This window comes from Electrona antarctica, assembly GCF_951216825.1.
Source record: "Electrona antarctica genome assembly, chromosome: 13".
Lineage (NCBI taxonomy): Eukaryota > Metazoa > Chordata > Actinopteri > Myctophiformes > Myctophidae > Electrona > Electrona antarctica.
The window spans coordinates 13203370-13491727 of record NC_136794.1 but is presented as its reverse complement, the minus strand read 5'-3'; the positions used below and the strand labels follow the sequence as shown (position 1 = coordinate 13491727).

Below are 288358 nucleotides of genomic sequence, written 5' to 3'. Positions count from 1 at the left end.
GTTTTGTGCTTGAAATGTACTGTAATTCTGCAAACTGTTAATAAATTCTTCAATCAATCAATCAATCAATCATGTGTTTTGGTGTGGATTTCTCCTTAAACTATAAAAGTGTGCTTCTCAGAGTGCAGATCTCTGCCAGGAGAGATTGGCTACCCAGGCCCCGCAAACTTTGGAAGTCAATCGTAGCCAATCCGAATGGACTATGAAAACTTTGATTACATGACTCCAGATATAAATACTGTATACCAATTTGTGTGAGTTTTGGACAGACGTTTACAGTATGTCCTATTCGGCCTCATAGCAACCTAAATGTTTATACAAGTTCTCAACAGATCCACTGACAGTGACAATTTTCCAATTTCAGAAATCTCACAACCAGGTCAACATATCTTCTGACCGGTCCTACGGTTTGGAAGATTAGCCGTGGACAGACAGACAAGCACAAGCACAACACACGCAAACCGAAAAAAGACTGTATTATTCAGAAGAGGACGGCACCGAGGAGATCTCTTTAAACGTGTCAGAACTGCAAAGCCTTTCATCTTTAACAACTGTAAACATACAAGTCTTGAGTTTGGATTGATTGATTGATTTCTACTGAATAATGAATAAACGAAAACTGTCGTTCATCCTCCTCTTGTTTGCCGGCATCTTATACATACTCGTCCTGAATCTGAATCCAAAGATCCCACATGTGATCCAAACCATGTGCCCCTGTCGTACCTCTACCCAGAGCATCACCCCTCTGAATAACACCAAGCACCTGCTGGTTTCTGCCTACATGGACCGCAGGGTGAAAGGTTGGGATGTGCGCATCATTGGTATATTCAGGAGCGATTCCATGATGAACCTTCACTGTGTTTTCTGCTGTAGCGGCAACCTTTCCATCCCCAGCACTCCGGCAAGATTTGAACACATTTATGATTTCGGTTTTCCTTTTGAGACTATGGACGTCATGTGTTGGATCCCCGCGGGATGCGCAGTGACCCATGTCACCCTGTCGACTCATTCAGATAGCATGGAGGCGCAGTGGCAGATCTTTCTCCCTGTAGGTAAGGTGTTGCTCAACTTAAAGTATGATTTAACACTCATGATGTTGCCAGAGTTTGTCAGAATAAAGGCACTAGAGTGCCAAGCAGATGGGAAGATTTTACTGCATGTAGTCTGGGAGCCTACTGGCTTGTTCCTATTCGATCCTATCCTGAGTTACTGTCAAAGTGTCCTTGAGCAAGGCACTAAACCCCAAACTGCTCCTGATGAGCAGGTTGGTGCCTTGAATGGTTTTTTGTTATCGCTGCGTGAATGTAATGCACATTGTAAAGCCCTTTGGATAAAGGCGCTATACACAAATGCATCGTTTACATGCTCACATTCACTATGTGTCAAATTGTGACGTGTTGAGCTTGAGCAAATATGCTATTTGCACTATATGTAAAAATGATGCTTAAATGGTTAATGAATTTAAGCATGCACCTTTTCTAATCCAAATGTGGTGGAGTTAAATGTATACTATATAATATTAATCTTTGAAATGTAATGGAGCGAAAGTCCAAAAACTCAAGTAAATGTACTTTGATCCTCTCCACCACTGTAGGTAACCAGGAGAGCGGCGGGACAGAGGCGATAGAGCCCCAGTTCGACCTCACAGTGTGCATCCCCACCTTGTACGGGGACTACAACAACGTGCTTCAGTTCACACAGGCCCTGGAGATGTACCGGCTGCTGGGCGTGAACAGGGTGGTGGTCTACAACACCAGCTGTGGTCCAGACCTGGACCGCTTGCTGCACAGTTACAGCCAGGAGGGCTTCGTAGAGGTGGTCCCCTGGCCCGTGGACAAGCACCTCAAACCGTCGGGGGGATGGCAGTATCGCGAGCATGGACCGGGGGACCTGCACTACTATGGCCAGCTGACCACACTCAACGAATGTATCTACAGATACATGGACCGCTCGCGCTATGTCCTGTTGCATGACATAGATGAGATTATTGTACCGTACGGTCAAAACAGCCTAATCTCTCTGGTGAGCCAGCTCCAACAGCAGAATCCGAATGCGGGGGTGTTCCTCTTTGAGATGCACTTATTTCCAACTGACCATGTGGACCCCGGCGCAAAGTTCCACCTGCCCCAGTGGGAAGGGGTGCCAGGAATAAATATTCTGGAGCACATCTATAGATTATATGAAACGAACAGAGAAGGCAATGCATACAAGATGATAGTTCAGCCAAGAATGGTGCAGCAGACATCAGTGCACACAGTGCTGAAGAACTTCGGAAAGACATTCAAGGTCCCTCCAGACATGGGTTTGGTTATGCACATCCGGGATTGCTTGATCACACACACCATACCACCCAGTTACAAGCAGCAGTGCGTGTCCAAAGAGCACATGCGCATCGACACCAGGCTGTGGGGGTTTCATGACAAGCTGATCCCCAGTGTGGACAAGGCCCTGGGGCGAATAGGGATGCTGAGAGAACAGCATTGAGATAATGGAGCATGGACACAGCTGCACACACTGACACATAGGGCTGCGATTATCAGGTTCTTAGTGCTTCTTTTTTTTCTTAATCAGACTAATATGAAAAAGAAGCGCCGTCTCCGTTGTGTTCTTGTCTCCGTTGTGCCCCCCCCCCCCCCCCTCCCCATATTAGTAGGATTGTTATTTTAGTAACGTGTAACTTGTCACTTCCAGGAGCAGATGATATCGCTACGTCATGTTGTAGAATTGTTTTGTAGTCATCAATCTTCTGGAACTTCCTTTTCCCTCAAACCGATTTTTCTCAATAAAAGCTACAGGCTACGAAAGCTTTTATTGTTATTATTCCGGTTTGAGGGAAAAGGAAGTTCTGTTTGATTGTTCCTGCCTGATGACTACAAAACAATACTACAACATGACGTGATTTCACGTAAATTGCACGCTGCGTTCATGATTTGAGTATGAAATATCGGACAGATCCGTCTTGAGCACATGACTATAGCGATACTGTGTAACAATTTGCGGGAGTTTTGGACAGAATCTGGAGGAGTAATATCAAAAAATGTGTTTCACAAAAGTCTGCCTCCTGGTGGCGCTATAAAAGGCAGATGTTAAAAATGCAGGTCAAAGGTTTGTCCTTGGCCTCTAGGGAGTGTGCATGCAACGTTTCATGCAGATCGGTGCAGTTATAGGTAAAAAATCACACCTGTGTGAACTGAGTGGTGCAGTGACATCACACACTAACCATAGCAACCATGCTCACCTGTGCGTGGCCCCACGTACAGGTACACGGGTACAGGTACACGGGTACAGACAAAGCTGGTTGTTGGAGTGGTTTGCACCACTCAAAAAGGTGAAAAGCTGCTTTGTTGAAATGTTGGTATACTGTACCCACTCCCAAGCACGGCTCACCCTGGATGTTCAAGGAATGTGTTTCTGCATAAGCCATGATCTGCTTTTTGCTATATGCATGTTTGGATCATGCTTCAGACTCTACAGTATATGAATTGTTCACGTTAATTCCAGTTCCATTCATGAATGGCTTTATTCTGCATTTTCTTTTTGTTTCATTGATGTGTGATGTTTTATATATGATTATCATTTATTTAGTTCCATGTCATATTAGTTTAATTTGTGCTGCTATGTTTAATCACACACACACACACACACACACACACACACACACACACACACACACACACACACACACACACACACACACACACACACACACACACACACACACACTTTTTTCTGACTATATTGCTTGTGTTGTATAGCACCATTGAAAAATGTGTTTTCAAAGGTTTTAAATAAATACATGATGATGATGTTCTTTCTATAATAAACCCAATACTTTTTCTAAGTATGTCCACACAACTCAGTGACAAAAGTATAATTTCTAGCTCTTAAAATTACAATTGGAGATATCTATTACATTTAACCCATTAAACCCTCCCATACATTTTAATCTTTTATAGCCCCTCACAAGAGCCTGTGGCTTTGACTAACTATGGCATTTGAATGGATAGATTTCGGTGGGATTAAAAACAACAATAATAAAATAAAAACAATTATTCACGCGTACGCACACGCACACGCACACAGAGAGAATCTATACAGTATGTGTACTAATCCAAAAGATAAATATAATATCAATATAATAGAATTACAAATAGAAAAACAACATTTGTTGGATTTGCATATATGTCCACTACGGGCGAAATTCGACAGAGGAGAGGATGAATAAAATAAAAATTGGCTCATGGCGAAGACAGTGGCTATAAAGGCCACGGTAAACTTACTTTATTACTCTGTTATCGAAGTAATAAAGTAATAAAGTAATACAGTCCTTTTTATCATTAGTAAATCATTAATTGTCCCTTCTGCATTTTATATGCAACAGCCCTTAACATTGATAGTATCAACTGACATACGAAGAACAGACACAGCCAGCCAGCCACCCAGCCACCCAGTGTTATGGAAATAATATATGTCCATCCGGGTGAATGTATATCTTAGAAGTTTATTCAGAAGAACAGCAACAAGCAAACAACATCTACTAGTCTAGCAGGTTTAGCCTGCATCCCTCCAACTTTCTCTCTCAGTACATCTCTCTCTCGTCGTCTCCATCCCACCCTCCTTCCCCAGCTTCTCCGTAGGTCCTCTCTTATACCCCAGAAGCAGGTCCACACCTTCACAAAGGTAAAATACAATACCGACGCCCTGACTGTCTTGGCTGTCGCCCCCCTCCTGAGACAGGAGGTGTGACATGGTCTTTTACATACAGCTTGATCAAAGGGTTGATTGGATTAAGACAGGCTTTCAGGCCAAGGTGTTGTTGCTCACAGACACGACCAGACAGACTAGCATGGAACAATATACTATATAGATTTGAGTTCATATTTCCCACAACATTCCCCCATTTCGACAATCTTGTCGATATAGAAATATATTTTGACAATTTGTCGACATTACAGAAATATGAAATAAAACAAGTTACATATACAGGCATTAAGATTACATACAAACAAATGCATGCCTAAAATCAAAATTTAAACATATACAGTGTCTTTCCACAGTATGAAAATATGATACAGAGTTTACGAGAATACATAATTGAATATGGACAAAATAAAAGATAAATTAACATTCATTTTCTAAAGGGAAAATATCAGATACTGGCCACATATTTGACTGTCAAAAACCCTGAAATCAATGCATGTCATAATAATAATACAACAGTCCAACAATTTGCGATAAGAAGCACAAAGATAAATAAATGCAACATTAATTCATTCATTCTTAATCTCACAATACAGTTATGGAAAGATTCCCCTGAAAAACATAATTACTCTATTAAATGTACCCTTACATTTTATCACCCATGTGAATACATACAACATTAGCGTCTGACCAAGTAGAACATGTAAGTTGTAACATATATGATAGGCATCCCCGCAGGTTTATTTTTGTATTGGAATATCCCATATATAACTAATCACAAAAATAACAGACACTGAAACGGCTTGAAAGTCCACAATTCCATACACCTCTATTAGATGTCTAATAATTTAACCAAGCCAGGCTGCAAAAGTCCACAATTCCTCACACCTCTATAGGTAATAATTTTTAAAAGCAGCCATTTCCCATGTAAACACATTGTCCTTGTACTGCGACTCCAAGTTACCTCATCATATATTCTCATTTCTAACTATACAATGGCCATATACTGTATATTCATAAAACATGGATCCTTTGACATAAAGAATAGAGACATAAATCAATCCATAAGTTCATATAATATAAAGATACGTCAACCAAAACGATCAAATCAACACCACTCAAACTTAAATGCCTTAAAAAGTCAAGTCAGTATCACTTAACATAACAATCATCCAATAGGCTACTCTATAAAATCAATTCCCTTCAAAACGTCAAAAGCCTACAGTATGTGCACAAGAAAAGGTTCTAACAAAACGTCAAAAACCTACAGTATGTGCACAAGAAAAGGTTCTGGACATGATAAATGAACATCTGCAGTTTGTTCATTCAACATGGTCCAGAAAATCCACTCATGTGAAACACAAATTATTTATTATCTACCTTACAATTTCAATTTCATTTTATTCTCTGTTCCCCCCACTCTCACTTACATACACAAGTGTCTGTGAGTGAGAGTATATTTCCAACATAGCAAAAATAGCAGATCATATATTGAGATTTTAACTTGCTCACTGGTAAGTTTGAAAAACACTGATCCAGCAGGATAAAATCTTAGTATTTTTACATTGCTTACTATTAACTAGTACCTACATTTGAAAACTGGGACTGGGACAATGTAACTGGGTTGTTTCACTTTGTAGTAATAATTCCTTCACCCTACTATGACATAAAATGGGTGTCACATGGATCCCAACCGCAAACGGTTTTGGTGGAGTGACAATGGTCTGATTTGAATCTCTATAGCTTACTTACCCTACACTACAGGTTTAAGCCCAGTCCTTTGAAATACAGCCTGGTCAAAAGACCACATAGCCACAGGTGAGACCCCCCTCAAGGTGCCAGTTTTTGCTTTTGTTTTGTAGGGAAAAAAATGCTGCTTGATAAATGATATGCCTACACAAATATTTTGAATGTTTTAGCTTCACAAGAAAGATTTTGATATTGCTTAATAAAGGCTTGAATCCGTGGCACACACATCCTTTCTGAGGTTGAGTCAAAGTGTTCTTGCACATTGGCAAAAAATAAATGTTTCGTCTCAGAGTCCAGCTAAATAACTTTAGTGACAGAAGTACGTTACTGGTTGGAAAAACGGGAGGTTGAATCAGCAGGATCTCATTGTCCCCTGACCCTTACTAAACAAATGCAGCAGGGCTACCATTTCTGGACATTTTGAATAAAGTCACTTGTCATCAAACTTGCTAGAAGTGAGGGCGCTAGACAGGTTCAAATGTACTGGTCTGGTATTGTTGTTGCATTAGAATGGAAAACAACAAAGCTGTTGGCATTTACCTCCCATGGGTTAATCTCCTGACTGCTTGTGTGGGCAGTTGTGACGGATATGATCCCCACTACCACAGTTGTAGCAAAGTTTCCACCGTCTTCTCTCTCGGTCTTGCTTCTGCCTTTGATGAAATCGCCATCCATCTTGCCTTCCGTGATTCCTGCACTGTTGTTGCTGGAAATGCGTCTGTCGTGCTGGAACCTGCTTTTGTGGAATCGGTTCCTTGTAGAGCATCTGTGGTGTTGTCATAGCGTGCCCCTCATAATACATCAGTTGTGCTGTTTCCAGCTTCTTCTTCCGAGTGTCTTCCTGTGTGATTGCCAACCTTTCTGCATGTTCCGCATGTGACCAGACCAGGTCCAACTCCGTACTCTCCCAGCCTATGCATGATGTCATGACTCCGTCATGAATGGATGGCAACAATCCATGTACCAAAACATTCTTTAATAGGTGGTTGTATGCTGCATTATCATGGGTCAGGCCAGCATGTCTGTTGAAACACTGCTCCATCCTCGTTCTGTAGATGTCACAGCTTTCATTATGTTTCTGCTTAATGGAATGGATTTTATTCCAATCTGTACGGACTGGGTAGGCCTCCCTTATCCTCGAAAAAAGGCCATGTGCATGTTGTAACTGTCCTGTGACAATTTCCTTCCTTGGTCCATTTACATCAAAATCGCCTTTCAGGTGTGGCCATTTCAGTTTGAAAACTTTGCGAAACACTGTTTCCAACTCTGTTGCGGATGGCTGATACATTAATATTAAATCCAACACGGATGTACACCAGCGTTCCACATTTTCGGTCGGACATGGGAGATCCTTCACAATTTCCCTTACTTCTTGGGTCCAGTTGTGTCGGACCTGCACTGTTTCAGAGTCAGCATCACAGATTTCCTCTGCAGCTTCAGCAGGAGGTTGTGGGTGTGGATTTGCAGGATACGACATTAGTGGAAATGTCTGATGTGGCCCAGCTTGGCTGTGTGTATTGATCTTGTGTGGGGGGTTGGTTTGATGAGAGAACTCTTCCAGCTCTATTTCCCTCCAGCTCATAAGTTTATCATGTGCACAAGGGTTGGCAGTGTGTACATCTCCGTCTTCCAGTCTGGAGCCATCACAACTAACGGTTCTCGCAATTGTGTGGTTGTCTAACTTTTGTAGGGCTGTGACAAGCTTCCCCAGGGTTCTACTCAGCTTTTCCTGTAGAGAAAGTACCGTGGCTTCAATCTGTTTCCTTGTCCTTTGTTCCTCTTCAAACTGTCCCTCTCTCTTATAACTCAACTTGCCTCCCATTGTCCTCCTAAGTATGGTTGCAAAAACATCTACTTCACCTTCATGTCTTTATTTCAGTCCTTGTGGTTGTGTCACCGTAGTATGGTTAGTCTCCCTTTTGCTTGATTTGTCTTCCATCTTCTCGAACTGTTCCTCCAAAAATCGTCAGAAAGATTTGTTAGTCCTGAGGTTCATTTGAATGGAGTTATCCGCTCCAGCAGAGTAATCCAGGCCCACCCAGGGACGCCAAATTGTTATGGAAATAATATATGTCCATCCGGGTGAATGTATATCTTAGAAGTTTATTCAGAAGAACAGCAACAAGCAAACAACATCTACTAGTCTAGCAGGTTTAGCCTGCATCCCTCCAACTTTCTCTCTCAGTACATCTCTCTCAGTCCACACCTTCACAAAGGTAAAATACAATACCGACGCCCTGCCATCAGCAACATTAAGAAGAAGAGCTGCAACGTCATTCTGAAAGGAAGATAGATAAAGGGGATATTTCAACTTACCCGCTGGCTCATCTTAGCCTGTTCTCCCCTAAGTAAGGTAAGCATTTTTGTGTACAATTTACTCTTGATTGAAACCTATTATTTATTCTCGAAAAGAGCATTGAAGTGCACCCTCATTTGCAATGTTGTCGAGATCACACTCATGACAGATACTTTTCCTGATTTGGCATTATGTTATCTGTTATGACTGGTTGGTTCCTATTTGGCTGCAAACGTTTTTTGGTTCATTCGGTCCTTGCAATTTGCTCAGAATTTGTCTATTTTATACAATTATTACATTTCATATACTCACGTGATGTGAAAAAGATAAAATCATAATCATCCACTATGTCTATGTGTGTGAGTTGAATTCAGTGTATGTTTGAAAGCCTATGCAGCGACAGCTGTCGGAAATGAAAAATGTAACGTTTGTTTCTGTTGCCACACAATGATAGATAGCATGTAGGATAGCATGAAACCGGTTTTCACATTCACATCTAGAGATTGTTATCGTTAGGATACTATAGCAGTATCAATACTACTTGTACTACATATTACATCTATTTTATTATATGTTAAAGTGAAACTTGAAAGAATATCCGTTTCCATTATAGGACAGATTGAAAATAATTGTTATACTCGTTACGCGTTTAATTACTTAAACCCCAGCATCCCTATTCTGGGGGAACATGGGTGAATTAAATCATTCAAGGGTAGGACCAAGGTTATAGAGCAGTGGTTCCCAAACCTTTTAGCTCAAGACCCAAAAGAGAAGTTTACCTGGGACCCAAACTAGTGAAAATAGCAGGTCTACAAGCTCATGTGTCTATTCGCGCCACATTGTGAGCTTGTATCGGATATTTTCACTATTTCTTAGACATTTGGAAAATGAAATGAAAAACTAGAAAATATGGAGTTGTCTTTTGTTTTTATGGCGTGGCGCAAAGAGGACTCCCCATCTAGAACTGGGTTTTGTCTGCATCTAGATGACCCAGTGTGAAACGGACAGTTCACACTGCCATGTTGAACTGCCATCCCACTGTATAGTCGGCTATTAGACGTCCATCTGGAAGAGAAAGTCTGCATATTGATGCAATTGCACCCACTACTAGGCCCAAACCGCACCAATGCACCCACTACTAGGCCCAAACCGCACCAATGCACCCACTACTAGGCCCAAACCGCACCAATGCACCCACTACTAGGCCCAAACCGCACCAATGCAACTCCTTGGAACAAAACAGTTTTAAGGACATATGCCACACCAATGCAACTCCTTGGAACTGCCATTGGGGATAAACCGCGCCAATGATAAAACTGTTGGAGTTGCGATTAGTTGCAACTTATCCTTGCAACAAGTCGCATCTCCTAAGCCTTGCAACAAAACATTTAAAACCAAACCACACCAAAGGGTCGGGTTGGGACAAAACGTTTTTAAGATAAACCACACCAATGCAACTCATTGAGTTGCAAGGAGGAGTTGCATTGGTGTGGTTGATCTTAAAAAACGTTTTGTCCCGACCCAACCCTTTGGTGTGGTTTGGGCTAGGCCCAAACAGCACCAATGCAACTCCTTGCAATGTAAGGCCCAAACCATAGCAAGAATATAGGGCCATCTACTGTATGAAACAATTCAAGGCCGACATGTATATTGGGACAGAATAATAGGCTGATTCAGAGCACATGTGTTTTGGTGTGGATTTCTCCTTAAACTATAAAAGTGTGCTTCTCAGAGTGCAGATCTCTGCCAGGAGAGATTGGCTACCCAGGCCCCGCAAACTTTGGAAGTCAATCGTAGCCAATCCGAATGGACTATGAAAACTTTGATTACATGACTCCAGATATAAATACTGTATACCAATTTGTGTGAGTTTTGGACAGACGTTTACAGTATGTCCTATTCGGCCTCATAGCAACCTAAATGTTTATACAAGTTCTCAACAGATCCACTGACAGTGACAATTTTCCAATTTCAGAAATCTCACAACCAGGTCAACATATCTTCTGACCGGTCCTACGGTTTGGAAGATTAGCCGTGGACAGACAGACAAGCACAAGCACAACACACGCAAACCGAAAAAAGACTGTATTATTCAGAAGAGGACGGCACCGAGGAGATCTCTTTAAACGTGTCAGAACTGCAAAGCCTTTCATCTTTAACAACTGTAAACATACAAGTCTTGAGTTTGGATTGATTGATTGATTTCTACTGAATAATGAATAAACGAAAACTGTCGTTCATCCTCCTCTTGTTTGCCGGCATCTTATACATACTCGTCCTGAATCTGAATCCAAAGATCCCACATGTGATCCAAACCATGTGCCCCTGTCGTACCTCTACCCAGAGCATCACCCCTCTGAATAACACCAAGCACCTGCTGGTTTCTGCCTACATGGACCGCAGGGTGAAAGGTTGGGATGTGCGCATCATTGGTATATTCAGGAGCGATTCCATGATGAACCTTCACTGTGTTTTCTGCTGTAGCGGCAACCTTTCCATCCTCAGCACTCCGGCAAGATTTGAACACATTTATGATTTCGGTTTTCCTTTTGAGACTATGGACGTCATGTGTTGGATCCCTGCGGGATGCGCAGTGACCCATGTCACCCTGTCGACTCATTCAGATAGCATGGAGGCGCAGTGGCAGATCTTTCTCCCTGTAGGTAAGGTGTTGCTCAACTTAAAGTATGATTTAACACTCATGATGTTGCCAGAGTTTGTCAGAATAAAGGCACTAGAGTGCCAAGCAGATGGGAAGATTTTACTGCATGTAGTCTGGGAGCCTACTGGCTTGTTCCTATTCGATCCTATCCTGAGTTACTGTCAAAGTGTCCTTGAGCAAGGCACTAAACCCCAAACTGCTCCTGATGAGCAGGTTGGTGCCTTGAATGTTTTTTTGTTATCGCTGCGTGAATGTAATGCACATTGTAAAGCCCTTTGGATAAAGGCGCTATACACAAATGCATCGTTTACATGCTCACATTCACTATGTGTCAAATTGTGACATGTTGAGCTTGAGCAAATATGCTATTTGCACTATATGTAAAAATGATGCTTAAATGGGTAATGAATTTAAGCATGCACCTTTTCTAATCCAAATGTGGTGGAGTTAAATGTATACTATATAATATTATATAATATTAATCTTTGAAATGTAATGAAGTCCAAAAACTCAAGTAAATGTACTTTGATCCTCTCCACCACTGTAGGTAACCAGGAGAGCGGCGGGACAGAGGCGATAGAGCCCCAGTTCAACCTCACAGTGTGCATCCCCACCTTGTACGGGGACTACAACAACGTGCTTCAGTTCACACAGGCCCTGGAGATGTACCGGCTGCTGGGCGTGAACAGGGTGGTGGTCTACAACACCAGCTGTGGTCCAGACCTGGACCGCTTGCTGCACAGTTACAGCCAGGAGGGCTTCGTAGAGGTGGTCCCCTGGCCCGTGGACAAGCACCTCACACCGTCGAGGGGATGGCAGTATCGCGAGCATGGACCGGGGGACCTGCACTACTATGGCCAGCTGACCACACTCAACGAATGTATCTACAGATACATGGACCGCTCGCGCTATGTCCTGTTGCATGACATAGATGAGATTATTGTACCGTACGGTCAAAACAGCCTAATCTCTCTGGTGAGCCAGCTCCAACAGCAGAATCCGAACGCGGGGGTGTTCCTCTTTGAGATGCACTTATTTCCAACTGACCATGTGGACCCCGGCGCAAAGTTCCACCTGCCCCAGTGGGAAGGGGTGCCAGGAATAAATATTCTGGAGCACATCTATAGATTATATGAAACGAACAGAGAAGGCAAAGGCAATGCATACAAGATGATAGTTCAGCCAAGAATGGTGCAGCAGACATCAGTGCACACAGTGCTGAAGAACTTCGGAAAGACATTCAAGGTCCCTCCAGACATGGGTTTGGTTATGCACGTCCGGGATTGCTTGATCACACACACCATACCACCCAGGTACAAGCAGCAGTGCGTGTCCAAAGAGCACATGCACATCGACACCAGGCTGTGGGGGTTTCATGACAAGCTGATCCCCAGTGTGGACAAGGCCCTGGGGCGAATAGGGATGCTGAGAGAACAGCATTGAGATAATGGAGCAGGGACACAGCTGCACACACTGACACATAGGGCTGCGATTATCAGGTTCTTAGTGCTTCTTTTTTTTCTTAATCAGACTAATATGAAAAAGAAGCGCTGTCTCCGTTGTGTTCTTGTCTCTGTTGTGCCCCCCCCCCCCCCCTCCCCATATTAGTAGGATTGTTATTTTAGTAACGTGTAACTTGTCACTTCCAAGTTCCAATGCTTCTCATACGAGGAAATCAAGAAATCACTTTGGCGTTTCCATTCGCGTTAATGCCGGAACAACTCTACTGTGTAATGTCATTCATACGAGGGTCTTGCGTTAAAATACAAAGTAACAACTCTATTATGTTAAAAACGCATCGCTTGTGTTCTTAACAGCGGTGCCTGCCTGCCTGCCTGCCTGCCTGGCTGACAGCCTGTCACTCCAGACGGCCGCAAGCCTGCCTCTAAGTGCAAAGGCCACGCCTCCTTGTTCTTTTGCGGTCTGGTCTAGCCTAGGCACCATTCCATTTCGGGTTCATGAACCGGTCAGGAGCAGATGATATCGCTACGTCATGTTGTAGAATTGTTTTGTAGTCATCAATCTTCTGGAACTTCCTTTTCCCTCAAACCGATTTTTCTCAATAAAAGCTACAGGCTACGAAAGCTTTTATTGTTATTATTCCGGTTTGAGGGAAAACGAAGTTCCGTTTGATTGTTCCTGCCTGATGACTACAAAACAATACTACAACATGACGTGATTTCACGTAAATTGCACGCTGCGTTCATGATTTGAGTATGAAATATCGGACAGATCCGTCTTGAGCACATGACTATAGCGATACTGTGTAACAATTTGCGGGAGTTTTGGACAGAATCTGGAGGAGTAATATCAAAAAATGTGTTTCACAAAAGTCTGCCTCCTGGTGGCGCTATAAAAGGCAGATGTTAAAAATGCAGGTCAAAGGTTTGTCCTTGGCCTCTAGGGAGTGTGCATGCAACGTTTCATGCAGATCGGTGCAGTTATAGGTAAAAAATCACACCTGTGTGAACTGAGTGGTGCAGTGACATCACACACTAACCATAGCAACCATGCTCACCTGTGCGTGGCCCCACGTACAGGTACACGGGTACAGGTACACGGGTACAGACAAAGCTGGTTGTTGGAGTGGTTTGCACCACTCAAAAAGGTGAAAAGCTGCTTTGTTGAAATGTTGGTATACTGTACCCACTCCCAAGCACGGCTCACCCTGGATGTTCAAGGAATGTGTTTCTGCATAAGCCATGATCTGCTTTTTGCTATATGCATGTTTGGATCATGCTTCAGACTCTACAGTATATGAATTGTTCACGTTAATTCCAGTTCCATTCATGAATGGCTTTATTCTGCATTTTCTTTTTGTTTCATTGATGTGTGATGTTTTATATATGATTATCATTTATTTAGTTCCATGTCATATTAGTTTAATTTGTGCTGCTATGTTTAATCACACACACACACACACACACACACACACACACACACACACACACACACACACACACACACACACACACACACACACACACACACACACACACACACACACACACACACACACTTTTTTCTGACTATATTGCTTGTGTTGTATAGCACCATTGAAAAATGTGTTTTCAAAGGTTTTAAATAAATACATGATGATGATGTTCTTTCTATAATAAACCCAATACTTTTTCTAAGTATGTCCACACAACTCAGTGACAAAAGTTAAAATCTTAAAATTACAATTGGAGATATCTATTACATTTAACCCATTAAACCCTCCCATACATTTTAATCTTTTATAGCCCCTCACAAGAGCCTGTGGCTTTGACTAACTATGGCATTTGAATGGATAGATTTCGGTGGGATTAAAAACAACAATAATAAAATAAAAACAATTATTCACGCGTACGCACACGCACACGCACACAGAGAGAATCTATACAGTATGTGTACTAATCCAAAAGATAAATATAATATCAATATAATAGAATTACAAATAGAAAAACAACATTTTCAGCAAAATTAGCTTTCTCTCAATTCTATTCTTGTCAGTGAAACATTCTATCCAGAAAGTCTTTGCGGGAATTTGACTGTGTTAGACATACAGTATATAGTGAGCAAGCACCTAAACAGTCTATACGCTTCTATACAGTATGTACTGTAGCATGTTGCTGGGTCAGGAATTTAAACAATAGGGGGGCACACAGTCTTTGGGCCTGGTCAGGTATAAAAGTCAAGGGCTAAAGCAGGTAGAGCATCAGTTCACCAACAGTTCTCTGAGAGCTCTGAGAAAACACCACAACCATCAACATGGGAAAGGTAAGACAAATTATGTAGTACAGGAGGAAATAAATACGGAACATAAAAGATTAACATTGATTGATTGTGCTTAACAAGTGATGAATATACTGTATATTTTGATTTGATCTATTTGACATTCCCCAATATATATTTTCAGGTCATCTTCTACGAGGACAGGAACTTCCAGGGTCGTTCCTATGAGTGCATGAGCGACTGCTCTGACTTCTCCTCCTACCTGAGCAGGTGCCACTCCTGCAGGGTGGAGAGCGGCTCCTTCATGGCCTACGACCGCCCCAACTACATGGGAAACCAGTACTTCATGAGGAGGGGAGATTATGCCGACTACATGAGCATGTGGGGATGGAATGGTGGCATCAGGTCCTGCCGTATGATCCCCATGGTATGTATAAAACAGCTGCTATCATAATTACAAGATACGAGGTACAAGAAAGACAACATTGCAGTGAGATCATTTGTTTTTAGGGTATTCATGTCTGTTTCTGTTGTCTTCAAACAGCACAGAGGCCAGTTCAGGATGAAGATCTACGAGAGGGAGAACTTCGGTGGAATGAACCACGAGCTGATGGATGACTGTGACTCCATCATGGACCGTTACCAGATGAGCAACTGCCAGTCCTGCAACGTGATGGACGGCCACTGGCTGATGTACGAGCAGCCCCATTACAGAGGCAGGCACCATTACATGAGGCCTGGCGAGTACAGGAACTTCAGTCAGATGGGAATGAGCGGCATGAGGTTCATGAGCATGAGGCGCATCATGGACAACATGATGCAGTGATCAATCTAAATGTTTACCATCAATCAAACAATAAATGATTACATGATTTTCTAAAATCTGGTCTTGCTATCATTATTTTAAATTAATCGATCCGCTCTGGGGGAGATTAAATAATTGTTTATTACACTTACAAATGTATTTTATACAAATACTGGAACAAGAAGTTCCAATTAAGATAAAATGCTAAATTATAGTATATCTGCTTGGTAATGCGATACAAGCAAGTTCTGAACAAACTGATGAGTAGTACTGATAAATACAATGAAAGGTTCTCTGAACCAGTTGAACAGGTTGAAAAGTATCTTGCTGGAAAAAAATAATAATTCCATTGGCTTCAGAACATCCCATTCCACTGACACATGCCTTCTCTATTTGGCTTCAGAACATCCCATTCCACTGACACATGCCTTCTCTATTTGAGCATTGGCTTCAGAACATCCCATTCCACTGACACATGCCTTCTCTATTTGAGCATTGGCTTCAGAACATCCCATTCCACTGACACATGCCTTCTCTATTTGAGCATTGGCTTCAGAACATCCCATTCCACTGACACATGCCTTCTCTATTTGAGCGACCACATCAAACCTTTTACCCTCACTGTCTGTTTCTAATGTAAACGACATGACATCAACTTGTGATTGCAATTTGTTTTTGTTCGTGAATGACTTGGCTCTGCTGGTCTTGGACAAGGACACATTGCAGGTTGAAAAGGCCCTCAGCTCTGAACGTCTCTTTGGGTCAAAAACAAACCTCTGCAAAGCCGAAGGCTTCACACTAAAAGTCAGTGACAATGTGATCTGATCACAAGAAGAGGATATATATCTACCTGGGTTGCATTTTAGAGACGAATCTTAAAGTAATCAAAAAAGTCAAACAAAGAACAAGATTGTTGTACAGGATCTCCTCACTGGTCAGTAAGAATACATTGAGGACTCTAGCAGGAGCACTCATCCAATGTCACTTCGAATATGGATGCACCTCATGGTACCATAGTATCACAAAGGCCAAACAACTCTCCAGAGTTCAAAACAAACTGGTCAGGCTATTGCTTAGCCTTACATATACAACTCATTTAAACCCTGCACATTTTGCCAGGCTGGGATCATGGCTCAGGGGACAGAGTACAACTAGAAATGCACTCTGTCGAGGTGCCAACTTGCGCCTTGCACACAAGTAGGCCATACATGACCTACTTGTGCACAAGCAGAGCGTGCAAATACTGCTACTAACTAATATCTATTATATTGAAATTTTATTTCCTTTAGAGGATATCCCCTTGAGATGTATCATCTCGTTTTAGAGGGGGTCCTCGGGCACAACACAATGAATACAGTACATAGACAAAACAATACATGTCGACACAGAACAATACACTTACAACAACAACAAAACATAGATGCTCTCCAAACCACTCAAACACTACCAGAAGCAACAGCACTGAAACACCTAACAAAATACTAATAATAGTGATACTAATAATGAAAATAAAATAATAAATAATAAAGATAAAAAGAATAATCAAGCATTAAAGTACACACCTCTCTCCAAAAATCAAAAACAAGTACAAATGGGTTTCAGGTCTACAAGCAAAGAGGCCTTGAAAATGTTAAATGTTGTAATTGATCTCAAAGAAACAGACAAGTTGTTCCAATCAGATGAAGCTTTAAACTGAAAAGCACGTCTCTACTGTTGTGGGTACAGAAAAATAAAGTTGTTGAGTATGTCTAAGAGGGTATCTAGAGTTATATGTAACTAATAACTGTTTTTCTGCTGTTCTAAATCCTTTAGACCCGTTATTGACCTTATACCAACCTTGAAACGTACCTTAGTTACGTCACCATCAACAGCCAATAAGGGACCACCATTCTTACCCCGACACACATACCTACTGTACATACCCAGCCAATCACCAAATGTACCTTACGTCATCAAGAATGGTGGTCTCTTATTGGCCGACATACGGTGGTCAACACCGACATACATACCAGGCAGATCGCAGTACTAGCGTGCTCTGCTTGCGCAAGTAACAACTTGCAATGGGCCTGGTTTACAAGATACAGTACACCACAAAGACACCCATGTACCTGTCAAACTACTTCCTAAATGTCGTCCACAATCACGACACCAGAGGGAGCTACACAAATCACAAATAGCCAAGATTTGAGAGAATGAGTACAGTACAGTACAGTACAGTACAGTACAGTACAGTACAGTACAGTACAGTACAGTACAGTACAGTACAGTACAGTACAGTACAGTGGCCACCTGGATGGCGTGGCGTGGCGCTATAGTGAGACCGGGGCCGGTCGAATTCTAGTTATTTGAATGGTAAAAAGGTCAATTGCCTTCCATCTGTTAGAAAAGTAGGCCTACTGTATTTGATTTGATTTGATTTTTATTAAGGATCCCCATTAGCTTAGCAACCATCTAGTCTTCCTGGGGTCCACATAAGAATAAACATTCCAGTACACATACAATTACAATTGTTAAAAAGTCAGTATTCAACACACATTAGTTCGAATAAAAGCAAATAGAAATTGCTAAAATTACAAGTGAGAGCGGAAAAAACAAAACACACAACACTGTATCAAATGGAATTTTAGATGCATTTTAAACGTTCATTTACTGTAAATGCAACAGAGGTTTCGAGGCAGGTTATTCCAAAGTGACAATGATCTATAAATAAATGATCTCTTTAGAAAATTATATTTTGGAGGCCCTAGTAAAGGATACTGGTTCTGTTCAGAATTTTCAATTTATTGTCTCCCGCCTTTCCACAAAATAAAATGCTCGATAGTAGGCTTGATAAGAACCCGGCTCGATAAGCCTGATCGATAAGTTGCTCGTTATAAATAAAAATTAACAAGCTCCATCCCTAGTCCTTCCTCTTCGATGTGACTGACACCAGTCCATTCAAACTTTAGACGGGCCCACCCAAAAGTTATTAGTGCCGGCCGGTAGCCGGCGAAAACTAGAGTTCTCAACAGGCCCGAAAATTAAGGCCCGGCCCTACCTGGGCCCCTCATGAAACCCTGTACACTCAAGACATTGCCCCCGCTGCCACCAATAGATCTCCATACTGTATATGGAGCTGACCTGTTCTGACATTCCATTATGTTGATGTTGATCTGACCTCATCGTACCCTGTACACTCAAGACACGCTCCATATATGGCCAGACCTCATCAAACCCTGTACACTCAAGACACTGCCCCCACTGTTACCCTTAGATCTCCATAATGTTTCTGACCTGTTCTGACATTCCATATGTTGATTTGACCTCATCAAACCCTGCACACTCAAGACATGCTCCATATATGGCCACTACAGAATTCATTCCATATGTTGATCTGACCACCCATGCCAAAGCATCAGTGCTCGCCCAGCAGTCTGCCGTCACCCAGACGGATGCGTGCACGTACGTCACTTCTCACCCTCAGGGCGTCTTACTGGTTATAAACTACACTTATTGTGGGCTACAGAGGAGCTATTTGTATTGGCCTATAATTAGGGGTCAAGCCCAAATGGCGCCATTTGTAGCCCGAAGGGCGCTATTTTTAGCAGTTTTGACAGTTCTGTGCTATCGTCCTTCGTGAAAGAAGAGAGACAGGGGGACGCTGTGGGCGCTGGGTGTTCTCTCCTCCGCATCATCAGTGTCCATACCCGAGGCGGGGTCGGCGAAAGGGCCTTTCTGTGTGGAGTTTGCATGTTCTCCCCGTGTCCCCTAAAAAACATGCATTAATCCTGGTCTCTAAACTATACCTCCCCCTGGACAGCCGGGGCGCCTGATGGAGGGGAAAGGAACTGGTCGGAATAACGTGTAGCTTCCACGCACTATGTCCGGCCGGGGAACCTCCCCCCTGTCAGGTGAAAAGAAGCAGCTTGGACTCCTCATACATATAAGGAAGCATGAGGTCAGTCCGCTGCCCTCCCTAGGTTGGCAGAGGAAGTGTAGCGCCCAGGATTACATTAGATAATTGACACTGGGTGAAAAACAAAATGGGTTGCAAAATCGTGGGATAAAATTTTTTAAGTAGAAGGCGAGAGACATACCTGCACTGGTGCATAATGGATCAAACTTAAGCCCATCAGGCAAGCTTTGTTCGAAACACCATGAGTGAGGAGTTTGAGGACCGAGGAGGACAGGCCCACACCGTGGACAAGCGTGGCAACTGGCTGAAGTCCCACAGGACAGCTGAGGGAAGCTGAAAAACGGCACAACTGACAAGGGCAGAGTGTATATATACATGATGTATGGATAAAATCTGTAGGAGTAACATAAAAAAAATTTTTTTTGCAAAAATCTGCCTCATGATGGCTGACTATAACAGGCCATTCTGGAAAATGTGGGGCAGAGTTTCGGAATCGGCATGCAGGGACTGTGTGTGTGTGTACACTGTACAGTTTGGCAGCGACCGGACCAACGGTGCTGGAGATTAGCTGTACACAGATGGATACACGGACGGAGGGACGGATAGACAAAGTGTAAAACATACTCTCTCCTCATGCTTCCGTCTGGTGGAGAAAATGAAGCTCCAGCTCAAGGTTGTCAAGGTTGTCTTTATTTGTCTCCCTAAGGAGAAATTTGTCTTGGAGACAGTCACAGCTGCATACATAACATATACACATTCACAGAAGGAAAAGAAAAAAACACCATGAAACACACCAACAACTAGTCAATAAAGTGCATCTAGTCAGTTACGGTTGCTGCCATTCGACAATCTCTGATTGAGCATTTTGATTGACAGGGGAACAAATGAGTGTTTAAATCTATTATCACACCGTGGAGTTCTATATCTCCTACCGGGTGGCATTAGCTCGTACTCTCGGCTCAATACAATACAATACTCTCGGCTCGACTGTTCACACTGCATTTGCAAGTGACCAGATCGGATCTGTCACAGATATGTGTGTTCAGACTGATTTTAACGTCAACCGAAAGGCGCCCTGCGTCGACATATCTGCTTTACCATGGTAACGACGTATAGGCGTCATGCTGTTTGATATGTGACTCGTGTGGTTAGATCAGGTCACTGCATTCAGACTGAGACGCATCTCCTGACATCGCATTTGTAAAAATTGGATTATTGAAACAAATTGGATTCCAATCTGTAATTGAAGTGTAAATGAATAATATCACATCTCTTCTGAATTTCCATCTCTCCTCACATTAAATCATTAAATTAAGTTCCCTTTAATCTAATAAACTAAAGAATTGCTCACTGAAATGCATCATGGTGCACTACTACTACTATGAAACATAGTCATTATACAATGACCATCATCATCATCATTTAAACCAGTGCTATTATGAGTAAAATGTACAGTGTGACATTAGAATAGGCTGATGCAGAAAGTATGATGAACACATCAGTGTAACAACTGAACCAGTGCAAATATCAACATAACGTGAGTGGTGCTGCATGTACAGTACTGTAGCATTTTTGACCATCAGTAAGAGACAATCGTTATATGTACTGTACGTATACTGTATGTACTGGGAATTAATTAGGAAATGTTCACAACTAGGGCTCCACTTGACACAGAGAAGGACACAGACTGTGTTTTCAAATATGTTAAAGGGACAATTCACAATTGTCTCTTAGAATGTATTGTTACTTACTCTATGGAAACATCTATTCTAAAGTCTTCTAGGGGATCCAGTCACATGGGAATGGGACAAACACCCTTCTACTCTATAGGCCTCTATACCATGTTGCTGGGTCAGGGGGTTTACACAATGGGGGCCACAGATTCTTTGGGTTTGGTCAGGTATAAAAGGTAAGGGTTAAAACAGAGATGACAACAGTGCACTAACACAGTTCCGAGAAGCAAACAACCGCAACCATGACCATGGGCAAGGTAAGCCCAGTGAGCTTAGAGGCACATTTTTAAATAATCAATGTTATACCTTTTCAAGTCACAACAATTGATCAATAAGATGATGTCTGTCTTAATCTGTCTTTTAAAAATATATTGAATTATTTTCATTTCAGATCATCTTCTACGAGGACAGGAACTTCCAGGGTCGTTCCTATGAGTGCATGAGCGACTGCGCTGACATGTCCTCCTACATGAGCAAGTGCCACTCCTGCAGGGTGGAGAGCGGCTGCTTCATGGCCTACGACCGCACCAACTACATGGGAAACCAGCACTTCATGAGGAGGGGAGATTATTCCGACTACATGAGCCAGTTTGGATGGAGAGACTGCATCAGGTCCTGCCGTAATATCCCCATGGTAAGCTTAATACCGTTCTTATTCGTTCAATGACTTCTAATCCATTAATTCATCCATGAATACCCTGAGTCTATAGTCATATGCAAACTCCTAAATGAGATATTCTTCATTTTACAGCACAGGGGAAACTACAGGATGAAGATCTACGAGAGGGAGAACTTCGGCGGACAGTCCCACGAGATGATGGATGACTGTGACAACATCATGGACCGTTACCAGATGAACAACTGCATGTCCTGCAACGTGATGGACGGCAACTGGCTGATGTACGAGCAGCCCCAGTACAGAGGCAGGCACTGGTACATGAGGCCTGGCGAGTACAGGAACTTCAACCAGATGGGAATGGGCCAGGGCCAGGGCCAGAGCAACATGAAGTTCATGAGCATGAGGCGCATCATGGACTCTTACTACTAAACTGTTGACGCAAATGTTCACTTTACTTTGCCACTGAAATAAAAATACATCCGTTCCACTATTCATGTTCTCCTAGTTTATTTTGTTGAGATGATGCAGTTCAGCCCATTCCTAGCACATGGTCATTTCAGACATGAACCAACTAGTCCATACGCAGGGACATGGGGCTCTACACTAGTGTCTTTTCTGTTTTCTGAACATAAAATATGATTTCAACGTACATTTGAATGTTGTCACCATAGAAAAATAGACAACCTATTGCCTGCAATGACAATTCACATGTTTTGGCTATAGGGGCACCTTAATCATGTTGTTTGAATGCTTTGTCAACAAAGGCGAATACACTGTGCTGTTAAATATTAGAAAATAAAGTTGTACTTTATTCATAATTGAGTACCACAGACGAAATATTTCCATATTTCAGACTGACCCCTCCACGAAAAGTTCTTGTTCTGCTCAGGCATATCTTCGAGTACGAGTCCTGCAGGGATAGGAGTGAACTCCCCATGGTCATCAGCTGACCACTCTCTGCAGGTCTCATCGGTCCCGAGTCGAGAGGAGCTATTTCCATACCAGATGGTGATACCCCTCGATGCAATTGATTGTCTGACCATCCACAGTTAATAAATCAATAATGTGGTACGGGTCCCTGGTTTCTGCTGTGGTGCCCCTGATGGGAATTTCTTTTTCCATAAATGAATATCCTACTTCTTCATACTGCAGTGTCACTCAAAAGCAGCAAAAATAGCCGATCTACAATCGGGATGTGACACCTTGTATAGTGTGCTTGTTGAGTTTATAAATATTGAACCAACAAGAGCTTGAGACTAAACCGTCCCACATAACCACATTTCTTTTTAAATAGATTTTATTCAAAGAGTATGACATCATCATATGCAAATTTCATAGAAAGAAAATACAACTCTTTGTTTTTATATTTTCTCCCACAACTCCTTTCCCAATCCTCCGCACCCACCCACCATCTTTCCCCACGAGGCCAGACATACAAACAACATAAATTATATACAGGTATAAAACCAATAGGTTGAGTACATAACTAAGATACACACAACATATATACAGGTATAAAACCAATAGGTTGAGTACATAACTAAGATACACACAACATATATACAGGTATAAAACCAATAGGTTGAGTACATAACTAAGATACACACAACATATAGGTATAAAACCAATAGGTTGAGTACATAACTAAGATACACACAACATATATACAGGTATAAAACCAATAGGTTGAGTACATACAGTAACTAAGATACACACAACATATATACAGGTATAAAACCAATAGGTTGAGTACATAACTAAGATACAAAGAAAGGGATCACATGGTTATGTTCACATAAATAATTAATAAACAACTTAAAAGGGGGGTAAAATAAGAGACATAAAATTAATAATATATATTTTTTAAACAGAATAATAAATAAAAATAATAATAAAAAAAATAATAATAAAAACTAGAAAAAGTGCCCTTCTGGGCACAGGTCTCCACCAGGAGGATAGGAGTGTGTGTGATGTTTGGCAAAATGTTTAGGAGTAATATAAACATGTTTTTTTGTTTGTTAGTTTTTTGCAACAATTTTCTTAATTTTGTTGAGGAAATGCAGAGTGCCTGGTGGTACTATAATAGGCCAATGTGAAGAGGGTGCCATTTCTTCATACGCCTTTGATGGCAATTGGATGATTTGAGGCATTTTGTTCCAAAAATGTGTTTTGCAAGAATCAACCTGTTGGTGGCACTATAACAGGCCAATGTGAAAAGGGTGGGATATATTCCTCAGCCTAGTAAGAAAATGTGTGAAAGATTTCACATAAATTGCATGCTGCGTTCATGATTTGAGGCTTTTGTTCAAAACGGGGCAATCTTGCAAACTGTGAAAGCCAATTATAGCCAATTAGGATGGAATATGAAATATCGGACAGATCCGACTTGAGCACATGACTATATAGATACTGTGTAACGATTTGTGAGATTTTTGGACAGAATCTGGAGGAGTAATATAAAAAAATGTGTTTTACAAAAGTCGGCCTCCTGGTGGCGCTATAAAAGGCAGATGCGGAAAATGCAGGTCAAAGGTTTGTCCTTGGCCTCTAAGGAGTGTGCATGCAACGTTTCACACAGATCGGTGCAGTTTTAGGTAAAAAATGTGAAAAGCTGCCTCATGGTGGCGCTATAACAGGCCGTTCTGGAAAATGCGGGGCAGAGGTTCATCGTTGGCATCCAGGGAGTGTGTGTGCAAAGTTTGGCATCGACCGGTTTAACGGTGCCGGAGATTAGCTGGTAACGGACGGACGGAAGGACGGACGGACACACACACACACACACACACACACACGGACGGAGTGCAAAACATACTCTCTCCCCATGCCTTCGGCCTGGTGGAGACAAAAAACACAAGGGAAGTATTTTTGAAGCATGACAGCAGCATAAAATTCAATGTACCACAGTGTGGTGGCAGAGTAAATCAACCATGTGCTAAAGGCGTAATGACAGAGTTATCCACTTGATGTAATATAATGAAGAGTACATTCAGATATTAATACAACAAATAAGCTAAATACTTGCACCATCAGCATCTCCAGTGAAGTTGTAGTACAGATGTACAGTAAGTGCGTGTTTACAAGAAAACATACAAAGTGGATTTCAGGTGAGCTGATCTGAGTGAACACAGCCTCTTTACACACCATTGTCAACAGTTTCAGTAAAATTGTTCATTTGTTAACTCGACAGTATGGCAATGAATTGAGTGATAACATTTCATGTAACACACAACAGGATACCGCAGGGAGTTGAACCCTATTTCTAACAGAAAGCTAAGAGTACCTGCCAGTGCATTTTTGCTGCATGACACCATGTCCTTACTTGCATGTGAATACAGAAAAAATATTTTTTTTAAAGGGCTGAATAACCTTTATGTTGCAGTGGCTTTTATAAAGAACCAACACATCTCTCCTTCAGTGTTTACTGATATGATTGACCTGTAATCACAGTAGAAAATAGCACAACGGTTCTCATATTGGGGTCAGGAGGTTCCAGGGGATCCCCAGAAAAATGTGTTAATATAGCATCAAAATCATCAAGCCACTATAAACCATCATCATCAGCAAAAAAGAAGAAAGAAGAGAGAAAAGGGAGAAGAAGGAGTGCATCTGTTTGGCTGATGTAAAAATCTACAAAAAGGTGCTCTTTGGTGCAACTGGGTGACAGAATTGGTGAGAAAAAGGATGAGACCAAGACACCTTGAATAAAAACAAGATTGCAACCCACCTAAAAAGCACACAAAAAAATTAAGGGAAAGTTTTGGAAGATAGATAGATAGATAGATAGATAGATAGATAGATAGATAGATAGATAGATAGATAGATAGATAGATAGATAGATAGATAGATAGATAGATAGATAGATAGATAGATAGATAGATAGATAATAAAGAAACAATGCCAACAGAAGGCCACCAGTCATAGTTCCAGAGGAACATCACACTTTATGGTGCCTGCTTGTTCATAAGTCCTATACTTATGGGAACAAACGATCTTGAGGCCCTAGCCTGCAGAGAAGGTTGGAATATTGCTGATACATTATGAACACACCTGTCACAGTGGTTCTCAAACCTTTTAATTTCAAGGACCCCCAGTTTGATATGCATTAGAACACAGACACGCATTTGATAGCATGTTCTGTTGTGCGTGTTTTGATAAGGCATCTATTCAACAGTGCCTTATCATCTCAGTACCTTGCCGGTTTGTCCAATATTGTCATGCACAAAAATAATCTGTATTAAAAAACAACAAAGGAAAGGACTGATAACACTCTTTATATTATATTATTAATATTAAATATGATTAATATTATATTATTATGGTTATCCACAACATTCTTGCTGAACTACCTGAACATTGAATCTTGAATTTATTAATAACCCCTCTTTCCTCTCAATAAATCATGCGCTTTTTTCACATTCACTTGAGCCTTCCTGACCTCTGATTCTAGGCATAATATGAGATCCCTTGTTCCCCTTCCTAAATCCACATTGATGTTTAGTCTAAGATTCCCTATAGCTCTTATGGCATTTATCTACTGTTTAAAACTTTGTCACAGCAAGTTCTAAAAAACTAATTATTTTATTTTTTATAATGACGACCCGAGCGGGGACCCGACATCCCGTGAGTCTGACTCCGAGTCACCCCGTGGCTTCAGCGCGGTTAGGTTTCTGGTTTAAGGACTTCAGTGTTTTGTACCAAACTATTGTATGAGTACCGAACAAAGAATGTTTGCTTTCGCCATCTTGGTTGAAGAAGAGTCTGGGCAATTAATTAGTCGTATACCTCTGAGGTCAACGATTAAAGTGTTGATTGATGATTCAACCTTGATGATTAAACTTTTGAGGGGATTAAGTCCACCCATCAAGCCCATTAGTGTCAACCTCAGACCAATATGGTCTGATTTTGAATCTGAATGGCTTTGTGTTACTGCTATTGTCCTGGCTCTGTTCTAATTAAGGGCCATTTAGGAGTTTAGCATTTAAGGGTTTGTTTACTAAGCTGTTCCCTGTGGGCCTATTGGATTGGTATTGTTTAAGCCGTGTGGAAATTTGGTGTTTAATTTTAAAATCCACTGCTTCTCGGCATATCTCCTTTCCCCCTCTGTCCAGGTTTGATTAGATTCTAATCCACAAACCTCCAAGGCACTAATCCCATGGGTCATGAAATGTTGAACAATTAATAAAGTTGTTTCTTTTGCATTATTTATATTATATCTATGTTGGTTTAGTCTATCTGCTATTGTGTTTCTAGTTTCACCCACATATTGTAGGTTGCATTTGTTGCATGTAATTAGATAGACACAGTTACTAGTATTAGCCTGTATGATTTGATTTATTCCCACCATTCTCATTGTGGTTCTATTTTTCACTTGTTGTTTAGGTCTGAAGTAATCCGGTTTCTTGCGTATCGGTCTGTCTGTCTCCTTTAGTTTGCTATGTACAAGGTAATCTTTCAAGTTTTTGTTCTTCCTATATGCTGGTATAATTTTGTATCCGTTAAGTAGGTCATCCGTCCTATTTGCAAAATTCCTCTTTATTTTCATGTTTGTTAACCTGCTTAGGGTCGAATAGGTAGTAACCAAAGCTAGTTTGGGACTCTGGTCCCTTTCTTTCACCTCTAGAAATGTGTCATGTGTTTCTAAGGAAGGTTCTTGTGTAACCCCGTTTTCGCAAGGCGTTAAATAGAGTTTGACATGCTATTTTAAAATCACTTTGTTGTGTGCAGATTCTGTGGAATCTCAACAGCTGTGATTTGACTATGCCTCTGTAAGTGTGTGGTGGATGAAAGGAGGTTTTATGTAGGAGAGCGTGTGTGTCGGTTTCTTTAAAATACACTTTGAAATCTAATTTACCACTTGTGTTGAAATTTGGGCCTTTGAAGACAGTAACATCTAGGAAATCTATTTTTTCGGTGCTCGTCACATATTTGATTGTAATTGATCTATGGTGTGTGTTTAGTATATTAATAAAATCTTGGAAATCCTCTTTGGTGTGTTCCCAAACACCAAAGATGTCATCCAAAAATCTACAATAATGTGTTGGTTTGAGATTGCATTTTTTTAGTGCTGTCTCTTCCCACAGGGCCATGTAGATATTTGCATAGGAGGGGGCAAACCTTTTCCCCATGGCTGTGCCTTTGGTTTGGAGATAGAATTTCTTGTTAAATTCGAAATCATTTTTGGTCAGATTTATGTTCAATAGTTCCAGTAGTTCTGCGTCAGGGCGTTTCCCATCTGGATATTTATTAAAGACTTCCTTCACTGCCTGTAAACCCGCTTCTGTTTCGATGTTTGTGTACAAACTATCAATGTCGATTGAAAATAAAAATGCATTTTGTGGTACAGTTATGGCTTTGATTTTATTGACAAAGTCATAAGTGTCCTTGATATAGCTGGCATGTTTTATAGACAGTGGGTTCAGAAAATGTTCAATATATTCAGCTGTTTGGTACGTTTCACTACCACAGTCCGAGACAATAGGTCTCCCTGCTGGAATCTCGTATGGTACAGTCCATGTGCTTGCATCCTTATGTATTTTTGGTAATAGATAGAATATTCTGGCACGTGGAGTGTCTTGTCCTATTAAGTATTTGGCCTGTTTGTAGTTTATGTACTTTTTTTCCCTAAGTTTGTATATTATTTCTTTAGCTTCTGCGGCTGTTTGATTATAAATAGGTTGTCCTAGTTGTCTATAGTGGTTTGGGTTGCTAAGTTGTCTTTCTCCCTCAATTAAGTATTGATGTCTGTCCATTATAACTATTGCGCTTCCTTTATCTGCTGATTTAATAACTATGTCCTCATTTTTAGCTAGTGCCCTCAGGGCTCTTACCTGTTCCTTGCTAAGGTTGTCCTTTTCTTTGATGTGTCCTGGTAGACTCCCAACTGTGTTTGTGTCCTCCAAGATTATTTGTTTTAAACTTTGCGGGAGGCCTTCCGCCGCTGGTTCCCAGTTTGATCCAGGCTGGAAGGGTGGGATCTCTTTTCCGTTTCCCGGTCCGAAGTGTGATGCTAGTTTAAGTCTTCGGTGATAGTCGGAAACGTCCTTCTTTAATTTGTTCCTTTGCTGTTTGTAGATGTCCAGGGTTGGGACAAATGATAGGCCTTTTTCTAGCAAATCAACTTGGTGTTGGTCTGGTAGGAAATAGTTAGACAAATTAATTATGTTGGTCTTTGTGAGCCCCTGCCTATCTCGGCATCTGGGGCTACCTAGTTTAAACTGGACATCCAATTTTCCAGCTTTGCTTGGGCTGTTTCGCTTTCCCAGTGTATGTTATCACTACCTGTTTTGAAGTCCCGTTCGTTCAATTTTGGGAGGTGGCTCTGTGTTTTTATTATCCCATTTAGGCTTTCTACAATTAGTTTCTCCATTGGTGGGAGGTTTTCTGAGTAGTTAATTATAGGTACGTGTATACGTGCGGTAGGGAATGTGTTACGTATGGGGTTCACGTCATATGGTTACGACAGTAACGTAAAGCGCTGCTGCCGTAAGGCTGTGCTGTGTTATTATTGCTGCTGCTGCTAACGCCGGTTTGTAAGTGTGCTGCCGGCGCACAACCAAGTTACAGTAAAGTCTTCAGCTCATGTCCATAGTAGTTGTGCATTATTCTCCAATACAACATTGACGACGAGGATGGAGCTGACGTTCTCACCGCCTCCCGCTTTCTTGCCGTTCCCGGCCGAGCCTCCTATACCTTGGACTCGCTGGCATGATTCGTTTGAAAACTACATCGCGGCTTTGGGACTAGTAGACGTGAGCGACACGCGACTAAGAGCCATTCTGATTCACTGTCTTGGCACAGAGGGACAACGGATCCTCGCCACCCTCGGGACTGCCGCAAGATATATAGACTGTGTCAAACTCCTGTCCGACCATTTCGCAGCACCACAAAGTGTCATCCTCCGGAGGATTCTGTTTCGCCAGCGCCGACAACGTGTGGGTGAGACGGTTCACCAATATGTGGCTGATCTGAGGGGCTTGGCCAGCCTGTGCAAGTTTGGTGCATTTCAGGACGAACTGATCCGGGACCAGCTGGCGGAGCACACAAATAACCCAAAGGTTCGTGAGAAATTGATAATGTCCCCAGATGATCTGACACTCAATAGGGCTGTGGAAATATCTTTTCAAATCGAGACAGCAGCGGGTTTTGCCACACAATTGGCTAGTGCCTCATCTCCACTGCCTGGACTTACAGCACAGCAGGTCGAGTCTTCATCACGTTCCTCTAGCCCTGACCCTCTCCAGGACGCTTCCCACATAAACTATGCGGGACGACAGCGTCCCTCAGGTCAGCGCTGCGGTAACTGCGGTTCGTCATCGCATGATTCAAGAGCCAAGAATTGTCCCGCCAGGGGGCAGCGTTGTCAACGTTGGGGGAAACAAAACCACTTTTCTAAAGTTTGCCGTTCTGCTCCAGCCGCCACCTCACGACAGCCTTTCTCAGCTGCTGACCCTTCACCTACGACCACCATACACTCTGTGAGTAATGCTCGCCGGCCATTTAAAGTGTGCACAGTGGAGCTGGATGGCGTGTGCCTGCCGCTATTGCTCGACACCGGGGCGAACGCCTCCCTTTTGAATACAGCCACAGTCACACAGTTTTTCCCACACCACAAGCTTGCTGCACCGTCCAAAGTGCCCCTCAAAGGTTACGGTAATTCCAGGATTGATATCGTGGGCACCTTCAGCTCCACGGTGCGTTATGGCACTAAGACTGTTGACTCATTCACATTCCAAGTCGCAAGCCACGGCGCCAATCTCATGGGCCTGGACTTGTTCACTGACCTAGGGTTTGTGCTCATGGATTACAGCGGGCTTACTATCCATCATGTCGATTCTCTGTGGCCTCAACAGTGGCCTGGACTGTTCACGGGACTGGGCTGCCTCACTGCCTTCGACCACCAGCCCCTCCTGAACCCTGAGGTGCACCCTGTCATCCAGCCCCTGCGTCGCGTTCCTCTGGCCCTGCGTGACGAGGTGGCTGGAGAGCTCACCAACCTTTTGGAGGCAGGCATCATCGAGCCGGTCAACGCGTCACCGTGGATTTCTAATCTGGTGGCTGTACGTAAAAAGACCGGGAAGCTGCGCCTGTGCATCGACCTCAAGGCAGTTAACAAGGCCGTCATCCCTGACAAGTATCCGCTGCCTACGGCAGAAGAACTGACCACACAGTTCCATGGCTCCACCATTTTCACAAAGCTGGATCTCCGGCAGGGCTATATGCAGGTTCCGCTACACCCAGACAGCCGTAACCTCACTGCGTTCGTCACACACATGGGGGTGTTTCAGTTCACAAGAATGCCTTTCGGACTCAGCTCCGCCCCCAGCTGTTTTCAGAAGATCATGGCCACCATTCTAGCACGCATTCCTGGAGTAGTCATCTACTGATGATTTCGTCATTCACGGCAAAACGCCTGCTGTCCACGATGAGCGCCTTCGCCAAGTCCTCAGTGTCCTTGCCAGCCATCACCTCACTCTGAACGGCGACAAATGTGTTTTCGCCGTGCCTGAGATAGAATTTGTGGGGTTCCGCCTGAATGCCAAGGGCCTCCGTCCACTCCAGTCTAATGTGGAGGCTGTGCTACGCCTCCCTGAGCCTGCCTGTCCAGCTCAAGTAGCCTCGTTCCTGGGAATGACGGCCTACTATTTACGTTTTCTACCTCAGTATTCAGCCACCACGTCCCCGCTGCGTGAGCTGTTAAAAAAGGACGCGCCATGGGTTTGGACCCCCGCCTGCTCGGACGCCGTCCGGCTGCTCAAAGTCCAGCTCACCTCTCCCCCAGTGCTCGCCCACTTCGACCTCGCAAGCCCCACGCTGCTCACCTGTGACGCTTCCAACATGGCGCTGGGGGCTGTGCTATCCCAGATCCACGACGGCGTTGAGCGGCCCATCGCCTTTGCCTCTCGGGCTCTCAGCTCAGCGGAGCAGAAGTACTCGGTGGGGGAACGGGAGGCCTTAGCTTGCATCTGGGCGAGCGAGCGTTGGCACATGTACGTGTATGGCCGATCCTTCACACTGCGCATGGATCACCAGGCTCTCACAGCTCTGCTCGCAACTTCTGGCAAAGGACATAGGCCACTCAGGATCCATCGCTGGGCGGAGCGGCTCCAGCAGTATAATTTCACCCTGCAGTTCACTCCAGGTCGTGAAAATGTTGTGGCAGACCTGCTGTCACGGGCCACCCCTGGCCCTTCGCCCGATCCTGGTCCTGACTCTGCTGAGCAGGGCCTCATCCAGATGCTCCACTCTCCGCTCCAATCCACAGTGTCGCTTCAAGAGCTCCAGACAGCCTCAGAACAGGACCCGGTGCTCTCCCAGCTCCGCACCTTTATTCGCTCTGGGTGGCCTGCGAAGCTGTCGGACGAGCTGGTGCCCTTCCACCGTGTCAAGGACGAGCTGTCCTGCTGGAACGACGTCTGCATATCCCGTGGGCTCTGCACCGTGATACCGGACGGCCTGCGAGCGTGTGTCCTGGCCTTGGCCCACGAGGGTCATCTGGGCATCGTGCGAGTGAAGCAGCGCTGTCGGGACCTCGTATGGTGGCCTGGCATTGACAGGGACATCGAGGCTTTAGTGAGGGACTGTACAGCTTGTCTTCTGAGTGGCAAAACCGGCCCGCCTGCCCCACCGCCGCTGCAGCCGCTGCGCTGGCCAGCCAAGCCTTGGGAGCACCTCCAGCTCGACATCTGCGGGGAGCTCCATGCGGTCCCCCACCATCAACGTTTTATGGTGGTGGTGTACGACCTTCATTCCAAGTGGCCTGAGGTGTTCTCCACTGGGACGGTGACCACCCGCGTGGTGACCGAGTTCCTGGACTCGCTCTTCTCTCAGTGGGGCCATCCAACGGCCATTACAACGGACAATGGGCCCCAGTTCATCTCCGCGGAGTTTGCTGCTTTCCTGGGAGACAGGGGCATTAAGCACATCCGTACAGCGTTCTACCACCCCGAGGCGAACGGGGGGGTGGAGAGACTTAACCAGACACTGAAGAATGGCATCAGAGCGCACCTGGCCGATGGCTTCCCCTTCTCTACAGCTCTTCGCCGCACGCTCCTGCACTACAGAGCCTCGCAGCATTCCACTACCGGTTGCTCCCCGGCGTTCCTCATGTTGGGACGGGAGCTGCAGCTGCCCTTGCATCGGCTGAGGGCTTCTGTGCCGGTGTCTCCTCCGGCTCGAGGACGCAAGAGAGTCCGCAACCAGCAACGTCGGATGAAGCAGCGCTTCGACAGAACACGGAGAGTGAAGGCCCCGTCCTTCGCGGCCTTGGACTGGGTCCGCATCCGCCGCTCCCACCGGGGTCATAAGCTGCAGTCCTTCTGGTCCGCGCCTATGCAAGTCACCGACCAGCTGGGGCCTGCCACCTTCCGCCTGTCCGACGGCTCACGCTGGCATGCCAGTCGCCTTCGGCGAGTGCCGTCACCTGCTGCTATGGAGCCAGAGGCTCCCGCGCCCATGATGCCGCTTGCGGCCGCAGGTATGTGGGCTAACGCTGACTTTGACTTTGCAGCAGGAGATATTGACTTTGCCCCGGGGCATCCCCCGGCACCTGATGTCCACCCGGTGGTGCCCGTGGCGCGGCCAGCTGTCCACCCGGTGGCGCCCGAGGCACGGCCAGCTCGGAACCGAGCTCGACCAGATTACCTCAAGGACTATGTTACAGATTTCTAAATGCATAAGGCATTTACATGTTGTTATATAACTGGGTGGTGGGGTTGTGTTTTCTGGTTTACTATGGGGGGGGGAAATGTTACGTATGGGGTTCACGTCATATGGTTACGACAGTAACGTAAAGCGCTGCTGCCGTAAGGCTGTGCTGTGTTATTATTGCTGCTGCTGCTAACGCCGGTTTGTAAGTGTGCTGCCGGCGCACAACCAAGTTACAGTAAAGTCTTCAGCTCATGTCCATAGTAGTTGTGCATTATTCTCCAATACAACAGAATGTTCTTTGGGCTGCTAGGACGGCTGACCTCATTGTCTTCTGTCCAGTTTCAGCTGTCTCCTGCTGTCGGTGGTTTATTCCTACGGACCAACGGAACATCAGAATAATGGGTTGTCGGAACAATACATGGAACCGTACCAGATTGCGTGAGTTTAGACAAAATCTGTAGGAAAAGTACAGTAGCAAAACGATTTTTACAAACACATTTTTTGCTACTTTTGTAACTTTTCCTACAGATTTTGTCCAAACCTGCCCAATCCGGTACACGTTGTCTGTACTGTATGTGATCAAGACGTAGCTGTCAGATTTCTCATATCACATTCCAATTGACTATATGATTGTCTTCCCAACTTTGCATGATTGGGCCTTCGGTTTTCACAAATTGCAACAAATCATGAATGCATGTGAAACTCACAGTAGGCCAAAGAAGAACATCCACCCCACTAGCCATGTTTTGTATGGAGAATGTATGTGAATTATTAATTAGGAAGAAGATACAGTGTTCCAGCTTATAACAATAAGGTCAGACTGAAGAAGTCCTTTGTCTAAGTCGAGTTTGAGCCGGCTTAATCAGTCTGGCCAGGGGTTGGCTGAGAGGTGGCCGGTGGACATTGGGACCAAGCCCAAAGGATTTGTGACTTTGGTCCCTTATTGTATTTGTCTGTTTTCTTCGTTTTTTGCGAAACTTGGCAATATGGTAGGGAGCTATGCCAAACGGTGAAGACCCGAAGCCCACGACCATTGGCCAAAGGGTGGCGCTATAGCACTCAATTGAAAATGCAAACTTTGAACAGGCATAGCTAATGAACCGTTTTGCCATCAGTAATAAAACTTCGACATACATATGCGTCTCCTCATGCCGAACAACTTTCGTGTTCTGACTTTTGACCTCTGCCTTTTAGATCACCATTGTGAATTATTATGAAAAATAGTTAAAATCTATCTCCTCCTGGGATCTTTGATCAAAATGCACAAAGATTTCTACACGTGAACTTTGGACCTATACGGACAAAAAGCAAATCGGCAGTAGGGGCATACATGAGCGTTAGATGCCAGAAACATGACTTAATAGCTTTATTTAGGACGATTTATGTGAGGGTGCCTTTCGCCCTGCCCCTATGCAGCTTTCGTCCTGCCAAAAGCGCTGTGCGGAAGTGAGCGCGAGATCACTTTACTTGCCGATTGCGTCCGACTCGTTTCACCAAAATTAAAAAACACTGCGGGTAATGGGAGAGGACAAGTGTATAAAAAAAAAAAAATGTTCACAAAAAAGTTTGGTTACTTGAAATTAATTAATCTCTGTGCAGGGAGGGAATTAGTAAAATGGGCGTCAACCGTCCTGGCTCTCCCTACATTTCTTTTAAGTGACAAAATTGCAGTTTTATATGAGCCAATGAAAATTGCAGTTTTATGAAAATTCTTCTTCTGCCCCTAATACAGCATGACATTTTACAGTACTAGAAAAGAACAGTGCCCGTTGGGGGGTGATCATGTGTGATCAATTGGCTAATAAAGGACAAGGTCGTGCATCATTGTGATGTCAGAACACCATTGTGATGTCAGGCTAGCTCCATATATGGAGATATAGGGGTGATCTGGATTTGGGCCCTGCAGTCCGGAGCCTGGGCAGAGGCTTTTGTGCCGGTTCTGGACAACCGGCGGATGGGGTAGGGTGAACGGTTCTCGAGTTACGTGGATTACAGACGTACACACAGAGAGAGACATGGTGCATTTGGTAGAGGGTCATGCCAAATAGCACTGAAACCAGTCTTACTCCAATTGGCCAAAGGGGGGCACTATAGCAATCGTTTGAAATTGATCCAGATACTGTCAGAGTGATGTGTTGTAATTCCCACCTGATCCAAATGATGATGTCAGTGTTGATCTGCCCATGTATGGGTATTCAGGTAATGTAATCTCGAGGTCGGTCCCAACGTGGAGAGCCTTCGTAACAGCTGCACAATCTCCACAAAATGAACTTCCACACAATTAAGACCTGGGCCCTCATCAACCCTGTATATTCAATACACTGCCCCCGCTGTCACCCTTAGATCTCCATATATGAAGCTGACCTGTTCAGACATTCCATATCTTGATCTGACCACATCACACCCTGTACACTCAAGATACGCTCCATATATGGCCGCCAGTGCACGCGCCCTCAGGCGTCTTACTAGTGTATTATGTGTTTCACACATGCATCTGCTGGGACAAATTTTAGTGTGAGATGACAATAAAGTATTATTGTATTGTGCGTGCGTGTGTACGTGTGTGTGTGTGTGTGTGTGTGTGTGTGTGTGTGTGTGTGTGTGTGTGTGTGTGTGTGTGTGTGTGTGTGTGTGTGTGTTGTTTTGAAAGGAATACACTTCCATTTCAACATGGACATGCCTATACAGAATATTATAGTGTTGAAAACCCTTTCTGTGTCAAGAGAAAGGGCCTTTCTAAAGGACGTAACCTTTACGTACTCTATAGGCCACTCTATAGGCCACTCTATATGTTGCTGACTAAGAGATTCTCACAGAGAGGCCACACGCTCTTTGGGTTCTGTCAGGTATAAAAGGAAGGGGTTAACCAGGTAGGAATACAGTTCACAGCACAGCAACAGTCAACTGCTAATATGTCCTCCGGCGGAATGAACAACATGGGAAAGGTACTGCTTTTTGAACGATTCACTTAATACTTTTATCCAATACTTTTCTAAATATTATGAATCATGAATGGTGTTGACAAATTATGTGTTCTTTTTCAGATCACCTTCTACGAGGATAGGAACTTCCAGGGTCGTTCCTATGAGTGCATGAGCGACTGCTCTGACTTCTCCTCCTACCTGAGCAGGTGCCACTCCTGCAGGGTGGAGAGTGGCTGCTTCATGGCCTACGACCGCACCAACTACATGGGAAACCAGCACTTCATGAGGAGGGGAGATTATGCCGACTACATGAGCCAGTTTGGATGGAGAGACTGCATCAGGTCCTGCCGTAATATCCCCATGGTAAGCTTAATACCGTTCTTATTCGTTCAATGACTTCTAATCCATTAATTCATCCATGAATACCCTGAGTCTATAGTCACATGCAAACTCCTAAATGAGATATTCTTCATTTTACAGCACAGGGGAAACTACAGGATGAAGATCTACGAGAGGGAGAACTTCGGCGGACAGTCCCACGAGATGATGGATGACTGTGACAACATCATGGACCGCTACCAGATGAACAACTGCATGTCCTGCAACGTGATGGACGGCAACTGGCTGATGTACGAGCAGCCCCAGTACAGAGGCAGGCACTGGTACATGAGGCCTGGCGAGTACAGGAACTTCAACCAGATGGGAATGGGCCAGGGCCAGGGCCAGAGCAACATGAAGTTCATGAGCATGAGGCGCATCATGGACTCTTACTACTAAACTGTTGACGCAAATGTTCACTTTACTTTGCCACTGAAATAAAAATACATCCGTTCCACTATTCATGTTCTCCTAGTTTATTTTGTTGAGATGATGCAGTTCAGCCCATTCCTAGCACATGGTCATTTCAGACATGAACCAACTAGTCCATACGCAGGGACATGGGGCTCTACACTAGTGTCTTTTCTGTTTTCTGAACATAAAATATGATTTCAAAGTCGTACATTTGAATGTTGTCACCATAGACAAATAGACAACCTATTGCCTGCAATGACAATTCACATGTTTTGGCTATAGGGGCACCTTAATCATGTTGTTTGAATGCTTTGTCAACAAAGGCGAATACACTGTGCGAGCTTTCGCAGAAAATAGCAGTTCGACATGCTCACACCATATCTCGCTGCATGCGACATGTTGTGAGCTTGTCGATCGGCTATGTTCAGTAAAACCGTTCCCCACAATGCGGATGCTGGGGCTTTTTTCCATGTTTTATTGCTTTTTTCAGTTTTAGGAAATGGAATGCTTGAGAATGTAAATAAAATAACAACAAACAAACAATTAAGAGAACAAATGAAACAAAACTAGACAAAAAATAAATACACTACAAAGCCAAACTGGTGGTTATGTCACGGCAGTCTGAATGCTACTGTGGATTTGCAGTCACAAACAATTCATAATATTGTTTTGTAATTGAAGCTTCTGTGCTTAACACAGCCCAGGATTATACCAGTGCACAGTGTCTAATATAAAGTGTAGCCCAGCTATGTATTTGACCACTTTCAGCATGTCACCCTTATTTTGGGCATGTCATAATAGGATAACATTTGTCTGGTGACATCCTTATTTATTTGTTTAGTTTTTCTGACCTCAAACTTTGAAAATTCAGTGGAGGAGTTGATGAGTGCAGGAGGTTAAAAGGAAGGTTAAAAGGAATAACCTGACTGACGTGTTGTGCTTTATCAACTTCAAAAAGGCATTTGACTCAATCCACAGAGGCACAATGATCCTTAAGGCCTACAGTACGGTACCGTGTCCCTCCCAACTTACTCCGGGCAATAGAGACAACATGTATGCAGGAACAAGGGCCAAGGTGGTGACCCCAGATTAGCAACAGTGGAGTTTGACATCTTGGCTGGGGTACTGCAAGGGGACACCCTAGCGTCCTATCCTCTTCGTCATAGTCCTGGACGAGAGCGTCTTGAGCACATGACTATAGAGATACTGTGTAATGATTTGTAATAACAAAAAATGTGTTTTACAAAAGTTGGCCTCCTGGTGGCGCTATAATGGAAGATGTTAAGGTTTGTCCTTGGCCTCTAGTGAGTGTGCATGCAACGTTTCACGCAGATCGGCTATAACAGGCTGTTCTGGAAAATTTGGGGCAGAGGTTCATCGTTCATCTAGGGAGTGTGTGTGCAAAGTTTGGCATCGACCGGGTTAACGTGCCGGAGATTAGCTGTTAACGGACGGACGGACGGACGGACACACACATACACACACACACACACACACACACACGGACGGAGGGCAAAACATAGTCTCTCCCCATGCCTTCGGCCTGGTGGAGACAAACAAAGTGTGCCAAGGCTGGCCTCCGGCTGAACGCTAATTAGTACCAGTACCACCAGTACCAGTTATCACTGGTTCCCAAACACTGGGTTAATGGAACCCATGTGTGGGTCGTGGACGCATTGTTATGGGTTCCCTTATTTTTCCTAAATTTGGTTTTTAATTATTATTTAAAAATATTTTCAAAAAAACATTCTAAAAAAAATAATCTAAACATTTCATGAATTAAACCAAAATTCAATGATTTTTTTTTCAGGACCTTCATAACTTCATAAAAGAAAAATGTAAGAAATTCCATGAATTAGAAGAAAAGTAGTAGTGAAAATAGCCAGCAAACTAGTGCTGCGGGAACCAAGTTTCAACACACGAGCACCGGTCACGAAGACATCCAACATTAACATATTTGGATGTACTCAAGAACGACACAGGAGCACAAAGCACCAACGAGCTGGCCAGATGTATGGAGAACCAGGATGACTGGACGATGACGAGCTTGTCTCAGGACGACCTATAGAGAGAGTGGATCTTCTGGGGTTGTCTGAATAATTAGGCAAGAAAATGTCAAAATAACTGATTTATTAAAGCAAAAAGCAGCTTATTAGCTTTCAGTCAAAATTAGTAGCTGCAAGCAATAACTCAGGAAAGCCAAAAGGCAAAACTTTTCAAAGTACAAAGCAGAAAATAAGGAAGTGCAAAAGGCAAAACTAATCAGAGCACAAAGGCAATGAACAGGAAGTCCAGAAAATGGCAAAACCTTACAGAAGTCCAAAACAGCAAACCACAGAACTTCTAGGTAGATCACAGGAACACCAAAGTTGAGCACGGGACAATGACTTATGTTCTGACAGTGTGTGTGTGTGTGTGTGTGTGTGTGTGTGTGTGTGTGTGTGTGTGTGGGTGTGTGCAATCACTGCAATGAGTCCAGTATTTACAGGGAGCATGAGTAGATTGGAGAAGTGTTCACAGGTTTGTAATGCAGGGCTGGGCCGATGAGACCTTTTTGAAACTAGCGCAATGACTAGTTTCTAGTCATTACAGACAGCCATTGACATCTATAGACGTAATTTGGTGTTTTCCATTCACTATATAATATACCAATTCTTTCATCATATATCAGATATAAGGGCCGAAAACAAGTAATCAGCTGCCATTTTGACATTGCTATCATATCATTTCATAAACTACAGATGTAGCAATACAAAAATCACATTGTCCCTTGTAACAACCACTACAGGTCTGTCAGATAACGATGCATGCCGAACAACTCTTGTATCTGCTTCATGGTGGTTGCATAGAAATCATAAAAAAATAACTCATACATCTACACTACACTACACTAGTAGTATATAATAATAATTACTCGTTTGCATAATTGCTACATGAGAAAATCTCATCTAAAAACACAATTGTAACTCCCTTATGTCTCCCTATGAGTATTATATTGTATTGTACTTTAATTTCTGTACACATCATCCATCTCTCCCATATGCTTTATTTTATTCTTTTTTGTTCCTGTCTAAAAATGAAAAAAACCTGTGGACAAAGAAACACTATTTGAAAAATGGTTGTATAATATGATTGTGATGTCCCTAAATAAAGAATAAAAAAAAAACACAATTGTATATACAAATATGTTATATTTGATAAAATGTGAATATGTTGTGGCCTAAAGACAATTCTGTCAGCCTATACTGCCAAATTATCCATACACAGCTTATCAAATTATGTGTCAAATATGCTAATTATCTCATTAATTATGCACAATACACAAATGTGCATTGCAGAAGTGGATTCTACAGGAGAAATTCATAAGGATCAACTGAGAAAAGTTTGGTAAAGCCTTTTATCGAATAGTTAGGGTTTGCCCTGTCTAGGGGGAGGGCATAGTGACACGTACGGTAGGATTTTGGTTTATTTGGGCGCCATCTTGCTGCCTACATGTAGGCTAGTAGGATGCTAGCCTACTTGGCTGCCAGTCTGTAGTTCGTAAGTTTGCTTGTCAGTGACGCTGGTGTGTATACTGCCACTGCAGTACACCATCTTCCATCTCTCTACTATCTTTGACTTGTCACAACTCTTCTACTCTATGGCTCTGGATCGACGGTGGTATTATTATTATTCGTCGTTAGAAAATGTTCGGGTGTTCTGATCTGATAGCCGCCCTTAGGTTTCGTTTTTGGCTAGGTGGCCAAGTCTTCATCCAATCAGGATGAGAGGTAGCCTGGCTAATAATTCCGCCAATCATGATCGAGCAGAGGCGGGCCTGGTGTGCGTGCTGTTGGCCTGTTGCACTTCCCCCCACTGTAGAGTGTGTGCATGTGCACATCTTGCTACCGGGGCGGGCCGGGGGGTTTTCCAAACCCAAATCACTTCATGCTCCTTTCATGTTTACATCTTACTTGACGAGAAGACATGTGGACATATCCTTATGGAACCAGGGAGAGGGGGAAAACACCACGAGAGTGACTAGTGATCAGTCAAACATGTGTTCTCTCCGCAGTAAATAAATAATCTGTCTGTATGCGATCTGACCATTATTATTTTGATGACACTGTCATGCTCGTTTGAGGAGAGGTAGAGAGCAGAGCATACTGTACATCTGTTTGGGAATGTTGCTGAAGGTTATGTTATTTTGTCAGCTGACACCCAAATCAAAGAAACCATACAGCGTGTATTTAATTATTTGATATCTCCGACAGTCAATGCACTGCAAGGCTACAATGGAAGCATAATTCTGACGGCCCGCGGTGGAATGGACAAGTTAGGGTATAAAGTTTATACCCATTACTGTTGTGGATCAAGGTTATGTTATTTTGTCATCTGACACCTAAACCATACAGTGTTTATTTAATTGTTTTATATCTATAATGGTATATGTCTCCACAGTGAGGCTGGAAAATGTAGCCTCACAGAAAATGGCAACCAGAATAACCCGTTCTGAGTGAAACTCCTCCCTATGCACTGGCCCTATAACATTACGTTACATAACATTAGGTGTTAAAGTTACCTGTTACCTGCTTCCTTGTACCTGTTTCCTGGTCATGTGACCACCAATACATGACATCAGCGTGTGTGGCAGCCAATCAGGACTATAGGTCTTCTACATTTCATGAGCATTCACTAGTCAGGTTTCACCTGACAAAAATCACACCTGTGTGAATTGTGCAAGTGCAACTATACATTTATTGTTATAGTTACTGTACTGTACTGTACTGTACTGTACTGTACTGTGCGGTACCCCCAGGAACGAGCCCGGTTGTCCGAAACGGTCAAGAAATGACATAGTTACCGTGTGGGGGGTCCCCGGAACATCCAGGGCCCCAGGAAGGGCCCAGGGCTCGTACTGTAGTGTACTCTGTGCCACTTTACTCTGTGCTGTAGCACAGAGTACTGGCCACTTTAGGTGTTGCAGCTTTCAGACATACAGACAGACACAGAGACAGACATACAGACAGACACACATACAGTAGCTGCGTATTGGAGCGGAGGTACCGCTCAAGAAAAGGCAAAGAAGTTTAAGGAAAACTCAGCTCCACTGGTTAATTAATTTAACGTTTCGATCACTGGGATCTTCTTCAGGAAGAGAGCCGGACCATGACACCCAGATTACTATGAAAACCTGCAAAACCTGTCAGTCCGTCCGTCCGTCCGTCCGTCCGTCCATCACGCCTCCGTATATGGTTGTCAGTTCATCACGCCTCGTGACACGTCATGCCACCATGTCTGGTTGTCAGTCCGTCACGCCTTGTGACACCCTCCATATATGGCCGTCTCTATATATGAAGATCACAACACTGACTTCATCAAACCCTGGATAGCCATACATGGAGAAGACTGGATCATCACCTAGATCTGTATATGGAGCCGGCCAGCAACTCCACAACTCCACATCTGACCTCAAACCCTTAGATCTCCATATATGGAGCTGAGCTGACCTTTTCTGACATTCCATATGTTGATCCTCCCCCCCGTCCTTCCTCTTCGATGTCTCCCTTTTGACTGATACCTGACCATCAAACTCTAGACGGCCCCACCCCTAAAGTTCTTAGTGCAGCCGCAGCCGGCGAAAAAGAGTTCTCAACAGGCCTGAAAATTAAGGCCTGGCCCTACCTATAAATAAAAAAATTACTTACCTGGGCCCTCATCTGCCACCCTAAGATCTCCATTTATGGAGCGGACCTGTTCTCACATTCCATAAGTTGATCTGACCTCATCAAACCCTGTACACTCAAGACATGCTCCATATATGGCCAGAGCCGCCAGACCTCTTCAAACCCTGGACAACACTCATGACACTGCCCCCGCTGCCACCTTTAGATCTCCATATATGGAGCTGACCTGTTCTGACATTCCCTATGTTGATCTGACCTCATGAAACCCTGTACACTAGACACGCTCCATATATGGCCAGTACAGAATTCATTCTATATGTTGATCTGACCCCCCATGCCAAAGCGCCAGCGCTTCGCCTAGCAGTCTGCCGTCACCCAGGCAGATGCGTGCACTAAGGGTGAGGTTGTGTGTGTGTGCGTGTGTGTGTGCGTGTGTGTGTGCGTGCGTGCGTGGCTGTGTGCGTGGCTGTGTGCGTGCGTGCGTGCGTGCGTGCGTGCGTGCGTGCGTGCGTGCGTGGCTGTGTGCGTGCGTGCGTGCTGCTTTGAAAGGAATACACTTTTACATTTCAACATAGACACGCCTACAGAAATATTAGTGTTGAAAAGCCTTTCTGTGTCAAGAGAAAGGGCCTTTCTAAAGGACGTAACCTTGGTACTCTATAGGCCACTATAGCATGTTGCTGACTAAGAGATTCTCACAGAGAGGCCACACGCTCTTTGGGTTCTGTCAGGTATAAAAGGAAGAGGTTAACCAGGTAGGAATACAGTTCAGGTACAGCAACAGCTCAACAGCAACAAATATGTCCTCCAGCGGAATGAACAACATGGGCAAGGTAGTGCTTTTTGAACGATTCACTTAATACTTTTATCCATGTCTGTAATTCTTTCTAAATATTACCATTATGAATGCTGTTGACAAATGATTTGTTCTTTTTCAGATCACCTTCTACGAGGATAGGAACTTCCAGGGTCGTTCCTATGAGTGCATGAGCGACTGCTCTGACTTCTCCTCCTACCTGAGCAGGTGCCACTCCTGCAGGGTGGAGAGCGGCTGCTTCATGGCCTACGACCGTACCAACTACCAGGGAAACCAGCACTTCATGAGGAGGGGAGAGTACTCCGACTACATGAGCATGTTTGGATGGAGAGACTGCATCAGGTCCTGCCGTAATATCCCCATGGTAAGCTTAATACAGTTCTGATTTGTTTAATGACTTCTAATCCATTAATTCATCCATGAATACCCTGAGTCTATAGTCATATGCAAACTCCTAAATGAGATATTCTTCATTTTACAGCACAGGGGAAACTACAGGATGAAGATCTACGAGAGGGAGAACTTCGGCGGACAGTCCCACGAGATGATGGATGACTGTGACAACTGCATGGACCGTTACCAGATGAACAACTGCATGTCCTGCAACGTGATGGACGGCAACTGGCTGATGTACGAGCAGCCCCAGTACAGAGGCAGGCACTGGTACATGAGGCCTGGCGAGTACAGGAACTTCAACCAGATGGGAATGGGCGGCATGGGCGGCATGGGCGGCCAGGGCGGCAACATGAAGTTCATGAGCATGAGGCGCATCATGGACTCTTACTACTAAATGTTGACGCAAATGTTCACTTTACTTTGCCACTGAAATAAAAAGACATCCGTTCCACAATTCATTTTCTCCTGGTTTCTTTTGTTGAGATGATGCAGTTCAGCCTATTCCTTGCCAACAGCACATGGTCATTTCAGACATATGCGGGGACATGGGGCTCTACAATAGTGTCTTTTCTGTTTTCTGAACATGCAATATGATTTCAACGTACATTTTAATGTTGTCACCATAGTCAAATAGACAACCTATTGACTGCAATGACAATCTGCACGTTTTGGCTTTAATCAGGTTGTTGTATGCTTTGACAACAAAGGCGAATACATTGTGTGAGCTTTCGCAGAAAATAGCAGATCGACATGCTCACACCACGTCTCGCTGCATGCGACGTGTTGTGAGCTTGTCGATCGGCTATGTTCAACAAAACCGTTCCCCACAATACGGATGATGGGGCTTTTAAATGGCTATGTCACAGCAGGCTGAATGCTACTGTGGATTTTTGCAGTCACAATATATGATTTTTCTATTTTTTGTAATTGAAGCTTCTGTGCTGAACACTGAACAACAACCCAGGATTATATCAGTTCACAGTGTCTAATATAAAGTGTAGCACAACTATTGTGGGTCTGTTGATTGCTATGCGTTTGACCACTTTCAGCCCGTCATCCCTATTTTGGGCATGCCTTTATAGGAGAAATGGTTACATCTCTTTTTTTTTCTGAATTCTGACCTCAATTGCACCAATTTCTTGGTCTTTGAACATTCAATGGATCTTCTGGGGTCTGGGGTTTTCTGAATAATTAGGCTAAAAAAATCTAATGCTGTGATTTGCCTGTGGATAAAACTTTGAAAAAATTGCAAAAATAAGTGATCTACAAGCTCACAGCACATAAAGATGTGACATGTTGTGAGCTTGTAGATCAGTGATTTTCACCACACAACACTATCATAAAATAATAAATCCTCTTTTTTTTGCCCGCATACAGGTATTCAGTGTGTGGCCAAACATCAATTTCTTCCATGGGTAAAACAACACAGCTATCACCATTGGGATTGACGGTATGTATTCATTATAAAATGTCATGTTTTTTTACTAGTGCAAATCTACATTGGTTACATATTGTATTGCAGGGACTGTAACTGTGATGTAATATAGAAATATTTGAACATATCTGGCTATAATCATGACCAAAACAGGGACACAGACACCAAATTGAAAGCAGTAGGCTATAATAATTTTCACATCTGCTATATAATGGACCTTTAAAAACAAATCAGTTATTTTTAGTATTTATAACACATTTTCAAACAATGCAATAGTCAATTCAATTGTTGGTAATCATTTCAATACCAGTGCAATTGCATCAGCAAACAATTACATACATTGTATTTCAAAAGTTGAATGAAGTAAGCTAAATTTAAGTACTACCAGGACACCAGATAAAGAAATTCATGGCCACCCGTGACGGTTATTAGTCCAGAGTCCAGACACGGCAGATGGGGTTTATGTCCACAAAACATTGGTTATAGCATGCTAGCACTTTTGTCTGGAGCGCACAAATATAGTTGGCTGACATAAAAAAGGCATATGAATCAAGATAACTAACATCACGTTTTTTTATATGTTTTTTTCTATGCACAGCCAGAATGCATACATAGTAGCCTACCATGTATGGTGGATGATTGATCAGTCAGAAGAGCAACCTCCATATATAAAAAGGTAGACGCCTCTTCCGGCTCTGGTGCTCTCTGTTGAAGGCAATATTTTCCCGAGATTCCGTGCGAAGCATGGCGGAAGCATTGCGTGTATAACAAGTAGGGATGCATGATATAATCGGTAGCATAATCGGAATCAGCCATATCGGCCATAAAAACACTATATCGAATCGGATTGGTCTCAAAATAATCCCGATTATTGAATCGGTTTTCACCTACATTTAATTTGTGTACTCATCTCATTCAGTAATCATTCAGTAGTGAAAACAGACTCTTTGAAAAGAGTAGGCCTATAGGCTATTTATTGATTGATTGAATACTTTATAGGCTTTGGGCCAAGCCCCTATATGGCCTATAGGCTTGTTTCCATTGTGGTCCTCTTTATAATATCGAAATCGGTCAGAATCAGTATCGGCAGATATGACCCTGCAAACAAATTGGAGATCGGATATCGGTCATATTTTCATAATCGTGCACCTCTAATAACAAGGTACTGTATATGGAAAGGAGGTAAGGTCACCAACGTCATTTTCGCTATCATGCAATCATCAATTCCAGACGGCAGATGCGTCGCACCATGGGAGCCAAACTACAATAAATGCATTGGAGCCAATGAGAGCCCGGTGACCAGCTCATGAACAAACACTATTTCTGATCAATTCTGAATGACTGAGACCTTTTGAAAAGTAATTGCTTCTGGAAAATAACAGAAGACATATATTGTCTGCTGTGTTGCTTTTCGATGTGTACACTGTGTCATTTTATAGAGGTATCTAAAGAGAAAGAGGACTACCTTTCTGAACGTACCAAGTATCGTGAGACTTTCCACCGTTTCCTGTCTGGCTTGAGTGGCAGCAAGAGACATGGAGGAGTCGCATGAGTGATGTCACTTGGGCAGTGACGCATGCCTTCAGCACTACCATTCTTGATGAGGATGTACAATGATTAGAGCGCCCCTCACTTCACACGGGTGTGATTTTTTAAATAATCTACTGTATGGTAACCTCTCCCTCGCCCTTTCCGTATCCATCTCCTTGATTGACAAGTGGTCTTGGGAAGTTCCCTGGGTCAGGAGTGAAGTTCCCTGGGTCAGGAGTGAAGTTCCCTGGGTCAGGAGTGAGGTTCCCTGGGTCAGGAGTGAAGTTCCCTGGGTCAGGAGTGAAGTTCCCTGGGCCAGGAGTGCCCCTCCAGCTGAATCAAGTTCCCTTTAGGGTGTAGGGTATAACAATCTTTTGGAACGCACTCGCCCACCTTGGTCAGAAACAGGAAACATACACCATTCGTTGCCATGGTTCCACATATACAGGCGGTAGCAGCTGTGTCAACTGGTCGTGCATGGATGCAGTGCACAAATGTATTATGTACAAATAAAGATATAAACAGCTTGCAACATTTCAATCGCAGTATGGCCCGGGTCAGTCAGTGGCGTTTATTTTTTTTTGTAAAATGTGAAAAAACAATAAAAAAAAGAAAGCATATTGTTTGGTTTGTAGTGCATGCTGAACCAAAAGTCTTGTGGGTTCAATACAAAACTTGATAATTGTCCCCTTTATTAGGATAGCCAGTGGAAAAGTATAAGGGGAGACAGAGTAGGGGAGTACAGACAATTTATGATTTAGGCATTTAGCAGACGCTCTTAATCCAGAGCAATTTACAGTAAGCAAGAACAAAAAACATGGTAATACATCAAATACATAAAAATAGTCATCAGGAGTCAAACCAGAGATTCGCTTTCAGGCTTTTTTGTGGTACGTGCCCTAATCATTCATCTATCGAGTCACCCTGACCACTAAATTATCAATTATCAATTCATCCTAGGGTCCAAGTGGATGTTTGTGCTAGATGTAATGAAATTCCCTCCAAGCATTCTATGGGCGTCATAGACTGGCCTCCAAGTATTATGAATGGGTCCTGCACTAAGTACTCTGACAATGGCAGTGGGTACAACCGGTACAATGGGTTTGCCTAACCAATAGTGTGTGTTCCACAGGAATAAGCCTAGTTCATCTTTTTGTTCATTTTCTTTATTTTACAAAAGCTCTTAAACTACATTGATTGATTTTATTTGGTGGCATAATAAAAGAACACAAGAACACTTTCCGATATCGATATACAGTCAATGCATCAGCGAGGATGAAAACACAATAAATCCTGAGGGCTTGGCTGAATTATTTCTATTATGGACCTGGAAAGAAAATAATTAAACATGACGAATGACATGTTATTCATACATTACTCTATAAATAACAAATCACTACATAACAAATCCAGGTAGGCCTACATCAGAAGGTATTCTCTAAATAATTTGCAATTGATGCAATTTTCAGAAAGAAATCTAAGTATTTTATTGTTCTTCTGAATTTAACTGTTCAAGTACAATTAAGTATTAGTGGAAGTAACTTAAGAGGAAATGTTGAAAAGTGATCTATAAGTGTTCTTAAATTGTTGTTTTGACAATTAACTACAATTATCATTATAGATATTTTAGAGTTTAATTAAAAAAATCGTATGTAATACAGTACATTGTATTATATACATTGTCATGATATATATATTTGAAAATTGCTTGATGCACTTTGATTAAATCTGTTTCATAACAAACCTAATTGATATACAGTATGGGTGATGCTGATATTTATTAAAACTATTGTGGAAATTAAGATATTAAGTATTGTGGATGGAAAGAAATCTTGATAATAATAATTTACTGGCAGGTTTAATGGACAGGAGTTAGTCAAAACCTCCCTACCTAAACATACAATCAGTGGAACAACCGCTGTGTGGGCCTCACAAAATAGGTATTGTATTACCTGGTCAAAAGGGACAGAAAAAACATTTCTAAAGTCTTCGAGGGCCCAGTCACGTGGATGTATGACACAGTGACTCGACACACAGCAGGCCTCTCTGTGGTGCTGGGTCAGGGGTTTTCACAATGGGGGCACCGATTCTTTAGGGTTTTGTCAGGTATAAAAGTAAGGGTTAAACACAACCAGGACAGCAGTGCACCAGTAACATCAGCTCATCTCACCAGAATGACCACCTCCGGCATGAACATGGGCAGAGTAAGTGGCATAAAAATAATTACAAAAATCCATTGAATACATCAATCAAATCATAATGAATGCATGATGTACTTTCTCCTAAAACTCTGGGTGTTTCTCCTTTTCAGGTCACCTTTTACGAGGACAGGAACTTCCAGGGTCGTTCCTATGAGTGCATGAGCGACTGCTCTGACTTCTCCTCCTACCTGAGCAGGTGCCACTCCTGCAGGGTGGAGAGCGGCTGCTTCATGGCCTACGACCGCCCCAACTACATGGGAAACCAGTACTTCATGAGGAGGGGAGAGTATGCCGACTACATGAACATGTGGGGATGGACTGGTGGTATCAGGTCTTGCCGCAATATTCCCCAGGTAGGATACTTTTCACGACATCTATTTTAATTAGATTTCTGTACATCATCTCACAAAGTGACCTGAAAGTGCTCCTTTTCATTCAATGACTTAAACCCCAACATCCGTATTGTGGTGAAAACGGTTTGCAGAAAATAGCTCTACAAGCTCGTAATGTGTCGACACTGTGAGCTTGTAGATCGGCTATTTTCAGCAAAGATATTTAATGTAGAGTGTAAACAGAAACAATAGTATAGAGCACTGAGGGACTCTACAGGATGATCTCCTGGATATTTTCAATACTACTACATTTTAAGTTAACATTGGCTGCCAACCGGATGCACGGAGCTTTTATTTTGCAGCACTTTCACTTTCCATTCCCCAAAAATCAAAATCACCATTACTAAGTCCATCTAGCAAACTTTATTTCTCTTCAGAATCGTTAATATTGTAACCGTGAGCAGCAAAAAATAAGAAATGAGCCCAGAACATCCGCATTCTGCAAGTGTTGCCTATATAGCAACTGGGCCGCTGCTAGAAAATGAATATTAGCTAGACCATTCCGAATCCATATAAAGCAATATAAATATATTGTATTTGGCGAAACACAGTTGTAAATTAAAACACGAGTTATCTCGATTTTTGGCAGTCCATAAACCTTTTCTTTTCCACAAACAGCACAGAGGCCAGTTCAGGATGAAGATCTACGAGAGGGAGAACTACGGTGGTCAGAGCTACGATCTGATGGATGACTGTGACTCCATCATGGACCGTTACCAGATGAACAACTGCATGTCCTGCAACGTGAATGATGGCCACTGGCTGATGTACGAGCAGGCCCAATACAGAGGCAGGATGATGTACATGAGGCCTGGAGAGTACAGGAACTTCCAGAACATGGGCTGGGGCAGCGGCATGAGGTTCATGAGCATGAGGCGCATCATGGATAGCATGTACAGTAACCAGTAACAGTCAATCATCAAATAAACTTTGGTGATATAATCATAAAAACCTTTTCATGCGTCATAATTTCTCTACCCAAATCACGTTTTAAAGGTTGTGCTGTATTTTTATATTGTGTGTAATTGTGTACAGCCAGGTTCATGAGAGTAAAACTTATTTTGTTTGGCTTCCTTCAAGAATAGATAATTATAAAACAGTTAAGATTAAAAAAATAATCTAAATTTGAATTTAGATTAAAAAAAAATGCAATTTCAATTTCCAATGCAATTTCTGGCCTGTATTTTCAAAATGGATATAATGCTCCATTAATATTGCTTCAAATTACAATGAGGAAAGTACAAATTTCACAATTTCAAACAGGGTAAAACACAGCTATCACACATTACACGCATTGTGTTACATTATCACTACATCATTACATTATCACAATTTCAACCCATTTTTTTCACCCAGTGTCAATTATCGAATGTAATCCTGGGCGCTACACTTCCTCTGCCAACCTGGGGGGGCAGCGGACTGACCTCATGCTTCCTTCTATGTATGAGGAGTACAAGCTGCTTCTTTTCACCTGACGGGGGAATTTCCCCGGCCGGGCATAGCGCGTGGAAGGAACACGTTATTCCGACCAGTTCTTTTCCCCTCCATCAGGCGCCCCAGCTGGCCAGGGGGAGGTAGTTTTAGAGACCAGGATTACTGCATGTTTTTGTGGGGGTACCTACCCTAGGGGACACGGGGAGAACATGCAAACTCCACACAGAGGGGCCCTTTCGCCAACCTCGCCTCGGGTGTGGGCACTGATGTTGCGGGGGAGGGCGCACGACCCCCAGCGCCCACAGCATCCCCAGCGGGAATCGAACCTTCTAGCTGTGAGGTGACAGCACTACCGACTGTGCCACAGTGCCCCCTCCACCCATCATTCTTAAGGCTGTGTTACTCTCGAGTCGTCTCGACTTTTTTTGTAATTTTTATCCCACGATTTTGCAACCCAAATTTTTCACCCAGTGTCAATTATCTAATGTAATCCTGGGCGCTACACTTCCTCTGCCAACCTGGGGGGGGCAGCGGACTGACCTCATGCTTTCTACTGTGAGGTCCCCCAGTATCTATCTGACATGGTAGAAGCAATGAGGAAAGCTGAAATGGAGGACAACGATCAACTGGAATTGATTAAGAGCAGAATGGATGAACTCGATAGGAGAGACGGGGAAAGACAAATCTTGTTAAAACACATTGGCACATGGCTGTTGTGTGATCATCTCCAACATGGAGAACTAGTGGAACAAGGGGGAGCACCTCCCCATCACCACTTGACTGCACAGAAGCAGATCATGGTCATATGCCCACCAGTTCAGGTGGTGCATTCACACCCTACTCTTCCCCAGTTAAGCCTGGCCTATTCTCAGCCATTTCTGCCATTCAACCAGCAGTCCTCCACCTGTTCCAGCACCTCCTGCCCTGGTGCCTCCTGCCGCACCTCCTGCTCTGGTGCCTCCTGCCGCAACTCCTGTAAAGAGAGCCTACAGCTGTCCAGCAGTCCAATTATTATTAAAAGTATGATCAATTATATATATATATATATATATATATATATATATATATATATATATATATATATATATGGCAATTTAATTTAATTTCTTTGATTTAATTTATTTGATGCTGAAGTAGGTCTAAACATGTTTGTTTAATTTTGAAGTTTTTATATTTAAATTAGATGAAGACAGTCCATTTGTCACCATGACAAACAGGTGATAATAAATCACCATGACAATAAATTATTTTGAACCCTGGTTTCCTTTTCCACTGTGTTTTGTGTAAATCCCAGCTTTGCTGCTATAGCCTCTTCCAGCTCTAAAGCATAACAGGTGATATGGGTGCCACACTTTATTTTACTTAATCTATTTTTCTGTAATACTTTTTTTTGTCATTGGGGCCAATTACATAACATCCATGGTACACCATGTTTAAAACAGCATGATTCTGAACATCTAGAATTAATCCATTGCACACATCAGAAATGGATGTGCATTTACAAATGGGCTGCATGCTCACCATGACTGCATTGTTGACAATAGTGCAGTCCAAATATGTATACAAACATTTTACCAGAATGGTTTAATTAATTACCAGAATACATCTGATATTTGAGTTTACACCAGTCACAGAGGTCCTGGGTCTGTTTTTATATGGACCAAGCTTTTCGGGATAAACATTCAAAATAACCAAACAACAACAATCTTTGGGTACAGATGTGGACTCTGCATACTCTTATTTAAAGTCGGGGCCATGTATATGAATTGACCACGAGTGGCTGGTATGACATAATTAGCCATGTTTCATTACGCCCGTGCGTCAAGCGCGCCATGGAAGAATTCAACCTGGTTTACGCACCTGCAACATTTGCAGCTCTTACATCTACATGAACGTTCGTTCGGATTCCAAACAAAGTACCCCATAGCCACGGATCATGTTACAATTATGGGGGGGGGGGATAAGTTAACGTATCTTCCGTAGGCCTACTGTTCAATAGAAAGAAGTTTGTTTCCAGCTGTCCCAGATGATGATTGATCGATTGATTGATGGCTAGTTGGCTACAGTACAGTAAAACACTTGGACATTAAGGTCCTGGGTATTCAATTCATATAATCATGACATGATAAATAACAAAATCATCATGATGGGTAATGGGTTGGGGAGTGGCAGAAACTATAAACTATCGTGCGTGGTGGTGCACACCGCTCCCTCTCCATATTAGATTAGCTAACCCGACTCCGAGAGAGAGAGGGGAGAGGGACAGTGGTGATGATGGTTTAAATTAAACAATTTTTGGTTCATGCTTGGTGGCGCGCCTTTCCAAAAAAATAATTAGCCTACTCCATTAATACACTGCGCCATAGCTTGTAGATCTGTTCTTTTGGCCGCGGTCGAAATAGCAGCAAAATGAAGACGACGCATGGAGTTATAATAGCCGAATTTTCCTAAATGTGCTGTCACAGGTAATCAAATAATTCTAAAAGAAATATAAAACATATGGCAAGATGGCCTAGAGGGCATCTGCGCATGTGCTACACCACAACTCTGTTCTTTGAGAAACCCAGACATTGTCAATAGAAAATCCCATTGACAAGATTTTTCCTTCCGGTGAAATATTTTCTTTTCTGGCCAAAAAGTGCATTTCATACGTGTGGTAGGGGGCTCAGCCAAAAAGCTCGGCCTGAAAATAAGCTGGCCCAAAACCTAACTCATGCATGTTGGCGATGGACCAGACCCACCACCCTTCCTATTTGATGGCACCCCTGTCCACTTTGTCCCTACCTTTATATCTCGGCTCGACAGTGACCAACACCGGTGACCTCAAAACAGAGGTTGACCGTCGTCGCGCCCTCGCAGCCTCCGTCATGCAGTCCTTGTGGAGGCCGTTGTGGAGACACCGGCACATATCCAGGGAGACAAAGCTGAGTCTACAATGCCTCTGTCATCTCCGTCCTGTACGGCTCGGAAACATGGCCGCTGAATAACACGCTGGTGGACAGGCTCGATGGCTTTGACTCCAGAGGATCAAAGGCATCTCGTGGAGCCAGCATGTCACTAACCAGACTTTAACAGAGCTAACCCAACAGTTCTCAGCATCTCGTCTTGCAGCAATGCGGCAAGTTTGTTGGTATGGCCATGTCATTCGCCTGCCAGAGGAACACCCAACATGCACAATCCTGGCCTTCAATCCCTAGCAAGCTGGTTGGAGACGACCTACAGTAGAGGCACCCCCCGCACCCGCTGGCTGGATGTAATAGCCTTAAAGCATGTAACGTGACTATGGCACAAGCACAACATCTTGCCCACAACAGACCCAGATGGAGAGACCTGGTTGCTATGGTCTACGCGCCCTGAAGTGCAAGAGGACTAAGTAAGTAGGGTAGGGGCCCAGAGTGCGTTCACTAGGGAAAGTAGCCTTTCGCCGCCATAAAACCGTCTTTGAATTGGTGAGTAGCGAAATCGTTCTTTTTGTTTTTGCATAAGTCGACAGGCTGTGCAGCCTGCATGAAGTCGAGAGTAATAGCCTTAAGGAGAAGTTGTCTGGGCAGAGTCCTAACTCTATTGACCAGGTATTGTATTACCTGGTCAAAAGGGACAGAAAAAACATTTCTAAAGTCTTCGAGGGCCCAGTCACGTGGATGTATGACACAGTGACTCGACACACAGCAGGCCTCTCTGTGGTGCTGGGTCAGGGGTTTTCACAAAGGGGGCCACCGATTCTTTAGGGTTTTGTCAGGTACAGTATAAAAGTAAGGGTTAACCACAACCAGGACAGCAGTGCACCAGTAACAGCAGCTCATCTCACCAGAATGACCACCTCCGGCATGAACATGGGCAGAGTAAGTGGCATAAAAATAATTACAAAAATCCATTGAATACATCAATCAAATCATAATGAATGCCTGATGTACTTTCTCCTAAAACTCTGGGTGTTTCTCCTTTTTCAGGTCACCTTTTACGAGGACAGGAACTTCCAGGGTCGTTCCTATGAGTGCATGAGCGACTGCTCCGACTTCTCCTCCTACCTGAGCAGGTGCCACTCCTGCAGGGTGGAGAGCGGCTGCTTCATGGCCTACGACCGCCCCAACTACATGGGAAACCAGTACTTCATGAGGAGGGGAGATTATGCCGACTACATGAGCATGTGGGGATGGACTGGTGGTATCAGGTCCTGCCGCAATATTCCCCAGGTAGGATAAACATAATTTTCATCTATTACATCTATATAGATTTCTGTACATCATCTCACAAAGTGGCCTGAAAGTGCTCCTTTTCATTCAATGACTTAAACCTCAACATCCGTATTGTGGTGAAAACGTTTGCAGAAAATAGCTCATAAAGCTCATAATGTGTCGACACTGTGAGCTTGTAGATCGGCTATTTTCAGCAAAGATATTTAATGTAGAGTGTAAACAGAAACAATATAGAGCACTGAGGGACTCTACAGGATGATTTCCTGGATATTTTCAATACTACAACATTTTAAGTTAACATTGGCTGCCAGCCTGCCACTAAAGACATCCAGCGGTAAGCGATTGACCGCCAACCGGATGCACGGAGCTTTTATTTTGCAGCACTTTCACTTTCCATTGCCCAAAAATCAGGAAGACAAAATCACCATTACTAAGTCCATCTAGCAAACTTTATTTCTCGTCAGAAGCGTTAATATTGTAACCGTGACGCAGCAAAAAATAAGAAATGAGCCCAGAACATCCGCATTCTGTTCAATCACCGGTGGACGGCGGAGAAATCTGGAAATGGCCGACCAAAGCCGAAGCAAGTGTTGCCTATATAGCAACCGGGCCGCTGCTAGAAAATGAATATTAGCTAGACCATTCTGAATCCATATAAAGCAATATAAAACACACAGTTAAAACACAGTTAAAACATGAGTTATCTCGATTTTTGGCAGTCCATAAACCTTTTCTTTTCCACAAACAGCACAGAGGCCAGTTCAGGATGAAGATCTACGAGAGGGAGAACTTCGGCGGACAGTCCCATGATCTGATGGATGACTGTGACAACATCATGGACCGTTACCAGATGAACAACTGCATGTCCTGCAACGTGAATGACGGCCACTGGCTGATGTACGAGCAGGCCCAATACAGAGGCAAGATGATGTACATGAGGCCTGGAGAGTACAGGAACTTCCAGAACATGGGCTGGGGCAGCGGCATGAGGTTCATGAGCATGAGGCGCATCATGGATAGCATGTACTAGACACTGCAATCATTAAATAAACTTTGGTGATATAATCATAAAAACCTTTTCATGCGTCATACTTTCTCTACCCAATCACATTTTAAAGGTTGTGCTGTATTTTTATATTGTGTGTACAGCCAGGTTCATGAGAGTAAAACCTATTTTGTTTGGCTTCCTTCAAGAAAATAGATGATAAAACCGTTTTAAAAGAAAGAGAGAGTGCAAAAAGAGCAAAAACTAATCTCTCTCCTCTCTCTTTTATTTCTATTTGAATTTAGATTAAAAAAAATGCAATTTCAATTTCCAAAGCAATTTCTGGCCTGTATTTTCAAAATGGAGGATATAATGCTCCATTAATATTGCTTCAAATTACAATGAGGAAAGTACAAATTTCACAATTTCAAACACAGCTATCACACATTACACACAATGGTCCTCATTCACAAAGGAGAAATACGCCACAGTGTAACGGATGCGTAAACATGATGCGTATAGATATCGGAAAATCCGTCCGATCAAGCTACGGTTAAGTCCCGTGTTATTCAGGGACCAGGTGTAATCACTTCATTTGTGCGGATCGGCGAGTGTATCCTTTCCGCATTTTTTCCAAGCGATTCGCCTGTTGTCGCCTGGTTTGATGGAACATCCACGACCATATAAGGCAACAGGAAATATCGAAATACGTCATCATAGACTGCACAGAGGATTCCGAAGTTTTAAATTATATATAACAGCCGCGATGAGCTTGTAGAGCAGTTAATTTTGACAGGCGGGTCTCTGCACGGACAGATCTTCAAGCAAACAGCGCGAGTTATATGTATATAATTATAAACGAAACTTGCCAACTTGGCACGCATTGCTTCACTCCTTGTTAAATGTCAGAACGTTAATAAGTTAACTGATGTTACAGTTACTTTCACATATGAGAAAGAAGTTAATTTGTAGCCTATACTGTTCACCACACGACCAAATGCTATATTAAAACTCGGCAATGATAAAAGGCCCTATTGATTAGTCTACTGCGGTGATTGATTCCCTGCCCTGCACTGTCGGATTTGGAAAGTAAATATATGGACATGTATGGACACAGGACATATATTCTTTCTTTTTTTTCTTGTGGGATTTGGACTAAAGGCTATATTTCATCCGATCCAACTACGTTGTATGTTTCCTCAGCTGCAGGTAAGAGTTGGCTATTCTGTGTGGCGTCCGCATGTGATCAATATAAATTATTATAAATTAATACCACGACGCAAATGGAGGCAGATAGGTGCTTGCAGCAAAGGCATTTAGGCCTACGTGAAACTTGAATTGGCTGAGTCTCTGTCAATATGCTGATCAGCGAGTTACAGTGGTAATAATAATCATCATCAACAGCCTTTCTTGTCTGTCTGTCTGTCATGTTTGTGAACAAGCGCGAGTGGAGGTGAGCTGGCTTAAAACTATGATATGACTGGCCCAGTCATATCATAGTCTGGCCGACTTTCAAACACGCTGATGCCATTCATTCAAATAGGCTAATGTGGTCTTCTATTTTTTATATTAGGGCTAATTCCCCCCCCCACACACACACACACACACACACACACACAACAGTCAGACTGACTCAAAGGAGCTCCATAACGAAACAATGTAAATAGGCCTATACTGCAGACATTACTACACTAAACAACGTTGGATTCGTACAGTGCAGAATGCAGATAAGTGTATGTTCTTATTATAATTGTGAGTTTGTTTTTTAACATGCAGCGCAAGTCCGCGAGAGCCGATCTACAAGCTCACAACACGTTGCACTGCCGAGTGAGCAGCCCCAATCGTGCATGCTAGAAATATCCTAATAAATAAATAAAAAGGTGTCGGGCTCGGGGGCAGTTTCTGTATGGGACTCTAGGCTAACTTGCCTCTAGAATGCATGCATTTAGGCATACAAGTGATACTTGGCTTTTATATAGGCTATAATTCTTTTACAGTATGTGCTGACCAATGTTGGGGACACATGCCTACATATTTTATCTGAAGTTTGGGGACTTTTAATTGATTCAGCATGAAGACTAAAGCCTTCTGAATAAATCTACGCAAGCCGCACACGACCATGAGAGCTGGCGCAGCTTTTTGCGGAATTTCCGACCAACCAACGTCAGCGTCAAGTTCACGTTCAAGTTCATGAATTCCCACGTAATGTGGGAATCCACGTGAATGCCTGTCCGCTCACGCTCCGCTCACGTAACGTCACTTTATGAGTGAACGCCGTTGTGAATGAGGACCATTGTGTTACATTATCACTACATCATTACATTATCACAATTTAACACAAGAACCACCAGGGATTGGGGATCAGAGGAAAATACTGATTGCGCTTAGCCAAGTTTAGTGTAAAGAAAAGCACCAGCTAATTTACCTAGATTGTTGTGGGTTAGCATGCATATATCTATCTATCTATCTATCTATATATATACTGACTGACTGTGGTTAAGTAGGCTAATCAATATTGTCAGGTGTGGGGTTGCCATGGCAATCAATTGGTTGAGGCAGAGGCTGGAAATCGAATTACAATTTTATCCCACGATTTTGCAACCCATTTTTTTCACCCAGTGTCAATAATTATCGAATGTGATCCTGGGCGCTACACTTCCTCTGCCAACCTGGGGGGCAGCAGACCTCATGCTTCCTTCTATGCATGAGGAGTACAAGCTGCTTCTTTTCACCTGACAGGGGGGAATTTCCCCGGCCGGGCATAGCGTGTGGAAGGAACACGTTATTCCGACCAGTTCCTTTCCCCTCCATCAGGTGCCCCAGCTGGCCAGGGGGAGGTAGTTTTAGAGACCAGGATTACTGCATGTTTTTTGTGGGGGTACCTACCGTGGGGGACACAGGGAGAACATGCAAACTCCACACAGAGGGGCCTTTTCGCCAACCTCGCCTCGGGTGCTGATGGCGCGGGGGAGGGCGCACGCCCCCCAGCGCCCACAGCATCCCCAGTGGGAATCGAACCCAGGACCTTCTAGCTGTGAGGTGACAGCACTACCAACTGTGCCACCGTGCCCCCTCCACCCATCATTCTTAAGGCTGTGTTACTCTCGAGTCGTCTCAACTTTTTTTTTTTGTAATTTTTGTTTTTATATTTTGCAACCCAAAGTTTTCACCCAGTGTCAATTATCTAATGTAATCCTGGGCGCTACACTTCCTCTGCCAACCTGGGGGGGCAGCGGACTGACCTCATGCTTTCTACTGCCTCTTACTCTCGACTTCCTGCCGCCGTATGAAGACTGCACATCCCATACATATATATAAGAAAGCTAGATGGCTCACCCGCGCTCTGGCCAATGGAGAGCGACGTTGCTACGTGGCGGCCATCTTACCTCGTGACCACATAACATTGTGTCTATGGGGCATGTACTCTTAAATAACCACAACTTGCTCAATTTTCAACCGATTTTCAAACGGTTTGGTTTGTTATAAACGTCAGAGACGTCCGCATACTTATATGCTTTTATACGACGTTCATATAAAAAAACAAAATTAAGCAGATAAGCATCCTGAATCATAGCCACGTTGACAACGTTTGTAATAAACCAACCCGTTTGTAAATCCGTCAAGATTTGAGCGAGTTATGACTGTTTTTGTTTGAGCTGCCATTGAACATACTGTACTGTAGCCCCGAAGTAAGATGGCTGTCGGGTGAACGACGTCAGAAACTCCGCCTTAAGCCATCTAGACTTTATATATATCTATGGCACAGCCTGTCGACTTATGCAAAAATAAAAAATAATGATTTCAGGGACCAATACAAAGACGCTTTTGTGGAGGCGAAAGCCTACTTTCCCTAGTGGGACGGATTAAGCCCCACGAGGGCCCCTGGGCTGATAATTTTTTAGGGCCCGCTAATACGAGCTTGCGAGCGAAATTTTCCACTTTTGTTTTCTTCGTTTTCTCTTTTCATCTTTTTGACCTAAATTTAACACAATCAACGGCCAATGAAGGGCCCCAGGAGCCCTTGTCAGTCCCTCAAACCCAGTATCGCTCGGCCCAGTTTCCCAGACGGGCCCCTGAGAACCAAGGGCCCCTGGGCTACGGCCCCAACGGCCCAATGGCTAATTTGGCACATGTTTTAGTTACTCTACAGACATTGTCAATAGAAAATCCCATTGACAAGATTTGTCCTTAACCTAGAGGCACCCCCCGCACCCGCTGGCTGGATGTAATAGCCTTAAAGCATGTAGCGTGACTATGGCACAAGCACAACATCTTGCCCACAACAGACCCAGATGGAGAGACCTGGTTGCTATGGTCTACGCGCCCTGAAGTGCAAGAGGACAAAGTAAGTAGGGTAGGGGCCCAGAGTGCATTCACTAGGGAAAGTAGCCTTTCGCTGCCATAAAACCGTCTTTGAATTGGTGAGTAGCTAAATCGTTCTTTTTGTTTTTGCATAAGTCGACAGGCTGTGCAGCCTGCATGAAGTCGAGAGTAATAGCCTTAAGGCTGTCTGGGCAGAGTCCTAACTCTGCCCAGGTATTGTATTACCTGGTCAAAAGGGACAGAAAACACATTTCTAAAGTCTTCGAGGGCCCAGTCACGTGGATGTATGACACAGTGACTCGACACACAGCAGGCCTCTCTGTGGTGCTGGGTCAGGGGTTTTCACAATGGGGGCCACCGATTCTTTAGGGTTTTGTCAGGTATAAAAGTAAGGGTTAACCACAACCAGGACAGTAGTGCAGCAGTAACAGCAGCATCAGAAGCAGCTCATCCCACCAGAATGACCACCTCCGGCATGAACATGGGCAGAGTAAGTGGTATAAAAATAATTACAAAAATCCATTGAATACATCAATCAAATCATAATGAATGCATGATGTACTTTCTCCTAAAACTCTGGGTGTTTCTCCTTTTTCAGGTCACCTTTTACGAGGATAGGAACTTCCAGGGTCGTTCCTATGAGTGCATGAGCGACTGCTCTGACTTCTCCTCCTACCTGAGCAGGTGCCACTCCTGCAGGGTGGAGAGCGGCTGCTTCATGTCCTACGACCGCCCCAACTACATGGGAAACCAGTACTTCATGAGGAGGGGAGAGTATGCCGACTACATGAGCATGTGGGGATGGACTGGTGGTATCAGGTCCTGCCGCATGATCCCTCAGGTAGGATAAACATCATTTTCATCTATTACATCTATATAGATTTCTGTACATCATCTCACAAAGTGGCCTGAAAGTGCTCCTTTTCATTCAATTACTTAAACCTCAACATCCGTATTGTGGTGAAAACGTTTGCAGAAAATAGCTCTACAAGCTCGTAATGTGTCGACACTGAGCTTGTAGATCGGCTATTTTCAGCAAAGATATTTAATGTAGAGTGTAAACAGAAACAATAGTACTGAGGGACTCTACAGGATGATTTCCTGGATATTTTCAATACTACAACATTTTAACATTGGCTGCCAGCCTGCCACTAAAGACATCCAGCGGTAAGCACGGAGCTTTTATTTTGCAGCACTTTCACTTTCCATTCCCCAAAAATCAGGAAGACAAAATCACCATTACTAAGTCCATCTAGCAAACTTTATTTCTCTTCAGAAGCCTTAATATTATAACCGTGACGCAGCAAAAAATAAGAAATGAGCCCAGAACATCCGCATTCTGTTCAATCACCGGTGGACGGCGGGGAAATCCGGAAATGGCCAACCAAAGCCGAAGCAGTGTTGCCTATAGCAACCGGGCCGCTGCTAGAAAATGAATATTAGCTAGACCATTCTGAATCCATATAAAGCAATATAAAACACAGTTAAAACACAGTTAAAACACGAGTTATCTCGATTTTTGGCAGTCTATAAACCTTTTCTTTTCCACAAACAGCACAGAGGCCAGTTCAGGATGAAGATCTACGAGAGGGAGAACTTCGGCGGACAGTCCCACGAGATGATGGATGACTGTGACAACATCATGGACCGCTACCAGATGAACAACTGCATGTCCTGCAACGTGAATGACGGCCACTGGCTGATGTACGAGCAGGCCCAATACAGAGGCAAGATGATGTACATGAGGCCTGGAGAGTACAGGAACTTCCAGAACATGGGCTGGGGCAGCGGCATGAGGTTCATGAGCATGAGGCGCATCATGGATAGCATGTACAGTAACCAGTAACAGTCAATCATCAAATAAACTTTGGTGATATAATCATAAAAACCTTTTCATGCGTCATATTTTCTCTACCCAAATCACGTTTTAAAGGTTTTGCTGTATTTTTGAGTGGTGTAAACCACTCCTACAACTGGCTTTTTTGTGCAGAAAAAATGAGCATGGTTGCTATGTTCACCCTGTTGTAATGACGTAATGAAATCACACCCGGGTGAACAGGGTGAACATAGCAACCATGCTCATTTTTTCTGCACAAACAAAGCCAGGTAATGAAATCACACCCGGGTGTGATTTCATTACGTCCGACATGATTTCATTACGTCAGACAGACCTTACACCACTCAATTCACACGGGTGTGATTTTTTTTATATTGTGTGTACAGCCAGGTTCATGAGAGTAAAACTTATTTTGTTTGGCTTCGTTCAAGAAAATAGATAATGATAAAACCGTTAAGATTTAAAAAAAGAAAGTGCAAAAAGAGCAAAAACTAATCTCTCTCCTCTCTCTTTTATTTCTATTTGAATTTAGATTAAAAAAAATGCAATTTCAATTTCCAAAGCAATTTCTGGCCTGTATTTTCAAAATGGAGGATATAATGCTCCATTAATATATAATGACTGTGGTTAAGTAGGCTAATCAATTGTCAGGTGTGGGGTTGCCATGGCAATCAATAGGCCTATCTCACAGCCCCCTTTCCACGCCCCCTTCTGGTAGCTAGTGGTGTCATTTAACATTAGGCATTTACACTTTTTTTCTCTGGAGAATCTAAGTACATTTCCTAATGTTAAAATGTCAAAGACCGATAATAATATGAAGAAAACACAATGGTATAACAACTCAAATAAGTAGAATAACCTTACCTTTACAAAACGGTAGTTTGTGGCTTGTGAAAATACCTCTTTTAACATGGAAGTCTATGGACCGCAGAAAAAAGAACACCATTTTTTTGTAATTTTTATCCCAGGATTTTGCAACCCAAATTTTTCACCCAGTGTCAATTATCTAATGTAATCCTGGGGACTACACTTCCTCTGCCAACCTGGGGGGGCAGCGGACTGACCTCATGCTTTCTACTGCTTCTTACTCTCGACTTCCTGCCGCCGTATGAAGACTGCACAGCCTGTCGACTTCTGCAAAAAATAAAAATAATGATTTCAGGGACCAATACAAAGACGCTTTTGTGGAGGCGAAAGCCTACTTTCCCTAGTGGGACGGATTAAGCCCCACGAGGGCCCCTGGGCTGATAATGTTTTAGGGCGAGCGACATTTTCCACTTCTTTCGTTTTCTTCGTTTTCTATCTTTTTGACCTAAATTTAACACAATCAACGGCCAATGAAGGGCCCCAGGAGCCCTTGTCAGTCCCTCAAACCCAGTATCGCTCGGCCCAGTTTCCCAGACGGGCTACGGCCCCAACGGCAAAATGGCTAATTTGGCCCTAGTGGATGCACTCTGAGCCCCCCAACGCACATGTTTTAGTTACTCTACAGACATTCTCAATAGAAAATCCCATTGACAAGATTTTTCCTTCCGGTGAAATATTTTCTTTTCTGGCCAAAAAGTGCATTTCATACGTGTGGTAGGGGGCTCAGCTCAGTGAGGCCCTCAGCGTGTTCGATGAGGAGACCAAACAGCTCGGCCTGAAAATAAGCTGGCCCAAAACCGAACTCATGCATGTTGGCGATGGACCAGACCCACCACCCTTCCTATTTGATGGCACCCCTGTCCACTTTGTCCCTACCTTCAAATATCTCGGCTCGACAGTGACCAACACCGGTGACCTCAAAACAGAGGTTGACCGTCGTCGCGCCCTCGCAGCCTCTGTCATGCAGTCCTTGTGGAGGCCGTTGTGGAGACCGCTATAAAACCGTCTTTGAATTGGTGAGTAGCGAAATCGTTTTTTGTTTTTGCATAAGTCGACAGGCTGTGCAGTCTGCAGGAAGTCGAGAGTAATAGCCTTAAGGAGGCTATAGGGACCAGAGCTACAGTATATGCCAGTTAAAAAAATATTGTAAAGAATACCTGACCGTGATTATTCTGAAGCACTAGTATGGGTGGGTGGGCATACACTGTTTCAGGTGGTTCGACAAGAATAAATGATTAAAAAAAAAAGAAGAAAAAAAAAGAAATGATTTCAGCTGGCCTTCTTCACATGTGACCTTGTACATTCGTCTGTGGACTCCTTTGAAAGGGTGGATCTTGGGTCTAAAACTACAGTTCTGGAGGAGAGAACACACAACAAAACTCTTATGTTGATTAAACTGTTGTCACATAATGTCATTTTTAGGCGACAATGTCGTTGTTTAACCTTAAAATCTGTAGATAGAGCCTCCTCAAAAACGTGCTCCGACTTTTTCGGAGATGAGTTAAAACGAGACGTAGTCAGTGTGGTTCATGTATCGGTCTGGCAGCCTTGCCCCATTGAAAAACTGCCCCTGCATGGCTCCAATGTGTCGGTACTGTGCATGCATTTCTATTACAATGTAGCCTACATGGGCTTCATCTAACAGCTTTATCTCATATTTAGTTTCAACTCCTTTTTGATTCCTCATCTGAGGAATCCAGCAAATTGCTGAGTATCCACCAGGAAGAAGGGAATTTTCTAAAAGTCAAAACTAACAAGTAACTAAAGTTCTCAAATAATTGTAGTGGCAATTGTGACAATATTTGCCTCTGAGATGTATAGTAGAAGTCAAGTATAAAATATTGAACATTATACTCCAATGAACTATTGGAAGTAGTATTGAAGTAGTAGTGTTGAGTATTGAAGACTGCAGAGTGTAACAACAGCTAGTTTCTTTCAACTCACTTCCAATTTACAAATTAGCAAGATAGCACATCAGCAGACAACATGGGCACAATCAATGAAAATCCATTCAGCAAAAATTACAATTCAATTATGACCTTTGATGTCTTCAATCATGTAGTAATCCATAATCAAGGCCGGATGCTGTTGTGGAGTTGCCCAGTAAAGCTGAAGTCCTCAGGATACAACTGTTGTACAGTATAGGCTAGCTCCTCTAGGGACTGCTGACTTCCTTTCTTTCCAAAAACTTTGCAATAGACGTTTGACATTGTGAGGCTAACATTTATAGGCTTCTCATTAATATTTAATCATAAACAAAGACGCAAGTGTGAAGAAAAACAAATCTGCCGCATTCTAGAAACAAGAACATGATGACAGGGATCAGGCAGGCATGACCAATCAATCTATGCAGGTACAGATGGACAAACTAGGCAGTGCCAGTGGCTTCGGATCCAAATAGGAAAATGAATAATACCCCCCACTGCCATATTTTGCTAAATTGAATGCAGTGATTGCATTCACATTATGTTATGCAATGACACTACTGTCATCATATTTAAAAAAAATAAAAATAAATTGGCTGGGTAGAGTTAGGAAATACCTGGGCCTAGGCCCAGGTAGGACCATGTGTGGATACGCCCCTGCCCATAAGACACATGCGTGCACACATGCATGCGCATTTGCGTGCACGTGTGCAAAGCGCACAGACACACTATTAAAACATGCAGACTATAGCCTATTTAGAAACAGGGTTTACAATGTTGCAACTTGCAGCATGGGTGCCCAATAGCAATTGCTTTGAACTTCTCACTCATTCTCACCACTAGGTGGTGCTACAGCACCTGCCCTTTGCCCTCTGGACAGCAATGTGCCCTTTTGTTTTTTTGTACAGTGTACAAGGCTTACATTATGTGGACCATGGTGACATTGATCAATTCTTGATAAAAAGCTTCTAATATATTATTTATGCCCCAAAATATATAAATCTCACCTCTATTAAGGCAACCGTCCAGTTTCACACACTGCACACGGTGCCCGTTTTTTCACTTGAGCACCTGCCCCTCTAAATGTCTGTGCACGCCACTGTTGATACTGTATATGGATTGGGTCTGTATTCATGAGTGCACCATGCATACTGTACATGTTATAAGCTCATACAAACATTTTATAATAAACAAATGTGCAGACTGCATATTGTCTCATAGGTTGAACTACAATATGATACTTCAATATTGAAAGAATATTAGGAATTAAACTGTATCAGAGTATGTTGTTATTCCACAAGGACAATACAAAGCTGGGCCTCTTCTAACAATTGCACACCGCCGCGAATCACAATGCGTTGAAGGCCACTTTCAATTGCATTGTAAAGGGGGGCCTCTGTTCCATGTTGCTCTGTCAGGAATTTAAACAATAGGGTCATGTACTCTTTGGGTGTGTGGTCAGGTATAAAAGAGAAAGGGCCGGCATTGAGGTAACGGTGCAATCGTTTTTAGACCTATAGGGTAGACACTACAACCATGACCATGGGAAAGGTGTGAAACATTTGTTTTGACTATGATTTAACAAGTATGATTTAACATGGTTTTAATCCATTAAAACCACGAAAGCATCCGTGCCATTTTAGTTTTTTGCACTGGCTATTCAAAAGTAGCAAATCTACAAGCTCACAGCTCGTCCCATCTGCAATTTTTTAACATTTATGAAAAATCTTGAAAGTCTGAGAACTGCTGGTTTAGAAGGCCTTTGTAGAATCGGCCTCAGGTCTTAATGGGTTAAAGGAATGTGTATTATGCTAGATATATACGTACATTTGTGAGACCTGCAGCATTCATAAAAGCTTTATTATAATTTTTATTTTATTTTCTCAGATCATCTTCTACGAGGACCGGAACTTCCAGGGTCGTTCCTATGAGACCAGCGCTGACTGTGCTGACATGACCTCCTTCCTGAGCAAGTGCCACTCCTGCAGGGTGGAGAGCGGCTGCTTCATGGTGTATGATCGCTCCAACTACATGGGAAACCAGTTCTTTGTCAAGAGGGGAGATTATGGAGACTACCAGCGTATGGGAATGAGTGATTGCCTCAAGTCCTGCCGCATGATCCCCATGGTAGTTTATTTTACTTGTTTGCATCGTCACCTAACTATTTAACTGAAAAGGTCCAAGATCTACAAATATAGATTGAATCGTATTATGTACTATGACATAATAACAGCTTCTTCAGTTTAGCTGATCATTTTTGGTTCTTCACACTTGTCCATCTACAGCACAGAGGCCAGTTCAGGATGAGGATCTACGAGAGGGAGAACTTCGGCGGCCAGATGCACGAGCTGATGGATGACTGTGACAACATGCAAGACCGTTTCCAGATGAACAACTGCCAGTCCTGCAACGTGATGGACGGCCACTGGCTGATGTACGAGCAGCCCCAGTACAGAGGCAGGATGTGGTACATGAGGCCCGGAGAGTACAAGAGCTTCAGTCAGATGGGCAACATGAAGTTCATGAGCATGAGGCGCATCATGGATTCCTGTTATTAGTGCAACAGTGTAAAAAGTGTATACAATAAAAGTTAATGCATTTCTTCAAAAAAAAAAAGGCTTCCTGGATTACTTACTGCATCACAAAGGATATAATTTCACTAACAGAATTAGAATAGTTCCCATCGTGACATTTTTCCAAAACAATTAACTAAGAAAGGGAGGGAAGGGGATAAGTAGGAAAAATAAAGAAAGTTTGAACGCTTTTGCTTTCTTAGATATTTACAAGTGTGATTCTTAGATATTTACAAGCTTTTGCCACAAACCAAGGTCTCTTACATGCTTTGCTACAGAAACAGCAGCATAGTATAGAACTCATGATACAATTAGGCCTATATTGTACATTTTCTATAGGTGTTGTAATTACTGTACTGTAAGTAGAACAGCGCAAACATCCAGCATACAGGCATGAGTAGCTTACTATGGGTCACTACATTTCATAGGACGGCAGCAACACTTAAGTTCAGACCAGAACAACCCAGATGAATCTGTAATTTCTTCTATACCAAACATGCCAAACATACAGTATGTATATTCTGTATTCACAATGCATATATACAGTGTATTAATACTCTATCTACAGAGCAATCTTCGTTCCTACTCTCACCTATGGTCATTAAGTGTGGGTCATGACCGAAAGAATAAGGTCGCGGATACAAGCAGCCGAAATGAGTTTTCTTCGACGGGTGGCTGGCATCTCCCTTAGAGATAGGGTGAGAAGTTCAGTCACGTGAGAGAGAGTCGGGGTAGAGTCGCTGCTTCTTCGCCTGGAAAGGCGAGGTTAGGATGCCTCTCGGGCGTCTCCCTAGGGAGGTCCTCGATGCACGTCCCACTGGGAGGAGACCCCGGGGCAGATCAAGGAGCTGTTGCCCCCGCGAGCAGACTACGGATAAGCGGTTGAAGATGGATGGATGGATGGACATTAATACTGTAAATACAGTATGGGCCTAGATGAAATACGACCTAACTATGCATGTAAAAAGGCATAAGTCTACTAATGTAAAGTCTAAATATTCAATAGCCCACTGAGGTATACTTATATATATATATATATATATATATATATATATATATATATATATATATATATACATACATATACATATACATATACATATACATATACATAATGTATATACATATACATATATATATATAATTAGAATTGTTTTTTTATAATGGATGCTCTCAATGTATCAAGGGTATAACCATGGGAATTGTGTACATAAAGGAGTTCACTTTCAACATTGAGGCTATTGTTATTATAAAGCGGTGATTCACAATGCTGACAATTAAAACTAATGTCTTTTGTAATTTGGCACCCATGCCATCTTTTCAAAAAGCCTGACAAGTCATTTTGACTAACAACAATGTTTGTATTTCGGGAGGATATAAAAGAGCTACGCTTGGCAATCAGAATTTACAATGGGAAAAGGAAGGCACGTTTTTTTGCTAGAGAAATCTTTTGTTCTCTAGAATTTGGTAAAGGGTTCGCTTGAGAGAACAATACACGTCAAAGTCACGGCATTAAGCATAAGCTTTGATAAGCTCGCTTCTATTATGACTGATTTAATACATTTAGATAGCCTAATCTTTGAAGTCTTTGAAGTTCTTACAAGTGTAGCCATATGCCAACGTGCATTTCATTGTAGCCATGCACGTGCAATTCAATATGTGGGGAAAGAGGGAGCTGAATGATATACTGTAGTAACTGTACAGTGCACTACTAAAAGCACCCCAACTTAAACTGATACCATTACTTCCTGATTACACAGATTACAAGAGATGGAATGTCTCCCTTTCTTTGGGGAAATGGACACTAATAGTGCGTAAATTTGAGAGGCACCTACGGATGGCTGCAATTCGAAACTGACCACCGTAAAATCTGAATCCCCCACCCACCCCTTTTTCTGAGAACTCACTTTAGGCCTATATGTTTTTCCCCTTTTTTCCTGTTTATGGCTATATAGAAGTGTATATTTGTACATCTCTAAATGTTATGATGAATTGAACATAATGGACCCTATTGTAAACAATGCTTTATGGTGTCACAGTTAACAGTTTTGTATTGAGTTGTGCTTGAAATGTACTGTACTTCAATCAATCAATAAAAAAACAATAATTGAGCTACTGTGCAACTAGTGTTGCAAGTTTCTGTGAGATAAATAAGCAACCAGGTTTCTGAAAAACAAGCCCACACGTCCAGCAACTAGGCCACATGAGCACTTTTAAACCATATATTGGGCTATTTGAAAACAGCCAATCTACCAGCTCCCTGCGAGTGTTGTGAGCTTGTAGATCTGCTATTTTCAAATAGGTCACTGGCATAAAATATGTTCAAGCCGCAGACAAATACATAGGCTACAATTTAACGCAAATCGGATGAGTGTGTCAATGGAGGGTATTGCAACTCTAGATTCATCCCATTATAAAAAAAAATCTAGAGTTGCAAATTGCGGCTAACCCTAACCACAAGCACGGCGCAACGCATGTCCCCGCAGCGTCGCGGCTGATGCCGTTGCTGGAGAATACACTCGCTCCTTCTGCAGCAATGACTGTCCCTTTGCCTGTTTAGAGTACCAACAGGTGTCACTGTTGAGCTTCACACTGTGCACAGCTGCATGATGGGAAGCTGAGTTTTTAGCAGCCATTTTCGTGTGTTACACAATACACAGTAGGCTAGTGTGAACAATAATTAAAAATACAGTTCTAAAATGTGACCACTATGGAATAATAAAAGCAGAGCAGTGGAATATAATATCCAATGTTCAAAGTTCAATAAAGGGGGGGGGGGGGGGTCTTTCAGAGCAGCAGAGCAGTGCAATAGACCAATTATTTGTTTACAAACATTGGGACTGGGCGCACGGGTGACTGTTTCATGTAATCAATTCCCAACAGATCTCCAAACCTGTTGTTTTGGGGAGCGCTGGTTTCAGTCCATTCAACCTCCTCTTGTGAGTTGGCTAGTGAGATGCACCCTAGGAGACATTTATACTTCAAAGCCCAACAGTATTGCGCACAGAGAACAGCTGATATACAAGCTCACATCGCATCGCAGATGCGACTGTTGTGAGCGTAGAGGTCTGCGTGCGCGACACCATCGCGGGACGAAGCATAAATTATACTTGATGGACTTGGACTGCAGGTGCGCGTGCAGCCGTGCACAAATAGGCTCTGCTGCCGTGACCATGAGCGCACCTCCCGTTCTTATGACAGCGACTGGAGGTGTGGTTTTGAGCACAACTGTTTTGAATTGCTATTATTGTTCAAACACAACAGAAACCAAGGATTATATATTTCAAGGGCGAGAGATCAGAATAAAAATCCTAATCATTCTTCCTCCACACTGGGAGAAAAAAAGCACCTGAAAGTTTGATGGGCATTTTTTACACGTGAGTGCAGTTAGAACTTTTCCATTGCATCTTATGAGAGGAGGTGGTGTTCTTCTGCTGCCTTTATGCGCGCGCATGCCGTTTCTTATCAGTGTGACATCGTCTGATAAGGCGTCTATATGCAATTCAGTTCAATATTCAATGAAGCAAAGGGTTATTTCTTTCATAGCTGTCCAGGTTTAAAGCACTGTATAGGATGATTCGAATTTGAGTGCAGATTAAGTGGCTTACTTCCCTTTCCAGTACGCGGGGGTCCATTTGGTTCCTTCTCAAATCCAGCCATGCAGGTCCTCTCCTCTGTCCTTGCTAGAGTCCTCTTGAGTGTCACAGCTGTCACTCACAAACCGTGTCTAGGGCCAAACTGGTTCAGTCTTCAACACGTGGTCTTTAAATAGGGAGAGCCTTCCAGACAGCACCAATGGCAGCCTGAAATGAAGTCATTAGTTCATGCCCTGCACCTGTTCAACTTACTTCTCTAATTAGAGTCATCAATGCTGGCTGCTGCCACTGACTGGCCCAAAACACTGCAACTCAAAATAAAATAATAAAGAAAAGCATGCCTGCACACAAAATCAACATCAAAAGAAAACATAAAACCTGTTATAATGCAAATGAAATCAGTAGTCTGTCAGCATGACTACAGTACAGTACAGTACAGTACAGTACAGTACAGTACAGTACAGTACAGTACAGTACAGTACAGTACAGGGACCCCCTGGAGACCCTGTCATTTCTCGACTGTTTTGGACGCGGAGCGGCTCCGAGCGGCTCACCGGAACCGGGCCGGCACCCTGGGCGCGTTCCTGTGGGTCTGGAAGTTCCGGGGACCCCCTGGGGACTCCCACGTGGAGTTGCACCACTCAGTTCACACGGGCGTGATTTTTCTATCTGAACTGCCCTCACTGAGTAAAATTTGTTGGTAGGCAGAGCCAACTACAGAGGCAGTATCTCCACATTTCTGGCGAGTTAGGACCTGCAGTGACTGAGGAACTAAACACAAGGAGCAGTTCCATCCATGTGTGATTCCCCCAAACAAAAACAAAGAAAATAATTTTGAAAGATATATTTTCTCCAACCAGACAATAGCTATGTTAATCCCACATACGGTGTTAGGCTGAGATACAGTATAATATACTGTATCTCAGCCTAACACCGTATGTGGGATTATCATATTATGATAGGGAGTGGGAGGGGCTATTTGGAGACTGCAGTTCACCCTTCTAGAACAATGCAAGAAGATTTTGCACAATGCTTTATTTGACTATTATTTGACTTGTTTATTTGACTGACTGCTTGTTTACATTACCACATGTCAGAGAGCTATCCATGGTGCTGAAGTCTGATAGCTTTTCTTTTACCTCTTTGCTTTTCTAATACACTACTAAGTAACTTCTTCGAGTTCAGCTATACAATCCAGCATAATTTTAGTAACATATAATGCTGTGTGTGTGTGTGTGTGTGTGTGTGTGTGTGTGTGTGTGTGTGTGTGTGTGTGTGTGTGTGTGTGTGTGTGTGTGTGTGTGTGTGTGTGTGTGTGTGTGCGTACATGCGTGTGTGTGTGTGTGTGTGTGTGTGTATGCGTGCGTGCAGGCACTTCAGAACTAGTACATCTAGTAGTTATCCTCTTGCTTAACTGGTCGGAACTACTGAAATTAAGGTTGGCTATCATCCGCCCTTACTCCCTTGACCGGGGTCCCCCAGGGGTCTGTACCATAGAGGTATTTATAAACTAGAGGGAGGACTGCCCCGCCCCCAGCAATTCATTTCTACGAAAGTTGCTCAGTGGCGTTTGAAGCACCCGGAAGAACGCTCTACTTCCGCTTAGTGCTAACTCGTCTGAACGAGCCTGAATTGATTTATGAACGAGGGCTCTGTGTTAATAGAGTATATATGAATAGAGACGGCACCCGGAGGAAACCCTGAGGCGAAATGGACATAGTGGCCAGATTTGGTATTGCAGCGCTGGGCCAAACTCATGAACGCGCTGGTCCGTTGACTATCATTGCGCACGTTCATGATGACACGTGAACGCTGTTTCATACGTGAACGCCGCTGTTTCATACGTGAACGCGTGCAATGATAGTCAACGACCAGTGCGTTCATGAGTTTTGTCCAATCCATCCCAGAAAGCACTCTGTTCCTACCCGGAACCGGAAGGAGGAGTGAAATCGCCTCATGCGCTTTTGAGCAACTTAATGCAAGTGGATGGAAGGAGAAATCCGGTGCCGTCTCTATTCATATACTCTAAGGTTAAACCCCAGCTGCATGCTCTTCTGCCTGCAGTTCCAGCTTTGGCCAGTATGGTCTGTACATGGCTCCCTCCTCAGGCAACTTCCCAGAGCAGAGGAGAGGGAGGAGGGACCGACGCTGAGCTCGTTCCCAGCTCAGCATAAAAGACCTCTCTGCCCTTCATAGGAAAAGACCTGAGAAATGCTGAGATATGGTCTATTTTCTCACCAACTCTTTTACTCCCCTCTAGAATATGAAGCAGCAAGTTGCCTTGGAGCCAGCCATGATGCCACACTGCTGAAGCTCCAACCTTTGGCACCTTTGTGCCTGGATCTGAGTGTACTATTAGCCTTGTGGCTTCCAACCCTGCAACACGTGGTTACCACTTGTGTCACCAATGATACAATAGAATTACGGTTAAATTCCATTAAAAACAGTCAGGGTGCAGCTATTGTTCGTGTTGGTTCACGGAAAGTCTTTGCTACACTAGTATTGGATCTAAACCTATGAAAAAGCTATTAATTTATTTTGAGAGGCAGATAAGTCTGGTCCACACCAATGATTTGCAATGCAACAAAACTGTTCAATACTGTATGTTGCAGTATTGCCCCATTGCACAGACTGGGCTTGAAGTTTGTCACCACCATCTTTAGTAAAGTGAAATGAATATAAAATATCAAAACATACACTCACTAAAACAGTTGAAATGCTCTATCCAGATACTGTATAAAATTAGCCAATAGGCTATTACTATTGCAGTAGTCTCTACTGCCATCTTTCAGAGGACTTGCTTTGATTGCTAGGTCTAGGTATTTAATCTAGTCTACTATTACAGTCATTCTTGTACTCAAGTCTCAAAGGAATAGCACCCCTTTCCTATAGACTAATCCGCACAGGCTGCCCTGGGCACAATCGCAGCCGCGGTGTCACATTAAGCGCAGCTTGACACTGCAGCATTGATTGCCTATACTGTTTCTATTGTGTGTGAATACGTATTAGAACTACTGAGTTGTTGTTATAATTATTTTTTCAGAGAATTTGCAATAAAGGACTCAGGACAACATACTAAAATAAATAAAGCATAGACACATCACATGTATGAATTACATATTACATTTATTTACTTTCGTAAACTACAGTCTAGCACATATCAGCGATGCGCCTCATGCTCATGAACTTCATGTTGCTCATTCCACTTCCCATGTACATCTCCCTGAAGCTCTTGTACTCTCCGGGCCTCATGTACATCATCTTGCCTCTGAACTGGGGCTGCTCGTACATCAGCCAGTGGCCGTCCATCACGTGGCAGGACTGGCAGTCGTTCATGCGGTAATGCTCCATGATGGAGTCACAGTCCTCCATCAGCTCGTTCATCTGTCCACCGAAGTTCTCCCTCTCGTAGATCCTCATCCTGAACTGGCCTCTGAACTGTAATGCCATACATGGACATTATGACTAACAAGCATTGCTATACGCTATAAATTATTTTTGTGGTGTCAGTATGTCTTTCAAGATGTTTTTGATGAAAATAATGAGAATAAAACACTTGTTTAACAACGTTTTTTCTGGTCCAACATGACAATCCTTACTGTACTGTATTTTAAATGACATGGTAAACATCACATCAAGTTTCTTACCTGGGGGATCATTCTGCAGGACCTAAAGTTATCAAAAGTCAGTCCCATGCTCATCATGCGCTGCATGTCAGTGTACTCTCCCCTCCTCATGAAGAACTGCTGACCCATGAAGTTCTCCCTCTCATAGACCATGAAGCAGCCGGTCTCCACCCTGCAGGAGTGGCACCTGCTCAGGTAGGTGGACATGTCAGAGCAGTCGCTCATACACTCATAGGAACGACCCTGGAAGTTCCTGTCCTCGTAAAAGACAATCTGAAATGGAGAAAGTGGGGCAGTATGTTTTGTAGCCATCTTTCCAACAATTATACATTGACATACATTGAATTTGTGTAGCTATTGTTTTTCTTTTTGTTTTTTTTACATTTGTGTAAATTGTGTGTTATATTTATGTAAATACAGATTCTTTACCTTGCCCATGATGATGGTTTAGGTGGTTGCACAGTGGATGGATCAACTTGCTCTGCCAACTCCATGATTCCGGTTCCATTTTATACAAAACCCCGGGGCCATGTTGTGTTGTTATTCAAATGCACAAAGCTGATGAATTAGCAGTATGACTTTTGCTGAATAGTGCCTATAAATGTGTTACAATAGATGTCCATCCATACATTTCTGGCAGCAATGACCTCCATTGTCTATTATAAGCATAAGCATTGTGTGTCACCTACTATGAGTGAGAACATTCTACTGTATACTGTACTGTACAGTATGTGGTCTGATAATCACTAATGGAAAGTACATGACCAGAGTGCACCCACATCATCTCTGCTCAACGCACAAGAGAACATAAATTAAAATAGTAGGTGCTGCCCTAATTTTTCTTTTTTTTTAAAGATTTGTTTTTGTCTTTTCTACCTTTATTGATAGTATCAAGTGAAGATAGACAGGAAGGAGGGAGAGAGAGGGGGGGGGGGGAGGTCGTCATGAACGAGACTCGAACATGCAACGCACTGTCAGGCCAGGGCCTATGTGTGGCATGCGCCTGGACCACTTGGCCAGCGGGCGCCCCCTGCCCTAATTATTGATTGTACTATGTCACCAATTAAATTATTTGCAGATTTTATTGCAGAATTCAAAATAAAGCTGCATTTGTGCTTTGGTATAAAATATAATAATACTGTAGGGTGTGAGACAAGGTGATATTTATAACCTTTAGGCTTGATATAATATAATCATTTGTGACTTTGTAAACTATTATATTGTTGTATTTTTCTTATATTAATTTAGCAAGTACAGGTATGTCTCAACAACCATGGTAGAGGAGGCTGAACAAACAGCCAAAAAGGACAGGCACATCTATATACCGCTGGGTGCTGGATCAAAATAAAGTAAAGAAATGAAAAAAGTCTGCAGACCATTTTATGCTCCCAAATATTTCTTTACTGAAGTGGTCTCAACAACCATTACTTATGTAGGCTACTATAGAGACATGAATGAAACAAAGAACATCATTAACAATATAAATGTTGACATTTAAATGATCTTTCACCATAAGGGGAAGAAACGTTCTTGTTTTGGATAATAATTTAGTGTGATCTGCATTGTTTTAAGGCTTCTTGAACATAACAGGATCCATCATTGCATATCAAATGTTGTTATGCACCAGAGTCCACACTAGTGAGAACATCTCATGTACTTTATAACCACTTGTACTTTGATAACCACACTTTAAATCAGCTTAAGGGCCTTTGCCAGTAGGGCCCCATGAGAAAATGATACTCGGCTCCTTTAAACATAGTATAATGATGAAATTAATAATCAAACAACCAGAGTCAACTACTTCAATTGGGGGTGGGGTTCTTCTGTCAATCAAATTTGTGTAAAAATCAATAATTGTCTTCACAGATTACATTCATTATAGTGGTGTTTCTTTAGTTCAGTTTCGGTTTGTATATTAATAGTGCAACATCACCCCAAGGGGTCTCTGTACACTTCACAACAAAATATACAACACAAAACACAATAAGCAAAGAATACACAGTGTAGATGTGCCTGCACGTATTATCAAACAATCAATATGATTGATTCAATGACTGATAAGACTAGGGTTCAGGAAAACTCCTTGTCCACACACTATGGGCACTTTTCAGCGCTTTATGACAGCCCTGCCCATCAATGTTCTCATAGTGTCAAGATACTGTGGTAGAATATTTTATGTTCAACTACAGGCTGAGAATGCCAAACACAGTTAAATGGGATGACTTTGAGGCTTAATTACATCACAATTAGCCTACAGACACATCTTATGTCCTTTGTATTATGGGTTAGAAGTCGCAAAGTAAAAGCACTGCAAACATGACTTCATGGTTTGTTTTCTATATTTTCCCCAATTTATAAGAACCCCACTAAATGTACGTAGCCATGTACTCTTGATACACTGACTAGAGAGAGATGAGAGGCAACGAGACAATCTTAGGCAAGAAAAGATAACAAATTCCAAAAGCTGGTTAAAAATTCAATATCTTTAATAAACTAAAGGGTAGGTATTTACAGCAAGTATTAGCAAAATGGCTAAAAATCAGAGACCCTTCTGAAGGAGCCGACAATGGCACAGGTGGCACACCATTCACGGTATCTCCTGTACTCCCCGGTCCTCAGTAAGTACTGTCTTCCTCGGTAGTTGGGGTATTCATAGAAGATCCAGTAGCCATTCATAACGTTACAGGAGTAGACGTGGCGATGGTGGAAACGGTCAGACACACAGGGACAGTCATCCATGAACTCCATCATGTGACCACTGAAGTCGGCCTTCTCATAGATACGCATCCTATATGAACCACGATACTGTGGAACCAATAGAGAAAAAGACAATCACAATGTAAAGAATAACACATCAATTCCAGCACAAATGAGAACTATTATGTTATATTACATTTTTTAAATGAAATCCAGATTGTGAGGCAATAGTTCCTCTGGGCATGCTTAGGCTATGTATGTCTGTTGTGGCATCAAATGATGGGTGCTTACCATTGGAATCATGCGGCAAGAACGAATACAGCTACTGAAGCCCATCCATCTCTGGTAGTCAGCATAGTCCCCTCTTCTCATGAAGTACTGATGTCCCATGTAGTTGGGCCGTTCGTAGATCATGAAGCAGCCGTTATCCACCTTGATGGAGTTACAACGGCTGAAGTATGAGTGAAGGTCTGTGCAGTCATTGCTGCACTCATAACTCCGACCCTGGAAGTTCCTGTCCTCGTAAAAGATAATCTGTATTTTGGAAATAAAAGTCAAGAGCTTAAAATATTGTATTTAGTGGTTGAAAAATTGGCTTCAGACAATTGGGAGAAAAGAATAATGTTCTGTATCATAGGCTAAATAAAACAATACAGAGAGCAGGATAGTGACACAGCTTACAGTTAATTTTGACAGAGAGTAAAATAAGTCCTACTTACCTTGCCCATGATCTCCACTGGAGAGACTCCACATGTTTTCAGTGGGTTTTATACTCTACCTCTTGACAAACAAAGTATTGTTATTCAAATGCTCACAGTTATAATTGAAGGCTACTAGCACATGTTTACCTTTTTGTTACAGCACAACATTGAGCCAGAAATATGGATTTGTATCTGAAAAAAAGGGATAAATAATTAACTGGTTTGGTGTTTTGACACGCATGGACAAAGGAAAAGACTAGTATGGTATCCACACGTCCAATGGACAATGGCTACAGAACAATATGGAACACCCCTTTTGCATTAAATATGTTCCGTAACTGAGCAGGAAGCCATTCACTCTCCCTAGTGGTCTGCATGGCAGCCCTCATGTAAACATAAACATACAGAACTATTACGCTATATATACTCAACTGAACAATTTAATTTGTCATGATTTGTATTGTGTTAATGTACTGTATGTGCCAAGATTTTAATTGTCTTATTTTTCTTTAATTTTGACCATCTCTTCAACTACACTCAAATGTTTTCAAATCTGATGTGTTAATGGACTACAATTCCCTTGCTCTACCACAGCCATACAGTATGTTATTGTTTGAATCATACCCACGTTGTACCACATGGAAAACATCTCTGTTGTTTTTATTTCAGATATGTATCTCATTGGAGTTCAATTGGCTGTATAGCTGGTGGTTAATGTAAGATTTACACTGAAAACTGTTTACTGTTTACAGTCAAAGGCGTATTATATTTCCTGGAATCTACTGGCTACGCTGTACCCTACAGTTGAACCTGTTACTTAACTCTGTGGATGATCAGACGTTGTATTCTGTAGATTCAGAAATGGTATTTTCTTGAAGAGTTTTCCTTTTATAAGCAAGTAATGAATTGTCTGGCAAATTTGTATTATCACTGCAAGGACCTTAAGAGTTGCAATAGTAAGTCAGTCGGTTAATTTGGACCATAATAGATGTCGTATAAGACAAGTTTATGAAAGCCATATGTTATTTTGTACGATAACAAAACTGTATGCCATAGAAAGTCATTGCATTCATTTGGACCATGAGATATATTGTATGCTATAGCAGATCATTATGTTCTTTTGGACTATAAAACAGATATTGTATACCATATTAAGTCAGTCCATATGGACCATAACATTTATAGTTTATACAAGTAGTTATCAAACCTTTGAATTTCAAGGACCTCAATAACTCAGAGAGTATCCAAATGGATCCTTACAGGCCCGTTTGGTTCCATTTGTATGCTCTCAGCTTTACAGACTTGTAAGGGTCCCTTTAGAACCATGTGGATCCCTGGACCCCACTTTGAGAACCATTGGTAAATGTTTATAGGACTAGTACTGTATATACCACATACTATAAAGCTCTCCTTACTTTTTTCCCGTTTGTTTTTATTACATCCATTTAATTTCAAAAGTATCTCTTTTGTCTAATTTTGAGTGATCAAATGAAAAACATTAGTTTGAATTAGTCCAAAAAAATCTCTCCAGTGTGGAGAGATATTATAACTATATTATTATTACTTGTATCTAGCATACTATGTAATACATAATTACATTTCAAAGACATTTTGGGATCCATATTTTCTGGTTCATATTTTTCTTTCCTTAAGATCAGTATGTGACAGTGATACACAGTTCAAATTGACTGCACATTCTACTGAAGTAAATTACACATCTCTGGAATGTTTTTCTGTAATAAGCTAGGGATTTAACATTTATAATGTAGAGTATAAGCTATCAATTATGTTCCGACTACGGAAAAGCGGTTGAAGATGGATGGATGGATGGATTATTTTACTGGCATATACGGTAATATATTTACAGTAGTTTAAAGTAGTAGCAGTTTAAATTAAATATAGTGCAGAAGAGTTTGTTTACACAGAACACTCAACAAATATCAACTAGGCCATAGAATGAGACTGACATAACCAGAGGTTTAGGTTTTGTTTGGTCAATGTTTATTTAAGACAGAGAGGCAAATTAGTTGTCGAGGATCCTTCTCAGGGAGCCAACCCTGGGGCTAGCACCACCCCAATCACTGTATCTCCTGTACTCTCCGGGCCTCAGGTAGTACGCTCTGCCCTTGTAGTTGGGCTGTTCGTACATCAGCCAGTGGCCGTCCATCACGTTACAGCTAATGTCAGCCGTTCGGAGGCGTTCCTGGACATTGGGGCAGTCCTCAACCAGTTCGAGCATCTGTCCAGCCAGGTCAGCGTGGTCATACAGCCTCAGCCTGTAGGAGCCTCGATGCTGGCACATAATCGCACACTCAGTTACTAACAAGACAGGGTGAATGGTATTCAAAGCTATAATTCAGGTTCCTTTTCAGAAGTAATGGGAAGAGGTAAAGAGTTATAACCTCCTTCCAAATTAATGTCTATATTTGGATGAACCAAATATTTATCAAAGGCAATATGCATTTTATTGGGTACACCAATAAAATGTAAACATTTCAGGAAATAATTTATGATCAATGGAGGATTACATGAATACTGTCTGGGCATTATGGCTGGTGAACAAATCATTGTAGTATTATGCAGTTTAATTAGTGAAAGTGGTTCTAGATAAATTCATAAAATGTATAGTCACATTAACATATTTATATCATTCTACAAAATTATACTAATAATAATGTGCTGTGTATATATATATATATATATATATATATATTCTTTCTTTCTTTTTCTTCCCATGCACCAGGTCTATGTTAGACCTTTGCCACATGCCCGTGTAAGTAAGTAGTAGCCTTGCCGAGCCATGAGGCCCATAGGGCAGGAGCCTATCTCCTGTTTCTGTAGCGTGAGGCAGCTTGATGTACAAGTACACCCCCTGGACATGACGCTAGTATGTCGCAGGGACTTACCCCCGATCCAACCCTTGATGCTGAGTGTCAAGCAGGGAGGCACTGGGTCTCATTTTTAGAGTCTTTGGTATGACCCGGCCGGGGATTGAACCCCGACCTCCCAGTCTCAGGGCGGACACTCTAACCACAAGGCCACTGAGCTGGTACATGCCTGTGTAGCTCGCTGAAATTGACAGATTTCTGGTGTCACCTACCAGGGGAATCAAACGACAAGATCTGATGCACTCAATGATGCCAATCATGCGCTGGTTATCAGCGTACTCTCCCTTCCTCAGGTAGTATTGGTTTCCCATGTAGTTGACCCTCTCATAGACCATGAAGCAGCCACTCTCCACCCGAATGGAGTTACTCCTAGTGAAGTAGGAGTGAAGGTCGGCGCTGTCACTGCTGCACTCATGAGAGTGTCCCTGGAAGTTCCTGTCTTCATAGAAAATGATCTGTAACACACACACACACACACACACACACACACACACACACACACACACACACACACACACACACACACACACACACACACACACACACACACACACACACACACACACACACACACACACACACACACACACACACACACACACACACACTAATGTTCAATAAATTGTATGCATTATAATTCAGAGGTAAAGCCACTGTCTTGTAAATTAAAGAGACATAAGGATCTCAGTGAGGAACACCAAAGCATTTTATTATTTTGTGTCTTTATAAAAGAGGATAAAATGAGAATGATGCTTTACCTTCCCCATGGTCATGATCAGGCTGTATTACTGCTCAGTGCTGTCCGTCGGCCAAGCCACTGTCCTTTATATAAAAAAAAGAAATAAAGGGGCAGCTGTGTGATTGCACAGCATAAAGTATTGTCATTCAAATATATCCCTCATAGTGATGATGGATCAGGGGTGGGGGTCTGTGGGTGCAAAAGTCTGTTTATGTATAGGTGTCCAATGATTTATTGTTCATTCCCTACGTTCATCACAATTCTCCTCGAAAACACTACAGCACACTGGACCGATACAGTACAGTTCACACTACATAGTCTCAGCAAAAATATGGCAGATGTGTAATAGGGACTGTACAGTGCATTTGGCAGTAAGATAATACAATATATAATAACACTTTACTGTTTGGACGGTATGGGCCAAAACATATAGAATAATAAGATCTTCAGTGATGAAACCAATGATTTAAGATGGATTGCTGTCATTTTCGTACTTTTTCTGTTGTGTATGTGTCAACTGTGTCAACATTACTCTAATAGTATTATATTATAATATTCGATTATGTCTTCCCTGTCAATTTTTTGTTTCTTCCTGAAAGTTGAAAGCCTTTGAGTCATAAGGCAAATACAGCACTTTAGTGACATCATGACCCTAACCCCTCCCCCATTATCATACAACAAGTTCAGGTGGGTGGCCACCTCGAGGGATACATGAGTGATGTTGCATGTTGGTCTGATATTAGCAGTAAATAACTCCGTTATAGCTAAGTGGCCAAGGTAGCTTGAGGGTGTATATTGGCTCTGATTAACTATATTACCCGGACTAATCAAAGACGAATTAAACTAGAAAAACAGTAAATGCAGTGAGAATAGGTGGTTGTGGCCACATAAAATCATCATTTTAACACTATGTACACTTTATTTTTTAAATAAATCTTCCTCCGAGTATAATCATAGTACCTGATGATCATATTTTAGGGGGGCATGCATGCACTCCATCTTCAACGTAAACAGATATAAATATGATATTAAGGACAAAGACCTGGTAATGTTTGTCCAATGACTCCTTTCTGTGTGCTTCCGACAGGATCTCTCTTCAGTCCAAAGGTTTAGGGTCAAAGTAGACCATATTCAAATTGTAATTTGATATATCCAAGTTCATGTCTTATTCCTGGAAGAAGGGTGATGTAATAGAGAAGATGGTGACCTGCAGAGAGATTTACTAAGGCTTAATAATCCACAATGCGTCTGATGGAGCCCACTCTGGCGGTTCTGCCGCCCCATTGGCTGAATCTTATATACTCATCAGGCCTCATCAAGTACATCCTCCCCTGGTAGTTTGGGTTCTCATAGAAGATCCAGTTACCATCTCTTACATTGCAGGAAAAGATATTATTTATGTTGAAGCGGTCCATGACGCAGGGGCAGTCTTCTTCCCCAAGGTCCATTATCTTACCGCCAAACTCTATCCTCTGGTACAGACACAGGTTGAATGGCCCAGGTTCCTGGTTGTGAATGGTACAAGTCAGTAAGATAGACAACTTGTCATTTTAATCAAATTAATCATGAATATATATCTTATTTCAATTGCTGCAGCCAATGTCAATAAAAGATGCCAGATAAAAGACTTAAAAGCCCTTACAGGCTATAGAGAAAAGGTGCTACATGATGCTCACCCCTTCCAAAAGCTTGTTTATCTAATTTAACCACTTTCAACCTGGCATCTCTATTTTGGGCATGCAGCAGAACATTTTATTATTTATTTATTGTTATTATTATTATTATTATGAATACAAAAAATTCAAACAACAACATTCTGGTTAAATGATGTCCCAAGATACAGAGCTTACCATGGGGATGTGGCGACAGGAGCTGATGGCGTCATTAACACCCATCCAGCAGTGGTAGTCAGGGTACTCTCCCTCCTTCAGATAGTACTGGTTTCCCGTGTAACCAGCTATTTCATATATCATGAAGCGTCCACTCTCCACCTTGATGGAGTGACAGCGGTTAAAGTGGCAAAGCAGGTCCATGCAGTCACCGGTGCACTCAAAATGGTGGCCACAAAAGTCCTCGTCTTCATAGAAGATAATCTAGACAATATGAAATGCTGCTATTAACAAAATGTTCCCTTACAGTTTCTGCAATACACAAAATCCACATTAAACTATTAATATAAATAGCTATACAATATCTATGATAAACAATATAGGTCCCAGCTGTTAGGCTACTGCATGATGATTTACTAGCCTACTAGGCCTACTCTTAGGGCCTCTAGACTATAGCCTACATTATGATAAAAACTCACAATGATTTCAAATAAGTTTCAAGATCATCAAAATAAAACGTACCCCAACGTACCCCAACTTAATAAAGGTAACAATAAACTTGAAGAATTAATTCCTGCAATTCTGTTTACCTTCCCCATGTTAGCTGGTTGGACTCTGCCTTGTCCTGTGCGTCCATCCAGCTCATTGAAGACACACCTGTGTCACATAGGCTATATTATAGTGAATGCAAAATGCCAACTCTGCGTCTGTCATTCATATTGTAATAGCCTTTTGCACTTGCCACACACAGCCCCCCCCCCCCCCCCCCCCCCCCCCCCCAAAGAGATTATTTAAAGTAAGTGTTCTCATTAGTGTTTGGGTCATTGTTATAGACATGAGCAATTACTGAATAGCAGTTGTTTTATTTTGTTTTTCTTTTTGTGTGGGAAATTTAAGGAAATTAACATTCCCTCAAACAGCTAGTCCTTATAAGTGATATATGTATAAGTGATATATTAAATCAAATATACAGGAGTATTTTCATATATCGAAAGATTAAAGCTTTTCATGACTTTCATTTTATTATAACTCAGCCTGTTTTACTCTGAATTCCACTAACATAATAGCTGATATTTGGACCAATCTGTTTGACCATACAATATTTGAAATTCAGTTTCTTTGTTTTTATTCTTCTTTGTTCTATTCTTTAAATTATTAACAATGAATTCATAATTTGGATGTTTATTACACTGCTAATCATTCTACTGCCCTCTGGTGGTTAACAATATACATACAGTAACATTCAGATACAACTGCAAATTTGGTGTGGAGTTTCATCCTTGACCTGTTGGCAGTGTGTTTAGGTTTCATACCAATTGGTTCATGATTTGTAGCATTTAGTGCAAAACAGGCCCCTCCCGCAAACTTTGAAAGCCTCATAGCCAATCAGAAAGGAATCTGAAAAAGCTGAGATATCACGATCATGTGAGCAAGACCATAGAGGTGATTAAGAGATGATCATATGTGTACGTACCATTTGCATGTGCCTTGGACAGAATCTGTAGGAGTAGTAAAACAAAAATCTCACCCGTGCAAACTCAGCGGCGGTGGAACTATACTTTTATTGTTAGTTACATAGTGACTCTAATACTGTGTGTTATATAGTGTGTGTGGTGCCTTGGAGTGCCATGGAGCCAAGCACAGTTGTTGACTTAAGCAGCTGCAGGACCCAGCTGTCCTACTAGGGGTCAAAGGTTATACTCACACACACACACACACACACACACACACACACACACACACACACACACACACACACACACACACACACACACACACACACACACACACACACACACACACACACACACACAAGTGAACATCTGTACCTGTACAAATGTGTTGCTGTGATGCTCTGAAAAATAAATAATCAGTCTATCCTAGTATGTATCACAACAGCCTCTACAATAAGTATTAAAGGGATATTTCACTTTAAAAAAAACATTTGGTCATTTTATCGTCTACTCTGGCTTATGTGAAAAGCCCAGACGGTTTTTAAGTTGCTTGATTCAGTAATTAGATATTTGATATTCACTGCCAGATTTTTTGAGCGGAGCTAGAGGAGGTTCTTTTCCAATGATTAAAAATAAATGAAAAGAGTAAACGAAAAACCACGGCCCCTCACGTATTAAAAGGACAATATCAGTCCGCAGAAAAAAGGTTGGGTATTTTCAATGAATCTTATCATGGTTACAATGGAGTTTTAAGTTTGTTTTAAGTGGGTTTGCATAGGAAGGGGACGGGGCAGCTAAAATTAATATCAAATATATAATTACTGAATCAAGTAACTTAAAAACTGTCCGGGGTGTTGCATGAGTAGAAGATAAAATACCCCGAAGGAAGAAGGCAGTTGTACTGCCGAAACGTTGGTCCTTAGTCTGCATCCTAATAAATAATCGGCACTTTGGCTATCAGTGTGTGCAGCCACTCTTTTGTCTTTTTAAGACTTAACTCTTTAGAAAATAAAATTACCAAAAGTTTATGAAGGTTTTTGAAAATTAAATATCTCTTTAAGTTTAAGTATAAATATAATTATATAATATAACATATAATATATAACATATAATATTATATATAATATAATATTATTATATGTTATATATTATATGTTATATTATATAATTATATTTATAATATATATTATTATTATTATTATGGGTCAAGCCCAAAGGGCATATAGACCCCTTATTGTTTCTGTGAAATTTCCACAATTTTAGCAGTTTTGGCAGTTCTGTGCTATCGTTCTTCACGAAATCCGGCACAATGGTAGAGGGCCGTGAGGATCCCTCAGGAACTGAAGCTCACACTCATTCTTCAAAAGACCTCTGACCTGCCCAGGCGGTGGCGTAACCGTCTGGGCACCCGACTGGTAATCCAGTCGCAGTGTGCCGCGGGTTCGACTCCAGAGCACGACACGGCCTTCACTGCATGTCTTCCCCCATCTCTCTCCCGTTTCCTGTCAGCCTACTGTCTGTCCCTTCAAAAAACCAATAAAAGGCATAAGCCGCAAAAAAATATCTTAAAAAAAAAAAGAAAAAAGACCTCTGACCTTTAGATATCCCGATGAGTAAATTGTTATGATTTGCTCGATCCACTTTTCATCCTTTTTTTCCGCATTTCCATACATGCGAATGGAGTCTAACCCTGGTTACGGGACTACAGCGTTGACAGACAACCCCTTGTATGATGTATGATGATAAGAGCGCCCCTCACTTCACACAAGTGTGATATATTTTTCTTTTTGGGCTTGACCTCGTCTAATAGCTGCTTGCAGTTAAAGTAATTTAACTTAAGCCGGTAAATAGATTAGCGGGTATGCTCTCTGCTCAACTGAACCAGTCTACCCCCAGAGTTGTTTGTACTAAATTAGATTTGCCATTACCTCCTACAATAAGTCCAATACATAAAGTACATTCATTGTGGTAAATTAATATGTATTCCTTATTCTCTTTATACATACGTACAGTAGGTAAATACACCTGGTGAAAATGAATCAACACAATGCTGAATGCTGCTTACAGCTCATGACTCATGGGCAACAAACAAGTCAATGTTGTACACTGGGCACTGTTTTTATAGATAGATAGATAGATAGATAGATAGATAGATAGATAGATAGATAGATAGATAGATAGATAGATATATAGATAGATAATTGGATGGATGGATGGATGGATGGATGGATGGATGGATGGATAGATAGATAGATAGATAGATAGCTCACACATCATGAGTCACTTGTATATCTGCTACTTTAACATGTTTTAACATATTTTAATTCAATTTTGCGATTTTTAATGTAAAATCTAAGATGTAGCTAAAACTATCTTTACATCTGTGATTTTCATGCTCACTGTAAATATGACGTACAGAGTTCATTCTAATATTATGGAGGGACAAATACTGTTGGGAAAACTACTTTCAGATGGACTGAGTTCTCTAGAGACTACTACAAAGACATTTCTGCAGTAATTTAATAGATAACGCTTGAGTCTTGGGCGTGTTTAGTGTCAATGCTGCTAGTATTTTATTGAAGGCGCTGATCAGGGCTAGGAAGCCAGGCCCCGATCCCATTATATCTACACCAGAAAATGTGCCCTGCAATAGCAGAGAGCAAGAACAAAACTGAAAACACTTGAGCACTGACGCCATTTTATTCAGCGTGTGTGACAAGGCAAAGAGGAGACATTTCACAAGCACGTTGCTGTCTTTAGAGATCCATGATGCGTCTGATGGATCCAATCCTGGGGCTCATGCCTCCCCAGTCGCTGTACCTCCTGTACTCGCCGGGCCTCATGTAAAAGTGACGGCCCCTGTAGTGTGGCTGCTCATACATCAGCCAGTGACCATCCATCACATTGCAGGAGTTGAAGTCAGACATGTTGAAGCGTCCCATGAGGTCGGGGCAGTCATCGTTCAGCTCACTCATCTGACCTCCCATGTCGAAACGGTCATACAGACGCATCTTGTAGTTACCACGGTGCTAAATGGGGACAGAGACAATAGGTTCAAACAGTTGTTAGGTGAACAATGGTATTTTGTGACAATGACATAGAAATCACTTTGTTGTCTCGGACAATAATGCATCTTTACTTGGAAATACATATGCATTTTGGTGGTATGCAACTTCTACTCTCCTAAACGTCTCACTTCAAATGTGTACTTCATTATATCATAATATGATAGTGTAATTCACTATCACATACAAAATTGCTGTGCTCCATGTAACATTGTTCTCTGAGATGAGAAACAGTTTCACATACAGTGGTATCAATTCAGGAGTTACAAAATAACACTTGCAGTAGCTGCTTTTAGTTTTGAAAGACTTAAAGATCAATGTGTTATGGAGCAGCCATTTTAATGTGCTTTCATAAATGAATGCCCTATTTTATACTTCATAAGACAATGTCACGCAGAAGTAGTGGAAGTCGACGATAAGTTCAAAACTTGTCTTATCGGAACATGTCAAAGGTTTTTGAAAGATCTTCACCTAAAATTATATGCCCAAAATAGGAATTATATAAATATTTATGTATTAACAAGATCTAGTGACTAAATAATAACTACATTGTATCTGATGGGACACAGATTTCTCTCTCTCTCTCTCTGGACATAGAATTTCCATTTCCTGAAAAATAACAGTTTTGGAAATAGGTCTCCAATCGACAGCAAAGACATATAGTAGGACCTACCATGGGGATCATGCGGCAGGACCTCACACAGTCACTCATGCCCATCATGCGCATGTAGTCGGCGTACTCTCCCTTCCTCATGAAGTACTGGTTTCCCATGTAGTTAGAACGGTCATAGATCATGAACATGCCACTCTCCACCCTGATGGACTGGCAGCGGTTAAACATGGAGTGCAGGTCAGCACAGTCACTCATGCACTCATGGTGACGGCCGCCAAAGTTCTTGTCCTCGTAGAAAATGATCTGATGGAGGGGAAAAGCAGTGGTTCACATTTAGCAGACAAGCAAATACAGGCCACAATTTAATCTATTTTGTCCAACACTCAGGATAAAAAGACACATTTGACAACAATGTGAGAAATAAAGTTATAGTATGGTGTCTTTGCTGGTTTAAACACAAACCTTTCCCATCATGGTTGCTGCCTGGTTGAGCTGCGCACTATGCGTTTGCCAACGAGATAGAGGTTACGTTTATATATAGTTCCGGCTGGGGATACCAACTGAATGTGTAGGTATTCAAATCAGGCCTGCTGTCAGCAGAAACATTACAGAAGTCTTCCCAATCCTGTTGACATAGTTTACCAGCACAGGCACAATTCAGCTTCCAGCAAGAACCACAGCATTGACAGGTGCTAGAAAGCGCAGCGTCACAGGGGCATTGTCATTCATCTTGTGTTGAATATGAAAGTGAATTTCAATCAATTATTATAAATATACATGAACAACTATTGTGCGTTCCTTTTTCAATCATTCATGATATTCATCTAATTCTTTAGCACCTTTAAACATAATACATATGTGGGTGAGTGAATAGGAGTTTACTAAAGCTGCTTGTAATACTGTTTAACTGTTACATAATAATTCAAATAATTCTGGTATTTTTTTGTAGTCCCTTTTTTCGGAATAGGGACATTTAAAAAAACGTAATGGAATTGTTTCCCACAACTTGTGTCCCACAATTGTGACACTAAACTATCAATGAGTAAAACATGGACCAGGACTTAGACTATAAATCTATGAACATTAAAGGAATAATAATAATAAACACTATCAAATGACGAGGAATGGAAGGATAGAATGGAACAAAAGAATAGCATTTGCTAGTTTTACTATTTTGTCTGGTGTGACTATTTCTAACTCACAGTCTTCATAAACCAGTCAACTGAATTCAATCAACACCAAAATGTTTATTCACAAAAAGACAAAAAGTTTACACTTGATCCATTTATTAAAATCACTTTAAAATCATTCCATATTCAGGTCAATCCCTTTTGCATGGCCAAAATCAGACATTACTGTCTCGTTTTACATCATGTTATGTAGAAAGGCACATTCTTTTATCAACAGGCTACTGCCTGCTTGAATGTGCTTTTCAAGGAGGCAGAAGGTGTTTTAATTAGACAAGATGTCTAATTAAATTAATTCTGATACACAATCCAATTCAGTGATTAAAATTCCGTGATTCTACGGAAGGATCCAGTGGTGGCGCAGGTGGCTCCCCAGTCACTGAACTTGCGGTACTCGCCGGGCCTCATGAAATACTGCTGCCCGCGGTAGTTGGGGCGTTCATACAGGGTCCAGTAGCCCTCCAGGATGTTGCAGGAGAAGATGTCACGGGTGGGGAACTGGTCCTGAACAGACTCACAGTCGTCGCTGAACTCCATCATCTGACCTTGGAAGTTGGGACGCTCATAGATCCGCATGCGATACGGCCCTTCGCTGGTCTGTGAGGCACAAAGCAGTAAAGAACCACATTTTGATTGGTAGGCTACTATATAAAGCAAATTGTTGCTCTTTATTTATTCTTTTTAGACCTGCTATTTTCAGTATTTAAAAAAAAATTGTTTATTTGTTTAAGTGTACAACAACTCAGATAGTTTAACATAGGATATATATAATCAGGCCATAAATATTTAACCAATATTTAACTAATGAGAAGTATTAACAAGAGCTTGTGAAGAAAAATAACTACTACATTGGTTCACAAACATTATTTCTCCTGAAAAGTAACGGTATTGGACATAAAAGGTCTGTGATCTTTCCTCAGACTGGCAATTTACAATTGGAATTTCAGATAACTACTGATAACACAGCCAAATGGCTGATAACATAGTCATTAGACACATCTAAACAGCCATTTTTAGATGTGTCATTATTATTGTTATTATTGTTATTATTATTAGTATTATTAGAATCAGTAGTAGTAGTAGTAGTAGTAATATCCCAGACTTAAATGTACAGCAGTTTCCGTAGAACCCTAAGTGTGAAGGTACACATCACATAGGAGACTCACATAGGAGAAGGTACGACAGGAGCGAATGGAGTCATTGTAACCCATCCAGTGTTGGTACTCCGGGTACTCTCCCCTGGTCAGGACATACTGGTAGCCGGTGTAGTTGGGTCTCTCATACAGCACCCAGCAGCCACTCTCCACCCGGATGGAGTTGCATCGGCTGAAATGGGGGTGCATGTCAGGGCAGTCCGCGTCACACTCATAGGAGCGGCCTTGGAAGTTCCGGTCCTCAAAGAAGGTGATCTATGTGCAGGCAAACAGAGGGAAGCAGCAAACGATGAATGTATGAAACAATAATAATTTTATATTAATCAAAGATATTGATCTGTGCAGTGTAAATCAAGTATAACAGTGCCTCTGTTATATCAGATTTGTTTAGTCTTAGAACACCTTGCATTGTAGAAAGAATCACACACACACACACACACACACACACACACACACACACACACACACATACACACACACACACACGTCACACACACACACACACACACACACAGTCCCAGCCTAATGTTGTGAAAAAATCACACCCGTGTGAACTGAGTGGTGCAAGGTCTTATATAGCCTGATCAGCTGTGGTCTGACGTAATGTCAGTGACCATGGTAACCATGCTCACCTGTGCACGGACACGTACACAGGTACACAAACATAGATACAGACAAAGCTGGTTGTTGGAGTGGTTTGCGACACTCAATATAGTTGAGCTCTGGATGTCACCTAGTCTAGCCTAGTTTAAGGTTTATGAAATATTCATCAGCTATATTAATTTGTGATATCACAGGCATGTTCAGAAAGATCACAACACAATTGACATAATGTACGTTATTACTGTATGTCCTGCATAGATACATTTGGGGTTAAATGTTGCAGGGTTCTTCCAGCTATGTTTAGACTGTCTTATGAGACATGAGGTAGCCTAACAGATACAGAGAAACACAAAATCTAAGAATTGTCTTACCTTGCTAGTCATCCTGCAAAGAGTGCTGGAGCCAGTTCGTGATGGAAAATAGTGGTCTCACAATGCAGACCCAGAGCCACTCTATATAAACCTCAATCAAAGGGTTGGTATTTCCCACTCTATTTGTTATTTGAATGACCAGGGATTTCTGGTCCTGCTGCCAAAAGTCTTGATCCTGGCCATAGAGTTAAAACCCTGATTCATCAGTGCTAAAGTCTGAGTACGCACATTACTATCACACAATGCCCTTTTTATTGATATGGACATCAGAGAGAGAGAGAGAGACTGAGGTACATTTTATCCACTAATCCATCAAATTGAGATGAATCTTTCCACATGAAAAGTCAGAAGTCATCACAAAACAACATTGTCTTTAAAGGAGAATTCTATGCTAGAAGGCTGTCTTACCTTTATTTGTAGTTGTTACGTCCCCACCAAAGAGGTCCAGGTGTTATTTTGTGCAAAAGTGCATTATTGGCTATTTCCCCTAATATAAGCCCTCAATGGGGTTTGGGTTTTTGTGCTAATTCGCTTATTTCCATCGAAATAAGTAGTAAAGTGTGCCGCTCGGGATACTATTTACATTATGAAGAGAGGATATATACAAAAAATATTGATTTTTGAGTGATGGAAATACACCCCATAGCCCCATTCAATTCAATGCAATTCAATGCAATTCATTGAGGGCTTATGGTAGGGGAAATAGCCAATAATGCGCTTTTGCACAAAATAACACCTGGACCTCTTTGGTGGGGACGCAACAACTACAAATAAAGGTAAGAAAGCCTTCTAGCATGGAATTCTCCTTTAACTGCTTGTTGAAAGAGAAAGGGTGGGAAACAAATATACTAACAATTTAGCAGTAATGCTCTAATGAGCGACTTACAGTAAGCAAGGACAAGACATCAAATGCATAGAAATGGTCATCTAGGATCATAAGTAAACCAAGAACCTATCATCAGTCTATCAGTAGAATATCAAAATAAAATAAACAATCTGTACATTGAAACTATAAACACGTCTGTCTACGTAACATGCTATCTTAATTACATTTTTAGCCTGCAAGGTCTACGAGGCTAGGACAAGTGCTACGGGGGAAGCTTGGGAGTGAGTCTTCAGTTCTAATTGCAATATGGGGAGTTCAATCCATAGTTTGGGAGCCAGAAGGGAGAAGAGTCTGGGACGTGTTGGCAAACAACTAGAGAGGAACTAGCACTGTATCCATCAACAATCATCGCATTAATGGACATCAGTCCATATGACAATGACCATCATCAAACATATGAGACTCACAATCGTCACTTCTCTTTTTACCAAACTCGCCCATACATTTAAAGGATAAATTATACTTGATTACCACACCAACATTGCCAAACTATCTTATCATGGTATAACATTCCACATTGAAACTTTAGAAACAGCTGTGTCCAACTAATATTAATATGAAATATTGACTATTGAATATGAAACCGAAGGTTGCTTCACTTTCATATATCTTCAGCATTACGTGAATACAACCAAGATGGCTGAAAATAAATGTTAAAGACAATGAATGGGGTGTTGCACCATTGGAATGGGTTACAACTTCCCTGCGTGGTGGCATAATCATAGTACTTGCTGAGGGAGTATACAGATCATATCTTCAATCCTGCAGAGACTCTTGAGAACCCAGGTAGTGGTCTGTTACGTTGTCATGGCAATCGCCACTGTCCTGTGAGTGAGATAGTGTGGGAATAAAGATGTGTTTTGTGTGAGCAACACAAGGTGGCAGTAGAGGCTTTACATAACATTTCAGACCACTGACAACAGATCCACCCATGTCATCAGGCTCTTATAACAACATCCATTTATTTCCATAGCTAAGACCAATATCTCCTATTCACTATATCCTTCACCTACCAGACAATGTACATTTTATAACACATTAACAGTTAATGGTATCTGATCTTTACAGCCGCTATGAAAAAGGGGAGAGACCCTTCAAATCTAAAGTAGTTCTACTGCTCACACTGAGGAAGGATTGAGATGATGATGAGGATGAAGACTGCACTGGGGCATTACGTCCAGCAGGGGCGCTGGCCTTTTCTTTCTCAGAGAGCCACCGCTTCAATTTCTGACCTGTAAGAAAATAAGACAAATATGAGGCTCATGTCATGTTCATATACTGTGCACAACTATTGTATATAAAGGCCTAGATGGTAATACACAGTGCTTTAAGAATGTCTATGTGTCATACCATCAAAACATGTATGGACCAGAGCTACAAAAAAAATGCATCAACAGTTGATGTTTGATGTTCAAGGGACTTTTTGTTGTCCAACAAAACACACAAGTGGCTATATTCTTGGTGTATGAAAACGTTATTTTCACACTGGTCAGCTGTAGCAATTAGTCATGAAAGACAAATATTAAATAATACAAATCTAAAGCGGTTTATAACCCCTTATAGATAATGTCATAGCATAATTTATTATAGTCATGCCTATACTGGATCATTAGTGGTTTCTAAAGCCCTAGAGTACAGTTACAGTACAATGATGTGATTGTAATAACACATATAAGACCAAACAAAATGAGTTGGCAGATTATAGTCAACATTATAAGCAAAACAGGCTTGGTCATTCCTAGGCATTATAGAATAGAGATATTTTTCTAAGATCTTGGTTGGATGGGGGCCAAACAGAGTGTTAACCTAGTCACCTGTGGAGAACTGAGGGGGACAAATGTATTGGTTGACATTCTAACATATTTTAACATGCTTGTTGTCACAGTTGGGTGGAAACCTCAAATCGTATTTCCAAAACCGTTACTTTTTATGATTCAAATAAACGACAAAGTAGCAGATAGACATGTTCAAAACACGTCGTTTCGCACCACGGTTCGAGCTTGTGGATGGGCTACATGTGATGCTTTTGTGTAACGCTGTAGTATGATCAAGTAGGGCAAGTATGATCAAGTAGGGCATTCATTTGTGTAACGCTGTAGTATGATCAAGTAGGGCATTCATTTGTGTAACGCTGTAGTATGATCAAGTAGGGCATTCATTTGTGTAACGCTGTAGTATGATCAAGTAGGGCATTCATTTGTGTAACGCTGTAGTATGATCAAGTAGGGCATTCATTTGCAAAAGGTTAGAATATGGAGATAAGAGGTTTCTGCCCGACAGCTAAAGATAAATTGATGGTTTCTTTTACACAACTTACTGTGTTTCTTGGAGTGGTCGACAGCCTTGTAAGAGCCAAGCATGGCAAATGGGTGGTAGGATAAAGTAAAGGGATGCACAATGGCGCTCTAGGGGAGAAACCAAAATCATGTCAAAATCTTTCATAGTATGTCCTATTACAAAATAGGACATCAAGGTTAAAATAGTAAATTGAACATAGAGAGTTTTACTGTGTAGCAAAATTATGAATATCATGAACTGAAGCCGCTGATAAACCAAAGTATTGTGATTTAAAAGCCTTTAAGATAGCCATTTGTGCTGGTAATCCAGTCTGGCAGTGTGCCGCGGGTTCGACTCCCGATCCCGACGGCCTTTACTGCATGTCACCCCCCCATCTCTCTCCCCATTTCCTGTCAGCCTACTGTCCCTCCATAACAAATATAAAATAAAGGCGAAAGCCACAAAAAAAAAAGATTAAAAAAAAAAGAAGATAGCCATTTGTACTTCGCTCATATAGAGTCCTCACATGGATTTGAACACCTTTCTCCAAGTACTGTACACATGGAAGGATCTTGGGAGATGGAAGGAAGCAAACTCAGCTTAACCACAGCCACCTACGATGTTCCACACACGCCCAAGAACCTAAACCAGCAACCAACAATGCCCTATCTCCCTCAATGCCTAGCCCTATAGAGACTCAAACACCACCCCTTCTGTAAGTAAGAGCAGGACAACTCCCAGCAAAGCCATCTGCAAGAGTGGAAGCGACCCTCCTAGACACTGCCTGTGCCTGGAACTGGAGGATGCAGGTTGATTTAGACCAGAAACTCATATTTCCGCCGAGATCATTACAACTAACCTCAGGCCGGACCTGATCTTGTGAATCAACCTCACAGAAGTCGCTATTCATTAGAACTAACTGTACTGTGGGAGGCTGCAGTTGGTGAAGCATATGAATGCAAATGACTGAAGTACTCTGACATAGCAGCCGAGACAGAACAAGTGCAGCAGCTGGCTGTGGATCATGAGAAAGGACCCGTCCCCAAATAGGCTGCAAAATGACCAGAGGTAAAAGCAGAATGGGGCACACCTGGGACGACAGGTGTCGCCGTTGAGCCCAGTGGAGGTGTCGTATAGGCCTATCAACGAAACACCAATGATGGAGGGTTCCCACCTGAAGACCAGTACAGTGAATCATTTACCCCTGCCCCACTCAATACTAAGGGCTGATTAATCGAAGGGATTGTACTATCAAGTACTATGAGCTCAACTCTGACTGATATACAGTAGAAGTTAATTCACACATTTTTACAGTGTACCTTGGAATGCTGGTTGGGGTGTGAAGCAGATGGTTTGCATCTATAGAGAGATAGGATTTCCTTCACCGGTAGGCCATTCTAGAAGAACAAGTGTGAAGGTTAGAGGGGCAATACATGTATAATCATACCTGCCAGAGCTCACATTTTAGCTCAGTGGTAAAAATGTGGTGCAGGAGACCAGCGTTCAAATTTGGGGTAAAACAGAAAGTAATATTTTCTCTTCTCCTCGTTGATTAAAAATCTAGCATCCGTGTTCTGTTCAGTATAATTTTGAGTGTTTTTTGCTTATGGCATGCTAAAAAGAAAGAAAGACAAAAAACAAAGGTCAAGGGGAGAAGAAATGAAAGCAATATGATTTTGTTGTCTTTAAAACTCAAAATGGATCCTATCCCTGATAATTCCAGAGATTGGAAACACTTGTTTTTGGCAACCAGCCTGACATCTATCCATCAAATCAAACTTTATTTCTAGAGCACATTTACAAAGACCAGAGGTCAACCAAAGTGCTGTACAAGATCAGATATACAGAGAAACAAGAAACAACAACAACAAAGTAAACACAAGTTAATTTGGTCAAACAATTTAGTCAATCAAGTCATCCATGAACCAAGTGTAGTGGGTTGAACTTGACAGGTTGCCCCTAGCAACGCCACGCCCCCCTCATCATCAGGCTAATTAATAGGAGCTGTGCGTGGCGGGCGTGTGTGTGTGTCTCTTTTGGCGGGTCACATGGTATAGGCTGTCTTGGGGTTTTCTATCTAGTATAGTGCATGTTACTTTAGCTTGCATTTTATTATGAAACCGTGTGTGTGTGTGTGTGTGTGTGTGTGTGTGTCTCTTTTGGCGGGTCACATGGTATAGGCTGTCTTGGGGTTTTCTATCTAGTATAGTGCATGTTACTTTAGCTTGCATTTTATTATGAAACCGTGTGTGTGTGTGTGTGTGTGTGTGTCTCTTTTGGCGGGTCACATGGTATAGGCTGTCTTGGGGTTTTCTATCTAGTATAGTGCATGTTACTTTAGCTTGCATTTTATTGTGAAACCGTGTGTGTGTGTCTCTTTTGGCGGGTCACATGGTATAGGCTGTCTTGGGGTTTTCTATCTAGTATAGTGCATGTTACTTTAGCTTGCATTTTATTGTGAAACCGTGTGTGTGTGTGTGTGTCTCTTTTGTCTTGTCTTGCAGTGCGAGTGACTAGTGTGTTCTTTGAGGTGTGTGCTCTTTGGTGGCGTTAACCTGACCCTCTTTTTCTAGTGAATTAAGCATCTAATTCTGCCTTGATTTATTAAATAAAACAATATGCACTTTAAACTGGAACTGTATACACGTCTCTGCTCCTCTTCTTATCGCCGCCCAGTGGGCTTGCAATCTGTATTGTGTATTATCATATATTCTCTGGGTGAACTTCCCAGAGTGGCGTAGTCTGGCTCTGTTTCCGGGCCTTAGTGCCCACTGCCCAGGTCACACAAGGATCAAAGGATGACTTGGTCCATATTCTGGGAACTCGGATTAGTCCATGGATAACTTGATTTGCAGACAAACAATTTATTGACCTGGTCTCTCTTTAAAATAGATCTTTGATCACAATGGATTATGGAACTACCTAGTTAAATTAAACGTTAAATTAATAAATTGCATTACATTAAGTAAATTACTTACCAGGATGATCCCTGCAAAGGAGGACAGGATCATAGCTTCTCTCTCTAGGTGGTTGGGGTACTGCTCACTTCCAAAGCCACTTGCTGCTCTACTGTGGAAGCATAGGGGACAGACATTTCATTACCATTTTGAAAAACATTTTTAGAAGTTTTAACATGTTTTGGGCTGCTAGTAAGTAACTTACATAATGTGTCTGTCCAGCATGTCTTGCCCTTCATGCTTACCCAACCACCAAAGAGCAATACCAATGGCAAGGTCATAATGAGCCTATAAAAAAACAGACATTATAAACAGACACACAAATATCTGCAGGAAATTCTTAAGACCAATGGGCCATTGTCCAAAAATATTCAATATAAATGTACAAAGTCGTTTTAAGCCTGATTTAAATAACCAATCTGCTATTTTCTGTGTAGAACACGCATTAGAAGTCACTGTCAAATGTAAGCTCTACTTATTCCTCCTTGAATGAATGAATGAGGAGAAAAGGTGAATTGATGGCCTCATAAGTCATAACCATCTACAAATGAATTCAGCTCCTGACTTCTCACCAGGTCATCCAGCACTGTTGACGTCTCCTTCCCTTTGGGATCAAAAGCATTCTCTCGCATTTTCTGTCCAATGTAGTTATCCCTGTTCAAACAGCAATATAGGTGCATGAGTAGAGTACACTTACTTAGTCTTAGCCTATAAAGACAAATCATACAAATATTATTTTCAAACAATCTTTTTGACTTAATCATCAACTCACAGAAGAGCCTGGACATCTTTCCTCAATCGCTTTGTCTCCATTTTATGCATGAAATATTTATCCAGTGTATGCTGCAAATAACACATTATTCATTATTAGTGTGAGGACAGTATACTACTAGGCCTACTGTGGTAATAACCAAAAGCCCATGAACTAATATATATACCGGAATTATAAGGCAGGACGGCTATAGCCATTGTTACAAACAAAGGGTTAATTTACAACTAAGGACGCAGTGCAGTGTAGTTAGGGCATGATGAACCTGACACCACTTTCAGCTTACTTGACTACAAGGAGGCACACTTCACAACAACATCCTGCATGTCGCACCAGACTGAATCGTGTCTTAATTGATGAATTTATGAACTTGCTATAATTGGTTAAATATTAGGCCTAGGCCTACATGTTGACATACAAGCCTTGCACTCTGGTCTCACTGTTGCATAACATTTTCCTGAAAACAGCTGTTATAAAGATGAGATACCCGAGTCTTGTTACTCACCACAGTTGTGTGTATGACCAGGAACTCTTGCACCACCAGTCCGTTAAAAGAATTTCACATCACACAGAAAATCCACAATTGACTTGCTTGCTATGCTTCATTGCTGAAGGTGGGCAGCAGCTTTGAAAGGTTATCTGGAGCCAAGAGAGCAGACTTCTCAGGTGAGTGGCACTTAATAATTTACAGCTAACCTCCCCTCAGACTGATAATTAGCCTATCAGTACCAACAAGAGAAAACAAAGAGGAGCGCTCGTCATCAGAAAACACATGTATATTTCATTTGATGCAAAATGGATCAGTTCTCTCTCTGACCGGGGCTTGATATGATGATAATGATGGAGAGAATGATAATGTAAAAATACAATAGGGTGCCCTCCTTTGGTGATACGGAGCAAAGCATACAGTGGTTCTCATTACCAACCAACCAACCAACCCCTGTCCCTTGAGCAGTAATTAAGAATAAAATCTTATGCCGTTTGGATGGATGATGCATTCATGCATAACAACTACAAATGTTTCAGTGACAGTAAGTTGGATTTACTTTTGCCAATAAATGATTGAGTACTAAGACCTCAATAATACAACATATTATAATATTATATCAGATTCACATCACACAAAACAATGCTTCATCCTGATTTAACTTGTTGCTGCTTTACCAAGGAACATCAAAGTGAAATCACACATAATATACCATCAACTTCTATAATGCAGCTAAATAGCTAAGCTAACACCTGCAGAAACTCACCTGAGTTTGGTAGGATGGAGACTTCCGCTTCCACACAGACTTGTTAAAAGCTTTTTTCACCATCCTGGTGAAACACTGACGACTCTATACTCATCCGATTTGGGTATGTACCCATTCTGTTAATAAATACTTCAATCAATCAAAAGACTTCTTGTCTGAGTGGCTCTGCACTGGCTCATCATTAGGCCTATATGTTCTCATCATAAGACCAAATTACTGAAGGTCAAGTCTCCAGGTTTTCTTAATATGTAGGACACGGATTTACTATGACATGTTAGGAGTCCAATTAGTGGTTTTATTTGCAAGGTCGATCCCCTTAAACCCAAACCACACCAAAGGGTCGGGTTGGGACAAAACTGTTTTTAAGGCAAACCACACCAATGCAACTAATTGAGTTGCAATGAGTTGCATTGGTGTGGTCTACGCTTTTTAATATTTTCAAAACAACACACAGACGTAAAGGGTGTTCAATAGCACTGATTTATGCAAAAAATATCTAAAACTACAAAAATGGAGTTAGGTGGTTTCCTCTTGACAGCAACGATATATTCGATGCTACCGTTACTGTAAGACATTGTCTGTTGGCTATTAACACTTATGGTGCCCGGGAATCTTTTCAGAATAAAGGCGCAGTGCCAAGCAGATGAGGGAGATTTCACTCTGAAAACCCCCACCTTTCATTTCCCCCCAAAAGTGGGAGGTGAAATGTTCCATTACTACATCATATCTCTCTTTAGAAGCATTCATATTCTAACAGACATGATGATGAAGTCAGAAATTAGGACAGAATATCGCCGTTATGATCAATCTGCTCGGAGGCAGCGTAGATTCAGAGAAAACTAGAAAAAGTGGGCACAGGTCTCCACCAGGAGGATAGGAGTGTGTGTGTGATGTTTGGCAAAATGTTTAGGAGCAATATAAACGTGTGTGTGTGTGTGTGTGTTTGTGTGTGTGTGTGTGTGTGTCGCGGCTTGGCCTGTTGTAGCGCCACCATGAGGCTGATTTTAAAACTGTCAAGTGGCATTTCTTCCAAAGCCTAGTGGGAATATGAATGCACAGTTTCACCACAATCGGACGCTGTGTTGAGTAGTTGTGGCGATTTGTACAAAACGGGTACAAAGCGGGCTACTCCTGAAAAGTTTAGAAGCCAATTGTAGCCAATGAGGGTGGATTATGAGAAATAAAACAAACCCGTCTTGATCACATGACTATGGAGAGCATGTGTACCGATTTGCGTGAAATTTGGATAAAATCTGAAGGAGTAATATTAGAAAATGTGTTTTACATATGTCGGCCTCCTGGTGGCGCTATAAAGAGCAGATGTGAAGAATTCCAGGCAAAGGTTTTTCGTTGGCCTCTAGGGAGTTGGCATACAAAGTTATCCACAGATCCGTGCAGTTAGAGGTAAAAACACTTTTCGGCCAGTTATAGCGCCACCATGAGGCTGAGTTGAAAATGTTCATGTGGCATTTCTTCCTCTGCCTAGTGGGAATGTGCGTGCACAATTTCACGGAAATCACAAGATGTGTTCATGATTTGCAGCATTTTGTTTGAAACGGAGCACTCCTGCGAACTTTGGAAGCCAATCTTAGCCAATCAGACTGAGAAAGACCCGTTTCGTTGAATGGCTCTAGAGAGACTGTGTACAAATTTGCGTGATGTTTGGACAAAATCTGTAGGTGTACTGTCCAAAAACCTGTTTTGCACAAAGCGGCTTCCTGGTGGCGCTATAACAGGCCGTTCTGGAACAAACAAGAGGTGGATGCTGGCAAATACTGCGGCATGGTCATGCTGGACCTCCAAAAGGCTTTTGACACCGTGAACCACTCCATACTGGTTAACAAGCTTAAAGCAATTGGTTTCGATAGCACATCAGTGAGCTGGATGCAATCCTACCTGGAGGGGAGAGAACAGATGGTGGAAGTGAACGGAACACTGTCCCCCCCCCCTCCCAGTGAGCTGTGGCGTTCCACAAGGAAGCATACTAGGACCTCTACTGTTCTTAATATATGTAAACGACATGACTTCAGCTTGTGACTGCAACTTGTTCCTGTTCGCAGATGACTCGGCACTGCTGGTCTCGGACAGGGACAGACTGCAGGTTGAAAATGCCCTCAGCTCTGAACTCGGTAGAATCTGCACCTGGCTCGCTGATAACAAACTATCTTTACACCTGGGAAAAACTGAATCCATTCTCTTTGGATCTAATAGTAATCTCAGCAAGGCAAATGGCTTCTTGGTTAGAGTGGGTGACAATGTTATCACACGTAAAGATGAAATTACCTACCTAGGTTCCATCCTGGAGGCTAATCTTTCCGGTGATAAAATGGCCACCAACGTAATCAAAAAAGTCAACCAAAGAACAAGATTCCTTTACACTAGGATCTCCTCACTGGTCAACTGATAACAAACTATCTTTACACCTGGGAAAAACTGAATCCATTCTCTTTGGATCTAATAGTAATCTCAGCAAGGCAAATGGCTTCTTGGTTAGAGTGGGTGACACTGACAATGTTATCAATTTACAATTTACAATTTAGGCATTTAGCAGACGCTCTTAATCCAGAGCGACTTACATTAAGCAATAACAAAAGCATGGCATACATCACATATATAAAAAGTAGTTATCATGAATCATAAACTAAGAACGTAACAGTGGAGTATCTATGGTAACTATACATACTATACTATATAATATATTATACATGTGTACTATAAAGTGCTATGACTACATAAAGTGCAATTCTAGAGCTGTCTACGTAACAAGCTATAGGTCTGTTTAAAATACTATCTAAGTCTACATAATGTGCTATCTAAGGGGCTAGGCTAGGGCAAGTGCTACGGGCCATGGTGGAGTCTGAAGAGGTGGGTTTTCAGACTACGGCGGAAGATTGGGAGTGAGGCTGCAGTTCTGACTGTGATGGGAAGTGCATTCCATAGTTTTGGAGCCAGAAGGGAGAAGAGTTTGGGACGTGTGGAGCGTTGTCCCGGCGTTTTTAGTGAAGGTACCTCCAGCTTCCCTGCGTTGGCTGATCTGAGTGCGCGGGAGGGTTTGTAGGGTACGATCATACTTGTGAGATATGGGGGGGCCATGCCTTTGGTTGCTTTGAATGCCAGCATCAGAGTTTTGTATTCTGTGCGGGCAGCGACCGGGAGCCAATGGAGGGAGCGGAGAAGGGGGGTGACGTGTGAGAATTTTGGCTGGTTGAAGACCAAGCGGGTTGCGGCATTTTGGATCAGTTGGAGGGGCTTAAGTGCACATGCCGGTAGGCCGGTAAGGAGGGAGTTACAATAGTCAAGTTTTGACAAGACTGTTGTCTGGATTAGGAGCTGGGCTGACTCCTGGGTGAGGAACGGTCTAATTCGTCGTATGTTGTAGAGTGTAAACCTACAGGATCTAGTGACAGCTGTGATGTGTGTTTTGAACGAGAGCTGACTGTCCAGGACAACACCAAGGTTCCTGGCTGTCGGGACAGACTTTACCAGGGCGTTGTCTACGGAGATAGTTAGCTCCCGCATAGGGCAGGACTTAGCTGGGAAGAACAGAAGCTCAGTCTTGTCTGGGTTCAGCTTGAGGTGGTTGGAAGACATCCACTGTGAGATGTCAGCCAGGCATGCAGTGATGCGCTCTTCTACCTGGGTGGCAGAGGGGGGGAAGGATAGAAACAGTTGTGTGTCATCGGCATAGCAGTGATAGGATATATTGTGAGCGGAGATGATGGTGCCAAGGGATTTAGTGTACAGTGAGAAGAGGAGGGGACCAAGTACAGATCCCTGTGGGACCCCAGTTTGGAGGGTGCGGGGGGATGATAGCAAACCTTTCCAAGAAACCTGGTAAGTCCGGTCAGAGAGGTAGGAGGAGAACCACTTCAGCGCCGTCCCGCCGATGCCTAGATCTGCTAGGGTGCCTAGGAGCAGCTGGTGGTTCACTGTGTCAAATGCCGCCGATAGGTCTAGGAGAATCAGGACTGCAGAGTGGGAAGCAGCCTGGGCAGCATGTAGTGCTTCTGTGACTGCGAGGAGTGCAGTTTCCGTGGAGTGTGCCTTCTTGAATCCTGACTGGTTGGGATCCAGCAGGTTGTTCTGTGAGAGATGGAGAGAAAGCTGGTTAGAGACAACACGTTCAAGGGTTTTGGAAAGAAAGGAAAGGAGTGATACCGGTCTGTAGTTCTTGACATCTGAGGGGTCAAGAGTTGGTTTTTTGAGGAGTGGTGATACCCTGGCTGACTTGAAGGCAGATGGGACGCAGCCTGAGGTTACTGAGGTGTTGATAATGGAGGTGATGAAGGGGAGCAGGTCAGGTGCGATGGTCTGGAAGATTGGAGACGGGGCGGGGTCGAGAGGACAGGTGGTAGGTCTAGTGGATGTGACTAGTTTCAGGACCTCGTCTGGGGATAGAGGAGAGAAGGAGGACATGCATGGTATGTTATGGTTAGCATTGGTTGAGTCGAGTGCTTCTTTATGGGGGAGGGGGGTAAAGGAGCTACTGATATCATCAACCTTCTTTTCGAAGTAGGTGGCAAAGGCCTCCGCGGTGAGGGATGAGGGTTGAGTGGGGGAGGGGGTTTAAGGAGGGAGGAGAAAGTGGAGAAGAGTTTCCTTGGGTTAGAGGTGCAGGATTGGATTTTGGTGTGGTAGAAGGAGGTTTTAGCAGTGGTTAGTGAGAGGGAGAAGGCAGAGAGGAGTGAGTGAAAGTGGGAGAGATCATCTGGTAGCTTTGTCTTGTGCCACTTCCTTTCAGCTGCCCTGAGAGGTGTTCGTTTAGATCTGAGGGTTTCAGATAACCAGGGGGCCGGTGGGGATGAGCGAGCTGGCCTGGTCGAGAGAGGGCAGTGTTGGTCAAATGCAGATGAGATAGAGGAGAGGAAGGATGTGGTTGCGGAGTCGGGTGAGAGAGAGAGGAAGGACTCCAGGGAGGGTAGAGAGGAGAGAATGGAGGATGAGAGGGAGGAGGGGTTTAGGGACTTGAGATTGCGTCGGGTGGTGACGGTCGGAGGGTGAGTAGGTTTAGGTGGGAGAGTAGAGAGAGAGAGGGAGAAGGTTATGAAGTGGTGATCAGACCTAATTAAGGGAGTAACAGAGAGCGTGGAGGGGGAGCAGGCTCTGCAGAACACAAGGTCCAAAACATTACCAGCCTTGTGAGTGGGAGGGGAGGGAGAAAGGGAGAGGTCAAACGAGGATAGGAGGGACGTAACGGGAAGATGAAATTACCTACCTAGGTTCCATCCTGGAGGCTAATCTTTCCGGTGATAAAATGGCCACCAACGTAATCAAAAAAGTCAACCAAAGAACAAGATTCCTTTACAGGATCTCCTCACTGGTCGACAAAAACACCTTGAAGACCTTAACAGGAGCCCTCGTACAAGGCTTCTTTGACTATGCATGCACCTCCTGGTACCACAGCACCTCAAAGGCCCTTAAAACTAGGCTGCAGACTTCCCAAAACAAACTGGTCAGGCTCCTACTTAGGGTCGGCGACAGAGTACAGCATCTTGCAATGGGTCTGGTCCACAAGATTCGATACTCCACCAAGATACCCATGTACCTGTCTAGATACTTCCTTAATGTTAACGAAGTCCACACCCACAACACGGTACACCAGAGGGAGTGCAACGAACCATGTACAACCCAGATTCGGCACAAACAAGGGACTAAATTATTTTCGCTCCTATGCCACCAAAATGTGGAACGCCCTACCAACAGTCATTAAGACATGCAAATCCCTTGACTCCTTCAAAACTCTCAAAGGGCACCTACGGATGGCTGCAATTCGAAACTGGCCCCCGTAAAATCTGAATGAAAAATGTATTAACAGTTTGCAGAATTACAGTCAAGGACCCATGTATTTATTTGGCCATGAACCCACATCTGATAATAGGAACTTTAAGCAACGACTGTTTCCAGGACGGCTCCGCTAGGCGGAAGTACGGCGGCTATGGCGCAATCACCGTCCGTAGCTGTCAAAATTAAGCTAACATCTCTCTCCCCATTTCCTGTCAGATTACTTTCATCCTATCAATAAAGGCAGACAAAGCCAAAAAATCTTAAAAAAAACAACTGTGTGCGTGTGTGTGTGTGTGTGTGCATGCGTGATACAAGACATTACACAACCCAGTGCTATACATACTTACTTTGCCAACTCTCTGCACAACCCCTACATTGCATGCTTGTGAGGGACTGAGGTAACAATTACTCAACACACGCATAAATGCAAGAACGACATGGGTGGGTGGGTGTATGACTTTACACAACCTGTGTGTTTGAGAATTTAGGTTTTGTACATCCTTAACGCGGAAGCATTGTGCCAAACCAGCCACAGACACTGGACAGTGGACACAGGTCATATTTTGCTAAGCCACTACAATTATGGTTATATATACAGTTCATGTAATGTTTTTGATATGACTATACAGCATATACAATACAACATAGTTACTATTTGTACTACTACTACTCAATAGTTTCTTTTCAATCTTACATCTTACAGTACTTGTAAGATGTCTACAGAAGATATTTATGCAGAGCCAGACATGACAAAGAAGGTAAGAAAGAAAGATAGAGACAGAGAACAGAGAGGGGACACTGAGGACAGTGTAGAGATGGAGGAGAGAGTGGTGGACATCTACCAGAGTGTGGACGACTTCGTCCCTGGACCACAGGAGGACATGACGGACAACACAGCAGGAAGACAGACTCAGGGTGAGTTTGATCAAGTTGTGAATCCTTGTCAAGGTGTTTTATTTGTTTAAAATGTAAAAATAGTACATGTACTGTAGCAGTCTGTCCTTCAAGAATATATTATACAGATTAAATTCAGAATTTCTTGCAGCACAAAACATAACAATTAAGTGCATATCCTTGACTATAATTCCTTGTGTTTTAGAGAGATGTTCAGTTCTAGCAGGGCTTTCAGACTAGTCTTGTTTTTCTCTCTCTCAGTCACTGCAAACCTAGTAGCTGTTTCAGGACAGCGCTCTAAAACAGAGAGAAGGCCTCTCGGAGTGGTTGCTGGGTGTCTGGGGATGCTGTGTCTTATACTGCTGGGTGTGATCATAGGCCTTGTTGTGCGATGTGAGTATTGCATGACATTTTCTAGCTGTGACAACTATTAAGGCCACCGGTATTAGTCTTGCGTAGCCAGACAACTATTCCACAATCTCTGAATGCTATATAGAGTCTGGAACTACACCTCCCGAAATCCGAGTAAGGAAGCCGGTATATCCGTTCACGAAAATATATAAAAAAATATCTTTAGAGCTTATTTTCTTATTTCCATTTTGCTAAGCAGCAAGCTATTATGTTCAGATGATTTCTATTTCTATTATAAAAAAATTGCGCGACTGCAAAGACGAAACAGAAGTGGGGATGAGTCTTCACTTCCACTTCCACTTTATATTTTATCATATCATATTTTTATCATCAGTCATGATCAGAGCATCCGTTGCTCCAGAGTCCAGACTGTATGACGGAAGCATTTGAAAATTTGCGAGAGGCAACAGTCTGGCAACGTGAGACTACCACAGTATTAACCCAAAACTTTCAACAAATTCTCACTATTTGTGTGTATTATTGCATGCATCTGAAAAGTATGATGAATATAGCAGTGTAGTCAAGTGCATGCACATAAAGGATAAAATAACATTGAGTTTTTTTAAAGTGAAGTAGACCAGCTGAAGACACAGCTAGCAGGTGAGACAAAATCAATATTAAATAGTGTATTATTGATATTTTAATTATTATTGGGGATATAGAGGTAGAGAATCGGAGTCAACTCATCACTGCTGGTGTATGACAACTATCATAGAACAATAATTATTTTTAAAGAAGCACTTCACCCATTTTCAACCTCATCTTCATATAATATATTGGTCGTCACTAATGCTCATTATAACATGGCATAATTTCTGTCTACTCACTCTGTGTTTCATTGGTGGGCTGTGGACAGTTCAGAAACCTGCCTACCAATGACATCATCAATGGGGATCGCTGCTGAAATAGATTTCATATTCAATCTATAAAGTAACTATTAACTAAATCTGTCAAATAAATGTAGTGGAGTAAAAACTACAATATTTGCCTCTGAGATGTAGTGGAGTAGAAGTAGGAAGTAGGCCTATCACAAAATTTTATTACGGAAGTAAAAATACCAGACAAGTTTACTTGAGTAAATGTGTGAGTAGAAAACACCATGAATATAGAAGAATAGTTTTGCGGTCCACTCCACTACATCTCAGACTATTATCTATCTAATAATTCATGGAAACTTGTCTGTCTGTAAAACACAAGAGGCCCATCTCCGCGGGGGACGCATCCCCGCCTCCTCCTCCACTGCCAGACAAATACAAACAGGGTTTTTCGTCACCCAATCACACCGTTGGACGGGGGAATTTGCAGCCAACGTTACATGCACTAATGTGAACACATGCACTGTTTTGCCACCACACTGTCCACCCCCCTCCTCCACCGTGCGTTATGGTCCAGACGTCCACACATGCACTGTGATGCACATGTACTTTCCCAGTAGCCTAAAGGTGTTTGTGGTTCGACACCACACCATGTAAATGAGCGGGTCCATTTGGATGATTTGGTTAAAATCCCAAAGTTACATTACTGTGTACTTTTAATATCTGTTGGATCAGAACATAATATAATCCACCACTCGACGGAGGGGGAACACAGATCCCGTGCCGTCGGTAAAATACAATGGTAAACTACATACAGGCGTCCATCCATCCATCCATCCATCCATAATTACATTAGCCTACCTTAATTGTGCCCAACCCAACTTCCCAAAATCTGGATCAATCAAATCCGTTAACAATTCCCTCCCTATCAGTCATGTGATCTATTACATGGCAATTCCTGCACACTGTACATCATTTGGTGTTCATATATTCAGAACGGGTAAGGACTCGTTATTACAACTATAGAATTGGTTATCAGTACATTGAAAATCTATCAGTAAATCTCCTGTTTGATGTTTTTAGACAAGTCGTGCTGTCCCAGTGGATGGATGAAGTTTGGAAGCAGCTGTTACTACAAAACTACTACTGAAGAGAAAACATGGCAACAAAGTAGAGAAGAATGTCTGAATCTAGAAGCTGATCTGGTGGTTATTAACAGTAGAGAAGAACAGGTTAGTGTGTGTTTGTGTGTGTGTGTCTGTGCGTATATGTGTCTGCATGCACACACGGATAAAATTAATGATGATTAATTCAATCATGTACATATAATCAGGTATTCATCAGAGGATTGATTGACCCTGGGGGTTATTCATGGATTGGTCTGAACAGGACTGAGGGCAGATGGACGTGGGTGGATGGAACACCACTGACAACACAGTGAGACATTTGACATGTTTTTATATTGTAATTCTATCAAAGTCACTGTATGTGAGTGACTGAGTGGATGTGGTTTAATACATTGTTGTTTATTGTGCAGGTACTGGTACTGTATGTGAGTGACTGAGTGGATGTGGTTCAATACATTGTTGTTTATTGTGCAGGTACTGGGGCAGTGGAGAACCTATTAACGATGAAGACAGGAACTGTGCAGTCTACTGGACTAACACTGTAACATTGCATAATGACTTATGTGCATATCCAAAGGCCTCAATCTGCGAGAAGTGATTGTTTTCACTTAATTTATCAAACTGCAGCTCAGTGTTCTGTTACAGTAGTAATTAGTAGTGAAGATCATATAAACCCAAATATTTTATTGTGCAGAAGTACAAACAGTGGTGGAAAAAGTACTCAGATCTTCGACTTAAGTAAAATTATCAATACTGCAGTATACAAATACTCTGTTACAAGTAAAAGACCGGAATTCAAAATGCACTTGAGTAAAAGTAGGCCTACAAAAGTTCTGGCATTAAGATTTACTTAAAGTACCAAAAGTGAAAGTACGTAGTATGAAAGTATGTAGAATGTCTCATTTCAAGTTTTCAAATGTCTAAAAATCATTTGAAAATAGCAGATCTACATGCTCACCATGTGTCACGATAATGTTAGCTTGTAGATAAAATGGCCGAAATGTATATTGTTACTTGTTACTGTAATAATAATACAAATCTACAAAGTAACTAGTAACTAAAGTTTTCAAATAAATGCTAATAATAAATTGCTATGGGGTGATCAGCCAATCACAAGCCAATGTTTGTGTTCACGCAAACCCGGGGATAGGAGGGGCTAGCACCCCTCAAAGACTGTCTCAGAGTTTTCAGTAAGATGCATTGTCTACTGAATTGTATGTGTTGATGTTTAATGATGATGTACAAAACCAGATTTAATTGTATATTAAATATTCAAGTATTGAGGTTGATGATGTTCATAACCAGATTTAAGTACAATACCTGCATGTACTTACCCTATTGGCCTGAATGTAAGACGTTGTATGTAAGTCTTTTCCCAATAGAAATATCCTAAAAAACGGGGTCGTATTATAATCGACTATTTGACATTCAATGTTCTTTTTCTACAAATAAGTCTTGAAAAAGATTTACTTTCCACAAATACCTTAAACATGATTCAGTGTTTCTATAAAATTCAAGTAGACAAAAACGTTAAAGTATATTTTCTAATATTTGTGTGTGTTGGAAATCTGGCCATCTGCAAAACTCACTCAGGAGTGTACATTTCTATTGATACATTAAACTTCTACTCCACTTGTACCTCAGAGGCAAATGTACTTTTTACTCCACTTTTGTTGCTATAGTTGATTGGTTGATTGATTGAGTTACTTTGCATATTAATCAAAGTAGCCTATCAATAAGATATACATAGATTATGAATTGCATAAAGAACAGACCTGAATACTAGAAAAAGTGCCCTTCTGGGCACAGGTCTCCAACAGGAGGATAGGAGTGTGTGTTATGTTTGGCTAAATGTTTAGGAGCAATATAAACGTGTTTGTGTGTGTGTGAGACACGGCTTGGCCTGTTGTAGCACCACCATGAGGCTGATTTGAAAACTGCATTGAAAACATGCACAGTTTCACCACAATCGGATGCTGCGTTGAGTAGTTGTGGCGATTTGTACAAAACGGGTACAAAGCAGGCTACTAAGCGGGTGGATTATGAGAAATCAAACAAACCCGTCTTGATCACATGACTATGAAGAGCATGTGTACCGATTTGCGTGAAATTTGGATAAAATCTGAAGGAGTAATATTAGAAAATGTCTTTTACATATGTCGGACTCCTGGTGGCGCTATAAAGAGCAGATGTGAAAAATTCCAGGCAAAGGTTTTTCGTTGGCCTCTAGGGAGTTGGCATACAAAGTTATCCACAGATCCGTGCAGTTAGAGGTAAAAACACTTTTCGGCCAGTTATAGCGCCACCATGAGGCCGAGTTGAAAATGTTCATGTGGCATTTCCTCCTCGGCCTAGTGGGAATGTGCGTGCACAATTTCACGGAAATCACACGATGTGTTCATGATTTGCAGCATTTTGTTTGAAACTGAGCACTCCTGCGAACTTTGGAAGCCAATCTTAGCCAATCAGGATGGAGTCTGAGAAATGTGAAAGACACGTTTCGTTGAATGGCTCTAGAGAGACTGTGTACCAATTTGCGTGATGTTTGGACAAAATCTGTAGGTGTACTGTCCAAAAACTTGTTTTGCACAAAGCGGCCTCCTGGTGGCGCTATAACAGGCCGTTCTGGAAAATTTGGGGCAGAGGTTCATTGTTGGCATCCAGGGAGTGTGTGTGCAAAATTTGGCATTGACCGGGTTAACGGTGCCGGAGATTAGCTGTTCACAGACGGAAGGACACACACACGGACACACGGACGGACGGACGGAGTGCAAAACATACTCTCTCCCCATGCCTTCGGCCTGGTGGAGACAATGAGTACGTTTGTTGGCCCGTAAACCAGGAAGTGACTGGCTGCAGGTCCGCAACGGGCTGAGCAAGGCATTGTATAGCAATGGCTGCTGTCAAAAAATGGATTTAGCGATCACGTTTTATATCGATAAAAAATACCGTACGACGTGTCCACACGTCCCAGGCACCCGCAGTTTCATTTGATAGGACGTGTGTGGACGTCCTAGGCATCATACAGTAAGTGTTAACTGCTACTTTACATGATCACTCAATTCCAAACAATGCATGCCCACAACAAACGTTCCTGACCTGGTGGAGACCTGTGCTCCGAGGAGCACTATTTTGTTGTGATATTGCTGCAAGTGCACTGTGCATCCATGTAAAAACCTAAGTAGGCTATTCCACAGTAACAAGAAGAAAATACGGTTGAAAACTTTGACAAAGCATTGTTAATAATATTTTAATAATTACATAATCTCTGTACATTTACAAACTTTAAATTACATTAGTTTGTTCACCAAACTAGAACCATAAGAATTTTTTTCAGTGCCATCTTGAAGCGGTTTGAAAAAAATGGCACAAATAAAACAAAGTACCCTTTATTGGAAATACACCGTGTTTCCAGAGGGTGATAAATAAGCTCCCCATAATACTGACAAGTGTTCCAACTGATAAAAACCTATTTTATAGTGATAAGTGGCACTGTTACTATGGAATGATACTGAACAGTACACTGGCCACGCTTTAGTTTGCATAATATTCAAACATTTACAGAGTCCAGTGTGCTTATGGTTAAGAATGATCCAGTACTGAGGTCCTCTGTAAAGGCATTAGATATTTGTGTCACGAGAGACAGAGGGCGATTTCAGAAAGTGTGCGTGTGTGTGTGTGTGTGCGCGCGTGTATGCGGTTGCACTCAGACATGCCCTCGCTGAAAAGGCCCCTGCTCTATGTCTTTCAGCAGTTGACACCCAGGCCAGTCCAGTGGTCAGGTACCATGAGGAAGTACTTGTCCATGGCCTCACAAAAGCGGGCTCTGTACAGCTCAGGAGACACCACCGTAGGCATCTTACCTGTGGATAGAAATACATTGAAAAAACACATCATCTCAGTTGCAAAATCTGTCATTTTTCTCTGCTTGAGAGCATTACATTATTAAATATAATGGTCAAAGAAACAAGCAAGCTCATTGCTGATTTCATAGAATGTTTGCCCCAGGAAATATGCTAAGGTTCATGCAGTTAAAACTCTTAATACTATGTTCTAATTAAAAGGTGTTGAGGCACATACCACAGCAGAGATGAGATTAGAATACCTCAGATTCATATAGTACTCAAGATAGGCTAAAGATCAACCTTTAGCCAGGGGAGGTGTTACCTTGTCCTCCCAGGATCCCGGTGGATTTCACAACCATCTCCAGTTTCTTGTCCCATGTAAATGTCCTGATGTAATCTGTGAGACAGGAGGAAAGACACGGTCATATTAACGCTTCCCCTAGCAGCCACTAGATGGTGCTGTTGGCTCAGAGCGCCACGGTTTTCAAGCCGCACACGGCCCCATTTCGAAGTGGTACCAGGCGATTTTGTGTGCTTCCGGTAGCACGGAATCATTTCAGGGGTGCACGTTAGATGCATGCGTTGTGATCACAACCATAGACATATAAACGTAGATGCCCTTTCCGGCTCTGTAGCGTATGTGCTCAAGGGGAGGCAAGACCTTCCCGAGATTCCTTGCGAAGCCCCGTGGAAGCATGAGCGTGTGTCACAGAGTGCATGTTCGGGTCTGCAAGTCCCGGAAAAGATGCGCTGTGATTGGCCAGTAATCACTTGAGTGGCAGCGTGACGTAACGTGCCTTCCACACTTCCGGCGTACTTCCTCCCCCAGTGTAAATTCTTCCGGCCCTCAACACACATGGCTCCAACGAACTGCCGCGGCCAATGAGGCATCTATTTTTTTAATATCTATGATCACAACCACTGAAACGGACCAGCAAGGTCGCGATGATTTTTTATTGACCTTGACCTTTGTATGATCGCCTCAATCTGAGCACAATTCCAATACAAAAAGTTTTTTGGATGACGTCGCCAACGCAGAAGCGAAGCATTGCCAAGAGCCGGTAAAAAATATTCATATCATTAGAAAACATTAGAAAACCCTTATCTCGTCCAATCTCGCCCTAGGCGATCTACGAGCATATTTATATCTCGTCACATAATATATTTTTCACTGGAAAACAAGCATGTGTCCCCTCGCGCTCACCTATGATCCCGACAACCAGCTGGTCAGTCGTATCGTCGCGGCCCACCAGCAGAGAGTAGTCAATGATAAGGTGGCTGGAGAGGAAGTAGGCATCGCTGTGGATGGCGGCCCTCAGGATGGCCTTGCAGTGAGCGCGGATGTACAGCGGGTTGTCGTGGACCAGTTTCAACAGGTTCTCGTCCAGGAGCACCACCTCGCAGCTCTCCTTCCCAGAGTCTGTCTTCACATTCCGGTTCCTGAGGGAACCCTTCAGGTCGAACACCTGCGTGGATGGGCAGAGTGGTAGAAACGTTGACGTTGAAAGCTCAAACTCAGGAGACTTGCCGCAAGTCAAACATGTTCATTTTATATTTTTTGTTTTCCTGTAAGCAGGTTTGTGCACACACACACACACACACACACACACACGCATGCACGCCCCCGCCCCCACCCCCTCTCGAGTGAAGTTGTTCTGTATGAATTGAGTATTGCAGAGTATTTAATTATCAACTTCTTACAGCGATGGCATTGCCTCGACTGCGTCTTTTGGTGAGTCTAACCTGAGCCATCTTGCGTCCATAAAAGAGGTTCTCCATCACCAGTAGGTCCAGTTTCTTCTCTGTGTTGTTCTGGGAGTTCTTGTAGCCGATCCTGTAGACACCCAGGATCTTAGCCAGAGCAGTCGGACGCTATGGACATCAAATATGAGAATTAGTAACTGGGCTGCAAAGACAATCATAGAATAGTACACCCAAAAAGCGAACAAGACATGCAAAAAAACATTCTCTTCTGGGGTACCTTCTGCTGCACAGCTCCAGTGATGTAAGTGAAGTAATGAGGAGCAAAGTCCAGGAAGGACTGGACTTCCAGTCTAGGCATCTGCTTCAAGATGAAGCGGTCATCTGACAGGACACATGGACAGGAGAAGCCTCTCGTTATTCTGACCGGAAGTCCAGTTAAAACACGTTTTTTTTTTCACATTCCTATTCCACTGAACGATTCATTAGCATTGGAGCTTTTCTTTAAAGCACATAGTGTAATGTGTTACACCTTAAGTGCTATTCTGCCGGGTGGCCACCAGATGGGGTCGGTGCTGGTGCCAGACGTTTTTGTATAAACTCTCCCAAAAGCTACCTCCGGATGTTTGAACCGGAACTGAAAGTCGGCCAGCTAACAACAGTGACCTGGGGCCTGTGTATTAGCGTGGTCGCTTTTTTAAAATCATAACTAATTCAAATTAAGCTCTAATCAAGCGCAGAATATCGCATTATGAGCCATAATGCATATAAATACGGCTTGTGACGGCACTTAATCCATTGAGACCTGGAACGCATCCATGTCACGTTAGCGTTTAACCACATTAACCATTAACCCATTTTGGGGCGGGAACCCGTTTTGGTGTTTTAAACATTGTTATAATTTAGCTATTGAAAAATAGCAGATCTACAAGCTCATAGCGCGCCACCGAGTGGCGCGCTATGAACTTGTAGGTCTGCTATTTTTGAAAAATCGTTAAAATGTGCCTCAAATCTTTCCGAAAATTGTCATGATTTAGAAAACTTTTTTTTTTTAATTTCGACGTCAGGCCTGAATGGGTTAAGCTGTTAACAGTCAGTACTGCTTCTCAACAGTCTTCAACGAAGCTTCAAACCATGTATAGTATAATCACACTGGTCATGAGCACAGGGGTTCTTATTTAGCAGACAATAGACAACACCTTCTGTGGCATAGAAGACAGCCCCGGATTTCCCCCCGCGGGCCTGCCAGTTGACACAGTGGGACAGCGAGCGGACAAAGTCGTCCTCCGTGCTCTCCATGATCTCCTCGCGCATCTTGTGGAACTCCTCTGCGTAGTAGATCCGACAGTAGAACCTGGCGTTGGCGTCGGAGAACTCTGCACAGGGGGGTGAGGGGCGGAACGGCAAGCGGTCAACATTAGCGAGGCCCTGATACATGATGCCTCGACAGAGTTGACATCCAAGTGGGTGAAATCAGGATGTTGGAAGGACTTGAAAGGATACTGCGGCAACAGGACAGTGAGACAGACTAGCACTAGTGTTGATATTGACGGAAAACTTTGATTTTAGTCAAATTTAGTCACCTCAAATGTTTTAATGTTAGTCTAGTTTTGGTCTATCTAATCTACAGTTTTAGTCAACTAAAATGTATTTTGGCGGGCCTTGATGCCGTCGTAATAACTGATTTTACACTTGCTGAAAATAGCTGATCTACAAGATTGTGAGCTTGCAGATCGGCTATTTAGTTTTTTTTACATTTTAGTCTAGTTTTTATTTGTTGACGAAATTGTCAATATATTTAGTCTTAGTTTTAGTTATCATAGCTTGAATTATGCTTGAATGATTGAAAAAAGGTAGTCGACGAACATTTTTTGTCATAGTATTAGTTGACTTTAAAGGAAGTGAGAAACACTTACGCAGCTCAATATGTGGATTCCCAATCTGCTTCTTCCCAATCTGTTTGTCTATCGAGTCGGAGTCTTCTGTGCAAAAACAGAAAGAAAACACTACATCAAATGCTACAGTAAATATAAAATAAAACGTTTTAATGTGTTATTGAATAGTGTTGGGTATCACAATTTCTTTCAACACATTTATTTTGAATGGTAAAAAAAAGCCAATCTACAAGCTCAAAACACATTACATCATGATGACACATCTTATAGATTGGCTATTTAAGCTAATTGTAGTACAATGAAATATATAGGACTTCCATACATTGAAATATTGTTTTGTAATTGATTATTGAATAAGGTCACATTAGGTGCACGTTGACCCAGACAGAGGACACCTACTAAGAGGATCGTCCATGCTGCTTCGGGACGAGGCTGAGTCATTGGGTTTGGCAGGGCTGTTCTTCACCCGGCTCTCTCCAACGCTGCAAACAAAAGACATGGCTGTTTACAGGCTTTGAATCCACTGGAGTTAGTCACATGCTCTTTAATGCTTTTCATTTGGTTCAATCTTTATAAAACCCACAGACACAACAATAGCAAAAACAGTCGCATTGCGACATGTTGTGAGCTTGTAGATTGTTTATTTTTGCAAGTATTTTTTATAGGAAAGAACATAAAAAGTTGATATATGGATATACATCTGACCGACAGCCACAATACTTATCATGGTAAATATGTTAACACTCTGAGCGGCCAAGACAGAGATCTCTGCCCTATCAAATAATTACACTCATCGCTCAGGACGGAGATTAATCAAAAGACGGAACATTAATCGTTTCATAACAGAGCGCACCAGTCTGCAGCCTGAGAGCGTCGATTGAGCAACATTCAATGTCATTTCCGGTTGGGACGTCATCCAAAGTGTTCCCCCTCCATTTTCAATGGATGGGATCAAAAATCTTAAAACGTGAATAACTCTTAATCTAAATGATTCCAATTCTAACCAAAGATTGTGTTTTTGATGGCCCATCGCGGTCCCTCGCTAGTCGCGTTAGAAGTAATCATACCTCCGTTGGTTGTCGATCGTCCAAAGGGTCTTGAAATGCGCTCTGAAGCTGCAAATCGCTGGGCGCATTGATTTAATGGTTCCAAATGACGCTGGGCATTAAAGGACCACTTCAACACTTTTCAACTTCTCTTTCTATAATTGGTCCTAACTAATGTTCATGATAAAATACCACCATTTTTTCCTACTCAGTCTGTGTCTCATAGGAAGGCTGTGGGCAGTTCAGAAACCCGTCCACCAGTGACATCATCGATGGTGAATCCAAGCTAATAAAAACGGCAGGCTTTCTTTTCCTGAAAAGTTGCAATGCAAAAGTTGAAGCCATCGTTCTCACGATAATACAAATCTAAATATATTTTAAAACAAATCTTGTTTAAAATAAAATCTGCCTAATGATGATGTCACTGGTGGATGGGTGTCCGAACTGCCCAAAGCCCTCCTATGAGACACAGACTGAGTAGGAACAAATGGTGGTGTTTTATCATGAACATTAGTGAAGAGATGTTGAAAAGTGGTGAAGTGGTCCTTTAAGAGTGTTAATATCCCGCCGCAATTTCGGCCGAATAGTGAAGGTTCTACTTGATCCAACAAGTCATCTGTTCCACAGAACACCCAGGGACCTTACGTGATTGGCTGTGGCGTCTCGTCTGCTCCTGTCTTCAAGGTCTTGGACAGGTCCTCCAGAGCAGACTTATACTCCTTGCAACTGTAGGGTTGGGAAAGAGACAATATAATGCTGCATTTCTAAATATGGTTGGTAAATGTGACTATTACAGTTCTTCAAAGGGGGCTGGGAGATATGGACAATATCACAAATACCGCAATATCGATATTCTGACCATAATATCATATTGTGACAATATCCTTTTTTCTTCTTTCAATGATCTTTAGAAATAGCAACAATTACAGATACAACAAGCTCACAACGCGTTGCGCCATGTTGTGTGAGCTTGTAGATCGGAAACGTTCGCTATTCTTGAATTATTTTAAAGGCTTAAGTGATAAAAACTAGGAAAATATATATGTATATCATAGATCACAATATCGAAATACTGCTCATCCCTAATTTCAAAGCGTTTTTTGGGGGTCTGGCTCCTTAGGTGAGGGTGACCGAGAAGAGGAGCGGGTTTACCTGAGAGCGAAGGCAATGATGGAGCTGGGTTCTTTCTCACACACGGCGATGGGGACCCGCTCGTGCTCATACATGAGATAGTGCTTGTCTGGGTCACTGGCAAAACATCACAGAAAAAGTCAGGACCTGTTGGCTTGTGTAGCTCTTAAGGAAAAGTGCTCATTTTTACCTTTATTCTTCTGTCAATAATATTATTTTTAAATAGCATTTCATGCCTTAAGCACTTAATATTGTGTTTGAAATGTGCTATATAACTCAACTTGCATTGCCCTGATTCAAAGACCTGTTGTGTGTTGTAGAAATTAGCCTTTATAGTAGAAATCAGTTTGGGATGGGTCGTATCAGAGTGAGTGTACTTACAAAGGCAAGGGGATGGGTCGTATCAGAGTGAGTGTACTTACAAAGGCAAGGGGATGTGTCGTATCAGAGTGAGTGTACTTACAAAGGCAAGGGGATGGGTCGTATCAGAGTGAGTGTACTTACAAAGGCAAGGGGATGAGTCGTATCAGAGTGAGTGTACTTACAAAGGCAAGGGGATGGGTCGTATCAGAGTGAGTGTACTTACAAAGGCAAGGGGATGGGTCGTATCAGAGTGAGTGTACTTACAAAGGCAAGGGGATGGGTCGTATCAGAGTGAGTGTACTTACAAAGTCAAGGGGATGGGTCGTATCAGAGTGAGTGTACTTACAAAGGCAAGGGGATGGGTCGTATCAGAGTGAGTGTACTTACAAAGGCAAGGGGATGGGTCGTATCAGAGTGAGTGTACTTACAAAGGCAAGGGGATGGGTCGTATCAGAGTGAGTGTACTTACAAAGGCAAGGGGATGGGTCGTATCAGAGTGAGTGTACTTACAAAGGCAAGGGGATGGGTCGTATCAGAGTGAGTGTACTTACAAAGGCAAGGGGCTGGGTCGTATCAGAGTGTACTTACAAAGGCAAGGGGATGGGGTTGTAGCTGTTTCCAGGCAAGAGGTTGGCCAGGATGGCCTTCATAGTAGACTTCTCCTTCACCTGGCTGTCATTGGAGCCCAGCAGGTGTCCATCAAACACATCTGGGAACAGGAAGAGGAAAAGCAGAGGTCACCAACAGATAAAGCTGCATGGGCTACATCTTGTTTTCTTAGTGATTATGATTGATTGCTTTTTCGATCAATCGAAAATTGGTTATTTTTTTAATACATCAACGAATCGATAAACCACTTTAGCGTTATTTTATGAGTTTGTCGCACAACGGTGTCATGCAAAAATAGTGAACTACAAGCTAGCATTTTCAGCTTGTAGATCTGCTATTTTCAACAACAAAAAATAAATAAACGTTTAGCCTATAAAGCCATGCCCATTCCTAAATAGGGATAAATTATTCTTGATTCATTTATTAAATTATAATTTATAGATTAAAAAACAAAAAGATATATAAGTGCACGTGTGTATACCTTCTGGGATGCTGAGGGTGTCCTGGTCGGAGAAGGAGGGGCCAGATGTGAGAGGTTCGGCCCCCGGGTCCCCCGGTGACGGCAGGATGGAGGAGGAGGAGCCGGAGAGGAGCGTGCTGAGGTGACGGTCCTCTGTCAATCAAATGTGGACACGCCCAACAGAATCACAATAAATGGTAAATGGTGCTTCTACATAGCGCCTTTATCCAGGGTGCTTTACATAGATTGTGCATTACATTCCCACACACAGTCATACACCGATGGCAGAGGAAACCATGCGAGGCACCAACCTGAACCTGCTCATCGGGAGCAATTAGGGGTTCCGCGTCTTGCGCAGGGACACTTCCGACACCAACTCTGGGGGAGCCTGGAATCGAACTGGGAACCTTCCGGTTCCTCAACCGTCCGCTCTACCCCTGAGCTGCTGCCACCCTAGCCTCGGAGACCACAGGCGTTTTACTGCCGCCCCTATAATACAAACCCCATTCAGAGAGCAAATGGTGGTGGATATGGACTCCCGCTGATCAACTCACCTTTCTCGCCGTTCTGCACCACAGGAGAGGGATTGCGAGGGGAAGAATCCAGGTTGCTCGTCTGTCAAAGAGTGAAAGCAAGTGCCTTGTCAAACTAAAGAAAAATGGGTTCCTTCCCAACTCCCTGACCAGGGCCCTATATTTGGTCCCCTCATTTTTGAGTGGCACTCCCTTACGGAGCTATGTGTGTCTCTGGCTGCCTGCCTGGGTCTGTCCGAGCACGAAAATAGCATGCTTATTTTTTCTCTCTCTACACCAAATCTCTTCACCGAAATCAGTAGATCTACAAGCTGTTGCGTAATGCGTTGTGAGCTTGTAGATCTACTATTTTCGGTGAATGTTTGTCTACTATGTTAAACCCAGAATAGGGATGAGAGAGAGTTCACATCGTTAATGAATGCTAACCACACACGGAAGAATGGTTCATTCCACAGACCTTGCTGTCGTCTGCTGTGGTCTGTCTGTGTCTGCCTGGGCTGGGAGGGACAGACAGACGCTTCCTGCCCTTCTCCTGCTGGAACAGGTCTTGAAGCCTGGAGACATGAAGGACAGACAGAACACAGCTCAGAATAGTTAGAATAGGTCCTGAAGCCTGGAGACATGAAGGACAGACAGAATACAGCTCAGAATAGTTAGAATAGGTCCTGAAGCCTAGAGACATGAAGGACGGACAGAATACAGCTCAGAATAGTTAGAACTGGGGCACATGCCACATTAATAAGGCTACAGTCATTTATGCAGCGTGGCCCAGCTTTTCATGTTTGTGACTTTGTGTAAACACAAACATTGAAGACAAAAGTGAGGCCGCAAATTGTGATTGGCCGGAATGACATTTGTGATGATTTGATTGGTTGAGCACGGAATGTGATAAGAGTGACCTCCTTCACTTCGTGTGATTTATTTTAATTAAAAAAAGAAGAAAAAAAATGTATATAAGGTAACCTGCTATTCCAGGACTGCAGCATCTCACACAGTCCTTGTTTCTTCATCACAACGGACTCCAGAACAACCTGCAGCTGCTGGGGCGAGTCCGGGCCACAGGCCTGCAGGCGGGCCTGCAGTTTCTCTATCCAGCTTCGTAGGTCCGCTTCCTCCATCTACAAAAATGCAACGTCAGCCACTCCGTTACCCCAACTAGGGCTGCAACTATTTCAGTAGCCATCTATCGATTACCTTTTTTTAGATTAATCAAATAATGGAGAAGAGCCTTTTTATATAAAAAAAAACGTATCTATCTAATGTATTAATTGATTATATGTTGTTACATGATGTTTATTTATTTATTATAATTGATTAACAATGAGATACAAAGAGCATTTTACAGCCAATACAGAACCGTACGTCTTTCTGAGCAAACAGGTCTTCCATTTTCTCTTCTCGTGTCTTGCTGAAGGTGTCCGTCTTCAGTGAGGTGAGACGGTCGTCTATGGCCAGGTACACCAGGGTTACCCTGTCGGTCAATTAACCATAGGGCAAAATCAATACTATGGTCAGGTACACCTGGGTTACCCTGTCGGTCAATTAACCATAGGGCAAAATCAATACTATAGCCAGGTACACCTGGGTTACCCTGTCGGTCAATTAACCATAGGGCAAAATCAATACTATGGTCAGGTACACCTGGGTTACCCTGTCGGTCAATTAACCATAGGGCAAAATCAATACTATGGTCAGGTACACCTGGGTTACCCTGTCGGTCAATTAACCATAGGGCAAAATCAATATTCTGGTTCCCAGGATATTTTGGAAAGCAATAAAGTATTCAGAAATGGCACGTATTAACGAACATTTATACATGATAAATACATTTGACACAGTGACAGTACAGTACAGTAGAGGGACCCCTTGGGGACCCCCACACGGTAACTCTGTCATTTCCCAACCGTTTCGGACGCGGGGCGGCTCGCCGGAACCGGCCCGGCCTCCTGGGCGCGTTCCTGGGGGTCTGGATGTTCCCTGGACCCCCCCCAGGGACCCCCACACGGAGTTGCACCACTTACTTCACACGGGTGTGATTTTGTTTAATTGAAAACAATGCACAGTATGAATTTAATATGATGATGAATTTATGAGTTCTATATCTAATACCTGTGTGTATACTATGTACACAATGAAGGAACAGGGAACTATGGCTCTTACTTGAGAGAGAAGTCCTTCAAGTCCTGCTGCATGTTGGCTTTAGATGGTCCCAGGTTCCTGATGAAGAGCTTGGGAGGAGGAAGACAGATCTCCAGCAGCCTCACAGAGATATAGCTGAGGAAAACGGAGTGAAGAAAATTGTGTAAAAAGGAAAAGAAAAAAGTGCATTACAATGTGTGTTACATTTCAAACACACTTTCATCACTCCGACAATGGTGGCAACCACCCTTATAAGGAGCAATTAGGGGTTCAGTGTCGCTTGAACACGTGTGTGCCTGGCCCTAACGCGGTGGCAGCCCCGAACAGAGTTTGTGCCAGGTTTGGTACAGATCGGAGCAACGATGTGCGTCCTAAGTCCGGATGTTACGTTTGTGACCACAATCCTATGTTAAAATTGCCTAAAGTGTGTGGATGGATGGATGAACAGACAGTTGGCTGACAAAGTGGATGAAATGAGCCCTAACCTGAAGGAAGCCACCATCTGATTGTAAGAGAAGTACTGGTGGTAATCTTTGTGAATGGAATGTCCGCAGGGTTCGGCGTTGGCTCTTCGGGTGTACTGATGCCCGTAGAAGCGCAACTCCAGATACTTGGCAAACGACATGGACCACGAGTCATTGGACAATGGAACCACTGGTGTCACCTACAAAGACAGACAGAGGCAGAGTTAAACTATGGTTTTTTGTGGGAGATATATTTTTTTCTAATGAAATAAAGCACAAATAGCCGATCTACAAGCTCACAGCGCTTTGCGATGCAACACATTGTGAGTTTGTAGATAATCTATTTTCACTACTTTTGTGTGACACTGTGTGACGGTGACCACTTGCCAATAAATTAATAAATATTTGCAATTGCAGCCATAAACTTGAGAATCTCCAAATTATTATTGTTCTTAGAATTTACTTGTTTGCATATGCGGCACCAGGAATAGTTGAGGATAGTGTGTTGGTAACCAGGCACAGGAGAGTCCAGCTCCTTCAAAACGATCTGCACACAACCACTGCCGTGAACGAACCGTCGGATGTGATGCACCATGGGAGTTTCACAGAACGGACTGGGGCACTGGTAAGATGGTCTAGAAACAAACACAGAAACTAGCTCAAGTACAGGCTGTTGTTTAGTGACTGTACAGCTCATTTACTTATTTAAAGTATATTTCAAGGGTCGTGTTTATATCAGAATCTTATTTCACCTAAAACAGTATCGCTCCAAAAAAACACCGAGAGAGAGGTCATTCTTGCCATAGAACTCCATTGTGACAATCCTGTTAACAAAAAAGGACAATAATTGAAAATATACTTTCAGCCATTGAAATATGACACTACAGGGAGATTATGCCACATGCTGTGAGTGTACATTACTTTACCATGGGCTGACGCAGGGGTTGGGGGCGTTGTTGGACTGTGCTGAGGAGCTACTGAAGAGCACACACAGCCTCTGGTGGTTGACAGGGGTTAGACAGTCCAGCTGGGGACAATAAAACCAACAAAACGATGTCAAAAACAACGCAAAGAATAAATCATGACAATCTATGAGAGCACACGCCATGCCACTCACAGTGTCCCTCACAGATCTCAGATCAGGGATGAGGTGGTGGGCTCCGCCTGCCATCAACACTGAGACCAGTGCTGGCTGAATGAGACGATGGGTACAGGTCAGATGACTTTAAGACTTTATGAAGTGGAATCATTTCTGAACTACTTCTATCCACCCGACATGCAAAGCAGCCTCCCTTTTGCATGCACAGCCAAACAGCTGAGCAAAGATTAAACATGCAAATGATTAACCACATGAACCCCAGTGTCCCTATTCTGGTGCCCTATTTTGGCTTGTAGATCGGCGATTTTCAGCAAAGAGATGTAAAGGGGGGGAAAAGAATCACACCCGTGTGAAGTGAGGGGCACTCTTATCATAATACATCCTCATACATCACATTGTGCTCAGCCAATCAAATCATCATAAATGTCATTCGACCAATCACTTTTGGAGTCTTTCTGCCCTCACTTTTATCTTCAATATGTACTTTGCTCAGCCAATCAAATCATCGCTATGGGGTGATCAGCCAATCACAAGCCAGTGTTTGTGTTCACACAGACCCGGAAAGCTTGGTATAGGAGGGGCTTGCGCCCCTCAAAAAGAAGTGGCCTAGCATAGACCCCTGGGGTCAACCAAGTATATAGGGTTTACGTGGTTAACATAACATAATCTCCAGAGGAGTTTCTTCATCCCTAGATGAGAAAACTACATGCAAAACACATGCAACTTGACAAATAAATGCTGGACCCTCCACCCCCCAAGCTATGATTTGGCAGGTATGTAATTGTCAAACCCGGTCACACCTTGGAGGCCCAGCTCATGTCATTCAGTCCTGCTGGCTTCTCCTCCTCGCTGTCAGCTTTCACCGGAGCTCTGACAGGCACCTCCCTGTCCCGCTCCCTGATTTGGGGCAGGGTGGCGGGCCCGCCGGGGCTGGCCGAGTTGAAGGGGTCGGTGGCCTCTCTCTGCTGGATACGGCCTCCCTTGGCCCGGTAGTCGGCTAGCATCTTGGCCAGGTCCGGGCTTCCGCTCAGCTGATCTACGATGTGAGTGCTGGTGAGGCGGTGGCTGGGCAGCATGACAGCGGGTCGCGGCGGGGGACCTCCGTTGGCCAGGCCAGCGGTCAGACTTGAGGGGGGTGGGTCTTTGAGGAGCAGCCGTTTCCTGCGCCCGTCCAGCTCCTTGAAGTCCTTGTTGAGGAGAGGGGACAGGTACACCTGCAGGACAGAGGACACACATGATGACTAAACGGTACTATTAGGACCTGTTCAATATAATGATTTTTCAACACAATATAATCAATGATGTGAGAACTTAAATCACAAGATGGATATGGATCTACATAGCATCACTCTAAGTCCATATTTCATTATTGTCATAAATTAATACTCTATGTTAAGTACATTGTATGACAATTGTGTAGTAGCGATAACAGCAAATATCAATTTACTTATAATGACATGCCTAAAATTAATATTAACAAGAGCTTATGACTTTTAATAATAATTACATTGAATCCATTGGAACACAGATTTCTGTTTTTTTGTTTACCGGTACTTCAAAAAGGTATGGTTTTAATTTAGAGATACAAGGTTTCCACCGGTCAGCAATGATATAGAATAATAAATGGAACAGGTGAGTACCTGCTCTGGGAAGTAGTCCCTGCTGGGGCAGCGGAGGCCAGCAGTGGTGAGGAGGAACGGTTCTCTGAAGGTGATGAACGGGGAGATGCACAAGATGATGTCCTTCAGCTCCTGCTTGAAGACGGCAGAGATGGACTTCAGTCGGTCGTCGGACGAGGCCACCTGCTCTGCCACGAAAAGCCCCGTGTCGTCCTGCAGGGGGTCCCGGAACAACCTGGGAGGGGGCGTCTCAGAGCCCTCTGCCCCTTCCGAATCTAGTGACTCCCCTTTCCTTATGCTCCCCTCTTCCCCTGTATCCCCCTCCGATCCTCTTATAAAGGACTCGGAGCACTCATCCATAAGGAAAGGAGGAGAGACAAGCAGAGTAGGGCTAGAGACTGGGGTGGAGGTGGTGTTCACCGTGTCCCTGGCCTCGTCTCCCTGGACAGGGGAAGACAACGATGACTTGGGCTTCAGTTTCATAAGCAGGCTCTCTTTATCGTCATCCTTGGATGAAGACTCCGAGGCAGGCCTTTCCTTGTTGCGCTGCCCTAACGACATCTCTCCGTCTAGGGTGGAACCATCCGACCAAAGCCCAGAAACGAGGGTTTTCTCCTGGCCCTCGCCGTCTCGCTCTCCCCCTTTCTGCTCTTCGCGCCCCTCCTCCTCGGCTGTGGTGCCCTCCAGCAGGCAAGGGAAGGGGGTGCTCGGAGCCAGACTGGGTGGCATGGCAAACTCGTCCATGAGGAATGAGATCTCCAGCTGCGAGTGGTAGGCCACACATACCATCAGCATGATGATGTCTTTCACCCTGGCCAGCTCGTACTCGGCTGCTCCGCGGAGCTTGATGGTACAGCCCAGCTGGGGGGCACAGCCCTCGAAGAACATCAAGGTCTTTAGTTCATCTGAAAAGGAGGAAACGATGCAGGGTGAGCGATTCTTGATGTCTACATTGGTTAACATAGTCACTAGTGCAGCATGACATGACATGTATGCAACCCAACATATTACAGTATATAAAGATGAATGGATCACAGGTTGGTAGGTGGCTAGTGCTTCGAACAAATAACCGCAAAACCTGTGTTTTGCTTGTATTTCCCCCGCTCGCTGCACTCAGTTTGCTGTCGCTCTGTCGATCTAGAATTGCCTTCAATAAATATATTTGAAGAATTAAAATGGACCATGAGCAAGCACTGTGCACATTTGACTGTGGAAATACTATAGCTGCGAGCAGAGGTGCTACTCACTGTTGGCAAGCGTGAAGGGCTGCAGGTAGAACTTGTGACAGGTGCCCAGGCGAGGCTTGGTGAGGAGCTGGTCCATGGACATCACCAGGTCTCCCTGGGTCATACGACTCACCCGTTCCAGGACTTGCTGTGTATGCAAACAACACAGAGGGACAGAAGTACTGAGAACATAGACAGCTGAATTAATCAACAGTGACCTAGCGCGCATATCATACATTACCTAATAACTAAAAAGAAAGCAAAAATTAGCAAAAGTTTGTACAGAGGCCGAGGAATACAGAGTAGGGTTGTAACTATTGATTATTTTCTTAGCAATTTATATTTTATTTGATAAACGAGAAGCGCAGTTAAAGGAAAAAAATATATATAACTTTTTTATCAAAGAATTTGTGAAAAGAAATTATATATTTTTATAATTGGCTAAATCAATTAGTCTGATTAACCACTTAAGCCCACCACTTAAGCCCTAATTTGTTGTACAAAGGCGTCGTGAGAATAGCTGATCTACAAGCTTATGTAGATGGAATGTGTTGCGACTCTTGCGAGCTTGTAGGTGTGCTATTTTTGCTATTGAACAAAGGACAAAATCAAATTTTATTCAAATCTATAATTTTGTATAATCTATTCAAATCAGTTAACAATAATTCACTTACAGATTTGACATTGATGACCAGCGTGATGCCATGCTGCTCCAGCAGCATGTCCTGAGCGATACGAGACACCGTTTTCTCCACTAGGACCAGGTTGGGACGCACGTCTGCTATACGCTGGACGTAATTCTTCAGAAACTCACGCTCCTGACGAAGTGAAATCAAATACATATTTCCATCTATGTATAATACGTTCATAGAAATGCGGTTAACTGATGAAAACTGCAGTTATATTGAAGTTCCCGTCTAATGACATAAATACTGCATATCGTCACTGTCTGGTGGTGGATACCAAAACTGTTGTAAATACTTGCCTGGAGCACAATGGGGTCGAGGCAGGTGAACTTGGTCTCCTCTCTGTACAGGTACTCTATGGAACACTTCAGCAGCAGAATCTTGGGGTTCTTGATGTACGAGTTCATCTGCTCACAGAGAGGAACCCATCAAAGGTCAGACAAAGCAAACAAGTATTCGTTTATCAAACCATAAATGTTTATGAAGAAATTCTAAATGAAAATCGTTTATAGGCATATATGCTTTTATATTCATTCCTTTATTTTGATATCTTGATTTAATGGGTGTCATTTTATCATGCATATGGATATATTAAATACTGTATGTTTTACAGTGAGCCATATTAGATCAATCTTAGGGGCGATTCATACTCCTATTTTAGAGCCGAATAAAAGTCGGTTCGGCGCTGTAGAGCCTACAATGTGACGTCATTTGAGGTTCGGGGGGGGCGGGTACCGTCCTGAAGTCGGCGGTAAAATAGGAGTATGAATCGGCCCTAAGCCTATGCCAAAAAAAGTATAAAAAGCATCTTTGACTTTGATGAAGGAAGAGATAATGTGAACGGTGCCAGGTGGACGAAAATAGTACATACAGTGTTTCCCACCACATGGTGCCTGGCTTGGTAGGAGACATTTTATACTGTATTTAATTTGAGAGTACTCGTGCACATCCAGAGCTGGAGGCGCTAGTGGCAATAACAAAGTAAAGTCACCGGCACTAGGCAGGACATTACAATACTGTCACTGTAAAGGGATTTATGTACCAAACTCAATGAAATCTTAGGGTTTAAATGATTAAAGGAGAGTAAGACCATTACAATTAAATGGTTTAAATAATTATCTGGAACTATGTTCCTTATTAGCTTTTATTTTTTATCTCCTCAATGAATATCCCTCATGAGTTCTCGTTTCTGACTGATCTTTTTTTGTCTTTAATTCACCGCCATGGACGTCTTTAAGATGTTTGATATGGGCCCCAATAGAGCTCCGAAGTCTGACGTCACTTTCAGTAGAGGGTGTCAATCTCCAGGTTCATGTATTTGTTTATTTGCATTGAGATCCCCAAACGGCGATTTTAGGTCGCTTCATATAAGAACTGTGTTTGAAAAATAAACCGACCACCTCGGCGTTTCTGTCAGGGGAGTGGCTGTGCGTCGTTAATGATGTCCATTCATATTTGATACAGCCAGTTTCTAGAGAAAATGGAATTAATGTGACCGCAAAAGCCTTGAAACTACATATGAATGCAATGTCGCTGAGCATATACGTCACGCCCAGCTGTCAACATATTGCGTTCCTGAGATTCCTCGTTGACGTAAGCTCAGCTGGTGGTGACTCGACTCGTACTAACCACGATAAATTATATATCAATAAAATAAAAATAAAAATAAACGTAATTAACGTTCAGTTTCTGTTGTGCGACGGGCTGCGGGCAGAAGCAGCCTACCCGGAAATGTAGTATCTGGGTTGTTTGGCTCGTTTCTAACGCTTATTTTGTTACTCTTTGGGTATATTTGTACATTTCCACCTTCAGTCGATGCTTCATATCCATATGAGTGAAAAGGCCGGGGTGATCGGTTTATTTTTCAAACACAGTTCTTATATGAGGCGATCTAAAATCCCCCTATGGAGAGTACAATGCTTATAAAAACATACATGAACCGTGGCGCTCACTGCCCTCTACTGGTAGTAGAGGGCAGTGACGTCAGGACTTCGGTGCTCTATGGGCATTCTATAGAGGTACCACCATGGCTGCATCAAGTACTGTACTGTACGGACCTAAATCACAAAGCAATGCGGAGGGTCATGCAGACAGCCAAGCACATCAGTGGTTGTAAGCTTCCCTCCATTATATAATAAAGCTCACAGGCTTATCAAACACACTAGCCACCTCAACCACAGACGCTTTAAAATGCTGCCATGGGGCTACTACTGTAGTCACTTTGTATCCTCTGGGACACTGGAAGTAGATTGCTAAATAAAGTAGCTTCTTCCTCCGGACAATGAGGCGTATGAACTAAGAGGCCCCAAGATAAAAGAAAAATAAGCTTGGGAAATGCTAAGCCCTGAGGTTTTTAGGATGGTGAGGTTTTTTTTAATTTCGTATTGTATTTGTAATCTCTTCATTGAATTGTGTGTTGTGGTGTACACAAATTGAAAATGAAAAAGAATACAATAAAGCTATGCATATATTAAATACAATATGCTGGAACTGGTCAAAATAGCTTCTCTTTTTTGTCTCTACGTAAAATGATGCAGTTTCAACTGTTTTACTCTGACCAGAACACTTACCTTTTAGTCTAGTCTATCTAATATTGTACGGCCGCTTCAAGAATTGAATTACCGGTACATACACATGCAGCACTCTACATACGTATTTACAGCTATTTTCGTAATTCATCGTACAACAAAAGGATTAAGTGTTTAAGACATTTCTGTTTCCGGGAAAATGGGTGGTTGGCCTGCTGTACCTTCTTGTGGGCGATGTTCTTAGTGCAAACAAAACCATTCACAACGGACGAGTCAAACTTCTTCCCTCCAGGAATCTGAGGGGAAAAGAATGTGTAGATTTGAGCTGTATTAGTCATTTATCAGATAACAAATGAGGTCTCAAACTAATAGTCTTGTTACAGTATATTCAAACACAAGCATCCACTTTCACCACTAGTACGAAATAACCTTGCATTGATGCACCTGGGACGTATCCTCAGTAATGTATCCCAAGGTCATCAGGGTTTCGGATCTCGCAACATCATACCGGCCGGGGTGATCAAGTCCCAACTTACGTCCCAATAGCTACCCTCGATCAGTCCCATTAGGGAAAGACCAGGGCCACACAATTCGTAGTCCCATTAGGGAAAGACCAGGGCCACACAATTCGTTGCTCCAGAACTACTCTGCCGGGACTGGGAGGTAGATCAATCTGGCACATGGAAGGGACTTCCTATACTTGCTCCCCTCCTTTTTCACTCTACACCAAGGACCCTATTTTGCGTGTCTTAAGTACCAGGTCTTATGACTTAAGACCTGGAGGCGTGGCCAATGCTGTTGAGCCACTCAAAACAGCAGAATAGCATTGGCCACGTCTCCAGGTCTTAAGTTAAGTCATAAGACCGGGTACTTAAGACACACAAAATAGGGCCCCATATCTCTTGCCATGTCTCACCAGAATGGCATTTTACCTTCTTGATGTGGACCAGCTGTCGGATGTCCATGTCATCGTCACAGCTGCGGACATCGGGCCGTACGGTCTGCACCACCTGTCGGACCACAGGGACGATGATGTCTCGCCATGACAGGGACAAAGACTCGCTGTACAGCAGCTGCTGCAGTAGCGCCATCATGTGGCTGTGGTTGGCCGAACTGCAGGTGGGGAGAGTTCTAAAGCTTTAGTTTCCAGTCCATCATCAAACTGCTATCTTTAGAAATTCATTGGAATGAAACCAGCAAACATTTAGTGTTGCATTCTGGAGTGTGCGGTGTCCAGACATTTGATATGTGTTACTGTGTACAGAGACTGAAATGTGAAATATTTAAAATAATAAAGTATAAAATAAGGTTTAAGTGCTTAACCAGGCTAGTAAATTATTACGTTTATATATATATATATAAATAATATCCCAATAAAAACACATTTCTCCTTTAATTAATTAATTAATTAATTAATCAAAACAGTAATCAATAGAATAGTAGATAATCAATATTTGCAACCCTATGTTAAACATGGGACCAATGTCTCTACTAACAGCAGCCGTTCCATGGCCTTCTTCTCTCCGTTCTCCTCTCGGAGCTGCTCCAGAGAACTGTGATGCCAACCCAGCGGAGTGAACAGCATCTCTTTGGCCTTCTCCTCCACACGACGGTTAAACAGAGATTCTGTGGAAAGAGCCAGTGTTAGCCTGGTCACCGTAAAGTCTTCCTACGTTCAATATTACTTTGATGATGAAGTCAAAAGAGTAAGTGGGGAATTCCAAACCCTTGATGAATGCATCACTGATGGAAGTGCTCTGTCCTCCGTCCTCAGACACCATAAATTCAGCTGATATAGAGAGACAAGGGACAAAGATGCCGAGATGAACAAACTAATATAAACAGTTTCACCTCAGCAAGTAAAAACGGCTCGTTTGTCATGCAAATGAGTTTCCTCTCACTATGAAAATTATATGTGCGTCTACTTACCAGGCAGCGGTACATGGGGATACTTGGACTGCTTCTTGATGTGGAAGTTAACGTTATCGTGTTCCATGTTCAGGTTGATGGATGATGCCGAGTCGCTGTCCACAGCGGACTGGAAACTGCTGACTGATGTCCTCTTGCTGGGGCTGGAGTCTGAGCCAAGGAAACCGAGAGAGAGGAGAGAGAGAGAAAGGAGACAGACAGACAGAAAGGACACAAAGGACGAGAGAGAGAAAGAGGGAGCGAGAAGGGGCAGACAGAAGGGGGGGAGAGAGAGACAAAGCAGATGAGAAATCATCAGGTATCAGGGATTTTAAAAACTGCTGATCAGGGTGTTCAGTTCACCCCTAATCAGGTTACATATTAACCTTACAACAGTGTTCCTTAGTTTTCCCAGTTTTAAAGGACCAAATCTACTGCTAGTGTACTACTCACGCAGTCAACATGGTCCTATTATCGATATCGAAGGCGTTCGGTTAAAAATATGTTCACACCCTGCGGATACATACTAGAGTTGTAATCGTTGTCGTCTGCGAGTTGCTCCGGGTCGCTATCGTCAAACTTGATGTCTTTGAACCAGGATGGTTCCGAGTGTCCCTCCACGGAGTTGACACTGTCGCTGTCTGGAGACGGCGTCTCTGAGAACTCTGTGCTCTGAGGACCAGGAAAAGAAATCTGTTTGAAATCTGTTTGCCTAAAAAGTATTGATTTGTGTTTTTCAGTCATTGACTAACCTGGAGTGGGCGGTATAGAGCGTACTCATCCCTGAACAGCTGGTCATTGTGAGTGACACAATCCAGCCAGCGTCCATCTACCAATGCCTGGCCTATGGCTATAGCCTGGGCCCTGCAACACAGACAGGACAGGAAAACGGAGGGCAAAGGATGGACAAGGCATGATGAGTTGAATTCCTCTCGGGAAGTACAGCATTTTCATTTAGCATATTCACATAGCGCCCATTTTGCTATTAAATCAGACTCAGGCGTGGCCAGTTCCGTCTCTTTCACTTTTTTTTTTACTTAACCTAACGTCCAGGGAAACAGGTACCCGGTAGCCTCTGTAGCCATCCTTTTATTTTCATTCGCTACGGCTCAAAAAATGAAAGCCTGGGGGAACGTGAGACATTTCCTGGTCTAGGAGTGGGAGTGAACTACAGTGCAGAGGGGCGTCGCTCTCAATATAGTGACGTCAGTTTCTTCCGCTGTTTTCTACCAGGGAGGGAAGGGCGGAGGGGGGCTGGGCGGGGGGTCTCTGATTTGTGAACCAATATTTCTCCAGCGCTTGCACGCCCGTCCCTCTAGACCAGAAAGCACGCTGGCTGGGCCATGCTAGGTACCAGGAGTTGTACCTCGTAGAGATGGTGCCACTCCGCAACAGCCAGTTGACCAGCTCCTTTCCCACAATGCAGTTTGGGTAGGTCCTCAGCCAGTAGCGGTGGTCCTGGAACTCCATCCCTGTGTTGTTGTTGCAGATCTTCTTCCACAGTTCCTTCAGCTGGGACGAGTCCTGATGGCCATACATCAATAATTAACAACTTGAACCCTATATAGAGTACTTTGACTGGAGTCTCCCCAGGGGTCTGTGCTAGGCAGTCTCCTATTTTTCAGTCTACACCAAAAATAGACAGTCTACATTAGATCAATGGAGAGCTTGCAGATCTGCCATTTTGGCTGAATGGTCTATTATGAGTTATGACATGCCCAGAATAGGGAAGCAAGGGTAAAAATGGTAAAATGTCAGCCGTGTCATATCTTTCACAAGTGAGGACACTTGCATGCATGGTAATATAATGCATAATCATATCCCAAATAAGGGACTTTAACTCCATTAGATATCCGTTACATATTTCAATTCATACATGCACGGCATGCGTCTTTGTCGGATTTCCTTTGTTTCCTAAAACGTTTCGTAAAACAAACTTAGAACGGAGACTGATCACCAGCAGGATCTTTCTCTCCTCCTCGTTGTGGTCCTGCTTGGTGCCCGTCTTGGTGCTCGACATGGCGCGGCTGGTCTGCGGACTGACCGAGCTGTCATAGGAGGGAACCCTGGACGAGCCAGAGCGGTCCAGGGACAGATTGGTCACACTGGCAGATCTGCAGGGGGAAAGCACACAGGAGACAGTGCTGCTGACCGCTGAAACCAATGCATGCTGAATCAAGCTGGAATCTACTACTCAGAGACGCAACCGACCTCTTCCTAGCGGGCGATTTGCCTACGTCTTCTTGTAGTGTTGACAATCTGGAGTTGAGGCCACTGTTCTGTGACTCCTGATGAATCAAGCTGCTGTTGCCGCACGCGCACACACACCAGACAGACAGACAGAGACAGGCACGCACACACAATTTAACCTTTAGCAACTTTGATCACTTCACTTTGTTATGCAACACCAGCTGTATTTAAAGGTACATTATGTACCGTCAATAAGATGTATGTATGATGAACACAAATGTATGTAGCAATAAAAATGCATCAGACTCCACTCCATGTGCATGAAGCTAAAGCCGAAACAGATGTGAAACGTTGAAGGGAAAAAAACAAAAAACAGGTAGCAAGACTCACTTCTTTCTCATCCCAATAGGAGTTTTTCTATGCCAGGAGAGAGGGGAAAAAGATTTTCTTTGAGACAGGTCAAAAGAGAAAGCTGCACATTGATTGTGTCAGACAGTAACATTGATGTCCGTCAAAGGGACACCAATGTTATTTTACATTCACCACAAGCACTTCAACACAAGCACTGTTAAATGAGACCTAAGACAGATTACAATTATTTTACAGTTGATCTCCCTTCTATGCATGGCAAGTGATAAAAACATAACCCACATAAATGGCTGGAAGACTACTGAAGAAAAACTACATTAGAGAGAAGCTTCAACGAGTCCTCTTGATGAACAGTGTTGAGTGATTCATTATTGATAAGGCCTTCAGTCATTTCCTTGAGGGTTTGACTTCTTTCAGCTGCAGTAGCTCCCCTGAACCAAATCATATCGGAATCACGTGCGAGAACCTTTTATATTCTTAGAAATTCAAGGCTTTTTCATGTTTAGATCATCCCATTTAAGCAATAGATTGGCCACTGTCAACGGGATTTAAAAGGATTTTATCATTTGAACATGATGCCATTGATGACTGATCCCGATTCCTGAATGTTGACAATGCACAGCAAGCAAATGAACGCAGCACACAGCGTCAAGGAAGCATAGCAGAAATTTCAAGAAGTATACTATAAATTGGAGGGGAAAAGAAAGTAGAATAACAATAATTGAAGGAAGGAAAAATAAATGGGTAGAAAAACAGCAAATTGTTTGGTGTGATAAATGATGAAAGGAATTCTAACATGACATACTGTGAATGAATATAAACCATGTATGCTAATAAGAAGTCCAACTTGTATAATAATCAAGTATGGTGCATACATAAATCTGATGTAAAGTAAATAATTATGGTTTGTCATGCAGGGTAGATTCAGGATTCAGGACAGGCAAAACTTACAATTCTGATGTACAGCAGACATGGGGAGGCAGGCATGGATTCACACAAGATGAAACATGCAACATGCATTTCTGATACTATACTCACCAGAGCCCCAGCCCTACCCCCCCTTTAGATCCCGTCGGGTTTTGGGATATTGTGTTTTAAAGGCTGCATTCAAAGTATAAAGTGACTGAACTAGCTGTTGCCTTTATCCACTTAGCTATTAGGTAGTACAAATTATTATTTATAAAAACCTCATTGTGTAAATATTTGTGAAAGCACCTACAGTCATCCCTACAATTTCGTCATAATACCAATATCAAACATATTGTGATATTTAATCTTGTCCATATCGACCCAGCCCTACTACTGTTGCTCTTGGGTAGGGTACTATAGAGCGTCGCAGTCCCGCCAGACACAGAAGTGAATTCCCCGTTCATTTTCTCCATAGGCTTTTCAAAAAGTATTTATTTAAAGACGTTTACGCCACGGACAAAGCCAACTCGAGTTGTGACAAATCATGACAACAAACACAACATGTTGGGCCGAACAAATAATTACAAAGAAGAAAAACAACAAAAAAAGTGTCGTCACCTGCCGTTTTCTTCTTCTTTCTAATTATTTGTTCGGCCCGAAAAAGTTTGTTTGTTGTCATGATTTCTCACAACTCGAGTTGGCTTGGTACGAGGCTTAAAAGGTCTTTAAATAAATACTTTTTGAAATGTCTATGAGGAAAATGAACGGGGAATCATTTCCTGGGCCCTCGTAGGTGGCGGGACTGCGACGCTCTATAGAGTAGACAACCACGTCTCCTCTGATGAAGTCACACATGAAGTCGCCAGCCGCTTCTTTTTACCCGACAGTAGGGAGTTTGGCCTGGAAGGTGTGCAGAGCAACATAATATTGACACTGCCTGCTGAACAGGCAACCTATAAGAGTCACTAGTACGAGAGATTGGCAAGCATGGCCAATGGGCTCTGTGAATAACTGTAGTCCCAAGTTTCTAGAAGGAGGCATACCCGTTTCCTGTTCCGGTTCAGTTTCCTGTAGCTTCAATCAAAGGATTTGAACAGGAAACATATGAGACCTTCATAAGTGTTTCCTGTTCAAATCTGCTGCGTAGGATTCCAAAACGCCATTTAGTCCTAAATGCGTATAAGCTTGTGTTCACCTCTGCCAGGCCAGATCTTCCTCTAGGAAGATGTTCCTGCTGGCCTTGCGTCCTCCCACCGGGGTCCGTGGCTCGCTGGGCTCCAACACACACACAGAACAGGGAGAGTCCGACAGAGCACTCAGGTCCTCGCCAATGGAGCACGAGTCAGCATTATGAGCATAGCTTAGCGCTATTTTACGGCAGTAGGTACATGCCCGCAAGTCTCCTACATGCACACACAGAGAGACAGAGAGAGAGAGAGAGGGAGAAGGGAGGGGCAGGTTGGAAAATAGAAAGACAGACATTTGGGTTTTCTTAGTTGGTAACTAAATTATTCATAACAAGCTCCTTTTCCATTTAAGTACAATTAATTTCAAACTGAATTGAAGTTATTCATCATTACTTTACAAACACCGCTTTTCAGAGAATATTACATTTTACTATAAAATACTTTGTCGTCTCATGCACGAATGACACGGACACCACTCAATGAAAGAGTGCTCAAGTTAACGTTTTATTCATTTACCGTACATAAGTCCCAGATTGTAGCTTTAATAGTATCACCCCCCTCCAACAGCACTAACCTGTGTATCCCATGGACTTTCCAGGGATTTCCTGGTTGCAGCAACGGCTGCAAAAGATCTGGCCACACAGTCTGCAATGATGGCGTCGGCGGAAGGTAGTGAACTTCTCGTTGCAGTCGTAACACTCCTTACACTGGCTGTCTGGCATCCAGTACTGCTTCAGGTCACTGTCCTAGTTGGACAACAAAGCACCACAAAGCACTGTGTCTTCACACTGACCTCATAGTCGCAAGCTGCCATGCTTTGAATACAATGGTGTGAAACATCAAAAACATGCAACTAGAATAACAGATATTGCTTTAGATCAAGCAGGTGAAAAAACATTTCAAGGGTCTGGCAAAACGTGTGACACATGATTGATTTTTACTTGGGCAGTGACTTGATTTCATACCTGGCTCTTTCCCTCCATGATTTCCTTTAGCCTCTTCAGAGCCGTACGGAGTTGTACTGCTGTGCGAGGGTCATGACTTGCCAGCGGGCTTTCGGATTTCCTGCGTCCTTCTAAGATAAAACAGCCACGCACACACATACAAAATAACTAAAAAAGACAATGCATGATTTCTCTATCTAAAAATCAATGTTGCCACATTGTCAGTTATCCCAGTTAAATGAAAAACCAATGTAAAATAATTGACAGAAACAAATGATTGTCTCCTTTTCAGCTTGCTTTCATCACAGCTTACCATAGGACTGACCGTTATCACAAAACAGAGCTAGAACTGAGAATTTGACAATGCAACAACTACATTCCAATTAGTTTTGAATGTGACCAAATTGATTAGGCAAGAAACAACAAAAACGCCATTCGTATGGAATTAAAGGGTTAGCTCGCAAATGATTAATCACAAACATTTTTCCAAATATTATTATACCACTTTGACCATCTGGGCGACCAGTAGAAAGCAGACCATTGCAAATGCCATTATGCCAATAATTAAGTAAATTACCGCACACACATTGCAAAACACACTCGCATGCGCACACACACATACTGTAAGTGTTGGTATTAGGCTATTCTGTGAGACCAAGTAGTTAATGCCTGCACAAAAGTATAATTAGCAAACCACACAGCACAGAGGAGCCTCACCTGGCCAATCCACTGTAATCAGAAAAGACATGAGAATGGATGTTAGTCTGCCATGGTGTTTCCATTCATGTTCTGTCTTTTTTTCTCCAATGGTGAAACGTGTTTTTCAAAACGCCATAACTGTCAGACTTCAGCGAAGCAAAAATAAGATACTTACTGCTGTCTATGAAAAGCCATAACCATAACCAAAGAATATTAGAGTGGATCACAAGAGGTTCTAGACACAGTTTCAGGGTTTTGTCTTATTATTATTCCAAAATGAGATATACGCCCCTTGAAATTAAGGTGAGACACTACAGGTGAATAGGGGGGAAAAGTTAACTAATAGCTATCCCAATGAAACTTCTCCAGTTGATTACTTATATTAAGACTAAGATTTTTTGTATTACAAGTGTTCTGAAATGATATATTTAAATATGCAAATTAGGCATTATATGCGCTAATTTGCATACATTTTGGAAGATCAGATAAAGCCAGGTTCAAAATGATTGTTTAATTTTGTTGACATATAGAGACAAAGGGGATTTTAGATATCTCTAATTATCACTCCACAAATCAGAAAATAGTGTCAACAGGCATAAAAAAATCCTAATTTTCACCATGTTTTTAGGAATAAAATGTGATGTAAATCAGGCTGTGAATGATATATCAACAAACCCTTCTGTAAATTCCTGCAGAATATAGTTATGAATAAGACTGGAAAGTTTGGTGTATGTGAGTGCAACTGAAGTGGAGATTCTTTGTCCCAGTTATGAGGAAAACTCATTTTGAGAAAACGGCCTTTAAAGATTTGTATTGGAAAATTCCAAAATGTTTTATTTGAAGCCACTATTTTGAGACAAAATATCTCATCCAAACCTTGGCAACAACATATCATGCCATATATCATTGGAAAGGTCTGGACCTCGAGCTGACTGTGGTTTGATCCAAATATGGTCACTTCCTTTGTAAATTGTACCAACAACCAATCATGAAAATAGAGAGGGTGGATTTTCAGTTTTCACCCAGCAAAACGAGCTGTCATTGGCTACAATAAACATCTAAATCTGTATTTTGAATGTTTATTTTGCTTTAGTTAGAAAGAAAACATGTTTAGGAAGCAAAATAGCACAAAATCTCAAAATTGAAAAATCATGATTTCACCTGCCATGTCTCGCCTTAAAAGACACCTTTCAGATTACAGATAGCACAGATTAAAAAATTCATGGAACACTATTAGTTCAGACATTTACTGTAATAGGGGTTGTCAAAACGATTACACTTTAAGACTGAATTTTCTGTTTTATCCAAAACATAAATTATTAAATGCATTACTCCGGAAATTATTTATATCGAATTATATTATGATATAGGGTTTTGGAATAGGGCTGTTGTTTCCTACCTTAGTGACAGGGTGACCAATGCAATCCTATGGTTGGTAACATCAAATGTATGATCCAGTCCGAATATTTGGAGGCATTCCCATTTAATAGGGCAGCTAACCTTCTACTCCAGCTAGAGCTGTCTGGCTTGTATCTACCAAGACAGTGAAGACACTAGGACTATGTTATCACTGATTGGTTTATACACTGAAAGAGAGAGACTGCTAAGTCAATAAAAGGCCATGGTTTCCAGTTAAGAGGTATTGCGTCATCAAATGTGGAAAGGACCCAAATTGGCCCTTTTGGAGGGCCCTGCAAACCAGGTGGTTTAGGTCAAAATGACCAGTTCATAATGTCATAAAGATATCAAGATATAGAAATTAAAACCACATTGATCTGATGTGTGCATGTGTGTGCACTGCATGCATGTGCATGTGTACGTGTGTGTGTGTGTGTTTGACCTGTAAAATTGTGACGCGACAATAAAGGTTCAGGTTGAAGTTGTGCGTGTGTTACCTGAAGCGGTGGAGGTGCGGCGGAGATGCTCGGGGTGTTGTTTGCGGTATGAGCCAGCGCTCTGAATAGAGGGGGTGGGGCTGGAGGACCAGCTAGTCCTTTCTCTCTGTGGGGACGAGTTTGCAGAATCCGGCTTTTCTGCCGAGGGAGGACGCCCCTCTTCTACAGACACAAGGAGGACAGAATGAGAGTCGATAGCAACAGAAAGAGAAGCAGAGACAAATGGAATACAAGCACCTAAAGGAATACAAACCATTGTGTGTACACCGTTTATCAAAAGTATAAAGCTAACGTCTCCTATATGGATACATATTGTATAACTATGTATAACTATCTCTGATAGAAAATGCACATGCATCATGCATTCTGTCTCTAATTGGACTGTGTTAATTTATTGGTTCCCTTCTCATCCATCATGCACTTTATAATATCACCATGCACTTTACTTCGTGTTGTATGTTATGTGTTATGTTGTATTTATGTACTACGGTTATGTGGGAGCTCCCTTGAAATTTCGTTGTATGCTCAGTGTATGCTTTGTGTGCAATGACAAATAAAAGTCTATTCTACATCTTTTTATAGTTTCACAAGATAGTATTACCCAAAGTGTTAATGTAACACAGGTCTGTTTACAACTTTAATTCCTATTTATATCCAATATTTATTTGTAAATACCTCGTTTTATTTTGATTGTCTTGTTCCACTTCTGCTTTGGCAATGTAAACGTACGTTTTCTCATGCCAATAAAGCTCCTTTGAATTGAATTCAATTTAATTGACAAGAGTAGATTTTTGAGTGCTGCAACCACTCCTATAGACAGCTACTGAATGTCAGAACTGGTCAGCTCCATATATCGAGATCTATGGGTGGCAGCGGGGGCAGTGTCTTGAGTGTACAGGGTTTGATGATAGGGCCGGTCCTTAATTTTCAGGCATGTTGAGAACTCTAGTTTTCGCCGGCTGCGGCTGCACAAATAACTTTGGGGCAGGCCCATTTAGTTTTGGATAGGTATCAGTCAAAAGGGAGACATCGAAGAGGAAGGAAGGATGGATAGGGAAGGATCAGAACAGGTTCTGACATATATCCATATACTAATATGACATCAGGGATCTCCATATATGGGCTTAATTGCAACAGCAGGTCGCATTACTATGACATCAGGGATCTCCATCCCTGATGATGTCACGAGACCTGGGCACCATATATGGAAGTATACATATCTAGTCAAATTTTATTAAACTACAAATGAAAGTTGCTCTGTCAAATTTGCAGTACTTGCGTCCTGGCTAATAGTAGAAAAGTACAAATTACCGTACAAACAAGTACAAACAATACAATACTTACATATTTGAAATAGGACCTAAGGGGTTCATAATGTACATTTTCCCTTTCTAGGAATGTACTGTAGTGAAGTAAAAAGTACAATATTTGAAAGTGATAAGTATCCCCAAAAATCAGATACAGTACAGATATTTCAAAAATGTACATGCACTGCATTACTGTCCTCCACTGTCAGTTACAAACATACTCTAAACTAAAGCAGTGTTTCTCAGATAAGGGAGCAAGATAATACAGGGGTACCGTACATGAGTAAAAGTGTAAAATTGAAAACAATATTTTACAGTTACATTTAATGATAAAACATTGACAAACTTTGTGTGAACCTGCTATCTGTACAGTGTTAAACCAAATTAAATCAAAACCATGACTAGTAAGTGTAACTGTTAATACAAAGCAATACTTATGTGCCATTATGCTGAAATATGTTGAACACATCGACAACTAGACATATGGCAACCGTTATATAATCTGCTCTGGAGGCACTAAATGCAACTCCTTCATTCCATTTCTTATCATTAATAGCATCAGATGCCAGCAGCAATCGTTGCATTCAGAAATCACAGGGAAAGGGTTTGAGAAACACTGTTCTATACAGAGCACATAAAAGGGGGAAAAAATAAGACATTTCTCGTTTTTGCAACATGTTTCTGTCTCCCTTTAATCAAATTTATGTAAAAATAAAAAGAGGACATCCCACTTGTAATCACATCACATGAAGGAATTTCTGTAAGACAATATAGCACAGAGACAGTGTTCAAAACCTCTGGTTCCTACAGTAGCAGCACAGGAATCCACACACATGACCAGTCACGTGGCAGGCAGGCCGGCTCCTGGAGCATTTTACGACGTATTAGTCTTATAAACTGACATGACTTTGGCAAGATTCCAAGTCTCCTTTTTCCTACAAATCACTTAGATGCAATTGAGGAAACATGACCAACAGCAGGCTTTTGTTTTCTTCTTCTACCTTTCTCCTGCAGCAGATTTAGATAAATTGACAAAATGGCATATTATTCAAGCTTCTTAGGCCTACTTCACTAATGGAAAAAAAACTAATACATAGTTGACCTTTCACTTAAAACAGAAATGTAATTTGATACTAAATTGACAATCTGTTTATTTTTCACTTTTGTTTAATCCATGTATATACTTTTGTGTACTTTCTCTTTTGTGATTTAAATTCCAGCAGTAGGCAAGAACTACTGGATGAAATGGATGTGCCTTGAGTGTGTGTGTGTGTGTGTGTGTGTACCCCTGACCTTTGTTGTTGAAGCGGAACAGGTTGACAAATGAGCTGTATGCCGAGCGAAGTGGTGGCTCATCCTGCTCTGGCGTTAACGGCTTGAAATGCGTCAGGTGGGAGGGACTGGCGGGAGACAGGACAGGCGGCTCTACGCTCCATTCCGTAGAGGATGAAGAGGAGGACTTGTCATCTGCAGCCATGTCACTGCTAGTCCTGGTGTGGAGTCATTAACATATGAGACTAGTTGGCTTTTGGTGGAGCTCACATATTCAAGTAATAGGTAAATGCCTTGAGCACATCTACTAAGGACTTGGCACAGTAGCACAGCCCTGAGTTTTAGAAGGCCTGAGGTGAACTCCCTGCTGAGTTGTTTTTTAAAGCATCAGAATGGAGTCAATGGACCTCTTCTCCTTTACTCCGATCACTGGATCCACGTCGCACGACACAAAATGTTTGTTTGCCATTTGTTAATTACTTCCTCTGGCCTCCACGACCTTCACTGGCTCCCAGTCAAACACTGAATAGACTTCAAAATATTGCTCAATGCCTACAAGGCCCTCAACAACCACGGTTGAAATGATGCATTCATGTGTCCATCCTGTGTTGGAAAAATGTCAATAAAAACAACACTCTCTGACCTCCTTCACTGCCAAGGCCCCCTCCTGTTCCCTCAAGTCTGGTGAATGACACTCTCTGACCTCCTTCACTGCCAAGGCCCCCTCCTGTTCCCTCAAGTCTGGTGAATGATGCCAACTCCTAGATGACCTCCTTCACTGCCAAGGCCCCCTCCTGTTCCCTCAAGTCTGGTGAATGATGCCAACTCCTAGATGAACCCTACACATGGCAAAGAATCAAACCTGGAGTGACATGGCTTTCTCAGTTTGGAACTCACTCCCAGGTCCAGCTCACTTCAAAGCTTCCCCCACCCTTGCCCTATTTATCTAAATTCCACACTTAATTCTAATCCCCTGTTTTGCCTTTTTTTGCCCTGTTTTTGTTTGCTTAGTTTTTAGCTTTTTGAGGGATGATAGCCCCTCCTATGTGCAGCTTTTGGTGTGTGTAACCCACATTTTGTCCTAACACAAACATTAAATGCCACTGACAATGAATGGACAATTTTTTGTGTTTCTGTAAACACAAACATTGCATAACACAAATATTGATGACGAAGGTGAGGACACAAATTGTGATTGGCCGGATTGAGATGATGTATGATAGAGCCCCTCACTTCACATTTTGTCCACACACGTCTCATATTTTCCATTGACAATGAATGAGAAATTAGGTCATATGTCTGTCATATGACGTAAAGTTGTGGCAACACAAACATTAAATGCCATTGACAATGAAGGGAAAATGTACGTCATATGTAGAGAGCAAATCGGCTAACCAATCACATAAATGCAGTTGTTCATGAGATGATGTATGATTAACTAATGACTTCATTTTCCCTTTTTTGGGAAACAAGCTGACCTAGACTGAACTGTTATCTAATAACTTAACAGGGGGCAGCAGCTTGAATGATAGAGAAGAACGTTGGAACATCTTTAAATCAAGGAAGCAAGCACGACTCTTCTCAATCTCTTTGAGCATTCTTACCGGGTGCACGGTCGGGAAAGTAACATTCAATAAGTCCCTAAAAAGAGAATACCAGCACATACCAGCCTTTGACTTGGACATGATGAACAAGGAGAAAAAAACCCTGGCTGAATTATAACAGTCCTCCTGCCAAAGTGCCTTTAAACACAGGAACAAGCTCTACAGCTACTCAAGTGGAGCGGCATTAAGGCAAGTGTCTAACATTACAAAACTGTTGCTATAATTCACAACTTCCATTGATGTGTGAATGTGTCTCAGTCTTTAGACGGATTAAATACAAAAGGTTGAAAAAAGATGTATAAACAAATGCAATAACATTTCTCCCCCATGTGGAAAAGCCCGGTGATGCGAAGTTAAGTTACATCCAATCAGCTTACTGAAGTCTATCAAAGCAGAATAGATGAATAAAAATTCAGCACTGCACTGGTCATGAATTTAAGTAGCAATAGTAGAAAAAAAACTAATGAACTGAATTTGTTCTCCATATTATAACATATTATAATACTAAAGAGCAATACATGAAATATATTAAAGAAATAAAAAGTCACCACAAATGCATGTTATAAAATAAATGCAAACACACAGTGATTCCAAACACATAATTGATAACTGAAGGGTATCCATTTGTAAGTCCGAGTATAGAAACGTAACCAAATGGGCCCATACGCGTTCATTTGTACACCCTAAGGGTTAAATTAACTGTAACGCTCAAGATTTTACAGTACAGTCAGCACTGGCAGTCAGGTGGCATGACCCCCAAAAAGCAACTGGGTCAGCAGCAGACCATGTCAACCTAAGTGCCCAGCTGTGTTCATATAATAATTCCAGAGCATACAGTATGTCTTGTTTAATCTTACCCTTTGATGTGTGGTGTATACGACAGATGGAAGCAGCAGAATCTGAGTGTGTGACCGTCATGTCATTTCATGCTTAGCAATAAAAAAAGGAACTGCTGGTAGGAAGGAAGGCAGCATCACTGTGGCCCCCACCACCACCACCCCCATCATGTGATCTGATCAACAGGCCTTTTAGGCAGAAGACTTCTAGTTCTCAGTCTGACATCTCATGACAGTCCACCCACATGCATATAATAACACGCCGTTTAAGAACCTTGGAGAATAACTCCACACACGCTGGTGCATTAACAGTTATTACAGTTTAAAAGCCCAGTTACAGTTATCCACCAAGAGCGCGCTGTATGGCTAGCGAAAATCAATTATTTACAGTACCAGATGATGATGCTTATCTTTGTACTGTACCTGATCAAAATCCAACCCAAGCCGGGTCTTACAGAACTATATGGCTACATAAAGAAAACGATTTTAAAAGGCTGTTTAGCTGTCAATTCACAAATTAAAGTTAACGTTATTATTATGTAAGTTAGTTAGCCTAATAGCTAATGTTAGCTTCGTTTTATTGGACAGACATGCTAGCTGGGCTGCAGCAGCAGCAGCACTCTCACGTGAGATGAAAGTTGCCAATTAATTGTTACCACAGACTGAAGCACAGATGAAAACTGTACCTGATCAGCTATTGTGTGTCTTCTTCGACATCCCTACGTTGACTTTGTCTTTGACTGTGGACTAGGACTTGAGACTCTCTCAGTCAGTCCACTGTCCACTCGCACGGGAAGTCGGGAACGAATCGAACTGTTGTGATCACGAGAAAAGGCAGAAGCAGCAACACCCAGAGATCATCGACCGATGACACACACACACAGAGCCTGCGTGTGATTGTGAAGGTAATGTTGTTTTGAATGTGACAGCGGGATTTGTCCTAGTAATCCTACTCTGACTGAATTCGTCTCACGTACGTGCAAATCGAGTAATTAATATCAACAAGGCACAGCTGTGACGGTGGGCGTGGAACGCTGTAGCCAGCGTACAAAAGCCACGATCCGTCATTAATCATTTAACTTTGATATGATTTGAGGTAAATACCGTTATCGATTTATCTAGTGAAGATTGTCCTTTAAAAATTCAGTCTTGATGCAGAATCAGAGAAGTAAAAGTATTCAATTAACTTGAACTTGATCGTTAACGGTCAATTTCTTAGACTATACTGTAACGGTCAATTTCCTTAATAACACCTCTTACTTAGGTCTTTATGTTAGCTTCGGAAACTGCAAAGTCCCCAGGCCAGGACATTTTTGTATTAAATCCTTTGATCTCTGTCTGACTGTAGGCTACTCGTGCTGTTTACATTTCTGTCTATTGAAGTATTCAATCAAGAGAAACATGCCTTCCAACTCGATGAGTCTTGCAACAGCAGCGGCAGCAAAAATCAAGACTAAACATCTCAGTAAGTGTGCCGTTTATTACTGCGTAAAAACATAAGCTATTGAGGCTATTGTGTCGTTTGTCCAAATAAAACTTATAATATTGCTTTTTCTGTTACCACACCAGACAACTCGTCCTTCTTCAAGGCTTCCCTGAAGATCAACAATAAGGCCTTGGCTGTTGACTTGGCTGCCCAGAAAATGAAGAACGGGCGGCTGCAGATGCGCATTGTTAAACTGCAGAAACAAATCGAGGCACAGGGCTTTTATATAGCCACCATGAGGCACAAGGAGAGAAAGCTGGTTAGTGTTTCTCAAACAGGCTGTGTTTGGATGGTCATCTTCAGACCTGGTTCTCAAACGTTTTCATGTCATGGACCCCCAAAATATGGCCACGGATCCCCATAATCCCCATCTTCAAATAATTTGTGCCAGGATAGTTCAAATGTTTTAAAGAGTATTTTGTTTAACTTTTTTCAAGATTTGTTTGCAAATGGCAAATCAACAAGCTCCATGATGCTTTGCATTGTGTAGCTGGTAGATGTATTGGGGTTAAAGATGGTGGTAAAACTGATATTGATAAATCATTTTCTTGGGGACCCCTTCAAGGACCCCTGGGCGTATCTGGACCCCACTTTGAGATCCACAACTACGCCATTCTGATTTTCGACAATCATTGTGCTATATGAGGAATTACTTATAAGAGCCATTTCTATGTATAAATGAGCTTGAAATTTAATCCAAGTATGTTAACATATTTCCTTCAAGGTTACCGTGTTGAAGTCACCCTTGTGTTTAATCGTACAGTACGGCCTGTAACAGTCATGTAAATTAATTGAACATGGCTTAATCTGCCTCCCATGAAGGATTCTTGGATATGTGATATAGGCACACCGCATTGACACAGCAAGAGATTTTGTTCATGCTGTCATATTTTGTATTTGACATGTTCTCCACAGATGCTCTTCCTCAAAGACATCAACACCCTATATGATGTAGGCATGACAACAGACCTCCCAGATGACGTAAGGCTATTTCAATTTATTCTTTCTACATCACAGGTTTTTAAAGTTGGGGCCATCGGGGGGTGCCGAGGGTGGCCAATTTGAAAGGAGTCAGCATTTTATTTTGCATTGTTTTAATTCAATTATGATTAATTTATAATATTTTAGTCCAACAGGCTAAGGAGGATGTCACAGAAATTCCCTCAGTCTGCATCTAGTAGTGGTAGTAACTCTGCTGCTGAACAAGAGAACACAATGCTCCTGGACACAGACATGGAGCTGACTGCATCTGACACCATTACAATACACACTGTAGAACCTGGCTCAAAGAAAAATGATACACAAGTGGGGAATTCTGGAACACAAAGCAAAACTTTGACAGATCAAGGTGGTATCTGTGCGGAAAGGAACCCTGAAACACAGAGTAAGCCCACTGGTACGTTCTTGCAGACAGACAACTATACAGAGGAGGTCCAGCCATGTGTGCAACGTCGTCTTATTCCTTGCAATCCCAAATTAAGGCAGCCTCAGGCTTGTGTCCAACGGAAGATGGTAAAGGACAACAATGCATGTTGTGGCCTCCCAGAAATGTTGGCTGTCTCTGCCATCTCAAATCTCCCAAACATTGTCATACCTGTGCTGGATGTCATGGACCCAGTCACGAAGAGCTTCAGAGCCAAAGAAAGTGCGAAACACTTATCAGAGCGAGAGATTCTAGAGGACTCTGGTACGCCGATTCCCAGTAGAGAAGCAGTGCTTCCAGCTGAAGCAATTCCAGGTGCAATTCCAGCTGAAGCATTTCCAGGTGTGGTAACATACTGTATGCTACATGTGTTCAATTTAATACTTCTTTCAATTCTGTACATAGTTGGACCTTCAGGAGTGATAAAAAGTCTTTAGATTGGTAATATTTACAATCTGGTCTTTTCGTTTGATAGATTTGTGATTTATATCATTATGTAAAACATGAACATTTTTCTTTCATCCTTTGTCTTGGCAGAGAGAACATTACAATCAATAACTAACACCACTACGGCCAGAGATAAACGAGAAAGGAGACGTACTGGAGCTCATTCAAGTGGATGCAGAGAAAGATTTGTTGTCCCACCAAACCATGGATGTTCCTCTCCAAACGGTGTACCAGCCATAGTACTAGCCAGTACTATAGTGCAGGAGGACTTTATTCCAGGTTATGTCAGTCATTTCCAACAGTCAGAAACTGTTGGAAATGCCATTGTAGGGAACCAACATTCTGAACAAAATCTTCCTGCATTCCCAGCCTTAGAGGAAACACAGGACACTTTTACGTGTTCTGCTGAAGCAGGAGATGGGCCACATGACGGCACACCTTTGGATGTCAGCTTTGCAGAACTGGACTGTCTGATCTCTGTCCCAAAGAGGCTCACTTCAGCCAGTGAAACTGTATATAAAGGCCCTGTTGTTCCAGATGAAGCATCTCCAGGTGAGATTATGCATCCTTACTGATCAATCAATTTTTTTTTTTTTTGCCATCCCATTTTGTTTTTGCAGCTAATCTTGCAAACCACTGGAAGTGGCTAGGGTCGAATTTAGCCCAAGGAGTGTTTTTCATGTAAATCTAAATAATGTTGACGTCTGTTTTCTGCTGCGGAGGGGGGGGGGATGGGGGCAAGTTGCAGGCGATCCGTGAACCAATATTCTCCAGCGCTTGCTCCCATGCGTGCCCACCCCTCTAGACCAGAAAGCACGCTGGCTGGGCCAGGCTAGATTGTTAATGTTGGCCATATGGAGTTGGCCACTGTGGTGACCCAGAAGGTCGCCGGCTTGCACGCCCTAGCTAAATCATTAGGCCCTTGGTCGCTTTTAGACGAATTGGCGCGAAATATCCCTCATCTCTCCCTAAGCTCCTCCACTAAATTAAAATGATTGTAATTTGCTATATTTTCAAGCTGCAATCATGCGTAATGCAGTAATGTCTAGTCTGTCTTAGCCAAATGTGTGGATCATATGATTCCAGTTGACAAGATTGCTTATTTGAATTTGTTTGCTACAACAGGGAGGGAGAATGAGGATATTGCCACAGATGATGGTGCCTTGCGCCCAAGGAGGAGTCGTGTCACTATAAATTACAAGGAACCATCTATCAAAACGTAGGTTGTTTATTTATTGTAGTTATCAAAAAGGAATTCTTTGGAGATTGTTAAAAAGTAAACTACTATGCACCATACAAGGGTCCCCTGCGCAGAATCTTAGGAAGGCGTGGGGAGCACTTTAGAGGTCGTTTTGCACGTCCTTTAGCCCCACTGGCATATATTTAAAAAATCACACCTGTGTGAAGTGAGGGGCGCTCTTATCATCTAACATCAATTACAACAATGTTTGAAGCAACGGGTGCTAATGTTTAAGTCCTCAAAACAAACATTAGATTTCTCTTTATTGTCTATGGTGTTTTCTTAAACACCATAGCCATATATAGGAGGGGCTAGCGCCCCTCAAAAATGCAGCCGTCTAACTGAACTGTATGTACTGTAGCGTGTAGGTGGCTGACCACTCTAGTCTAAAATGCATTTTCTCATTTGCTTTTTGTCTATTGAATGTTCTGTGCTAAATAAATTATATAATCTAATCCCATCAAAGTGAGGACTTAAATTAAGAAACAAGGGTAGCATAACAGTGCATTTTATTTATATACTGATGAAAGCAATGTTTATTTAGAGCAGGAGTAGCCTACCGAGTGTTTTCCATTAACTATATTGCACAAGATTCCTAAATTGTGATTGCTTCTTTTTTTACTAGAAAAATGAGGCGTGGAGAAACTACCAGCAAGAACAAACCCAAGAAGGCAAACTCGAAACCAGTTTCTCGATTGTAGATGCATTGATTTTAATATAAATGTTAATTGTTTATCTATGGCCAAATACACAGATGAAATAAAGGATGAATAATCCGAGTTGCTTTTGGACTGCAACTGGATTTTTACTTCAACAGTACCCCCAATGCCGCCATTCTCTTATATTAACCCATTGCTGCAGTTTTTCTTCATAACAAAATTTAAGTAACTTTATTTTTATGTAGGCTTTTTGTCCAAGTCTACCAAAATACTTTGGTCTTATCAAGGTTTCTATACAGCAGTTACTCTTTCCACATACTTGTGACTTACTGACTTACTTACATGCCATGATGCCACTGATTACAATACAAATATTCTGTTCCTTAACTCTGGAAGTGTTAAATTGCTTGTTTTAATGTGACCACATATTTTCCCTTCTGTATTGGCATTATGAGATTTTTATATGCCTCTGTAGGCAGCTTGCCAACTAAGAGTCTGTGTTTATCCAATGCTAATCTCAAACTGCTGGACCATCAATCGTTGCCGAATGCTGCCAGTAAACTAAAGTATGGTAGTACGCCATGCATGAAATGCTTAACTTTAAAATATAGGGCTAGGATCAGGCTGAAACCTTGCCTAAATATGGAGTCTTATACCGTATCCTATCTCTGCTGTCGACAACCACTTAACTCAAATGTTCATTTTTCAGGAAATTACATTATTTTGAAAACGAAGCAATACTGCCTCATCAAACTTGGTATTGTGACATGTCAATTACTTCCATGGGAGGGGGGGGAGAGGTGGTGGAGTTGGCTGTTTTAGCAGGCAGACGGGTCAAATGCCGTTGAGGTTTTGTCCCAAGCGCCTTACTACTTTTCATTGGTTCAATATTTTTTAAACGCAGACTTAAAGGGTATTCTCTCAGACAGGTAACTGCAAAAAAAAAACCTCAAATGGAGTTCGATGGTTTACTCCCAACAGCAACGAATACATCATAAGATATTTCATACACAGCTGTCACAGATTGGACAGTCCAAACTCCACATTTACACCACAGCTGTTCACATGATTGACTTTCGGAGGGGTGCTAGCCGCTCCAACGTCCGTCTTTTGGAAATGATGTCATGGCAGCCAAGTCTATGGACTTTTAATGACGTAAAAAACAGAACCCAAAGTGACGTTATGTGGCAGGCTGGCAGCCAATGGACTCAATGTTTGTTTAGACGAGTATGTTTAAAGATTTGAATTCACAAAACTAGAAGCAACAATCTTTTAACTCTTCCTGTATATAAAACTGGTACAAGCAGATAAAAAGTGACCACTGTCCTCAAACTTCTTTGACACTTTCATTACCACCCAAATTATATTTCATGGTGATTCTTATGCTCAGTGTCTACAGTGGCAGCTCTGCTTGGAACCTCATATCTACACTTTCGCTCTGAGAAGAGGTTACGTATCAGGATATCCCTGCACGGGTAGAAATGGGGTTATGCCCGTCCAAATACCCTTTTCGCAGAAATCTGTAGGTGTACTGTCAAATTAGTTTTGCAGAAATCGGCCTCCTGGTGGCACTAACATTTACATTTTGGGGCAGGTTCAGCTGTGGCATCCAGGGAGAGAGTGCATAGTTTGGCTGCGATCAAGCCAATGGTGCCAGAGATTAGCTGTTCAGACAGACGGACGGACGGAGTGCAAAACATACTCTGCCCATGCCTTCGGCCTGGTGGAGACAATAACCTAGTTACTGACTGTAGGCCTACTGTATAGCAGCCTCAGTCATGTGCGTTATTGTCAGTGTGACAAACCAGTCTTTTGTATAAGAATTGGTCACCAAATTATGAATAATTTGAATTTATGGTGTGTGTGCATAATTTAACCACATGGCCAGATGACCCCTGATGGTAGCCTGGCTAATAAGCCAGACCTTATCAGCCGTTGGCAAAAATAAATTAGTAAGTAAGCCTGGGACCGAGGCTACACGACAGTGTGATTTGAGTCTGGCTTATTAGCCAGGCTACCCTGATGGTGCCTCAGGCCGGGTTGCCTACCACCACCAGAGCCCACAAACGTATGCAGTCACAGCCACTTGGAATGGGATCTGAAATCTCATACTTCTTGATTACATGACCTGATTATGTATCAGTTTGAGTGTTTTGGATAAAATATGGACTAGTAGCAAAATGTGTTTCAAAGAAAACACAAAATGGCAGAAAATGTAATGTACATATCGTTGCTGTCGGGGAAACCTAACTCCATTTGAGGTTTGATTTTATTTTTTTTGCATATCAGTGGTATTGAACACCCTTTACTTTACATCCGTTTCGAAAATATTGAACCAATGGAAAGTAGTAAACGCTTTGGACAAAACCTCTTAACTCCATTGGGTCCTCAATGTCTGCTAAAGCAACTAACTGATAATTGACAATATAAAGTCACAACACCAACTTTGAGGCATAGTATTGCTTTGTGTTCAAGATAAGGATTTTTTTCCATTTCCTGAAAAAGGAACATCTTGGAGTTGGATGGTTTCTTCCCGACAGCAGCGATATGTAATGTGGTCAAGTAGGCTACTTAGGTTAATCAAAAAATACCACGGCAGTAAATTAAAACAGATCCACTTTATAATTTTACAATTCATATAAAACAAAGAGTTGCTGGCAAACAGCCCTCAGAATCTCATTACTGCATTAGGAACTGGTATGAAAATCAGACACACAATAGCGATTGTCACAACTGGTGAAGCTCATTCTTTTCTCTCATTCTGTTCACTTATAGTTGAACGTAATACTGACTTAACCTTGGCAGACCTTTAGCATAATGTAAATTCATAGTCCATTGCACAACGGTATCGTGTGCCAAAAATAGCCAATCTGAAAGCTCACAGCACGTTTTGGAAAGCGATGCGTTGAGCTGCTAATGTTTTTTTTGTTTTGTGACACCGTTGTACAACAAAGTATAAATCAGGCTTAAGAGACAGGCAGGCTAACACTGTGCTTCATAAACAGGGTGTGTGCTTATCAGGCTCAAACTGAACCTATATTTTGTTGCATGGTGGTGTTGCTGAAAATCTGAAACTTTCAGTAGCCTATTCAAATTCAAAAATAGCAGATCGACGAGCTCAAAATTGCAGATCTGCTATTTGTGTTACTTTTGGGTGACGCTGTAGGGCATTCATTTATGAAAACACACAAAAATGTGAATATGGAGAGAAGGTTTCTGCCCGACGAAACATGTTTCTCACCTGAAAAAAGTTACCATGGCGAGCGACACCGTCATGCGCTGATTCATAACAGGCTTTAGGATAATCTCCATTCCGAGGTTTGAATGCGAAACTAATAATTTACAACCGTATTTTCTCAAAAATATAAATGGAAAGACCCTGTGGATATACATGCTTGTTATTCATGGGGTTCATTGTTTCCAATGGGGTGAAATGGAGGTGTCCCTGATAGCCTCTCTGGTGGACATCTCTACAGGACAATGCTGTGCTTTACAACAGTATATATACAAAAGCAGTTCAACTTCATATCTTCAAGATAATGTTACACACTCACACACACATACACACTCATCCTTTAGGAGTAACATTGGTAGGGGATACTTTGTTTTTGCATCCATTTTACAGGTCAGCTGACTGGTTCCCCCGTTTGGAGCGAGCGCCTCACATTATAGACAACTTAAAACACAATTAGAATAGTAGCATCCACTACTGTGAAAATAAATGTACAAATTAAAAATGAATAGACATACAGAACAAGGCACTGGACAAGTCCGAGACACTGTCATTTAGGCGTTGTTCAGACTACAGGCAAATCCACTTTCTTTCTCAAATACGAACTTTAGGACTGATCACACTGCAACTTGGAAATGTCAGGTCAGACTTTTGTATTGAGACATAACGACATAGGTGTGAGTAATGTTGAACTTATACTTTGTTGTACAATACTTTGTTGTACGACTGTGTGCTCACCAAAGCACCAAAGACAGCCGAACTACAAGCATACAACACGACGCGACGAGTCATGCGCTTGTATGTCTGCTATTTTCAGCATTCGCCATTGTATGACAAAGTAGTATTTTTATTTTTTTAATCAAATTTGAATTGCATTTCAAGTCACTTGGAAACAGACTTTTGCCAATCTGATTTGCACCACATTCCTATGTGTTTTGTTTGATGTGATTCCAATCTAGATGGGACAAAAATTGGATTTGGGCTGCCAGTGAGAACATAGCCATGGCTGGTAGGTGAACAAACAGCAGTGGAAGGATGGATAGATAGAAGGCGAAAAGAGGACAAGAGAAAAGTGGTCAAGGCCCTGTGTTATGTGTTATTTTACATTTAAGTGCTGGCAGTATACTAGACGTACCTTCGTGTCATAATTAATAAATAATACCATGCTGCAATTTGGAGACAGCTCCCATTGGACCATCTAGTGACCTCGGAAAGCACAGAAATGTGGTTCCCGTTTCACTTCTCTGCGTGTTAAAATTGAGTTTCTGTGATTTGAAAGAACTATCCAGGAAGCTGAAAATGACAATTGTAAGCTTTTTTTTTCTCACATCACTTATCAGCACTGCTTTGAAACAGCATCAGCATAAGCCGTGACAGGACCCATTCACATTTTTACTAGGTGTTCTTTCTGGTCAATATTTCTACTAAAAACACTGGCATTGGTATCAAGACACGTTTCGGCCATAGTTGGCCTTCATCAGGTGACGAAAAGTAATCAATGACGGTCACAATGAGAAGGTGCACATGGTGGATCTGATGAGTCCCAAATTAAGGCAGCCTCAGGCTTGTGTCCAACGGAAGATGGTAAAGGACAACAATGCATGTTGTGGCCTCCCAGAAATGTTGGCTATCTCTGCCATCTCAAATCTCCCAAACATTGTCATACCTGTGCTGGATGTCATGGACCCAGTCACGAAGAGCTTCAGAGCCAAAGAAAGTGCGAAATACTTATCAGAGAGAGAGATGTTTGAGGACTCTGGTATGCCGAAAGTGCGAAATACTTATCAGAGAGAGAGATTCTAGAGCAGTGGTTCCCAAACTTTATCATGTCAAGGACCCCTAAATCAACATTTACTAGGCCACGGACCCCACATTTGAAAACATATGCCAGTGACCCCGATAAGGGAGGATTTTTACGGCTCCAGCAGTGATTCCGAAACATATTAATTTCAAGGACCCCCAGTTTCACACGCATTATGCCACGGATCCCCGATTTAATGGCATTTCTATCTCAGGTACCCCAATTTATATTGTAAAACCAATGTTAATTTAACTCAGAGAGTGTACAAATGGAACCAAATGGACCCGCTAGGGTCCATTTGGTTCCATTTGAGAGTGTACAAATGGAACCAAATGGACCCGCTAGGGTCCATTTGGTTCCATTTGTACACTCTCAGAGTTACAGACCCATAAGTGTCCATTTGGTTACAAATTATCATTTAGCTGGGTCCCCCCTGGAACTCCCTCAAGTACCCCTGGGGGTCCCCGGACCCCACTTTGGGAACCACTGTTCTAGAGGACTCTGGTATGCCGAAAGTGCTAAATACTTATCAGAGAGAGAGATTCTAGAGGACTCTGATATGCCGAAAGTGCGAAATACTTATCAGAGAGAGATTCTAGAGGACTCTGGTATGCCGATTCCCAGTAGAGAAGCAGTGCTTGAAGTGCCTGGTGCAATTCCAGCTGAAGCATTTCCAGGTGTGGTAACATACTGTATGTTCTATTTATTTAATACTATAATAATAATTTAAAGATTTGTTGTCCCACCAAACCATGGATGTTCCTCTCCAAACGGTGTACCAGCCATAGTACTAGCCAGTACTATAGTGCAGGAGGACTTTATTCCAGGTTATGTCAGTCACTTGACGGTACAGTCAGAAACTGTTGGAAATGCCATTGTAGGGAACCAACATTGTGAACAATATCTTCCTGCATTCCCAGCCATAGATGACAATACAGGCTTCGGGCCACAGTCATGTGGCCACAGAGTCGGGCCACATGACGGCACACCTTTGGATGTCAGCTTTGCAGAACTGGACTGTCCGATCTGTCCCAAAGAGGCTCACTTCAGCCAGTGAAACTGTATATAAAGGCCCTGTTGTTCCAGTTGAAGCATCTCCAGGTGAGATTATGCATCCTTACTGATCAAGATCCAGACACGTTTCGCCATAGTTGGCCTTCATCAGGTGACGAAAAGTAATCAATGACAGTCACAATGAGAAGGTGCACATGGTGGATCTGATGAGTGCCATCTTCTGTGAGGGAGACATTAGGGACTTTAAGCAACGACGGCTACGGCAGTCGACAATGGATCAGTGCTCGATACATAAACCTGCTTGCCGTCACAGCCCTTTCTACTACGGCAGAACCCACACTTACACGTAGTTTCTACAACGTCATGTCATAACCATCTTTATTGAAATTATAGCGGTCATACATTTACACCGATTGCTCCATCACCTCTCTTATGCGGTGTAATGTGCTGGCATGCTCTAAATGACGAAATAACACTAATACCATATGTCATATTAACCATGTTTATTAAAACGGTTTTAGAATAACACAGATTGCTCCAGCACCTTCCTCTTTCCACTGCTGATCATGTCCAGCGCATGTAAGAATTAAGCAATATCGGCAAGTTAGCTGACGCCGTTTAAAAAAAAATTGCGTCATAGCCGTCGTACTTCCGCCTAGCGGAGCCGTCCTGAAAACAGTCGTTGCTTAAAGTCCCTACTATCTCCAAGGAGCTCCTGGACATTGTACTGGTCAACCTGGGACCGGCACACAAGAACCTGAACAAGAGAGGGTACCATCTGGCTAAGGCTCTGCTTAAAACGTAAAGCTACCACCTTGAGATGTGCATCGTGGAGAACGGCGGCTGTGGCTCAGGAGGTAGAGCAGGTCGTCCAATGATCCCTGGGTCGGCGGTTCGAATCCCGGCTCCTCCTATCCACATGTCGAAGTGTCCTTGGGCAAGACACTGAACCCTACATTGCCTCCAATGAGTCGGTCGGTGTAAGCTTGCCACTATTGGTGTGTGAATGTGGGAAGTGAGGACGCTGGCGTCGACTGTTCGCCGCTTCACCTCCCAATGTATGAATGAATGAACCATCGCTTTGAGCACTTGGAAAAGCGCTATAAAAATGCAATTAATTATTATTAGAACCCAGAATGGGTTCGCGGCCGCAGAGAGCGACACCGACCGAAGACGGCAAGGAGACCACAAGGAAGAGGATGGCGATGTCCCATGACGACTTTTTGTCACCTGATGAAGGCCAACTATGGCCGAAACGTTGTGTCTAATACCTATGCCAGTGTTTTAAAATAAATTAAGCGCTGTGGAGCAGAGCTGTGTGCGGACTGTACTAAACTGTATCTACCCATTGTCCAGCACCAGCGAGGGACTGGATGTGCACAACCCACCTGTTTTTAAACAATTCACAATGGAGCTATAGGCTCATTTCAAATGTGAGCTTCAGAGAAATAATTAATAGTTGTGCTAAAAGCCTAAAATCAGTGGGCAGTCATTGCAAGAGTTAAGTACCATTGTAAAAAATATACAAATACCCAGCCATAGAATGGTGCCTACAGTACTTATTAAGTATTTAGGTGTGTGAGTCAATATTTGGTACATCAACTAAACTAAAATCATATAAAAAGGTTAAGATTATGCTTAGCTTTCAGAATGGTCCTCGTCACTCATGTACAAACAGTTAAAGTGGCTTTTTAAGACCGACAAGTCTCTGAGGCTAGTTTCCAAGCCACATAGAGACAGAGTACCGAGGTTGGTTTGGATTTAAGCACCCGTGAGTGGACAGAATGATGATACAAGTTCAACACAAGCATGGAGACCCAAACTGTAACTGGCCCAGATTGGAAATCTTTCTCTCTAGCACGCATCCAGGGAGCAAATAATTCGGTCGCATTTAACGTCCAGTGAAGTGCAGCCGCTCCGTTCATTATTTCATTGACAAGGGCACTAGGCGAGAGAACTCTAGTCCTCCAACCTGGTGTAGGGGCGAGGTCCTGTACATGTTCCCCTACATGGTGAAGTGAGCTCTAAGGGCAAAGAGCCAGAGCAGGTGAGGGCCACAGACACTGCAAACATCTGGCCCGCGTCCCAAACAATGTCTCAAAACCTTCGGCCTTAAAGTGTGCACTTACTTACTGCTCTTCGAGCCCTGGAATGATGCAAAAATGGAATACTTAGTGAAACCTAAGCCACTTCCCTCAGGACATTCCTTTCTTCTATGCCGCCTAGAATATGCAAGGAGTGGGGACAAATGAAATAAGTCAAGTGCACGCTTTGAGGTAGGAGGACAGACAGCGTGGGACAGCGCACACTGGGGGACTCAGGAAGAGCAGGAGACGAGAAAGTTGAGAAGGGGTGTCAGAAGGTTTCGGAGTCTTCAGAGTCGTTCTCTGTGGTTCCCTCACTGGAGGGCCCGGAGGGGTTCTTGGGGCTGCGCTGCCCCCGGGGGCCGATGCCGGGGCCCTTGCCCCCCTGGCGGGGTAGCTGCCTCAGGAGGGAGCCTGGGGAAGGAGCCCCTGAGCTGCAAGGGGAGCAGAAAGGCATCATGGTAGCCAGAATGAGAGCCAGACAGTCAGCCACCTCCCTGCTGGGAGCGCAAGCCAGAGCAGGGGTCAGACCTGAGAGAGAGAGACAGACGGACAAAAGACCCAGAGAGAGAGAGAGAGAGAGAGAGAGAGAGAGAGAGAGAGAGAGAGAGAGAGAGAGAGGACAGAGATAGAAGGAGGAGGTACAGGTACAGTATGGAAGGAGAGAGGATGGAGCAATGGAGGGAAAGTGGATGGACATGAAACATGGAGGAAGCAGGGAAGGCGAGGCAGGAAACAGGAAGTTGAGCAGAAGACAAGAGTAGGGGACACAAAGGAGGGATGAAGCAGCATTCCATTAGTCTAAAGCCAGCCATACAACACGGTACACAAACAGACATGAGGGACAACAAGCTTACAGGCACAAACTAGGACGCACCTGTTTTAATCACCCCCGACAAATAAGAGACCAATGCAAAACAATAAGCTACATAAATATAGTCCATATTTACTGAGCACATACAGTATAGCAAATTGCTGAGGTCAATTCCATCAACACCCAAACAAAGTAGAATTTGAGGTATGTGGAGAATTCCATTCTCATTTGATACTACAGGTCAGTGGTTCTCAACCAGAGAGACGCCCTCTGGTGGTATGCAGAGGAATCTCAGGGGGGGACAAAAAAAGGAGAAAAACGTGGAGTGAAATATTAATTAAATTAAATATTATACAACAGGTAGTTCTGAACAAAGCAATCTGATTGGTTCAAATAGATTTTCCAGTTTGGTGAAATGAGCCTGAAAGCACACCTAGCCGTTAGCAGAAGATTTATTAAGAAAGAATGGCTTAATCACATTATAAACATAATCATCAGCTGTGCTGATCAGATGGAGCCACGGAGGTTCGGCACGGCAGAGCAGCACGGTTGCAGGTGCAATAGCGGCTAAGCAGCTAACGCTTGCATGGGAAGTTCACATTAAAACATAGTGGCTAAATCTGGCATTACAGATTATGAATTTCTATTAAATATAAATGAGATTGAGCCAACAGTTAATGTGTGGAATTGATTGAGTTTGGGAAAAGTTGTCTGGCAAACAGCCATGGGTCTGGACTGGACTGACTGAGTAACAGGACTAGTATAGTTGTCTCTGTAAGACCCTGTGTATTTTCAAGATAACACTCGCAAAAATCCACTATAAGGGTAGGTCTACGCTACTGTTATTTTAACATCAGTCATCATGGTGGGACTTGGAGAGACAAATCTCTTCCGAGGTGCTACTTGGTGTAAAAAGGTTGAGAACCACTGCTATAGGGTCAAGTTTGTGATGGAATGGAGCCCGGGTTCAAAAGAGAAAAACACTGCATGCCAACCATGCTTGAAGCAGCAGCAGCTTAAGAGTTTTTGACTCCTAGCATTCCTGGAAAGGCTAGACCACAGCGGATGGTTCCAGCCCGGGACAGACATACCGTTCTCATCCAGCGTCTGGACACTCGCCCCTCTGGCCAGAAGCTCCTTGACAGCCTGCTTCAAGCCGCTCCGGGCTGCCAGATGGAGGGGACTGATAGAGGCAAAGTGGAGAATAGGAACATTGACAGAAAGCATAAGAGAGACTAGCCACAGTTAATCGAACCAATTGATTTAATCGATTATAAAAAAGTAATCAGTTTCACCTTAATAACAAATAAACTATTTTGGGTGGAAAATCTTTGTGTTAATTTGCACTTCTCATGTTTAAAAGATTATTCTATGAACACATTCATACAGTCTGGAAATCTAGGCTTGGTGAGGCAACTTGGACGTCTTGGAAGTCTCTCTCAATTTACTTTTGCTTGCTTGCAAAGTTCACATCATCACATGCTTGGAGTCTAACCCCATTCTGGCATCCCTATTTTGAGCATGCCATTATTATCGAACATTTTCCAAAAATGTGAGCTTGCAGATCGTTTTGTGTTTGTTTATTTGTTTTTAATAGGGCTTAAAGTACAACTTTTTTCTTCAACGAAGATTCATGTTTTAGCCAGGTTATTAGAGAAAGAAAAATATGAGTGTCATTTCTTTTTTCATTTGCTGCTTTCTTTTGTTTTATCGATTTTAGCTATTTTTTACAGGGGGGGTGGGGGCATTTGAACATATAAATATGTTTTGTATTTTATAGCAATCGTCATTAAAAATATATAGCGATTTCTTTTTTTTATAATTTAGTATAATAATAGTCCCAGAAACCCCAGAAAATTACATCTGGCCACAAAAGATCACGGGATCTATTGAATGTGAACTACAACTACAAATTGAGCCTACGACACACAGTATGGCATCGCCCTAGTACCCCCCTTCGCATTCAGTAGATCCTGTTATCTTTTGTGGCCAGATGTAATTTCCTGGGGTGTAGTAGGACTATAGTAAATAATATAAAGAAATCGCCGTAAAATAGCGTAAAAAAGAAAATCGTATTTAGCCCCATGTTCGAACCCTGTCAAAACCAGCTAAAAGCGCAAAAACGAAAGAAATGCAGGAAATGAAAAAAATGAACACTCATCTTTTACTTTCTCTAATAACAACCTAAAACCCAAAGTTGTCCTTTAAGTGGTTATTCATACTACTTTTGCACCCACTGTTAGTCCATACAGGAGCATCAGCACCTATGGCTTCATCAGAAGTCTTAAGACACTCACGTCTGCAATGCTGCGTTTGTGGCATTGATGAGGGCAGCGTCGGACAGTTTCTCCAAGATCAACAAAACACAGTCCTCCTTTCCCTAAACATAGAACGATTGTGAGGTAACAGTCACTGCATGAGGTTGTACAATTACAAACTACTAACTAGTCATGGAGAATAATGCACAATGAGACCAGAGCCCCCTCGTGTGGACACTTACATTACTGCAGGCTAAGTGCAGGGCCATGTTGCCATCTTTGTCAGTCAGACAAAGGTTGGCATTTGCAGTGGTCAACAGCACCTCTGGACAAGACAAAAGAGTTCCATATTAGCTGTAGAGAACACACACACACACAGAGCAAAACTCACACATTCACAACTGTGAGTGACTGAATTAGAGTCATATCTTTACTGGAACACACAAACGCACACAGCCTTTGACCCTCGTGAGAGCATCAACCGAGTAAAGAATGCATTGTGTACCGAGTGCCCTGACTCCACCCTTCTCTGCTGCCATCATCAGCGCGGTGCGCCCCGATTGGTCCACTGCATCAACAGGTGCATCATGGGAAAGTAGTAGCTGGACACAGTCCACGTGACCTGAGAATGCTGCCGCATGGAGAGGAGTCCTACAAGACGAACACAGATGAATCACTTTAGGCCTATTGTGGACATGTCATTGTAGGCGAAAATGTTTTTTTTTATTATTGCACAACAAAGCATATGGCAGTGGTTCTCAACCTTTTCTGGATCAGGGCCAACTTGAAAATCTCAAAAGCTTTCACTGCCCACGAAAAATAACGTAACACGTTACGTTATTTTAATGATCAAGCAATCGAATGTGTTCCGTTCTGGACAAATGGAACTAACATAGATAGTATTACTTATCGGTTTCACAATGAAAACACACTTTAAGGTTTTGAAGAAATGTTATATTTATCATAAAAACTTTAGTGTTTTGCCAATCATTTGGTGGTAACGCTCCACCTCAGCAATCCATCTTCGTCTAGCACATTGTAATGTGGATAGGCTCCCATGTTCTCGGCCGATACCGACAATAAGCCAAATAGAATGCTAGTGCTAAGTACGAATGACTCTTTAAGTGGTTAAACAGAAGCTGAAACAATACAAGAAAATTATGACAGTCATATTTATCAGGTGAAACAAGCACTGTCTCCATTCTCTCCCCCCATATTATTATTATTTTTTGTAACGTGTATGTTTCTGTCACAACCTCCTGGCCGTTCGTTTCCGATGTTCTGTTTGTGGTTCAATCACTGTTTTGTTGTGGCTTTACCTGCTGTCCATGCAGTTAGCTCATAACATTAGCAGCTGTACGCTAATAGTAGGAGGCGCTTTCCCAGGGAGCGCTCATTTTCGCGGGGCAGGGCTTAGGAGGCAGCCAATCATGACTAGGTCGCTACTACGTGATTGGCTACACGAGTTTCAGACTATACCATTGGCTTAGGGGTCAGTAAATCATGACTAGGTCGCTAATAAAAACAGGCCTGTTGTACAGTATTTCACCTGACAAAAAAGGGTAAGTGCAAAATGAAGTCTTACAGTACCTGTCCTTTGCATCCTTGCAGCTAGCGATGTCGGATCCCATAGCCTCCAACAGCATAGATGCACAGGGCTCATGGTCATTCACCCTAAAGGATGGGCCAAAACAGATGTTGGTCAAATCACTCTGTAGCCTGACATTGGGAGGGTTTGTAATTGACAATTATGCAAGTTGAACCAATGCAACACCCCCCCCAAACCGGTTCCTCTTGAGTGAGTATAATTTAGAGGACCAAAACCAACAGGGGGAGGGTGACATCCCTCTTGGCACTAAATCACTGGTTCACCACACACACACCAGTTTGATGTTTACACTGACTAAGCAACCAGGACGCCTCAACCTCCCAGCGACCCCTTTTGCCTTTTTAAGTGCTTAAAGCAGGAGATGGGCTGGCACGCAAGAAACCGTTCAACCAAGAAACAGACTCACAAATCAACACGCAAACAGATCTGCGTGGAATTGGATTACAACACGCATACACACTGCCTTTCCGGGCTGCAAACACCCACGCAACGCTATAAATGAATGTGTAGGACACCTGTCCTCAAATGTTATTATTACTGTTTCTCCTCTTTGTTCTACCTATGTTCTAACCACTGCGTTGAGACCAGAGTGAACATGTCCGTCAAATGAGAGGAAATGTGTGTGCGTTGGTGCGCACGTGTGTGTGTGTGTGTGTGTGTGTGTGTGTGTGTGTGTGTGTGTGCGCACACATCTGAAAGAGAAGATTCCTTAGCGATTAGGCCAGCGATAAGGAGAGAGAGTGATAGGCGCACAGGACAGCGTCTTTCCCTCTTCCTGTGGGCCGTAAAAGCTTGGATAAACAATTCTGTTGACTCCAACTAGAACTGGTTAAAACTGGATTTAGAGTTAGACAAAGGAAAACGCCTAATTTAGTTTGAGACCCCTTTTCAATATAACGTGTGTAACCCAAGACACGTTGCTCAGTTTGGTGCTTCTTCTCCCCGAGACGCCGGCTGCCTCAGCCGGTGAGCTCTTAGAACTGCACCGCCACGGAAACCACTTCAGGACTTAGAGCGAGTCCCGTTTACCACTTGTGGGTTTCCATATGAAACGATTTGATCGACTTTTTATACTTTATACTTTAACTAAACAAGTACGAGGAAAGTTACACTCGCGTGCAGGCTGGAAACTAATTTTGTCAACTTAACCCTGGTATCCAGTTTCCGAGCGCCGCTGAGGTTCCATCATCGAAAAGGTTGGTCAAAGATGTGTTTGACATCATGCTCCCGGAACGACATTCTTTTAATACAAAATAATGTTCAGAACTAATGATAGGATTAGCTACCCTTTTGACGTAGTTTTGTCATTTAAATCTTAAAAGTGACGCCAACCATAGAGCCCCTCCTCGCGAGAACCTCTTTCCTCTTTCCTCTTCTTCTTCCTGAAACTATCTTTGCATTGTGCTTGTAAACTGAACGGACCTATAGTTGAGATTGTTATTTGAGTAAGACTGGACTTTATAACGGTTGCCCTTGGCTATTTTGCACAACTCATGTGCGGACTAGTCAGAAGCAACTATACCACAGTCTACCAAATAGTATATTTTCAATGCGCAGGGTTAAGTCTTTACGGCTAATGTCCGAATTGGATTAACCCTGACGCGGCCGCTCTTGCTATGTTTTATTTGAGTATATGACAAGTATGTTGTAACAGTATTTCGATATAATAAATATCTCATTTTGCTGGTACAAATCTAAACAAATCTCCGGACTATTCTTTGATTCCGTCTGTGTGTATTTGATTTGTTTTATATTGGGGGAACTGTAACACAGTATTTATTCATACCAGGTATTCGTAACTCACGTCTTCAGATAGACGTTTTTATGATAAGATACACAGTATGTACATAGTTTCAAAGCGCTTCATTCCGAGTGGAAACTATGTGTATATTGACAGGCTAAGTGACTCACGTCTTCAATTGGACGTTAATGAGATGCAAGTAGATAGGAATTAAATGTGTATTCGATTCGCTGGCGAGTCGGGGTTGCATTTGATTTCTGGCTAATTGACATCATAATCTTGCCTAATAATCCCTACATAATGGTACCCGTGTGCATATTGACATAATGGTACCCCTGTGCATATTACATAATGGTGTCCCGTTAACGGAACTGGTTTACTGTGTTATATAAGACCCTTCGATGTGAGAGAAATTAATGTACATGTAATTGGAATCGAGGTTGTTTCTTTTTTAGAGTAAATGGTTTGATCCGCGTCTCACGCTGTGACCGTGGCTGGAACCTACAACATTACGTTCGAATACCCTCCCAATTTATCCGCAGCTTTCTGCAGAGGCTTGTGGTGTTTAATATAAGGAGCGAAATTAATAAACCAAGGGCTATCGTTTTTTAACAGATTTTATTTCCTAGCGCCCTGTTGCCAATTGCTCCGAGCGTAAGCTGCTCGTGAATAGTTCAGCAACGAATCTATTTTGCCATTTAGCAGATCGATTTAATTCGTATAGTGTCATTGTGTAATGCCTATTGCTAATTTGGAGCCTGGAAATTGTCTAGAACCCATAGCGGCTCACGGGATTACAGAAAAACCATTTTAAAAGGTTTAGTATGAATTTAGACTTAAGTGTCCCCATAGTGCGTCGTTTTGAGGTGTCCGGTCATTAAATCAGGAGTGAAATAAATCTAGTGGACTGTCTGGTCGTTGGAGAGGCTTGATTGCTTTTACGGGGCCCGTACGGTTCAAGCAGCGTTACACTTTTACTTGGTGTGACGTTGGTCAAAAACACAGTGTGAAACCATCTGGTGTTCGGGGGACTCTGGCCATTGTGTTTTGCGACTTTGCGAGGTCGCCATTTTGGAAATTGGTGACGTGGGGCGTTTCCGCTGTGCTTGTGGGACGCTGCTTCCAGCCAGATTGCAAAATCGCCATCTTGATTTCCCCCATCTGAACTCCGCCCTGAGAGGTGGGGGTCTCAGGCCGTGACACTTGGTGTCCAGCCTACTGACACGTTGTTGTGGTACAAGTAAGGCGTGCCGCCCCATCTAGTGGCCGTCGCTGGTGTCACACGTGTCATAACATTAGCTTCACTATGTGAGCTGTAAAAGGGCACATGCATGGTCGTGTTTTGCTACTTGACGAAGATTAACACCTCTTAATCTTTGCACTTGGTGGGGACTTATTTTGCGTGTCAAAGTACACTCATTAAGTTCGCATATACTGGTAGCTCATTAATTGCCTCACTGCTGTGGGGACATTTTGCGTTGTTTGCTTGTGTTTGTAAACATATAGCGTGGTGTTGTGGTAACTCACGTAAAACCCTCTTTTCACGCTCATTTCAGGCAAATTCGGTTGTGGATAATTGATTTTGTGGTGCATAAAGTGAAACGTTGCTGCTATTTACGGCCTGTGCCTTGGACAAAATTGGAGCATTCTTTAAATTTGCATAGCCTTTGTTCTGTGCAAAATCAAGCTTGTTTTGTTTAAGGGATACAGGTCTTTTGTTATTCGTTTTAATCACACCCCTGCCCTAGCTTATTTCAGGCATTATCATTTGACTTTACATTTTTAAGGTGGACTTTGGTTGACTGATCGTTTTAAAATCTTTCAGGATTTCAGTCGATTCATTGGCCCGTTATGCTCAAATGGGTTTGTTTTGAAGATTACAGTTCCAATTTTGAGATGGGGATTGACTTAATTATTTTAATGATTCATTCCGATCTCTCGTTGGACGCTGGGATTTTTAAAATAAACTCTGTTTAAGTGTGTGGTTGATGTTTTAATTGACCAGGCAATTAAATTGTTGAGTTTACTTAATTAATACCATTTTGTCATTAGGAGTGTGAATTTCAAGAGATTCAGTCATTCCTTGGTGGCATTTAAAATTTAAGGCTCGAAATAACCTTCTGGCTAAGTGAGTGGTGGATCTAACAACTTTTGAGGTTTTGATCGACCAGGCAATTAGCTTGCTGGTTTAATTGGTTATTTCCGTTTGGTTGGATGTGTGATTGATTAAACCTTTGAGGTTTGGTTGATCAGGCAATTGACTGATTGGGTTTAATTAATTATTTTAATTTTGGACATTTACAGTTTGAGATTTTTAATTCAATTTTTTTTTGTGTGTTTATTCCCTTTTTAATTTTTATTCACTCCCTTTCTTCCTTGCAAAAAGGAACTAAGGGTGTTAATAAAAAGGGGGGTTAGGGGCAGGAATAATAACACAAACGATATAGCCTTTTCACTTGTGCACAATTGTCCTCAAACCAAATTGAGGACCACAGTGCTGTTTTTGCCTGAGAGGCACGAGGGAGCGTGGTTGTTGCATTGTTTCCTACCGCTGTCTGTTGACAGAAGTGTTGCGGCTTAGAAGCATACTGTGCTGTTAGCCAGCTACACGAACAGGGAGCATGGATATTTGCGTAGCTATAAGAAAGATGCTTAGTCTGACAGACTCTGACATTCCTAACGTCGGTCAAATAGATGCAGACACAGTCCTTTCAAATCTCCAAACTTTAGCTAGTGCTCATGCTGAATCAAGACTTTACACTGAGGCAGAACGCGAGAAATTAACTGGGCATGTATTGGCAAACTTAGTCCGGTTACGTGAGCTTGATTGCTTAGCAGCCAAAGCTAACGTGGAGGCAATTGCCAGGTCTCGGCAGCAGATAAAAGACTTGACTGATGAACTTGAGTTACGAGAGACACAGGCTCGCTTGACTGATATTGTCACCAAGCTAGCCACCACAGATAGTAAGTTGAATAGGGCTAAACAAGAGATCGCCGACCTCAAGGCGCAGTTTACCCAGTTTCAACAGACCAACAGTGACCTCGTGGAGGCACAGCTGGAAATAACTTGCTTACAGGGCACTAATTCCCCACCGGGGACTCCTCCTTTAGGGGGGAGAGATGCCCAGTTACGGCAAAGTCTGACTTTCCAAGACACACCCATTTTGGATGTGGAAGGAAGGTCTACAGACAGGCTGGATACCGACGTCACTTTGTGCGAAGGAACAGACTTGGGTTTGTTGATAAGCACTGACTTCTATGATTCCAGCCTGACCATTCCGGTCATTGGCAAAATCCCTGCGTTACTGCAGCGGGACCAACGGTCCCCTGATGGGACGACGGCCCCTGTGAAAAGAGACTTTGATCTAGTGTCATTACAGGCGGCTGACCCAGCCCTAGCCCACATGATGGCGCTCCTTGCTGGGGACACACCAACACCTATCCCTGACACAGACAGGGACTCAACAGAGTATTTAACACAACTACTGGCGTCAAGCGACTACATGTCACTGAGCAATGGTCTGTTGGTGTATGCTGTTGATTCATATACTTCTCCGCGTCTAGTTATACCCCAGCACCACAGGGGGGTACTATTAAGCTTCGGCCACAACTCCCCAACTGCTGTACACCGAGGTGTCGAGGCAACCTGCGATGAGTTGTGCCAGATGGCCTATTGGCCCAAAATGTACCAAGACGTGGTTCATTATGTGAAAGGTTGTTTGACGTGCTGTCAGTTCCAACCTTCAAGTCCAACCCCGAGAACACCCTTACAAGAGAGGGGAATTATGTTCCCATGGGCAGATCTGCAGATAGATTGGATTGGACCATTTGCCAGATCTTCTCAGAAGAACTTGGCAAAGAGCATGGAGGTCAAGAAAGCCCACTATGGCAAAAGGCCCTCGCAGGACCAGCTCCAAGTAAGGGGTTTGGTTCGGTGTTCCACTTTTGCTCACCAAGAGGGGATGAACAATAGGTCCCTCCCCAAATGGAAAGGCCAAGGCAAGCCAGTGACAAAATGGGTACACCGAAACCAAATCAAATTACACACGCCCCAGACAATCACCGAACTGACAGACTCTGAGACCAAAACCAAGGCGAGAGAACTCACCGGCAGGCACGCCTTGTTGGCTGCTCTACATTGTAGAACTCTTAGCTGTGTTGTGCCTAGCCTATTGAGTTTCTCGCCTAAATAGTTTAAGCAACATAGGACCCTGTTTCCCGTGAAACAGTAAGAAACCTCCTCCCCTACCGAAACGGGATGATCACTTGGTATGTGTAACACACACACCATTAGTAATTTTTGTTTACATTTTCTTGTTTTATTATTATAAAAACGACCTCAAAGTGCCTGTGCAGAATAATGCTTCCTAAGATAGAGGGTTGACCTTTTGTTCCGTTTCCTGACTCGGTGTGAGACATGATCAAACATCAACCTCGCTAGCGGAATGAATTCAAACCTGTAGGTGCACTAGCCTGCTAAACCACCTGTGGTCACAAAATGTAGTTACTGTTTTGTTTTCTACCATTAGAGTGTGAGCCATTGCTCCTTAGTTTTTCGTTTGTTTGTTTTTACCAGACAAAATAATTATTTCCACTAGACGTTGAGCCATTTGCTCCTTATAGTCTGTTATCGTTTGAATTTTAGTTTAACAAACGAAAGTATTATTTCCTCTCTTCTACTCTGGCCCTTGTTCCACTTTTCTCTTCTCTATCACCCTGGTTAGACCAGTACAACTTTATCAATAGGAGTAGAGAGCTCAGTGTAAAATGACTTAGGAGAAACCATGTCGTTTTGGGTGCATGATGTGGTCAATAACACTTTGACCTGCCAGCAATGACATGTTTTGACATTGTTGTGTTTCCCCTGGGAGCGTATGGTCGTGCTCGGGGAAGCCTTACACCCACCTGAATGACATTACAGACACTGCCTCCTGCCTCTCTCTCCCTCACATGGATGTTACCCCGCGCCTAGCGGAACCTTGCATCCGCCTGGATGACACTACAGACACTGTCTCCTGTCCGCTCTTTCTTCCCCACATGAATGCTACGCCATGCCTGGAGGGCATTACACCCAGCTGAATGACAGTGTTTTGAATGAATTGACATTGTTTTGTTTCCCCTGGGAGCGTATGTCGTGCTCGGGGAAGCCTGAATGACCTTCAGACACTGTCTCCTGTTTCTCTCTCTCATGGATGCTGCTCCGTGACTAGCGGAACCTGGCATCCACCTGAATGACAGTGTTTTGAATGAATTGACATTGTTTTGTTTCCCCTGGGAGCGTATGTCGTGCTCGGGGAAGCCTGAATGACCTTCAGACACTGTCTCCTGTTTCTCTCTCCTGGATGCTGCTCCGTGACTAGCGGAACCTGGCATCCACCTGAATGACAGTGTTTTGAATTAATTGACATTGTGTTGTTTCCCCTGGGAGCGTATGTCGTGCTCGGGGAAGCCTGAATGACATTCAGACACTGTCGCCTGTGCACTCTCTCATGGAATCTACTCTGCACCCAGCAGAACTCTACACCTACCTGAAACGACCGTACAGACACTGCCTTTCCTACCTTTCCCCTGTGTCACAGGTGCTATCCTGGGCATCCAAGGGAGTGCTACGAACATTGACACCACTACAGGGGAACGCGACCCCACTGTCGAAAAAGGGGCCCTATGGGCAAGACAGACACCCCATTGGCCTCAACTTGACATCTTGTCCCGAATGGAGGTCAGGATATGTAACTAGGCCAAACGAAGGTCCACGAACGTTGTCTTCATTTATCCTAGAGAGGGGATATGTAGCCTGACATTGGGAGGGTTTGTAATTGACAATTATGCAAGTTGAACCAATGCAACACCCCCCCCAAACCGGTTCCTCTTGAGTGAGTATAATTTAGAGGACCAAAACCAACAGGGGGAGGGTGACATCCCTCTTGGCACTAAATCACTGGTTCACCACACACACACCAGTTTGATGTTTACACTGACTAAGCAACCAGGACGCCTCAACCTCCCAGCGACCCCTTTTGCCTTTTTAAGTGCTTAAAGCAGGAGATGGGCTGGCACGCAAGAAACCGTTCAACCAAGAAACAGACTCACAAATCAACACGCAAACAGATCTGCGTGGAATTGGATTACAACACGCATACACACTGCCTTTCCGGGCTGCAAACACCCACGCAACGCTATAAATGAATGTGTAGGACACCTGTCCTCAAATGTTATTATTACTGTTTCTCCTCTTTGTTCTACCTATGTTCTAACCACTGCGTTGAGACCAGAGTGAACATGTCCGTCAAATGAGAGGAAATGTGTGTGCGTTGGTGCGCACGTGTGTGTGTGTGTGTGTGTGTGTGTGTGTGTGTGTGTGTGTGTGTGCGCACACATCTGAAAGAGAAGATTCCTTAGCGATTAGGCCAGCGATAAGGAGAGAGAGTGATAGGCGCACAGGACAGCGTCTTTCCCTCTTCCTGTGGGCCGTAAAAGCTTGGATAAACAATTCTGTTGACTCCAACTAGAACTGGTTAAAACTGGATTTAGAGTTAGACAAAGGAAAACGCCTAATTTAGTTTGAGACCCCTTTTCAATATAACGTGTGTAACCCAAGACACGTTGCTCAGTTTGGTGCTTCTTCTCCCCGAGACGCCGGCTGCCTCAGCCGGTGAGCTCTTAGAACTGCACCGCCACGGAAACCACTTCAGGACTTAGAGCGAGTCCCGTTTACCACTTGTGGGTTTCCATATGAAACGATTTGATCGACTTTTTATACTTTATACTTTAACTAAACAAGTACGAGGAAAGTTACACTCGCGTGCAGGCTGGAAACTAATTTTGTCAACTTAACCCTGGTATCCAGTTTCCGAGCGCCGCTGAGGTTCCATCATCGAAAAGGTTGGTCAAAGATGTGTTTGACATCATGCTCCCGGAACGACATTCTTTTAATACAAAATAATGTTCAGAACTAATGATAGGATTAGCTACCCTTTTGACGTAGTTTTGTCATTTAAATCTTAAAAGTGACGCCAACCATAGAGCCCCTCCTCGCGAGAACCTCTTTCCTCTTTCCTCTTCTTCTTCCTGAAACTATCTTTGCATTGTGCTTGTAAACTGAACGGACCTATAGTTGAGATTGTTATTTGAGTAAGACTGGACTTTATAACGGTTGCCCTTGGCTATTTTGCACAACTCATGTGCGGACTAGTCAGAAGCAACTATACCACAGTCTACCAAATAGTATATTTTCAATGCGCAGGGTTAAGTCTTTACGGCTAATGTCCGAATTGGATTAACCCTGACGCGGCCGCTCTTGCTATGTTTTATTTGAGTATATGACAAGTATGTTGTAACAGTATTTCGATATAATAAATATCTCATTTTGCTGGTACAAATCTAAACAAATCTCCGGACTATTCTTTGATTCCGTCTGTGTGTATTTGATTTGTTTTATATTGGGGGAACTGTAACACAGTATTTATTCATACCAGGTATTCGTAACTCACGTCTTCAGATAGACGTTTTTATGATAAGATACACAGTATGTACATAGTTTCAAAGCGCTTCATTCCGAGTGGAAACTATGTGTATATTGACAGGCTAAGTGACTCACGTCTTCAATTGGACGTTAATGAGATGCAAGTAGATAGGAATTAAATGTGTATTCGATTCGCTGGCGAGTCGGGGTTGCATTTGATTTCTGGCTAATTGACATCATAATCTTGCCTAATAATCCCTACATAATGGTACCCGTGTGCATATTGACATAATGGTACCCCTGTGCATATTACAACTCTATTTGTATCCAGGGTGGCTAAATTGCTGCCTGTCAAATGCCACGTAATAATTGGGTTTGGTAGGCAAGATTGTCTAGTTCAGTGCCAAGACTGCCCACTTTGGAAGATAACCAGACAGATTTGCTCACATCCTCTCTTATGTTTGATGGCTATATGGGTCATTGGGGGCTTATTGTTTTGTAGGACTATGTCAATATACTCATATGTTGACTACTAAAGAAAGGGTGTTCTGTACAGAGGATTCACCATGGAGGAACGTGTCAGTGAATCCACGTCATCAGTCTGCCAATGCCAGGCTAGTAGACGTCCACGTCTCCTCTGATACACATGGAAATGTGCTGTACTATTTATAAAATAGTTACCAAGCATTTATATTGACAAAGGTTCTCAACTTCACATGAGACTGAAAATAAGAACGATTATAAAGCACTCCACCACCTGCTCACTAGCTAAAAGACATAGTTATGCTTTATGGAATAGTTATTACAAATTTAGTTATGCCTTGTGGAAATTAAAAGCAGCACTGGACCCGGCCTTAAATTAATCATGGCTGAAATTAATCATGGCTGAAATTACCCCATTGTGTTTGTTCATATTTCTAAGAGCTATTAATAACAAATAATAATCTACTGCCGATCCACCATATTTAAAACAGGACTTACACAGCACAGTGCAGGGGAGTGAAAGGGTTCCCATCGATACAGCGACAACCTTTCTGCTCCAGCAGGATCTCCACACAGCCCTCGTGACCTGGCACGCACAAACACACACACACACACAAACACACACACATCCAGTCAGTGGCGGAGGTAATGTCCCATTGGCCCCGATGCAAGATTGACAGCCCAGCAAGACAAGACAAGACATTCATTCAGACAGACATACCCTTAATTATGTGTTAGATATATAGTATACCCTGCAAAATCCCAAGTGTCAATTTAAACCAACATTCATAAAGAAAGCATTCACCGCCATTATCCCTAACCTGAAAGTCTGACCACCTGGCAATCCTGTTAAGGCCCACTTACCCCTCAAAGCTGAAGGCTAACCCAGTCACAGTTAAGACTACTAGGATGTGCACTGGCAGACCTACAAGGCCACCCGGAGGCCACAGACATGAATGAAGAGGCCACAGACAATATCCATGACTACACAGAGGCCGTTAGTGGTTATGTTGAATGGGGCACCTCCAGCTGCATCCCCTCCCATACTATTCGAGTGTTCCATAACAATGTACTCGTCTATGTTTTTGCATAGTATTGTATATTTGTCTGTCACTTCATGTTTCAATGAATTGAATACACGGGACCCCAATGGAAACAGGCCTTAGGGCTTTCTTTAGTTCAATCCTTTTAGCAAACCTTGTATAGAACTGTCCTTCCTGTGCTTTTTTTTTTCCTTTTCCGACTGTCAATAAAGTATTCAAACAATCAATCAAAAACACTAGCCAAAAACAACAGATCTACAAGTTTGTGAGCTTGTAGATCGGCAACTTTCAGGGGAAATGCACAGAAAGTACAGAACCAACTCGGGTCCAGTTTATTAAGTCTTGAGGGTTTAAGAGGTTAGTGCTGCTAACCATAGTAACATGCCCAGTGCAGGGGTGTGTAGCCCCAGTGGTCGCGCAGTGGGGGGAGGGAGGGCGGCTCCGAACAGGCGATGCTGAGCAGCTCACTCAGCCAGGAGGCGTGGCCTCGCGCCGCCGCCAGGTGGATGGGCGTGCGGCCCCGAGAGTCGCCTAGCAACACAGACGCCTCCTGTTCCAGCAGACACTGGACGCACTCCTCCTGACCGCACAGCAACTAGCGAGAGAGAGAGAGAGAGAGAGAGAGAGAGAGAGAGAGAGAGAGTCAAGAGAGAAGGACGAGAAGGGGAGGAATTATCACATGAAATTTGAATTTAACAGATAGGCTTTACAGAGTGAAAACTCTCACACTCTCTCACATGCACAGACTTACCCCCAGGTGGAGTGCAGTAAGCCCGTGGTTATCAGCCAGGTTGACATTGGCTTCTCTCTCCAGCAGTAGAGACACGGCGTCCACATGACCTCCTGCCACCGCCAGCATCAGAGGAGTCCTGGAGGACAGCAGGAGCGAGGGACGAGGCCGCAGAGACAGAGAGGACACATTAAGGTAGTTGGTATGTACGAATACGGCGACATTTATATAGCACCTTTTATCCAAATCGCTTTACAATGTGCGCTTTACACCGACGGCAGAAGAAACCAAAGCTGCTCATCAGGAGCACTTAGGGCTTCAGTGTCTTGCTCAAGGACACTTTGACAGTAGCAAAGGGGTCGAAATGGGAACCTTTCGATTCCCAAGCGGCCACCCTCCCAAGGGCCTTTACCCCCTCCCCCCCAATGTAATACTGTGTAGTTCTCCCTAATGCCAACGACTCCAATACATGAGAATCTAGTAATAATAAGATGAAATAAAAGTGTGTACTATGTGTCATTCTTAGACCAATGTCACAGCTGTATCTAGTAATAAAATGAAATAAACATTTGTGTACTGTGTGTCATTCTTTGACCAATGTCGCAGCCATGCAATAAACCCATACATTTTCTCATACATTTCGTATGCACACGGAGCAACCGGTAAATGAACAGTATGACAGAGAACCACTCACTGTCCCTGAGAGTCGGCAACGTCCACCAGATCCATACTGTCTGAGTCATCCAACAGGAGGCGCACACATGTCGTATGACCATTCATCACTGGCAGCCAGAGAGGGAGAGAGCAGCACATGTTAGACAAAACTGGAATGCTAAATGTAAGCACTGCTTGGTACCGTAGTTTCAGCCATACCTGCTAGATGGACTGGAGAGCGTCCGTACTGGGTGTCGGTGGTGCGCGGCGACGCTCCCTGGTTGAGGAGCGTGTGCACGCAGTCCGTGTGTCCCCGGAGGGCGGCCAGCGCCAGGGCGGTCCTCCCCGCCTCGTCCCCCTGGTCCACCTCTCTCTCCCCCTGTAGCAGCACTTCCAAGGCCTGGGCATGGCCGTGATACGCCTGCACAGACACAGGGAGAGACCAGTGTTTCAGTGATGATAAATACACACAAACACACTTCATGAGAATACACTTTCACTTTATTTACATCTCCTGCTAGAATGTTAGTTTATTTGTGCACTTCACTTGTGGATAAGACATATGGGCTTTTAAAGTACAACTAAGTCCAAGTCCACAGCACACCTAAATCAAAGATCCATAGTATATAACCACAAGATAGCCAATGCCACGCATCGCCACTAGTATGAAATTTAGGGGAACGCAGTTTGTCGTCGGATCTCGCAAACATCCTATGATCACGGTTACTAGATCTCGCGAGGTTGTGTTGCAGACACAGACAGGTCTCAAACAAATATAATTTACTCTTGATAATCTGTTCTGAACATAATGTGTCAGTCTGAAAAAGAAAAGTGTTCATTTTCACCCCTTTTGAATTCATAGACTCAGGACCTAATTCTGGTCTCCTAAACGGGTGGGCACCTGCGTTACACAGATACAGGAAGTCACCAAAAATTTAATGCATCAGTCCCCAGTTCAAATATGATTATTTTGGGGGGGGGTCACGGCCTGAAAGGTTTGAGAACCACTGCTTTAGTGAGTCTTAAACCTTTAGATAGCAGCAATAATGTCTTGGTGAGTGACTTGGTGAGCAATAGTGACTTGGTGAGCGACTTGGTGAGCAATAGTGACTTGGTGAGCGACTTGGTGAGCAATAGTGACTTGGTGAGCGACTTGGTGAGCAATAGTGACTTGGTGAGTGCATGTTTGTGCAATTGTGTGTACATATGCTTTATCTTACAGCAAGGTGTAGGGGGCTCCTGGCACTCAGGGAGTCAGGGTCTTCTTGATGACTGTCATCTCTGTCCAGCAGCTGCAGAGAAAAGGCAACAGCATCATCACCAGACAACTCACATCTTCATCTAAATTATTTATCAACATTATTATGCTATGTAGGGATTTTTCACACATTTATTTCCCATTTTCAAAACTATGACTGTAACCTTTTTGTTTTTTCTTTTGCGCAGTAACAATGAAAATTGTGCCCTATTATACAATGATTTCATGGAAAACTGAAAGGTAGTTGGGTATTGTCCAATGAAAACATCTGCCAGCCGAAAGGACAAACGCCCGGAGTCACTAGTCAGTATTAAAACAATTTCCTGTATGTGGCCTCAGTTGCACTCAAATGTGCATGTGCGTGTGCACGTGTGTGTGTGCGCGTGTGCGTGTGCACTGACCAGCTCCAGACAGTGTCTGTGTCCATAGGCAGCAGCGTAGTGGACAGGGCTGTAGCCCTGTTTGTCTTTGAGTGAAGCTGTGGCACCATTCTGTAGCAGGAACTCTAAACACCTGCCAACAACACAAAGGTAACGTTAACTCTGAGCCAGTCAGATGAGCCAGTCGTTGTACAGTATAGAGTTACACTACACGTAAGCTCAAGACTAATTCAGAGCTCCGCAGCTGAATCCATGTGCAACTCTCATTTACAACATGTCGAGTTGTTGTTATTAGGAATGAAAACAAAGGAGCACCACGGGAAGAGGAGGGCTGAAGGAAAGTGAATGAGACGATATCCGGTCTCTACAAGGGGAATTGGGAGGTTTAATGCTAATGCTAGCAGTCCAGTTTCAGACAGACAGACAAAACAGGGAAGGAAGTTGAGGAACCACAGAATTACAACAGATGTATGGAAACGTTGTTTTAAATGAGAGACGCGTATTGTAACACTGTCAGGAAACGGAAAGAGGCATCGAGGATCAATTATCTTATACGCTGGTAGTGTGACAAATACACAATACAAAAAAAATGTGAAATTCTAGCTGTCAAATATTTCACATCAGAACTATTCATATATGATGATTTACATACAGGTTGATGCCTTCTGCCAGTGCAGAAGCTCAGAAAAATCAACCTTGTTCCAAAGTCATGGGTTTGAACTCAGCGTATGAGGAGCACGGCTTGATGTCGTGCTGCAAGTACTGGGACCTGATGGTAGGTGTTGCGCTCCACCTCAGCAATCCATCTCCCAGAGGTCTAACGCACTGAAACCGGGATAGACTCTGGCTGATACCAACAATAAGCCTCTCTTACTTACTTACTTGACAACTATCACCTTGGAGATAACTAAACCACTATGGACATTATGAATGATAGTGTGCTATAGTGAAAATAAAAGCAATTTGTGAGCTAGCACCGCTAAAGTGCAACTTAAGAGATGGTGAAAAGGTGAGAAAGAAAGATACAATAAAGTTATGAGAAGAGCGAAATGTTTTTTATCAGGCTTCAGTCCAACATAAAATCTGTCAGGATAGACTCACAGCGCTGCCTCTTTCTCCTTCTCAGCCTGGACTCCCTCACTCTCTGGCTCCAGATTCACACGGCGCCTGGCGAGACAAGAGTATTGAGGACAGGACAGGAGAGAGAGAGCGTCAGTTACTCAAGATGCAAATTCTTCTCATTCTGCGCTGCGTCAAAAGGATGAGGCTGTCAGCCCTGCAGGCCAGACTCCACTCCACCACCCCCACACCCAAACATTACCTCCACATAACCCCTGGTTGCCGTGGAAACACAGAGGTGCCATCCGTGAGGTTATGGATAGTGATAGCAGCTCCCAGTCAGTCAGGCAAATGGTGACGAGGAGAGTGGTACAATCTCTAAAGCCTTTCCTTAACCACTTGAGTAGACAGTCGATCTACAAGCTTACAACGCATCGCATAGCAATGCCTTGTGCACTTGTAAATCTATTTTTGAAGATCCTGGCCTATTGCCAAAATAGGGACACCAGTTTGAAAATGGTCTGTTCATTCAAACCCCAATTCATAGAAGACACATTGTACATAGTTTCTCCCTCTCTCTCTATGCTATAGTTTTGTCCAAGGATGGCTCCTTTATGAGGAGCACTTGTTTTTGTTAGCTCAACAATGTAAGCACGACGCCAGCAAGGCAATGAGGCTCGTGAGGTGGTCTGAAAACTATTTTGTCCCCCGTACTATGGTGGTCTGTGGACATATTAGAGGACAGAGAAATTACCGTATGTAACTGTGTGTGTGTGTGTGTGTGTGTGTGTGTTCCCCTGTCCCCCTCACCTCCGGTCCAGGTCTGATGCGGCAGCGTAGTGCAGGGCAGAGCGCCCCCACTGGTCGGTGGCATTAATGCAGGTTCCACATGCCACCAGGGTCTCCAGGCACTGGTAGTGACGGCTAGCTGCTGCATAGTGGAGTGGCGTTCTGAGAGACCCACGGAGTGACATGTAAGTGATGTATACTTTAAATTGGCTTAATAGTAAATAGAGAATGTATATGGGTGTTAAAACAGGTTAGTTAGATTTTTTTTTTTACCTGCCACACTTGTCTCTCCTGTTGTGCTCGCCACCGCTGCTCAGAAGCAACTTCACACACTCGACATTACTAGGAGAGGAGAGGAGCGATTACTGCACACAAATCTTATGAATCTCTTTCAGTGCAAATATGATTACATTCCATCAGAAATCTGTATTATAGGGAGTCGGGGACACAGGATTGGAGGACATGCATTGCTATGTATAGTAGCTAATCCTTACCCTCCAGCAGCGGCAGCATGCAGACATGTCCTCCCCAGACTGTCGGGCGTGTCTATCTGAAAGCCTGCAGACAGGACCGAGTCGTTACACATTATGCTAAACCTCCGGCCTGAGGATGGCAGTGCAGGACGGGAAGGGGGAGACCAGACAACACACAGCAGCGGCCACAGAGAGGAGGACGAGAGTGAGACATGGGAGGGTGGGGGGGGGGGTGGGGGGGGGGGGGGGGGGGGGGGGGGGTGGAGAGAAACACAAGTGTTAAGTGTGAAGGGAGGCGTGTGGAAAAACAATAAAAAATGACAGGTTCATGTGTGAGAGAGTGTGTGTGTGTGTGTGTGTGTGTGTGTGTGTGTGTGTGTGTGTGTGTGTGTGTGTGTGTGTGTGAGTGAGTGTGTGTGTGTGTGTGTGAGACACATAGTCAGAGGTACGCATGCATACACAGACACAAATGAGTGCGTGCATGTGAGCTACATATTAAATGCATAGATATTTACAGATTCAAGGTAAACACAAAACACAGAGGTGGGTGTTACACCAATAGAGAGGGAAGACTCGGACTTCAAGACAGTGTCCCATTTTATTCACATTACCATGCGTCTTTCTTTCATGTGTATTTCAGGCAAAGAATCACAGTCCAGTGACTCAAGCTAAATCACACAATAGAGCGTTCTAACTAAATAACAGCTAAGAGTAATGTGAGCACGGAACACAAACCCCCAGTACACAGTGGGTCCCCAGCACCCATAAATCTGCAGCTGTGTACAGAAAACTGCAGCACATGTAAATTACTCCTTTGTTGTTCGTCACAGCGAGGCCGTTTTAGAGCAGACCAGCTATGGGAGGCTCTGTCTCAACCGAAACCTTTGACTTTGGCCACAATTCTAGGGATTCTGCCAGAGTGTTGGGAAACGGCACAAGGGATCTGGGATCGGAATGGACCCCTCAAGATTTCCCTAGGCTGTATCTAGTTTACATTTGTCTGAATTCCTGTGGTCAAGGAATACGGCCACGATGTTTACCACCATCAGTCCAAGACAAGAAGAGTATTCAGCAGTGCACATTTTGCCAAGGAGATGGATCCAATCAGAGATGATTAATAAGACCCGAGTGGTTCCTTGTCTGTTGTTTTTGGGCAGTGTGACTCAAATCTCGCTATGGACAAATACGTCTAGAGGTTGAATTCACCACTGTGAGGAGGATAAAGAGCGAGGCTCAGACATTCCTGACCCAAAGCACAAAAAAAGAGACAATGCTGTGTAGAGATGCTGTGTTGTATGCCCCATTCACATAAGCTAGAAGCAGTTTCTTGCTTCTATCTCCCATGGTATCTCTATGCATACTGGCGTTTTAATTTTGAAGCTTTGAATTAATCACATTTTTAGTGTTCATTTTTTTCCCACGCCCACTTTCTGAGAAATAGCTGCTTCAAAATCATTTTAGCATGCTTTATTTTTCCAGCGTCTGGCAGTGTGAATGAAGCATTAGAGTGGTTGCTCAAGAGTAGCTTTCATTCATGATGACAATGAATTTGAGCTGTTAAGACGAGTAAGACAAAAGTGAACTCTGTTCAGCAGGACGAGACTACTGTATGGTGCAACATTTCTCAATGGCTCTTAGACATTGCAGTGCAAGTGGGGCCTTTCTGTGTGGAGTTTGCATGTTTTCCACGTGTCCCCTAGGGTATAGGTACCCTCACAAAAAACATGCAGTAATCCTAGTCTCTGCCTCCCCCTGGCCAGCTGGGGCACCTGATGGAGGGGAAAGGAACTGGTGTTCCAACCAGGGGTGTTTGTTTTTAGTTCAATGTTAGTTTTAAAAACGCCATTAACCCATTGATGCCTGAGGCCGAATCTGGGAACGCCTTCTAGGGACTGACTTAAGGTTTCTAAAAACCTTCAAATTCGGATTAATTCTTTTTTAAATAGTTATGTTGCTACATGTATAGCAATAGCTGATGAGACGCACAGAGCGCGCCGGCATCAAGGGTAGAACAACGTATACGTTGCATCAGGCATCAATGGGTTAACAATGAAGAGAAACTTTATGTCATCTTGTCCCTAACACAAACATTAAATGGCATTAACAATAAAAATAATTTAATGTTTGTTTTGTCACTGTTTGTTTTACATCACCATTAAATCACCTAATCAACATGAGTTAGACTTTATTAATATATTAGCACCCCTCACTTCACACAGGTGTGATTTTTATAATCTGGGGACCCCCAGAAATAATTTGGTGAGCCCCCAAGGGGTCGCGACCCCCCAGGTTGAGAACCCCTGCACTAGACAATTGACACACATTGGCCGTTTCTCAATAGCTCGGCCCAATTGACACACATTGGGCCGTTTCTCAATAGCTCTTGGGGAGTGTAGTTTGTGACGTACCCGATGACAGCAGCTTCCGGCAGCAGTCAGAGTGAGCATTCAAGGCAGCCAAGTGGAGAGGGAACATCCCATGGACCCCTCGTCTGCACAGAAGTACAAGGCACAAAAAAGAGACTTTAGACCTTATTGTTCCATGGGGAAATCCCTTAACACAAGCACTGTACAGTATATCAAGACAACAGTTAATGCAACTGCCCACAATTGTAACAGCAATAACATACAAAATAACCCTAACCCAGCACACACACAGGTCTGTTCAGCAAGGCCTACAGATTAAGGCGGCTTTGACTGCAGGTATCAGGCTTTTCCAATGTGAGCCCCTCTGCACCTCTCAATGACATAACACCATACTATTCTTATTATTTTTGACAGTCCCCGTCACTGCAAACATCACCAATTGTGTCCGTTTGGAGTGCCTACACAAGCCGGTGGCACTGCAGAAGGGAACTGAACCGAATTAAAAGTCCCTTTTACAAAAGACGTTACATGGACTTGTTCATACTTTTACACGCACACGCACACACACACACACACACACACACACACACACACACACACACACACACACACACACACACACACACACACACACACACACACACACACACACACACACACACACACACACACACACACACACACACCTTGTGCAGTCTGCGCCGCTGGTAATGAGTGTGTTGATGAGGAGTTCATGTCCATAGCGGGCAGCGATGTGGAGAGGGGTGTTGCCATCCTTGTCCACACTATCAATCTCCCCACCTAAATGATGATAATCAATCATGTAAATAATTCCTTTTCTTCTTGAAATAGTTTAGTAACATCAGTTTTTCAATCTATTTAAAGGGCCTTTCAAACGGGAAGCGATATAACGCGCTTATAGTTCATTTTCAATGAGACCTGTGTTTTTGCACGGAGCACTGGGGAGCAGTCGCGCATTTACGTGAGCGGATTTACGTGAGTGCGGTCCCGTGAATTTGTTGCACGCATGCTCGTTTCGTGCACACGCCCACGACTAACAAGACCTGGATACTGTTTAGCTTCTTTTTTTTTACGCTTGCGTTGTTAACTTGTTGCACCCCTCTTGAGCAGACCTGGAGGAGACCCGTCGTTGATCCAGGCAACAACGCCTGCGTTCCTCGCTTCCCGTTTGAAAGGCCCTTAACCCATTTAGGCCACTCGGTGGCGTGCTACGAGCCTACGAGCCTACGCTACGAGCTTGTAGATCTGCTATTTTTCAATAGCTAAAGTATAACATAATGCTTAGTTAAAACACCAAAAGGGGTTCCCGCCCATAATGGGTTAAAGCTTACTTTTTTGGGGGACAAAATGTTATGAGTATAGAATGTGTAATGAGTAAGATAATACAATATATAACTAACAACTACAGTGTTTGGAGTAGGGATGTTCCCAGTGACTCATTTCACTGAAGTGTACACATAGCTTTTCCAAAAACGTTTCTTTGAATATAAAACCCATAAAATGGCTAAAACTGAACATATTTCAATATATAAGGCCAAAAATTCATTTGAAAAGAGTATATGAAAGCCATTTAAATGGCTATACTATTGGAATCTTACACAGCCGCTTGCTTCCAAATAATAATTTATTAATTACATCATGCCAGTGCACTGTGCAAAAGTAGGTCAAATCAATTATACTGTCACTCCAGCTGAACTGGTCTGAACACAGGTTTCTGGTCTAGAGGAGCGGGTCGCGGCAGAGATTTGCGCAAGCCCTGATTGGATCTCACCGATCTGTCAGTCACCCCTGGCCCCTCCTCTCCCCCCAGTGCAGCGCTACGTCACATTATTTGGAGCGACGCCCACCCGGAAGGGTTGTTTCCCCACTTTTAGACCAGAGCGGCCAATGCGTTCCTCCAGGCTTTCATTTTTTGCGCCGACGAAAATGAAAGCCTGGTACCGACTAGGCTACCAACTGACCAGCTCCCCTTAAAGTTTAAACCATAACATGACATGACATGTAATATTGGATCTTCGGCAGTTTTTATTCACAACCATTTGTGAATGAAAACTCCTCTGCATTATTTTTTTCCCTTTTTTTAAGATTGGCTTTTTATGACTTTATTGATAGGGAACAGTATTCAGACAGGAAAGGGGGAGAGAGATGGGGAGTGACACGTGGCAAAGGCCGTCAGGCTCGGGAGTCGAACCTGTGGCATGCCGTCCAGCTGGCTTGGCAGCCTAGGTGCCCAGACGGTTGAGCTAACCGTCCGGACTCCTCCTCTGCATTCTCCATGTTCTAACGCTGGAGCATTCCGGTTACGATTACCCCAGGAAGGACATGAATCTTATGGATTTCAGCTTTAAGCCAGACACCGTCGTACGATGAAAATAGCCGATCTACGAGTAAAAAATGTGTTGTAATGCAATTCGCTATTTTCATTGTGCAAGACCAGCATACAGCATGTATAAATTAAGCATATATGGGCCTAGGCTAATTTCGAGATTTTTCGCCTCCAACGACATACTTCAAATTTGCTACATGCTCAGGGTTAATATGGTTAAAACACTTTTAGAGCTATGACGTTTTGATTATGCCCGAAGGTCAGTAGACCGAAAGCTTGCAAAATAAATACTTTGATTGTGCGCAATATCTTGTAATATCTTTAGGGTTACTAAAAGTCATTCTTAGACACAAGAGAAAACACTCAACACACGCAAAGAGGACTTACCATTCTGGATGAGTGTCTGGGAACGAGTGAAGCGCCCGTGTACCGCCGTCATGTGAAGGGGGCTCTTTCCATCACGACTCTGTCAGAGAGGCAACAGGTGTGATGATATCAGACTCACACAGTCACAGTAAATGATGGGAGATAGAGCACCACTCCCACTTACAGACTTATAGGAATGCTCTCCAGTCTCAAAGAGTTCAAAACACTAGAGCCCGACCGATGCCAGTTTTTGGGTCGAATGCCAATGCAAATTTTTTAGACGTACCTAGACCACCGAATACCGATATTTTCATCGATTTGTCAAAATCTTTGATATCAATTCTAATCAATTTGTTTCTTTTTTCCCCAATAAGAGATTTTTGGAAAACCTTCAAAATGTTTATACATACATGTATATATACACATACATATATATATACACACACACGTGTATATAAATATACACACTGTATATATCGACCAAAAAAAATCTCCGATTTTGCAGTGTACTTGGAACAGCACGAGGGGATGGTCACCTCAAAAGCTGCCTTGCCTCCACCCTGAAAATAATGCGCAAGCAGAAAATGACCCGTGGGTTACCTGTACGTTAACATCGGCCCCGTTGTTGACCAGGAACTCCAGGCAGAGAGCTCCATGTGTAGAGGCCGCTGCAAAGTGCAGCGGGGTGAACCCCTTGTTGTTGGGCTGGCTGACGTTGGCGCCGTAGTCGATCAGCTCACTGACCACCGCGTCCTGGCCATTGAAACAGGCCACGTGGAGCGCCGTGTTCCCAAATGCGTTGGACTCATCTATCTGGAGGCAAAGAGAGAGCATAAAGAGAGGATTTGTGTCTGTGCATATCTGTAGTAGGGCATTCACTTCTAGTCATTTTTACTAGTTGACTAGTTGCCTAGTTTACTAGTCGACTAGTTGTTTAACTACCTATTTTTTATAAATATATGTACATTTAAAAACTGTGTACATTGGTGACTATAACTATAATCTACCTGATCTTGAGGCCTACAAAATTTAGCTTTGCTTTTTTTTTCTCTTACCATTATTAAATAGTCAACTAGTACCAACGAGGTCGACTAGTGGATTTACTAGTCGACTAGTTGCTTAATGCCCTAGGACTAGGGAGAATAAGTGAGTGAGTTAAAGTTATCCTTTTGTCAGGAATACCTACCTCCACAGCTAGGTTGAGCAGGTGTTTCACCACCGCGATCTGCCCACTAGAGGCAGCCGTGTGGAGGGGAGTGTAGCCCCTCTTGTCCTTACAGCTGATCTCTGCCCCCTGGCTCACCAACACACACACCACATCCAGGTGACCTGGAACGGGAGCAGCACAACATTGTGCACACACACACACACAATATACACGGTCATCCTCAGAGCTAAAAGGTTGATTTAATGGAAGTTGAGGGATTGTGGCTCCCCATCATTTTGTTCCGGCTAATAGAAATTAATTCTCTGAATCGTGTATCTGGTGAGTGCAAAAGCTACAGTGCGTAACAACCCCCATTAACAGTGCAGGGGGCGAGTAAGTACGTAGATAGGACAGAACAGCACTCTGAAGTGAGCTCCTCTAGCTAAAAGCATTACAGTTTTCACAATCAATGACAATCTCTGCGTAGGTAACTCAGACCCATTGCTTTTATCTTTTACACAGTATGTATGTATATATATATATATATACACATACACATACACATACACATACACATACACACACACACACTTCCAGGAACAAAGACATGTTGTGTGTGTTGACAGTTGAATTCTGTCCTTGTCTCGCACCCATGAAAGCTGCCCAGTGCAGTGCCCGGCCGTCTTTCTTGTCAAAGGCGTTGATGTTGGCGCCTTTTGCCAGGAGTAGCTTCACCATCTGACAGAATGAAAGTGGAGGAGAGAGAAAAAGAGGTGGGTGCAAACAGTGATGAGTCAAATATGAACATAACCCTCTGGCATATATTCATGCACAGATGAGTGTGGGCGCAAGTGGCAATGCCTACATTGACACTTGCTGTGTGTGGGGGTGGGGGGGGGGAGGGAGGGAGGGGTGATAATACTCATGTAACTGCATTCGAAAATCTGACGTGCGCAAACTGCAGATAAATAGAGGCCGGCCATTCATATTGGCCACTAGAAATGTCTGCCAACATTTATTTTTAGATTCAACTTACATAATACATTACTCATTCAAAGTTTTCTGAAAATGAGAACCTTCACATCTTTTTATTCAAGGTCTGCATGTGTATGCTTTGTCGACCAGCGCCGTAGCAACAGAGGAAAGAAACTAGAGAGCAGTGTGATATGTGATACAGGTCCTGACTCAGATCTGAATCCAGGATGTTTGTAATTAAGAGGTGCGTGCATAAATGTTGAAGGACCAGGGTTGAGCGCATTGAGCACACTAATCCTAGCATATTATTACAATGTAGATGACTAAAACATGTAAATATCAGGACTTAATATAAAAAAATACATATTACAATATATTATGATATATAAAGGTCCGGCCCCACCCTACCTCCACTTCTACATACAAAAACACATATACATATAAAGGTAGACGCCCCTTTCGCCTCTGAGCGTATGTGCTCAAGGGAGGGCAAAAGATTCCCGAGATTCCTTGCGAAGCATGAGTGTGCCTCACAGAGCGCTGTGATTGGCCAGTAGTCACTTGAGTGGCAGAGTGACGTAGTGTACCGTCCAGTCTTCCGGCGTGCCAGTGTAATTTTTTCCGCCCTCCCGTCAACAAACTGCAGCAGCCAATGAGGCATCTATTTTTTTATCTATGCAAAAACAGATCTATTTGGCATATTGGTGCAGTACCTCGGTGTGGCCGTTGAGGGCGGCATGGTGCAGTGCGGTGCGCCCGCCACGGTCCGACACGTTGACGCTGCTCAGCAGCGGGATGATGACCTCGGCGCATCGCAGCGCGTTATTGGCCGCAGCAACGTGCAGCGGCGTCTGCCAGTTCTTGTCGCGGGCATTCACGTCAGCCGAGTGGCGGATCAACACGCGCACCGCGTCCTGTGGAGCGCGGAAAGGGAAAAGGGAGTTCAGAATGTGTTATGTGACGATAAATAATGATTCAATGATCATGAAAAATATTCAAGATTATGGTAACATCATCACTTGTAATCACCCAAACTAATGAGTCATGGAAAGAAAGTGATACAGATACAACCTAGAGCACAGTAAGACTGCACCTACATAGTTATGTGGAATTACCAGTTAGGGGAGAGGAACAGAAACCGCAATGTCAGCTACAAGTCAGCGTGTTTGTGTGTATGTATTTGCGTGTGGGCGGGGAAGAGCTTAAGTATACAGGTGGCATATCGCACTGTGTGGCTTAGCTTGGCGACACCTGTGACACTGTGTGTGTGTGTGTGTGTGTGTGTGTGTGTGTGTGTGTGTGTGTGTGTGTGTGCGTGCGTGCGTTAGAGAGAGAGAGTGAGAGACTACCCACCTCACTCCTAGATGCCACGGCACGATGAAGGGGGGTGAGCCACATGTTATCTTTGGCGTTGACCCGAGCCCCTGCAGAGGAGCACAAGCAGAGAGGGATTAGCAGAGATCAGGTGAAAAGTGGAGCATATGCACAGCACACCTTATTATGAGTCCAAATACGGACATGTAGCTTACATATGCTTTTGAAAAATTAGACTGACCCCTTTTGGTGTTTTAAGCATTATGTTATACTTTAGCAGAGTTTAGCTATTAAAAAATAGCAGATCTACAAGCTCATAGCGCTCATCTGCTATTTTAGAAAAACGTGAAAACGTGATGCTAATCTTTGAATATAATTCTTCAGAGCACGTTTTAACTCAAATCTTTGCTTCTGGGGGGTGCCTGGAACAACATATTTTCACATGGGAGTTGGCGGCCAATTACATATTTTTTGGGGGGGGTCCTTAACATGAACATTTTTGAGAACGACTGACGTAGAAACATGGGTTTTTCAGAAAACTGTCAGAATTTAGAAGGCATTTGTAGAATCGTCCTCAGGTACTTATATTGAAGATCTCAGTGCGAGAAAGGTGAATTACGATTACGAAGGAGGAGAAAGAGAGCAAGAGAGGGAGAAACAAAGTGGTGAAAGGACTGAAAGGTCTCTGGGGATGTCTGGGTGACTTTACCAGAGAGAATGAGGAGCTCAGTGATCTCCGGGTCTCCCAGGAAGGCTGCTGCATGGAGTGGAGTACGTTTCTCTGCATCCTGGGGAAGGGAGACAGATCGGTTGAGGCAGACTACAGTTGGAAGTCTAGGATAGCCAGCTGTCCAAAACCCACAGACAAAATAGCCACATTAAACCATCGGTATTAAAAAACAAAACAAAAAAACATCCATATTTTGGGAACGTCATTGATTTTGAAAATATGAGTAAATCTTCGCCTACAAATAAATAAATAAATAGCTAGCCAATCTACAGGCTCACAAAGACTCACAGTGCAACACATCAAGTATCAAATGATAAATAACTAGACAAAGTGCTCCTTGGAGCCAGGTTGTTGTGGGCCACTATACATTTGCACATAAATTAAATTTGTCCTCTGCATTTACGCATATCAACTATTAGGAGCAGTGGACTTCCTACAAATAGACTGGCGGGGTGGGGGCAATCCAGGGACCTTCTGAAGGGTATTGTTTTTATTTTTTAAAGGTTTCTGACCATAGACATAGAAACTTAGAACGGTAGACGCCTCTTCTGGCTCTGAGGACCTGAGGCGAATGCTCTCAAGTGAGGACAAGCTTCTGTGTTGTTGCCAAGGAACGTAATGAAAGGAAGGGGAGTGAATCACGTGACTGGAGGCCGCCATGACACTCATGTCCATATAACTCTATGGGCACACTTCCGCCCTCAGTGCGAGACAGGTCGCTCCAATGAATTGCAGCTGCGAATGAGGCGTCTACCTTTCTATGTCTATGCCTGCAACGATATGAAAATATTATAGGAATCTGCTTAACACTTCCAGTGTGCCGGAATTTTTCAGAATAAAAAGGTGCTAGAGTGCCCAGCAGATGAGGCAGATTTTACTCTGAAAAGCCTTCCATTTCCCCCCAAAAACAGGGAGGTATAATTTTCCTCGTGCTGTCACATCTCTTTAGAAGCGTTAATATTCCAAACGAGATGCTTGGTTAAGTCAGAAATGAGGATAGAACATTTCCGTTCTGATCAAAACCATGAACAGCGACGTAGATTTAGAGAGAACTAGAAATGCATTCTGTCGAGCTGCCAACTTGCGCCTTGCACACAAGTAGGCCTATATGTATGGCCTACATATTGTGTCACCATCAACGTCACCAACAGCAGCTAATAAGAGAGCACCATTCTTGGTGACATAACCAAATTATGCTGGTCCCTGATTGGCCAAGAGAGGACACCGCCATACATAGCCCGACATACGTACATACACACCCAACCGATCGCAGTACTTGCCCAAGTATTGACGCGTTCGCGAAACATGACGCTGAGCGCTGCACAAGGCGTTGCCTAGCAACGGCCCTGTCAAAAGATAGATTTTAACGGTTTATATAACTTATAAGACGTCCCCACACATCCTGGGCCCTCTATGAGTGTAATTATAAAAGACGTGTGGAGACGTCTTGAGCACTTAAGCTGTTTAATGAACAGCCTCAACACCTCTCGTCCTATCCCACCCCTGCCTTCAAGGGATGTTACAGTTTAAGCTAGTTTAAGATTTGACAACTTTTCGAATTGCTGCCAACAAAAGTATTTCAGAATTGACAAAGCAGTCTTTGCCATGCTCACAGATTTCAAACTTTGACCAATAAAAGATTGTGCACAGATTCTAGTGTGCGGAGACTCCCTTTATTCTTTTAATTTTTATACTTTTGTGACTCCAGCAACTCACCTAAATCTTTCAGCAGATGAACGGTGGCTTTTTTTTGTTTATACATTTTTCCATTACGACTTTGACCAATACAAACTATGCAACTCTGTCTTTGAGTCAGCAGAGAAAGTCTGCCGAGTTAATTATTTGTGTTGCAGAACAGGGAGTCAACGAGGCAGTCGGCAAAATTGATCAGTACAATTTAGGTATCAAGCAGACATTCTTTTCCAGAGCTACTCAGTAACGCAGACATCATCCGATACCAGTTGCCGATCTGCAACCAGGCTTTAAACTGGTGAGAAACAAGCTTAGTGACCCTTGGTCAAGATAGTAAAATAGGACTGGTAGCTTAGAATGGACACAGAGGAAGCTACAGATGATGAAGCTGAGGGCCAAGTTATGGGCCAGTCAGTCAGTGTCAAGTCAACATGTCCATTGTTCATCTCAGAGCTCTCTAGTACAATAACACACAGTCCCGATGACCACACCAGATGTCCATCTCACTGGTATGTGTGCCTCTTCTCCAACAACATAAAAATACAACTGAATTGCAAATGAGAGAGCGTACAATTGTCCTGCTGCAGGCGATCAAGGTCCTGCATAGGAGGTTAATATAATCAAGAGAAGAATGAGAAGACAGGGAAGCATGTCCTCCACTCCACACTTTTTACAAATGAATCACTTGACACGTTAAAGAAAGACGAGGTCCCTCGTCTTGGCACAGGCGGGTCATGGAGTGAAGAACGAGGACCCGCGTTCTTGGCATACTTTCTGTTAATGCTATAAACAAATTCTACATGCATTAAAAATAAAATAAAAAATAGCATCTGGCGAATGTCCCGGACTCCCGGGCCAGTGGTTATAATGGTGGGGCCAGTGATCTTGAATTTTGCCACTGGCCCTCCGGGATATCTCGTAGTTGGTAGATAACGGGTGTTAAAGTATGAGATATCTCGTAGTTGGCAGCCAATTGAGCGAGGTCGGCTCTGTACTTGGCCCGCACCTTTTCCCTGTCTACACCAAACAGACAATCTACAAGCACACAAGGCGTTCCCCCCAGAATAGGGATGCTAGGGTTCAAAGTGGTTAATTTAAATAAACAGCTGCTCTGAACTTTGGCTAAGCTGACCCTTGAACTCTGATCACTCCTGATCCCTGTGCTTTGGCCCACACAGGAAGTAGCAAGAAGATAAATGAAAAGTATAAGGTTGCCACTGTCTTGCTTGTAAGCTAATGTGGGCCCTCCGCTCACCTCAAGACAAACCAGACAACAGAACGTCTTTCTCAGTGTAGTACACATTGTGCTGCCATCTCACCAGAGCATTGATGTCCTCAGACTTGTAGATGAGCATACGGATCTCCTCTGGGTCTCCATTGAAGATGGCCTGGATGAGTGGAGGCTGGAGGGGGGGGGGGGGGGGGGGGGATGAGAGAGAGAGAGAGAGAGAGAGAGAGAGGGGTTACTTAACACGATTTATGGCATGAAAGACATTAAAGAGAATGTGACCAGGGCCTATATGTAACACCAGTAAATATAGATTCTATTTTAGAAGAAACGGGAGCCCTGAAGGTCATGTGCGACATCACTGATCGATGTAACAGTCCTTTCATTTTGTCAAACAGAGCCAGAAGGGAAGGCCATAGTACTAGTAGAGATCACATTTGTCCAGTGGCTACAGCACAAAGAGTAAACAAGGTCCAATGAGCCTTCCCACGGTATGGAATACTGACTCTGCGAGGCGAGCACGTGGCTGTGTGCACAATGCACATGCATGCGTGTTTATAATCGTGTGTGTGCACGCGTGTCCAGAAAAGCAGCTGCCTGTGCAGTGTTTACACAAGCCGGAGAGGACGGGCTGCGACTAGACTGTAGGCAGGCAGCCTTCATTATTTAGTACACAAATTTTCACTTCATTGCAAACATGTTTTTCGCCATGTTGCTCGTTGTACACAGGAGTTTAAAAGAACACCAAGCGGCATCCATAACTAGCAGGAGAGATGTGTCTTTAACAGCGTATTGAAACAGGCTACCGTGCTGAGCAAGAGAGATAAAACTCTACCAAGCTCAAGGGAAAACCAGACAAAGGGCATTGTATGGAGGTCATGCTACAAAGCCCCTATTTTCTCTCCACGATCACAGACATATGGTAAATACAGGTCCTAGACACACACACACACACACACACACACACACACACACACACACACACACACACACACACACACACACACACACACACACACACACACACACACACACACACACACACACACACACACACACACACACACACACACACACACACACACACACACACACACACACACACACACACACACACACACACACACACACACACACACACACACACACACACACACACACACACACACACACACACACACACACACACACACACACACAGACACTATCAACATCAATCAGCACAACAGCCATAAAGGTCAGCTTTCTGAGGAACAGAGAGGGAGGCATGGGGAGCTCGTTGGCAGATGCCCGCATTTCCTATCATCTTGAGCCAATCACACAAGGGAAGCAAAGCCAGGATGCTCATACTCAACAATATGTCAAAGATTACAAACCCCAGGGCCTCTCATTCCCCAATCCTCTTCATTTTCAAGCACTACTGTGATGGCCACTAAACTCTCTTCATTTAGGTACCAACTCTCCTGTGAGATTTGTCAGCTGGAACGTCAAAGGTCTGGTAAGTCCCATCAAAAGGTCGAGACAGTGTTCGCACATCTGAAACATCTCAGGGCTGATCTGTGTTTTTGCAGGAGACCCACATGCGTAACAAGGAGCAGGTCAGACTGAAGTGTTTCACTCCAATGTTTTATTCTAACGCAAGGGTTCACATGTCAATTCAATTCAAACCTACCAAAGTTATTTCTGATAGAGAAGGCAGATATTTTATTGTTTTAGGCTCATTATGGTTCTACTGGTTAATATCTATGCCCCCAACTTTGACAGCCCTACATTGATGAACAAATTATTTGATGTATTATGTTATCCTGTCAAGCAGTTAGCACTGCAATTGGCACAACCTATTAAATATACCCTTTTAAATTGACTCTTTAAATATCTGGGGATCAATGTAACCAGAACTATCTCCTCCCTTTTTTTTCTAATCTTAAAACTGACCTTCAGAGATGGGAGGGTTTAACCTTTTCAGAATAATCAACACAATTAAAATGAACATCCTCCCTAAGTTTTTATTTCTTCAATGCCTTCCCATTTTTCGGACAAAAAAACAATCTTTAAAAATATTGATCAAACGATATCTAGCTTCCTATAGAGTGGTAAAGCACCCAAGAAGTACAATGGAAGGCTGTCCTTGCCAAATGTCCAACTGTATTATTGGGCTGCACATATTCATAAGATTTCCTGCTGGTATGCATCAGCAAATCTGCTTTGGTGTAAGTTTGAATCAAAATCATGCACCTCATCTTCATGGTCAACTCTACTTACCTCCTCTATTCCAACCAACCCCTCTGGATTTACACGGAACACAGTTGTTCGCTCCACTCTCAAAATCTGGTACCAATTCAGAAGTCACTTTAAATTTTAACTTCCATCCACCGCAAGTCCATTAGGAACCACTTATTTCACTTCTCTTTTTCAGTCTGGCATGAAAGGGGTCTAAAATATTTTAAAAATATATAAGAATGGTATCTCTGTAGTTTTGCCGATCTGTCGGTTAAGTTTAGTCTCCCAACCTCCCTTCTCTTTCGGTATTTTCAAGTCAGACATTGTGTTCAATCACTATTTCCAAACTTCCCCCAGTTACCTTTGACTCAGATATGGGAGGAGTTCATCCAGTCTGACCCATTTGAAAAATCACAAAGATTACAAACCCCCTGACATGGTTTCATTCATGGTTTGTTTGTTTTTTATTTTTGATCGATTTTATAGCTAGATGTGGTGCCCAAACGCATCAAATTGTGCAGAAGTAGGCCTCTCTTAACTTCCTGAGTCACATAGTCCACCTCACTTCCTGTTGCACGGTCTCTCCTTCTCAGAAATGCCAGAGAGGAACCTCAGAATCAGTTTCACTTCTGCTTAAAACGAAAGAAGAAAAAAAAACGCACACTGCACACACCAAATAGAGAACATACACAAATTAAACACTGTGCAGTGCCATATCATCGTTCTCCTTGACCACCCTTGGTCAGAACAGTAGCCTATCTTTTAACCTGTTTGACTTGCAACTGCAAAATGCCAATCTAACCACTGAAAGCAAATCGATGCATGTTATCATCCCTCAGACATGAGCCTCCAGAGTCCACACACAAGATAAGGGAACTACTATACAGTATGTCCGATGTTGAATGCTTGCCGACACCAAAGGCTGACTCATTTTTCCATTTTAAACATATGTCCTTTCATTTGTTTCTGTAGAAAAGTTAGAGTCGGCAAATAGTCAAGGAAATTGTAGGTCTATATGATAAAGATAAACAAACACGACTAACAGGTGTATTAACACTCTTGAGGATTGATTTTTCACATTCACGCCAATACATAATCCTCACCAATAGAGAGTATGCGCATGCTTAAAGTGAATGGCACATCGAGTGGCAAATCGAGTGGCAAAGCAACAGGCAAAGTGAGTTTAACATTGTTTAATGTTGTTTAATGCAATCAGATATGACTTTTCTGTGTGGATGTATGGGCTGTCAAGGCCAGAAAGTAGTTTTTTGCCACTCAGTAGGCGTTCCTGCATAACTTCCTGGTTTGATGATGATGTCACACACATACCCTCTATTCAGGCCAAACCCTAACCTATACACCAACTTTAACCATAAACCTTAATCTCACCCATACACTTTAAACACAACTCGTTCAAAGTACGGACCTCCTTCCAAACTAAGTGAGGACCCGCAAAATATGTTGTCCTTCCAGTCTTTTCACATGGGCAGAAGTATGCTACAAGCACACATACACACATGCACAAAGTATGTCTTTGGTGTCTGAGCTAGCCTACAGCGGTGCATAACATAGACAGATGGAGAGAGCAGGAGACTGCTGAATTTCTCTCCCAGAGAGATGAAACCATCTCCTCATCAAGAGGAGGGGGCTGAGGGGATGGGGACTCAGGCCATTCATGTCTTCAGTTGCAACTACAACTACTACTACTCTACTCTAACCCATAAATAGTTTTGCCACAGATAAAAATAAAAATGAATCATATCCCTGAAATGGTGGAGTAGTTAAAATACCCAATGTGGGCCATGCATGGCCCGTCAAAAGATAACATAATTAACTTCTTCAATTAGTCTATTTAACTACAGGTGTGTCTGTCTTCTTAAAGGGGAAAACCACCCATTTTCAACATTTTACTATGTCATTAATATACCTTAGAGCTGTTGTGTGGAAATAATAAAAAAGTTCCCCCATTCTGTGTTTCCTAGAACTGTAATTATGAAAAAAATCATTAACATGGTGAAACACATCTTGATGACATCATCAAGATGTGTTTCACCATGTTAATGATTTTCTAGTTCTAGGAAACACAGAATGGGGGAACTTTATTATTTCCACACAACAGCTCTAAGGTATATTAATGACATAGTAAAATGTTGAAAATGAGTGGAATGCTCAAACCTGTTGATCTACATATTTCATATTAGTTCAAAGTTAGATTCAACTGTTCAGGTGACAAGTCCAATGCTTCCTTTAACTAAATAAATCACAGATTAGACAGAGGGAAGGACACATTAACCATATGAACTCTAGTGTCTTTTCTGTGGCAAACATTTGGCAAAAATAGCAAATCACAACATCCATTTTCAATGTATTTGGTGTAGAGGTTACAAATAGGGTGGGTCATATACCCCCCTAAATAGTACATAGTGTTTAAGTTGTTGCATTACAAATACAAAGTACCAAATAAGGCCCTAGTTTGGACAGGAGGAGCTGTGCCTTTAAACAAGCCGTGAACACTTGGCAGTACAGTATATGGCCGCTTCAGCCGAAATGCCTTTCCTTGAAGAGCTCGTCATGCACGCACAAACGCTTACACCCCCCCCCCCCCCCCCCCCCCCACACACACACACACACACACACACACACAAGCTGGTATCTGTAATTGCCATGGGGATCTGGGGAGCTCAGTGCTACCAGCGTTTGGGAATGGAAAAGCCAGGGAGGTTTGCGAGTGTGTGGGGGGGGGATTGGCGGGGGGTTGCCTGTCCTGGAAGCAGCCGTCCTGAATGAGGCATTCCCTAAACCCACACCACCACCCCTCTGGGCTATCTAAAAGCATCTCAGACACAGAGCTCATTGTTGCAGCGCGCGCACACACACACCGGAAAAAGACAGTTGCAAAAAGCAGCAACACACTTATGCTCCCAACTAGCCTCAAGTTCAATGTCCAATTAAAAGTATTCCAAGCACCCCTGTTGACCATTACAAAAAGTTAACTTTCTTGTCTACGATCGGAGGGCTCAAATACACAGCCCACTAAATCATCTACTCCCGTCACCGCTGGTCCCCAAGGACCACATTCAGTCCCTTGCTGCTACAACAGTGGCATAACATACGCATTTCCCCTCCAAAACTTCCTTTTCACCCACTGTTATCCTACACAAACTTCCTCCATCAGATAAACTGTGATTTCATTCCACAAACACCACACACACACACACACACACACACACACACCTTGATGAGTCTCCCCCATACAGTCAGTCCGACCTATATAGTACATACATACTGTAAGTGTGTTCCACTGATTGTGGCCTATGGGCCTTTAATTGGCCAATCCCCTCCCCCTCGGGACCAATAAGAAACAGCTGATCTGCCTGTATCAATGAAGAGTGGAATTAAAAACCCCACTGCACCGCATGACTCTGTTTTTCTCCCTGCCTGTCAATGGAGCTTTACAGTGAGAAACAGAGACAGTTGCGGTGGGTCTATACTACTCTACTCTGCATACACAGCAAAATCTGGACAGTTCAGGTTCCATTTACAGAACTTTGGAAATTATATGAATGTATTTATTGATTTTATGGTATGTCTCTGCTAAATCCCCCTCTCCTCCAAAAACAATGACACTCAAGTTTACACACACACACAGTATGGGTGCAAAGGAAAAAAACAGAAAGAAACAGAAAAAGGAATGTCACAAGGCAACAACTTCCTGTATTTCTTCTTTTTTAAGGCCTGCAAAGCGCTCTACTCATAGTTAGGCTCTACTATACGCTAGCAACACTAGTACACTACACTGAAAAACGATGACATTCTGAGCAGAAACACATCACAAACACCACAGCATGCTTGTCAGTGTCACTAGTACAAACATGTCAGTTTATTACCGCACACCATATTAAAAGCTGAACAGATCCTACAACTGACCGAAAAAGAGAGCCTGCTAGCTGCAGTTTGTGCCCCTCTCATACTACAGAGAAGGTTCCTGAGCACATGATGTGGTGTGAGGGTTCACTGCTGAAACCATGTGACCTTAGTCTCAATGTAACATTGAACTCTTGACATACAGCAAAAACTCATGGTTTCCTTATATGGCCAGTAAATGAGTGAGATTGCTGGCCTTTCTATGTCCAGCTTTTAGTGTGCGTGTAAACACAAACTTTTTCTTAACACAAACATGAAATGCCACTGACAATGAATGGAGCGTTACTTTTGAGTGTTTATGTAAACACAAACATAGCGTAAACACAAACATTGAAGATGAAGGTGAGGACGCAAATTCTCATTGGCTGGAATGAGATGATCATGATGTATAAGAGCGCCCCTCACTTCACACAGGTGTGATTTGTCAATTGGATGGATGCATGGATATATGGATATAGCTCAGCTTGTTGACAGCACTACACACATGGATGCAGCTAACACTTCAACCGCCGATTGCAAAAACGTATTTTTTGAGGGGCGCTACTAGCCCCTCCTATGCCCAGCTTTCCGGGTTTGTGTAAACACAAACTATGGCTTGTGATTGGCGATGACGTGATTGGCTGAGAAAAGTACAAGCAGAAAAGTGAAGACGGAAAAGTGAGGACGGAAATTGTGATTGGCCAGAAAGAGATGATGTATGATGATAAGAGCGCCCCTCAATTCACATCAGGGTGTGATTTTTTTCACAAATTCACAAATTAGTGGTGCTGCTGGGCTGGACATGTAGACGTATCTGCCATCCCCAAGTGTTTTTTGTCAGGTGAAACCTGACCTAACAACGCTCAGGAAATGTAAGCGACCACAGCGCCACTTTGCGCGACCTAGTTCGACTGATCTGATTGGCTGCCTCGTCCGATTGGCTGCCTCGTCTGCTTGGCTGCCTTGTCTTCTATGTCTGCCTCCTCTGCCTAAGCCAATGGGAGTGTAGTATGATTACCTGCCTCCTAAGCTATGCCACACGCACCGCGAAAGGGCTGATTTCCGCACCGCTGCGAGCAAGCTTTGCAGTCAGCTGCTAATGTTATGAGCTGGCCAGCAGGGAAGCCACAACAAAACGTCATTGAACCACGCACAGAACGTCGGAAATGAACGCAAACAACGGCCGCGAGGCACGAGGTTGTGACACACAAACATACGTTACTAAAAATAATAATCATACCAATATGGGGGGGGGGGGGGGGGAACACAACGGAGACAAGAACACAACAGAGACAGTGCCACAAACAAGGCCTGCGAGGCGTGAGGTTGTGACACACAAACATACACGTTACTAATATAATAATCATATACTAATATGGGACACACACACACACACAACAGAGACAGCGCTTCTTTCACCTGACAAATATCACTATGTGATCATTACTTGTTTATAACAGGAAGTTCCATGAGTACCAAGAGAATATCCAAGAGTCAGAGTGTAGTGTCCACATCCCCTCCCTTTCCCTCCCCTGAAATTATCACAGAGCAGATACCGTTGGAATTGTCAAAGTGTGACTTCAGTCGAAATTATAATAACGTGACATAGTAAGTGTTAACTGTTAAGTGAGATAAGCTAGCTAGAGCAACTTTGAATTGAGGGGGATGCTTGCGGAAACGGAGAAGGAAGGAAGTAGTCATTTCAGCACGGGACAGATAAGAACATTCTGACAAATCTAAGTAACTAACTAACTAGCTAACTACAGTGCACACCAAGATTACTTGACAGCATCACTGAATTCCATGCATCTCCCTCCTCCTGCAGCGATACAGTAGTTTAAATCTAAACATTTCCTATACAGGGAAGGTACATGTACATTAGTGTTTTATTAAACACAAACATGCTCTTGCTTTCATCGACATTAACCAAGACCACTTTGGCTAATGATAAATAATATGCATACAAGAACATGACATGTAAAGACCAGAGAGCTCTTTCTAGTGCACAGGCTAGGCTAATATATATAGCTACCTGGTCGGCGAGTTTGAGAACAGCCATATCTCAGTCAGCTTGTTGGTCTGTATGTACATCCACCCTGTCCAAGTAGTCCAGAAGATCAGCCGATGTCTTGATACGACGTCTATAGGCGACCTCCGATGTCGTTGCGTTGTGTTGACCTACCTACCCTACCGCAGTTATCCTACCCAACCCGGTTGATTCCGCAGATGTGTATCTTCTCGCACCTTATTCCTGCGAAGATGGGCAGATCACGAAGGCCGCCGTACCGGGACGAGTACCACCAGGGCCATGGCCCGCTCCGCTATCTACGGCGACGGACGGTGTGAGCCGCGGCAGCCGCCGTTCCACTGCTGCGCTGCTGCAGAGGAGCCAGACGACGGAGGGAGGCGGGGAGGAAGGAAAGCTTTTTCCGACTGATGTAAACAATCTACATTTATGGCTGCTGTTGTTGCGCAGAGCTCGCTGTCGTTACAAGCCATGCACACACTGCCTTCCCTGCTCTGTAGAAGGAGGAAAAAAAAGAAAAAGCCTCCCTCCTCCTCCTCCGAGTCGGCGGTGAAGCTAGTGAAGTGAACACAGATCACACAGGAAGTTCATGCTTCTCTGTTCTCTCCTCTCAGATGCAGAACTGGAGGAGAGCGTTTGGCTTCTTCAGCATCACATAGCAGTGCCCTCGCTGCTACCACCTAGTGGGTAGAATTGCCCTAATGCCCGATTCGTACTTACTTGGTCGCACGACGGTGTCGCGCGTCTAAAATAGCAGACATACAAGCTCACGACGTTCGCATCCACGACGCGCTGTGGGTCTTGTAAATCGGCCATAAATTAAAGCAACAATAAAACACATTGAATGAATCTATGCATGGAAAATGAATGTGCGCCGAATACAACATGAAATGCCGGTCGATTAACAAAGCATTGCATCATGCACTCCATTTTAGAAAATTCTGCACTCCCTTTAAAAGGATTCCAAAAGAGTAGACAAGCTCTTCATGTTGACTCAATAAAGTTGTATTACTTACCATAATCATCACCACTACCACACGCACAGTGGAGTAGTCCAAGCATTCCTTTGTGCTGTTGTGGGTAACTTTTATCTTTCTTTATATACGCATATTTTCCTCAGAACTCTACTGCAGTCTGCTCGTAAATGGAAAATACTAATAATAAACACTAACCTCATATCCCTGTAAAGTCTGTTTTTGAGTTGCATTCATCAGTAGCCTACAATAACAAGTACATCAATTTTGCAATAGTACAGAAACACAGTACAGCTGTACATGTTTTTTTTATGTTCGCCTGCAGGCCTAATGTATTGGGGGGGATACTTGCATTCCCATTCATCCCAAGCATGGATGGGGAGTTGGGGACAGCCTGGGAAATATAGGTCACAGAGCACATGGGCCTTTACTATGTGGAGCAGTAGTACGTGGGTCGTGGGGTGGTAAAGTGGAAGTGGGTAAATGACTAAATGGGGGAGGGGCCGTGTGTGTGTGTGTGTGTGTGTGTGTGTGTGCGCGCGGCACTGGATTATACTGCATACATCACAGCTCTTTGACCCCAACTGTTAGAGGAAGAGCCTGATCTATGACTTTAGAAGGCTCTGTATTCATTCATCTAATTTATAAATATGTATAGCACTAGCCTACTACAAATAAATCAGAGTTTTCAATGACAACTCTGATTTATTTGTAGCGCTATGTATTCTCGGGGGGAATCTGGATATAATCCCCTGGGCTTTTAACAAAGCCATGCATAAAAAAAAATCAATAAATGCCTCCGGGGCCCCTAGGGTTGAGCTCAACAACCTCGACAAGGCCACAGGGACAGCCCTCCCGTCTGCCCGGGTCTCCTCTCCTGTTTTATCTGGGTGTTGTGTCTCAGCACGATGACAAGGCTGATAAGGACAACAGGTTTTTGTTTCAGAAGTCAAGTGAATCATATCCCTCCTTGAACACAGACAACATTGATGAGAATCATGAGATGAATCAGAAATTAATCTTTTGTTCTAGTCCAGGGCTGGAAATTAGCAAATACCCTCTTTGCTGTAACTGGGATTATTCATGTGGGCCTACTTGTATACTTTCACTAAAGTATTTTTTTTATTATGAAAGTAGCCCATTGTACTCATTCATCACATTACATAAATGCACTACAGGTAGGTAAATAACTATCCCTGCACAGAGCAATTTTATCTTTGCCAGACCATGTCTGATTTCCAGGCTAGTTATTGTAATCATGTTTGAATCACATACTGCTGACTTGGCACTGCAGGATAAGCACAGACACAATTGCTGGAAGCTGCCATGCTCATTTCACATACAAAAAACACCAATATGTTCAACATCAAATATAAAACATACACAGATGCATTTTATACAACAATTTATTTGGTCAAATAAAGCAACATTGTGATAAGAACAGTTAAAGTATCAACTGACAGGAGTGTGTGTAGGGAGCAGCCATTAAAGAGGGCCATAAACACACCAAACCTTCATGCTTTCAAACAATTCTGTCCAACTACTTCTCATTCCTTATGCAAGGCTACTCTGACTTCAACCATTCTTTATGGGAAACGCATACAAAACAGGTTTTTAAAAACAAAACAAAATACATAAAGGCTCTACATTGTTCTGTTTTATAGATCTCCTAACTTCACACTGGATGTACAAATGAAATGTTCACCGTTGGCAGTCAAGAGGATGAATGTAGGTTTTTTTGTATGGACCCGATTGACTTTTATGAAACAGATCGATGTGAATTGATAGCTCATTTACAAGATAGCTTAATAAAAAAAATGCCTTAGTCCTTTACCAGGAAAAATAGGACAACTGAGGAGAAATAGAGGGAACAGGAGCGCAAGAAAGAAATGAGTGAAGATAGGAGAAAAGTTTGTAGTTATTTACAAGACAAATTCCAGCTCATAGCGGACAAATGGGTTTTTCTCGTCATTGTAGACCCTTGGGTAGTGGGCGATGAGGGCATCTTGGGAACCGATGTAGATTGAGTTGTAAATCTTCCAGTAGACGTCCCTCACCTTCCTGGCTGGGTGGAACAGACCCTGTGGGTAAGAGCAATACAGAAAGGCTTTAGCACTGTCTACTTGAAATAAGTTATTTTCCTGTCATTAGTTGTGTATTTAAAAAATATTCAAGTGCATGTGTCACTCCAAAAAATGTGTCACTCCAAGAGTTTATTAACTAATGTCTCTTGCCATTTCAACGAGCATACATATTTAGAACAGACATTTAAGTCAAACTAACCACAAGTGGGCAACTACAAAAAGAATATGTAAAACAATGTTTAGAAGCAGATTTAGTCTGAGAAGACGTGATCATGGTCAGTCTTACCTGTAAGCAGTATTGCAACATGCGGCACGGCCCGATGGCAACCCTAAGGCCCTCCAGGGCCCCCATGACAGCTTGGATGACATGGGGTGACGTCTCAAAGACATTGGGCCACACGTAGTTGAGCAGGTGGTTGAGGGAGTCCTCACAACCAAACCCATAAACGCCCAGGGACATGTGCTGCACCACAGCACTGGCCGTCTGTCTGTGGACTAAATCTCTGCAATGTGACAAAGGAAAATGGGGTCAGGGTTCAACATGCAAAGGAAAATGATGTATTATTAGGCAAGTTATTTGCCATTAACTGTACAAAAAATAGTTACTACTGCTAAAGCTCCAAGGCTTCTGGTTATCACCTGTCCATGAGTGCGTCTTCCAGTAGTGGTGTGACTGCATAAATGTAGTCCTTGCCCATCTCTCCAATGTACTCAAACAGAAAGGACAGGGACTTGAGCACACCATTCTGCACATTGAGCTCAGGTACGCGGTACTCATTCATGAGTGCCGGCAACACGGTGAAGGGCGAACAGGTCTCGGCCACGATGGCAATGGCCACTGTGGTACAGACACGGTTCTGACGCTCCTGGACCTTGAGGTTATTGAGCAGAGTGGCCAACACATCGTGGGGTCTGAGAGAAGAGGGTACAGAGTGAGGCTACAATCTACGTTGTGTAGAATTACAATTATTGTGTCTGTTCCTGTACCCACTTTAAACCCTGCATCCACATTTTGGGCATGTCATCATATGCAGACATTTTCAAAGATGTACGAAAATACATGCAAAACTGGACGATAGACATTTTTGATATTTTTTCAGATCCCAGGACATAACGTAGCTGGTGAAACAAAAATGTAGTTTAACACTCACCCAATGGCTTTGGCGATATAACCAAAGGTGTTGACAGTGGCTCTGCGAATTGCCTTTTTGTGAGCCTTGAGCAGCTCCAGCAGCTCAAAACAAATCCTCATCCATTCCCTGGCTGACACGTACTCTGCTCCCCTGAAAATGTAAAACACCACATCAGCCATATGTCTCAGCTCACCTCAACTTGTGAGTTGTGAAAGGATTATTTTTATCATGCCATTGTTTTGCTTTTTATTTAGACAGGACAATGGAGAGAGAGAGAGCGAGAGCAGAGGGGGAGAGCGCGAGCAGAGGGGGAGAGAGAGAACACAAGGTCTCCAACTGGTCAACTACGCAAGACACGTACACATCACTTCCTCCCGTCGTGTATTCATATTCTGGCTGTATTACTCAATGTTGCCACACCAACCTGTCTGCGATTCTGCCCACTAGGTCAATGCAGTTCTCCTGGACCTTCTCGTGTCGATTCTTCAAGATGGGTGTCAGACGAGGGAGCAAGTCTTTGATTGGTGGGGTCATCTTGTGCATACCTTGTAGGAGAAAATGTCCAATTAGCTATATAAGAAGTCATTAATGGCCCCTACACACTGTAGGAGTTTTAAAGTAGTCGGCGAGTCATCAGATCGTTATGTATTTCACACTACAGGAGTCTTCTTTTTTCTTTTTACACTAAACGATTGATAGCCGAGTAGGCATCATCACACAAGATGCGATCCAGACGCGATACATGAATGATACATTTGTTTTTTATTCCAATTCATTTTGACTGACTGACTGTCTCTCACACACACACACACACACACACACACACACACACACACACACACACACACACACACACACACACACACACACACACACACACACACACACACACACACACACACACACACACACACACACACACACACACACACACACACACACACACACACACACACACACACACACACACACACACACACACACACACACACACACACACACACACACACACACACACACACACACACACACACACACACACACACACACACACACACACACACACACACACACACACAAAAAGTTTGCAGCATTGAACGATGCGGTTTATCGTACATTATTCAAGTGTGTAACAGCAATGTTGGGCTCATATAATACAGCTACCAATATGTACGACACAGGGATTTACCCAAGGAATAAAGGTTATATATATCATTATGATCTGATCATATAGCCTGCCCTACAGTCGATAGACAGACAGTGGCTGTGAGCACATGCAGCTGTCTTGTGAAGTTGTGCTCTCATTGGCTGTAATACAGGATTTCTCGGGGGGCAAATATCGTGCAGTGTGTACGAGCCATTAGTCGGTTAGTTTCAACTCGGTTTAGTGTGTTGCTGAATTGTGCAAGAAGGGACAGCTTGGCTCACTTTAATTGTCTGGTATAGTTACAGCTTGCTTTAGGGTTTTATTTGTGAATTAGGACAAAATACTTTCATTTACTAAACACAATTAAGTATGTAGTACTAATGTTAATATTCATGAAGCATAAAGCCGGAATAAATGTATAGTTTTGTTTGTCACCAACGGGTGCAGGTTGAGAACAGAGGTGATTTGAACGTCATTCTCTGCTAGCTCTCGTGCTGGTGTGTCAATCTAGCGAGGTACTAGCCCTGATCCGACCATGGGAGAGGTCCAACAGGCGAGAATGATTCGCATACAGGCCCACCCTCCCACCGCAACAGGTCACCCCTCTGGTACCTTAATGTTTTGCTATTATGTAGCATACAAATTGTATGCTACATATTTTGCACTGCATTTTTTGATAAGAGTCAAAAGTAAACCTATTGTCACATCCCTAGAAATTAATTTATGGAAAGTGTGTGCGTAGTAGTTAAGCTAGCATACCGATGACATTGACGATGGCCTTGAGGGCTCCCAGGATGCTACCCAGAACCTCAGGGTACTCTTCTCCCAGGTACTCGTATAACACCACTCCCAAGTGACCCATCAGCTTCTCCTGCAAATGGGTAGACCGATAGAATGTGTTAGTGATAGTGCCAGTGATAGTTTATGTCACTGAAATGATGTGTGTATGTGTGTGTGAAGGCGTACCTCCTGGCAGGTCTTCATGACCACTGCTGTGCGGGAGATGAGGTCAGCAGCCTGCTGACGGACCTTGGCTGACTTGTTGTTGAGACGCCATAGCACCGTACCACAGATCTGAGGCAGGTATGGCTTCACACGTTTCCCCAGGGCGTTGACCACTGTGCCGAAACCGTTCAGCATCACTGAATCCTGGACAAAGGAAATGAGTGTGGTAATCAGTAAAGACCTGTCATTTACATTTAATTTCCGCATTCTGACTAATTTCCTAGATTAAAGAGATCTTAATCAGCCTTGTTTTTAGTTTTTCAAATATAGGGGCCACTCCATTCTCTATTTTCTATGTAGTGGACATGCTTCAAATGTAATTATTGTTTCATATGCAGCCAGCTCGCCCATGTTCAGCCAAGCAAGTCTCACATGACTCACCTCTGTAGTCTGTTCCTGGAAGGCATAGAGAATGCCGTCAATCAGCTGCTCTTCCAGCTTGTGGTCAATGTCTGCTGCTCCAAGATTGCCCATGATCTTCTCGATGGTCTCCATCACCATCTTCCTGTACTGCTCAGCCTCATCCTTCAGGTCGTCCACAATACGCGAAATGATCTCGGCCGCTCCCACCTTGTTAGCCAGCTCCACTGTGGTGTCTACCAGCTGCAGGAAGGAGTCAACGCAATAACTTAATACGTGTTACGTCTATAGTTCACATATACCGATCCCTGAATTTGTAAATGTATGTGGCGTCTCTCCTGTATGAGTGTGTGTTTCTATTGTTGTATTGTTTATTGGATCTTGTTTAGTCGATACACTTAATTGTTTTAGCTCATGCTCATTTGATTTAGCTATTTTGTCTCATCCGGTTAAGGAAATAGGTAGCTGATATATTGCACTTTTACCTTAGCGCTAGGTATACTCTTGGTTGCTTGTTTTTGCAGAAAATGCACTAAAGACTTCTGGTGATTAGTAGTTTTTGTTCCCTACCTATGTTGAATACACTTATTGTAAGTCGCTTTGGATAAAAGCGTCTGCTAAATGACTGTAATGTAATGTAATGTAATGTGTGCGCTGACCTGTCTGTAGTTGCGTCTGTCCAGAGCCATCCTGTGCTGCCAGAAGTGCTTGAAGAAGGGGGGGAGAATCTCTGTCTTGATGTAGTTGGCCTCAACACCGTCAGTGCCACAGCACTGCTTCACCACCTGACACACAAGGCAAGAGAACAAGCTTAGACATGGAATGCAACCGGGTGCAACCCCCAAGACGTCTGGTATAGTTACAGCTTGCTTTAGGGTTTGATTTGTGAATTAGGACAAAATACTTTCATTTACTAAACACAATTAAGTATGTAGTACTAATGTTAATATTCATGAAGCATAAAGCCGGAATAAATGTATAGTTTTTTTTTTGTTTGTCACCAACGGGTGCAGGTTGAGAACAGAGGTGATTTGAACGTCATTCTCTGCTAGCTCTCGTGCTGGTGTGTCAATCTAGCGAAGTACTAGCCCTGATCCGACCATGGGAGAGGTCCAACAGGCGAGAATGATTCGCATACAGGCCCACCCTCCCACCGCAACAGGTCACCCCTCTGGTACCTTAAGGACAATCTTTTTCATCTCCTCGTCGGGGGACTGGAACTCTCTGATGAGGATCAACATCACCTCTCTGGTGTAGTAGTTGGCATATTCTGCATCCATCAGAGGGATCAGGTAACCGATGGCCTTTAGGAAGGCAGCCAGACCCTAGGACAACAAAATATGCTTTGTTTAATCATTGGTACACCTTTAGCCATTATTTCATTTAAATAGTTGTCCATTGTCTGTTGCTACCAGCAGAGCATCGTGGTCCACATCTGACCTCTCTACTGACAGCAGCAGTCCCTCACAGAGGAGGATTTTATAGCAAGGAGATATTCACACTGCAGCCACACACAGGCTCAGTGTTGGGTGATGATCTTGCATTAGGAGTCAATTTGTTGATTTACAATTTTACAGTCTAATTTCATTACGTTTGGCTTGTCAGTTTCTCACCTTTCCTCTGTGTTGTCTGATACCCTTCCAGAGGGGCTTGAGAACAGAGTCAAAGGACTCAATACCGTAGGGTGTGGCGGCTTCAGCCAGGGCGGCGATAGCCAGGGCGCTGATGGTCCTTACTTTCTGCTGTTCATCGACCAGACCTGTAGACGCATGGGAAAAACAGGCAACAGATCAATCACAGCATGATTTGCAGTGCACTTCCTCTGGACATATTAACTGTTATGCGATTAATCTAGCTACCAACATGTTACTGATGGAAATGGTTGGAGGAATGAGTGAACACTGACCATGTTCTATGATTTCCACCAAGCTTCGCAGGTGGGGCAGGATGGCGCAGCCCATGAGAATTGCAATCTGCTGTACAATCTTGATGCCCGTGTGTCGGGCCTGCCAGGACTTCTTGCTCTTACACACAGCTTTCAGGAAGGGTAGAAGAGAGGGGATGCCCAGTGCAGAGGCCACCACAGCAAACGCTCTGGCAGTGGTGTTTCTGACATACTCGTCCATGTTGTCAATATCGGGACGCATGGTTGAAATCATAGTAGCCAGGCCTGCAGCCTGGAGGACAGAAGAAAATAACATATTAGACAAAACATATGATTCTGTAATGAGAGTAATTTAAGGAAAACTGTGATAACCACCATATACGACAGAGTATAAATTATGCATGTTGCATAACATTTGAGGGGCGCTAGCCCCTATGTCCAGCTTTTAGTGTGCGTGACAAACACGTGTAAACACAAACTTTGTCCTAACACAAACATTAAATGCGATTGACAATGAATCTTTGAGTGTTTGTGTAAACGCAAACATTGCGTAAAACATTGAAGACGAAGGTGAGGACGCAAATTCTAATTGGCCGGAATGAGATGATAAGAGCGCCCCTCACTTGAGTCACTTCACATGGGGGTGATTTTTTGTTAACAAAGAAACAAATCTACAAGCTAGCTCAGCTGTTAGCTTGAAGATCTGATCTAGTTTGTAAAACTGTTCTTTTAAGCAAGCAACACTGTATAAAAATGTGTAAATAATCACAATACTTGTAATATCCAACTTCATAGCACAACTTTTGTGCATGGTGAGCAAACATTTGCCTAATACCAGTTTACTGTTTTTATATTGCCATACTCAAATGTATCCCTATTTTCTTACACCCGTACTGTTAAACAGGCAGAAATAGTTGTCTAAATGTCTTATAGGTGAATAAATGTCGTCTTCTTTTTTTTGTCACCAACGGGTGCAGGTTGAGAACAGAGGTGATGAACGTCATTCTCTGCTTGTTCTCATGTTGGTGTGTCAATCTAGCGAAGTACTAGCCCTGATCTGACCATGGGAGAGGTCCAACAGGCGAGAATGATTCGCATACAGCTCACCCAGGAGCACAGTTCTCTCCTCTTGTCCCCAAGTACAATCATATTTAATCTCCTAAAAACAAAGCACACTGCATGCAGACAACAACACCACAAACTACTACAAATGCTGTATCTCACCTTTGCCAAGTTGGAAATGATCTCCCTCCCTTCCACTCTGGCATAGTAGTCCTCATCAATCAGCAGGGGCTCAATCACCACCAGGATCTGGACACAGAGATGATAAATCAGTCTCATATACAGAGGAAAAACATGTTCTTCTCTATCTCTCACACACACACACACACACACACACACACACACACACACACACACACACACACACACACACACACACACACACACACACACACACACACACACACACACACACACACACACACACACACACACACACACACACACACACACACACACACACACACACACACACACACACACACACACACACACACACACACACACACACACACACACACACACACACACACACACACACACACACACACACACACACACACACACACACACACAGGGCTCAGCTCCAGCTTACCTTGTGTACATATGGTCGGACCAAGTCGTCCAGTTTGTAGAGGATGCGGTCGATGACCTTGACCAGAAGATGGCGCTCTTGGTCTTCCAGTGTAGGAGACATGAGCAGTGGCAGGATCTGGTTGAACAGGGGACCCGCTCCAAACTCACGTGCCTTGTCTGTTATCTGACGCAAAGCCGCCTAGAAGGGAGAGCAGGTCAAAATAGTCAAAATTGGTATACTGGAATTGTCTTCATTGTCCTTGCCAAGACTTGTTTTGTCTGCTGCTCCCAGTGGAACATGGTGGTCTACTATCTGTCTACCTCTCTACTGACAGCAGCAGCGCTTCACACTGTAGCCACGCTCAGGCTCAGTGCTGGGTGAAGATCTTGCATTAGGGAGACTTTGACATTTACTTGAAATGAATGACATCTTAAAGCGCCCCTCACTTGAGTCACTACACATGGGTGTGATTTTTTGTTAACAAAAAAACAAATCTACAAGCTAGCTCAGCTGTTAGTTTGAAGATCTGATCTAGTTTGTAAAACTGTTCTTTTAAGCAAGCAACACTGTATAAAAATGTGTAAATAATCACAATACTTGTAACATCTAACTTCATAGCACAACTTTTGTGCATGGTGAGCAAACATTTTCCCAATACCAGTTTACTGTTTTTAATCAATACAGTATTGGGAAATAAAATATTGCCATACTCAAATGTATCCCTATTTTCTTACACCCGTACTGTTAAACAGGCAGAAATAGTTGTCTAAATGTCTTATAGTTGAATAAATGTCATTTATTTTGTGTTTGTCACCAACGGGTGCAGGTTGAGAACAGAGGTGATATGAACGTCATTCTCTGCTTGTTCTCATGTTGGTGTGTCAATCTAGCGAAGTACTAGCCCTGATCTGACCATGGGAGAGGTCCAACAGGCGAGAATGATTCGCATACAGCTCAAACAATGATTATTAAACAGATCTGAGAGCAACATGGGCAGGAATCAACCCAAAACCCCAGAGTGTAAAGATGGAAGGCAATTCAGGGCTGTATTATATGCACAATGGGATACTGTTTTGAGTGAGGGAGGATGGGATTTGGTAACTCAGACTGACCTTCCTCATGGGCGGCGTTCCATTCTTAATCTTCAACAGAAGCTTCATGATCTTCCTCTCTTTTTGCTCCTCGGGACTCAGTGTAGACTCATCCACCTCCACCTACCAAACACAATGTTACTCATACTTTGTATGCTTAATCAGCAGGTTTATTTTGGTGAGCAACATGTACGACAAAGTATAAATCAGGCTTTAGCAAACACACCTTTGGATTTTTAAGCGACAGTACTAAAATAACAATTGGCTGTGTTTTATGCATTGTGTGTATGTATGTGTGTGTTAAAATACATGTGCGCAGTACTCACCAGCAGTTTGTCAAAGTATTGGATGTCGTCGGGTTTGAGGAAGGGGAGGTTTCCGGAGGGCTGATCGTTCATCTGCTTCATGGAGCGGTCCTCTGTCTGCATGTGGAAGCCCGTCATGCCCCCAATAGGGGTGGGGGTGGCTGACAGCTTACGGGCTGGGGTACGAATGGGAACGTAGCCTGCTGGTGGGGGCAAAACCTGAGGGAAAGATCATTTACAATTTAGCAGACGCTAAATGAGGGGGAAAGAATTGTCAATACTATGACTTATTTATTCTGCACAATAAGTCACCTCCTCATTAGTAATAGACGAATGATCAGACTGGACCAGGGCCTATACCTTGTATCCCTCAGGGAACATGAATGATCAGACTGGACCAGGGCCTATACCTTGTATCCCTCAGGGAACATGGCGTCCAGCTCATCATCTGTCAGTGGACGATTCCTCTCATCAATTTCTCGCTCCCATCTCCATGCTTGCAGCTGCTCTGGGGTCATGCTCATCAGATGACCTGAAGAGAACACAAAAGTAAACAATGCATTAGAAACACATCAGCCAGTAAAAAGAAAAAAGCACGTAGGCCTGAATGACTGCTCTCGTTTACCTGGTGTGGGTGTGGCCATGTTCATGGCTGGGGTTCCTATGGGGGTTTTCCCAGGGGTAAGGAGGGGTGTGGAAGAACCCATCTGACTGGCAGGGGTCTCGTCCCAACGAGACTTCCTCTTACTGGCCCCTGGTGTGGGGGTCTCTCCCACTGACTCCTCTCCTCTGTCTGTGCGCGGAGTCTCTGCCCAACCACTGCCGTGTCCGGGGGTTTCCCTCTCTGTCTTTGGGGTTTCATCCCAGCGGTTTTTGCGAACGCTGCCCGTGGCACCACCATGCCCGGGGGTTGCGTGACCGGGAGTGTCTCTGCCAGGAGTGGCAGCTCCGGCCGGTGTGTGGCTGGGCGTGGGGTCCCACATGCGGGTGCTGGGGGTGGCCCCAGGGGTTTCACTTCCCTTGGGCCGACCAGGTGTCTCGTCCCAGCGGCTGTTGGAAGGTGTGTGCCCAGGGGTATGTGCAGGGGTGTGCCCTGGAGTCTGTACAGGAGGGAGATACAGGAAGCAGAAGAATGTTAGACATAAAGGCCGTAGTATAGAATGAAGCAAAACATTTTGAGCACTGCAAAGCAAAACAATGCTGTGTTGTGGCATGGAGAGGCATACAGACATGTGTGCAGAGTGTAGGCTTCACTGCGGTGCATCCAGGCAGAAATAGTTGTCTAAATGTCTTAGTTGAATAAATGTCATTTTTTGTGTTTGTCACCAACGGGTGCAGGTTGAGAACAGAGGTGATATGAACGTCATTCTCTGCTTATTCTCATGTTGGTGTGTCAATCTAGCGAAGTACTAGCCCTGATCTGACCATGGGAGCGGTCCAACAGGCGAGAATGATTCGCATACAGCTCACCCAGGAGCACAGTTCTCTTCTCCTGTCCCCAAGTACAATCATATTTAATCTCCTAAAAACAAATCACACTGCATGCAGACAGCAACACCACAAACTACTGCTACTTCTGTCCTCCCAGTGGGAGGACAGCAGATGGAAAAAATATACTGAAAATGGTTGGGGACATGTTTGCTGGTTCTCAATGGTGAAAACACCTAATGTTTAAGGGAATATTTCACCAGCTAAAAATCACATAGTTCAATCCCTGCCATTTCATCAAATATCTTCAGAGTCTGAATACACAGAAACTACACAGAAGACAGTAGCTTCCCAATGCTCAAGGCAAGGCTCTGAACTAGTTCACCCAGCCAGTTTTTAAGGGCAGATTCACAGAGTCCGTTTGATCCAAACTGTTCCCGAATACGATTGCCTGGTCCCCGCTGGCCATGATTCATCCGCACCCGAGTACACTTCATTCAACTGTATTCGATGCTTTCAAATTGCATCCATCCGTATCAGAGTACACTTCAATCGGTCCTGAGACTACCTCCATGCGGTCCCGGGAATGGTTGGGTGATCCGCTCCCAGGAACGGTACACGCAGCATTCACACTACCACAACATCTGCCCTCAACGATATTTCCATTAGTGTGCTATACCAAATCTAAGATGGTTCTACCTCAGCTTTTTCGTCAGCCTGGTCCCAGCTGGACATCTTTTTGGGCGTGGTGTTGGTGGGTGTTTGGTTTCCTGCCTCTGCCGTCTGGTCCCAGCGACGCTTTCGCTTTGCAGCAGCTTGGGAAGCGGCGGATCCATTCACAGCCTTCAAATCCCCTGTCTTGGCCTTTTCAGCCAGCAGCTGACGGATCTCACTCTGTGGGGGAGACAAACAATGGAAATAAGCTCTCAAGCTTTTGGCTTTATCCTTTTGACATAGGTATATTTTGTCACATTTGCCATTGACAATGAAAGGAGACTTTACATCATTCACTACAAGCTAGCTCAGCTGTTAGCTTGAAGATCTGATCTAGTTTGTAAAACTGTTCTTTTAAGCAAGCAACACTGTATAAAAATGTGTAAATAATCACAATACTTGTAACATCCAACTTCATAGCACATTTTTTGTGCATGGTGAGCAAACATTTGCCTTAAAATATTGCCATACTCAAATGTATCCCTATTTTCTTACACCCGTACTGTTAAACAGGCAGAAATAGTTGTCTAAATGTCCTAAAGTTGAATAAATGTAATTTTTTTTGTGTTTGTCACCAACGGGTGCAGGTTGAGAACAGAGGTGATATAAACGTCATTCTCTGCTTGTTCTCATGTTGGTGTGTCAATCTAGCGAAGTACTAGCCCTGATCTGACCATGGGAGAGGTCCAACAGGCGAGAATGATTCGCATACAGCTCACCCAGGAGCAGTTCTCTCCTCTTGTTTTACGTCATGTGTCTGTCAATGGCATTTAATGTTTGTGTTGCCACAAAGAACCGATTTGTTCAATGAAAGGAGAATTTACGCCAAATGTGGACAAGCAAATCGGCTTTTCTAAACACAGTGCAACTGTTTTTTAAACATTGTATCATGGTTAAAAGATAACATAAGTTGTAACATAAGTAATTATTTTTTTATTGAATGACGTATGACGGGTGTGATTTTTATACAACCCATCACTATATGAGCCAAGCCTAGGATTCTAATCGGCAGCCACAATTGTCACTTCTTTACGAATGTGTTCAGCAACTTTGTCTGGGGGAGGATAGAAGCACAGCCTACCTCCTCTTTGGTCAGGTGCTGCTCTCTCATGACGTCCATGTATGACCGCGACTGCTTCTTGGGGTCTGGCGTTTTGCCCCCTGCGCGAAAGAGCACGAACAAGAACAGAGTACCTTCATTAGAACACACCCCGCGGGACCCGGTTCATAACAAAACACAGCAAGCACATACAACACAGCCAGCTAACCCTGACTCTCTTTATATGCTCATATCAAATTTCTCTTTTCTTTTTTTCTTTCATTTGTTTTACAGCTGAAACACAACAACAAATCCCTAGAGATGTACATATTCTGTTGGTTTTTACATACAGACATAGCAGTCTATAGAAAAGAAAAACAAGCAGATACATTGAGACAAGAGCTGATGTTGCTCTGTTTTCTTTTTAAAAAGGAGATTAAGGAGGATATAGCCATCACTGATGCAGGGGTCCTGGGCTGTGCTCTCCAGAATACGTACACTTTCAGTGCCAAGTGGTCCTTCTGCAGTCAGACTTCAACCGGCAGAAAAGAAGCCTAGAAAATTGCTCTTTACCATTAGTAACACTTTGGAAAAGGGTTGGAACTCACACACAATAGTATACCACCTGTAGTGCAATGTTTTACGGCACTCAAAGAAATAAAAAATCTTCTTGAGGTTTAACCTCAAATAAAATAAAATTGTAATTAAAAAAAGTTTGTGGTTCACATTACTAATTATTCACAGCAAATAAAGATGAAGTCAAGACATTGAGGGTACATCTAGGAGTGAATTATCTCCTCAGCGCCATCAAAACTAGCAGTTCTGTTGCTACCTCTGCAGCCAAGTTCATGGGATGAGGACAGAAAAATTAACCAGTCACTTAACTTCTGGTCATAAAGCTAGGCTGTACTGGGTTACTCTAACAGTTCATAAAGCTAGGCTGTACTGGGTTACTCTAACATCTGAATGATTCCAACAATAATTACATTAAAATCCTAAATTTGGATCTTGACATGTTGTTTCAAGACAAAAGTATAAATGATCAAAAAACAAAATAAAGTAACGCATAATCCCACAAACAAAAGTTTGATAGGCTCTGATTTGCTACAACTTCATAAAAGTTCTCATCTATGGTTCCTGGTAAAGTCAAATGATAAAATAAAACAAAAATAAATGGATTGTGGGGGACAGAGGTTTGCTGTAGCTAAGCTGCATTTGTTTCCCCTCATAGGCTCCCCCAGTCAGATAAGCAGCCAGTGGACCCTGACCAAACTGACAAGTGCACACTTCTGTGTGTTCACCATAACCTACACAGGATGAGTTGCTGCGCCCTTAACAGAGTGCAGTACAGGACTGGCAAAGCAGTACTGCTGTAGGAGAGAAATTAAGGACAGTTAGTATGGGCCTGTGGTATTGTGGTACACATTTGATAACATATTTCTATTTTACAGAGAGTTGTAAAATAAAAATATATTTACACAACATCTTTGTAAACAACTCTCTCTACATGCAGGGTTTTATAAGCCCTACCAACACTAAACCACATGTGGCACACAGGCCTTCTTCAGCTTCTATTCTCAAGGGATGTGTACTAGTATGGAATCTTGCTAAGAATTGCTTGTGTTGTGGTGCAGACTACATCCGTGGTATCCGCTATAATCTTAATGGCATTCCTAGACAGCAGTTAATAAGCTGTGAAAGACTCATATTGGGGTGTGTATCAAGCCAGGTTAAGGCTTACAAATTTGAAAGTAAGGGTGACCACCGATCAATAAGTAATACAGTGGATTACTTCCACCATTAACGCCAACACTAATAGAAGACAGAGAATAATTGACTCCGACACCAAGATGTGGTGGATACAAATGTTGAGGCAGGTGCACTACAGCTATTGAACAGTTCACATAATGGTGAATGCACCGATTAGATTATATGTAGCCTAATTTATTAAGACCTGTGGGGCGCTGCATACCTAAGTCTGACAATTCAACGGCAAATGTAAGCAACATAATGTTGCCGTATGATACCAAAGAGGAGAAACTGAGGTTACAGACAAGGTCTGATTCTATAACTAATTTTTATGAGTGACCTTTCAATACTTGGAAGCCACTGTGAATATGCTCCAGGTGACTGAGCCAAGCCAAGGTTATATAAGGCCAGCACATTTCTCTCCACTGCCTGCCTCGTGACATGTAGTTCTACATGTACGGGCGGATTGGTTATTGCAATGTCCTCAGCTACTGAGCACAGGAGAGTGCAGAGGGGTGAGCTATGCCAACATTGACCATCAAATGTAGCCTACTTGTCAAACTTCATTTCTCATCCCTGTTGCTATCACAGCCTATTTCTCATCCCTGTACTATCACAGCCTATGGTATTACACCTTCCCATCATCAGTCTGTATGGGTCTGTTAACCCTTCGACACAAATTACCGCAACCCATGTTTGTTAGGTGAGCCATCCTCTTAGCAGGAGAACACCCAACTACCTCTTCCAGTAAACCATATGTCAACCTCACTCTGAGATAAACGTTATTGTATCGCACTCATGTAAAATAGTCTGCGTTCACAACAGTAAAGGTGGTTGCAGGTGGTTTTTCGGAAAACCGATGGAGAAACGCAGCTAAAAATCCGAATTCGCATCCGATTCGAGCCCGGTGTGTGGAGACCTTAAGCCTTCCAAAACAAAATTAAACAAAGAAGATATTCCCACTTGAGTCTGTTGCAAAATTGAGGGAAAAGTCCACTGGAAATCAAAGGACAAAGAGGAACAATTACAATGGTGTCATTGGGACCAGAAAGGATTGACCACAAGGAAGGGGCTAAGTCTGGGGAGCAAAGCATTGCATTTGTGGCCGAAGGGTTGAACAGCAAAAAGGTGTGTGAGTTTGAAACCCTTTGTAGACACAGGGTCACAAAAACAAAGAGAAACACCATGAACAAGGGGAGGAAATGGGAGGATGTGATGAGGAAAGGACAGGTGGTGAAAATTACCGTCTGCAAAGGGGTCGAGACGTTCAGGGGAGATGATCATTTGTCTGCGGCGGGCTTTGTACTCGTCCTCCCGGTCTGCAATCTTCGCGGGGCGATGCTCCGCAAATGGATCATACTATAGAAGAGGAAACGGAGACATGGTAGCATCAGAGAAAATGGTAGTACATGACTGCCAACACAGGAGTTTTTCTATCCCCCCTTTCTTTCAAAATAGAAGCTCGGGTGACGGGAAGATAAGGCCGATTTTACTCTGTAAGCCCACCCCCCCCTTCCGGACAAAAAACGGGAGACATAATTTTGCTTGCTTACCTCACTAAGATTACGATAAAGTCGCTAATGAATCGCTCGCTTCATATTTTGAACGAGTGGCATGTTGAAGTCAGAAATGAAGAGCTTAATATATCCATCTGGTCAAAACCACGGAGAGCTTAGATTACGCGCGCCGAGCCTTTCTTTGTGAACAGTAAACAGGGAAGTGAACGACAACATGCATGGACGAAAGACCAAGGAGTATGGTGCAGAAGGAGAGGCCAACTCCAAAAAAAAAAGAGAATATTTTTCTCTCGTTTGATATCAATGAAAATGCACTAGGACGTGTGTACACGTCCTAGCAACCCGTCGGTTGGATTAGTTATGACGTTCCCTCACGTCGTACGGTCTAAATGGGTTAACCGGCCACGCATGTCAGAGCCACGGGGGAGTCTTAACCAGCCACGCATGTCAGAGCCACGGGGGAGTCTTAACCAGCCACGCATGTCAGAGCCACGGGTGAGTGTTGGTGACAGGTTAGACAGCTCGATGGGTTGCTATGGATACTATGGTCACGTGATGTTGGGTGGTACGTCAGACTGTCAGCTGTTCACTGGTGGCATTTCATGAATGGAAGGAGGGGGTGAATGACGGGGAAGTCCAACTTTGCTGACCGCTTTACAAACGCAAACACTAACACAACACCATGCTGCTATCTGTATACTATTTTGCACTTTGCACTTTGTTATGATGTCGCCATCGTTTTAATATACCTTAATTAATGAATAAAACGCAGTACACTGGAGAAGTGAGTCCTTGGCATGCAGCGCGTCTGGCAGTACATTTCCCCGCTTTTAGCCTCCTTTTTTCTTTTCTTTTTTAGGCTTAATAAGTTTGTCGCCATACAGTGAGTATTACGCAGCCACACATGTCGGTCGGAGTGTTAGTACGTCGTCGGACCAACGTATGCGCCCCTTTATTACTCAGGTGCTGATGGTTATGGAAATAACTAAGCACAATAAAATACTCACTTGCTCTTCCGACTGTGGTATGGCATTGAGTATAGCCACCGGGGCATGGTACCCCGGCTTTTTCTGTCCCAGCAGACTGGTAGATGAATCCTCTTCATCATCCTAGGGAAAAAATAGAGAGAAACAAGAGTCTAGTCAAGCCTTGCCATAGAGGCAGACTCTCCCAGCTCATATGCAACAGGCAAGAAGGGAGCAGTCAAGCTCCTTAAAAAACATGGCACAAATGAACAAGTCTTGTCAGCACTGCATCATGATTTGTAGGCAGCAGAAAGTACAAATAATTACTCAATCTTTAATCCCCACACCCCAAAAAGACAAACTACTCACGTCTTCTTGTTCATTTGCGGCAATTGAGGTGACATAACCAGCAAAGCGGCTATCACTGCCTCCATAAATCTCCTGGTCATAGAAGCCAGTGGAATCTAGGCCCACTCCTTGATCTCCCTCCTCAAGCAGGGCGGCCTTCATCCCCTGGATCTCCAGGATCTGGGCCTCTATGTCTAGAGGGAATACAAGAAACAAGTAAAATTAGTCTACATGTGGTCATCTCTTCTGTCTGTTGAACAGAACCGATGCCAACTAAATAAAGTGCCCCTTGGGGCACAGGTCTCCACCAGGCCAGGTCAGGTTGTGGCCTCCTGTTGGCACTATAATAGGCCAATGTGCCAAGCGTGCCATTTCTTCTTATGGATGGCAATTGGATGATTTGAGGCATTTTGTTCCAAAAATGAGTTTTGCAAAAAATCCACCCGTTGGTGACGCTATAACAGGCCAATGTGAAAAGGGTGGGATATATTCCTCAGCCTAGTAGGAAAGTCTGAAAGATTTCACGTAAATTGCATGCCGCGTTCATGATTTGAGGCTTTTTGTTCAAAACGGGCCAATCCTGCAAACTTTGAAAGCCAATGTTAGCCTATTTGGAATATGAAATATCGGACAGATCAGTCTTGAACACATGACTATAGAGATAGTGTGGAACGATTTGGGGGATTTTTGGACAGAATCTGGAGGAGTAATATCAAAAAATGTGTTTTTTAAAAGTCGGCCTCCTGGTGGCACTATAACTGGCCGTTCTGGAAAATTTGGGGCAGAGGTTCATCGTTGACATCCAGAGAGTGTGTGTGCAAAATTTTGCATCGACTGGGTTAATGGTACTGGAGATTCGCAGTTAACAGATGGACACACACACACACACACAGAGTGCAAAACATACTCTCTCCCCTAGCTGCAATTTGCAAGTCTAGATTTGTGTTATAATGGGATGAATGTAGAGTTGCAATACCCGCCATTGACTCCCCATTCATCCAATTTGCGTTTGCAATCTGCTTGTATTAAACAACGTTAAACTCACCAACATTGCAGCTCTAGGCCAAGCTTGAATTATCCTCTTTCAATCTGCAGAGCTTTTACCGTAGAGCTATGAGCTACTTTCAGTCAAGAAATTCTGTGCAGGTGATTCTTTTTCTAAGTGTTGGAGTTTGGAAGCACTCGTTGAAGTCCCTAACGGCCCTGCGTACCCCCCGTTTCGAATTTGCACATAATGCAGGAGGCAGCAGCACGACCCGTTAATCAAAAACGAGTGCTTCCAAACTCCAACACTTAGAAAAAGAATCACCTGCACAGAATTTCTTGACAGAAAGTAGCTCATAACATGTCTACAGTGGATTTTTATGAAACAAAAGCTTGGCAGATTGAAAGAGGATAATTCAAGCTTGGCCTAGAGCTGCAATGTTGGTGAGTTTAATACAAGCAGATCGCAAACGCAAATTGGATGAATACCTCCAGTCAATGGAGGTATTGCAACTCTAGATTCATCCCATTATAAAAACAAATCTAGAGTTGCAAATTGCGGCTACTCTCTCGAGTCTCTCCATGCCTTCGGCCTGGTGGAGACAATAATGCACAACATACTTTCCCATTAGCTGGTGCATAGCAGCAGCTAATCTTCCTGGGGTCCACACGGAACATAAAAACATGACATTCGACATGAATGACATTACAGGACGATGATATAAAAATAAAATAAAAATATTTTATTTATATATCATTGTCCTGTAATGCAAGGACGGGAACAAATCAAAACAAATGTGAATGACACCATCACAATAGCGCGATAAAAGATGGCAATTTTATATCGCCATGTCCACACAAAATGCATAAGCATTATGATTTTGAAGTGAACTGGAAAATATGTTTATTGTGTTCGCGTCCCACTGGCTACGCCATTTTATATGGCCAACACTGCACACAACGTGTTTCTGACGGTAATGGTATGCCAATATTAGCTTGCTGTTAATGCTGTACCAAAATAATACTAGTATAAGTTTGGGTTGCACCCGTTTAAATTGCACGCTCCAATTGTCGCACTTGAGTACTTAAAATGAGCGACTTTAAAGGTTTTGCGTTGGATTCGTGGTACGGTATTGTGCAGGGTGAAAGCCGTCTAGCATAGTAGCATTAGCTGGCTACATAGCTTAGCAGCCGTCGCCATTATCGTCATGTCTGCGTTGCATCGTAACCAGGCCTACCGCCGCTCACACGGTTTAAATAGAGCAGAAAATCATATTTTTCTGCAAGAAAACATTCTGTGGAGTTATTATAACAAGCGACACGCAATGATGCCACAATTCACACAAAATCAACGAAATAGTGACGACTTTTTGTTATTTAATTTACCTTCGTGTGTTTTGGCGATCTTCGCCATTTTGATGGTGGTTCGTGACTGAAACCGGACTTCCGTTGCTCGGCGGTAATAGCCGTCCCTCGCAACACCGAGCCGCTAACGGCAGTTCTCAGATCAGATTGATTCACAACAGCTGTGTGCCTGTGGTGGCGGACTGGTGGTGTATCTGGTTGACACTACATAAACAGACAAATTTAAATCATTCATTTTTATTTTTATTTTATATTCGTGGCAGGACATTCAGAATCAGGACCATCCCACCATAGAGTTATATCAGACATAGCCTCGGAAACCCAGACGTTTTATTTATATCAGACACATCAGTTAAAACATTCCAGTGTAGACAACAGCAACAATCATCCAACCTTACCAGAATATAAAAGACTAGTAGACTACAGTGTATACATACTGTAAATGCATATTATGCATTGCATATACTAGCATTGGATATGACAAGACTGTCATAGTAGGACAGTATTGAATCTTGTGACCTACAATTTTAAAGTGAAAGCTTAGAAAATTATCCTCTAGCCAATGCTTTGAGTTTAAACAATATTCTGAAAATACAAAAATGGGATCAAATAGAACTTAAATTAAAGGTTAAATCTTAAACATACAAACTATGATATTATGGATTGAAAGAAAACAAAGAATGCAAACACCATTAACACGCATATTAATATGCGTGTTATATATTAACACAGTGAGGTGCTCTAAAGTCCTGTCTAAATCACTAGTTTATTGCTTTTCAAATGCTGTCATGTAGGCTAAAGGAAGCCAAATTAATAATATGTATTTGGCCATGGAGCCACATTCATGATTCTGAATCCATTTGCAAGCATTTTGCATGAAAAACACTCCTTGGGCTAAAAACAGCTAATAGCTGTCATCACAAATGCATGAGGTCATCACATTTGGAAAAGTATAGGTATAGCCTATAGCCTGGGTTCCAGCCTGATTTGCTGTGTCTGGACATCTGAAATGTCACTTCGCAAGTCACTGCGAAGTGAACCCAGGCTGGCAGGCTATAGCCTATCTGCCATTTTTAGCCCAAGGAGTATTTTTCATGCAAAACAAATGCATGCAGTGGATTCAGAATCATGAAAAAACCCTAGTTTGACCCGTTTAAAGCAGAATGATTTTTTGTACATTTTGCCTGCATATAGCCCAACTTTCAGCAGCTGTCACAACGTTTCCCAAGGGAGTTGGGTTGGAACAAATTGAGAGGTGATAGTAGATGTACCTTTATGAACACAACACATTTGTGAAGAAAGCTCTTAAGCATTTTTTTTCCCAGATTGGTCAAAAGTTCGGCTAACTTTATGATGTGAGGGATGTTTCACAACCAGTTGGGCAGTATTCCTGACCTGCTGTGCCACGCTGGTTTCCCTTCCAAGTTTCCAAAAATTGCTTTTCTTCTCCTCTTTCAGCGGTTTCTCCTCCTCCACCTTATTCTCAAGCTCCTGTGCCTCCTTGACTATCATGAAGTAATCACTGTACATTTCCATTGCATCATCAATAATTTATATCTTCACTGGGTATTCATATCGTTGTTCCCTATAGTTCAAAGTTCAAACTAATTGTAGCACTTCCCGTTATCATCAGTTATGTGTTATAGACTAGACTAGAGTGTTATAGAGTGGATCACATTTGGTTTTTGGCTATAGTTCTAAGCCGTAAAAAGAAAACCAGGATTGAGATAATTTTATCTGTTCTATGATCATATAAATATGTCGGCAAATATTATGTCAATAAGACATGCATTCATTAATCAAATATCTTTAACACCCAAAATCCAAATATGATCCTCTCAGATATAGGGATTTGAACTATTTGGCCCTGGGGGATCTCTGACAAGTGCATTCAACCAATCTGCAAAGCCAATTGAGAGACAGATAAGTTGAAATAGGCCTGAAATTTGTAATAGGCCGAATGCCAACATATACAGTTATTATAAATATGTGAGTAACACTTGGGCCCTGGTGAACATACTCAATTTGTAACTAACTGTTGTTATAACTAAGGAAAAAGAAACCAAGGCATTCTTCTGGTGAAAAAAGCTGGGATAACCCACTCGTAGCGGCCAGCACTGCCTTCTTCAGGGTATCAATGTGTGATCTTATGCACCAGTGGAAGTAATAAACCATAGTTACAGCTAGCCAGTGAGCAGAAGAGACTTAATACTCTTGTTGCCTGACTGCTATAGAAAGTAGAAAGTAGAAACCCTTGCTGCACAGGTCATGCTGCATATTTATAATTTTCAGGTGACACATTCCAGAAACCAGAACACAATAGAACAAACAGAACAAAATCCTCGATCTTGCGTAGCCTGAAGCATTTGTTCAGTAACAGGGGTCTCCCTGTGTCTCCAACTCTTTAGTTAACAGAAAATAAAATGTCAGGTTGTTATACCAATTTCATCCAGCCAGGAGAGAGAATTCATATAGGATACATTACAAAATAAATACATTACAGGATGAACACGTGAAATGGGAAGGGTTGAAATAAATAATGAGCAGACAAAATTGGAACTGTATCCAAACACTAAAATTGAAGGTGATGAATGGGTTCTCCTGATTGGATGAATTCGGTGGCCCGCCTGAAAATGTATGTTCTGTTTACTAAAGAGCTGGTGGAGTGACAGGTAGACTACATTATTATTGATAGTGATAGTGATTAGTAGACCTACAGCTTTCACTTTTTAACAAAACACCACATAATATAATACATTATACCTCTAGTTGTTTCTATAACCACATGATGTGTTTTTCTTTAAGGGGGTGTTAGTTATATTTCTCTATTAAAATATGTTATTGATAGAAATCAGAATAAAGAGCTGAAGAGGGGTCTCCCACTCCAAAAAAATCAGGTCAGATACCAGTTTCATAAGGAAAGAGAATAACTATTAAGATTGATTGGTTGAAATTGGTGATAGGCCTATAACATTTTTTCTGTAGGCTATATTAAAGAGCTGTAGAGAGGGGGAGAACCCTTTACTAAACAAATACTCTTCACTTAATGCGGCCTGCGTTTGAATAGGCTATACTTATATATTAATATATGTGAATATACTGATATATACACGTATATTAATATGTAAATACTGTTGTTGATGATCTTCTGTTCCAATTCTAAACATGCAAGTTGAAATTACCCGTTTCCGTTTTAAGTATACAGTCCAGTCCATTGTATTCAATTGCATTTTCTTTATGTCTAATGTAGCCTATATATTTGTTTTTAAGTTAATAAAGTTTATATAAAAGTATAACATATGCACTTGAAATTATGTTACACTGCATGTTTATTATTACATGTGTGACTATTTGTGGCTATTTGAGTTATGGTGTTTACTGACAGTATAGTGTAAGTGAGCACAGATGTGCAATATGTGGCCCCCTGGAGTGAGTGTGGAAATAGTGACCTTTTCCATCATCAAAGTGGCCCAGTGCCCAACCAACGAACGTTTTGTTTTCACTACACATCTTTTGATATTTGTATTTTACTCATCCTTTATTATTATTGTCTATTTTACATGAAAGCACTTTGAATGTCCTCTGCATATGATGAAATGTGCTATATAAAGAAACTTGCCTTCCTTGCCCCTGTTGCCTTGAAAGTATTAGAGGTTAGGCTGCAGCCGGTCAGGTCGACCAAAAGAAACCCAATCCCATATGTCTATACTTTCTATGCCTTATATACACCGGTAACTCTATATGCTCAATCCACCACGTCTCGTGACATCCAGGCGCGTGCATGAATGTGCACGACACACCAATCCCATATGTCTATATGGTCTATGCCTTATATACACCGGTAACTCTATATGCTCAATCCACCACGTCTCGTGACATCCAGGCGCGTGCATGAATGTGCACGACACACCACCAACGTCATCGTTCTCCCCGGTTGACGGAGAGGTGGACTGGCCAATGAACAGCTACTGCTCGACGCGGAACAGCCAACCACACCAAAGCAATGCTGAGGAGGTGCGTTCCAGAGGAGAGGGCAGGGCGGCTGGGCGGGCCGCGGGCGACGCTCTGGCTCTCTAGTTGTCGTCAACCAACACTTCCAGAGGAGAGAGAGAGAAAGAGAGGGAAGATGGCGAGAGGTAGTAGGAGCCTCCGGAGAGTCGCGGAGTGTATTAAGCAACTGCCGTCCACAGTCGGCCGGGAGACACGGACGGGGAACAACGGGAGGTAAAGGGCTCTCAAATAACTCAATGGTCCTGGCTTTGTTTCACCAGCAGCACTGGCTGACACTGACACAGCTGGATAGACCACTGTACTAGTCTACTGTAGTTAGTTACTATGTTACTAACAGCGAACGTTTGCCTACAATTACTATTACTATTACTGTTTCCTTTATTTGTGGATCGCCTCCCGAACGGTTTTTATAGCTTTCCGTCATATTTGGCTGGTGCGAAATTGGCCGATGTGATTGCAACATGGATACAGTACTAACGCAGTCTTCTGAAACTGAAAACTACAGTTTTGGTGACGTTAACTTTGGGCCTCTCTAGTCAACGTGATTTGGCCCGCCTTTTGTGACAGCTGGACTGTTTTTGTATGTGCCTTTTGAATTAGGCCTATATAGTACATAATACTACTAATTATGAACTACTCTTGGTCAGTAGGCGGTAGACCTCGGTAATATTGGTCAGGCTAGTTTACCGGGTGGTAGCTGCGATCAGCCTGTCTGAATGCTTTCAATCCCGTGTTAAATGCTCAAGTTATTAAAATGACATCTCTGGACTCTGGATCATTTCCCACTTTTCAATCGCCCAGCTATGTTGTGTGTTGTAATATCTTTTGGCATATTGTCAATGGGCCAATGGCTTAATTGTATTATGTCCCACCACAGCTCCTCAGCTTTGCTGCATTTGTAAATGGCTCTTTGTCTTTGCAAAGTTTGCATTGCATACCAGCTGACATTGTTATGTAAAATAAGACCACTGATAATATTCTCCCTGCAGGGGTTGAACTGTCATCATAGCAGTGTTTTGGGTAGGTGGCGAAATGTGTAGATTGTATAAGACTGATGTTAACCATCCATTCAGACCATCCCACATTTTAACTACATATGCACCCCCATATACTGTATACTCATACAGAATTGGCTTGTTGAAGTCACTTTCATGTTTCAGACTACTATATCAAATTTCTCTGTAAATAATCTGTAAACTGAGTACCAATGATGGAGCTGGGATTCCAAGGCTTGTGCGGGTACAGGTTGGTTATGACAATATGACAACCCGCCTGTTGGGTCTGCTTGTAACACAGCTGTGACTCAGGAGGTAGAGTGGCCGATTGGGAACCGGAAGGTTCCCCAGTTCGATCCCGGGCTCCCCCAGAGTTAAAGTGTCCTTGAGCAAGACACTGACCAAACCCCTAATTGTTACTGATGAGCAGGTTGGCGTGCCTTGCATGGTTTTCTCTGCTATCAGTGTTATGAACGTGTGTGTACGTAATGCATTGTAAAGCATAAATGCCAAATAACCATTTGGACACTGGCCGTTGCTACTATCATGGCTTAGTGAGGTCCTTGGACGCACTCTGCACGTGTCATGGAGCCTAATACCATATTACCACCAATTTCGTCTGTTGAATTGAGTTTGATGTGAACTATTGAATTGATTGAGGTGTCGCAGTGTTGTCATTTGTGGGTCATGATGTGGCACAGCAGTGGGCTATATGAGGGGGCAAGGGGCATGGTAACAAACATCATTCTATCAATCATGATGATTCCCCAAATCCCCAGGTCTCCATCTGACAAGATTGATTTGGGACAAAATTAAAACAGGGACAGACATAGCATCAGAAGCATCTCAAACTAAAACACTGGTTAACCCAGTTTTTGCCTGGGTTAACCAGTGTCATTTATCATGGTGTTGACTGGCTCCTGTTTAGCAGCATTGTCAACGCTGGAATAGTGAAATAGAAGTAGTTAAAAACTCTGATGAAATGGCCTGCCTGGGCATCTATGCCTTAACTGAAATACAGGTGGTCTGTGCCTGTGTCATTGGAATTTTAATGAGTTCATATTAAAATCTTTCAAATTCTCTGAGACAGATAATTGCAGTTTTGTCTCTCTCTTTTTTTTTAATGTAATCCATTCATCATGATTGGTATTTTTTCACCCTGACAATTAGGAATGATGTACAGTAGCTGGAGCGGTCAGTCTATACTGGAGTTCTGTTTTGGGGGAATTCTTCCCATTATGCCTGAAAGTGGTAGCCTGGTTCCAGCCCATAGACCTCGCCCAATCCACCGAGTGAACTGCTCTAAAGCTTCAGAGTCTGATATTCAGGCTAATATGAAAGTGGTACACCCTAGAGATAACCTTGTTCTGCAGCATATCTGACCCTAGGCTGGCTGGAGCGTATGTAGAAATGTTGGGCAGGTGGACAGACTGGTGAACAAAGCGAGCCCTGATGCCTGGGTCCTTCAATGTTCCCATATACAATGTTGTTATTAATGTCGATACCCTTCATTGACCTGGTCCCGCTTTGCCTTAATTACCTGACTGGAGTAGACTGATGTGACTTTGTTTTGTATCTGCGTCTGTGAGCTTTTAAAGGTGTAAGTTATTTACTTTTGTTAAAATAAGTGTAGCTCTATATTCTGATATAATATAATAATAATTGCTAAAGTGTTTGTTCAGTAACAGGTGTCTCCCTGTCTCTCCAGATCTTTAGTAAACAGAAAATGCTACATTTCCAGCTTGAGATATTAATTTCATCCAACCAGGAGAGAGAACTCATAGAGGATACAGAATAAATTGAAATTTGAAGTGACAAAACAAATAAATGCAATAAGCAGACATAATTGGAACACTATGAATTCTAAGCTGACAAATCAGTTCTCTTTCCTGATTGGATGAAATTGGTGACCCTGTTTATTAAGGACCTTCAAGATACAGTTTGAATGACAAATGTTTGGCAGGTGCTGGTAGGTACATGTTGTACTCGGAAGCATTCATTGCTTCCTGAGTGAAAAGCTGATGCCTTGATCCAACATTCCTGGGCTAATTGTGGTTTGTGTTTTAGGAATGTGAATTGACTAAATACGTTTCACATTGCTTACTTTCTTTTTGAATGTGAAATAAATAAATCAAAACAAACTCCAATGTCAAAAAATATTCCTTTTTTTTTCTCATCTTTTTAGTTTCTCCCAATTTTGAGGAGGTTGAGAGGGAATATATTGCAAATTTCCAACAGTATATGGCATAATGACGTATGGTATATCCCATTCATTGTATTAACTGTTAATAAATCGTTTAATAGCATGTAGCCTATAGAAAACAACCAAACTTTAACCTAGGCAAAAAAAAAGTAAAAATAATTCAGATTCAGTGCTGACTGAATGCAGTAGTACAGCTTTGTTAAAGCACCATTTAATTATGCTCCCCTGAGTCCCTTCATTGCTGCTTTCTGACCTGACTCATTGTGTCTTTTGCGTGTTGTGCTCTACAATCAGGTATCTGTCATCATGTGGGATCCTGATGACACGCGTGCCGCCGCCGCTGCCGCTGCTGGGTGTGGCCATGTCAGGACGCACTGCGGCGACGGTGCCCACCCGCTGCTTCTTTAACTTCGCTGACACCTTCTCCAAGAAGAAGGAATACTCCGAGAGACGTATCATTGGGTGAGTCACTCCAGCCTGGTTTCACTTTACCTTTCTTTTGTCCCCTTTAGTGATACACTGCGAAATGGCTTATGCTGGTTCACTTGTGGCCCAACCCATATTAGGCAGCCATCTATGATTCATATAAAATGTAATGGTTCTAGTTCGTAGTTCTCCAGGAGTGTAGCTGTTTATAAGATGGCTTGTTTGTGTGTCTGACTGTCCACATGGAGTCCGGCATCCACATTTGAGCCACGCTGTTCCCATGTGGATTGTGAGATCCACATCATTTGACGTTTTTATAGTTAACTTGACATTATTCTTTAAGAGATTGGTTTTCTATGAAGATGCAGCTGCCATTCTCCCCAAAATACTGTTCATTTTCTTTCTCTGAGGCTACATTTATACCCTCCTTTGTCCCCAAACACGCTGATCATTATAAGTTAATGAATGAAAATGTCAAGATCAGCTACGTGTCTCTGAGTATGTAGATTTTCAACCTGTGCTTATGACGCACTGAATGTCCCTGCAGAAAGGTCACAATCACTAAAGCTGCCTGTATAAATAGACACAATCAGCAGCTACAGTATGTTCTCTGACCCATGCAGTTATGTAACAAGGGTGGGAGATTCTCTCTCTCTCTATGTCTATGTCATTGGGTCAGGAGCATGCCCTGTCAATCTTGTTACGTTAGCGTTAGGGTTGTCACAAGTTCTCACAAAATTATTTTTGTCATTGTCGGGCAGAAACCTTTTATCTCCATACTACATCCTTTCATGTTTTTTTTTGTGTAGAGTAATACCCTATTTTATACTTTGTCGTGTTGTATGACAATGTCGTGCAAAAGTAGAGGCAATAGCCAATCTACAAGCTCACAACGTGTTGCCACATGATGAGTTGAGCTTGTTGAGCTGCTATTTTGGCTATTTTAGATGTGTTTCGAAAAATGTTGGCTATAATGTTATGCCAAAAAGGCCTTGTTGAAAGTGATTGATTAGGTCTTCTACATGTTTTAAAACTTTTGAAGATTGCGTCATGGCCGATTTAAATCCGTGTGCGCTGTTCCTCCATTTCTTGAAAAGTAACAGCTTCGGACAAGTTTCTGCCCAACAGAAACATTTTGCTGTTTGTGACACAACAGCATCTTAGACATACAGTATTTGGATGGCTGGAGGTTTTACTGGTCTCTTCTCTGTGTTCCTCCCACCCGTAGATTTTCCATGCAGGAGTTTTATGAGGTAGTGAACAAAGTGGAGGACTACAAACAATTTGTTCCCTGGTGCAAGAAGTCAGACGTTGTGTTTAAACGTGCCGGCTTCTGCAAGGCCAAGCTGAGTGTGGGCTTCCCCCCTGTGGAGGAGAACTACACCTCCCTGATCACGTCTGTACGCCCCCATCTGGTCAAGGTGAGAGATTGCTGTACTATTCATCAACATGGCAGTAGTCTCGTGTAGCCAGACAACTATTCCACAATCTCTGAATACTATATAGAGTCTGGAACTACACATCCCAAAATCCGAGTAAGGAAGCTTCCATTTCCGTTCACGATTTTTTTCCTTCCATTTCTGCTAAGCAGCAAGCTCAGTGGCCTTGTGGTTAGATTGTCCGCCCTGAGACTAGGAGGTCGGGGTTCAATCCCTGGCCGGGTCATACCAAAAACTCTAAAAATGGGACCCAGTGCCTCCCTGCTTGACACTCAGCATCAAGGGATGGATTGGGGTTAAGTCCCTGCGACATACTAGCGTCATGTCCAGGGGGTGTACTTGTACATCAAGCTGCCTCACGCTACAGAAACAGGAGATAGGCTCCTGCCCTATGGGCCTCATGGCTCGGCAAGGCTACTTAATTAAGCAGCAAGCTATATATGCTTAGATGATTTCTATATATTAGGATAAATTTGCACGACTGTAAAGACGAAAGGGAAGTGGAGAGGAGGAGGCTTCACTTCCGCTTTATCGCTTACTCATGATCATAAATTCGTGCTCTGATGGAAGCATTTGAAAATTGCGAGAGGCAACAGTCTGGCCACGCAAGACTAAAATGGCAGGGTTCCCTACATTGCTTTAGCAAGAATTGCTGGCTCCTTATCAGAGTAATTCCAGCTGCCATCTAGTGTCCTCTCGATTAGGAATGTTCAGCACTAAATAGTGTTCTTTTTTTTAAGAAGGGAGGTCATCGGGATCGGTATTTGAGTGCGTGACACGTTGTCGGGCTGCATTGCAGCCTAGGTGCAAGTCAACTATTTTCTGGTCTGCTGTGTATAAAGGCAATGACAGCAAAATAAATCTAGCATTTTTTTTAATACTGCTATTTAACCTGAGATTGATATGATCACAAGTTTTTAGATTTTTCAGAACTTGAAAAATGAATAAATAAAAGATAGTAAAAACGTGTTGTGTTGGTTGTCAGGCATCCTGTTCAGACGGTAAATTGTTCAACTACCTGGAGACAGTGTGGCGCTTCAGCCCTGGCCTCCCTGGCTACCCTCGCACATGCACCGTGGACTTTTCTGTAAGTGTTAAGGCTGCATTGAATTCACAAGGTGTGTGTGTGTGTGTGTGTGTGTGTGTGTGTGTGTGTGTGTGTGTGTGTGTGTGTGTGTGTGTGTGTGTGTGTGTGTGTGTGTGTGTGTGTGTGTGTGTGTGTGTGTGTGTGTGTGTGCACGTGCACGTGCACGTGCGTACGTGTGAGAGAGAGCACAGTATGTGCAATTCTGAGTGTTTAGTGTCTTGTCAGTGCATACTGTGTCTGTGTGGGATCTCCATGTGCCTGAGCTTGTCATGTCTGACTACATGCCAATGAGAAATCTAAAACTAGCATGTACAGTCTCTCTCTCTCTCTCTCTCTCTCTCTCATACAGTGTTAAATTCAACTTCTAACCTAACCCCTCTCTCTCTCTTCCTCCGATTCATAGATATCCTTTGAGTTCCGCTCCCTCATCCACTCCCAGCTAGCTCATGTCTTCTTCGACGAGGTAGTGAAGCAGAATGTGTCAGCATTCGAAAAGCGTGCCTGTAAGCTGTACGGCACTGAGACATGCATCCCCCGTGAGCTCATGTTCCACGAGGTCCACCACACATAGTGTGCCACAGCCTTCTAAAAACAACTTTCAGCCATTCAACCTACTCAGCTAATGCCACAGAGAGAAAGAGGGGAGGGAGAAGAGAGGCAGTGGAGGAGAGGAAAAAAGGTACCTGTGCCCCACCTAAATACAGCAGTGACCTTTATCACGAACAAGGCTGATGGTTACTATGTCCCAAAACTGGATCTAGTTGTATATGCCAGTTTTCCTCAGCAAGTAGGGTGTAGCTACAGGCCATTTGTCAGCTTCTCCACTGCCAGTCCTGAAACCATGTTTCAAATCCAACCACCATGATCTCTGTGAGAACTCTGACCCAAGACCTGTTAAGGCTGTTAACAGATATGGGTGAGGTGCTGCCAGTGCTTGTTTTCAAGCCCCATATAGATAGACAGAAAGAAATAAATACATGTCAGAGATGAGAGTAAATTTAGGAATGATGGCAGGGTTTCCAAAATCAGGCACTGGATGTACAACCACGTCTGCCCAAATAGTAAAAAAATAGCGTCATATCAAAATTGATGTACCAACCATCTCAACGGAAAGTGTGCTTACATTGTATAATGTTACCATGACAATTCACAACTCCATGCAACAGTCGCAATGTTTTGAAAACATTGTGATGATGCAACCCACAAGGGCCTTAATTGTGGTCTGTGCACCAACTGGCTGAGCGAGGAGTGGGTCATTAATCTGTGCTGTGATTTCTCTCAAGGAAGCTCTTTCTATGATTGCTACTGTACCAACGCAGTGAACGCACAACCGTTCCATGGTATTGAAAAAAGAAAAGTTACAAACACTTTAATTGTAAAAGTGCAGCAAGGTCAAAACTTTCATCGCTGCTCCAAAAGGATAAAACACTGAGAAAATCTGTTACTTTTAACTCTGTTATGAATTTGTGTGGGAAATCTTGATGGGATGTAGCAATATACAGTACAAGCCTATTATATAGAAAGGGACAGAAGCACGTTACTCACTATGCTGATCAAGCGAGCATCAGTTTATTGTCACATCACAATTTTATACCAAGAGTGTGTGAAATGATTTTGTGTATAAAGCTTCCCATGAATCAATTACATTATATAAACAATTGCCATCTAGACAATGACAATGGACAATGGCCATCTAGTGGCCGCTTTGAATAACAGATCATGCTAAAGGCGCAGCAGGTAGATATAAAAACTATGTACTGACACATGCAGCAGTGCTCAGTGCCAGTTTGGCAGCCCAATAGCCTAGCTTTGTAAACTGTCCCTAAGTCTGTTCGTTCAGCATTTGATACTGCAGTATCACCTGCCTGGTGGTAAGCTGCATCAACAGTTTTTGGCTGGGATGGTTAGTGCCTTTGATGATCTGTTTAGCCTTATACCAATATGTCCTGCAGGGATAAATACAACAAGGAAGATGTAAGAACCAGATATCTGTACTGTATACTGCCAGGTCTCATCATCAAAACGTTCTCTATTTCAAATTTTAGTAAGGGACAAATGTTCTTAGCACTGTTCTCTTATGATTTTCAGTACGAGTAATAATGTACAGTGGAGTTGTTCTATAACAGAGCCAGAGGGTGTTTTATTTTATTTTAAGTGTGCAATATCAATAGTATTAGTTTGTATTTTTACATTTAAATGCAGCTAAGCAACTGGGCATATCCACTGACTGTAAGGGCCCCAAACTGGCTAGGGAAATTAAAGATCAGATCATATATTATGTACTATGCCCTGTCATGTCAGATTTCCTTTTCAGTGAGATATTTGCCACCCATAGAACCTACAATATCAATCTCCCAACCCATAACCACCTAGTGCCTCTTGACCAAGTGACAACATATTTATCATCTATTGTTATCATATTATACTCATTTTAACATATTTATTATGCTTAGTTTTAGGAACAAATGTAAATATTGTTTTGAATATCAGATGTGAGAAAGACATGCACTGCTTAAAGAAAACAGAAGTAAGCTTTGTTTTGTTTTTTTGTGTTTTGTGGTATTGGGAAGTACATTATCAAATGTTAATAGAGTTGTTTTGATTGGCTTTAGAAAGATGTACTGACTGCATGGTTTATAAAATATATTTTTATATAAAACCAATGTCAACTGTTAATTTTGTGTGTGGTGTGTTTATCAACATGGCTTGCAGGCCTCGTGGCTGGACAGGAATAGGGGAATCATGTGAAGTGTTAAGAATAGAACCACCACGGGTATGACTATTATTGTCAGACAACTCCTAGCAGTATAACCTTACCTCTTGACAAACGGAATTTGTTCTCAAATATATTAGCAGGAAAAAGGCAAAATAAAGTATGTATGCAAGAGCCAGTGAAAGACTAATGACATGTGCTATTTTAACTACCATCCTATAACTACCACATATGGGAAACCAATAAGTTAAAGATGTCATTAAAAGAACACAATGATTGACTGCAGCTATGAACAAAAGGGCAGCTGTAGATGTCAGACGGATTGGCACACAAGGTCATGGCCTTCATGCTTTTCTAGGAAGCTCGTTTAGAACTTTGAAGTGGGGCGATATTCTAGCCAAGACATAGTAATTCATACTTCAGTGTTTGACTGAGTTGAGTCATAGTAGTAGTAAGTAGCCTTGCCGAGCCATGAGGCCCATAGGGCAGGAGCCTATCTCCTGTTTCTGTAGCGTGAGGCAGCTTGATGTACAAGTACACCCCCTGGACATGACTCTAGTATGTCACAGGGACTTAACCCCAATCCAACCCTTGATGCTGAGTGTCAAGCAGGGAGGCACTGGGTCCCATTTTTAGAGTCTTTGGTATGACCCGGTCGGGGATCGAACCCCGACCTCCCAGTCTCAGGGCGGACACTCTAACCACAAGGCCACTGAGCTGGTTTGAGTTGAGTCATGCATGGTCTTTAATGAGAAAATTAGCATCAGTTCCCTTAACGACTCAAACTAACTACATATTGTAGATCTATTTTTTTTTTTAAAGTAAACTCTTGACACAAAATATTGAGGCCAGGTTGAAAGTGGTTAATCATAAGTTCATAACACTCCACATGCATTGTCCATGTGAGCACCAGTGGAACATGAGGCTCTATGCCTCTACAAATGCTCCAGCCTTTGGGCTACACTACAGGATCATTGAGATTGAAAGTCTATTATCAAGTCAAGTATTTGTCTAAAATATACTCAAATCCAAAACGTGTCAGAACATTTGAGTTTATTAAATTAAAAAAAAATAAAATAAAATCACAGTAACAATCAATGTCTACATTATACAAAAAAGAGAAAGGAAAAATATACTGGAAAATAAAACATTTCTCTGGCAAGCATGGCCATTGATAGCAGAACATGTACAGTAGGAGGGTAAATGTGCAGTATCACACAAATGGGGTTGATGTTTTGATGTCTTGAATGGTCCCACCACCCTGCCCAGTCCAACTCCTCCTTCTCAACAAGGCTAATATGAAAGAACAGTACTCCTTCAAACAGTCAACCAAATACTCAATAGCAAGATGGAAAAAAACTACAAAACAGGCATAGAAAGTTGTTCTAATGCCAACTAAGGCAGGCATCTCTAGAACGTTGTTATGTCCCCACTATTCAACAGGCCTCTGGCGGTGAATACTCTTGTAAACCCTGAAAACCTTCCCCATTACAGATTTCTACAGAGAACAGAAGCGGCATCATTGCCACTTCAGAGAGAAAGCCACAGAAAATGTTCACATGAAAAAAAATGTTTAATAAACAGATATAGTTTTATCCCATTCAAAATGCCTGGGCAAAACGAATATAAAAGAAAAGAACAAGACTGAGAATTAACAAAAACATTACAAAAATAAAGGACAGTGACACATTCTTGGCTAGGATTCCATTATCTACCAACCCATGCTCTCCATTAGGTTAATAATATGTTAGTTTCTGTAAAGCCTTAAGGTCCTTGCAGACTGCTGCAGGGTTTTCCCCCTGAAAAAAGGCAGGAAAAACAAAAGCAGTAGCCTGCAAGGACCCTTACTCTCGTATACAGGACATAAATAACTACTTCATGAAATATCTCCAGCACCTTTATGTTATTCTTACTGTTGAGCATCATATCAAGGAACTATTGTGAGAATGAATGATGATCATGTTGATACAATGGACAAGGGCGTTGGGGTCATATGTTGATGTAAACGTGTCTACGGTGTTGGTGTGGATGGGCTGGGAGCCTGGGAGAGGGACGGAGAAGCGGTGGGTCAGGCGAGGCTGGCTCTTCCAGAAACCAGGGAGGGTGAAGGGAGGAGGCAGAATCATGAGGTGGTGGTGGGGTACATCATCCATTTGCAGCTCCGACAAACTCACGACCAGTCAGTTTGAGCAGTTTTTGTGGAAATGGGGCACTGGCTTTGGCTGAACTTGTCCTTCGGCCACCCCTGCCACCATTCTGCCCAATTAGTTTATACAATGTTTCAGGGGGCTCAGCTTAGAAACCCATGCCACCCATGCCGCCCATTCCACCCATACCCCCCATGCCTCCGGCTCCGGCCTCCTTCTCATCCTTGGGGAGCTCTGTGACAACACACTCGGCTGTGGACAACAGGGAGGCGACTCCTGCAGCGTCCATTAGTGCCGTCCTCACCACCTGTAGGAGGAGGCAGAGAGTGACTGTGCAGTTAGTTTTACTGCATTTCTGAGACCAGCCAGAGAGGGGCAGCAGAGTTATATACTCAACCAAAAGAACATTTGTACCCGTTAGTTGTCAATCCACAATTTGTTTCAGTAGACTTTTTGCACACTGGATCATGCGCCAAAGCATAAAAAGGTAAGAGCCAATAACTACATGTCCAAAATAACTGTAATTTGTTGCTTATACATTAAACTGTACCTTTGTGGGATCAATGATGCCCTTCTCCACCATGTTGACATACTCTCCCAGCATAGCATCATAGCCAATCTCAGGATCTGCCTGCAGGATCTTCTCCACCACTAGCGAACCCTCCACACCTGCGTTCTTAGCGATTGTCATGGCTGGGATACGCAGCGACCGCCTGATGATGTCCACACCTGATAGCAAAGGAAGGATGAAAGATATCAGATGATGTTCATTTGAGAAAATCGTACGAGTGTACCCTGTATGCCTACGTTTGAGCTCTGCTTACCAATCTTAATGTCATTATTGGCAGGTATAATGCTGTCAAGGGCGGGGATGCAGCGGAGAAGCGCACAGCCACCGCCGGGCACAATGCCCTCCTCAACGGCTGCCCGTGTGGCATTCAGAGCATCTGTCACACGGTCCTTCTTCTCATTCACCTCTACATCACTTGTACCTCCAATCTGGAAAGGAAGACCAGAGTGTCACTCACTTTTGGACAGAGCCGATATCAAGGATCGTTTAAGGATTTTCACCTGTTTGCACTTAGTTGTCAAACACTACATGGCTTGAGTGACAGCAATTCCTTATGAAAACATAATGTTAAGTAATACCTTGTCAATCAATCTTTTCTCCAGGGACCGGACTATTTTTGGCTATACTTTTCAAATTAAATCAGACATAAAATACAATTACATGACTGACCAATAAAATTATATTTAGTGTGTTGGATTACCCATCTAAAACAGTTAAATTTCAAATCAATGGCTTACTCAAAAAAAAAAAAATCAGACAAACCATGGTATGCTTTAGAAAATAGTTGGCAATAAAGTAAAGTATACTGTGAGTCCATTGGTATAATGCTTTAAGACACACAACCCAATCATCTCTGCTCACCTTGAGCACAGCCACACCGTCAGACAGCTTGGCCAGTCTCTCATTCAGCTTCTCCTTCTCGTAGTCACTGGTGGTGCTTTCCAGCTGCTCGATAATCTCATTTGCCCGCTTCTCGATGTCTGCGGCGTTGCCTCCTCCCTTCAGCAGCATTGTGTCATCCTTGGTCACCTGCACCTCGCCTACCGTGCCAAAGTCATGAGCCTGGATGTCCTCTAAGGCCACGCCCACGCCCGTCTCATCCCCAAACACCTGGCAGGAGGTAAGGAAACATTTTTTGTACCCGTGTCCTCATATACGAATCCAAACTAAAGGATTTACACTCCTTTTTATGAAGTGATTTTTGGTTCGCTTGGAAATACATTTGACAAACTTAGCTTTAGGAGTGTACTTACTGTTCCTCCAGTGGCGATTGCCATGTCTTTGAGCTGGTTCTTCCTGTTGTCTCCAAAGCCTGGGGCCTTGACTGCCACCACCTGGAGCCCAACCTTCAGTCTGCATAGAGAGAGAGTGTTTCAACAATCACCTCTGACACAATCAGATATTGTATTGATCAATGAGACCAGTGATTTCAGCAGCTGTGCAACGTTTTGAGCTTTCCACCCAGTGTATTACTTACAAAGTATATATGATTATTGTGCAATTCATGTGTACTTTACCTAACAGTGCATTAAAAGAGTAGACAGAAACATACCTGTTGAGAACCAGTGTGCTGAGGGCCTCTCCATCCACATCCTCAGCTATTATGATCAAGGGTTTGCGGTGCTGGTTGGCAATCTCCAAGGCAGGTACAATGCTCTGAACAGTGGAGATCTTCTTCTCACTCAGCAGCAGGTATGCATCCTGGAACTCACACTTCTGACCTGAAGACATAAAGCAGGTTAAATATGATCAAACCCTATATTTAGCACAAAAGAAAAGTAAGTGGTTTGTTACCGTTAAAAAAAAGGAAACGATGCTGATTGGTGATGTGAATGGTCTTACCTTTGGCTGTGTTGATGAAGTAGGGGGAGATATAGCCACGGTCAAACTTAAGACCTTCGATGATCTCCAGCTCATCATAAAGAGTTTTGCCATCCTGAAACAGAAACAGACTACCTCAGTTTACATTACTTACTAGTTTTATCTTTTTATACCAGTAAGACGCGAGGGCGAGGTCAAATTCTGTACTGGCCATATAAGGAGCATGTCTTGAGTGTACAGGGTTTGATGAGGTCAGATCAACATATGGATTGTCAGAACAGGTCGACCTGTTCTGACATTCCATATGTTGTTGTTGCCGGGTGTGGGGATTTTGAGTGACTGACTGACGGACAAAAATGTACGATGTCATAGTAAATGCGACCTGCGGTCACAATAAAATGAATAAATACATAAAAAAACAGAAGCTGGTACCTTGACAGTGATGACTCCCTTGCGGCCCACTTTTTTCATGGCATTACTGATGATGTTGCCAATCTCTACATCACCATTGGCTGAGATTGTGGCAACCTGAAAAACAGAAGTCACCAAATTAATGATGTCTCATGCTTATATGATGGAGCAATCAATTTCCATTTGTACTGTCAGCAAACGGTGACTAGAGAGATATTTACTTGTGCAATCTCCTCTGGGGTTGTGACAGGCTTGGACAGCCTCTTCAGCTCAGCAATCACAACTTCCACAGCCATCATGACACCACGACGGATCTCAATCGGGTTGGCTCCTTTGCTGATGGTGTCAAAGCCCTCCTTGGCGATGGCACGTGCCAGCACTGTGGCAGTGGTGGTGCCATCACCAGCTTCCTCATTGGTGTTGTTGGCCACATCCTGCACCAGCTTGGCACCAATGTTCTTATATTTGTCCTTCAAGTCGATAGCCTTGGCCACAGTCACACCATCCTTGGTCACCTTTGGGCTACCCCAGCTCTGTTCAATTATGACTGTGCGACCCTGGAAGAGAAGTGCAAAGGGGAACATTTATTAACTCCATGAAACCTAGGCCTCAGTTACATGCACAAAATGTATTCAGAATGAATTAATTCCGAACAGAGATTCATACCCAACTGTTTACATGGAACCTGAATACAAGTATTCCTATTCCCCAATTGTTTACATGACCAAAGCATTTATTTGGAATATAACTTTGGACTATAGAGATGGCCAACCCATAACCGTTATCCCTTAAGAAATGAATAACCGACAAACACTAACAGCTATTATCTGATAAAAAGAAAATATAGCGCAGTCCCTGCTTGGACATGGGCCAAAAAAGCACTATAGTCTATACTAAAGGCAGACCTGTGTAAAATAATACATGCATTCCAAACTCCCAGTAGCATTCGGAATAAAGTGTTTATATGGTGATCTATACCGATTCAAACGGTATATACCACCCCTCCAGACCGGAAAAAAAACATTCATTCGGAATGGGATATTCTATTCCAATTGAGGCGTTATCCTTGATAACTGGAATGAATCCATTCATTCCGAATGAATTTCTGCATGTAAATGGGGCCCTAGTGTCTTCATTCTGGGCATGACACATTTGGCAAAAATAGACAGTCAGAAAAAACTGGCAATCTACAAGCTCATGATATTTTGCAATTTGAGAGCTTGTAAATCATCTATTTTCGCTGTGACATACAAAGTATATAGTGCTGCTTATGTGGTTAATGTGATGAAAGTGACTTATTAAAAGTCTTAGCGGAAACAAGAAAATGGCAATAACATTTGTGTCACTCATATATTAGCTCATGAAATAATGCAACCTTTACCTTGGGGCCCATGGTGACAGCAACGGCATCCGCAAGCAGATCCACACCCTGCAGCATTAGGGCACGGGCATCAGCTCCAAACTTGACATCCTTGGCATAGCCTCGTGTGAGGTGGGGGGCCAGAGCTCTGCACACCGGCCTCACCTGCCTCATGACTGTAGGTAAACGAAACATTCCTGTGGATAGAAAAAGAGCAGCAGGAAGAGAATCAGAATCGTATATTCTACAGTACACGGTCTGCTCATTTTATACTATTCCGCTGAATTGGTCTAGTCATCCTGGTGATGCCAGAGTGAGGTGTCGTCTTCTCTGTGTATGGAGATTCAGATGATGTCAGTAGGGTTCAGCTCCATATGGGATCCAGGAGGTAATGACCTTATATGGAGTATGTGATGCGAGACATAGATGTGTAGTTCTATTATGGAGATCCAGCTGATGTCAGTGTTGGTCCGCTCCTCCTTATACAGAGATTTGGTGAAGAGTCTGTAATGTCGATGTTGGTCAGCTCCATATATGGAGATCCAAGTAATAGTAGAATGGAAAGGCTTCGCAACAGATGACTTGTCAAATCAACTGTTACTAGATAACGTGAAAGCCTTTGTAACAGTTGCTATTATAACATGTTGCTGAATGGAATTTCTATTTTGCCAATGTGTTCTTCCAAAGTGCAGATCGACTCCCCCTCCCAGCCTCCCTCAAGTGTCACATAAGGACTCGCATGACAATGCTTAACATTGCCCCTAGTGGTCACAGAGGGCATCTGCAAACACATCTACTGCAGGATTACAAGAACCAGTAAATGAATGAACTTGCCTCTAATGAATGGTGAAACAAAACTGCAATCTCCCCAGTACAAGCCCAGAGGTTCTATCCTGAAAGTTATTGAGGGGCAATAGACCCTCCTATGTCCAGCTTTTGGTGTTTGTGTAAACAAACATTGCGTAACACAAACATTGATGACGAAGGTGAGGACGCAAATTCTGATTGGCCAGAATGAGATGATGTATGATAATGTACGACGATAAAATCACCCCTCACTTCACACGGGTGTGATTTTATTAACTTTATGCCAAGGTACAAAATGACAAACCATATTAGCCTCCTAATCTTTCATTTGAAAGCATCTGGGAAATAATGATTCATGACTTATAATATAACCAAAAATGATAGATGCCGGTTTTGACCTTCAGTGCCGTTATTATATCCATGACCATCTATCCTCAAAACGGTTCCTGGTTACCCCCACGTGTGCTCTTCGTGCCGTGCGTCACAAGGTCAAGTAAGAAACGCATGTGCAGAACCAACCCGGCATCCTCTGATTGAATGAACCGAGTTGTGAGTAGCAAGTAGCAACATCCCTTGCATCATATTACATGAAAAGTCCACACTGCAAACAGATCATAAAATGCACCAGTCAGTTCTGCTAGCACCGTTACTGTGCGTGTGATGAACCATCAACCATGGGCTTCGTGGACAAACCGCAGTGTCTTTTACAAAATGTACTGATATGGCAGTGACTGAGACAACAGGGTGAAAACTCAACTGGTTGTGGCCATTATCAAGTCACCTTTCGTGTAATGTGGCCCTCACTGCACCCCGAAACGATTTAGACACCCCTGGTCTAAGACCATCTTGAACAGAGAGATTTCATTAAGCAAGATACACCCATAAGGCACGAGTCACGACATACCATTTGGCATTTTCCATGTACCATCTGCGAACAATTATTTAAATACAATTTAAAGGTTGACATTAACGAGGTGGGACGAGAAATACTAGACCAAGCAAAGTTGTCTTGTTCCAACCATTCCCGGTGCGGTGCTGTGTCCTTGCCAGTTACGACAGATTTAGCCATCATGATGTAGCTATATCGTAGCTAAGCTATCATGTCTAGAAAGCTATAGCTTTGCCCATGAATCCGTGTTATATAGTTACAAGTGTCTTAAAACCAGGAGTCTGTATGTGGTTTAGAAATGATTCGTTGAAATGACAATACTTACTTGTGGGTTGAAGAGGTAGACGGGAGCAGGTCTGAATGATATACGTCTAGCGTGTGAGCGGACAGTCAGAAGCAGACGGCACTGTGCAGAAGAACTGAATGAATGCACATGGCCTCTCTATCACATCCGGGTAATTGACCGGCGTACCCCGGATCATGTGTATTGTCATAAACATGCGAAATGTATCCATATAGTAAAATAGCTTGTAATGTCAGACACATGAGACATAGCCAATAATATAAACTGCTTATATTGATAGTAGTAAAAGGTCAATGTATCAAACTAAACTACTTGTCAAAGGTATACACACAAATGCTCGTTCCCGGGCACATGATTCCAGAATTTTCTTGGAGAAAAAAAGAGAGGTCAAAGTTGACATTGTGCAACATTGCTGCGCAATTGCAATCACATGAAAACAAATGAGCTAACTCAGTTCATATTATGGTTGTTATGTGATGCATGCATGGAGATACTGTGCTGTTACAGTTACAGACACTGCTTGGATTGGAAAGTCATTAGGAACATTAAAACATTCAAAGTCAACTATCAAGTTGCATAGGGTACTTTATTGCCTAATATAATTTATATAAGCATTGTCTCTTATACAACACCATTCGTGTTATCCAAATTTTAACATACGGTAGTTTTTTAGGTAACATCATCGACATATTGTTCTTGTACGTTTAGAATGTGTCTCTTGCCAGGAATAATTTAAACGGGCTCTTGACAGATGAGCCTTGTACAAATTCAACAGGAAAAAAAGTACCCATAGCTAGAAACTTGGTGGCATTTAGTACGCATGCGCGCGCCGTCTACCCTTCCTGAATATTCCTCACGTGGAGCGATTCTCCATCCGTCCTTCAGTGCAGTCAAATCCACGAGCGTTCATTCAGAGACCGAAAGACAATATTCAGAATGGTAAGATATGGAACACCAGTGTCATTTGGTTTATTCATAACAGGCAGTTCTTTAAAATGTTGACCGTCGTACCCGTAATGTCTCAACATTCATTATGACCACCTGGTGGTCTGAATCGATTCATAGCAACACAAACGCATTGTTAGCCGTACACATAGCATACAAGGTCAAGCAGTTAGAGAATAATGATGATAAAATTATTTGTAAACGTTAAAATATTTTGTTCACGTTTTAAACGCCTATTGCGTAGCTGCTTTAGTTTAGTGTAGGTATATCAGCTAAAGGGTACGTCTCCGTAAAATTGCTGGTGTGCAGCCATATTTCGATTTACTTGTAGGCCTATAATTGTTTTCTAGTTGAATAGCAGGCTGTTATCTGACATGACACTTACTTAACATACATTTTGGTGAGTTTGTTAACTTTACTGGTAGGCGAACACTGTTCAACAGTGCTATGTCGTCACACATGTGAATTAAGAATGATACTGAGATGTGACTCCGAGCATTCTGCTATGCAACGCGTGTTTGACAACGTCAAAGATCAGTTAGTTAATGCTGCAAATGCAATATTTTCAGAATTCAGTTCGTATACAGTTCATGTCCTTCCTTGCATACTTAAATCGCTTCCGGTTGACGCAAAACGTCATCTGATTGCGTCAGTTCAGGTCAATGAATTATAAAACCTGTTAGCCCCAACATGTTAATAAAGTAAGGGCCTAAATTGTCTGAGCTACAGAATGAGTGTAGGGACTGAGGGAACATATTGGGACTAAAAACCTGTCTGCTTTTCAGATGGACCGTTTTTATATTGCTTCAAAGCTATTATGTTTTATTTTTTGTTGAGTTCTAGTAAAATTTTAGAAAACACGGACAGAAATATGAATCACCTCGGAGTCAGAATGTTTTCTGAATCTCCTGAAAAACAGGCCTTGAGTGTTATCTCCTGATGTTGAAAGCCTTGCAGCTTTACAAGGTTATCACCACATCATCCACATGTGTCACCACACTGAACTTAACTAAGCATATCAGACAATATTACGATTTGCCAGTGGAAAATGTGACCATATTCTGCATGGTAAAGGGGAATATCCTACATTGTGACTAAATCCAGAACCTTCTGAGATGCTCCTGGTGTAATTTGATAGCATTTATCAGTATTTCAGTAATCTTTGTAGCTCACAAAAGGAAGGTAAATATTGACACAGAGCAACAGCCCCCATACCCAATTACCCATCCCCCGATTCTGGAACTGATCTCCCCCTTATTTCTCTACCCCCCTCTTGCCCTGACAAAGCAACCTTTGTCCAAGGTCAAGTGTACATCTGCTGCCGTCAGTTGATGTTCTAAAAATGTTACAAATCCTCTTTGTTAGGTGGTAGGTACTGGGTAGCTGTAATTCATTATTGTAACAGGCTGGCACCACTTAAGCTCTATGCCTATATACTTAGCTGTATGACAAATAGTTGAAAATAATGTACAAATGAAATATTTTGAAAATGTTTACTTTTTTCCTTATCTGCCCAAAATAGGGACAGCCTAATGAAGTAATAGTATGTAGTCCAAGAGTCCTCCTCCCCCACTTAACAGAGCAGCAGCAGATCCTCATTAATCATTTCCTTTAAAACCAAGAAACACTCTGAATCTAACTACTTATTAACCTGATTTTGGGGTGGTCTGTCTTGGGATATTGTGCCAGATTTTTCTTAGGATAGTTGAGCTTACTTTTCATTACAAAGATTAGTAGCAGACTATATTGTATTAAGTCATATACATTTTCTTATTTTGATATTGAACTTAACATTATTGAATGCTGAATATTACTGAATGCTTAGGGAGTCTTTATTAACTGGGTGAGGTGACTGCACACTCTGCTTTTGTTAGGACTGACATTTTTTTTAGGTTACATGAGGGCTTTCAGTGCTGCACAATTGATTCAAGACTGCCCCCTAGGGGTCATGTTATACAGCAAATTATATGATTTGTTGGTATAACTCTTCTTGCATATAGGCCTTCAGAAGATTTCTCCCCATGTTTGACCGCGTGCTGGTGGAAAGGGTGGCAGCAGAGACGGTGACTAAAGGTGGCATCATGCTTCCAGAGAAGTCGCAGGGAAAAGTGCTGCAAGCTACAGTGATGGCAGTTGGACCTGGTGCTGTCAACCAGGTAATGACCAAGCTTGTCAGTATGACAGGGTTGCTGCATAAAGCCCTAACCACACCAAAGGGTCAAGACGGTTTTAGCATTGTCCCTTGTTGCACGTTGACCCACGTTGACTAGTGATTCAACTCATGAAATTCAATGGCCCAAACCACACCAAAGGGTCAAGACGGTTTTAGCGTTAACTCCTTGCAACCGTTTGTACCCAAGGAGTTTCATGGTGACCCTTTGGTGTGGTTAGGGCTTTAGAAGTCAGATACCGGTATGCATTTTTTAGTTCCATGAAGACCTACTGAAATTGTTCACTCTTTTATCAGAAAATTGACACCTAGAAGATTATTTTTAATGACTTAACATTGCCTGCCAAGGACGTAATATTACGTTGCATCAAATCCAACACCATTATGGTCTTTTCGGTGGTTTATGATAGATGGCGCTCTTTGCCAATGTATGAATGATACTAGGGCCCCTTTTACATGAGAACGGTGTTCATATAAAACAGCAAAATAATAGTATTGTTATTTTTTGCTGGGGTCCACAGTGTAAATCTTTGAAAACAGTTTCCCTCAGTCTCCATGTAAACAGGCAAAACGGTGAAAAAACCATGATGTAAACAAAAAGCCTTGTGATAGGTGGCAGCAGTGTTTATTTAATGTATGTATAAAATATAATCATAGGCCTGCCTGCCTGTCAGCCTGTAACTCAGTGTGGTTAGCAGGTGGTCTGTGTGGGGACAGGGACAGATGGAAGGGGGGAGCTACCCGGGGCAGTATAGGAAAGAGTTGAAAGACTCTTTCAACTCAAGGTTCTTCTTGTACATGGGTGACTGCTCTATCTGGCAGTCCGTCACCGCCACCTAGTGACTTGGCATGCACATTATAGCATTTTCATAAAGTGTTCGTGTAAAGGGTTGATAAAAAATATGAACGCAACAGGACTTTACCGTTATCTCTGGTGACCGTTCTCCTGTAAAGGTGGCCTAGGTTGCTTTACATTGTGGACACATCATGGGTCCCATGGGTTGACAAAATAAGGTAATAACTAATAACACTGAAATCAGTAGTCTTGAAGGGTTGTTTTGTCTCTTCATTTTCTTTTTTGTAGAAGGGAGACATGCAGCCAGTCGGTGTAAAGGCTGGAGATAAGGTTCTCTTGCCAGAGTATGGTGGAACTAAAGTGGTTCTAGATGACCAGGTACAATATGTAAAAGTCACACAAATAAATACAGCACTATGACTCATTATATTTGTTGTTCAATTATACACTTTAGCTTAAATGTCACTAGTAATCTCAATGCAGTAATATCTGTCCATCTAATATTGGTTTTTGATTTGTCTTCCAGGACTACTTCCTCTTCCGTGATGCAGATATTTTAGGAAAATATGTTGATTGAGATGTTTTTCTGTTATACATCCATCCCTGATTCTGAAGAGAAGACAAGTTGCCTTCATTGATGTCTGTTTGCTTCCTTTTCCATGTAATTCTTTTGTAAATAATTATGATCATTTTTTTGTTATACAATAATAAAGGTGAGCTATTGAAAATGGTCTTTTCTTGTTTATACTGTACCTGTATTATTCATATGGTGTGCTGTTGATAGTTGTGTTAACCACAATAATGCAGGCAAGTCATTATAGGCAAACATTTTCACAAAAATTAAATGGCTGATAAAAGCTCGCATACTTTGCTATTTTATTTGTAAGTAGTTAAAAGCAGATAATTTAAAAAAAAATCATATTGCACTTTTCATTCACATGGTTAAAACACAATCAATCATAGAAGGTTAAAAGCAGGGTTTAAAAAAGGGCAATCACAAAGGGATGACGGTGGTTACACAACAATGTAACACAATAATTTAGGCCTGTTTTGAAGAGTCCAGGATCTGTGGTGCTCTCAGATCAATAGGTTACCTTGGTGCCTCAGCTTAAATAAAACACATGCCTGGTTTCAATCCTGATTCTTGACCAAAGATGTCTTCATCCACTGTTCCAAATGAATACAAAAATGTCAAAAGTAAATTTCATGCCACATAAATTTGAATGTAAATTTTAATTTACTCCGTCCTACACATACACACAGTGTGTTGTGTGAACTCCGCAAACTACATTAGCTACGAAACAAATTAGACTTTTGAAATGATTGATTTTGTAATTACAAACTTCTAAAACAGTTTTAGAACCAACTACCCAATCACAGCACGCGCGTTCCTCCAGGCAATGGGAGCTAGGGTGGTTCTATGGTCCAGAGAACTCGTTGAACAGCGGCTTCAGAGGCATCCGGGTATTCTGTCGAGATGGTCATGGCGGAGGGTACTGCAGTTCTCAGGAGGAATCGGCCTGGAACCAAGTCGAAGGTATGTTTTCACACATCAAAACATTGCACACGACTGTAATGAATAAACCACGCGCATGGAAAATGTACTTGAGCTACATGGGAGGCTTATTTCTATACTGCCAGTCTCCTTTCTTACAACTGGGTCACAGACAACACAGGAAGGGCCTGGAAGAGTGGAAGTGGCCAGCTGACTTGGGATGCGTCTATATCCTGGAGGAATGTTACTTAGACAAATACATTGAGCTGTGTACAACTCGTCGGCTGATATAATTCTTAGCCTCGTAATTATTTGGAGTTGCGTGCGACGTGCTTGTAAATAAAGCCAGTGCCTCATACGGAAACCCACCATGACGGCCAATCAATGTTACATACAAATCATTGTTTTGTTTCAGTTTCCAGGAAACAGTTGTACCTCAGCTTGCTAGCATGCTAATGCTAGTTTTGACGATGTTAGTACAGGTTAGTTAGTAGTTAGTTGCAACATTACCCTTCATAAAATGTTTCTCAGCTAAATCCGTTGGCTTGTGTCATAGGTAAAATGTCGCTGATGTCTGCTAACGTTTCTTTACTAACGTTGCCAGGCTGGCAAGACTACACCATGTTAGCCTTGAATGAATTAAGCTCTAATTCTAAATAAACGTATCCTTCTACTATTCTAGGATTTCTACAATTGGCCGGATGAATCCTTTGAGGAGATGGACAGCACCCTGGCTGTCCAACAGGTGTGTGTGTGTGTGTGTGTGTGTGTGTGTGTGTTATTATTGACACTGTCAAACAGTCTCTGCCACCCCCGCAGCGCATTGGAAAACCCCCCTCTTCAATGGGGTGATTCAAATTATGACAATACACCATTTACATATTTTAGTAAGTTGTGTATATAGCATTGCTTACTTTTAAGAGAGCAGAGTAGGCCTCTACTCACAGCCTCTGCCCAAAGACCAAAATCCTAATATTGCTGGCCAAGGACGGATAAGCCCTTCGGCAAGTGGTTTAGATATTTGGTATAGAGCGTATGTGCAAAGTGAGTTTGTTGTTTAATGCAATCAAATAGGACTTTTCTGTTTGGATGTATGGGCTGTTAAGGCCAGAAACTTTTTAGCCACTCGGTAGGTATTTCCCCCACAGAGACCTGGGTTAGAATCTTGGGTATTACATTTGTGGTGCCCAACGACGCTTGCTTTAGTTTAGTTGAGTGACTGCAGTAGTGCATCATTATGAAAGTCCTGAAATCAAGTTGCTTTTACTAGATTACTCTGGTGGATTCTGCTGACATGTCTGCATGGTCTCTCATTCAAATTACTCTCTAACAGTACATTCAGCAGAATATCCGATCGGACTGCTCTAACATCGACAAAATCCTGGAGCCTCCAGAAGGACAGGATGAAGGAGTGTGGAAGTATGAGCATCTCAGGTACCTAAAGACCAGCATTACCCATTTACATGCATACGACCAAAATGCTTCACAAAACATCCATTCTGTATTTGTACCTCTGTCTCTTTTGTGCCTTTATGTCCGTGCTCTCTGTTACCCTTGTAGGCAGTTCTGTCTGGAGCTCAATGGATTAGCCGTCAAACTGCAGGTATGATAATGTGGCCACTTTGTATTTTCTGTGTTGAAATTCATGTAAAAAATAATAACGGTGAGGTCATCTTAAGCCCTAGGGTTTCTTACCTCACCTGCACAACTCCTTTTGTTGTTAAAAATCGGGACAGATGGGGGCTGCATAGTTGCTAATACCGAAAAAGTCAAATAATGGCCGTTATATCGGTCTGGCACTAATCCCTATGATGTCCTCTATTGAACTGATGCATGCTCTACTTTTTGCTGCCCACAGAGTGAATGCCACCCAGATACCTGCACCCAGATGACTGCCACAGAGCAGTGGATCTTTCTATGTGCTGCCCACAAAACCCCCAAAGAAGTAAGATCTCCATGTTGTTCTTCTCAGCTACAGGTTAAGTAGGGCTTTGAAGTGAGCCTTCGTGTTATATAAGATAATTGGAGTCTAATCTAGAGGCTGTTCTGAATGGGGAACTATTTTTTAGGTCATGAGGTTTGCCGCCTGTAATCTACAAGGCAATTAATAATGAGCTGAACTTGCATTTATTGGAACTACTGGGACTTTATTGGGACACTTTTTTGTGTTCATGCAAAACAAAGCCAGGTTTAGCTCTCAATTATACACACCGTGATGTGTCATTTGCTGCTGTGTCCACAGTGCCCTGCCATTGACTACACCAGACACACGCTGGACGGAGCTGCCTGCCTTCTCAACAGTAACAAATACTTCCCCAGCAGGTCAGTTAGGACCTAATACCTTCTCCTTAGCTCAGTGATTCTCAAACCTTTTAATTTCCCCAGTTTGGTATTCATTAGGCAGAAACTTTGGGACCCCCGTCCCATAACTTTCAGAAATTCAGAGTGTACAAATGGATCCAAATGGACCTTTTTATGGTACTCTGGCTTCACATTCACTGTCCATTCGTTAACACAACTTAACACACGATGTGATGAGGTCTCCTATTTCTTCTTTTTCCTTCAGAGTTAGCATCAAGGAGTCGTCTGTGGCAAAGCTGGGCTCTGTCTGCCGTCGCATCTATAGGATATTCTCTCACGCTTACTTCCATCACCGCCAGATATTTGATAAGTATGAGGTATGTTACCATGGACAAGAGCCTACCAAAATGTAATGGGCTTTCCTTTAAAATGGCTTGAAATGAGCAGGATTGCTCCATCTTTATTCCATGTGCATAAGGAAAGACTGTATTAAATAGGTTTCTTAAGTTAGGATCAACTTAAAATTCTCTAAAATCTTAAATTTACCACAGGGATACCAGAGCTTGGAGGCAGCTATCCTTTTCCTTGTTGGTCAATTCTAAATATCAAGCCAGGCAGTGAGGGCAGTGTTGATTTGTGAAGTGGATAAGGATCATAAATGTTATGAGGTCAGCACATTTGGGCAAGTGGCTATGGTTGAATTTAGCGTGTGTTTTTCATGCAAAACTAATACTTTCAGAATTCAGAATTCAGGATTCAGAATCATGAAAACCCCCTAGTTTGACACATCACGTTACTTAAAGCATAATGAAATGTAGAAATATTTGCCTTTTTGTATAGGTTGTTAATGGTGGCCATATGGATTTGGCGGCTGTGGTGACCCCAAAGGTCGCCGGCTTGGGCACACAAGCTAAATCATTAGAGCATGCCCTGGGCTACATCTGTGCAAAATTTGGCGCTTTTAGACGAATGAGCTCGAAATATCCCTATGCTCCTCAACTACAGGGAGAAACCAAATGTATTTTTTGGGGACAGACCAATGATTTTAGCATTATGTGTGTGTGTGTGTGTGTGTCTGTAGAATGAAACGTTCCTGTGTCACCGGTTCACACGCTTTGTCATGAAGTACAACTTGATGTCCAAGGACAACCTGATCGTGCCGATCCTGGAGGAGGAGGTTCAAAATACTTCATCAGCTGGGGAGAGTGAAGCCTAAGATACAGCTGCTGCCATAAGGGAGACGCACATTCACGCATACATGTTCAAAATCACACGCACACTACAGAAGAGACATCTCTGTACTAGCATCCAAATGCCTACATGTACAGTATAAACACACACACACTACAGATTATTACTTCAATCCAGGAACTCTGCCTGTGTCCTGCCTCCCATGTCAGTCTCACATGACACAGGGTGTAAGTTATCGGAAGCAGAATTCAACCCAAGCCTGCTAAGGGTAAGATGGAATATCTACCATCCAATTTATACCTATTCCGTCCATGTAGATTCACACCAGTGTCTATGCCACAGGCCGGAAGCAGTTGTTTCTGGCTATAACCAGGCGCTCACTACTCTTATAGGGAACTTTGCTTTAATGTTTTGAGCAGCTGGATTTGCAAAACGTATGTAATCATTACCTGTGACAAAGGCACACACTGACAGCTCCCCTTGTATATAACCCCTGCTCCCCCTATATTTTAATTCACTGTCGTATGTTCTGATGGTGCTTCACTTCTTTGTGTTTGTCCTCCCTGTTTGCCCGTGTTGCTTACCATCCCTTTTGGAGAGGGGGGTATGGAATGGATCACTAAATTAGCCTGCTCACTTGGAAATACAGTTCATACTGTAGTTGTTGTTTATGTAGTAGTCAACAATGAAACTCACATTTGGCTTTGTAAGTGCACTAGCAGTCAAATATGCTGTTTATCTTGTGTGGCCTCTGAAATGTTTCAGAATATTTAGGATGGTTTGTTGGCTAACTCATTGATCCTGCTTAGTGACATGTCCCCATTTTTATTAAAAGTATGACATTCCTCCTTTCCTTGGAAGTAATGGCAACTGACATTACAAAAACTAAACCGTCAAATCTACACTGTAGAACATTTACTGGTCCAAGCATTTCAGAAATTACTGCCGGGAAAGGTGGAATGGATATATTTTAGTATTGGAGCACAACCTTCCCCTTTCTCTTTGATCCTCTCGCTCATCATTAAGTTATTTTGTGGGAGGAGTCTTGTCTATCCGCCCCACTTTTATTTTTTTTATGGACTACAAATTTTGTTACTGTCGACATGTTCATGTCTGTTAATAAAAAAGAACTTAACCCAGCTGACTGTTGGCCTTTATCATAATGTACACTCAAGCAACATACTATTTCATGTAGCATACCATTTAATGACGTCTGTGATATCTTTTAGTTATTTTTGTGGAAAAAGTCAAAGCTCTATAATAATCATTGCTATAGTGTGCTAAATGGCCACTTCACCCCTTCCATTACGCACGCGGAAGCTTTGCAAGGAATATTGCCTGTTGCCTCCCCTCGAGACACACCCCAGAGCCGAAGGAGGCGTCTACCTGTTTATGGTCCTCTCCACCATAGTCATAAGTATGCTCTCCAGAAGGTGGGGTGAGTGCACCAAAGCATTAAGGTAGTAATCCAGTCAAACAGACTACATTATTGTTCTGGCCATAGTGCAAATTTCAAGTTGTGCTACTGATATCTACTACACATTCTATTAACATTGAGTTACTGGAGTTTCTTCCAGTGGTGAAATGTCCCTTTATAATGGGTCTCTCCAGCTCTTTAATATAAAATTCCAGGTGGGTTGTCAATCCCATCCAATCAGGCAAAAGTATGCATTTAGTGTCACATTCCAGTTCTCCCTCCTGGTTGGATAAAATTGTTATCGCAAAAAATGTATTGTTTACTAAAGATCAGAATAGAACCATCAACTTATTTTAACAATATCAATTACCCTACCTTTATAAGAGATATATAGATATAGTTGTCTGTAAATAGATACGATGCATGAACAAGAGGACATAACTATTTTACTATCCCAATGGCATAATACAAAATGTACAACTCATCAAAATGTAAATGCTGCAATATTAATACTTATGTTTAGTATTCCCTGATGGGGATTCATATGGACACATCTGTGGAGCTAAAACACTTATAGTCAAACATGGCCAATGAATACAAACATCTCAACATGTTTTCAACTAGTCAGAACACAACTTCTGAAATACAAGCTCACCTCAAATATTTGAAATCCAAGGCTATCAATAATACTTACGGTATGTTAACATCTATATATACAGCAGCAAGGTGTCTTCATGAAAAAAAGCCCTTTTCCCTTTAGCATTACAAAATTATGTTATTTCCTCAACACAATAAGCTGTTTGTTTCTGAAGAACTGAAACCATTCCAGAGCAGAGGGACGTGTGAATGCTAGTACCATCAGACTGAAACAATAGTGATTGTGATGTAGTGACACTATGAATATTCAGAAAGCATTGACCCCATGACTGTTGAGATCATGATGGGAACAAGTGCACGAGAAACAATCAAACCTAGTGAGGGTGCACGTGGTCCTTTGATTACAGTTTAACTTAGATTATAACTAATTAAGAAACTCACTCAGTTATTAAATATTTCCAGTTGATTAAATTAAACTAAAAGGTGCAAATGAGTTGGTCCTAATTCAAAACTGTCATACACCAGTCATTTTACTCATAGCAGTCTGCTGTAATTCGGGTCTGTACAAAGTTAGCTTTTCCAGGCTCAACACTTGTAAGTGTAGCAGCGTATTGCACAGCCAGGCTAGTCTCAGTACCAAGACACACAGTGTGTAGGAGGAGCTGCATGGAGAGGGTTGCCCTTTGCATTTGTGTCCATGAGACGGCGCAAGCATCACAGGGTGATGAACAACAGGTGTTGGAACATGGGAGCCCAGAAAAGGACTAATAAAAATACTACAAAAAAATACCCCTCCTCCCCTCCACACACGCACACACAAAACGGTAAAACTGTAAATTACTGTTTACCGGTCAAATGTCATTTGGATCATGAGGTTTCAATTTGAACGGAGGAATACTGGGTCATTCAATGTTAGGTCTTGACTTCAAGTGAGGACAAAACCACCTGAGAATCACTGCTGTGGAGGAACCCAAAAATGTAGAAAAGTCTTGATACTTGAGATTGGTCAAAAATTCACAACAAATACAGATTGACCCGTTCTTCCTTTATGTGGAATGTCCTTGTTTTTCCATTCCGCACAGATTGTGCATGTTGATGATTCTTCTTCTGTGATGACTGTCGCAGATGTATGTACTGTATGCAGACGTGCACTACAGTCCGAGTTGTGTTACCGTGTTCAATAGTGATGTGACAAACCCATTAATAAAACCCTGTGATATGTTCTCCTTTTAGCACCAGACTGAATGTGAACATGTGACATTGTGTAAAGTGTCTCCCACAGGTTTTTTTTTACCTTTTCCCAAAGAAAAGCTATATAAAAACAGAAAAACACAAGGTAAATCCACTGCTAAATTAATATCATATTCATTATGGCTTCATTAAAAACACAAAAAAGTGCAGCATTGTCTCTGTTAAAGGAGAGCTTTAAAAGAATGTGGCCAGGGAAATGCTTTAAAGAATGGCCAGGGAAATTAACAGGCTTCTCAGTTTCATCTGCAATTTGTGACACCATATGATGTTCAACAATGCAGATGCAGTATTTCTAACCGCTCTAAAACAACAGTGACAGACACTAGACAGATGTGCTCAATAGTACAGTATCTGTCCTCACACCCAAAGTATTTATCCTTTTCCTTGGATATGCCTTCTGTTAACCCTTTTGGTTAAGTTAAAACTTAAACACATCCTCTTCAGTTGAAGAGGGGAGCTGACTAGCAGTCCATTTTCAGTCAGTCTCTCGCCTGGCTCTACATGCATGTGACCTCTGCCTTTCCCTCCTCCTGCTCGAAGCCGCCCTCCTCCAGGTGGGACAGGGCGCTGGGGTATCCGCCTCCGAAAACAGGGAAGCCTCCGATGCCCCCCATGGTTGGGGAAGGCTCCTCACGGGGTACAGGGCTGGCGACGCCACGACTCACAGAGCGATTGGACACGTCACTCTGCGCTGACACCGCCTGGTGACAAGGAGTGATCAAACACACAGAGGAAGAATGGACCAATTAAGATCAATGCTGTGGCAAAGACAAGGGCAATTTCCTTACTTGCAAACTGGGTTAGGAAATTGATTAAGTTGCGGAAGTGGAGGTCCAATGTGTCCTTGATATTAATATAAAGCTATCAAGCAAATGTGCCTGCTTTCACTATCTCATACCTGATGATCAGTAAACATCAATGTACAATTTGCACTATTGTGAAGTGTAATTCAACTGTTCCCCACAGGGAGGCAATATACTCATATATGTTTTTGCCAACCATGAGGCAATATTGTGGTATATATGAAGTGGCTCTAACAAAGTCTAACCGATGCCTCCACTCCTTCTCACCTGGTTCTTGACTTGTGCTGGTGCCTGACCTCTCACAGGCCTCTGGAGGAACACCACCTGCTTGGTGGCCAGGTTCCCATCACTAGACACATAAGCACAGCACAACAGTTAGACCACCTGTTTCTCAAGCAGTAGTTCACCGTCCACTTGCGGTCCATGGCATATACGTATACAGTAACAAAACTAACAGGTCAACAGTTTAAACAGAAAATGCTGTACATTTGTTAAATGTATAAAACATATGTTAAGTAATATTTCATAAGTCCCATCAAATTTAAAAGCCATACTTTGTAACCCTTTCAATTAAAATTAAGCTATTTTTGTTGTTAAGTTTGACATAACTTGTAGTCATTAGTGTCTGCCCCTGACATACATTTATTTATTTAACCCCAGAGCTGGGACTCCACAGCATTCATTTTGGAGCATTACTAATTTACTGTGGTTTTGTGATTTCTATTTGAGGTTCCGTGGCATGCAAAGGTTTTGGAACCCCTGCGTTACATCATGGATACAAAATACAAATTAAAAAGGCAGCATTTTAAAAGTAAGTACCATTAAAACCATGTAAGCTACAAATATTTGTCTTTCCTGTTATAACTAATGATAATACATAATGCATAAAAGTGTCAGGTAGATATAATTAGTAATATATTACCTATCATGTCTGATGATGGGTGTAGGTAGCACACAAGTGAGCAGCCACCCAAACTCTGCCAGAGTGTGGAGGAGGGGTCCGTAATCAGTTTTCACATTAGAGCTCTGTGTACACACACACGCACACACACAGTACACACACACACACACACACACACACACACACACAGGATTAGAGCCTGCAAAATAAGCCAGTATCAATGCTCCCAGAGTTATAATGTGAGCAAGCTGAATGGTAGCATAATGTTATTTCTACATGATTCAAGTACTTAAATCTTAAATACTTAAATTAAAGCAAGTACATATTTTCTGTAAGCCTTTACAAAAGTCCTTATTCTGATGCAGTGCCCTGCCTGCTGAGTTTAGCACTCCGACCATAAAATAATTGCTTCTGAGAGGAAATAGAATATACTTTTGTTCTCGTCATTATAGGCTACATCTATCTTCAAAAATAGTGAAAATAGCAGATCTAGCTATGAGCTATTTTCGCACAAAACTGTTGTACAACAAAGTATAAAACAGGGCTTAAAGGTAGGGTAAGTGATATTTTTTGGTTAAAACAAAAAGGTTTTTGTTAAAAGGTTAAATCACTATATTCTTGTTCAGTAACAGGGGTCTCTCTGCCTCTCCAGCTGTTTAATAAACAGAAAAGAAATGTTCAGGTAGGTGACAAAATTTCAGCCAATCAGGAATGCTCCAGTTCCAAATTTTCAATTACATCTATTCTGCTCATTTCTTTGTGTCATCACTTACAATTTCACTTGTTTAATTTGTATCCTGACTGCGTTTTCTATCCTGATTGGATAAAATTAGTATCCCAGTTTCAGTTTCTGAAAATGCATTTTCTGTTTAATAAAAAGCTGGAGAGACATGGAGACTCCTGTTACTGAACAGACACTATATAGCAATGAGTACTATCACAATATAGAGCTTTTTAACACTTATTTTACCCAAAGAAAATCACTTAAACTACCTTTAACACATTGAGAGCCCACGCAAAACTGCCCAAAATCACTTTCACCTAGAAAAAAAAATCCAGCTGACTGTGGAGACACATGCTGGAACTTTTTACTTTGAAATGTTTTATAGTTTCTGAGTTATTTAATTTAAACGCCAAATGCATTCTCAATGGCGAAAACACAAACTTTGGCACCACGTTTTGATTTTTCTGATTTTTTTTTTCCAAAGACGTCCACAGACGTCTTGGGCTATGCACGTGCGGTAATACCCAGGACGTCCACAGACGTTTTGGGCACAAAATGTGTTAAGTGGTTAATTAGACTAATCGATTTAGTTGATTATTGCGTTGATTCGTTGATATATAAAGAAAAGAAAAAGAACAAAATAATCGATAGTCGCAGTGCGCTACATGACATGTTTGACATGTTCAGACACAGAGTCATTACTGACCTCGATGACAGTCCACTGTTCTACTACGATGGTGTCGTTGGCAGGAGGAGAGGTGCTCCTCTCCTCGTAGACAAACAGCCCCTCCAGCGACCTGGGAACTGGCTCGCCTGCTGCTGGCACACAATTACACACCAATTACAATACTTGTACCATTGTGTCCGATCAGTATATCAGGGAACACATCAGGAAATTAATAATTCATCATTCTTCAAAGCTACAACCCGGTAGCGCATGAGACCAGTATACAGTTGCATCTTCATAACCAGAGCGGAAAAGATTCTGCTAAGGGGGACATACATGTCACTGCCAGAATGTCATTGAGACGACAATGAACTAGTTATAGGAAATACAGTAGGCTGTGTGTACTTGTGTCATGTGTGGCCATATTCATTTAAACTAGGGCTGGGCGATATGGACAAAATCAAATCACTATATATTTGACATTTTTTATCTTTATTTAGTCATTTTCTCCCTCCATACAAGTGTGCCTTGAGTTGGAACCACAGCAGAGACTACAACACCAGTTAAGTGGCCTCCCTCTGGTACAATATTGTTTAGTAGTTTTCCCACCAGGAGCTAAACGCTCGACATAATAACTAACCAATACATTGAGGAGTGCTAGCCCCTCCTATGTCCAGCTTTTAGTGTTTGTGTGTGTGTGTGTGTGTGTGTGTGTGTGTGTGTGTGTGTGTGTGTGTGTGTGTGTGTGTGTGTGTGTGTGTGTGTGTGTGTGTGTGTGTGTGTAAACACAAACTTTGTCCGACTCCTAACACAAACATTAAATGACATTGATAATGAATGGCCAATTTTGAGTGTTTGTGTAAACACAAACATTAAAAGACATATGATGATAAGGGCGCCCCTCACTTCACACAGGTGTGATTTTTATTTTGTATTTCCGTCCACACTCGACTGCCGCCTAGTGGTCTTTGGAGATAGTTAGCTTCTGCTGACGGAAATGGCTGGATTACTACTCACTTACATCCAGTCTCCCGGCCTCCCAGACTGAGAGAAGAAGAATCGGCTAATGTTAGCATTAGCTCAAGATGTTTGCCAGAAACGGTAATATGTCGTTCGCGATGCGATGAAAAATCACGAATCACATCAGAATATCGGATGTTTTGTCAAAACCACGGACAGCGCTCAAAGTTTCAGAGATAACAGAAGATCCTACTTTTAATATAAATTTTCCAATCTAGTCTCAAATTACGATATCGATGTAATATCGATATATTACCCAGGCCTAATCTTTAACCCCTTGTATCCATGAATGTCAGGGAGGTTAGGCAGTGAAAGACTGTTTGAGTATGTGTGGGAAGGCTTTCTGTCTGCATATCACTAGAACAGCATGTCTATATTCCTAGATTTCCAGGCCTCAGATGTCTACACATGATGTGGTCTGCCAGTCCATGGAGGAACAGGAAGCGGGGTCGCTAAGGTTAGGAAGAAACTTCCAAATATAGATGTTGTGGGAGAGAGGGGGAGGGGCCTCAGCCAAAACAGGAAGTGACTGATCAAGAATGTGTGTGTTCGGGTGGGGGGCAGAACTTTTTTTTTTTTAATGAGAAAACACAACAGGGTGCGTGAATGCACAGGGACAGAGCCAAGTAATGCCTTCAAATTAACAGTGACAGATGTGGATTTGAGAGAGATGATGGGTCACGGCCAGGCAAAGGATTTGTAATCCCTCTATCTCTCTCTTTCTCTGATCATTCCTATGTCTATGGGGTCCTGGCACATTTAATTTGTATTTGATTAAGCAATCTCCTCTGTGAAAGGCAGCGGTGACCTCTTCGCATAGCAATGTCCTGAAGGACAAGAAACTCTGGTGATTGCTTTCATACGCCTGCTGTTCCGAAACCACGGGTACTATGAGTTCTGCATGATCCACAGAAGATTATATACTAGGTCTGATCTGGATCTAATTTGATCTCTTCCTTAGGAGATTGGCTGTGTTCTTGTAGCACGGATGTAATGGATGTTATTCTCCTTATATTTACGTGGGTAATGAGATTAAATAGAATTCCACCAAAATAAAAAAGTGCCACAGTGGCACAATCGTGTATTTTATTTTATGACTGGAGGGCAGAATCTACTGCAGTTGATCACTGATCAGACAGCACAACTGCAGCCTTTTTGTCTTGATGAAGGCCAGTGTTGGCTGAAACATGTTGGTTTTAATGTTGTTCCACTATTGAATGAGCCATTAAATAAACTAAAGGCTGTTTAAAATGTTAACTTCCAATAGAGCTGAATTATCCTTTGGTTTGGTATGCCTACTAAAGAGGACCTTCTGGGATTCCTCCAGTACTCTCTTGAGTCCTTTTTATGGCATTGGCTCTGTAGAAGTCTAGCCATATAGTGGAGGGTTTGTCTGTAAGTCTGGGGCTAGTACACATTAACATTAGGCCAACAATGGTCAAGCATTTTTTCCATTATGTTTCAGATTGATAATAGAAGTGAAAGGGGGTTGGATCAGGTTGAAACCTTGCCCTCATTTGGAGTCAGTAATAGATAACTGACTGGCCACGTGTAGCCCAAGATCCAATGCCCAATATCACACTGTTATTAGACCCCGGGCTCCATTTTCGTCACCGCTAAACCCCTTATCCCTAAACTTCTTTGCCTTTTTTTACTATTTTGAAAAACATTTTTGAATAGTTCAAATAGCGAATCTACAATGACGTTGTGAGCTTGTAGGCTGGCCATTTTAAATATTCAAAATGTTTTGCAAAATAGTAAAAAAAGGCAAAGAAGTTTAGGGATAAGGGGTTTAGCGGTGACGAAAATGGAGCCCACCGTCTTCAACAGCAGCAGTACCTTTGGGTGTGTCCCAGTAGACAAAGGAGTCAACCAGTGACCAGCCTTTTCGGTAGTAGGCGGCCGTCAGCTCCAGCCAATCAGCCTCCAGAGCACTCACCACCTGGCCCTTCCTGGAAACACGCATGGAGAGTGCTCCCTGGTGGTACTGGCATGCCAGTGAGTCCAGGGGAGCACAGCCTGGGGCCCATGAGTGGAAGAACACCAGCAGCCTCAGGTCTGTTGGATCCAGGAGAGGGACAGAAAAAGAGTGAGAGAAACATTTATGAACAGAATAATCCCTCGACAGCGAATGAAAGGAGATCAAAATGGCGTATGTGACAAAACTACAAACTGTTGACTGTTGTCTATATCTTAAAAGAACTGTTGATGACGTTTTAGCATACCGCCTGCAAGGTCTGTAGACTGAATTATCATCATTACAGTTAATTTTAGTGACGAGCACTTCACCACAACCTTTTTGCCGAATGTCTACTCTACACAGTAATATCTGTCATAATATAAATTTGTAGATATACAGTATATCTTAAATCACTGCTATTGAACACCCTTTACATCTGTGTGTTGGGTAAAAGAAATGTTGAACCAATGAAAAAAGGAAAAAAAACTGTCCTCTAAACAAGCAACTAACTCCACCACCTCTCAGTCTCATGTAAGTAATAATTGACAATATATAAAGTCACAACACCAACTTTGATGAGGCAGTATTGCTTTGTTTTAAAAACATTAGGTTTTCTTCATTTCCTCTGAAAAATGAACATTTTGGAGTTCCCGACAGCAGAGATAAATAGTCTGTATGACAAAATGAATTGATGAAGTGGGTCAGATGTTCTCACCCGAGCTGTAGGTGTTCTCCTCCAGTTCTCGGTCTCCGGGCGGGGTGCTGGGCGGGCTGCGTGGTGGGGAACGACAGGCCCTCTTTGGGCTGTGCACTCGTCCATTGCTGATCCCACACACCTGCTGGAGAACTGAGCCAACGAATCGAACACCCCCCCGGGCGCTGCTGTTCACCTGCCCAAGCAAGAGACCACCAAACGACCCAATGAAAACTCAAACCGTATAAGCAACAATATAATATCAGATACAGGGGGAAAAAAGCATCATCTGCGACATATATACTGTGTATATTGTTGTCGTCGGGCAGAAAACTCGTATCTCCATATTTCACTTTTTGTTTTTCCTTTTGTAAATTAATGCCATACGTGGTCATACAAGAGTGATGCGCAAAAGTTGTCTAGTCTTACAACGTGCCATCCAGTGAGCTGGTAGATTAGCCAATTCCGCGATTTTTGAGAATAATGACTAGTACATTGGAACAGTTTCTCCTTCCTTTTCCTGAAAAGGAAACGGTTTTGGACATATGTTTTCACCCGACAGATACATTTTCCAGATGAGTAGATAAAATGGATGTGTGACTGACCCTGTCGATCAATGCTCTGACAGTGTCTCCAGTCAGCGAATCCCCAGGCAGTGGCCACTCCTCCACCCTTAAAATTGGCACACTGTGACACATGGACAACGCCTGCTTACTGGAAGACACAAAGACACATACATGTTTGTATCACATTTATCATTTGATTCATTTGTTAAACCATAACCATTACACACATCAATAATTTGTTTTGTTTTGCTTCATCGCTTGACAGGGTCGTTTGCTGAAAATTACCGATTTTCAAAGTTGTAAAAAAAAAAACCGCTTAGACCTTAAATTAGGCTTTACAATTTCCCCAATACAGACTTACAGGATGACTTACTTTCAAAATGAGGACCAACAACGTGTCTCCACTTTTCCCATATCTTTCTATGACATCATAAGAACAGATATACAAACCACATACTGTACACACATACACAATTTCTACTGCTAATTGCATTTCTGTTAAATAGCCGCCGTGATTACTGGATTACAGGACATTTATAACTGAAGGGTGCTTGATTGTTGGACACTGGAATCAGATCAAGCAGGAATTGCTGGATTGGAAGCGGTGATGCCATGCTGCCATTGAACCGGCTGCAGAGTTCACTGCTCACTTGTAATTGTCATTGAGTGTCAGACACTAGCCCATAAATCATTCATCAGCCCAGCGTGGGATGGCTACTAGCTGCCTTCTCAGCGTTTAGACAGAGGAACCGAGGATGAACAACTTAACCTTCAGTACTGTATACACACACAGTACAGTACACACCAGTGTGAAAGTGTGTGTGCTTCTTCTACTATCTCCCAGTACTGCTACTACCACTTAAATAATTATACTTGGTTGACCAACCAGGGTCCCCAAGGGGTCAATAGTTGGTCCCCTCCCTTTTTCCCCATTTCTACCAGATCTCTTTGCCAAAAAGAGCAGATCTACTGTACAAGCCCACAGTGTGTCGATCGGCTATTAATATTCAGCGAGTGTTCACCTATTTTCGCCAAATGTTGGCCTACAATCACATGATGAGATGCTAGGGTTCATGTGGTTAATAATGTATCACAAAACTACAGTCTAAGGGCCGATTCATACTCCTATTTTACCGCTGTTTCGGCGCTGTAGTGCCGAAATGATTTCGGCTCGTCAGAAATTTTCAGTAGCACCGAAGAGCCGACTTTAGGACGGTACCCGCCCCCCCGAACCTCAAATTACGTCACATTGTAGGCTCTACAGAGCCGAACCGACTTTTATTCGGCTCTAAAATAGGAGTATGAATCGCGCCTAATGCAGTGATTCTCAACCTGGTGGGCCATGAGGCTATTGCAAATGGGCCCCCAACTAATTGGCAAAATACTAAGATTTTTAATAATAATAATTTAATATTTAAAAAATAATTATAATAATGTTTCATGGCTGCCGTGTAAAGTGGTCAGATGGGTGGGCCGCATTGAGAATTTCAGGTGGACCCTGATGCAGAAAAGGTTGAGAATCCCTGGTCTAATCACAATCAGCATCACTAGAAGTCCTCAGACTCCCCAGTGCCCACTATAACCACGGTGGCAAAAATGACATACTTGGTTGGTATCCCAACCTATCAGCCCCTCTAGGGGAAGCTCCAACGCCATTGGCTGCGATGAGACCGCTGTTGTTGGGGTACTTTTTTTTTGTGCCAATGACGTGTGCCTATAGGACAAACCAAACCAAAACAGAATCTCCAGGATCCCCTCTCTGTCACGACAGTCTGTCCTCCTGCTGGTGCTTGGCATGAAATATGCAGCCGACCTCATCCATCATTCATCTATTTACTGGAGTGCATGCACATGAGTGGGTATGTGTGCGTATGACCGGACGTGTACGAACACAAGATCTCCAATATGATGTTTTGATGTGAACAGAGCATTCCGGTTAGCATCTGGCATATTCTGTACCTCACATGATGTCACTGAGGGACCTTCACAATTTGACAATTATAGGCCTTTAGAGGCTCGCCTGCTATAAGAGCACATACCACCCTGCTGGCCTGAGTTCGGATCCAACCAGAGGCTCGTACAGTACATCTTGACTACATCTTGGGGCACTGAACTGATCAGTGCTGTATATCTACACATACCTGAGTATATCTAAACATACCTGGGTCGTGGCCGTGCCAGGATGGCGCGGTACAGCAGGCTGAAGGGCAGCGAGCGCGTGCGTCCCACAGACAGGATGATGGGGTGCAGGGCAGCCAGGACGTAGCCCTGGGTGTAGTAGGGCTGAAGGGCCTGGGGCAGCTCACAAAGAGACGACACATACTGCACCGTGGGACGGCTACCTGGATGGATGGAAGGATGGAGACAGGGGAAAGGTGGGGTACAGGGGGAGAGAACATGAGAAAGAACTAAGTGAAGCGTGATGCTGTATAGTGCTGTTGTCCCTTCTTATGGCATGACAAGACGGTACTCCGCTCTCCAGACCATAGATGAATACAAGCGATCTTAGGAAGACAGGATAGAGTAGACTGAAGGTTATGGGGCTCACCTGGTAAGAGAGTGCATACCACATAACAGTACATGGGATAGAGTCTTCATGTGTACTCATGATTGAGCATGAGCAAGACACTTCAACTGCTCCTGAAGCAGGTTGGTGCTGTCTGTGTGTGCAATGTGTGTAATGCACATTGTAAAGCACTTTGGATAGGCACCATATAAACGAACTAAAGGCCAGTTGATTCTTCTGAAGCAAAGACATATTGAAGCATGTGGCTTTAGGAGCTGACCTGATGTCTGATTATCCAGAGAAACCCAAATAGAGGCCACTAACTAACCAAGCCTTGTGGAGGGAGGGAACTTAAGCACCCACGCACCACATGCTTACGTAACGTCTCTATATATGCATTATTTTTAGCTAGGTTCCCCCAGCTGTGGTCTGTGTGATCTGGTAAGGGCAGGTCCCCTAACTGTGCCAAGGGAAGGTGTGGTACACACAGCAATGCTAGCTGAGCCACACTGTCCTTACACTCTGGAATAAAATCTGGTCAGTCTGGTTGTAGTGATGTACAGAGTAATAGAGGTGGCTACAGTAATACAGTATGTAAAACTACAATTCAGCATTTTATGCCCTTAAGAGGCACCCGTTTCTAGAACCAATTGTGCCCCTGCTGTTCTAGTTTTGTGTACTTTCGAAGCCTAGACTCCCTTACTAGCCACTAGCCAGTCTCTGAACGCTTAGATCAACTAGAGACTGGTGACAATCTCCCAGGTTTTGTTGCTAAAACGGAGGTGAAGAAATTAAAGAGCTTCACATTGGGGCAGTGATGCGATTGGTTACCAAAGCAGTTGGTGTAGGTTTGTTAGTGACGGTTCTCGCCACTGTTAGCAATGAAATGACTTGGATTTTGATGCCATCAGCAACACAAAGCTAACCGAAGCCTTACCTCCTACATCTTAACCCTATGCCTATGCCATCTCCCCCCGCCTGACTGATTCATTTCACTAAAAGAATCCAACAGTTGGAGACAGTCTGTTTGTTAGAAAACCATCAGTTCACGCCTCAATGTTATGTGACAGCAACACATTATGTTTTCTCCACTGCCGTTTGGCGATTTGCCTTTCACAAACAAGAAGGAAATTTAATTTTAATGATTTGACGGCTAACACGATAAGAATGCCACGCATGGCTTCAATGGTGACAGGTGTATCCAGAATGTGATCGGATTGTTCTTTTTAGAGCACTTCTGCTTAACTAGCTGGAACAGTGAGGAATGACAGGAGAGACAGGGTAGTGCAAGGGGATGACATGTGAAACAGGTCAGCTGGATTGGAAGCCAGGACATAGTAATTAGGTCTCTTTCTACACAGAAAATTCCGGAGTGTTGATTTAACTCTTGTGTAAAAATGGAACTGCAAGGGTCCATTTATTACACTTTAAATGTGTGCACTGTAGTGTGCACTGTAGAGAAAGCTATATGCATAGTGCACACATTATGTTGCAACTGATATGCGTTTTGTAAATATCACGCAGATTAGTAATAGTAACGTGCATGCTGTTAAATAGTGTTAAATAGACTGGATTGAGTCTCATGTTGTTCCTTTTCTCATGGTTCCTTCCGACTACCACAGTGCCTGACTGACCATTCCCATACTTCCTGTGTCCACAAAGAGTGGCTGTTCAGAGTGGCTACTGGCGATATGCCATGCGCACGCGCGCACACACGCACACACACACACACACACACACATGCACACACAGGCTCGGACATATTTAACACATTCCAAGGTTCTAACGCACAAAACATTTTATAGAGGTGGGGGGGGGGGGTACGAGAGAGAGAGAGAGAGAGAGAGAATTCCTTACTGCAAGTGCAACCCCCACGTTTTCACACACAAACACCCCTGCGAACTGAGACAGTAAACAGCCGAGCTGACCAAGTGAATGAGAATGAGACTGAACTGAACACCAGAATGATCTCAGTGGAGCCACTGAACCAGTCTCTGAACAAACACCGTTAAGTGTGCTCACACCATTCACAAGCATATGAACATCCTCAAGCTGGTGTGCTTACTGTAATGTAGGTCTTGTTGTTCAGCATTTGTTGCATCAGGCCTAGAGCAATGATTCTCAACCTTTTGAAGTTAAGTCACACACCTGAGTCAGTGGCAAAACACCGCAGCTAATGCCTCCTCCTTTTCTTTTACATTTTGGACAAATAGACAATTTTATATCGAGGTACACACAGTCACACACACACACACACACACACACACACACGGTTTCGTTGGGGCTACAGCTCTTCTCCTCTCCTGCTTCCAGCCCTGGCACCCCCACCCCTTTCCTCCTGCCACTCACTCCCTCAACCCCACACACTGAGGCTTCTGTTCAGTGTTGTGTGGGAGAAAAAAATGAAAGTGTTTGGGGGGGGGGGGGGGGGAGTAAGTGCTGGAAAGGGGTAAGAGAAAGACGGGGGATAAGGGAGGGACGCATGATACGGAAAGGTTGTGGTTTAGCAGCAACTGAGAGGAGCAGCAGCGCAGAGATTTGGAGGAAGGAGGTGATGGTGGTGCCGGACTGCCGGTGGTGGGGAGGGGGGGATACAGTTGGGGAGGGGTTGTTACAAGATACATTTTATGAGCCAGAAAGCCTTGTGTGTGTGGGAAACGGGGAGCTTGTGAAAGTGTGAAAAGGAGAAAGCTGCTTGGCAACTGTTCAAAGAGAAAAACAATAAAACTGATGCTCTGTTTTCAATATGGGGGTGCCCAGTTTGCCAGCAGAAGAAACACAGCAAGGGGGAGAGAGAGGCAGACAGACAGACAGACAGACAGACAGAATGAATGCTCCTTGCATATATACAGGAAAAGCTAATGCTAAAGTAACGATTAGGGAAGCAATGCACTTATCCTATACTAACGTTAGCAGATCATTACGTTAGTCTAACATTAGGTGCATTATACCAATCAGGAGTCAGGCAAGAAGAGGGAGAGGTATGGGGGAATTGATTCAGCACAGTGAGTGTTAACTGCCCCCTGTGTTCTTCTCCAAATACAAAATAATAATAATCCAGCCTATGCAGCTAGATTATAGAATGGCAAACGATTAAACTCTCCCAGTATAGAAAGTCAGTCACACCCTCTTTCCCAGAGTGACAGGGGAATTAATCCTACAATCAATTATTTTACCCATAATTTAATCTGTTGTGTCTTCTATCCTCCTCCAGTCCCAACTATGAATACGTCAAGCTAAGCCATTTATTTATCCACTAAATTACATCATACAGTGACAGTGTGCTCTCCCATCATATGTCAATTCATTTGAGCTTACTCCCTTCGCTGCCCACTCCAAAGTGAATTGAGCCTGTGTGCCATTAAAACACTTTTTTTGCCAGTTATGGCAGATTTTACTCTGAAAAGCCCCTCCCTTCTGTTCCCTCCCAAAAACGGGAGGCATAACCTTCCGTTCTAACCTCAATCACGCTGGCCACACTAAAGTCTCTCTAGAAGCGTTAATATTCCAAACGAGATGCATGCTGAAGTCAGAAATGAAGACAGAACATTGTCCTTCGGGTCAAAAGCATGGAGAGCTCCCTAAGTTAGGAGTTATGAGCCATTCTTTTGGAGCCGTAAACAAGGAAGTGAACGGCAGTGTGCATGCTCGAAACAGCAAAAAGTACACTGCAGAAGGAGAGGCTAACCAAAAAACATTTATTTTAATATCAATAAAAAAGACCTCAAGACGCCTATACACGTCCTTAGCACCTCGTGGTTTTTATTCTAAAGATGTGTATACACGTCCAAGGAATAGAAAGAACTAACACTGTTTCTCTCTTCTATTCTGCTTTCATAAATTATTATGACTCAGGCTGGAATTGGCTGTATTTATTTATCGTTAAGTCATTCACTGAAAGAAATATTTGGTTGCATCTCTGCAAAGGTTGAATTTGATGGTTATCCAAGACTGTAAAATAATCAGCATGTTGGGCAATATGGTGATAAATATCGTATCGTGATCAATATTGTATCGTGAGGCTGTACCACCCAAGTTGTAGGTGGTTGTATCGTGATATTATATTTTTCCATATCGCCCACCCCTAAGTTGGGGGATAAAAAAACTGAAATGAAATACGGAAACACTCAAATATGTATGAATGACAAGCACAGGGGCATAACTAGCGTGAAGCAGAGTTCAGAGGCATTTGGGGCACACGGTCGCCAAACTGTGCCGTCGGTAAAATACAATTATAAATACATAGAGATGCAATGACAGTTGAGTTGAGCCCGGTGGTGGCTGCTGCCAACACAATAATAACGTGGAGGAAGTGTGCAGTGTTCAGTGGGCTCCCCCGACTGCGCTCAGCTGCTCTGTTCACAATCATCGCAGGTTAGGTACGTTCACAACTACTGTACAGTGTCCCGCTGTTTATAAACCAAAACACAGTTTTGGCTGTTTTCACCGGCTGCTGCTGCTCCTCTGTTCACAATCGTGACAGACAGGTACCTTCACAACTACTGTACAGTGTCCCGCTGTTTATAAACCAAAACACAGTTTTGGCTGTTTTCACCGGCTGCTGCTGCTCCTCTGTTCACAATCGTGACAGACAGGTACCTTCACAACTACTGTACAGTGCCCGTGCTCCGCTGTTTATAAACCAAAACTCAGTTTGGGTTGTTTTCACCGGCGGCCGCGCTCACGGGGGGGAGGGGAGGTGTTGCTGTCGGGGGCACCCGCTGACCAGCCTGCGTCGGGGCCTACTGATGTCTAGTTACCGGTACACACACACACATACATACACACACAGTAATCAGCTTGGGGAAGCATTGCCCATTAAGCTCTTTGATGTGCTGCCTGCCCCTGTACGGGGGCCCCAGATCTAGTCGGTGCTCTCAGCAGGAGTAATGGCCTCTAAAAGGAGGCCAAGCTCACTGGGCAGCCCAGTGAGAAGCTGGACGACTACTGCTACTGGTCACAGGGCTGGGGAGTGAACAGGGTGTGTGTGTGCGTGCGTGCGTGCGTGCGTGCGTGCGTGCGTGCGTGCGTGCGTGCGTGCGTGCGTGCGTGCGCGTGCGTGCGCGTGTGTGTGTGTGTGTGTTCACAAGTGAGTGTGCAAGAGAGCAAGGAGTAAAAAGTGAGAACTGGGTACCATGTGTGACAGCCACTCTGTATTGCGTGCCCCACTAACCCTCCATCTTTTCAAGGAGAAGCAAGGACAGGGTAGGGTGGGGTTGGGAAATCTGTCACAGGAAATAATCTCCTAGTGGTGGAGAGGGGCGCATCAACTAACACCAAAACCTCATTCATGCTGGCAACAGTGAATAGGCAGACAGTTATTAGCATACAGAGCTGAAACAGACCCATTAGCTGGGCTGGCTATTAACTAGCGGCAGGGGAAAGAAATCAAATCCCCATGGTGGTGGAAATGAGAAATTATGTCTTTAACGTCTTTCTTTGCACAGACCTCAAGGGTCTGTGGAACATGAATGAAACATGAGTATAGGAACTTTTTGCTTTTGTGCTTCTGGAATTCAAAACAGAGACTACAGATATACATTTTTCTTACACTTGTCACCAACTAATATATTCAGCAAAAGACTCCACGAGTTGGCACCTTATGTTCTAACTTAAAGATGGAGTGCTGTGATTTTTGTACTTTTTCTGTTTTGTATGTGTCTATTACTCTAGACCCCCAGGTGTGGTTATAATATTCAAATATGTCTTCCCTGTGTATTTTTGAGTGGTGCAACCACTCCTATAGAGCTCTGTGTGTGTCTCTGGCTGGCTGTGTCCATCCCTGGCTGGGTCTGTCCGAGCACGAAAATTGCGTTTGGTTTGTTTGCACAACCAAGTGTCACTGTTGCGCAGCCTAACACACACACACACACACACACACATACACACACACACACACATATATTAACTGTATATATGATGATTTGGGGTGGTACAGTACAGTACAGTGACGGGGCCACCTGGAAACCCCCACACAGAAACTCTGTCATTTCTCAACCATTTCGGTTCCTAACCTTATTTAATTAACCTTGAACGCTGAAAGCTTTTGAGTCAAAAGGCCCAATCGAACTAACACCATTTTAGTGACATCATAACCATAACCCCTCCCACATTATCATACAACAACAGCTGTGGGCGAGGCTTAAGTTCAGGTGGGTGGTGCTAAGGTGAAAACCAGGTATACTTAATGAACTGGAGGGTGTGGCCACAAAAACATAATTTTAACACTTTCTGTACACTTTTTTTTTTTTTTAATCTTCCTCCGAGTATAATCATAGTACCTGATGATCATGTTTTTCACGGCACTCCATCTTTAAAGGTTCAATCAAGACCATGTGACTTTGGACACAAAGTGTACACAACCATGTCCCACACATGAACAAAACCACCTGAGGCAAAGAATTCAGTTACACCTCTGGGTTCCAGGCATCTGCATGCCAGGTGCTATTCAGGAATGGAACGCTCTGACACGTGTGGTTATTAATGCTTAAAAACATACATGCCCTTAAGCGGACTACTGCTGGCTTCTACTCCTCCTTCACATGAACTGCATTTTCATCAAAGGCCAAGTTCACACAAGTTTGTCAAATTGAAAGCAGCATATGGACGAGTTTTTGATAGACTTGTTTTCTATCAGAAGATGAAAAGTTCCTTGAAATTCACCTACTTTCCTCTTTCTACATATTAAAAAATATTATAATAACACCCAAGGGGCCAACTACATCGCCTGACATAATGTACCTTTGGACCATAACAAAGTCACACACATAGCATATAAAACATACATATGCATTTTATTTAACTATCATCATGAATATTTAATATCAATGGTCTATTGTCAGGTGTATGATGTGAACAAAACACTAAATAACTTTTCTCAGCCTCATTTCACATTACCAAATGTAACCAGACGTGCAAGGTAAAGTATGAAATAAAATGTCTTTGAGCCCTTCAAAATGGGACAACAAGAAATCCTGAGAGATTATACTCTGGGAAATGCCCAGGTTAATAAAAAAAACTTCAATGTAAAAATGTCCCATACTATTGGGCCGCGGGCAGCATTTGGCCCACGGCCCACACTTTGGACACCCCTGACGTAGAGAGAGAGACTGGTATGGTTTTTGCTAGTACCAAGCCCTATGATTCACATGCAGCCTGCATGCAACAGTGTATTTATAAGAGTGATGGAAAAGAGAACCCATGACTCCACATGGTAGCCTTAAAGAGTGAGGCTTGACTTATTCACACTCAACTTACTGCTGTAGAGAGAAACATAAACTACCATAAGCAGAAGTGTAAACCCGGGGTCAACACGGAAAAAAATAGTGGCCTTGTTCTTGTGGTGTGACAAATTATACAGGGGCCCTGCATCCATTCACAGAAAGTTATCTATTACATTTGGGGTCCCAGGTGGCTCAAGTTAAGTAAACCTTGATGTGATCAATGTATGCTGCTTGTGTGTGCGAGAGGCGAGAGCAATAAACCTGTGATATCAACTTCTTGGGAACAAAACAAAGAAAGCACAGCTGCATGTGACTTAATGTCCCCTGGCTTGGCTACCTCACATAGCCCACATGCCTAAATGTTTTCCCTCCGTCAAAATCTGGATATGTTTTTATGCGTATCTATCTGTTCGTTTATATGGACTGAGTGTGGACTTTTATGCTGATTATGTCTAATCCCATGTACATTACAATTGCCTGCTGCTATGTGGACCTGATGTGTTGCCACATTTGCACCTGTTTAACCTCATGTACATTAGTAGTACTAATGTACATGAGGTTAAACAGGTTTATGCTATGTGTGTATGTAGATATCTAGATTGTTTTGTCTCCACCAGGCCGAATGCTGCATGTTTTTTTTCCGTCCGTCCGTTACCAGCTAATCTCCGGCACCATTTAGGTCGATGCCAAATTTTGCACACACACTCCCTGGATGCCAACGTTGAACCTCTGCCCCAAAATTTCCAGAACGGCCTGTATTTTTTGATATTTCTCCTCCAGATTCTGTACAAAATCCTGCATATCGTTACACAGTGGGCACGTTCGGAAATACCGCACCGGAGCGCACTCGCCTATTAGTTTGCATTGCACAGTGCGCTATTTCCGAACGCGCCCAGTATCTCTATAGTCATGTGTTCAAGATGGATCTGTCCGATATTTCATATTCCATCCTAATTGGCTAACTTTGGCTTTCAAAGTTTGCAGGATTGGCCCGTTTTGAACAAAAAGCCTCAAATCATCATGCAGCATGCAATTTACGTGAAATCTTTCACAGACTTTCCTACTAGGCTGAGGAATATATCCCACCCTTTTCACATTGGCCTGTTATAGCGCCACCAACAGGTGGATTTTTGCAAAACACATTTTTGGAACAAAATGCCTCAAATCATCCAATTGCCATCCAAGAAGAATTGCCTAAGAAGAAATGGCACCCTTTTCACATTGGCCTATTATAGCGCCACCAGGAGGCCACAACCTGCCCTGACCTGCCCTGGTGGAGACCTGTGCCCCAAGGGCCACTTTATCTAGTTTTCCTTATTTTCCCTTTCTGAAAACAACACAAATGATTGAGCAAAAACTTTTCACCAACCGCTTTACACCCTGTAAACCTGTGTGTGACAATAAAGTTGTTTCCTACACCGACAATAAAAGCAGTAGGAGACAGACAGAGACAGAGCTGTTGAGGCACTTGGAGGGAATTATTATGTGCAGGGCAAAACATCCCCAGCCCAGGCTGGTTTTCATGCTGCATCGGTGCATTCTGCATGTAGTTCCCAAATCATTAGAAGCTAGTATCCGTCACCATCATTATGGCGTCTCTGGCCCCCTAATTTAAAACGAAGCACTTCACATCACGCTAGGATGCCATGGAGGGCCCACTGTTTACATAGCAGGCACTCATTCAACAGCATAATCACCATTTCCTTCCAAATAGGTCACAGTCAAAACAACCAGACAGTCAAACCAGTGAAGGGATTATGAAAACCATGGCCATCTGTGATTATCATACACATTTAAATTAGATAACATCACAGCAGAGGTAGGTGTGTGTGTGTGTGTGTGTGTGTGTGTGTGTGTGTGTGTGTGTGTGTGTGTGTGTGTGTGTGTGTGTGTGTGTGTGTGTGTGTGTGTGTGTGTGTGTTGGGAAGAAGGGGCACTGAGGAAAACATCTTCTCTGACTCTGACCTATTTCTAGATAGGTTGAAATAACATCTCTGTTGCCAGGAAAAGTCCAGACTCTACACGTGTGGTGGGGTGGTGAGTAACACGGAAACAATAAGAATTGCCAAAGCAAAACTTGCAACTACTAGCCTAGGTCAAATAGTGATTATATTATCTATTGAATTGTGCAAAAGTGACGATAACGTTAATTGAATTCAATGAATTGATCATGACAGCAAGCAATAGCAACAGCCTACCTTCCAGACTGAAGTCCAGTAGCACGTACTCGTACACTGTGTCTGTTTTTGACTCCACTTGGGGTCTTTTCAAAGTGGAGTAAATCTTCCCGGGGGTGCTGTCCTCCGGGTCTTCCAGTTTGCGCAAACCGCAGCCCATACTCTCCGTGGCGGGATATCCAGCTCACAAAGCCCGATAGGAGCACGGCTGTAGCCCGCTCTGTCTGTCCGTCTCCTGCTGCTGCTGCACAAACTGCGCTTCTCTTTCTTTCCGCTGTGAAAGTTAACGGGATTGCCCCATCCTCTTGTTAACGGTCTTTTAATCCCCCCCGAGTGTCCACGGATGATGTCCAAGAGTCACAGCGAGACCACCGACACGCTTAAACTGTAACTGCACCTCAAAAGACGCATTTCAATCGTTTCAAAGACTCCTTCCCATTGAAGTGCGGCGGAACGCTCAAACGCTCCCTTGAGAAAAGTTTGTCTGAGAGGGGGCGAGTAGTAAAGTGACAATAAACTAACAAACTTACTTCTTTACAAACGGATCCCGTGAATTTTAAATGAGTCAACAAAATGTTACCGCCTTCTGCGAAAAACAGTGAACGTAGTTCACTTGAAACATGCAGCAAAGTATCTGAGCCTGAGCCAGACAGACAGACAGACAGAAAGGACAACGTGAAAGCGAAGCGACAAGCGTGGCTAGCTGCTAGCGGGGAGGGGAGGGGAGGGGAGGGGAGGAGGAAAAGGGGAGTACGTGGGTGGTTGATGGGGGACGAGGAGACTGTTTGGGGCCATTCGCCCCCTTTGGCTGAAGAAACCAAAGTTGCTTCAAAACAAATTCCCATATGTTATTTTAGGACCTCAGTATCAGACAGTAGCTAAACGGCTGGGATATTTAGGTAGCCTGCATGTTGTAAACTGCAATGATAAATGTTTCAATACATTCAATATAACAGTATTATAACACTAGTTAGTTTGTCATTAGGTTACTTGTCAGTTGTCAATGACATTTATAACCTACTTCAAAACAATCATATGAAGGAGTGGAGGACTATAGGCTACCAGTATGGATAGCTATAGCCTAGGCTGTTTAATCAGCTCAAAGGTTTATAGAGCAAATGATAGCTTCTCCTGTGTGAATTATTCTGTTGCACAATGTGACCTTAGTCCAGGACTATTCCACCAACCCATATCTCCATATCTCCCAATCAATGTCCAAGACAACTGTAACAAAGGCCCCTACATGCTCCAATTTTAGCCATCCACCCCTTAGAGTATATTCTAAGATCCACCCACACACCCTTTCTTCCTATATCACTTATCCACCTAAAGTTCCATATTGATTTATGATTAGACACCTCCATCATACTACACCCCACCACCTCCCTCTGGTTCCGGTGGGGTGGGTTGTGACTTGTGATGTGTGCTGACTCATGATCTCTTTTTTTTAAACAAATCTTTATAACAGTGACATACTACAATCACATTTTCTCAGAATGTCCACCTATTTTTTCTTATACAACAATTTTGTAACCCATTTTTCACCCGGTGCCAATTACCTAACTGTAATCCTGGGCACTACTCTACTCTGTCAGCCTGCCGAGCCTGGGGAGAGCCCCAAAGCTTGCAGAGCTCATGCTTCCTTCAATGTATGAGGAATGAGGTCTTATCACCTGACAGGTGATACAATACAATACAGTAGGCCTACACCCAGTGGCGTTTCCAGGAATTACATTTTGGGCAGGCAAGAATTATATTTTGGACAGGCAAGATGTGTTAATTGTCGTCTCCCCGCACACAATCGTAGCACTAAAGGTTTTCAAAGAGATATACCTGCCAGACGAGTAGTATACAAAGGCTGAAAGGCTTGCATTTACATTCCAATGAGTGATTGGAATCACATTGTATGGATTTTGGCCAGGCCAGAAATGTAGATATGCCTCTGCCTACACCAGAGCCTTAGATATAGACAGAGTTACGCAAACTGCGTTCACTTCATGGGGCCAGTCCAATGGCGGCTCTCCTACATAGACTTCTATTGAGCGGAAGTAGGCAGAAATGCATTGGACTCAGGCAACAGCCTAGCTTTAATGAGACTTAAATCCCTTTATTTTAGATTGTTTTGTAGTAATAGTACAACATAAACATTAAAGAGACTTTAGTTGTTACTGTACAATACTTTAAAACAGTTGTCATGTTGCACACATGTTTAAATTGCTCTTATTTGCACCGCCCTTGTAAACAATGTATTTCCAACTCCAGCTTGTCTCAGTTCAGGCTGCATGAACAGAGCTCGAGCGCTCGGTTTCTGCCCCCTCTATATCGTAACTCCTCTATTAGATGGCTCTGGCCTACACTACAAGGCTCACAGTGACATCATTTTGTATTTAATGGCTAAAATTGCAGCATGTAGGCCAGGGGTGTCTACCCTGGGCCAGCAGTTTCCAAACCTTTTTTTCTTGGATCCCCCCATCTATCCCTACCCTGAGGAAAAACTGAGCTTATTTGTGTATTTATCTTGCTACTGTAGTTTACTCTACTGAGTCTACTCCATGATCATACTCAAGTGTGGGAGTTAGGTTACAGATACAGCATAACAGATGACGTTTTAGATTGATATCACCCGAACACAATCAAGGCAGAAAAGGTGGATGAAACAGAATCTCAGACCACAAGCTATAAGTACATGCCATGAGTTATTAACATAGAATGTCAAACGAAATGCATTAAAGGCAGATCTGTAAATCAAATGGTATGGAATGGAATGTGTGTTATGATTCTAACATATATGTTTTAAATCTTATTTTGACATGCATGTGATCTTTGGGGCCTGGGTCCCTGGTTGGAAACCACTGCCGACTGGCGACTTTAAGCTTTGTAATGGTCTACTAAGTAGACTGTGTGAAGTAGACTCTACTTCACACAGTCTGTCACTATAGGGCAAGTGAAGGAAAAGCCCAGCATAGCAACAGAAGGGGTTCAGATGCACTGAGGGCAATGAGAGAACACTCACAGTTGACAGCAGGCAAGTCATTTTCTTTGTGCGTGTGTTTGCCATACAGCCATACACCACTCACCTCTTCCACTCTGCCATTAACACCATTAGCAGCAAGTCACACAAATCATCAATAGGTCATCATGTCAGATAAAGCAACCTCTTGACTTGTGATATTTGTAATCCAAAACCTAGCCCAAAAGCTTGTTATAGGTGACCACATGTGGGTGACAGGGTCATGTTTCCTGAATGTTAGTGTATTTAGGTGGCTGGCATATGTCAACACTCACCAGCAACAACCCCCAACCCCACCGCCGCCATTAACATCTAAGTCCTTACCACCGCTGAGAGGCAGAGGATGTCACAAGATGACTGTTCGATTTTCACCCTCCAATCTGATTACACACACACGCACGCACGCACGCACGCACGCACGCACGCACGCACACACACACACACACACACACACACACACACACACACACACACACACACACACACACACACACATGCCTCCCCAAATCCCCCTGACCTCTTCCACTCTGCCCTCATTTACTTCCGTTAAGGAAAGGACCATTAAGGGCCCAGATCCAAACACAGACCCAGGCCTGCTCTGCACACTACACTCTCGCCATTAACCCTTTTGTGATGGACAGACCCACATGAGGCTGCTGTGTGTGTGTGTGTGTGTGTGTGTGTGTGTGTGTGTGTGTGTGTGTGTGTGTGTGTCTCAATTTGTAATATTTCTGTTTGTCTGTCTGGCTGTCCATCACAAACACACATATGCAATTACGCACGCACGCACGTGCGCGCACGCACGCACACACACACAGACTGTCATGTTTTTTAACTGAAACAGCAGCAGCTGGGGCTGAGCCAGTAATGCCAGCTGCATACGCTTTAGCGTATTTCGTCATGTATGAAAATTAACTGATTTTCAAGCAAAGATTTTTAAGGCATTGCATCTTGGAAATCTGTTATTTTTGGCAAGGGACACTGTTCTAAAATGAAATATAAATTAGACATATATACCACAACAGGTGCTGTCTGCCACACAGTGTACACACACACACACACCCGCATACAGTCTTTCTGCCACACATTTGGATACATTTCAAATCTCCACTTATTGCTGCATCTGTGGTCATTGAAAAGAACATTGACAACGTTACACCATTGATTGATTGATTGATTGATTGATTGATTGATTGATTGATTGATTGATTGATTGATTGATTGATTGATTGAAATCTTTATTTCACAGTATGCAGAATGGGTACATGGGTTCAAACAAAAGTCAATACATAAACTGTTACTTTGTGGACGGAACAAACCATGATTAAGACCTGTTTGCAACAGGGTCCACCATTTTCAATTCATCAAAACATTTAGAGAGGTAGCCTACAAATATACACTTTTATAACCAAAAACAGGAAATCATCATAAAGAAAGTAAAAAGGGAAAAAAATGTACAGTATGGGGAAAAGGGGTTGGGGGGGACTCAGACCTTATTTACAGGGGCCAGTTTCGAATAGCAGCCGTCCGTAGGTGCCCTTTGAGTGCGGTTTTAAAGGAGTCAGGGGATTCACAACACATGTCTTAATGGTTGTTGGTAGGGCGTTCCACATTTTGCTGGCATAGGAGCGATTTAGTCAATTGTTTGAGCCGAATCTGGGTTGCACATGGTTTGTTGAACTCCCTCTGGTGTTGTGGGTGTGGACTTTGTTGACATTAAAGAAGTATTTAGACAGGTACATGGGTATCTTGGTGGTGTAGCGAATGTTGTAGGTCACCAGACCCATTGCAAGATGCTGTACTCTGTCTGTCGTCAACCCTAAGCCATTCCAGCCTGTCAAAATGGGCAGGGGTGAGGTGCGTTTTGGGAGTGAGGCCAAGTAGTAGTAGCCTGACTGACCAGTTTGTTTTGGGAAGTCTGGAGCCTTGTTTTAAGGACCTTTGAGGTGCACGACACGTTAAGCCAAGGAGCTTTCCATCCAGCAGGACAGTTATGTTGTCTGAATGGATTAAAGGAAAGAGAGGAAGGAAACAGCTGGCAAGATGGAGGGAATTATTAGAGGAAAGCTAAGGAGAAGTACAATGACTGTATGTATATTTATCCCTTTGTGTGAGTGGCAATGGGTTTCCTCCTACCCCAGCTGTCCCATCATCCCATGAAAACACCTGCAGAGTTATGTTATGTTATTTTATGTTATGTGTCACATTTCACAATTATTCCAGTACAATAGTCAAACTGTAGTAAAATGCATTGAGTGTTGAGAATGTTTCCGCACATAATGTTTTTGCACTAGGCAGATGCCAATCATGAAGGGATTAATAGAGCTGTTTTAACCTTTCAAAACAATTCTAATATAAGTGACAATGCATTTGCAATTTGGTCTTTCGGATGAAGGGATACTCCCAATGTGGGTTGAAGAAATTCTGTCGCGGACTTGACCGAGACAGAAGGAAACCACTGTCATTCGGGTACTCGGCTCCCCATACACAAGACACACTGGGAAGGAAACCTGGGGCCCTCCTTGGCTAAACACAGATCACTGCAAGGGAAGGAACTGGACAGTGTGTACAGGAGTACATTAAACACTTGTGATGACCTATGCAACTGGAATATCCTCCTCTCAGCTTGAGTTTATAACATCATCACAGTATCAGAGAAATGGAAGGTATGCTATACAGCAAAGTGTATTCATTTAACATTGTAAAGTTACAAACATTGTCCTGTAAAGGTCAATTTGTACATTTCAGAGTTCAACTAGCACACAGGGTTCATGGACACCCAGATTTAATTATTGTCTTCTTTGGTGCATATAGTCACAGATGTGAGGGGAATTCTTTGCTCTGTAAACTTTCTCATAAATTACATGGATAATGGAGGGGTATCTGTATCACAGGACCACATACAGTAGTAGTCCATATTAATGAAGTGCCCTTGAACAAGGCATTGAACCACTACGATGAAATGTGTTCTATGAGCAGGGCCTGGCTGGAAACAAGTTCTTGAGCTTAGCCCAGATACCCTGGGTAAATATAGATTTAATTTAATTTCATTTCAATGGAGAAAACCAAGAAAACCAAAGATGACTACTTTGCTAATGCTGCCATCTAGTGTCTAGCATCCTAGTCACAATTCGTTTAGAGGGAATAGAATTTGAATGACTTGTTAGAGAGATTGCTATATGAACCCTTTGCCTTTGTGTTTTTTTCATCATATATTTATTTTTAAGTAATCGTGTATGGTTAATTTCTGCATAAGATTGGGGTTGAAGACTAAGAAAACCATAGCATAGCAAGCACATGTTTTCAAGCCTTTCATAAAATATGTCCTTGTTTTGCACTGCGTGGTCTGTGTGGTATGCTTTCACAATATAGTAAGACGAACAGTAGGCTATACGCTATCTACAGTATATCTCTGTGTGTTAGCCAGACAAATTGCACATACCGTATCTTGTGAATAAAAGTACAGTATTCTGATATTCATTCAAAGTGAACTACACCAATTAACCAATATACAGCAGTAGGACCTACAGAATATAAAACATTACTGAATGAAAAATGTGAAGTATCATAATGTAAAGTTATTTTGTAGAATTTGACCCTTCCTCACCCAGGAGTCAGCCCAGCTCCTTATCCAGACATCAGTCATATCAAAACGTGGCTGTTGTAACTCCCACCTTTACTGGCCTACTGGCTTGGTATTCAACCAGCCACTCAACCAGCAATTCTCACGTCTCCCCCCTTCTCCGCTCCCTCCATTGGCTCCCGGTCGCGGCCCGCACAGTAGTACAACACTCTGGCCTTCAAAGAAACCAAAAGGTTAAGGTATGGCATCCCCATATCTTGCAAGTCCCTACAAACCCTCCCGTGCGCTCAGATCAGGCAACGCAGGGAAGCTGGAAGTACCTTCACTAAAAATGCCGGGACAACGCTCCACTCGTCCCAAACTCTTCTCCCTTCTGGCTCCATAACTATGGAATGCACTTCCCATTGCAATTAGAACTGCAGACTCACTCCCAATCTTCTGCCGTCGTCTGAAAACCCACCTCTTCAGACTCCATCTTAGTCCCTACGTAGCACTTGCCGTAGTACTTGCCCTATAGCCTCAGCGACCTTACAGGCGTATGCAAAGGCTAAACTTAAGTAACTTAGATAGCATTCTATGTAGACATAGCACTCTATAGTGTATACGTATAGTTTCATTATATATATTTTTTGTCATCAAAGGTTTTTATTGATTTTACAATAAAGCATACGAAATACACATGACTTACACAAAAGAAAGAGACAAGAAAAACAAACAAAAAACAAAACACAACTAGCAGTCCAAAAAAAAACACCCCTCCACATTCTGTTGCTGACAATAGTGATTATATCTGTAATGTATTACCAATTACAAATTGTTAATGCAACCATCCTTTAATATACAAATAAAAGTAGTCCCATATTTCATGGAACTTCCCTTTGACATTGTTCCTCCTGGCAATTGAGTATTCGAAGGATGCAGTTTCCGTCACAATATAGTTTCATTATATAGATATTCCACTGTTAGGTTCTTAGCTTACGTATGATTCACGATGACTATTTTTGATGTATTAAGATATGGATTAAGTGTCTGCCAAATGCCTAAATTGTAATTGTTAATTGAAAAAAATAAATGAAGAATACTGTTTATCATAAGCTGAGGACACAAAAAGTATGTTTCTGTTTCATACCATCTGCTGAGCATTTGAGCAAACAAGTACCGAGGTGGGAGCGGGTGTAAAACGCTGTCATTCTGAGAGAGAGAGAGAGAGAGAGAGAGAGAGAGAGTTGGCACCTGAGGGGGTAGAAAGAAAAGAAAAGATTGAAAAAGTACTGTCAGACCTGGGCCCAGGCAATTACCCATACATAAATTACAATAGCTTTAGTCCAAAAAGGTTCCACATGTCAGGGAACAAAGAACGACTTCAACAACTAAAGTCGGGCAATCAACTAACTACACGTACCTAGGGTTGAAGATTGGTTCCACTGGGGATTAAATAAACTTGGCCATTAATGAACTGAAAGAGAGCCAATTGCACTATGCAGCAATGTCCTCTCATAAAACACACATTTAGAAAATGGGAAAAACAACCAATACTATAATCAGCGGATTCAGCGCCCATACCCTATAGGTGGTGTTGGCGAAAGGGCCTTTCTGTGTGGAGTTTGCATGTTCTCCCGGTGTCCCCTAGGGTCCCTCACATCATGCAAAAACATGCAATAGCCTCTAGGTCGTCTCCAGCCGGTTTGCTGTGGATTAAAGGCCAGGATGGTGCGTGTTGGATGTTCCTCTGGCAGACGGATGACGTTGCCATACCAACGCACTCGCCACATTGCTGCGAGACGAGAAGCTGGGAGCTGTTGGGTTAGATCTCTTAGACTTAGAGTCTGGTGGTTAGTGACATGCTGGCTCCACGAGATGCCTTCGATCCTCCTGTTGAGGGCTCTGGAATCATAGCCATCGAGCCTGGCCGCCAGTGTGTTGTTCAGCGGCCAAGTTTCCGAGCCGTACAGGAGCACAGAGATAACAGAGGCACTCTGAGCTTTGTCTCCCTTGATATGTGCCGGTGTCGCCACAACGGCCCCCACAAAGACTGCATCACAGATGCTGCGAGGGCGCGATGTCGGTCGACCTCTGTTTTGAGGTCACCAGTGTTGGACACTGTCGAGCCAAGATATATTTAAAAGTGGGGACAAAGTGGACTAACCTGACTCCGCCAGATGGGGCAGCAGAGAGTACACTGGCGGAGTCAGGTTAAAAGTGGACAGGGGTGCCATCAAACAGGAAAGGTGGTGGGTCTGGTCCATCGCCTACATGCATAAGCTCTGTCTTGGACCAGCTTATCTTCAGGCCGAGCTTTTTGGTAAATTTTTAGGCAATTGGCACCGGGTGAAATAATGGGTTACAAAATTGTGGGATGAAAAAATAGGTGGACATTCTGATAAAATATGTGAACATCCTTATAATATTAAAATTGGTTAATGGGAGGACCAGTGGGCCTATGACATGAGCGTATTGTCTAACCTCAATGTGTCGTCATGGCATCAGGCACAAACCAATCAGTCAGCTCCATATCTGGGCACAAAAGGGGTATAGGAAAAACAACTGACAGATACAGATAGATACAGAGATCTCCATATATTATGGGCATATCGGTCGCATCGGCGGTACAACGTAGGTGTGAAGGCTGCGTAGTTGCCCGAACCTCTAGTTTCAAGAAAATAGCCGATCTACAAGCTCACAGTGCGAGTATGTAGATCGGCTGTTGTCAGTGAAGAGAGTTGGTGTAGAGGGAAAAAAATCAGACCCGTCTGAAGTGAGTGGTGCTGTACTGTACTGTACTGTACTGTACTGTACTGTACTGTACTGTACTGTACTGTACTGTACTGTACTGTACTGTACTGTACAAGCCCTCCCTGGCCTGTGTGTGTCTGTGTGTTAGGCTAGGCTGCAACAGTGACACTTGGTGGTGAACAAACGCTATAACGCTATTTTTGTGCTCGGACACAGGGACACAGGGAAACAGGGACAGACCCAGCCACACACATAGCTGTCTATAGGAGTGGTTGCACCACTCAAAAAGGAGGGGACTAAATAAGTATAAATATAGAATTTTTCTTTAGTAGTAGAGATCTCTGATTTTGCTGCAGACGTGATGTTTGGGCAGTGTGTGAGCTGTACTAGCTTGTGTGGAATCATGGAATGGAGCCATGTGTATTTGGCAGGTCAAGCCACAACACTGACAGGTTGCTGTTGTTCTTTCTTGCCTCCCTGATGAGCTGTGTCACCAGACAGGTGTGCTCCTGACAGCCTGGCATCCCTGAAATGCCACCCATCTGGACTGAAGTCTCAATGTATTGTTATGGAAGTTTTCACAGTATACAGGCTATGTATTCTTGGCCAGAGGATTGGAAACAGCACTAAAGAAGACCTTCACCTCAACACACAGCAGGAGATGATACAAAACTGATCCAACTGGGTGGCGTTTTTCTCGCTCCCTTCTCGCAGGAACTTCTTCAGGCCAGGGTTATTATAGTTAACTGAAACTAACTAAATAAATAAACAAACTAACTAAACGAAAACTAGAATTACGAGATACCACCACTGTGGTAGCATAGCATGAGGCCTTGAATTTCAGCAAAACACAAGAGTCAAGAATAGTTGACTGGTTTCTTTGGACATTGAGCTAATGTTTGGACAGGATTCACATTACTTTTTGGCTTATGCATGGGATCATCTTGCTACCAATTGAAAGCATTTTGAAAGCCATTTTCCATGTGGACCAAAAGTAATTGCACTGCATAAGCCTCCAAAATCAAACTCCTTTGCCAAACACAAGAACACAAGATTTGATAAAAGAACATTCATTATTTTTACCAGTCATTACTTGCGCAAGCAGAGCGCACAAGTAGGCCTACTGCGATCGGCTGGATATGTATTTTTTTGCAACCCATTTTGCAAGTCTGTGTATGGTTGGAAAACTTGGAATAGCGTGTTCCTTCCACGCGCTACGTCCAACCGGGGAAACTCCCCCCTGTCAGGTGAAAAGATGCATTGAAGGAAGCATGAGGTCAGTCCGTTGCTCTCCCCAGGTTGGCAGAGGGAGTGTAGCGCCCAGGATTACATTAGAGGACCACTTCACCACTTTTCAACCTATCTTCATATAATAGGTCCTCACTAATAATCATGATAAAATGGCACAATTGTGGCACAATGTAGACTAGAGTCTCTAGTCTACATTGTAGACTACTAGACATTGTAGTCACTAGACAATGTAGACTAGAGACTCTAGTCTACATTGTCTAGTCACTAGACAATGTAGAGGTGTAGGGTAGAGTTCTAGGATCTAGTCTACATTGTCTAGTCACTAGACAATGTAGAGGTGTAGGGTAGAGTTCTAGGAATGGGATCTAGAGGTGTAGGGTAGAGTTCTATAGGATCTAGTCTACATTGTACCATTGTAGCAACACGCACGCACACACACACACACACACACACACACACACACACACACACACACACACACACACACACACACACACACACACACACACACACACACGTGTGCGCGTGCAAGACACACACAGGAATGTAGTAGGAGTAAGTGAAGCTCCTATGAGGGGATTTATTATAACACTGTGAAAAAGCAACATTAGCCATCTTACTCTTCTGTCTCAATTCGGTGAAATGTCTTCTGTAATGGATAATGATGGAAGCAGCGTTTGCTCCCCCACTACTAACAATAGAGATGTTGTTGTACAGGGCTGTCACTGACCATCACTAGTGTGCTGATTTATATAACCAGAAAACAGAAACAAGTTAATAAGTTAGTTTCAAGTGAAGAGCGGCGCGTTTTTCCACTATTATTATTTGTTATGTTGAAGTATAAATTGGGTTTAAGGGCTTTGACAAAGTATACAGTATATTAGGCTTAAATACTGTATGATGCACGTTGCACGTGAGTGTTTGACGTCACATCACATTCATTGAACTACGCTAAGAGCTAAGATAAATGGAAACAAACGCTACGGAAAGCTTGGCCACCCATGGAGTGGATTATCGTTGGCTGTCTTACCCTGAATGCGAAACTGTTCCCCAGAACTGTCTGACATGACTGATGATGGTAAAGTAAATAAAGGAATGAGGATTAAATCCGCTGGCCCAAGATGTTTGATATGAAAACACTGAATGTGGATCCACTGGACTTTGCAAAGTGCTTGAATTGAGGTTGCTACAGAGTCCAAATGTGTGCTATATGGTGATGTTTATGTGCTGCCGACGGTTGTTGAGAAATGTTTGTGTCTGTGTGAGTGGTGGATGTGTACAAGAGTGATTAAGAGAGAGCTGAGTGAGAGAGAGAGACAGAGAGAAAGGGAGCGCTGGAAAATGGAGTTTGTAGCAGTTTAGGATGGGCTGTTCTTTGGCATTGGGAAGGATTTTTCAAGGCCTTATAGGTGATAGCAGACAAACTCAACAATGCATCAAGAGAATATGTATATGCATGTGAGCCTGTGCGTGCACACGCACACACGCGCACGCACGCACGCACACACACACACACACACACACACACACACACACACACACACACACACACACACACACACACACACACACACACACACACACACACCATCCATACAAATGCCTTCTCCCTCTCTGTCCCTCTTCTCACACCACTGTGGTAGCATAGCATGAGGCCTTGAGTTTCAGCAAAACACAGCAGAGGGAGTTGACTGGTCAGCGACTGAATGTCTCTCTTTGGACATTGAGCTAATGTTTGGCCAGGATTCACATTACTTTTTGGCTTATGCAAGGGATCATCTTGCTACCTTGAAACCATTTGAAGGCCATTTCCCATGTGGACCAGAAGTAATTGCATAAGCCTCCACTGCATAAGCCTCCAAAATCATAGGTAAATATCTGACTAGGCACAATAATAAGTAACATATTCTCATATACAATGTAAATTTAGCAATACAGCAAAAGCGTAGGCTATCTTGACCGTCCTACAGAGTCAGCTTTCTATTCAAGACTCTCGCACATTTGAGAAATAGTAGATCCTGACATCCCTCAGCAAGGTGTGACCTGGTGGTCTCCGTGCGCTAATAGCCCACACAGGCTGATGACATTCCACAGTGCGCTCATGAGCCACATCTCACAAGGCTTCACAGGGGCTTCACAGGGGATTTTCTATACTTGGGATCATAAGGTCGTTGAAAAAAGTGGGATAGAGCAAATGAGATTTTAAGTGAAGTCACAGTTACCTTCAAACTGTTTCACCTACACTACAAGCCGTATTATTAGATGCTCAAAGTCTAGCTATTTGTGGCATGTCGTCACCGAGGTGAAGCCTGTGCAGAATGCTCTTTTGGGTGCATAGTAGTGACCTCTGTCTCTGTGTCTGTTACATAAAAGCTTATCATTCTAAAGTGAGGATGATAGTGAAAGGAGTAGGAGTCTACACGTCCACTGGTTTCTGCAGTGTGTTGACTAAAGTAAACTGTAGAGGGTGGCAATAAGCTCCTATTAAGCTCTGACTGATTTCCATCATGTGTGTAAAACGTCTCACAAGATTATTAAGAACATTGATTGAAATGTAAATTTGTAATTCATGACTGTTCAGTTATGACGCTGATTGGTCCACAGAAACAATTAGAACTGCACTCTGTCGAGTGCCTACTTGCTTGTTGCACACAAGTAGGCCATAAATGACCTACTAGTGCGCAAGCAGAGCGTGCAAGTACTGTACACCGCTACAAACATTCAAATCTCAG

At 42.8% G+C, this 288358-nt stretch overlaps 23 protein-coding genes across 39 annotated transcripts; 12 read left to right on the top strand and 11 right to left on the bottom strand.

The window, feature by feature from the left end:
• Positions 1-706: 706 nt before the first annotated feature.
• On the top strand, positions 707-2484 carry LOC306934851 (glycosyltransferase family 92 protein F13G3.3-like; the record flags this gene model as incomplete). The annotated part of the gene is made up of 2 exons (XM_079517661.1): positions 707-800; positions 1595-2484. 2 exons carry the CDS (start codon positions 707-709, stop codon positions 2482-2484), a joined length of 984 nt encoding a protein of 327 aa, XP_079373787.1.
• An 8579-nt stretch (positions 2485-11063) lies between these two features.
• LOC306934849 (glycosyltransferase family 92 protein F13G3.3-like) lies at positions 11064-12851 on the top strand (the record flags this gene model as incomplete). Its single annotated transcript, XM_079517658.1, has 2 exons — positions 11064-11157; positions 11956-12851. 2 exons carry the CDS (start codon positions 11064-11066, stop codon positions 12849-12851), a joined length of 990 nt encoding a protein of 329 aa, XP_079373784.1.
• Positions 12852-15306: 2455 nt separating this feature from the next.
• Positions 15307-15951, top strand: LOC306934848 (gamma-crystallin M2-like; the record flags this gene model as incomplete). Its single annotated transcript, XM_079517657.1, has 2 exons — positions 15307-15552; positions 15670-15951. The coding sequence occupies exons 1-2, from the start codon at positions 15358-15360 to the stop codon at positions 15949-15951; spliced, it is 477 nt and encodes a 158-aa protein (XP_079373783.1). The 5' UTR covers positions 15307-15357.
• A 5849-nt stretch (positions 15952-21800) lies between these two features.
• LOC306935933 (gamma-crystallin M2-like) lies at positions 21801-22606 on the top strand (the record flags this gene model as incomplete). Its single annotated transcript, XM_079519294.1, has 3 exons — positions 21801-21815; positions 21950-22192; positions 22310-22606. 3 exons carry the CDS (start codon positions 21801-21803, stop codon positions 22604-22606), a joined length of 555 nt encoding a protein of 184 aa, XP_079375420.1.
• Positions 22607-36735: 14129 nt separating this feature from the next.
• Positions 36736-37524, top strand: LOC306935929 (gamma-crystallin M2-like; the record flags this gene model as incomplete). Its single annotated transcript, XM_079519291.1, has 3 exons — positions 36736-36768; positions 36868-37110; positions 37228-37524. The coding sequence occupies 3 exons, from the start codon at positions 36736-36738 to the stop codon at positions 37522-37524; spliced, it is 573 nt and encodes a 190-aa protein (XP_079375417.1).
• Positions 37525-44005: 6481 nt separating this feature from the next.
• LOC306935928 (gamma-crystallin M2-like) lies at positions 44006-44812 on the top strand (the record flags this gene model as incomplete). Its single annotated transcript, XM_079519290.1, has 3 exons — positions 44006-44038; positions 44144-44386; positions 44504-44812. 3 exons carry the CDS (start codon positions 44006-44008, stop codon positions 44810-44812), a joined length of 585 nt encoding a protein of 194 aa, XP_079375416.1.
• A 4745-nt stretch (positions 44813-49557) lies between these two features.
• LOC306934847 (gamma-crystallin M2-like) lies at positions 49558-50885 on the top strand (the record flags this gene model as incomplete). Its single annotated transcript, XM_079517656.1, has 3 exons — positions 49558-49587; positions 49695-49937; positions 50595-50885. The coding sequence occupies 3 exons, from the start codon at positions 49558-49560 to the stop codon at positions 50883-50885; spliced, it is 564 nt and encodes a 187-aa protein (XP_079373782.1).
• Positions 50886-55222: 4337 nt separating this feature from the next.
• On the top strand, positions 55223-56636 carry LOC306935934 (gamma-crystallin M2-like; the record flags this gene model as incomplete). The annotated part of the gene is made up of 3 exons (XM_079519295.1): positions 55223-55252; positions 55361-55603; positions 56355-56636. The coding sequence occupies 3 exons, from the start codon at positions 55223-55225 to the stop codon at positions 56634-56636; spliced, it is 555 nt and encodes a 184-aa protein (XP_079375421.1).
• Positions 56637-61374: 4738 nt separating this feature from the next.
• LOC306934846 (uncharacterized protein) lies at positions 61375-68101 on the top strand (the record flags this gene model as incomplete). Its single annotated transcript, XM_079517655.1, has 5 exons — positions 61375-61404; positions 61513-61755; positions 62470-62756; positions 67388-67670; positions 67829-68101. 5 exons carry the CDS (start codon positions 61375-61377, stop codon positions 68099-68101), a joined length of 1116 nt encoding a protein of 371 aa, XP_079373781.1.
• A 6761-nt stretch (positions 68102-74862) lies between these two features.
• LOC306935936 (gamma-crystallin M1-like) lies at positions 74863-75614 on the bottom strand (the record flags this gene model as incomplete). Its single annotated transcript, XM_079519297.1, has 2 exons — positions 75360-75614; positions 74863-75150 (listed from the first exon to the last, which is right to left on the bottom strand). Exons 1-2 carry the CDS (start codon positions 75561-75563, stop codon positions 74863-74865), a joined length of 492 nt encoding a protein of 163 aa, XP_079375423.1. The 5' UTR covers positions 75564-75614.
• A 2256-nt stretch (positions 75615-77870) lies between these two features.
• Positions 77871-78763, bottom strand: LOC306934845 (gamma-crystallin M2-like; the record flags this gene model as incomplete). The annotated part of the gene is made up of 3 exons (XM_079517654.1): positions 77871-78143; positions 78327-78569; positions 78755-78763. The coding sequence occupies 3 exons, from the start codon at positions 78761-78763 to the stop codon at positions 77871-77873; spliced, it is 525 nt and encodes a 174-aa protein (XP_079373780.1).
• Positions 78764-80759: 1996 nt separating this feature from the next.
• On the bottom strand, positions 80760-83436 carry LOC306934844 (gamma-crystallin M2-like; the record flags this gene model as incomplete). The annotated part of the gene is made up of 4 exons (XM_079517653.1): positions 83406-83436; positions 82383-82446; positions 81837-82079; positions 80760-81029 (listed from the first exon to the last, which is right to left on the bottom strand). The coding sequence occupies exons 2-4, from the start codon at positions 82395-82397 to the stop codon at positions 80760-80762; spliced, it is 528 nt and encodes a 175-aa protein (XP_079373779.1). The 5' UTR covers positions 82398-82446; positions 83406-83436.
• Positions 83437-83592: 156 nt separating this feature from the next.
• On the bottom strand, positions 83593-84880 carry LOC306935930 (gamma-crystallin S-1-like; the record flags this gene model as incomplete). The annotated part of the gene is made up of 3 exons (XM_079519292.1): positions 84783-84880; positions 84214-84456; positions 83593-83868 (listed from the first exon to the last, which is right to left on the bottom strand). The coding sequence occupies exons 1-3, from the start codon at positions 84789-84791 to the stop codon at positions 83593-83595; spliced, it is 528 nt and encodes a 175-aa protein (XP_079375418.1). The 5' UTR covers positions 84792-84880.
• A 3522-nt stretch (positions 84881-88402) lies between these two features.
• On the bottom strand, positions 88403-89798 carry LOC306934843 (gamma-crystallin M3-like; the record flags this gene model as incomplete). Its single annotated transcript, XM_079517652.1, has 3 exons — positions 88403-88675; positions 89385-89627; positions 89787-89798. The coding sequence occupies 3 exons, from the start codon at positions 89796-89798 to the stop codon at positions 88403-88405; spliced, it is 528 nt and encodes a 175-aa protein (XP_079373778.1).
• A 982-nt stretch (positions 89799-90780) lies between these two features.
• On the bottom strand, positions 90781-100159 carry LOC306935925 (gamma-crystallin M2-like). 5 transcript variants are annotated; one of them, XM_079519284.1, is made up of 10 exons: positions 100034-100159; positions 99532-99602; positions 99332-99413; positions 98965-99047; positions 98781-98871; positions 97122-97199; positions 95843-95930; positions 94648-94757; positions 94254-94350; positions 91829-91920 (listed from the first exon to the last, which is right to left on the bottom strand). In XM_079519284.1, the coding sequence occupies exons 2-9, from the start codon at positions 99579-99581 to the stop codon at positions 94282-94284; spliced, it is 651 nt and encodes a 216-aa protein (XP_079375410.1). In that variant the 5' UTR covers positions 99582-99602; positions 100034-100159; the 3' UTR covers positions 91829-91920; positions 94254-94281. The 5 variants fall into 5 exon arrangements, with proteins under 5 accessions (XP_079375412.1, XP_079375413.1, XP_079375410.1 ...); XM_079519283.1 differs by lacking the exon at positions 91829-91920 and having other exon boundaries at positions 92872-94350; XM_079519285.1 differs by lacking the exon at positions 91829-91920 and having other exon boundaries at positions 92872-94345.
• Positions 100160-113046: 12887 nt separating this feature from the next.
• pikfyve (phosphoinositide kinase, FYVE finger containing) lies at positions 113047-147238 on the bottom strand. Of its 6 annotated transcripts, none has more exons than XM_079518558.1 (44): positions 146963-147238; positions 143858-144054; positions 141258-141419; positions 138685-138794; positions 138294-138465; positions 137728-137935; positions 135645-135671; positions 135276-135368; positions 135022-135178; positions 134431-134588; positions 133817-133928; positions 133592-133736; positions 133086-133235; positions 132883-132945; positions 132653-132782; positions 132089-132269; positions 131378-131452; positions 128928-129035; positions 128617-128760; positions 127964-128090; positions 126738-127621; positions 125898-126311; positions 125116-125190; positions 124925-125025; positions 124751-124822; positions 124462-124633; positions 124020-124198; positions 123556-123669; positions 122758-122866; positions 122359-122513; positions 121853-121949; positions 121417-121477; positions 120884-121015; positions 120382-120502; positions 119452-119547; positions 118945-119025; positions 117653-117735; positions 117275-117340; positions 116558-116734; positions 115639-115742; positions 115401-115529; positions 114862-115123; positions 113980-114054; positions 113047-113675 (listed from the first exon to the last, which is right to left on the bottom strand). In XM_079518558.1, exons 2-44 carry the CDS (start codon positions 144039-144041, stop codon positions 113560-113562), a joined length of 6381 nt encoding a protein of 2126 aa, XP_079374684.1. In that variant the 5' UTR covers positions 144042-144054; positions 146963-147238; the 3' UTR covers positions 113047-113559. The 6 variants fall into 6 exon arrangements, with proteins under 6 accessions (XP_079374684.1, XP_079374686.1, XP_079374685.1 ...); XM_079518560.1 differs by having other exon boundaries at positions 117275-117337; XM_079518559.1 differs by having other exon boundaries at positions 135276-135365.
• Positions 147239-147548: 310 nt separating this feature from the next.
• LOC306935480 (uncharacterized protein) lies at positions 147549-151651 on the top strand. Its single transcript, XM_079518564.1, has 7 exons — positions 147549-147741; positions 147846-148021; positions 148678-148743; positions 148891-149527; positions 149723-150184; positions 150758-150851; positions 151498-151651. The coding sequence occupies exons 1-7, from the start codon at positions 147678-147680 to the stop codon at positions 151571-151573; spliced, it is 1575 nt and encodes a 524-aa protein (XP_079374690.1). The 5' UTR covers positions 147549-147677; the 3' UTR covers positions 151574-151651.
• Positions 151652-156929: 5278 nt separating this feature from the next.
• ankrd44 (ankyrin repeat domain 44) lies at positions 156930-201330 on the bottom strand. 3 transcript variants are annotated; one of them, XM_079518939.1, is made up of 28 exons: positions 200736-201330; positions 192672-192755; positions 189640-189718; positions 188970-189040; positions 188330-188530; positions 187292-187379; positions 186681-186823; positions 186095-186307; positions 185516-185594; positions 183468-183582; positions 182824-182906; positions 180437-180545; positions 180216-180284; positions 179964-180104; positions 179196-179261; positions 178116-178227; positions 177677-177748; positions 176676-176877; positions 176497-176584; positions 175824-175941; positions 175445-175667; positions 174528-174615; positions 164325-164408; positions 163240-163385; positions 162977-163059; positions 162774-162856; positions 161568-161659; positions 156930-160193 (listed from the first exon to the last, which is right to left on the bottom strand). In XM_079518939.1, exons 1-28 carry the CDS (start codon positions 200760-200762, stop codon positions 159934-159936), a joined length of 3219 nt encoding a protein of 1072 aa, XP_079375065.1. In that variant the 5' UTR covers positions 200763-201330; the 3' UTR covers positions 156930-159933. The 3 variants fall into 3 exon arrangements, with proteins under 3 accessions (XP_079375065.1, XP_079375066.1, XP_079375067.1); XM_079518940.1 differs by having other exon boundaries at positions 180437-180500; XM_079518941.1 differs by having other exon boundaries at positions 159919-160096.
• A 1761-nt stretch (positions 201331-203091) lies between these two features.
• On the bottom strand, positions 203092-222625 carry sf3b1 (splicing factor 3b, subunit 1). Of its 3 annotated transcripts, XM_079519277.1 has the most exons (24): positions 222483-222625; positions 220134-220306; positions 219807-219908; positions 218527-218641; positions 215576-215655; positions 214480-214674; positions 212978-213452; positions 212763-212884; positions 212374-212571; positions 212069-212170; positions 210975-211154; positions 210542-210628; positions 209339-209609; positions 209046-209191; positions 208611-208757; positions 208092-208217; positions 207454-207675; positions 207034-207216; positions 206827-206938; positions 205345-205465; positions 204939-205070; positions 204427-204699; positions 204074-204290; positions 203092-203784 (listed from the first exon to the last, which is right to left on the bottom strand). In XM_079519277.1, the coding sequence occupies exons 1-24, from the start codon at positions 222508-222510 to the stop codon at positions 203626-203628; spliced, it is 3966 nt and encodes a 1321-aa protein (XP_079375403.1). In that variant the 5' UTR covers positions 222511-222625; the 3' UTR covers positions 203092-203625. The 3 variants fall into 3 exon arrangements, 2 of the variants coding, with proteins under 2 accessions (XP_079375403.1, XP_079375404.1); XM_079519278.1 differs by lacking the exons at positions 218527-218641; positions 219807-219908; positions 220134-220306; positions 222483-222625 and adding an exon at positions 216032-216173; XR_013791440.1 differs by lacking the exons at positions 203092-203784; positions 204074-204290; positions 204427-204699; ... (13 more) ...; positions 212763-212884; positions 212978-213452 and adding an exon at positions 216032-216087 and having other exon boundaries at positions 214552-214674.
• A 3913-nt stretch (positions 222626-226538) lies between these two features.
• coq10b (coenzyme Q10B) lies at positions 226539-235285 on the top strand. The gene is made up of 5 exons (XM_079517453.1): positions 226539-226685; positions 229965-230132; positions 231325-231517; positions 232521-232622; positions 233026-235285. The coding sequence occupies exons 1-5, from the start codon at positions 226588-226590 to the stop codon at positions 233191-233193; spliced, it is 729 nt and encodes a 242-aa protein (XP_079373579.1). The 5' UTR covers positions 226539-226587; the 3' UTR covers positions 233194-235285.
• A 1086-nt stretch (positions 235286-236371) lies between these two features.
• hspd1 (heat shock 60 protein 1) lies at positions 236372-243819 on the bottom strand. Its single transcript, XM_079517595.1, has 11 exons — positions 243667-243819; positions 241667-241842; positions 240507-240842; positions 240307-240402; positions 239896-239989; positions 239606-239774; positions 239307-239406; positions 238915-239163; positions 238307-238481; positions 238033-238211; positions 236372-237789 (listed from the first exon to the last, which is right to left on the bottom strand). Exons 2-11 carry the CDS (start codon positions 241838-241840, stop codon positions 237631-237633), a joined length of 1731 nt encoding a protein of 576 aa, XP_079373721.1. The 5' UTR covers positions 241841-241842; positions 243667-243819; the 3' UTR covers positions 236372-237630.
• Positions 243820-244432: 613 nt separating this feature from the next.
• Positions 244433-253682, top strand: LOC306935859 (MOB-like protein phocein). Of its 4 annotated transcripts, XM_079519145.1 has the most exons (9): positions 244433-244584; positions 246591-246746; positions 249734-249796; positions 250385-250485; positions 250612-250654; positions 250910-250996; positions 251294-251373; positions 251618-251729; positions 252434-253682. In XM_079519145.1, the coding sequence occupies exons 1-9, from the start codon at positions 244582-244584 to the stop codon at positions 252566-252568; spliced, it is 780 nt and encodes a 259-aa protein (XP_079375271.1). In that variant the 5' UTR covers positions 244433-244581; the 3' UTR covers positions 252569-253682. The 4 variants fall into 4 exon arrangements, with proteins under 4 accessions (XP_079375271.1, XP_079375270.1, XP_079375268.1 ...); XM_079519142.1 differs by lacking the exons at positions 244433-244584; positions 246591-246746 and adding an exon at positions 248984-249093; XM_079519143.1 differs by lacking the exons at positions 244433-244584; positions 246591-246746 and adding an exon at positions 249303-249533.
• A 455-nt stretch (positions 253683-254137) lies between these two features.
• On the bottom strand, positions 254138-275808 carry rftn2 (raftlin family member 2). The gene is made up of 9 exons (XM_079518993.1): positions 275071-275808; positions 265305-265485; positions 263183-263291; positions 262599-262773; positions 261763-261981; positions 258943-259052; positions 257534-257637; positions 256879-256960; positions 254138-256509 (listed from the first exon to the last, which is right to left on the bottom strand). The coding sequence occupies exons 1-9, from the start codon at positions 275207-275209 to the stop codon at positions 256306-256308; spliced, it is 1323 nt and encodes a 440-aa protein (XP_079375119.1). The 5' UTR covers positions 275210-275808; the 3' UTR covers positions 254138-256305.
• Between the last annotated feature and the right edge of the window lie 12550 nt (positions 275809-288358).

Excerpts from the sequence above, each read along its gene's own strand:
- LOC306935925 (XM_079519284.1), bottom strand. The coding sequence starts at position 99,581 with ATGCATAAAATGGAGACAAAGCGATTGAGGAAAGATGTCCAGGCTCTT. Across the intron at positions 97,200-98,780 it reads CCTTTGCAGGGATCATCCTG|AATGGCCTACCGGTGAAGGA; the intron begins GTAAGTAATTTA and ends TTGTTCTTCTAG. Across the intron at positions 95,931-97,121 it reads ACCCCAACCAGCATTCCAAG|AGCGCCATTGTGCATCCCTT; the intron begins GTACACTGTAAA and ends TTTCTCCCCTAG.
- pikfyve (XM_079518558.1), bottom strand. The coding sequence starts at position 144,041 with ATGGCTGCAGATGACAAGTCCTCCTCTTCATCCTCTACGGAATGGAGC. Across the intron at positions 141,420-143,857 it reads GTTCCGCTTCAACAACAAAG|AAGAGGGGCGTCCTCCCTCG; the intron begins GTCAGGGGTACA and ends TTGTGTCTGTAG. Across the intron at positions 115,124-115,400 it reads ATGGACGCAAGATGGCTCAG|GTGTTCGACCTGAAGGGTTC; the intron begins GTTAGACTCACC and ends CCATCCACGCAG.
- LOC306935480 (XM_079518564.1), top strand. The coding sequence starts at position 147,678 with ATGCCTTCCAACTCGATGAGTCTTGCAACAGCAGCGGCAGCAAAAATC. Across the intron at positions 149,528-149,722 it reads TCCAGCTGAAGCATTTCCAG|AGAGAACATTACAATCAATA; the intron begins GTGTGGTAACAT and ends TTGTCTTGGCAG. Across the intron at positions 150,185-150,757 it reads TCCAGATGAAGCATCTCCAG|GGAGGGAGAATGAGGATATT; the intron begins GTGAGATTATGC and ends TTGCTACAACAG.
- ankrd44 (XM_079518939.1), bottom strand. The coding sequence starts at position 200,762 with ATGGCTGTTCTCAAACTCGCCGACCAG. Across the intron at positions 177,749-178,115 it reads ACAGACACTGTCTGGAGCTG|CTGCTGGACAGAGATGACAG; the intron begins GTCAGTGCACAC and ends TTTTCTCTGCAG. Across the intron at positions 163,060-163,239 it reads GGGTGGAGTCAGGGCACTCG|AGGTGCTGTTGACCACTGCA; the intron begins GTACACAATGCA and ends TGTCTTGTCCAG.
- sf3b1 (XM_079519277.1), bottom strand. The coding sequence starts at position 222,510 with ATGGCGAAGATCGCCAAAACACACGAAG. Across the intron at positions 210,629-210,974 it reads TCCGACCATATGTACACAAG|ATCCTGGTGGTGATTGAGCC; the intron begins GTAAGCTGGAGC and ends CTCTGTGTCCAG. Across the intron at positions 208,218-208,610 it reads TGAAAAAGATTGTCCTTAAG|GTGGTGAAGCAGTGCTGTGG; the intron begins GTACCAGAGGGG and ends CTTGTGTGTCAG.
- coq10b (XM_079517453.1), top strand. The coding sequence starts at position 226,588 with ATGGCGAGAGGTAGTAGGAGCCTCCGGAGAGTCGCGGAGTGTATTAAG. Across the intron at positions 230,133-231,324 it reads TCCGAGAGACGTATCATTGG|ATTTTCCATGCAGGAGTTTT; the intron begins GTGAGTCACTCC and ends TCCCACCCGTAG. Across the intron at positions 232,623-233,025 it reads CATGCACCGTGGACTTTTCT|ATATCCTTTGAGTTCCGCTC; the intron begins GTAAGTGTTAAG and ends TCCGATTCATAG.
- hspd1 (XM_079517595.1), bottom strand. The coding sequence starts at position 241,840 with ATGTTTCGTTTACCTACAGTCATGAGGCAGGTGAGGCCGGTGTGCAGA. Across the intron at positions 239,775-239,895 it reads CTTCATCAACACAGCCAAAG|GTCAGAAGTGTGAGTTCCAG; the intron begins GTAAGACCATTC and ends TTATGTCTTCAG. Across the intron at positions 238,212-238,306 it reads CAATAATGACATTAAGATTG|GTGTGGACATCATCAGGCGG; the intron begins GTAAGCAGAGCT and ends CTTTGCTATCAG.
- LOC306935859 (XM_079519145.1), top strand. Across the intron at positions 249,797-250,384 it reads GCACCCTGGCTGTCCAACAG|TACATTCAGCAGAATATCCG; the intron begins GTGTGTGTGTGT and ends ACTCTCTAACAG. Across the intron at positions 250,997-251,293 it reads CCCACAAAACCCCCAAAGAA|TGCCCTGCCATTGACTACAC; the intron begins GTAAGATCTCCA and ends CTGTGTCCACAG.
- rftn2 (XM_079518993.1), bottom strand. The coding sequence starts at position 275,209 with ATGGGCTGCGGTTTGCGCAAACTGGAAGACCCGGAGGACAGCACCCCC. Across the intron at positions 265,486-275,070 it reads ACTGGACTTCAGTCTGGAAG|GTAGCCGTCCCACGGTGCAG; the intron begins GTAGGCTGTTGC and ends CCATCCATCCAG. Across the intron at positions 256,961-257,533 it reads CCCATCATCAGACATGATAG|TGATGGGAACCTGGCCACCA; the intron begins GTAATATATTAC and ends TTATGTGTCTAG.